This window comes from Oenanthe melanoleuca, chromosome 2 (assembly GCF_029582105.1).
Source record: "Oenanthe melanoleuca isolate GR-GAL-2019-014 chromosome 2, OMel1.0, whole genome shotgun sequence".
Classification (NCBI taxonomy): Eukaryota; Metazoa; Chordata; class Aves; order Passeriformes; family Muscicapidae; genus Oenanthe; species Oenanthe melanoleuca.
In genome coordinates this window covers 22,038,027-22,326,384 of record NC_079335.1, presented here as the reverse complement: position 1 = coordinate 22,326,384, position 288,358 = coordinate 22,038,027, and the positions used below count along the sequence as shown (strand labels likewise).

At 39.9% G+C, this 288,358-nt stretch overlaps 7 protein-coding genes and 1 non-coding gene across 12 annotated transcripts; 5 read left to right on the top strand and 3 right to left on the bottom strand.

Annotated features, from left to right (window-relative positions):
- Positions 1-31,484: 31,484 nt before the first annotated feature.
- Positions 31,485-63,481, top strand: MTDH (metadherin). 2 transcript variants are annotated; one of them, XM_056484099.1, is made up of 13 exons: positions 31,486-32,086; positions 37,891-37,995; positions 42,180-42,261; positions 42,676-42,855; positions 44,232-44,300; positions 46,740-46,991; positions 49,543-49,629; positions 51,396-51,494; positions 53,559-53,683; positions 54,237-54,356; positions 56,135-56,254; positions 60,002-60,158; positions 61,768-63,481. In XM_056484099.1, exons 1-13 carry the CDS (start codon positions 31,682-31,684, stop codon positions 61,836-61,838), a joined length of 1,872 nt encoding a protein of 623 aa, XP_056340074.1. In that variant the 5' UTR covers positions 31,486-31,681; the 3' UTR covers positions 61,839-63,481. The 2 variants fall into 2 exon arrangements, with proteins under 2 accessions (XP_056340075.1, XP_056340074.1); XM_056484100.1 differs by lacking the exon at positions 56,135-56,254 and having other exon boundaries at positions 31,485-32,086.
- Positions 63,482-79,549: 16,068 nt separating this feature from the next.
- On the top strand, positions 79,550-137,275 carry LAPTM4B (lysosomal protein transmembrane 4 beta). The gene is made up of 7 exons (XM_056484104.1): positions 79,550-79,851; positions 97,284-97,395; positions 103,590-103,663; positions 104,243-104,365; positions 112,132-112,230; positions 117,360-117,455; positions 135,318-137,275. Exons 1-7 carry the CDS (start codon positions 79,756-79,758, stop codon positions 135,390-135,392), a joined length of 675 nt encoding a protein of 224 aa, XP_056340079.1. The 5' UTR covers positions 79,550-79,755; the 3' UTR covers positions 135,393-137,275.
- A 13,672-nt stretch (positions 137,276-150,947) lies between these two features.
- On the top strand, positions 150,948-215,068 carry MATN2 (matrilin 2). Of its 3 annotated transcripts, XM_056484096.1 has the most exons (28): positions 150,948-151,051; positions 160,088-160,249; positions 173,900-174,469; positions 178,038-178,160; positions 181,421-181,543; positions 184,208-184,330; positions 188,955-189,077; positions 192,974-193,096; positions 195,303-195,425; positions 196,309-196,431; positions 196,598-196,720; positions 197,083-197,205; positions 197,293-197,415; positions 197,504-197,626; positions 197,839-197,961; positions 200,438-200,560; positions 200,655-200,777; positions 200,871-200,993; positions 201,160-201,282; positions 201,486-201,608; positions 201,749-201,871; positions 202,037-202,159; positions 204,126-204,539; positions 207,031-207,183; positions 211,151-211,222; positions 211,738-211,842; positions 212,072-212,167; positions 214,733-215,068. In XM_056484096.1, exons 2-28 carry the CDS (start codon positions 160,123-160,125, stop codon positions 214,783-214,785), a joined length of 3,927 nt encoding a protein of 1,308 aa, XP_056340071.1. In that variant the 5' UTR covers positions 150,948-151,051; positions 160,088-160,122; the 3' UTR covers positions 214,786-215,068. The 3 variants fall into 3 exon arrangements, with proteins under 3 accessions (XP_056340071.1, XP_056340070.1, XP_056340069.1); XM_056484095.1 differs by lacking the exon at positions 197,504-197,626 and having other exon boundaries at positions 150,972-151,051; XM_056484094.1 differs by lacking the exon at positions 201,486-201,608 and having other exon boundaries at positions 150,972-151,051.
- Positions 215,069-216,463: 1,395 nt separating this feature from the next.
- On the bottom strand, positions 216,464-220,307 carry RPL30 (ribosomal protein L30). Its single transcript, XM_056484105.1, has 5 exons — positions 220,222-220,307; positions 220,083-220,133; positions 219,026-219,171; positions 217,871-218,001; positions 216,464-216,631 (listed from the first exon to the last, which is right to left on the bottom strand). Exons 2-5 carry the CDS (start codon positions 220,101-220,103, stop codon positions 216,582-216,584), a joined length of 348 nt encoding a protein of 115 aa, XP_056340080.1. The 5' UTR covers positions 220,104-220,133; positions 220,222-220,307; the 3' UTR covers positions 216,464-216,581.
- On the bottom strand, positions 216,871-217,005 carry LOC130250451 (small nucleolar RNA SNORA72). The gene has a single exon (XR_008839978.1). It is a non-coding gene; the product is annotated as a small nucleolar RNA SNORA72 (small nucleolar RNA).
- Positions 220,308-220,793: 486 nt separating the features above from the next.
- Positions 220,794-233,345, top strand: ERICH5 (glutamate rich 5). The gene is made up of 5 exons (XM_056485898.1): positions 220,794-220,917; positions 226,277-226,561; positions 226,698-226,958; positions 230,546-230,965; positions 232,925-233,345. Exons 1-5 carry the CDS (start codon positions 220,794-220,796, stop codon positions 233,071-233,073), a joined length of 1,239 nt encoding a protein of 412 aa, XP_056341873.1. The 3' UTR covers positions 233,074-233,345.
- A 9,004-nt stretch (positions 233,346-242,349) lies between these two features.
- RIDA (reactive intermediate imine deaminase A homolog) lies at positions 242,350-246,000 on the bottom strand. Its single transcript, XM_056485897.1, has 5 exons — positions 245,920-246,000; positions 245,319-245,373; positions 244,421-244,489; positions 242,832-242,887; positions 242,350-242,412 (listed from the first exon to the last, which is right to left on the bottom strand). Exons 1-5 carry the CDS (start codon positions 245,998-246,000, stop codon positions 242,350-242,352), a joined length of 324 nt encoding a protein of 107 aa, XP_056341872.1.
- Positions 246,001-249,947: 3,947 nt separating this feature from the next.
- POP1 (POP1 homolog, ribonuclease P/MRP subunit) lies at positions 249,948-271,387 on the top strand. Of its 2 annotated transcripts, none has more exons than XM_056484097.1 (15): positions 249,948-250,215; positions 252,779-252,967; positions 253,786-253,961; positions 255,812-256,060; positions 256,603-256,690; positions 256,991-257,166; positions 257,777-258,027; positions 258,159-258,252; positions 259,041-259,152; positions 260,115-260,234; positions 265,230-265,345; positions 266,616-266,807; positions 267,693-267,847; positions 268,597-268,938; positions 269,710-271,387. In XM_056484097.1, the coding sequence occupies exons 1-15, from the start codon at positions 250,095-250,097 to the stop codon at positions 270,362-270,364; spliced, it is 3,036 nt and encodes a 1,011-aa protein (XP_056340072.1). In that variant the 5' UTR covers positions 249,948-250,094; the 3' UTR covers positions 270,365-271,387. The 2 variants fall into 2 exon arrangements, with proteins under 2 accessions (XP_056340072.1, XP_056340073.1); XM_056484098.1 differs by having other exon boundaries at positions 250,007-250,215; positions 252,794-252,967.
- Positions 271,388-288,358: the final 16,971 nt, after the last annotated feature.

Below are 288,358 nucleotides of genomic sequence, written 5' to 3'. Positions count from 1 at the left end.
ACACTTGAATCGGAGAAAGCAAATATGTGGGAAGGGAAGGGAAGTTTCAGGGAAGGGAAGTTTCAGAGAAGGGAAGGGAAGTTTCAGGGAAGTTTCAGGGAAGGGAAGGGAAGGGAAGTTTCAGGGAAGGGAAGTTTCAGGGAAGTTTCAGGGAAGGGAAGTTTCAGGGAAGGGAAGGGAAGGGAAGGGAAGTTTCAGGGAAGGGAAGTTTCAGGGAAGTTTCAGGGAAGTTTCAGGGAAGTTTCAGGGAAGGGAAGTTTCAGGGAAGTTTCAGGGAAGTTTCAGGGAAGTTTCAGGGAAGTTTCAGGGAAGGGAAGTTTCAGGGAAGGGAAGTTTCAGGGAAGGGAAGGGAAGTTTCAGGGAAGTTTCAGGGAAGTTTCAGGGAAGGGAAGTTTCAGGGAAGGGAAGTTTCAGGGAAGTTTCAGGGAAGTTTCAGGGAAGGGAAGTTTCAGGGAAGGGAAGGGAAGTTTCAGGGAAGTTTCAGGGAAGGGAAGTTTCAGGGAAGGGAAGTTTCAGGGAAGGGAAGGGAAGGGAAGTTTCAGGGAAGGGAAGGGAAGGGAAGTTTCAGGGAAGGGAAGGGAAGGGAAGTTTCAGGGAAGGGAAGTTTCAGGGAAGTTTCAGGGAAGTTTCAGGGAAGTTTCAGGGAAGGGAAGTTTCAGGGAAGTTTCAGGGAAGTTTCAGGGAAGGGAAGTTTCAGGGAAGTTTCAGGGAAGTTTCAGGGAAGGGAAGTTTCAGGGAAGGGAAGTTTCAGGGAAGGGAAGTTTCAGGGAAGTTTCAGGGAAGTTTCAGGGAAGTTTCAGGGAAGTTTCAGGGAAGGGAAGGGAAGGGAAGGGAAGGGAAGTTTCAGGGAAGGGAAGGGAAGTTTCAGGGAAGGGAAGGGAAGTTTCAGGGAAGGGAAGGGAAGGGAAGGGAAGTTTCAGGGAAGGGAAGGGAAGTTTCAGGGAAGGGAAGGGAAGGGAAGTTTCAGGGAAGGGAAGTTTCAGGGAAGGGAAGGGAAGGGAAGTTTCAGGGAAGGGAAGGGAAGGGAAGTTTCAGGGAAGGGAAGGGAAGTTTCAGGGAAGGGAAGTTTCAGGGAAGGGAAGTTTCAGGGAAGGGAAGTTTCAGGGAAGGGAAGTTTCAGGGAAGGGAAGGGAAGGGAAGGGAAGGGAAGGGAAGGGAAGGGAAGGGAAGGGAAGGGAAGGGAAGGGAAGGGAAGGGAAGGGAAGGGAAGGGAAGGGAAGGGAAGGGAAGGGAAGGGAAGGGAAGGGAAGGGAAGGGAAGGGAAGGGAAGGGAAGGGAAGGGAAGGGAAGGGAAGGGAAGGGAAGGGAAGGGAAGGGAAGGGAAGGGAAGGGAAGGGAAGGGAAGGGAAGGGAAGGGAAGGGAAGGGAAGGGAAGGGAAGGGCCCTAAAAAACTTGTTCTTTATGAGTACATGAATTTCCTAGCTGGAGACATGACAAATCAGACCATAGACCATCAAGTAGCTGGCCCACAGCATCATAAGGAGGAAATGAAGGCAGACAAAGATGGGTAACACATCTCTTGAAGTAAAAGAGCATGGCAGCAGCTCAGTCAAGACTAAGAACTGGGCCTGGAAGACATTAACAAATGTCTTCTTTAGGAAATTATTTTCCAGAGTATTGCACATTAAGCAGAATCTTATGTCTGTATTAAAAAGTGCGAAAAGGGCTGTCATTTTGCACAGATGACAACCTGAGGAAAAAAGGCCAAGACAGTCAGGTCTTTCATCTCAATAGTCACAGGCAGGAACAGAAGAGATCTAGTGATCTTCTACTAATGTCATGATACATGTTTTTTCTTCCACAGAAGAGGATTGAGTACATTCTGACAACTAACTTCTATCCTTCCCATAACAAGCGATGAAAGACTATTTTAGCTAAGCCCAGTAAATCAAGGATGTGTGTATATAGAGTAAAATTGCTTCTTTCCTTTTTTACAGTTACAAAAAGACCATCTGATTCCAATGATAATCAGCCACTCCACATGATTCCCATTAGCTCTGTCCATGGAACACCTGAACAAAAGCCAAAGGAACTTGGACATACTCCTCATTCTGCCTTTTCATTATTTTTTTCATCTAAACATCTGTTTTCCCATGCTGACATATGAGCTCATAACTTGCAGAACAAAGACAAGCCATGCCTTCATGCAGCAGCATGTTTATGTAGGTAGCACTGGGTTTTTCTGACAATTTCTCCGTATCAATTCCATCTTTTAGTCTGTTGTCCAAATTCACTGCCACATTGCAAGGAATGACTAAGAATTACTGAATGCTTATTTAGTGGGGAAAGTTTTTAAAAAAATTACCAGAAACTAAGGCATAATTTAATGAGGGATATTGGTTAAATATAACTTTATAAGGAAAACATGATGGTGATTACTTCATGAATAGCAATGCTATGACCACTATCACAGATCATGTCTATTTAGCTGCACAAAACCATAGCATTTTCAAAACAAATGTAGTAGTTGTGCTGTATTTTGAAGCTTTTACATTTTAGGGCCATGATCCTGTAAAAGCATTCACTTTTCACCGATCACGGGATCTCTTGCAATACCCCATGCTAAGTATGTGTGTGTAACAGCTCAAAAGGACCAGGGCCTCTTAAACACACTGCATTTAAGATCATTGGATCCTGTGGAATGTCTCACATATGGAAAACTGAAAAGTTCAAGTGCTTGCAGATCAAATAAGTGAATTCAGAAAAAAAAAAAAAAAAAAAAAAAAAAAAGATGAAAGATAAAAAAGTTAGAGATTACGAAATAGAGTACAAAGTAGAGTTGCTTTGGACTGTAATGCAATTTGTGCTAGTCCTGTTGGTGTTGGCTTTCCTTTGCTTACAGTGTGAATGTTTTAAGCCCCAACAGCACACCTACAATCCAAAGTTGAAATAAAGTTAGATTCAATGTTAAGCATTTAAATATTTTAATTTTTTTAACAATTTACGGTGTTGAAGTTTTTTTTGCAATAATGCAGTTATTATTATTTTGAGTTTAGAGTGTACATAAAAACAAATACCTTAATTTTTTTCTTCCATCCTTCTCAATTACATAAGCAGACACTGGAGTATTGAGATTAAGAAAGTGGAAGGCAGAGAGGTAGAGCAAGATGATAAACAACACAGGAATTGTAGCAGAAGGAGCTTGGCAACAAATGAGAGAATGAGTATTGTTAGGTTAAGGTTAGGACAGTGAGGCAATAAGAGTATGGATGTACAGATTTGTAGCCATTATTAGAGAAGTACCAAATGTAGCTCGATGTAATATAAACAGAGTGTCAAACACTCTGTCAAATAATGTCAGGAGGGTGGCACCTGGCTCCAAAGAGAGGAGACAGGCTGCTGACCATGGAAGGACACCAGATCCAGCACTGGCTTCAGACAGCTGGGACTTAACAAAGTTCTTGCAGACTCTAGTGGCACAGAAGTGGATTGAGTAGCAGCAAATGGGATTTCAGCAGATTTGTGATTATTCATGCAGAAACTGTTTTCTCACCTCAGCTCATTTTAGGGAACCTGTATTTTCCATCAGGGATTTTTGTAGATGCCCATTTCCATAAAGTTTACTGTTGGAAGGCTGAAAATTGAACCATAATTACTAGCACTTCAGCCAAGAAAGACAGTCATAATTTCAAGTATTAGCTGCCATGTCCCCATCAGCTACAGCTACTCATATATCTTTCCCACCCAGGAGGAGAGTTCAAATGCCAGTTTTGACTCTTGTCCCATGGCAAAGACAGACATTAAGAGCAAGGGATTCTGATATCATGTTTGCATACAGCAGATGCAAAGAAATGCAGTTTCTAAGTTTTTTTGCCAAGCCTTGTTTCATCTGAGATGGTATGCACGGAGAGGAAGAATTCATAGTGTGCAGCTTTATGGGAAGGCTGGAGAGTTGGAATCCCTGTTTGCTGGACAGATGGACTTGCCTGGAGGGGCCATCCTGTCACTTCTTCTCTGATTCAGCACATGTGGCCAGCTGATGCCAAACTAAATAGGAAAAGCCTTCTCAAATACCTCACAAATACCTTAAGCTGTGTTTTTATGCCTTCTCTTAGGCCTGCACTGACACTCTCTGCAATGCCATAACAAACCAGGTTGGGGAGCTAAAATAACACCTAGCTATTCGAATTCTCCTCTGCTGGCTTCTGATAAATTGGCATCTGGGCCCATTCCCTCCGAAAGGACACGGGCTATCCCATTGCAGTGGTGCTGAGTCTCTGCCAGGTCACCAGGCTACACAGAAACCTGCAGCATGATTCACCAGGTGTAAATGTTTTGGGTCTAGACACTTAAGAAGGCTTGAGTCACATGTATATATAGCTGTAGAAACCTATGAATCTGATTGTAGCAAGCCCTGCAGAAACACAGTTAAATGCTCCCCCTGCCCAAAGAGATGTAAAACACAATCTGAGAGAAGACCAAATGATAAGTGGAAGAGGAAAACCATTAAATAATAAGAGCAAATATTTATGTAATAACTATAAGCAGCTAAAGTCTAAAAGATTCAAACAAGATTAAACATTAAGAAAAAACACTTTGTAAAGGTATGGATAATTTGGGAAAGATTGCTTGCTTAGTGTTTCATGCAGTTCCATGTTTCCACAGATTTGTATCATTCCCAGATGTTCCAGAGGTTTCACATCTGAGATCCTCCTCAAAAAAGAGTGTAAAAGAGAAGCGTAGTTCCTTGCAAATAATTCAGAAAAGATAAAGGGTGCCCTTAGGGGGCACACAGCAAAAAGGCAGCCACAGCAGAGCAGATAGCTGAAGGATGAGTAGTGTTACAAGAAACTTAGCTATGAAATGCTTTCACAAAAAATGTACATGCAGTGAAATTCAACAATTTTTACAAATCTGCTTTCATGCTTTCCATTTATATTTAGGGCTGATTTAAGCTTTCAGTTCAATTATAGAAGTTGTAGTACAAATTCATTCTTATAGTTTGATTCCAACTGCTCAATTCTGATTTATAAAAAAAAACCACCATAGACAATTAAAAGTATCCCTCTCTGTTCTTTAAATAGCCTTCTGTTCTGTTCACTCTGAGTGCTGCACAGTTATAGTCACAGCTCAATTAATTAAGAACATGCTGTTATCCTCAGCACTGAGAGAAATGAAGTTACTGATAAATAAAGTTTTGAGGTACATATCTCCCATAAGTGCTTCCAGCAAAAGGAAATGTGGGTGAGTGATGTAATTTCTTTGCAGCACAGCTGAGAAAATTGACCCTATCTCTTTGCACCCTTGGGTATTCTAACAAGAGTGGTGTTCTTTCTGCAAACACTCATCTCGTTTCAAATTGGATTGTTCTTAATATGGGTTGAGTTGTGAGAAGTTCCACAACTATCCTTCTCTTCTCCTTTCTCTATCCTTCCTTGTTTCTGAGCAATATTGTACATGAAGTTCCAGCAATGTGGGGATATAGGAGCTTCATGCTTTGGAGATCTCACGCCCAAAAAAAAAGTCTAGGACATGATTAAGTTCCAGCTAATTTTATATACCAGATAATATAAATAACTTTATGTAAAGTTATGTGGATTATGATCCCACAGTGAAACTGCCAGCAGGACTAAATCACACTTAAACCTCAATAGTTCCTCTTACTGTTATTTTCCTATTTTCCTTGATGGTTTGGTCTGTACAGATGCTTAGATGTGAAATTATAAATGTGACAGATATACCAATATTTATATCACATAAGGTTTTATGTTTTGATTTAAGAAGAAAGAAAAGCTAGTCCTCATAAAGTCAAGATTCTCAGGAGAGGACTGTTGTTGCACTTGTTGCATACAAACATTTATGTGTCAGCCTTGCAGCAGCCACTGCAATGAACAGGGCAGGAGGAAAGATAAGCAGAAGTTTCTAGTCAATCAGCCTTTATCTTTTTCTCTTTTTTGTCTTTATCTCCTTCCAGAATGCATGAAAGGGAGAGCTCACAATGGTTAGTTCCTAACAAACCAAAATAAAACCCAAGCTTAATCTCCTGATCCTTATCAGGACAATGACACAACAGCAGAGTATGGTTAGAAGAATAAAGGGTAATATTTTATAAATATATGTACATGCTCCTGGGATAATTATGATCAAGAGATACTTGCTTCCTATATGTGATAGAAATTTTATCATGCAAAAAATTATACTAGGCAAGACCTAAAGCACATTTACTGACACTTAGGTTCCCCATCTGACTGCACAGATAATTTAAAATTATTACATTTCTGAATTCCAAATACTAAATTCTTCTTATTCATGTTTGAAGTCTAACAGTCCCATGTTACATACTGATATAGGTGCTACTAAACACTTCATGTTGTATTTCACACTGGCATGAAAGCTTGACTTTTCAAAAAGTAGTATATTTTCTCTTGGACATAGCTATCCCTGTTAGTTACGAAGCAGGAGGCTAGACTTCCTAGTGGATACTTTCAATAGCTGACCTTTGGCATACACTTCATAGGAAATTCCCTTAATTCACAAACAAATTTTGAAACTCTTACTCATTTTAAACAGACTTCAGCATAAATAAGTGTCATGTCACTCAAGCTTACACTAGATAATCAATGGAGGAATGGTCTTATAATCTCTTTTTGATCCTTCTGATCTATGGAATGTCTTCAAAATTAGATGTGGTTAAAATTCCTACCAACATATAAATACTATCAGTAGTAGTAACATCAACAAAGCATGAGCTGGCATTATCTGTTTTTTGCCAAGAGTCTTATTCTCATAATAAAGAAATTGAAGACCTGTTTACTTCAAGATGTTCATGAAGCATTTAAATTTATATTCACAGAACCATATCAAGCTGACGCTGTTACACTGTGTCTATTTCCTAATTACTTAATATCAGACACAGTATCGCATCATGGATGGAGAAGGATACAAAAAGAGGCTCTTTCAGTCTTAGTTTATTCCTGGGCGATGGTATGGCCGGAAAGAGGCCGAGTTTCTCTGGGGAACAGGTAATCAGGAGAGGGGAATGGGAGTGGCCTTGGCTAGCTGCCAATGGGATGAAGACACAGACGGGACAGGGGCCGGAATACCCGACCCCGGTGGGTACAAGGACACAGGGGAAGGTCACAGGACCGGAAAGGAAGACAGGAACTGGGGTTTGCAGGAAGGGGGTCACAGGATACCTTGATATAATTTCTTATACCTCAAATACTGAATTACAACATCTCACCGTTTTTTTGTTTTTTAAGTAGGGGGATGATATTAAACTAATTTTAGTCCGAATTTATGATTTTGCTTACCATTTGTGATAAGCAGGAGAATTAGATTGTTTTATATTTGCTATCTCTATATGATTGTCTGCTGAGGTAGAAGAAATTATACCATTAATGGCTTTTATATTAAATGACATAGGATACTAAATGCTATTGCTACAAAGGAAAGAAATAACAACAAATAACATAATGGTTTTGACTGTGGAAGTCCACCAACCAGAAAACCCCCAGCCCTTGAACAGTTTATTAAGCCAGTCCTTTGTTTCTTGCAGAGCAGCGTGGACATTTAGGAGCTCTTGCAGTCAGGTTCAGGCAGCAAAGTCCGTCAAATCCCTGGCATTCCAGGCAGGTGGACACAGGGTCTGTTGCTGCTTCAGAGGACAGGCATATGTTTTCTGAGGGATGATCTACGCAGCTGCCAAACTGTTCAAAGCTAACAGGACACAGGGTTAACTGGAGGGTAGCTTTCTTCTAAAAGGAAAAACAAACAGTTTAAAACATGTTATAAGTCTTTTTCTGCCAGAGGGTATTCCTTTATGAGGTTTTTGTTTCCTTTCCCTCTGCGGCGTCTTCTTTTCGAAGCAGTGGTTACTTGCTTTTTATTTTCTTCTGCTGTGGCTGGAGTTTTGGGAACAAAAGGTTTAACCCACTTTTGGGGAATCCATCGAGGACCTGAGGGGGTTGATACACATGCATAGCCCCTTCCCCAGGTTACTAGCTCATAGGGACCCCTGGTTTCCCATGTTTCTGGATCCCTAATCAAAACAGGTGGATTCTGAGACAATTTAAACTGTTTACTGCTGTTAAAATGACGGACCACCGGAGGTGTCATGGTTTCAAACGAACAATTCAAGAAATTGATTGTGAACAGAGCTTTACAGAGCTTTTGCTGGGGAGACATCCACACAGTTGAACTGTTTTGCCTAGCTAGAACTTGTTTGAGTGTCTGGTGTGTGCGTTCAACCACTGCTTGGCCTGTAGGGGAGTGGGGGATGCCTGTTTTATGTCCCAGTCCCCACTGCTGGACAAATTCCAGGAACTCCTTGGATGTGTACGCTGGTCCATTATCTGTTTTTATTTCCTTAGGGATCCCCAACACTGAGAAGGCTTGCACTAGGTGTTGTTTTACATGTACAGCCTTTTCCCCTGCATGTGCGGATGCATAAACTGCACCTGAATATGTGTCTATACTCACATGAACATATTTGAGGCGTCCAAAACTAGGAATGTGTGTGATGTCTGTCTGCCACACCTCACAGCTGCCTAGGCCCCGGGGGTTAACCCCTACACCCAGCGATGGCATGGCCTGGAGCTGGCAGCTGGGACAGGTGGCTACAATAGCCTTGGCCTGACTCCGTGTTAGCTGGAACTGACGGACCAAACCTGCTGCATTCTGGTGGTACTGCTGGTGGCTCAGCTTTGCCTGTTGGAAAATGTCAGGTAGGCGTGCTTTTTCAGCTGGAGCTGCAAGGGTGTCTGCCATTCGGTTCCCTTCTGTGATTTCACCTGGTAGTTCCGTGTGTGACCTCACATGCATCACATAGAAAGGATGTTCTCTGTGTGAAATCAAATAGATTAGTTTTGACAGCAGCCTAAAGAGCTGCTCATTATTGATGTCTTTGAGCACTGCCTGCTCCGCCCTGGACACTACCCCAGCAACATAAGCTGAATCTGTTACCAGGTTGAAAGGCTCTGAAAACTGCTCAAAGGCTCTCACAGCTGCAGCCAGTTCTGCAATCTGGGGTGACCCCTCCACAAACTTAACATCAGCTTCCCAATGCTGAGTCTGAGGATTTCTCCAAGTCATCACCGACTTATGGGAGGCCCCCGATGCATCTGTGAACACTGTGAGTGCCTGAAGCGGTCTCCTGCTTCTCTTTTCACGAGGGATGAGGTGGAATTCCTCATTAAACAACTTATGAGCTGGGCTGTGAACAGATATCTGTCCAGTGTAGCTATCCAGAGATATCTGGAGGCTGGCATTGCTCTGTAACAAATGCTCAAACATTTCCTTTGTTAGCCTTTCAGGAGAGTTTTTTCCCTCCCCAGAAAGTTTAATTGGCAGGTGAATACATGTGAAGTCAGACCCAGACAGTTCACGCAGCCTCATTCTTGCTTTTTGAATCAACTGAGCCATAAGCTCCTGTGGTTGTGTGATAGTTTTGGATCTTTGGTGGGAGAGGAAGACCCACTCTATGATTAAGAGTGAGTCCTTCTGCCCCTCAATCCACTGAAATATTAACCCATGTAAATGTGGTAGTTTTCCCAAAACAATGAATTTGAAAGGTAGTTCAGGCTGGTAGCGGTGAGCCTGCCTTTCAGACAGGGCTTGCTGTACCTTTTCAATTGCAGCTTTTGCCTCAGGTGTCAGCTCTCTGGGAGACAGTAGCTCCCTCTCCCCTTTCAATAAATTAAAAAGGGGTTGTAAGTCCTCATTAGTGAGGCCTAACCAAGGTCTTACCCAGTTCAATGACCCACACAGAGAGTGAAGATCTGCAAGAGTTTTAGGGTTACAATTAATTTCTAATTTCTGTGGAACAATGGTCCTGGCTGTAATCTGTAGGCCCAAATATCTCCAAGGTGGCATCCTTTGAACTTTGTTTTCCTGTAATTGAAATCCAGCAGAGGTTAAAACTTTAACTACTAGGTCAAGCGTGTGTTGGAGTATGGAATTGTCAGGAGCACACACCAGCACATCATCCATGTAGTGTAGGATTATAGCTTCCCTGCTTTGTGCACGCACAGGAGACAACAATGAAGCTACATACCACTGACAGATAGCAGGACTACACTTCATGCCCTGTGGAAGCACTTTCCAGTGGTATCTCTTCATTGGAGCCTCTCTGTTCAATGATGGTACTGAGAATGCAAACCTGGGAGCATCTTCAGGGTGTAATGGGATTTGGAAAAAACAATCTTTGATGTCTAAAACTGCCAATTGCCAATCTCTAGGTAACATGCTGGGACTAGGCATCCCAAGTTGAGGAGACCCCATGTCCTGAATTACTTTATTTATTTCCCTAAGGTCATGCAACAATCTCCATTTGTCTTTCCCTGGTTTTTTCACTACAAAGATTGGAGAATTCCAGGGACTAAGTGTTTCTTCTATATGATTTTTTGCCAATTGTTCCTCTACAAGTTTTTCAAGTGCCAGTAATTTTTCCTTTTTGAGCGGCCACTGTGTTGTCCAAATAGGTGTGTCACTTAGCCATGTTAGTTTCTGGACCTGGCAGTTTACAGTGGCCGCTTCCAAAAATCCTGAGGGGTTTTTGGAATTATCATTTTAACTCCCCACTGTGACATGGAGTCCCTCCCCCACAAGGGACATTTGTAATCAATTACAAATGGACGAACACTAGCTAATTTGCCGTCCGGTCCTTCAATTTGTACCATGCGTTTTGATATTTTTGCCAATTTAACTCCTCCTATACCCTGGAGCTGCCCAGCCACAGGTTGCAATTCCCAATGTGAAGGCCATAGTTTTTCAGGAATAATGGTCACGTCTGATCCCGTGTCCAGAACACCCTGCACGTGTAGGTGATCTGTTCCATGTGTCATGTTGCATGCTAGAGAAGGTTTTTCCTCCTTTACCGTCTCTGCCCAGTAAACCTCTGGTGACTTATCATCTGCTGTGATGTCTGCTGGAATAGGAAAGGCTTGGGCCAGTACTTGCCCCTCACACAAATAGAAAGGTGCTTGAGAGCAACGGGCTAATATTATAACACTGGATATTTTCCCCTTCATGATCATAGGAGCTATTTCAATTTCTAAAGGTGTGTGTGCAGTGTCTCCCACAACAAAATACTCACTCTCCATGTGGCAAACCGTCATGTCAATTAAGGGGCTTGAGATGTCCACTGTAATGATGGTCCACTCAGCAGACCTGAAATGAAAACCTTTGGTAGTCTGGAGCCTAACACGGCCACAGGACTGCCTGACCTGGCTAAGAGAACATTTAACATTTATATCATCTGTTATCCCCACATTATCCCTTCCACCCTCCCCCTTTGTTTTTAAGAGAGAGGCTTTTGCTACTGTATGGCCTGCAGAATTTATATCCTGGCGCTCTATGGTGTTTATGGCAGGCCAGCGCCTCAGTTCTAGTTTTTTGGTCCACTGATTTTCTTCTGTTTCCTGTTCTGAGGACAGTCCCTAGCAAAATGTCCTTCCTGCTGACACTGGAAACAGGTGATCTTCTTTAGCTGCTGTGATGGCCTGTGCTGCTTCTTCATTTGTGGTGGTTGAGGTGCTGGAGGCTTAGGAGGTGCTGGACTTGGGTTCCTCTCAGGATCACTGAACAGTTCTGCTCTCCGTGTGCATGCTTCGATCATCTGAGCTAGGCTGGGCTCCGGGTAGAGTGGTAAGCTTGAGATGACTCTGCGACATGCTTGATTGGCGTTCTTCTCTGCTAATTCCTTAATCAGTTCTGCATGCATGGCTGGATTTTGCACCTGGCGTTCCACCTGTGTCTTTAATCGATCTATAAAACTTAAAAAACTCTCAGAAGAATGCTGTTTAATATGAACATAACTAGTAGTTACTTCAGGTGTTGGCAAACTGATAAAGGCCTTTTCAGCTGCATCACTAACCTTATTCAAAATAAATTTAGATAATAACCGTACTTGCTTTTCAGGGCAGTGAATATCACCCTCCCCACATAAATGATCCAATGTAATTTCATTATCATCCGAATCTTTAGAATGCTCAGGGTTTTTGTGAAGCTCTGTTAAAAGACTGCTTAAAGAACGTTTCCAAATATTAAGCCATAATTCATATTCAGCTGGAGTTAGCAAACACATAAAAAGGTCCTTTATATCCTGGGGAACTAATTCATTAGACAAAAGAGTTGTTCTTAGCATCCCTTTAAATATTTCACTTTGCCTCCCAAATTCCCTTTGCACCTTACAAATTTCCTTTTTATCTTGGTATGAGAATGGCTCGTAGCTTCTCCTACCATTCCTTCTACCCACATAACTAACCGGAGCTGCATCAAAGAGCTGAGGAGGGTTAGTCAGCAAGTTAGGGGTTAAGTGGTTCTGTGTCTCTGCCTGCGTTCCTGAAACACGTGCTGCCCCTCCCCCCGTCTCAGCCCTCCCGGAGTTCCTATTGTTTTCTGTCACCGTGTTAGAAAGATAGTTACAAGGCGATATAGGAACAGCAGCTTGGAAATATGGGTTTACATAGCTGGGAAGATATGGAGCAGAAATGGGAGTTGGATGCAGGAATGGGTTATTGGAAGAAAAAGGCATATGGTTTGAAGTTAGTACAGGTTTTCCCCCCTTGCACTGAAGAAAGGTGATTTTCTAAATTAGAATTTTCAGGCGGCAACATTGTATAACTGGGAGGGATTGTTAGAATTAGTAGTTTCTTGAGGTATTACTGATTTCTCTTTTAATTCAGGGACAGAAGATTCCGAATTAGGCAAAGAGGATTTTAATTCAGGGACAGAGGATTCCGAATCTAATTGCGTTAAGTGTTGGTGAATATTTAGAAATATAGGCAAAAATAAAGCAGCCGTGGTATCGCCTTTCTGTATTTTAGAAGTTAATAAATTTCCAACATTGTCCCAAAATAAAACTGAATGGATATCCTGCTTTTCAAATTCTATAACTTCTCGAGACAACAAACTAACAAATTTCTGAATCTGTTTTTTAGAAATTACAAAATCCTGCGCATCTAACATTTCTTTAAGCTGAGAAATAATACTCTTTTGTTGTGCAGAAAATTTCCCCCCCATTCCGATGTTATAAACACAAAATGCACGATTCCTATACTGATGCAGAAAGTTACAAATTAGCAGTCCGTTGCAAACCCAGGTGATTGGGGGTACTGGGCTTTGTTACTACACGCGGCTGTCGCTATGGCAGCACCAGGCGGTCCCGGGGAAATCGTCCTAAGGGAAATCCCCGCGCCCCTGCTCACGCCAATAGCCCAACCACGCCGGTGGAGCGGCCCGAACACGTAAATGCCGGCGGGGTTGCGCAACACCGCACACGTGTTCACCACTCCACGCGGGACTGCCGCCGCTGCCCCCGCGGGATACAAACCTCCCCCCGCGAATTTGGGGCTACTCCGTCTAAAACTCCCCCCTCCCCAGTACCTCGGGGCTAGATAGGGGTTCCCGCCTCCCCGAAGGGATCTTTTACCTTCCTCAGACGGAGTGCGGTCTCGCCGTAACTCTGCAAAAGCTCCAATCCAGAATCGGCTCCTCCGAGTTCGCGGAGAAGTTATCCGATTTCACCCTCTTATGTTCGGGGCTGTTAAAAACAGCTCCGACCCACAGAGGTAGTTGAACAGCTCAACGGGCCTTTCTTAGCCAAATGGGGTCTAAAACTGAGAGCCCCACGTTGGGCGCCAACTGACGCTGTTACACTGTGTCTATTTCCTAATTACTTAATATCAGACACAGTATCGCATCATGGATGGAGAAGGATACAAAAAGAGGCTCTTTCAGTCTTAGTTTATTCCTGGGCGATGGTATGGCCGGAAAGAGGCCGAGTTTCTCTGGGGAACAGGTAATCAGGAGAGGGGAATGGGAGTGGCCTTGGCTAGCTGCCAATGGGATGAAGACACAGACGGGACAGGGGCCGGAATACCCGACCCCGGTGGGTACAAGGACACAGGGGAAGGTCACAGGACCGGAAAGGAAGACAGGAACTGGGGTTTGCAGGAAGGGGGTCACAGGATACCTTGATATAATTTCTTATACCTCAAATACTGAATTACAACATCAAGCAACTAGGTAATATTTCACATTAAGAGTGAAGAGGATCCATGTCCTGACAGAAGCTGATCATTGCCTAGAGAGTGTTTTACAGACAAAATTATGGAAACAGGACAGAGGAAATTTTAAAATAAAATACTGGAATACAGCTTCCTAAAATACCATATAAATACAATAACCTAGCCAGCTAGGGAAAAAGCCTAAATCTCAAGCAATTAAAAAAAATATATTAAAAAAAAGGGAGTTACAAAACTCACTAGTTTCCTTTGCAGAACATTTTTAAGATACCAAGGAAGAACAGTTTTGATCTTCTCAGATGAACAGCTAATGAAAAAAATGCTAGATGTGTGGGAGTTTAAGAGCTTTGATTCAGAAAGTATCAAAGAAAAATAAGAACAGAAACCAAATTTCATATATTTTATATGCAAGATAGTCTTTCATACCACAGCTCAGATCCAGAAAATAACTCAGGCTGTGACTTCTTGCAATGATCAAGCTATTTCCTACTATTTCCTTTGTCCTGTCATTTCCTAGTTGGACCATTTTTCTTAAACAGTAGACAAATAATAACAAAATGGAGCACATTGTAGTGAAATTAGAGCTCTCCATCAGCTAGTCTATTTTATGCTTCTTACACCATGAGGTGAACTTTATTTTAACTTCTCTGGCTCTGTGAACTTATAGAAAGGATAGAGGGAAATAATAAGTACAGTAGGATGAATTGCAGGAAAAATAGAGCAGATGTCACAATTATTGTAAAGCATACCATGGCTTTAAATCTACTATGAATTGTCCAGACTTGTATGAGTTTCTCATGTTACAAAATGCCCAAATAATTTCAAGACTAAAAGGAGAATTCTGACTGATTAATTCACTATATCATGGCTATTCACGTGCCAGTAATAGGAAATATTAGTACTCAAACATCATAACACTTGCTCCACTAAGAACAGTTTCTCCTATTTTTAACAGATAGATCCCTAATCATTATTTCACTTAAATATTTTTTTTCCCCAAAAAATACTCCATAATGAAAGAGAAGCATACTTCAGGGATTCTGTACTAACTAATTGCATACAAAATAAGACAAACTTCAATAATGCTACCTAGGATTTTTTGAATCGTGTGTGTCTTGAGAATCAGTTATTCAGGTTTTAACTCCTGCTTTTCTTGATGTTCCAGGTCCCACAGCTGCAGTACTGATTAGGATGACACAATTACATTGGATAAGCAATATCTGCCATCTGCTGGAAGGATATTTTCTAGCACTGATGAGGCTGGCATTGTTTGGGTAGGTGGCCAAAAACAGAGAAATTGAATTAACAGCATTCTAGAAGTTGTTGAGAAATTGAAACTCAATCTGCAGTATAATAAAGACCTCCACATGCTGTTTACTGGTGGAGAAATGAGTCACTGAAGAAATTATTTCCAGAGCAAACTAATGGAACAGGACTAGAGACTTCATCAAAGTCCTAATTCTCTTTTCGATATGGTATCCCACAATGCTACCACTGCTACTGCAGAGAAAAAAAAAAGAAAAAAAAAAAACAAAGCGGGGAGAGTGTAGTAAATCCCACTAAAACCTATTTTCTATTCAAAGCATTTCAAAAATGCAATTTGCCTCTATCCACTCTGTAATTATTTGCCAGAAACACAGAATACAGCAATCATGCATATTTGAACAGCAAAGGGTCTTGGTGTTCTTATTTTACACAAGAAGTAAAGCATTTAAGTTAACCATGATGACGAAACATTTTAGAAAAGGAATCAAACCTAGTGTTCCTGTAATGGTGTTACAGACATAGATGGCTACTGTCACATACATATGTATTGCATACAGATAAACCATACATATCTTTGGGACTTTGACAAAACACTGCTATTTGTCTGTGCTTTTTAATGCCCTTGAAAGTATTCCATTAGGCTTCAAACTGACATTTCCATGATGTGAATGAATGGAATGAAATGCTATAATTACCTGAGCTAACAGAAATTGCACACTACCTTTGGTACTCTTTGGTAGCAGAAGTACACTACCTGGTTAATACATTAGTGTGCTGTATTAGGACTTGTAGTACTATTATGACAATTATCCATCACTTCTGAACCCACTTCCCTCTTATCAGCAGCATATAATTTTGCCATACATGAATAGCTCAGTCTGGAATTTTCCATGCTGCTGGATGTTTGCCTCCGGACAATTTTGCAGAAAACTTCAGTCAAAATATTTCAGCTGTTTTTGAAAACACAATTAAGGGGGAAAAAGAACAAACAAAAAAACCCAAACCAAACACAAAAAAATAAAAAACACCCCACATTGTTTTGACCATGTTAATATATTCTGGCAGCCTTTTCTTTTAATAACTACAGTACATTCATCCCTTGGTACAAGGACTTCCTGTTTGCAAGGTGGGTGGCCTGTTTAATCAAAGGTAAACTTATTGCTATCCTCACAAAATATTGTCAAAGTCTGTCCATGTTATAACCTTGAAGCCTTTGCATAACATGTTTCCAGTAGAGACTGCACTTCATCCTCCCAGTCCAGTCTTGGGCTGCACACTTCTTTCACAACCTTTCAGGCTCCATGCTGATATCATGGCTGGCTGGTCTGGACCTGGTCTGAGACCAAGAATATACTTTCAACAGTCCCAACCCTGAGTCCTGGGAGTATGGGACAGAAAAAAAAGGGGAGCTGGCTAGGACAGAAATGTTATGGTAAATGTAGGTGGTATGATTGGGGTGGCATGGCGTGGCGTGGTGTGCAGAAAGCGCAGCATGAGGTGAAAGCTGGGATGGGTTGCCACAGTGCTGAGAGCAGTGGGATGGGAATGATCAAGAGAAAGGAAAAGGTTGGTGTGGCTACCCTAGACCCAGCTCAAGGTGGGATTGAGATGAAGATCTAGAGGAGTGTTAAGTGAAAAAAATAGGTTGGCAGGAAGGAGATATGAAATGGAGATGGATTTGATTAGTGATCAGGTATGTTGGAAATAGTGGGAAATGTCTAGGAGAAGACACCAGAACAAGTAGCCAACAGCAGATGACAAATCTAAAGGAGAAGACTGGAAATCATTGTGAATGGGGAAGCTAAAGAAGAAAGACTAGATAAAGAATTAGGAGAGAAGAAAAAGTATGGGTAAGACAAGCATGAAAACAAGCTGAGGAATTAAAGGGAGTCAGTCAAGGAGATAGGGTGGGAGTAGAGGTGGGATTTAGTTGGAGCAGGGATTAGTACTGGCTTGAGAAATCTGTCAGACTCAGTATTCTCAGCCATCATTTATTTCAAGACTCCTTGGTCAATATGGGATATATTTCTCAGTGGACTTTCTAAGGCATGGACTGTAGGCTGGGTATCCCCAAGGGATGTCATTACATCATCTTTTGCTCCTGTTTCATTCACTCATCTGCTCTGATGATGCATTTACTACAAGTGTAGTAAAGAAAACTGATTCTTTGCTGGCCAAAATGTGCTTTAACAGAGGTGAATGAAGAATTTAATTCAGTAAACTTACCACCTATCAAAGACTGCTTTTACCTTGGCTATACCCAGATATATTCACAGGCCTTAGGAAGGCTGGGCACATGTGCATGCATTTCTCTTAGGTTACCTTTCTTTCACAGAGTGGGAGAGAGGTATGAAGGAGGATACCATCTCAAACTGTTGTAGAGGTGCCACCCTCATTCTTGCATGCTGCTTTAAAAATGAACCTCAAGTATTTTCATGTTTCTTCTCGTATGAAAAGAGCTGAAAAGTATAAACTCACATTTGGAGAGCCAGCACATTGAGAACCACAGGCTGGAGAGGACAAGATGTGTGGGCTGAGCTGTGGGGAGCTGGCAGAGAGCACAGGCTGACTGGAAGTTGCTGCATTTCCTGCACTGGGTAATATGAAAATCCCACTCAGTTCCCTGGCCATACACTTGCATTGTTGAGAAATCCAGTCTCAAGAGTTCCCCCACCGAAGTTTACTCATAATTTTTGAAGACCACATTGGTCTCAGGGACACTTTACTGATAGACCATTAGTAATTAATTATTTTTGGATTTTAATAACTGTGGTTAGAATATCAGTTATTTTGTGACTTCAGCAACAGAGAGATTACATTTTCTCATGCAACTGAGGAATGGGGAGAAAGTAATGCAGACATACTGCATAATGCCCCTCTCCACTGAAGACTCTGATGAAAATGCTCATCTCCATAAGAGTAAGAGGAAAAATGCACGAGATTAAAGGAAACTTAGTCACATGTATAACATTATGGATGAGTTGAGTGGATTTAGAATACATAGGTATCCATTGCTCCCTAAAAATATCTATATTTCTACATCTGCATATAAAATATCTAATGTCTTGTAAAATGTATGTTTTGCCAACTAAATAAAACAAAGAAACAAACAAACAATAAAGTTCTAATATTTAAAGTATTTCAAATACTTAAAATACTTATATTTAGAGTATAATTTGTATACTTTTAAGAGAGCCTTACTACCACAACTGATTTTTAGTGCCCTTACACTGGATTCAAAGCAAATATGAAAGAATAACCCATGCTATTCAGTGACAGACAAGGGAGTCTTTTAAACTGTGTGGGTGATGTGTGTACTTAAAGGCTTCCATTGCTCTTTGGTGGCAAAAGTTCCTGGGCATCAAACTTTCCCCAAGTGGTCAAAACCAGAGTTTTTAAAACCTCCTCTAAGTTCTAAGCTATTGTCTTTCTTCTTTCTCAGTCCACCCATGCCTGTTCCTGTCTTGGGTTTATGTGAGTGCAGAGTCCTGTGGTATTGCTGCCTAGTAAAGCTGGGCTGTGCAACAGCAGCTCTGTCTTATGTGCTGCAGCTAATTAGCATCAGGAGGAACAAAACCAAAAAGAAAAATAATGACATATTGAAAATATTCTTACTAATTTTTTTTTATTATTTTTTTTTTTTAATAAAGAAAAATTATTTCACTCTCCTGAACTGGTGTCAAGAAAACAGAATCCAAATCACACAAATACACTTCAAATATGGGATAGTGATGTATATTTATTCCCCATGCACAAAATTTCTCCACCCCCACCACCCCACAGCCCTCCCAGCCATCTCCTAGCTGGCACCATTGAGGCAGAGCTAAAAAAAAAACCTTTTTAGACTCACTTGGAACTTGCTGCTGCCTCTCTGTAACCCAGTTTCTGGATATTTGAGCTTAAATTCACAGACATATGCCAATACAAAAACCCATACTGAGTTCAGTGGGATCATTTGTGACATTTATCCTCTTGGTATGATTTCATGGTTTTGGCAAGTATTTATGCCTCTGTCTCCATTAAGAAGCATTTAAATTCCTTGGCCTCTGTGTAGTTTATCTTTGTTGTAAACTCCTCCCACTTTTTAAAATAAGGTCAAATTTTCAAAGCCACTGAAGTGTTCAAGTTAGGAGAGAGGCACAAAAGAGGAAAGGGCATGGCAAAAATATTTCTGGAAGAGGGCACCAAGTGCCCATGTAGATAATAGACTGCACGTGCACAGGATTCAAGATATCTGTATGTTGTGCCTAGGACCAAGGATAACATAATCAAGGATTATATGCTCAATAAATATTTCTGAACCATCTAGAGGTGATAGGAAATATCTACTAAGATTACTCTTAAATGAAGTATGGTCTCATGGACAGAAACTGTCTTTTTTTTTTTTTTTTCTGTTTGTACTCTACACATATTATTCTGTTTGTACACTACACATATTCTGCATGTACACTATACATATAATATTGGGAATTACACCCAATTCCCTTGGGTTTCTCAAGGGAACTCAATTAACAATACAAAAAATAAGCAGTTGAAAAACCCAGACGATCCAAAGTTCTTTTAAGTAGTTAAATTGTAGCCACTTTTTTGTTCCTTTTTAAATTCTGCACTTGCAAGGAATGTTCAGCAACACCTAATGTTCAAGATGTGCAAGTCTAACATGAATTTTATCTAAAGATAAGCTGAATGGAAAAGAAAGACTACATTTTCAACACTGTCAGATTGTTAAGTCCTGAGTAAAAATGCAAATGTGATCAGCACATTCCTTAGAAAACAAAAAGAAGTGTGAAGTGCTATTCTTTTAGGTGGCTTCTGACTGAGGGGATTAATGCAAGGAAGGGATAGTGAACTACACCAGTCCAACACTTGGTCTTTTTTCTCTGGGTGCTGCTCACCTGATTTTTCTACTTGACTCCCCAGTCAAGCAAAGCTTTCTAGGTGACCTATATCATTCTTCAATGGTGGATAAAGCTGCTGACAGTCTTACAGCAGACAAAATTCATTAAAAGGTTGCAAGTTTGGAAATCTTATTTTCTAAAGCTTTGCTGCAGCATCTTAATAAACACATTCAGTGTTCCTCATCAGTTATTTCTTGCTAAAATGTCACTTAATTGATTAGGGATCCTGATAATAAAAGGAAATAAGCCATTTTTCATGTCATTATTACTCTTACACCCTGGTATATTGCTATCATGGCAGGTGAAGTGTGGACAAGGGACCTGATCAAAGTTTTCTTTTTAAGCTGTCCCAGACAATTTTCCAACACTGCAAGTCTCTGATTGCTCTTCATTCTCCTGATCGGTGCTTCTGCAGTACCACAGCATCTTCTCCCCTCTCCTGATGATTAAATGACTCAAGTTCTCTGCTTCTTCAGAAGACAGTTCCAAAAGCTGCATTTCTGCTGTAATTTCATTGAGGCTTGGATAGTTATCAGTCTAGACAGACAATTTAATCAGGATGGAAATGTGCCAAGTACTCCCTAGCAGCCAAGACTGATATGAGATCTCTAAAGAAGAGCCAAAAATTGAGTACACCAAGTCAATTTTTTTTCCTTATTTCAGGATGTCATTTTTCTCTAAATCATATAGCAGATGGAGTCTTTCTTCCTTTTCTCAGCCAGTCTGATTCATTCAAGTATTTGTGTTCTTACAACCATAACAAAAAGCAATTTTGCAGACATGTCTCAAGGGATATAAAGGGGATGCCAGTGTACTTAATCCCACCAAAACAAAATTGAGATGATGCATAAAAAAAGGTATTTTCACACACTTTGCCCTGAACACTTTGTACATGTTCCATTACGAGTGTAGAAATTTGACAGAAAATTGTTCCAGCTGGTCCTCAGAGATCAGGGAGGATGGGTGTTGCTGGGTTTAACTTCTGATTATAACCAGTTCAGCACAATAAGTCTGGTCATGTTCAATAAGAACTTTGATGAGCACACGTTCATAAGTAGTGCAATTTAAACAGTATGAGTTGAGTGTAATCAATAAGAATGTGTGTGAGCACAGACTCAGGAATAGTGTGATTTACCACTCTGATACTAGAGCTCTGGCCAAGTTCAGTAAGAATTTACAGGATCCAGAGTCACAAACAGAATGGAAAACAGGTTCTGGATTGACAGTGGTAAATCACTAACTGCAGAGAGTTAATATGTGTAGTGGCTGAAGGTACTGTAACAGAGATCTATTATAAATGTGTGTGTGTGTGTGTGTGTGTGTGTGTGTGTGTGTGTGTGTGTGTGTGTGTGTGTGTATGTAAATAAATATTGCTGGAACTGCTCCAATAGAGATGCTCACCTAAATACTTCCCTTTGGGAAGGAGGAGAGACACAGTCCATTGACTGATCCCAAACAAGCAGAGGTGTTTTCCCCCCATCTCCTTTCCTTTTTTCTTTCTTTTTCTGCCTCAAACTCCTCTTCTTTTATACAGTAAATTTTAGCCCATCCCAAAAGGAGGGAAAAATTGCATGTTACAGGTGGGGATTGGTGACTGCAACAATACATGTAAGGCATGTTCTCTTTTCACTTGCATTCTTAGGGGGTGAAAGTTAGTAAGCAAACCGGGCTCCATGACAGTCTTGGCTACTTTCACTCAGAACTCATAGTTGATGCAAAGAGTAAAATAAACACTTTTGTCCTCCCCCACCTAGGAAAGAGGCAGTAAGGCTGTCTGACCTTCACCAGAGAGCTTTTTCATGCATACTTATCTCCTTAAAGGACCAGATCTGTAGCAAGTCTTGTTTGGCACAATGAAAGTGGGAGTGAAGCCAATGCTGGTCTAGAAGCACGAGTGCTCTTCTGTGCTTCACTGGAAAAACACTGGGCAGTTTGCTCACTTTGCTCTAAACATCATTCAGTTGTTAGGCCTTACTTGAGCCAGGTGCAAGATAAGAAAGAGGCTCAGCCTCTTGACAATTTATGATAACACAGATAGGATAAAAACTAGATGTAACATGCACATGGAGTAACTCTAGTTAAGGCTGGAAAATTTTAAACTATATCATATTGGGTTTTATTCAGTTATATTATATATTATAGCATTATATCTTTTATAACAAGAAGCAGCCAGGAATGAATTACAGGAACTATGGAATTAGAAAAAGGCAAGAGTGCAGGCATAACTCTGGAATGAAAAACAAAGCAGAGTCATAAGTAATTGAAAGGTCAAGGAGGAAGGTAAGTCAGAGGATAAAATATGAGGTTGCAGAAACGGCAGTAAAAGAAACAGGGCCAACAAGAAAGGAAAAACTCCTAACATCCACTCTGGAGCATGCCACATCTTATTTGTGCCCTGTAGAATAAACAAACTATTTATTGGCCTTTTAAAAAATCTCCTCTCTCCTTTATTGTTCAAATGACACTGCAAGAAATGCAGTATACAGGATTTATCAGATAAAACTTTGAGAAAAAAGGTCACCATAAGTAAAATTACTCTAAAAAATTAGGAATTGAATGTAACTGTTGGAGGCACTTTGGCACCTGCATAATTGTATCACCTTGGATTTTAACAGGAGTCCATTGTCTTGTAAAGGAATGTTATTTCTTCCCTAATGCACACAGACTGCTGATGTACTGAGAATATTTTCTTACTGTTTTTGAGTGGAATTCCCGAAAGAAAATCCTACACTTCATGAGAGGATTTGAGAGTATGATTTTAATACAGGAAACAGAATGACTATTTCAGACACAGTAAAAAAAGAGATGCAATAGTTGAATAGTCTGCACAAATGACACATAATAAATCTAATTATCATAAAAGTTATTCCTTAGGTTAGAGGACTGCTCTTTTCTTTTTTTTCTTTTTACTTCAAAGGGACTTTACAAATAGAATGGAAAAAAGAAGGAAAAGAACATGCAGAATTTTCTTAAAGGCCCTAGGCCAGTAAGATATTCTGATGGCACAGAGTCAGCACAGCTGCAGGCAGAAAGTTGGGATGCTGCTCAGAAATTCAGTGTGCAGTTGTCAGTGACTGCCAGTGATCCCACTGCTTCATGATCATGGAAACGCCTTGAAAAATATGTGGAATTCAACACCTGTGACTTTTCAGGTCTTCTTTTTTTTTTTAATGAAACATGCCTGTTCACATTTTGGAAGCTATAAAATGTTTCTTAAAACTCAATACACAGAAAAATCAATTAATAGTGAATGTGATAAAATGGAACTAAAGGCAAGCATTCATGTATTTGAGTCAAACTGATGACTAGAAGCTTTAGTTGGAAGACAGGGTGGAAAATCCATATAGATTGAAACACTTAAACTTCTTTACAATAAAATATTTCTGTTCAGACATGCCAAAAGCTTGAAAATAAAAATTTTTGTTTCAAAATAATATTCTCTCCTTTTAAAAATAGCTAAAACAAGAAAAAGACTAAGCAAAATACATAATTCTAAAAGAAATGGGGGAAAGCATGCTTCACATTTTCTTTGGCCAGAATTGGTTTTGCCTTTTCAGAAAGGAATTCTTGCTTTTGTCCAGGTTTAGTTTTCAGCCCCAAGTATCTGTTTAGTTCTGAGCTTTCTTTTTATTTACTTTTTTTTTTGTTTGTTTGTTTACGTACTGATTTCAGGCTCTAAAATATATTTTCTAAGTGTAAAAGTTACTGTTTTCTCAATATTTTTCCCTACTTACAGGGCTGGAGCATATGCTTTAGAAGAAGATTCCATTTTGGTTAGCCTGGAAAAGAGAAGGCTAAGAGGAAATTAATGACCATCTTCAGCTAAATGAAGAAGAGTTGTAGACAAAAAAGCTATAAGAGGCTGCAAGCCACACCACAGGACATTCCAGCTGGAGATAAAGATAATAATTTTCACAGGAGCAAGCCAAGTACTGGCACATGAAACTAGAGAACTTGAAGAATCTCCATTCTTGGAGACTTTCAAAACCTGATTGGGCAAGCCTGAGCGTCCTGATCAAACTTCGGAATTAGCCCTACTTCTTGTAGGAGATGGGAATACATGGGTCACTCCAATTTAATTTACTCTGTATTTCTAAATGTGAATGTTTTGCATAGTAGTGCTCTGGGTTAGATCAAAACAATACACAGAATGATTGAGTAACAACCACATGACTACCAAAAAGCACTTTTTGGTTTGGCAGCTAATGCATACTTCCATAGAAATCCACGTGATATTTCATGCTCTACTTTATACTTACAGGCTGAGCTTGGCCAATGTCAAGGAGGAAATTTGCATCCTGAGCTTGGTTTAGACCACACTAGCTAACTTTCAACCAAAACTCAGGCAGCATGCTCAGGATACTTTACATTAAGCACTGTTGATGTGGTTTGGCTTTCTCAGATCTACATAACCCTCATGTGTTGAAATATCTTCACAGATCCTTACAGCACACAGCAAACCATGTAACCCTCAATCTCATTCAGTAAAAACTCCTCTCTGGCAAGCTGCAATACAGCCTTCACATTGTGAAGACAGCTTGACCTAAGAAAAAACTACAGAAAAATAGCAGTTATCTCTCAGAGTCAAAGGAACATCACATGGTAGCCAAATGAAATCCAGAGACACAACCTATTCAGTATGGACACAGTTCAGTTAAAGCAATGCAGGTGTGAGCCAGAGTGTGCCACCCCACGGCCAGGAACTGAAACAATCCCTGGGATGAGCACATAGATACATATATTATAGTCACTTCAGTCTTTCAGAGAGTCAGGTTTCAGTTAGTTTTAAATGAGGCTGAAGTTTTTATTCTGCATGGGAATAATGTCTCTCTGAAGTAGATTTTAAAACCAGGAAAACTTTTTTTTCTATTTGATTTTCTAAAAAGTCTAATTTGTATGTAATTTTTTTTCAAATAAGAATAATTAAGAATGCCAAATCAAGTACCCAAAAATTAGGAAATACCATGTCTAGGATTGACGTTTCAGACTGAATTCACATATGTTCTATACATTATTCATAGTTCTATGATTGGCTGGTGGGTTTTTTCCTCCTTCCATGGAACTATACAGCTTTCTATTGAGTGAAAAAAGAGATGGAAAAATGAGATACTTTACCTCAGGCAAGGGGTCTGGTTTTCTGGGTTTCCAAGATTACAGCTGCCAAGAACAGGTCTTTTCTGTGGTAGACCACACAGCCAAGGGTGCCCAAGCTCCACAGCACCCTGCTACATGAGCCATCAGGGAGAACAGGATGAGATTAGGCTTCCTTTGGATGCCTAAGGTGTGCTGCACTGAAAGCTCACTGAAAGAGAAACATTTTCCTTTGTGACTGTCATTTCCCGGAGCTGATTTGGTATTTTGCAATATTTCTACCTACCTCTGGGACAGAATGAGAGAAAATAGTCCAAACCTGTAACAAAATCATTTAGAGTAGGATATACATGAACAAACAAAAGAACTCGAATATGCCTACACTGACATCCCTGCAGTTTTCTGACCCTTGTCAGCTCAGGTACTGACAGCACAGGACACTGAGCAGCACAGACTGCAGTGCTACAGGCTGAATGTGTAAATGAGCCTGCATGCCTGGATTCTGTAATTGTATTACTGATAAATGAACCACACAGTTTAAAGTTAACTTAGTACCACTTCTATGAGCAGCAACCACCTCTTGATTAAAATGCTGTATTAAGAAAACTGTCTTGCCTATGAAAAAAAAAAGCTGTGAAAACTCTCCAAACACACATATTACAGGAGACATTTAATGTACACTTAATACAATTTCACACAATCAATGATATGAGCTAACAGACCTACAATTTGGTGTTTGCTTTTCATTAATTCAAGGATTTTTTTCTCAGATGGGTAGCAAGTCTTTGCATATTTATTCTTCTCAGTGTTTAGGGCTGATAGAAAGTTGAATGTGAATAGTCTGCCAAAGTGTTCTTCTCCCAAGGCATTGAGCTCTATCATGTCATAACGACAACTTAGCTTTGATGACTAAACACTGCTTATGTCAAAGGTTTAATGAGAACAGACTTATCCATCGTAGAGGGAATTAAGTTTAGTATTTTAGTAGAATGTTTCTGTATTTGAATTACACGGTTATGCACAAGAATGTGAACTAAAATGAAAAATAATGTAAAATTGAGAAAGACTTTGAAGAACACATTACTCCTTAACAGTGAATTTTGATTTAGGATTCTGTCTCAGCTCAAAAAGCTCATCATGCCAACAGGAAGAAAAAATAAGATGAACTTTGAAGGTCAGAGAGGAACATGGGTTACTCATATAACTGAACTCTTCTCTTAGGAAAGAAATCCTTCCAGAAGCACTGCATCAGAAAAACTGTAACAATTCTAAATCGTGTTTGCCCAGTCTGAGAAGGCAATTGAGCACTAATCCAGGTCTACCAGCCACGTCCCAGGTAAACAAGCTCTCAGGGGACAACATTTTTTTGCAACATACACCTTGCTTTAGCAACCTCCTTCAAGCTTCTCTCCTAATTGAGCTCTGTGCTTTGTCTCTCTTGCAACCCCAAAATTAGGTGTTTATGGGGACTTAGCCCCAACTACCCCAGGTACTGTTAGAGGAGACCTTGAGCTGTGACTCAGATAAGCATGTCCTCACATAAATTTAAGCACAGTTGTCTTGGGGTAATTCTATGATGATTAGTCTATTACCTGATTGTCTGCTTCATGCCCAAAAATGGTTGCTGTAGCTTTAAAGTGGGTCTATGGGGAGAAGGGAGGCTTGAATGGGCTTTTCCAAAGCCTCACCCCCAGGCATTTGGCGTGCCATGTGATCTTGGTTTTTGCTTGGCTAGCATGGTTTTTTTTGTTAGCCCAGGCAGAAGGGGTTTTATTGACTTTCCCTGGCCTTGGAGAGGCTGCAGCAGCAATTCTTCAGTGGCTCTTTGAAGTGAACTGAGTGGTTTGGTTTTGGTCTGAGATCAGAGACCAGCAGGAAAGACAAGGGGCTTTCTGCTTTGGCCCATGTCTCAGAAAAAGCTAAGCCAGCAAGAGAAAGCTCACCTGCTTCATCTGCTGTGTAGAGGGGACCAACAGAGACTCACCAGGTTTCACATCTGTTTGCCCAAACTGCTGCTTGAAACTACTGGGGGTTTTTTTGTTTGTTTGTTTTCCATGAAAACCCATGCCATTTTGTCCCCACCAAGGGGCAAACTGCTGTTAGATTTTTTCTTTCCCTGGCATTTTGGGTTTCTGTTCCAGTGTGTGTGTGCATGGGGGTGGAGGAGGCTAAGTTCTGACAATTCAATGTCTAGCATTTATTTGCCTTTTACTGTGACATGTGGGCACTCTGTCAATAACAGGTTGGGGGTTTTTTTCACTTTCATCCACTGGTATTTGTTTCTTATTGACAGAAAGGGATTGTTGGAACCCTTTTCTTTTTTTAAAGGAAACACTCATTCCAGTGTTTTTCTCTTAAACTTGTCTCTATACCAAGACAACAGCACGAGACTTCAGAAGAGAATTTTTCTGATACTCTACTGTTTCCTTTAGCAGCCTCTTTCCAGTCTTAACTGGACTAAACTGGAATTTCTACTCTTTGTGTCTCTTCCAACTCTTATCCCAAACCTAGGTGTCAGGTGAGATCCAGCTCAACATTCTCAAGCCATAGCCCAGGTGAACATGTCCTCAGGGAACAATTATTTTTGTCCCCATCCCTTCCTTTGGCAATCCCTTTTCAATCCCTGACCAAATGAAGTGCTAGGCTTTCTCTCTTTTCCCAAAGCTGAACATAACCAGATCCCCAATCATAGGTTCAGGCTGAGACAGCCCAAAGCCCCTAACCATGAACCAGATGGAAACTTAGCTCTGAGAATAATTCTTCCCTGCCCCACTCCAAATGGGGATACAAATTTGGCCTGTCTCCTGACCCTAAGCCTAATTGTAGCCAAAACTCCAACACCTGGTATCTGCAGAGATCAGCCAAAGACCCCAAGCCATAGCCATGATGAACAAGTTACCCTAAGAGAATTCCTACAGCAAATATTTTTATCAAAATAGAGCTCTATGCTCTACCTTGTTGAAAGTCTAACTTAGTCTGAATGCAAAGGATGGGTTGAGCCTTAGTTCCAGATCCTGAACTAGCACCCAGATTAAAAAGATTTCAGGGAAGAGGTATTTTTGCAGCCTATCCCTTCCTTCAGCTGTTTTATCTCACTCCCAACCAGAGATGAGATGATGACAGATGATGATGTTGAGAGGAGAGAGATGTTAACATTAACCCTAATCCCAGGCATCAGTTGAGCCTTCCCCAACACCCCCAGCCATGGCCTGGATGAAAAATGTCTCCAGGAAGAATTCTATTCATGTACTACCCCTTTTTGTCAGCTCTTAGTAGCTCCACACCAAGTGCATCTCTAGGCATGATGACCTCATTCTCCAAAACTAACACTTAACTCCAAGCCCATTCTTCAAACTGTGCTGAGTCTCGGCTCAAGGCACACAGCCATGGCCTAGATGAGAAATTTATCAATGAAAATTCTGTCTGCAGATTACTCATCCCTTCTCCAGCTACTTGTTAACATTGGTGATGGTGATTCTTGGAACAGGGATGTTTTTGTTGTTGTTGCTCCCTCCTTTCAGCAAAATAATCAGTATATAATTTAATATTTTCAGTGAATTATGTCCTGAGTTCACTTTAAAGCAACTCAGAGCCACGATCCATATAAGACAGCAAAATTGCTTATTGGTCAAGATTTTTTCAATTTCCTGTCACAACACCCTTGAATGTATTTTACCGGGATTTTGCTTATTTAAGTGATCAGAGGCTTCATCTGCTTCTGCTATATCCATCTGACTTCTAGTCTAAAGAATGCCTACAGCTGCAAGACACATGGCTTCAATATTGTTCAAGATAATCATAAAAAACACTTGAAACAGGTATTTTCAGACTGCAAAGCAATAGTTAGGTTTTCTTCATGCTATGGCAACTGGCAGGTATGGAGTTTTAAATATGGTGGGAAAGTGTATCTAATAGCAAGTAATGCTTGCACGGTCAACAGAGCTGACATTTTAAAAAATAAGTTTAAGCTTTATTTCCATTCTTTTTTGTTTTGCCATTATTTTCTCCTTTTTAATGTGTCATGTGTAATGTGTCAATCTCATGCTGTGATCTTCATGAAAATGGCATGAGAAAGACAATGCCTTATATTAGCACTGCTGGAAGAGTCCTTAGGGTAACTTTGATCAGATCTACTAATACAATTGAAGATTAATACTAGACTAATATGTGTCTAGTAATTAAACTAAATTAACTAAATTCTAAGTAAATTACAGTCACAAAGTCACACAGTCTTTCTTCAAAATATTTCAATTTGCTACAACTTTATGTCTATTTATCGCTCTATCTCATTGGAAAAGAATAAAAATATATTTATTTTTTTCAGATTAACTTACTGTACCAGCCGAATCAAACCGAAACTGGCTATTTCCAGGTGCGGATCTGCTCCCTTTGTGCTTTTTGAAGACAGAAATGTTTTTCCGACAAGAGCTCGGCTCTTCACGATGCTGCCACTTGGTGGTGTCCCGGCGCTGCAGTGAAAACCATCGTGTCAACCGCTCGGATTGATGAATTCAGCCCCACCAGGTTCTTGCGGTGCTTTCTGTTCTGTGGCCCCATTTTAATATATATCTATATACCTATATATATCTATATCTATATCTATATATATATCTCACACAAAACATCCACTGTAGCTGAATTATGCTTTCAAATTTGTTAGGCATATTTTTCTGATTGATGTATTTAAAACTATAACTACATGATCACTATTCTGTCATCTCTATCTATATAGTGCAACATCTAAAACTTACAGAATACTTTATTTGGGATGTTAGGGTGGCTGAAATGTGCAACCAGTTGCAACAACAACAAAAGTTAATATTTTCTGAAAAATGAGAACAGTCTACACTAAAGCATCCTTGACTAACTGATGTCCTTCTATGACAAGGTGACCCACTCAGTGGATGAGGGAAAGAAAGGCTGTGGGTGCTGCCTGCCTGGACTCTAGTAAAGCCTTTGACACCATCTCCCACAGCATTCTCCTGGAGAAGCTGGCTGCTGAGGATTTGGGCCAGTGCACAGTTTGCTGGATGAAATACTGGCTCGATGTCAGGCCCAGAGAGTGGTGGTGAATGGAACTAATCCAGCTGGCAGCTGGTCACTTGTGGTGCTCCTCGGGGAGCAGTACTGGGTCCAGTTCTGTTCAACATCTTTATCAATGACCTCAACAAGGTGATCAAGTTGACCCTCAGGAAGTTTGCAGCTGACACCAAGTTGTGTGGGAGTGTTGATCTGCTGGAGGGTAAGAAGGCTCTACAGAGGGATCTGGACAGGCCAGATCGATGAGCCGAGGACACTTGTAAGAGGTTCAATGAGACTGAATGCTGGGTCCTGCACTTGGGTCACAGCAAACCCAAGCAATGCCACAGGCTTAGGGCGCAGTGCCTGGAAAGCTGCCCAGCAGAAAAGGAGCTGGGAGTGCTGGCTGACAGCTGAACATGAGCCAGTTGTGTGCCCAGCTGGCCAAGAAGGCCAATGGCACCCCGGCCTGTATTAGAAATAGCTTGGTCAGCAGGATCATGAAAGTGACTGTCACCCTGCACTCAGCACTGGTAAGGCTGCACCTCAAATCCTGTGTTCAGTTCTGGGCCACTCACTACAAGAAAGATACTGAGGTGCTGGAGCATGTCCAGAGAAAAGCAACAGATCTGATTAAGGGGCTGGAGCACAAGTCCTGTGGGGAGTGGCTGAGGGACGTTTAGCTTGGAAAAAAAAAAAAAAAAAAAAAAAAAAAAGAGGCTCAGGGGTGATTTTATCGCTCTCTCCAACTACCTGAAAAGAGGGTGTAGCCAGGTGGGGGGGGCGGCCTCTTCTAGGAAACCAGTGACATGGAGAGAGGACATCACCTCAAGCTGTGCCGGCGGAGGCTCGCTTTGGACATTAGGAGGAATTTCTTCACAGAAAGAGTGGTCAGACATGGGAATGGGCTGCCCAGCCTGGAGGTGCTTAAGGAAAGACTGGACGTGGCACTTAGTGCCAAGGTCTAGTCGACAGGGCGGTGTTCGGTCATAGGCTGGATTTGATGATCTCAGAGGTCGCTTCCAACGCCTCGGCCGCTCCCGGCGCTCCCGCTCCGTTCGCTGCCTGCCACGTCGAGACCGCTGCGGGCACCGCCCTTGGCTGGGCCGGGCCGGGCCGGGCGCGCCAGGGAGGAGGCGGAGGAGGAGGCGGGAGGTGCCGCCCCCGCCCCGCGCCGCTGATGGCGGTGGCGGCGGGGCCGTGACGTCGCGCCGGGCGGAGGGCGGGGAGGAGGAAGAGGAGGAGACCCGGGCGGCCCCGAGGCTGAGGCAGCCGCGTCCTGCAGAGGCTCCTCTCGCGTCCCGTCCCGTCCTACACCCACCCCCGGCGCCTCCGCTTGCGGCGGGCCGGCGCGGCTCTCCCGAGGCCGCGATGCGCTCGGCCTGAGCGCGCCCTCGCCGCCCCGCCCGCTTCGGGCCTCTACCAAGCCGGGGACCGCGATGGCTGCGGGAAGCTGGCAGGAGGCGGCGGCCCGGTGGGCTGAGGAGGCGGCCGCCCCGGTGCGGGACGCCTTGTCGGGCGGGCTGGGGCTGCTGCGTGCCGAACTGGGCCTCGAGCTGGGCCTCGACCCGCAGGCGCTGCCCGCCTGGCTCGCCCTGGCGGTCCCGGCCGCGCTGGGCTTCGCGCTGCTGGGGCTGCTGCTGGCCGCGGCCTGCGGGGGCGGCCTCCGCAAGAAGCCGGCGCGGAGCGCGGCCGTGAGGAAGGGTGACGAGGCGGTCGGCGCGGGCCTGACGGCCGGCGGGGGCCAGGGCAAGGCGGCGAGCCCGGGCCCCGGGCAGCTGAACCTCAAAGGGGATGAGCAGAAGAAGCGAAACAGGAAGAAGCTGCCGGAGAAAGCGGCGCGGGTGAGCGGGTTGTGCGGGCCGGGAGGGCGGCGGGGTGAAAGGCGCTCTGACGGTGGCACCGGCCGGGTCCCGGTGCGGAGGCGACGGGGTCGCGTCTGGCCAGCGGCCCCGGGCGCGGCTGCCGCTCCCCAGGGCCCGTCGCCGCTGGGAAGGATCTGGGTTCCATAGAGCTTCCCCCCGAGCTGCCGTTCGGTATTTGCCTGTGGAGGGAAGGGATGGGGGAGTCCTGACTGCTATGGGGCTGTCTCGTGTCGTCTGGGTTATTTGGTTGCTTTGAAAACCTGCAGGATCAGCGCTGGCACAAGTAAACTACATGTTAATAGTCCTGGGTGATGAGAACTAAAATGTTTACGTTTTATTGTAAACAAAAATTATATGAAAGCTAATACTACTAGTATTATTCACTGAATAATAGGGATAGCAACCAGAAGTGGAGACCATAGCATGGCCTAGAATTTCAAGCCCGGAGTTGTAGGTAGTCAAAGACTACTGGAAGCAGCATTCTAAGCCCTGTAAATGCTGTGATGATTCAAACTTGAGTAAGCTTTGGCATTGTATTTTCAACAAAACATGTTAGTGTTAATGTTGCTGTTAGCGTGCCTTAATAGGAATATGTCTGATTTAGTTGTTACAGTAAGGATCATCTCCTTTAATAAGGAAATCTGTGTCTTAGCAGCCCCTTAAAAAGAGATAATTCCTGTAATTTATATTTTTTTAAATCATCAGTATGTGGTGTGGGAACCTCCCATCTTTGACAGTATGTGTCCACTTAAGAGAAAATTAGTAGAATGCAGAAATTGTCAACTGTCCTTTTAAAGCTTACAGTTGTCACAGTTTTAGGGCTTGAAGGGATTGCTTCTGTAGCTTTTATATTGTTAGGATGTTTGTAATCCTATTTATGTCCAAATGGATTATAGGAATGAAAGTGTAACAGATGTCCCTTGCCTATTACAACTGTGTCATATAATTATATCTTGCTCTATAAAATCTGAATTGTTTCCCTGATGATGAAAGGAGAGACAATGGGTTTGTACCTTCATTTGAGTCTGCAGCAGCATTAAGATTTGAGAAGTTTGGGAAACTTTTTAATGAGAATGTAAAGCTAGAACATCTTAAACAGAAAAAAAAAAGTCTGCATATACCACCAATATGTCTTTGAGCACTGAAGTTCTGGAAGTTGCAAGAGACTGGATGCTGAGCACCAGAAGAGGAAACATGGTTCAGAATATTTCCAGTGTAGCTAGGTTCTCCATTTTGGCAAGGCATGCTAAAGATGTGATTTTTTTGCCATCTTGAGAAGCAGATACTTCAGTGTTAAATAAATATGTTATGCTTTCTTGACAACAAAGACTGATCCTAGAAATTAAATCGATTTTGCTTGGTTTACTTAGTTGAAACTCCAGTATGAAAACAAATCATAAAGTCTTGCAAGTCATTGCCTAAGACATTAAAAAATGCCTCCACAGAAGATAGAGTGATTAGGTAGATGTCACTGTTGACTTGAAAATGCTTTGTAGTATAGGGCTTCATAAAAGCAAAGTTCGGTAATTTTATATAAAAACTAACTGACATTTTTGGTTTATAAATAATTGGACTCTATTGAACTTGGTTTACATAGGCATAGAATAAAGTTAGAGCAATGTAAAGCAAATCTTTTTGTAATCGAAAGAGTAAAGTAGTTTTAAAGTTGTCATTCTGTATAGTTAAGGTTTTAAAGGTTATTTTTATAGTACTTTATATTCATTATTTCCATGGTGAAATGAATAAACATCTACCATCCTCCAAAAGGAAAAGCACAAACTGAATCATTAACTGTAGTGCAAATAAGTTTATACCAGTGACAAAGTTTAATAGGTCTGCCTTGTGCTTATTTTCCAAGATAAGTTTAGAGAGACCAATATTAGCATGTCCCAGTGTTTTCTGACTCTCATATGAAAAATTCTCAAAATAACTTCAAGACGCAACAAAAAATTTTACTGATTTCTGCCTGGTCATTTTCATTGTGTGTTTTGTGTGCTGTGATGCTATTACTGAGGGCTGGGAGGGGAAAAGAGTAAGCCTATTACCAGTAGATTTACTACAGGGCTTGCTATGCCAGGGTCTAGATTTCCATTGCGGGCGTTTCGGAAAGCTTAGAGCAACTGGTCTGTGGCCTTAAGAACACACTACAGATGTCTAATTAAGAGCTGTAGGGTTACTTTAATACAGAATTACTGAGCTGACTGTATGGCAGGTGATGTGTAACACTCATCAGTCAGGATCAGAAATGTCCTTCACTGTAGCTTTTCTGAGGAAGAGTAGTAATTGCTTTTTTCCTTTCATGTGGCTTTATTCAGCACCTGTATAAGTAGGGTACAACTTATCTCATGTTCTTAGTAAAATAGGTTTCTTTGAGTAGCACTGTATTGACTGAATACAGTAGTACCTATGAGATTCTGTTTATTTACTTGCTGTGACAGACTGAGAAAAAAATGGAGCTGAAACTGTTTAGCATGCATTAACATTAAGGTTACAGAGCCAGTCCTCGCTTTCTCAGGCTGCTTGGAGCAAGGTGTATCATGCTGTCCTTACATCAGATTCTGTGCTGTAAACCTGAAGCTGCTTTTTTTGTTATTATTTTAACTCCTGGAAGAGGCAGAGCTCTTTGGCCCGATTAAGATTTTTTTTTCTGTCCATAAAACTTAATATTTAATTTTGATTTCTTTCCCTTCTGAATAATTACCGTGCCTCTGTCTCCTACTTCAGCAGAAAAAGGTGAAGCTGTTTTTTAATGGTTTCTGTGCAATCTGCCAAACACCACAGAAACTTGAGAGTAGCCATCTTCTGTGCTTTGCTACCACTTTGGGAAGCCATTCACACCATCTATTTGTAGATGTGGAAAATACCACATTGACTATGTACTTCCTATTGTTTGTCATGCACCTGGAGACTAAATACTACACACTCTAGTAAAAATATTTGCATTCATGTGAAGAAGTTTCATATTTGGTCTGCTTGAAAGAACTTTCTGGGTTATGGCTGTTCAGTGCTAATTTGCACTTAGATTGTGTAAAGAGACTTTGCTTTCAGCTGATACTCATGTGTTGGTTTGTGTGTATATTAGTGGTCAAATGTCAGCAATAGGGCTGTAGGATTCTTCAGGCCTCAGAGAGAAAATTGCTCAATTTCTTTCTGAAGAGAAGCTTACTGAAAGCATTGGTAAACAAATTATTTAATTGGCCAAAGATATTCTGAGCAGTGGTATCTTTATAATGTGTAACTGAGGACTTTGGTTAATAGTGTTGTAAGATTGAAGTGATAGTAATTTCAATAATACTGTTTGAAGCATGAAACTGAGTTATCCTTTGCACTACCGTGTTTAATGGGCACTTTCATTTTGACAGTCTAGGCAAAATCTTTTCTACATTTGGTATATCTTAACATCCTCATATGAATGTATATGGAAAAAGGTTTGAGTATTGAAATTTTAAGGTCCTCAGGCAAGAAAAGCATTCAGTAATCAGTACTGTTACTGGCAGCATTGCTTCTGCCTTGTTGCATCATGCCTAGCAGCTTTAAGATGATGGCAAATAATATATTCCACCATTTTGAATTAATTAATTTTGTCAGTGGATGTTTAATATATTACCCATAAAGTTTTAAACTTTGGGCTGTGGTTGTCTTTTTTAAATGAAACATTTCTGAATACTGTAGAAAAACATTTTTCATTCCTGCTTCTGTCACTTTCTTTTGTATATCCAAAAATGGTCACATGTATTTTGGTTAAAATTCTGTGATTCATCTATGGGCAGAAAATAAATGTGGAAAACTCACTGAAAAGGAGAGTATTACAATTAAGGCATGTATTTCTCCCTGAATGTTTCAAAATGCAAGTCTTCAAACATATTTCTAAAGGTTGTTGTTGGCATGATCAGATGATCAAACAGCATTTTGAACAGTCATTTGGATGAATTTTTCCGGAGGGTTTTTAGTGGGTATGAATTAGTTTATTAGTTCAGAGAAACAGCTGAAGTTTTTTTAAATTAAAGATTAAAACTTGTATTTACTGAATAGTTGGGAGGGATTAAGAAAGTAGTTTTCTATTCAAGGTATATGTGTAATAGCTAAGAAACAAAGCAAGGAACAGAATTTTAAAAGTTAGTTGACTGTAAACTTTTTTGATACACATCCAATACTAGAGGCATCAAATATGTTTTCTAGCTTTACTGCTGAACATGCTCTGGAGAAAATAGAGAGGCACAAGAACTGAGTTTTGGCAATGAGTTATTTTCAAGATTAAATACCAGTTCTTTGGTATCCTTGTGGAATATACCATGCCAATAAGGTGGACTTTATTGAGAAGAACCTTTAGAGAGAGTTCCTAGACACAGACTTGTAAAATATATTTAATTTTCAGAATGCTGAAGGAAATGTACTGCGTATTAGATATGAGGAGTCTAGTTTGAAGCTGGTTGTTGCAGGAGAAGAGGGGTTAGGTGACCTGATCTTTCAATTTCTATTTATAGTTACTTTGAAGAAGTTGGCATGCTTGCTAACGACCGTAAGCAATACTATGTTATGCACTGGTGAAATCATGCCAGGGTGGTTTGAAAGCATAATACAATGTGGCAAGACTTAAATGCCTGTAACAGTTAAATTGATGATCAGATCTAATATTTGAAGGAATAGACCACAGTAAGTTGTGATATGGCTTGTGTTTTACTTGAAAGCAATTAGTTTTGTGTGGTGCAGGGTTAAAATAGCTTTTGGATTTTTAATAACAAAAAGCTAGCTAAAGGTAATAGAGCTTAAAATTTATTTTGAAAGAATTGCAGGAATTAAAGCAACTTTGAAGTAGCTATTTATGCTTATTAAGATTCCAGTCATTAATTTTTCCAAGTCATTCTGAACGTGAACCAGTGACATTTGTGGGGACTCTATCAATTACTGTTCTTAGCAGTTGTTTCTCATGAAGTGAAATTAATGGCTGACAGTAGTGTAATCTTTTCTGCAGTTAATCAAAGTAACTTCTGTCGTAGCTTTTTGTTAGAAAAAAATTACTTCTAAATTACTACATTTCTGTGTGGGGAATATGCTGGCTAAGGTGTATGCCTTTGTTGTCAAAGGTAATATAAAGACTCACTTTATGATTGTCCAGAGTTTTAATTTTAAATGTTGAATAATACATGCTAATTTTCCTTCTTTAATTGTGTGAGGGGAAATGGTAGACTAATGTAATGCCTGTAATCAAGTCTGTCTGAAAAGAACAATGGGGTGTCGTGCTTAGTCATGCTTCATGTTTGATTTCTAATTTCTGTTCTGCTATGAAGTATAACTTGTGAAGGAAGTGAGCTGGGAGGGATATGCATAGATAGAAATTGCAGATGTTAGGTAAATGTAGAAAACTAATTTTAAAAATTAGTCCTCGTGCTGAATTGGTACAAAGTGGTAATTGTGTTAATTTAATTAGATAATTTATGGCAGATTCAACTGTAGCTGTTCTGAATCAGTTTTCAGAACAGCTACAGGTAATTTTAAAAGCTGGTAGATTTCAGAAATTTATCTTTTGTTATGAAATTCCTGGATTGAATAGGAGTGAGATGGAATGAGAAGACCTGTTCTCTTTCCTTTTTCATTTCTGTGTTTGGTAAATACAGAATTGCAATAGACCCTTTGAGCACCAATCCACAATTTGGTCTGCTGTGTTCAATAACCTTACAAGCATTTTTCAATCAACAAGTACTAGCATTTCAGTAATAGTGTAATTTGAACTTTGCTTCATCTGCTTTGTCTAATTTTATTATTTACACTCATTGTTTACACAGCCTAATGGACGGTCTTTCCTTGATGTGTCTGAAGATGAAGTAATACAAACTGTCCGTAAAGACAATATAAAGCAGCCTGTGGATGTGGAAAAGAAGAATGAGAAGGTTAGTTATGGATACAAAGCCATGTTGAAGTGTGGTATATATTAGTTCAATATCTAATAACTCTGGTTTTGGTTTGAAATCCTGTCACTTATAGGAATGAAGAGACAGATATCTTACTGTGAAGAGTACTAATCTAATTTGGAGTTGGAAAGAGCTAAAGTAGTATTTCTTAACTTCTGAGACATGCCTTATCACAGAATGTTTGTCAAGGAAGCCCCACTCCCAGCCCCCCACTAAACACTGATATCTCTGTTCATCATATGACAGTGTTAAGCCTACAGAAATAAAGTTTGTTTCATCTTGATGGCTTCTATGTGGATGCAGCATAATGATAGTATTGTTAAGTGCCTTGTTAATGGTCTACCAGTTGGGGAACTACTATTCAAAGGATTAAAACCATGTGCCTGCTTATTTATTTTGCCAGATGTATCCATTAGTAATTAGAGTTCTTCATTTTTTATGATAGATGTGAGCTTTGAAGTCTAGTGTGAGCTTTGAAGTCTAGTGTGAGCTTTTTGTTATGCAAATTAAACATCTACATTAAAAATCTTTTTAAATATTGATCTGCAATGTATGATCTAAAAGGTAACCATACTACAGGAAGTGTTATTTTTTTGAACTGTGAGGCCTAATCTTGTTTTATCATATATGTTGTCATTTATGGGATGCTTGTGCCTTTGATAATTCTTTTGCTTGGTTCTTTTGCTAACATTGTGCATATTTTCCCACTGTCATTGTTTTCTGACTTATTTTCTTCAGTAAAATGCTTTTGTTGTGACTATACTGAGGAAAAATAAAAGATTATACATAGACAGTCAGAAACACTTTGCTGTGAGAGTGGTGAGGCACTGGAACGGGTTGCTCAGGGAAGTTGCAGATGCCCCATCCCTGGAAGTGTTCAAGGCCAGGCTGGATGGGGCTTTGAGCAGCCTGGTCTAGTGAAAGGTGTCCTTGCCAATGACTGGGGTTGGAACTAGATGATCTTTAAGGTCCCTTCCAACCCAAGCCATTCCATGATTGTTGTCATTTCTTTAGCTCATTCAAGCTTTAATAAATATAGTTGACTACCCTCTGATAACTTTTGTGGTTAGTAGTTTGGCTAAAAGGCTGGAGGCAGCAAACTACTTTTAGTTTGCTGTAGGGCTTTAAATGTTTCTGCCATTGGCAAATTGAGTGACTTTTCTGTGAAATAGGTTTGCCTTAAAGTTCTGTGCTGTGTGGCTCTTTCTCTTCCCCATGTTTTGCATATCAGATTGACTTTGCTTCATTTTTTCTCAAGAACATAACACAATTTAAACATTAATTAATAACTCTATTTGCAGATTTTCAAATAGATGAATTCAACTTCGTCTTAAAATTGCAAATGTAGTGATCTGAATTTTAAAATGTGAAACTGTAGCTCTAGGATCCCTAAATGGATGTGGGTGATGATTTAAATTGTGTTTTCATATCACTTTGGGGGACCCTGGTCAAAGAGTGCATGGGTCAGGAGGAAATTGTTACCCTTCAATTAAAAGCATACTTAAGAACTTCCTTTGAACTACAAGTAACTGTGCAGGCTTTCAATTATTTGGTAAGGCTTCTCAGGGCATCTGCAACATTCGTAACATAACCCTGCTGAGGTTTAAGGGGTCCTGTGCAAGTGTCTTTGTACCATCTTTGGAATGGGTGGTATAAGACAGTGGCTCTGATTGAAGGTGTATGTGCATGTGTGTACATATATAAATACATATAATCTGTGGCCTGAAGAGCATGCTTGGTTTTTTGTGCTTCAGTATATGCTTTCAGTGAAAATCACACATTCTTTGTGTTTCTGTATTTCTTGGCTGCTCCAGGGTTGTGAATTTCGTGCATGCTTTTCTGCTTTGTGGGCAGGAAAGCTTTAGATAATGTCTGGACTCTGGCTTTTCACAGGGTTTATGATTGTGCAGTTAGTGACTTGCCACAGTACAGGGATTTTTTTGCTGTTTAGTATAAGGGACTGTTACCTAAGAAGTGACTCTGTGGATGAGACTAGGAAGTTAAAATGTCATCATCCATTCAGTTCGCAAGCACGTAACTACTTTGTCTTGAATACTAGAAATAGTTACTCAGCTAGGGATCCAGAAGAAAGGTTTATTTCTCTATTGTTCTTGCATTGGCCACAATGCATCTTAAAGACTCAAACAATTTTGGCAGGCCTGCAGTATTCCTCATGTGCTCTTTGACTGTTGGCAGAGCCAACACTGGCGTCTTTGTGTGTTGCAGAAGGTGACACTTTGAATGCACAGACTTCTGCAAAATGACCGGCTGGCTTGCCCTGGCTTTAGCATCCCTTGCTGTTTCTGTCAGATTGGTACTAAGACAGCAACTGGTACAGTACCAAGTTTAGCAGGTGGTGGGTTAACTGGGTAAAAAATGATGGTTCTGGTTTTTCAAAACAGAGTAACACGGTTTAAGAAAGCAAATACATTTTCAAGATTTGCATTCTTGTTTTTTTTTAAAAATACTGTTTGTTAATCACAAACTTCTTTTTCAGCTGTTAAACTTTGATGTTTTCTGGAAAAGTGTAAAATTTGATGGCAATACTTCCATAGGAGCTAGTTATTTAAGGAAACTGAAGTTAGAGTTTGGAAGAGTAGTCATCTTGAACTTGTGGGAGACTTCTGATGTAACTTCAGATGTTGTCTTAGTGCCAGAGGAGAGTTGAGTAGTTATAGCTTTGTGGATGGAAACTTTAGGCTCTAAATTTCCAGTCTTAGTGTAGCTGCAAATGGGAGACAAAGCTACAAACTTACTAATCTTCCTCTGTTGGAGCTTGAAGAGGCAGTTTATAACTAATTTTAATGCTAATTTTCACTTCCTTTTTAATTCTTTCCTTAGAAGTTGCTCTAGCAAATAATTTGACTTGTTCGTATTTTTAGAACCAGCTCTTCTCAGGTTGCTTTTGAAACCAGCCCTTCTCTTTTGGGGGCTTTTCAGAAGTTAGAAGCTGTTGTTAAGGTTGTCTGCTGAGCAAATGAGAATTCTCTTTGGGTCCCTTAGTACATTAAACCAGGAGTTAACGTTCAAATCAGTTCCCTAAATGTTACAGCTGTGGTGATATTGCATTACATATAAGCAGCATATTTTTAATCATCTCTGCTGCACTAGCAAGCTATACTACTCTCAGTACCTGTACTGAAGCTACAGATTACTTTCAGGATGTGGTAACTCCAAGGCATATGAACTGCATGCCATTGTGGGGGCCCATAGAATGTCTGCAGCAGCTGTGGTAATAATTTAGGTGTTACTAATTCTGAATTCTAGAGAGATTGTTAGACACTTCTTGGACATTTAAGACTAGAAAACCAGATAGTGGGAACTCAGGTATACAGCTGGCAATGACTAGTCTGACTCTGGAAGATGTATTCCAGAAAGGCATCCAGCGTTCTTAGAATATTTCAGAGACAGTGAGTAAGTGATTAGTTCCCCTTCTAACATTTGAGTGGATAAGCACATTTCTTTTAAAAGTTTTTTTTTTTCATTCATGTTTAATTGCTAGTTCTTACATCTTTCTGCACTTGGTTGAAAAGCTTTTCAGTATTGTATTCTCTTTCTGAGAAGTTAGCCAAGTCAATTTGCTCCAAGCCTTTCAGCAGTATATTTTCTCCCAATGTCTTGGGTGTTTTTTTTCTCAATACTATCTTTTCAACACTCTGTATTGCTACCTATTGCATCAAAACTATTTGCAAACATAGTCATGTCTGTTCCTATTTGTTTAGCTTAGCTCTTATATCCAAGAAGCCATAACTGATGAAACTTTGTCGGGGGGGTTGAAATTTGTAATGTATGCTGTCTAATCACAGCTTTTGTTTTGAAGTAAATTCCAAGCTGGAATTTTTAAATTTTTTTTTAAGGAGTTACTGGCATTATTTATGTAACTTCATACTTCTGGACAAAACAAATTTTGAAAGAGCTCTTTACTCCCCCGTGACTGTGATGCTGCCAGCATAGCTTCTTCTACCTGGCTTTGTATTCTGCAGCATAAGTAATGTTCCCCCCACCTGCCATTTCTGTGCTGCATAAGTCTTTCACAGAGGGTTGTTCAGGAGAATCTGTTTTAAATTTATTTCTGTATTTTGGGTGGGGGCAGGGAATTTTGGTTCACTATGCCAAGTAATCAGTAAGTAAGTATTAAGATAATGTTTTCTTTTTTGTTCTAGACAAAGAAAAAAAAGAAATCAAAGGGAGATTCCAAAACGGTTCAGGATACATCTCGTCTAGATGGAAAGGAAGTTGATGAAGGTACTGGGCACAAACATACAAAATGCAAACATTATGGCTTAAATGCTGTGTAAGATTTACTTGTGTTTGGTTCTTAAAGAGACCTAAGAAACTCATAACTCCATAGATCACATTACATCTGGAAATCTGATCTTTAAAACAGCAGTATTTAGTAACTTCAACTGATTTTTTTAAAGTAATCTTATAAAAACTGAGAAGTTATGAATAGTAGGGTGCTCATGTTATTAATGTTTTGCTCTGTGAAGCCAGGCATTATCACAGAAAAATTTACCTTTGGCCATTTGTCTGTGTTTTCAAACTGAGGTTGAAGCTGACTGGTTTAACTGCCCTCAGACTTCTGTTTGATATGATACAAGCTAAAAATCTTTCCTTCCTCTCTGACTTAGTGATGTTTTCATTTGGGTGATGTTTTAGGAGCCTGGGAAACAAAAATCAGTAACAGAGAGAAGCGTCAGCAGCGTAAGCGAGACAAGGTGCTGAACGACGGTGGCTCAGGAGAATCAAATCTCCAGGGTATAGAAAACACAGTTACTGTATCTATTGAACAGCTGATGCCAACACCATCACTTCCAGTTGGTCTCAGAAAAAATAAAGGTATGGTGCTTGATAGGTCTGTGAATGTGTCCTAGAAAGATGTCTTTACTCAAATGCTCAACTAGTGACTCTGTTTTGGATATGTTAGGTGTATTTGGAGGTAAAACTCTTGAGGAAATTATTTCAAGCTGTGTGAAAGTACTTTCTTATTGTGTAAAACTTCCCCTTTTCTAGCCATATTTTTGGGGAAGCTCAAGAGAGTGTTTTGGAGCAAGTGGCTAAGACACTGGCTTCCATCCACACTGTGTGCTGTCGTTTGCATAGGCCTGTCCCTGTTCCTACACTCTGGCTTTGTGTCTCTGCCCTTTGTTTCCAGAAACTTCAGAGGCATCCTCAGAACTGCTGCAGGCAGCACCAACTCCTTAAGATTTTGGGTGCTTCCTTGTGGGAAGGTTATGCCCCTGAAATTCGTTTAAAATATCATTCATTGCTTAACATGTAGGCATTTTTTTCCAGTGTAGATTTAGTAGCATCCTGTACTAAAGCTGTTTGTAATGGTAAGGCACCTGTGGCTGAGACTTAGTGGTCAATTACTGTAGATGAGGATTCCATAGATATGGCTGCTGCTGTTATAGAAATGAGAGATTGCATGGACTGATTCAAAGTGTGTGTAGGCAGAGGAATTCATATTTGGGGAAAACTGAGAAATAGGTGCTTTAATTAAATGAAACTTGATGATGTTCTAGCAAAGTGACAGACTGAGCCTAACAACTCTCTGGTACTTTGAAACAATTTATTGAAGTTTGTATGCCTCACCCTTCTGTTTCATTGACGCTCATTTGCATCTTGACTGAGTGCATGCTTGTTGCCCTGAGGACTAGATCAGTTGTTTCCTGTTGCCTTTCTATTCCTATCCATTTATACTGAGCTTCAAGAAATGGTAGTTCCAACTGTCTCTATGCACTGTTGCTAATTATAACTACCGTAACCTCTCCAGTCAGAATCCTTTATGTATGATACAAAAAAGGTATCTTATTTATCACCAAAAATAATTCAGCTATATTTAGTGTTTTCATGGTAAGGTAGAACTTTAGAAGCAGTTACAGGGCTGAAATACTTAGAGCCACTCTTTGCAACCTGTGTTTTAGATTTATGCTCTTCTTTCATTGGGAAAGTAGCTAAAGTTCTTTGAAATGTGCAGTTACTTGGTATATGGGTCTTAAGTCACTTTGAGTCTGTTCTGTCTGCAACATAAATATGAATAATAAAAAACAGCATTTTAATTTTGTCATTAAGTGTTCTGGAATTGTCTTAATTTACTGTGAGGTAGTAATATATTCTTAAAATATTAGTATTGGTTTGTTAGAAGATTTTTACAGGTGTTGCTGTTTAAAAAAAGCTTCATCTATCTTTGTTTCCCCTTTCTTCTTAATCAGGTGATGCACTTTTGAATGCACAGATTAACAGTTCTAAACCTTCAAAGGGGGAGTCATCAATTCCACAAGGTAAAAAATTTTCATTATTGGGCATCCTAAGTAACTAGAGAAGTGAAAACAGCAACTTTTGGTGCAGAATTTTAAGTTAATGACACAGAACTTTATTGTACATCTGGCTCTTTTGGCTCTACAAATGTTATACTTCTAAGTTGCAGTTATTTCTTAAGAAGTTGAAAACAGTCTCTGTTACAAGTAGAAATACAATTCAATATTTTGAACTTCAGACAGATTACTTACTGTAGAAATTTTTATGTACAGAACAGTAACATCTATTTTTAAGCTCTGCTGAAAAATAATTTGCTAGCTTTTCACTTATTTGTGTTAATGAATTTCTTGCTCAAAGAAAACCCTTATAACTGCAAAGACCTCAGAAGCCCTGATTATTGTTTACACTTGTTTCAGGTTGCATATACATCTATGCATATACATATACTCAGTTCTTTACATTTTCCTTTGAGATACATAAGAACTTTCAAAATGAACGTATTTACATATAAATACATCTTTATGAAAAGAATATACTTGACACGTCATACACAACTTGAAATATTTGACTAGTGAATCTTAGCAGTTTTCTAGTAACATACTGCTGTAATAACACTTGAAGTGAATTAGTTTGACATAATAAATCAAGATGGTTATCTACCTATAGCAAACATTAGCTGTGTTGCTTTAATCAGAAGTAGCTAGTGTAAGTAAGCAAGCCAACAAATAAGTTATTAAAATACAGATCCAGAAAGTGAATCCCTTTCTGCTTGTTTTTGAGAGCTTTACTTCACATGCAAACTTCCTGTACCATGGCACAGAAGGAGGGAGCTGTATTCTTCAGAGATGCCTAATGGGAGGACAGGAGGCAGTAATCAAGTTTCACTAAGGGGAAATTCTGACAGGTCATGAGGAAAAAAGCTTTAATGAGAATGTCCAGAGATACTCTGAAATACCAGCCTTTATGGTTTCCAGAATTTCAATAATGTAGTATATTTTTGAAATTTTGAACAGAAGGTGAGACTAGGTGACTTTGAAGAGATCCTTTTCAGTCTTCAGTTTTCTGTGATTTAGTGAAAATTGGCGAAGAAGTTAGTTAGAAGTTAAAGTTTCTGACGAAAGTGTAGTATTATAAACAGAGAAGAATCAAGCTCCTGCTTCAGGGCCTCAGCTGTCTTTTTCAAAGTTACAAAAAGGTTTTTCTACCAACTGCAGTTTGGTTTCTGTCTCTTCAGTATTCTTTTGTTACCTTTTCCATATTATACTAGGCAGATGTTGACTGACAGGAGCAATGCTAGTGCTATAGAGAAAGGGCAGTGATTTTGTACAGTGGTGGTGATCTTACAGATGTCTGTGTTTGGAATTGATTTGTCTGAGAAAATCTAGGCATAACTCACCTAATTAATTCTATGTCAGTGAGGCCAGCTTGAATTGGGCATGTTCATGCTGCCTGAGTTACAAGTTCATTTGAAAAATAAAATGTTTGCTCTGTATTTTTTGTTGGCATATGATACTAACCAGACTTGATACAGAGATGAGGGTTTGGCTTACTGTTTAAGTGTTACATTTGTAATATGCAAATATTTCTTAATTGGTTGTAGGACAGCAGTTTTTGTTTTTTCCACTTCATATATAAAAAGAGAAAGATACACTTTTGATATGCAGAGCACTTTGAGAAAGGTTTGTGATATATAGGAAGTGAGGCTGGATGCACTAGTCCTTATATTTTATAGGGACATAAATTTTAAAAACTTCCGCCATGGTCTTTGTCTCAGTGTACTGTTGACTTCTCAAAGTATACCTTAAACTTGCAGTGGCTAGTAATTTCACATCAGGGTAACATGTAACAGAGACTCTTGCAGTGTTTGGTATTTTACCTTAGTGTTACGAAATATGTTAAATTGAATGTTACTGTGATTTTTCTCTTACTGTGAGGCACTCTAGGGTCAGTGTGATACCTGTGCGCTTTGTAAATACTGTGTAGTGTTTGGGAAGTATTTTCTAATACTTGATAATTTCATCTACATCCTGCGTGGAGAACTGCTGCATGCAGTTGTAAAACAGAAAATACTCTGTTTAGTGCATGGGCTTTTCCACAAGTTATCCCTGTACTCTCTAAGATAAATTAGCTGACAGTGTTAAAAGTACCCTCCTCACCTTTTTTTTCTGACCTAGAGGCACCAGTTCCCCAGTACATCAACCCTATGAAGAAAGGGATGAGGAAAGGGAGTGCAGTTGGTGCTGTTTTTTCCTCCCTCTTTAAGTTAGTAGGCAGATGGTGCATATCATCTGAACTGGAAAATCAGCTGAGACAGAGCAGCAGCCCTGTCTGTATCACAGTGGGATAGCAAAGCTGCTGTTCATTTGGGGGGATTTTATTAAGTGAATGTGCATTTAAGGGATATTTTAATTCTTCATCCAGTTCTTATTTTAAATAATCCTTTTGTTATTGTTGTATTTAAGTTTCTCCGGGATTGAGTGAAAGCCATACAGTAAATGGAGGAAGCTGGAATGAGAAGTCTGTAAAAATCACCTCACAGATTGGTGTAGGGGAGGAGAAATGGACATCTGTTCCTTCAACTGCAGCTGGGAAGAGGAAGACTGAAACATTGGCTTGGGGCCAAGACACTGGAGATGCTAATGGAAATGGGAAGGACTGGGGTGTAAGCCTGGTGGGCAGGCCATGGAAAGAGCGTTCTTTGTTCACTCCTATTGGTAAGCTATTTAAGCTATTTCCAAGAACTTGCTTCACATAAGCATTTTTACATAAATGTATTTTTTACATATCTGTAAAATTCTTAGAAATATTTTTGTGTTTCTATATTTTAAAAATCTTGGTGTGGTCTAATGAAATGTTAACTGAACAATTTCTGTTTCCTCCAAGTTCTGATGGCTTAGTATCTATGTCTCTGTGTACAGTTAAACTGGGTTGTTTGAGTTTGACAGAATTATTTCTGTGAAGGAAAGCAGTGTTGTATATCACTTTCATGAAGTTCTGAAGATGATTACCTAGTCATTTTGAAGTGTAATTGAAATAATGTCTTAAAGGCTAGTTTGTAAGTCTATTCTGTTGGTACAACATGATTAAACTAACTGTGTATTGGCAGGTATATTTTTAGGCCACAGGCATAAACATTGTTCTACTTTTGTGACACTTAGTGTTATGCTTTTTCTCATTAGAAATTGTTTTTTAGTACTCAGTACAATTTTCTGCCTATTTCCACTTGTGCTGGCCGTAGTAATAATGGAGATTTCTTGATTTCTCACTGCACAACAATCATCAGCTTATTAGTAAATGCTGTAACATGGCCCTTCCCATGGTTCACTCTAAGTAATCCTCATCTCTTCTGGAAAGCAGTGTTCCTTTTTAGTCAGCAGTATTACTTCAGTCTTGTCGAGCCTTAACCCCAGCCAAGCCCCATCCAGCCACTGACTCACTCTCCCACCAGCAGGATGGGGGAGACAATCAGAAGAAGAAAAGTTGGAAAACTCATGGGTTGACATAAGGTCAGTTTGATAGGGAAAGCAAAATCCGTGTGTGCAAGGAAATAATTCTCTGCTTCCTGTGGGCTGGTGGGTGTTGAGCCATCTCCAGAAGAGCAGGCCTCCATGACATGTAATGGTGACTTGTGAAGACAAGCACCATAACTCCAAATGTCTCTCTCCCTTCCTCCTCCTTCCCCCAACTTTATATACTGAGCATGATGCTGCATGGTAGGGAATATCCCTTTGGCCAGTTGGGGTCACCTGGCTGGGCTGTGTCTCTCCAGCTTCTTGTTGGGAAGACAAGCCTCAGCTGTCTCACTGCCAGCAATACAAGAAGTGGAAAAGGCCTTGACTCTGTGTGAGCACTGCTCAGCAACATCCCTGTATTACCAACCCTGTTTTCAACACAAATCCAAAACACAACCCTACCCCAGCCATAATCTGCAGAAGTCTAGACCTTCTTTTATTTCTCTGGTGTATTTTGAAATTGAGTTCCTAGGCTAGATCTGATATACCCTTGGAAGCTTTACCATTGCCAAGGAGAAGTAAAGGGCTTTTTTATGTTGTGCTCTGTATTCTAATATGGCAGTTCATAGTGACTGACCAGCTTTTTGTTGGTTTTGTTACTGAGGATACATCATGTCTACCAAGCTGATTTGCTTCTGGTAAAATGAGTAATTTTGTTGGTGAAGGAGAGCAGTGAAAGTCTTTCATGATGACTTGATTAATGATTTCAACACTGTCTCTCACAGTGTTGCTGTATCCAAACTAGAACAGGTAAAAATTTGGTCAGGCCCAAAGTAATGGTCAGTAAGGAGGCTGGTGGCTGGTGACAAGGGGGATGTCACAGGGCTGTACTTAGAACTGTCCTGTTTATCATCTTCATAAGGGACATGGAGGAGGCAACCATTCACATCCAGTTTCCAGATTACACCAAACTTAAATGTGGTGGCTGGAACAGTCCAGATCAGGGATCCCATCCAGAAGGGCCTAAACCTGATATGAATAATGGGCCAACAGGAACCTGAGGGAGTTCAGTGAGGATAAATGTCAAGTGCTGAATCTGGGTTGGAAGCAACCCTGGCTGGATATTGACTGACTGACTTCCAGCTTTGTGGATAAGGGGTCTTGGTGGGTACCAAGTTGGACATGAGTCAGCCATAGATCCTAGCAGCAAAGGACACCAGCAATATACTAGGATGCATTAACAGAGGAGTCTAAACTGGGGGGATGGTGATTGTCTACTTTTTGGACAACATCTGGAATACCTGTCTGGTTTTTAGCCCCTTCTCCCCCAATGAAGTAAGTGTAATTCTAAATAAAAGCCACTAGTAATTTTTACTGGCTATTTCTGCTTATTTTCTGCCTTACATATAACAGCAGTATCTCCTATTTGTGAAAAATTGTTCTGAATTTTATTCCATTCTTTAATATATAAATATATAGATATATAATGTACTCCAAGCTAGGTTCCATCTAGTTGTACTTTTCAAAACTTCATGATTGCTGTAATGGGAGGAATAATAGTATGGGGCTCAAAAAATAATGGACTTCTCCCTTGTGAAAGAAGTTTATATATAGAAAAGGCTGTAAAGGGAAGATGATCTTGGAAAGCTTGAAAATTGCTTCAAGCTGTGTGTTCATAAAGTAACATCTCTATCAGCACTCCTTAGTGCCCTCAGTTGTGTGAACTGTCATCATGGCTGGACTAGCCAATGTTTTTCTGATCTGATTCATAATTAAGCAGCTAAATTTTCAACATTCTCCCCTTCCCCCACAGCTGCTTGGAATGTGGATGCACGGATTAATACCTCTGAACAGAATTCTACTTCTTTCTCCTCATTTGGATTAACTCCTGGAGTTTCTGGTATGTGTGCCTTTCCAAAGATTTTTCCACTGTCTTCTATTCCACCAGTTGGAATAGTTTGCCAAGTGTTACTAATTTGCATTTTCTCATTTTTCTTTGAAAACAATACTGCAAAGAGGTGGAAGACACTTAAAAACCTATTTTATTATGCCAAAATTATGCAGTAAAGTAGCTATTTTAAGTTGATAATCAAAAGCTAGATCAATCACAGAATATTAGTAAGAAGGTTAAAACTAGAGGGGGTTAGGAATGAGGTGATCTTTTTAAGGTATGTTCTAACCCAAATCATTCTATGATTTTGTGATTTCTTATTTAGCTTTCTTGTTTGTGTGCTAAGCTTAAATAATGGACATTGCTCAGCGTCATGATGCATCAAGTTAGATATCTGAAGATTTCTTTCTAGGAAGGCCCATTTACCCCAGTCTTCTGGGAGGTTTGTTATTTGATGATTGAGTTTTTCCCCATCAAGGAACTGAATCACTACTTTGAAAATATGTTCCATAGGCAGAATTTAAAGTCTTAAGTCTTTTCTCTGTATGACAAATAGAAATGCTGAAGATCTGGGGTTTTCTTTTTTGGAGGCTTGTGTGCTATAGAGTACAAAACTGTCTTCATAACATAAGTCCTGCGATGATTTATTATACAATAAAGGGATCTTATGTGAGGTTTTCTGCTCTTGCTTGCTTACACCATGAGCCTGGCATGGCAGTTTTCTTTTTGGAAGTAGCTGGCCAAGTGCTTATGCACTTAGGCTATATTTGCTTGTATTGCATTTTACAGGCTTTTAACTGTTGAACTCAGGCTCAGTATCCAGTGTCTTAATTGTACAGAGAGTTATAATTAAAAAAAAAAAAAATCCCAAGCAGCACCCTGAATCCAAGCTCAGTCTCTAAGCTAAAACTTAGAGAACTTTATTAAGTAAAGTAGGATGGCACACTGTGCTAAGATTCAGCTGCAATATCACCATTTCATTGAGACAAATATGGAAAGGTGAAGTATATTAGTTTTCTTTGATGCACCTTAGCCAACAATGTTGTAATGCAAAGTGGCCACAAAAGAAATGAGAACATGTCTATCTTTCTGTCATCTGAGGTGTCTCTTGCAGAGGTATATGTAAAATAGAGACCTGGGTTCTATTCAAACTGAATTTCAGAAGTTTCATCATACAGTAAAATATTAATTTCTTTCATTCTTACAATTAGTTTTTGTTTTACTTTTTTATGAAATGATTTTGTTTTTTGCTTATTTTTCTGAAAACAGTTATGTTTGATGTGTAACACTTTCTGTTATCGTGACTGGTATTGGCCTTACTGTCCTGCTGCTTTTATGTTCTTGAAACCTTTGCTTTAAATGAGAATTGAATTCTTAGTAATGTATCATTTGTTTGATCTGCAGTGTGATTAATGAGGTTTTGTTCTAGTGATCTTTTAAGCTTCTCCCTGTATGAGATCTTATTGATACAGGGTAACAATTTCATTACCCATAAAATTTCGTGTTTTTCAGTTTGAGGAGACTGCTTTTACTCACCCTTATCTCTTTTCGTGTTCTTCTCATGACTTTCTCTTCCTTCTTCAGCTTCCTTGTTTTCTGAACATATATCATGCACAAGAGCCTACTAATTTTCCTATCTTCTGCAGTCCTTAAAAATCTGACATTTTTCTTTGAGCCTTTTGTTTTCCTTTCCTACTTCAGTTGGACTTCCTTCCCCAAGAAAACTTCAGGATGCTTGTTAACTCACAAGTACAATTTTATTGATTCCCTTTCAGGTTCCAACAGTGAATCGGTTTCTCAGGCTGGTACTTCGGATTTTCAGTGGGATTTAAGTCATGCTCAACCCCCTGTTGATGACGAATGGTCTGGGTTAAGTATGTTCCTCTAAAATGTTCATAAACAAAATTTTAATTACTGTTACAGTGTAGTTATTTATATTAATGGCTTGCATTAGACAGTGGTGGGTATCTGAGGAAAAACCTGGAATGCTTGACTTCTGTAAGCTAATGGATAGTTTGAAGGTATTAGAAGTATTTTGATAAATTCTGATAGAAAGTGGTTAATTTTTAGGAATAATACTTGGATATTCAAACTCAGAAGTGAGAGAGAGCTCATGCATTTTAAGGTAGAAAAATCTTTATAATAAAAGTCTTGCTGCAAGTGATGAGAAAAATCTACTACAATTCTCCAATATATGTATTTAGTAGTAGATAGAATTTGAGTCAGTTTGTTTCTACATGTTTGTACCTTATAGGAAAGTTAAGGTGACATCATGCTCTTGTTTTTAATCTAACTTGCTTTCTCATTTGGCAAACATCAGGAAGTTCTTATCTATATAGGAAGCATATATAGGATAGAAATAACTGAAATAACTTGGGAGTTGTAGTAAAGTTGGTGTTTACTCCTCACTTTCTCCTCCCTGTTTATGAAAAAGCATAGTGCATCTCATTAGGCATTGACCTGAAGAATTGTTCCAGAAGCTGACAAAAGCCTTGCATATTACCTTCTCTCTAAGAACAACTTATTGCAGTTAAATGACTGGAAAAGTGGAATAGATTGATGCAGTCCTTGACTCCACCACTGTTGGTATGATTGCTCTGTTACCAGATAATTTTGAAACTTACCTTTTGTGTTTTATCTAGTTTAAGGATAAGAAAAGCACATTTCAGTTAATCATTTGAAAGTCATCAGTTTTACATTCTATCAAAAGCATAATTGATTCACATATCTGAGCACAGAATGTTTATGGCTGAAGCTTCTGTTAATAGAATTGTCAAAGTTGTCAACTAAGAGTACACTAACAGAAGTGGGCAAATGCAAGCTTAGGCCAGAGTGATACACAGAGACACCCTACTGCTTTATTAGGATCAGGACAAAAAAATTAACTGTATGTACAAATACTACTAGTTTTTATTATTACTAAGAATGGATTTTTTCTTCTTAAGCAACTACTGAGAGGGCAGTAGATAAACTGAAAAATGTTATATTGAGTAATATATTTTTTTTTCAAATCAGCAAATTTTAGCATCTGAAGTAGGTGTCATTAAGATAATATTTTTATTAGGAAAGTTTCTAGCTATTCTAAATATTCTAACTAATCTTAAGATCTCTCATAATGTTTGCCAGTAAATTTAATTGGATTTATTACTGCTTTTTATTTTGACTTTATTTTCAGTTCTTTAAATTGAGTCCCACCATAGTTGGCAGATTAAATTTGCCTGTTCTTCAATTTGGTATGGAGTGGGGGGGAGAAATATTTATTATATTAATATAAATGTGAAATGAAAATGCAATCTTTTACAACGTGTTGTGTTTTAAAGTGAGCTTGCTGCAACTTTCTAGTAAGCAGACAGTCTAAGTCTTAGTTCTTCCCTTCCAATATTTTTAATTTTTTTGTTACTGACCTTTTAAATCTATCATTATATCATAAATTAATAATAACAAAATAGAGTATGGACTTAAGAGTCTTAGACAAGAAAGATTATTAAAAATATCAATGTTGTAAGTTATCAGTAGGATTTACAATTTCAGATACATAACTTTTAGAGGAATCTTACTAAGGTAAGATTGATCAGTGTTACAGTTCATCCTAATTTTTTTGCAAGATAAAAGGAAAATACAGAGAGCAGCGTAAGATAGGGAACAACTCTTAAATTTGTTCCTCTTCACGTAGTGTAGAAGAATACCTTGAAGCAACTGCATCTAGCTAGCTGCTGCTGTGATTAGGCTCTGTAAAATCACTGTAATACTCACTATTTTAAAAACTCCTCCACTTATTGATAAAGTCTTTACATTTTTTCAGAAATACAGGAAATTACTATTTATATCATGATATCAAGAAGTGGATATATGTGTAGGGGTTTTTTCATTTTTAAACTGAAAATGAGCACATGTAGAGTAAGGAAATATTCCTGAAAAAATCCTTTTAATCTTTGTAGATGGACTTTCTTCAACTGATCCAAGCTCTGATTGGAATGCACCAGCAGAAGAGTGGGGAAACTGGGTAGATGAAGAAAAAGTTGCTTCTGTTCCTCAGCGTGAAGTGAGATCTGATACTCAGAAGGTAAAAGGTGGTATTTTCTTCTTAGCTCCAAGATTTTGTACTTACCACTGCCATTTCTTAAAGTAGCTTGAAAGGTAACGATAGAGGTAATCTTTCATCAGGGTTATACTGGTAATAGTGTGACTCTGTTTGCTCTGTACACAGAGAAGGAAAACACTGAATGTTATTGAGAAGAGACAAATCACTTAGCCCCATGTTAAACCTTCCTATCTTGCCATAATTATAAGGACTGCATTATCAGTATAGACTGGGAGGGTTTAGATCTGTTTTTATAAATACTTCATGACAATATTTAGTTCTCAGTATGAAAAACAGCATTTCTATGCCACTAGTGCCTGGTGGTCTGTTGCCTTTTCTATTCCCAACTCTTCTACCTTTGTTACCAGAGAGCATGTAAAAGAATGTGGTTCTTTCCAGAATGAACTGAACAGATGACTGTGTTCATTTCCACTAGTATATGCAGTTCCTTATAGCTATTAATTTATGTTTAGTCTATAGAAGGTATGTTTCATTGTCATTTTAAGTGCTAAATACCTTCTGTTCACATATGAAGATTTCAGATAACGAAAGAGAAAAAGCAGAGCCAATTCTTCAGAGTTCTACAAGTGGCAAATCCAAGAAAAAGAAGAAGAAAAAGAAGAAGCAGGGTGAAGAAGCTAACTCTCCTGCACAGGTAAAATCTGGATGGTTTAAAAGGCAATTGCAAGGAATTCACAAAATTGCCTATCTTTGGATTAATATCCTAATGTATCTTGAACAAAAATTATTTTTGGGAAATTAATTTCTTCATGGAATTGGATGGCTTATAATTCTTTCTTAAGAGTTAAAGTAATTCTTATTTTACTATTATTTCTTTAATTTGTTGTATTCACTAGGTGAATGTGGGGTAATTTGTAGTTTTGCTGGATTTATGAAAAGCACAACACGGAAAGTATTTATCCTGAATTACTTATTTTCTATCAAGTCTGGATTCCGTACTATAGGGATACTTCCAGGTGGAATTGTCCTCTGCATAGGAAGCCTTTTCCATATGTCCTTTGAATGACAGTTGCTTTGGTGATTATAGCTAGTTAGGAGAATGAAGGATACCAAAGTTTTCTCTTAAGCTGTCTTCAAGTACAATTATGTGAGAATAATGAGATATTTTTGAAGTACTGTTTTAATTTGATTTATATGAAATAGTAAGTGCCAATGCTTCAAACTCTGTGAATCAGATTTCAATGAGGGAAATAGTATTTTAAAACTGAAGATGGTTGAAGTTTTTTGTGTTACTTAAATAGCTTTTGAAGACTTTCATTGAAGCAGATTTGTAAAAATAGCAAAAGCGGATTGCACTTCACACAGAAATTGCATCATGTTTGAATAGATGAAACAAGTACTTTATTAATGGGGGAAAGCTTTTATTAGCTCATGGTCAGAATGCATCCTACTTGTGTTTGTTGCAACTAGCCATTCATGGTTCATTGGGAATTTTGCTTGGTAGGAGCAGATTGAACTGCTAATATGTCACAGAAGCTACTGTTGTACCAGTTTAGTAACTTCATTTGCCAGTCCTACTTCAAACCCATTTAAAATTTGTCTGTCTATCCTCTGAAAACGGAATGCTTTCATTTAAACATCTTCATCTTTCTCATTGAGTTTCCACTCATTAAATGTTCACACTCACTTAATGTCTTCAGTGTCTTTCAAGGCAGTAGAAACTAACTGAAGAGCTTGGAGTGAGCCAGTATGTGTTCCTTCCTGTCAGGAATCAACATTAGGCTGTGACTGCATTTTCATTAGGAAATAAGTGAAGAAACAGTGTTTCCAGTTTAAACTCGCAGACCTCTTCACAACCGCAGGATTCTTCTTTTGCCACTAACAAGTGTAACCACTCTAATTCCACTTTTAAAATGAAAACTTTCTGCTTTAGATTGTCTAAGGAGTAAAGGTTTAGACTCTTGGATACTTAGGATATATTTTCAATTTCTTTACAGGCCTTATGGCAAACTAAACTGGGTTGCAAAAATATTAAAGTATAAGGATAGAAAACTATACAAGCTTGCATTTTAAAACTTGTAACAAAACATAGAACTGAGAGCAGTCAAGTGTCATTATGATACTTTTGCAAAGCATTTAGAGTAAATTCATTTTAATTTCACATTGTTATAGTTTAACAGGAGTGTGAAGTGCAGTTCCTTCTGAGATTGGGATTTTTGTTAGTAAATTGCATAAAGCATCTTGCTTTCTGGGCTTTATTGGATTCTGTGGGTATTTTTTTATTATGTTGTTCTATGTGTTTTGAGTGTTAGCATAGGCTAGTATGAGTCCACTATTTCAGTTATTCTTTTTGATAGATTTTTTGAGTTATAGAAGCTGATTATGGCAACAAAACTCATTCACAGGGAAGAAGAGTCAGAACTTGACTGCAAACACAGGCTCTTTTTTCCCCTCCCACTCCCCTTTTTGTAGGATGCTGAAGAATTGGATAGAGAAGCTGGAGAGCAATTTCAGGCGGATACCTCAAAAGTTCAAGCACAGCAGGAAAGAGCTTTTTCTTTGAAGACCATAAGTACTAGTGAACCAGCTAAGGTAGGGATGCAAAATCTGATTTATGTTACAATTTGATTTGGAAGTGCTCAAGTCATTTGACACGTTAATTTGTGTAGACAAGGTTACAGTAAGAATACTGTTTCAGGCTGTACATTTATGAATATAAAGGTAACTGAACAGTTGAATTTTAGGTAGAGGTCAGTTATGAGTTTTTAAAAGTATGTCTGCTCAGAAAAGCAGTATCTTCCAAATCAATAGTAACTTTCTTTACTGGCAAAGTACTTTCTTCTTTGAATATTCAAGCAATGGTTTAAAACTAAGAAAACCTAAGAACTAAAAGGTCTGAGCATGAGACTAATGGCATATTCTGCTGTTATATTGCAACAGAATGAAGTGTTACAAACTTAATATATTCTGGCTTAAATGCAGTCTAAAATTGATTTTTGATAGCTGTACTGAGCTTAATGCTGAATAAGAAAAGGTTTTATTTGAACCAATTCGCAAACTGTTAGCTTCAGCTCACAGTTGAAACTTACTCTAGAGAATACAAAATCTCTTTCAGTCTTTCTCCAAATAGCAGCTTAATACTGCTACCCTACAAAGCATCACATTCTAGGAAGGTGTAAAATATTTAATATTTTTAGTGCTTTGATTTTTGTTTTTTATTTCCATAAAGAGTGAACAACGCTAGTGACAGAGTCCGTGTCAGAATACGGAGTTTTACTACTGCTAAGCATAAAAATACTGAGGTTGTAAAAGTCAAATGAAAACATTAGAATGAAATCTTTTATAAGAGGCTGCAAGTCACCAAATAAAGTACAGAAGTCCTTTTTTGGTTGAAAATGTCTTGAAAAGCACATTCAGACATACTTAAGCCTTACTCTAAATACCCTACATCTAAGTAGAGCTTTACTAGAGTTATTTACTACAACTGATTTGATTAGATCAGTTCAATCTTAAATCAAGGTTGGCAACAGTTGCCTGTTGTATCTGACTAGTGTATTGTTGGGTTTTGTGGTGGTTTTTTTTGGAGCTATATTTGTGTATGCAAGTTGCCTGTGTATGCAAGTGGCTTTATTCGTGGAAGTGTGAGATTTTATTTTATTTTAGAAGCTCTAGTTGAAAATGTGTAGACAGAAGACTTGGATTGTGATGTCAAGGTAGCAGGTTTTTGACTTCTAGAAAAAGGCATAATAGTGCATCCTGGAAGATTGTAGCTTCTGCTGTTCAGAAATCTAAATTGATTTGAAAAATATCTGCAGTTAATTTTTTTTGCACAAGCTGTCGGCACTGCCAAAGTACAAGTACAGTTCCAGTAGATTTTGCTCAGTGCTTTACTGTTTATAATCACACCCAGCTGCTTAGAGGATTTGATGGCATCAGCATCTCATGTAGACCTACATTGTGCTGTTTTTTCAGGGGCTTGAGGGCTTCTGTTATTCTTGAAGCTTAAATTCAATCTTTTCATATATATGTCTATGTACAGCTGTGTAAGTGGTAACTGTGAAACAAGATATGTTCTGTATTAAACTTGGTGTGGGGGCAAAGGACAAACGAAATTATTACTAACATTCTCTGGAGCTGAAGTTGATAAAGGACAAGTTGTGAATTGTTGTATCTGACAGTGCAGATGGTCTGTCAGTCTTTATCAAGTCTCCTTGACATCAAACTTGGCTTCATTGTAATTTCACACATGCAAAGATGCCTTTAGATATTGTTTGACTTGGCTGTTGTAAAAAGTTTTATTCACAGTCTGTGACTGATGTGTGAAATGGATGACTTGAGTTTCCAAGGTAGGTAGTTTAATCTTGAGCAAATGCTCCAAAACATGAGAATGAAATATAGGGAAGAATAAACTGAGCACAAACAAGTTACTATTCAGTATTTCTTCAGAAACATCAGAAACAGCTGAAGGTTGAACCTTGTGTTTCACATCACAGTATCTGGTGATGGTATTTCCCCCACGCTGTACATTGGGCTGCATTTTATCTGCAGGCACAAGTTTTAAATAGCGATACTTGGAAAAAGAAGTAGCAGTTTGACAAGTCACTACTTCAGTATTGAAGTTATATCCATAGAATTATGCATATAACTATATTATCAAATAGGCTTTATTTGTTGTTTCAGGCCTCCTTTCTGAATTAGCAGAGAATATTCTATCAAAGAGTACCCATTTTTTAAAGTTTTCATCCCTACCCACTTTCCTGTATCCAAAATTCAGACAGAAGTATTTCCAGATAGTGCTGTTTATGTTTATATCATTACATTTGCAGTAACACTGGATGGTGTAACACTCAAGCTGTAACATGTTTCTCAGTCAACCCGAGACAGCGGCACTATTAAAATCATAATTGAGTTGCTTTACCTGCTGGTCAAGTGTGACTGCCCTAACAAAACTGTAATACTAATAGTTACCTGAATTGATTACCTCACACTAGAAGCTTTAGGTACTCCTTTTATTTTGGAAATCACAGTTTAAGTTGATTTATTTGTGTAGCTGATGATTGCTATCTGACAACATTAGAATTGGCTAAACTTGGAATTCCTGTAGGATAGGAATTCATTTTATCAGCATGGTTGATGTATAAAAAACACTTTAGATTACTAATTTTTCAGTGAATGGAGGAAAATACTGCAGTAATGGATATTAAAAAAACTTGTTTCAGTTCATGTGTAAGAGCACAGCAAACTATTCATGAAAGGTTAGAGAACTATATCTTTTAAATTAATGTGTTGGGTTTTTTCAATTAAAGCTGTTTAATTTCTTCCTTAGTATGATACGATTAAACAAGAAATTTATATTGTTTTGCTCTCTTGAATGTTCTGACTGAATTTTTGAAATGTTTACATTACAGTGATAGAAGCAGTACAAACTGGTGATATGATGTAGGATCTGTACATCTGCATCCAGGGATGTAGACTTCACTGTTTGGGTCTTCACAGGTCTTGGTTGTTGTGACACAACAGCAGCTATGATTGCTTAATAGCATCTTAAAGTGTGGGGTTTATTGCTTGTCTGTGTTCCAATACATTCTTTTTTGAAGCCTTTTGTCATTTGGTGACTTGCTGTGGGATCTTCTGGTTTTTTATATTCTGGCTTTCCTATTGGAATGTCGAAGTGTATTTTTCCTGTTTTGCTGTCATTTTAATTACAATAAGGGCTACACACTAGAGCACAGTTATATTTTGTCTCTGTAGTGGGAACCTTCAAAATCAAGTAGGTAATTGAAAAATACTACAACTACCTTTTACTTAGCAGTTATTTTTGCAGGAAGTTCCACTGAAATACTTGCTGACTGCGCTCGCCAATATTTGTTACTCTAGAAGCATACAGAGTGTTTAGAGTGGTTTAAAGGAATGACTGGAGATGTTTTTTGTTTGATTTGTTTGGGGTTTGAGTGATCTATTTAGTCCTGTTTAACTTGCCTGCTTACCTTGCAACCAAATGTGCATGTGTATCACTGTTTCACATCTCTGTTGAATATTCTAGAATCTCTTTAGGGTCTTGGAGATTTATAAATTGGTCTCTTTCTTTGCATATGCTGTATTTTAAGAATTAATGTTGCTTGTCTTTGTTTATATGCAATTAAGAATTTTGGCACTAGATGGCAGTCATAGTATTAGAGTCTCAATTTTAAATTTTTAAAGATTTTAATATTGGCTTAATTTTTCAATGCCATCTTCTCAGCAGCTGCTAGGTATACTGCTGAAATAACACCATATAAGAGTTTTTACTTTTGTATTGCTCAAAAAACTTTTGGAAATTCTTATTTTTTTCTCAAATAGTCTGAGGAGGCTCCTTCGCTTGCTGTTTCTACTGAGCCATCTGTAATTGTATCAGAGAGTAATTCTGACAAGATCGCTTCCCAAGTGCCACAGATGCTGCAAGAGACAGATGTTTCTAGTCCCAATATTAAGCAAAACAGTGTGCCTCCTCCACAGAGTAAGTATCTCTCAGTGCAGTTTATCTGAAGTTAGGATGTACCTTTTCCCCATAGAGTCTAGTGAAAATGCTTTGCCCTGGGGTTTGAGTTTAAAGTGCCATATCAGAGCATTGTGTGTCTTATTTATATACATCTTGCCATATTTTTTAGCTTCTTGAAGTTAAAAGCACCTTGATATATTTATTTTCATCGTGAGGAAAAATTGGCTTCAATGCGCTTGGATGACTGAAATGTCTGTTGGGTTTGTCCAGCCCTTAACAGACATTTGGATTTGCTCATCAGCACTGGGACTGGAGCTCCATGCTGTGACTAAGGGAGTTCTGTCAACACTGTTTCAGAGGGCTGTTTGCAGGTCTTCAGTGGAGAACAGATGGTTACTGGCATTACAGTTGACACAATATTTAGCTACCAGAAATTTGGGGAAAAATACAAATAAATTGAATTTTCAGCTTACTGAGGTCTTTCGATTTCTCAGTTTAGCTCATTAGCATCGTCTTCCATATGCTTCCATATGTTCCCCCAGAGGGAAATAGTTGCTTATTTGGGAGTAGAAAGGTATTAGGGGGTTTTTTGCAGTCTTAACAGCACACGGATCAGGCTTAATTGCTGAAGGTACATTGTTTTTTGAAAATACGCAGTGCCCAGGAATGTCAAATGAACCCTCTGTTGTACTTGACAAGGTGTTCGTATTCACAAGTATTTGAGTACTTGAGAAAAGTACTCACACAGTAAAACAGGAAATTTGAAAGGGAAGTGAGGATGTGAAAGGTACTGCCTGAAAAAAAGTTGTTTTGATTCAGATTCTTTAATAAAATTAATAAATACTGACAATCCATAATAAGTTACTGGCTAAGTGTTAAAGTGCTAAATAAGTTTTTAATGACTGCAGAAGAAACATGATTACTTAATAATTACAAAATCTCATTCAGCTGCATTAATTGGCTTCTTGGTTTTGAATGCATGAAACAATGGAATATTTCAAGTCAATGTATCAACTTAGAACTTTTTGTACTGGTTCTAAAATATTAAATCTTTTAGACATTGATTCATGCCTCAGCAATTGAAAGAACATCTCTTAGGTTCAGTATGTACAATACTTAAGATTATTTACCACTTCTGGCAGCCAACATGCTTTAAGGCAGTCTGTTTTATATAGTGCTTCTGTATTGGATTATGGATTCCATGTAACCACATGCATCTTTACATAGTTCAATACTTTAAAAAATATTCTTCTGACATGTCACATATCTAGTGGTTAAGAGCAGTGTAATCTGGTAAAAGTGAGCATTTAATGTCAGTTGTGTACATGTACATTTCTAGTAGGCCAGAAAATAACAATGACTCTACTGTAAATAATACATTTGCAAAATGAATGCCCTTTGTGTACAACTCTTAAATATTTCTGGGATAAAAAAGTAGGATGAAATTGGCAAACATTGTTTTAGATCCATTTCAAATGAAATTATTTTCAGTTGAAGCAGAAGAATAAAACTTCTAGTTGATTGATATGAATCACTGTAATAATACAGTGTGTATTATGGGATTTTAAAAGCCAGTTCTGTGTAAATGTTCTCAGTCCTAACACTGTAATTATGTTATGTTTTTTAGCAAAGTCTGAAGAAAGCTGGGAATCTCCCAAACAAGTTAAAAAGAAGAAAAAAGCAAGAAGGGAAACGTGAACTTCCTGAAATGGACATGTGTTGCTGAATATTGTCATGAAGATTATGCTGTTTATGCAATAATTTGTGAACATGTACAGAATTTTATATAAATTTCAAACAATTTTTAAAAACAGAACTGCTGTGAACACAAACATCTTTAAAAAGGAATCAAATGAAAGTAACTTTATGATATAGCAAACAGAACATGCTACATTTGAAAGACATTCTGAAGAGTCTGTTTTTCCAACTTTTGGAGAGAGATCTTAAGTTAAACTGGTTTTACAACACAGTGCCCTGTTTACAACAGATTATACTCTCATCTACAGCTGCGGATAAAAGATTAATTTCAAGAAAGGGTTTTCTGTAAAAATATCGTCTGTACAATAGTGGGTGTTTCTTGCCTCTCTTATGAGTGATGCATTAGAAGCACAGAATGTCAACCATTTGAATTTGTTTCATGCCTAAATCAAAGTGCTTTGATTAAATACATAATCTGCCATATCTTTACAGTAAGTTGGTTAGCAAGTCTGCTAGCTATTGCAGGAATCACAAGTGCAAATCATTAATCATTTGTACAGTCAAACCTTCATGGTTTATTATATGAAGTTAACACAATAAAACTGCTTTGGGTTAAAAGTTTGAGAATGTGATTTGAAACTTGAGTATGGTTCATGAAGTTATTTTTTATAATGTCTGTTACCTTACTTGAATTATTGAAGATAACAGTATATTTTTAAGAATGCAGTAATGTGCGTAAAATTGGTTATCTTTTTCATTCCCTACAGTTCTTGGTTGATTCAGAATCCCACCTAAATAATGTATTCTTTCAACTTCTAAATTCATGAAATTAACTGAAATCAAACTTTTCCTTCTCCTAACACTTGTTGACTTACCATACCCAATTCTGTTGTCTGTATTACTAAAACTCTGAACAAAGCCAAGTGAATTTTTCACTGACATATTATTTGGATTTCAAAGATCTGTTGGAGAACTGGAGTAGCTTCAGACAGCTTTAATTGTCATTGTCAAAAACAGTTATCAGGAACACATTTTTTTACTGCCTTAACCTGTAGTATGTAGAATGTGTCTAGACTTCTAGACAGGAGTTAGTGGTTTTTATATTAAAAAAATAATAAAAATTATGCAAGTAAAGCAGTTGTAAAATAAAGGCCATTTCCCGCTTGAAACTGTTAATTAAAATGGCATTGAAGATGTGTTGTCATTTTCAGGCACTGTAATGATGTGGTATGGACATGTTTGTGTCTGTAAGGTACATGCTCAGCCATGTACACTGTAAATAGCCTTTACAAAAATTGGTTTGCTAAGGATGGTATTTAACATCACCTGGTAAATTCAGTTAAAGAGTCAGGATTCTTTTCAAATTATTGACTTCTGGTTTTGTGGCACAAACAGAATTGTTAACAGCTGTAACATGGTACTGATCAACAATCTTGAGCTCTTACTGTACTCGACTGCAGTTTGACAGTAAAGCAAGGCAAGAGCAGAGAATGCAGCAAGCTGGATTTAATTGTACTGAAAATGCACCTGCTAAATGGAGAGCTTTCCTAATAAATGGATACTGACTTGCACAGGTATTAACTCCTGTATATCAGGAACATGACACTCTAAATTGATCTGTTAAAATAAATTGAGCATATTGATGGTATTGGTTTATTTACTGGGAGGGAGTAAAGTTTGAGTGATATTTGTCATGATTCATGTAAAATAAGTTTAGAACTGAAGTACAGCTTTTCAAGGAGTATCTTAAGGTGAACATGAAAAATAGGATATTACAAAATCATGCAGAGTCATTTGCACGTAAATAATAATATAATTTTACTTGTCTTCATAGTAAAGGTTAAAAAGACCCTTTGAAATCAGGTTTTTAAAGTATGTCTGAAATATGTTTTCAATCCGTGTTATGCTACGAGCCTCTTTCATGGAAAATACAAAGAGTTTATGTAATGAAAGACTGCCCCCAAGGACTTTGACTGCATAAATTCTTTTTTTTTCTCTTGAAAAGAAAATTGGTGATATTTCTGGGTTAGTCAAATAGCTTGTCATTCTGGGAAAAGAAACAAACTAGCTAAAAGATAGGAACCCTGCTAACTAACAGCTGCTGCTAAGCAGGGTCATATAAATACCTAGTCTTCTTTTCAAAATGTTACCTATTTAGCAGCACCTCTTACTGTTTTCTTAATGTGCAGTTTCAGTGTCTTAGAAAGCAAAACTTGCTTTATTTGACATTCATTGAAGAGGTAGTAACTATATCATATTGTCTGCAAATAGAAACTTGCTTATCTATGTACTGTCATGTTTCTATGATTCAAGCAGTGATTAGTCTTAATGATACACTGACTCCAGACTTTGGTACTTGGATAGAGCAAAAAACACCATTTTAAAGAAACTTAATATTTTTGTTTTCTTTTTTCTTTGGGTGGGGTTTTTTTTTTCTGTTGCTGAATGCATGGAATGGTTTCATAAATCCAATATGTTATTTTTTTCTAAATACTTTGAAATTATTTGTATGTGTAATTTAAACTTGTGATGATGTGTAATTGGATAGTCATGGCATATTTTTATTTCTTTTGTGGGGAGGTAAAGGTGTACAGAATTCATATGTGCTTGTTACAAAGGTAACTGCATTGGTTTGGAGGGGAGTGAAAACTGTATTTCTGATGCCCTTTTAGAAGTCTAAAGAAAAAGTGCAAGTGAAGAGCACTACTTTAATATTTACTAAGAAAGAATGTACATATTAAAAGCATTTCAAAATTTATAGAAATATTGCCAGTACTGTTGTGTTGTAACTGAATTGTATCTCATTTGAAACTGCCATATTAATAGTTCCTAGCCATGGAATTTTCCTGTGAATAAGGCTTTTGAAAAGTGCAGACATCAGAGTGCATAGTTTAAGCAGACTTTCATATATTAGTTGTTGTGCCTTTAACTCAACTAGGTTGCCAGTCAAGATTTCAGCTTGCAGGTCTCTCACAGATACTTGTACCTGCGAGTCTCCTCCTGGTGACCACTGAGTAAAAATGAGCAGTTCTGGTTTTTCAGGCCAGTACTAAAAGATTTCTTCATTTTTTTGCTGTAACTTCAAGGAAAAAAAAACTAAAAATTTTAATTGCTTCTTTAAGTACTCTGCTAAAAATATTTTGGTGTTAAAATTCAGAGTGAATTACTCCATTTAAGAACAAAGAGCATCAGCCAAATGAATTTAGGGGAGAAGGAGCAGGAAGGGCTGCGTGACTGAGTTCTTAACTTGAAAGTAGTGTGGCAACACAATGGATTTTGCTTGCTGCAGGACTAACAGAACTGCTGTTAGTTTGGGTAGATGTTGGGAGCAAGGTGAGATGATTTCTGTTTCTTCATGGGTGGGAGGGTGGGAATTATTGTTGCCTGTCTTCTGTGTCATGTAATCTGTTATTAATGATTCATGGGTTTTTTCTGTTGAAACTTGGTTGAATTACTAAAATTGTCTGTTTTCCATAGTGGGTCCCTTCAGTTGAGTTGGACTTCTGTTTTTTGACTTTCTGGCTGTTTGTACCAAGCTAAAGGTTTCTGGTCCACGGAATATTGTTTTTTTTTTTAACTGAAACTGTGATGTCTTGATGTATTTTGAAAAGTGTGTTTAAAACTCTTAACATGAAATTCATGTTAAATATTCTTTTAAAAATATGCTTAGGAACATCTGCAGCTATAAACAAAAATATTTTCTGTCTTATGTGTTGCATTAAGTGCTGTAGTTGGCCTAGTGCTAGCTAATGCCAGTGCACCCACTACAATTAATTACTCGTTTTCTGCTGTGAGATAAGGATTAGGAAGAGAGCAAAACAGGCTCAAGCTTCAAAAGGTATAAATATAAAAAAAAAACTTTAACACAATTACAAGAAAAATAGTAAGAAAATCAGAATAAACCTCAGAATGCTTCTCCTCCCCCCACCCCCTCTTTTCTATCCCACTGACAAAGAGATGAAACCTGGGATTTTCAGTCAGTGTACCACTTCTAGAATAGTTTTTTTCAGTTCTCTTAGGGAGAGGAGTCTCTCTTGCCATGCCGTGGAGGCTTCATAAGAAACAGTTCTCTTGTGGCTTTAATGTCACAGCAAATCAGCAGCCACATGGAAGTCTGCAATTGTGAAGTCCCTCCCAAATTTTGGTAGTTTTTTCTTATAACTACCTTCATGGGTCATTTCAGCTTATTGGGGTACAATTTTAAGGATGAGCTGTTCTAGTATAGAAACAAAAGTTCTCTTATCTCTGGGAACAGAGGTTTTCTTCTTCCATTCCTGGGGTGGTTTCTCATCTCTCTCTGTTCAAGCTTCTCATTGGATCACAGCTACTGCAACATCTGCTTATTTCAACACTGGTGCCTTTGCTCAAAGCTGTGGTTAGGGCACTGCATCTCCACAATGCATTCCATGAGTTACAGGGAAAGAGAAAAAACCAAGTCTGATACATCAATTATATCTTCACTGTAGCCACAGAAAGGAATTTCAGCCCTAAGGCTCCTCAATCTCCTCTTATCTAAAATTTGACTCCTTCACTCACCTCGCACTCTCCATGTTGTTTTCTCTATGTGTCTTCACCCTTTGCTTTTTCCTGATGCGGGAGAGAATTGATGTTTGTAGGTTCATTTGTTCTCAAGCTTTTTCAACTCAAACAGTTTCTATAGAGTTCTGCAGGCTGGAAGGTTGATCTCACCCCGGCTCTGCCTCGGGGAAATCACTTGCCATGCCTCTCTGTCAGTCGCATGGGCTCCACTGACACATGCAAGTTGTGCTGGCTGCCGGTGCCACCCTGTGCCTTCCCTTCACGTGGGATGCCAAAAGAAAATAAAAGCTGCAGCTTTTGTCCTTCTGTCCACAGCATGGCTGGCTAAAAATGGCTAAGCGAACTCAAAACTGTAGTATGAGGTGGTTCCTGTTTCCTCACACATAGCAAGTCCTATATTAACAGTATTTCTGCTTAGCTGTTCAACAGACTCTGACTTTAAGTGGTTCCTTATTTCAAATACTTCACCAAGTGAAGTATAAACCAAATATGTCATTACTGAGGTGGGTTTTTTCAGAGGTTATTCTGACAAAGGCTGCCACAGTTTGTTTTTCATGACTGCTATTTCCTTGGCCAGCCTTACCTATGTAGCTAACAAATAAAGTTATGCCTTGAGCTATGTCTGCAAACAAAGCTCTGGAAAGGAGAGAATTCCTCTCTGTTGTGAGTCTGTAACTTGGACTTGCTCTCAGCCAGGCTTTAATGTATCTTTTGAAGAAGCATGGGACCCAGGAGACCAGTGTCTTTCTGAGCTGTAGCCAGTTAGCCAAAAGAGGAAGAGCAGTATCACCTGCTGTCCCTCTGCTGCTGAGGGGCTGGGTGGATGGACCCAGATGTATCTTAGATGTATCTAAGGACAGTGCGCAAGCTTTGCTTCTGCTCTCTCAGAAGTCTTTAAAGGCAGTGTGAAAGATCAGTAACCTCATTTTCACCTGTTCACAGAGGCAGCTAGTGAATGTGGAAAACACCTGCAGCCATCTCTGAAATCACCGCAATATTATTTTTTTTCAAAAAGAGATTCCAGGAAAGCTTCTCTGGACTGTAATGAAGTTAATGAGTGCTGGGAATTTTTCAAGAATGCTCTTCTAAAAGCACAAAAGCAGTTCATCCCCTTTAAAGATAAGGGATGTAGGAGGAGCAAGAGCCCCCTTGGCTTAACTGCGAGGTTCTGAGTCTACTCAAAAGCAAAGCATGCCAGAGATGGAAATGTGGATAAATACCTACCTAGAACTATGTGGACATTGCCAGGGTGTGCAAAGATGCAGTTAGAAAAGAAAAAGCTCAACTCCAACTGAATTTGGCCAAGATGTCAAAAAAATACAAAAAAGGGTTCTTTGGGTACAGAAACAGGAAGCAGAAACAGAAGGCAAAAACTGTGCTGTTGAAAAACAGGACAGGAGAATTAGTCACTGGTAATGCTGGAAAGGCAGAGGCACTCAGCAGTTCCTTCACCTCTGTCTGTGTTAGAGCTGCTGGGCCCCTGGACTTGGGACCAAAAATCCAGGCTGCTGCAAACACAGATCCAGCAGTGTCAGGAAGGAAGAGTGGGAGGTGAGCTATTAGAGGAGCTGACATTGCAAGGCTGCTCTCCATAATCTTTGGGAAGTTGTTAACTTCAGGGAACACAGAAGACTGAAAAAGGCTAATGTACCCCCATCTACAGGAAAGGCTTAAAGGAGGATCTCAGGAATTTTAGGCCCATCAATCTTGCTTCAGTCCCTGGGAAAATTATGGAACAAATCCTTCTGGTAGCTATCACAATTCAGATATAGCACAGGACTGGGAAAAGCCAGCATAAATGGACTAAGGACAAATTGAGCTTGACAAGCCTGGTCACCCTCTGTGACAAAGTAAGCTGCTTGGTTGATGTGGGGTGGGTGGTAGACATTGCCTCCTGGATTTCTCCAAGACTTTCAGTATGGTTTCCCACAGCCTCCCTCTGGAGAAACAGATGGGCTGTGCTGTGGATTAGTGCTCCACATGGTGGTGGAACTGGCTGAGAGGCAGCATCCAGAGGATGCTGGTAAATGGCTCCTTTTCACATGGGTGGTGTGGCACGAGTGGGGTCCCCCAGGGATTGATGTTGGGCCCAGTGCTATTTAATATCCTCATAAAGTGATCAGGAAGATGGGATCAAGTGCACCACAATGAAGTTTCCCAATGATACCAAACTGAGTGGGAAAGTGGACACTTTGGAAGAGAGAACCACCCTGCAGGAAGATTTGGATAGGCTGGAGAGTGGCTAACAAGAATCTGATGAAGTCCAGCAAGAGCAACCCTAAGGTCTTGCACCTGGGAAAACATAACACAGGTGTGCAGCATGGGCTGGGATTGACCCAGCTGGGGAGCATCTCTGTGGAAAGGGATCTGGGGATCCAGGTGGACAATCAGGTCAATGTGAGCAAACTGTGCTGTGCTGGCAAAGAAAGGACACTGGGCTGCATCCACAAGGGCATCACCAGCAGAGATCCAGAAACCATTATCCCACTCTGCTCAGTGCCACACTGGAGTACTGTGCTCAGTTTGGTCCCTGCTGTGCAGAGAAGGGCTGGAGGAGGTCCAGAGAAGAGCCACACACTGGGAAGCCAGTGACAGGAAAATGCTGAGAGAACTGGGTTTGTTCAGCCTTGAGAAAAGAGGGCTTAGGGGAGACCTTATCACCATGTTCCACTATTTAAAGAGAAGATGGAGACTCCCTTTTTACATGAAGTATGTGAAAAAGAAAATGAATAATGGGTACAAGTTATTCCTGAGGAGGTTCCAATTGGACACATGGCAAATTTTTTTCACAAAGAGAGCAATCAGCCATTGGAATAATCTCCCTGGGGAAGTTGTGGATTTCCCCAGCATTGGAGACTTTTGAGATCCTGCTGAATATAGTTCTGGGCTATCTTGTCTCAACTGTGCTCTTGTCAAGACAGGTTGGATCAGATAATCCTTATACTATACTTTAGAAAAAAAAAAAAAAAAAAAGGCACTACCAAATGCCATAAAGCTGGCCAGATACATTGTTGTTTGAGTGCAGTAAAACTATAAACAGAAAACAATAAATAAATACAATAAAATTCTACATGATTGCTTGCTACCTCTCTTTCCACAAGGGATTTGGTTTTTTCCTGTGGTATACATAAAATGCATCTCAAGAATTGTATTTCTATCAATCACATTCTGAAGTTATCAAGGTGATTTTCTTCAGAAGCTTGAGACTTTGACAAGTCCATGTGCTCTTCAAAGACTCTACTGCTTTAGATTACTGCAGTGTTAAACAATATCCTTTTCATAACCACCACTATGTGGTTTCTGAATTACGGAAGAATGTAATCCACTAGTGATAGTGTGAGGGGGAATAAAACCTATAAATTCAGTAATAAAAAAGTCTGTAGTCTTGGCCCAACTTGTCAGGGGCAGTTTAGGACAGGGCAGTGGCCTCAGGTGCCTGTTTCAAGTCATCTGTTACAAGTAACCCCGCTGTGCCAGCATCATTTTCATTTGACTTTTGAAGTATGTTGTTCCAGTTTTGTGCCTTAGTTTCACTGCCCTTTAGCTCAGCTGCAAAGTTAGAGTCTTCCAATTGCATTGAAACTTTTTCAGGTTAAACTCTTTCTCCATGAACTGTTGCATGCATGATCTGAGTAGCCAGTCCAAGACAAAACAAATCTGGGACTTCATGGTGACCCTTGCAGAGCAGTGCCAACACCCAGCAGCAGCAGCAACCCCAGCTCACCCTGACCCCTGCCTGCCCTGCTCCTCCCCCTCACCTCCAGCAGCGGCAAAGGAAGCTGTCAAATCAGCTCTGGTGATACTTGAGGCTTATTCTTACCCCAGCTGGCTCTCTGCTATTCCTGCTGGAAGTCAAGTCTGTGGCTTGCGTAGAGTAGGGTTAATATTGGTGTTGCATTAAATAGGAGACTCACACAATTCAGAGTCCACCTTCATAGATACCATGTCACCATCATGCCTGGCTGCTTATATTTAAAACATTTAAAGATCTTAATCAGTGGGTATCTTCAATATTTTCTCCATTTTTGTTGAGATTCTTTTCTGCATTTTCCAAGGATGGAGGTTCAAACAGCAGTCTGCTCTGAACAAATGTGTTTATTTAATTAAAATTAAAAAAAAAAAAAAAAGGAAAACCTGTCTTTTTAATAAACAAAAATAATGTTACTTGAACTTGACCTGCATATTAAACACTTTTGAACAGCAGTATTAGTAGTAAAAAGTATTTAAGTGCTTTTCTGGAGTGGGCTCAGCACTTGATAGAATTGAACTGGCAAATCAATACTGTGCTGTTTTATATTCATACACTACAGACATGCAGTTCAAAGTCATCCAGTTCATACAGCCTGCTGTTTACTGTGGAACTTCTTCATGATGTTTTAGGAGCATGTCTTTTTTTGTGAGCCCTTAGCAGGCATACAGAACAGAAAATTTAGTGACTGTTTTTGTCATGATTAAAACACTAACTTGTACTGCCTTGAATATAAAAAATATTTTATAGAGATGCATAATTGAAGGGTTCCAAAGCCTGACACAGGTGACTGAGAGAGGCAGGTTTTACATACCCAAAGATTGCCATGTGTTTTGGATTTCTGCAATCACAGCAGAATGCTAGGCTATGGTTAGACTTAGTCAGAAGTCGTATGTATCACATTAGAAAATAACTTTTTTTCTGTTTCACTTTGATGCAGATGATCAGTTGTGCAGCACAAGATCATTATGGGAAAGCAGGATTGCAGGTGTTTCACTTTACATTAAGAATTCCATCTCTAAAATCTTGAATTCCACTAATATGCCACTGGAATATTTACTGCCAGACAGCATTGTGCTGAAACACATTTTCTTATGTGAACACTTAATGTAATGTTAACAACTTCTGAGAGCACCACAAATTATCTTTCACACAGTGTTTCACTTCTGCTTTGTGTTGCTGCTCTATGGAGGACCTACCTCCATACAGCCTGAGTTTTAAACTCTTTAGACTTAATAATTCCAAATATTTCTTGAGCCCACTCACCTCGAAGAAGGTATTTTTAATGAAGTTTAACTGAAGAAAGAATTCCTAATTGCAATTTTTTAAATTTTTTTTCTTATGGCAAATCAGCAGCTGAACCCTGCTATAAATGAAGTAATCTATCAGCAGTTCTGTTAGGGTTTTAAGGATGTCTCCATTATCATCAGTGTGGTAAAACTCACAGTGAGGGGTGCTGTCTTCAAATACTGTCCTATGTGGCAGTTAAGTGGTTTAAAGGCTCATGTACATTAAACATCAAGAGGGAAGGGGGAAAATGTGCAGATTTGCATTTTCAAACTGTGTTTGGGTTTGGAGAACGTCATGTTGGTGATCAGTGATTTTCACATTAAATGAAAAGAAAGTTCTCTCCAAAGTGGCAAATGTGTGTCATTCCGGCCTGCAGAGATGGGGTTTCTGAATGCTAAGACTTAATCTCTGGCATTCCAAAAGTTTGTGCATATATGTTTGACACTAAAGGAGTTGCAGTGGAGATAATGAGTTACAATTTTTTCTTACAACAATTACACTTTATCTGTGCCTTTACTACTCCATTACTGAATACCACTGTGTGTTGGGACAGCTCTGCCATGTTGGTTCAAATTTCCTGTTGGCTCAGGATTTCCCAAAGTTGCCTTAGGCAATAATCAAACATGCTCAGATGTGCATGCCTATAAAATGCTTTACACTCACAGTATAGTAATGTACATTGATAACCTATATTGGGACACAGCAAAAAACTGTGTGATTGTGAGACATGCTTTTGAAACAATGTTTGGAGGTCAGCTGGTAAATAATGCTATTTCAGTAGGATTATATTGGCATTTATTATGTGATTTGTTATATAAAAGATGAGAAATTAGAGATATGGTTTAAACTATCACTGTTACTTTTGGCATTAGGTATCTTAGGAAGATGTTTTGGAGACTGTGATGAAGAGAAGCCAAGAGTATCTTTGATGCTTATAATGAGGAGAATATTAACAGCCTTCATCTTTTATTTCTTTAGAAGAAATAATATAAAATATACAGTATTAATTTCAGTCTCATTACCCACATACATACACATATATATACACACATACTTATAAGTATATATATATATTCTTATATATACTTATATCCATCTTATGTAGCTTTAAACCCAGACTTCCTGGCTGTATTTCCTAATACATACAGAAGATTTACAAATTGGAACAAACTTAATCCAATTAAACTTTTTGCACCATCAGCACTGTTCAGAAGTGTTTCTCTTGCTCTTGAAGTAGTAATATCATCAGTGCTGTATCTCTGCACTTCATGAAGGACACACCATGGATCTGTAATTACTTATAGTGTACATAGAAGGTTACATTGCATGTACAGAACTCACAGTTTGCCTCTGCAGAAAAAGGCACATATTGGCTAACTGGGTTTGAATTGCTGTTGTGTGCTCAGCAAATCAATCATCAAGGGGATTCAGGACAGACAGCTGAAGGGGACAAACCCAGCTGATATTTTTACCAATGCCTATGGCATGCTCTGCAGGCTTGGCTGGAAAGCAATTGATCTCCATTGGTGACTCCCTAATAAGCAGAGGATGTGACACTATGAGAAAGTTAAGTGCTTTTATTAGCATAGAAAACAATACATGTGAGACTGGAAGGTTTGGTAATGTTCTGTGGCAAACCTCTGCCTGCAGTGAACACTGCTGAGAAGAGCAGGATGACATTCCCTGGAGTTTGCTCAAGAGTCCAGCAGACTTGGAAGACAGCAGGAAAAGAGGGATAGCTCCAAAGATATTCAAAGTAATGATGTAGATACTTTTCAGTTGCTTTATAGTTGGTGGTAGCTCAAAGCTCAAGGTTTTGGCACAATATGCTTAATATGCTAAAGAATAAAGTGTACCTGGGGGAAAGTCTAAGCAGGTCCTCAGGTAACATGGTGAGTTACTGCTAGAAACCTGACAGGCATCTAAAAATCTGAAACTGGGAAGTGTTTCCTGTGTAAGTTACAGGCTGTAATAAATTATAGTTATGGAAGATCTGTTGTTTCAATTCTTCTTGACTGCACTTAAAATTAGTATTGGTTCTCAACACAATGGCAGGACATGATTTATCACTAGACTGAGACTCATGATAAAAGACAAAATGATCATGAGTTCTACTAGATGCAACAAAAAAAAATCCAAACAGGTGTGTAAACAAAACATGTTTGATGATCACATGGGGGAGAGGTGGCAGTGAATATCTACGTTCTTTTTTATTTAAAAAAAAGTTGTCTTTTAAAAGAAGGGCAAAACCCATAATTGCATAATGAAGAAGGGACTTAAATCTGGCAACATTCCCAGTGTTAAGCCATACTCAAATGAATCTATAAATTAAACACTAACTAATCTAACTAATGGAACTAAAAGGAAATAAATGCTATTTTATTTATATTAGCTTTTCTTAGAAGGTTTAGAAGGTTTGCCTCTCCTATCAATCAAAGACCTGCGACCTCTTTGACTGCAAACTCAACACAGTATTAAAAATCGTCACTGAGATTTCCTTTGCTCAAGTAATCTGGCAAGCAGTGAGACTGCTGGCAACACAACAACCAATTTATCCAACAGCCCTGTCTCATCCTTGTATGCTGTACTTTATGTTCTATAATTGGCTACAGATTATGGATAAAATGTCCCAGTCAGTTTAATACTGTGTCCAGCATAAGCATTCAGGCCAGAAGACCAAAAAGCTCCAAGCATGACTTTCCACTGGGTCGGTGTAGTAAAAGGTCAAATGTAAATTTGGGGATGTTTTAATCTGGGTAGTGAAGAGGAGAGAGGGTACAATCCCAATACTGTGTCCATTGATTAAATGAATACTGTTATGTCTGATGCCTGCAGTTTTAAAAGCTTGTACAAAACTGTCCAGATCCCCATATTAATGAAGGAAGCAATAAACATACTCAAAGGACTGAAAGCAGAGTCTGATGAGCAGAAAATTTATCAAAAAAACTTGGGGAAGAATTTGTGTAGAGTAGAAATTATTAGGATATGAGGTGGTAAAGAGCTCGTTAGGCTGGTGGAGGAAGAAGTGATGAGTTTTAGTTGGATACAGGACACCTGCACCTACCAATTCTGCTGATGACAGTTGAAATTACTGGTGATGTCTCCACTTCTCAGTATCTTCAGGCATGCTGAACCAGCAGGGGAAAAACCAGGAGAACTACAGCTATTACAGAAATGTACAGACTTCCCAAGGCAAAAGAAGAGAGCTCTTTATTGTTAAGATACTGGCAGAGCCAGGCTATAACTCCAATGTAAACATCTTCTGCACGGCAAAACATGAGCCTCTGGCAGCCCTGTACAAAAGTGATTAAGGAAGAACAGCATGGGCAAGGGAGAGAACAGGAAAGGAGACAAAAGAGCCACATACTTTCGGAATCAGGCACTCCATGTGGAGCAGATCTCCTCTGAGGAGACTGTGCCCCGTGGAAAGCTGTATCTGAGGAAAAGCTTCAAGAACATGCTACCAAATTGCAAAACTGCTGCCAAGAAAATAATTAGATAATTGCCCGGCTTATTTTTGAGGTTTCTTGCAAATGTAGCACAGATGATTTCATCTCACCCAAAATGTTAAAATTAATCTCTGAGGCTGGCATGAACAAGAAGGCCAGAAGAAAAAAGAGCTGAATCTCAGTGTACTCTAGAACTCACTGGCCTTCTTGTGAGTCCTATATCTTCAGAGCAAAGTTGAGAGGCTTTCAAGGAAGAAAAGGGGAATAAGAAGGATGCAGTAAAGCAAGCTTTTCCTTGGAGAACATTTGAGCTCTTGGCGGGGCAACATATCAAAATATTTTAATGACATGTTTCTTAAAACATGTCCAGGCCCAAGGAAGCTAGAGTTACAAATACACTTTCCCATCAGGAAGGAAAATGTGCAAGTATACAAATTTCCTAAAATATTAGAATCTATAATCTATCTTCTATAAGACAAATCATGACAAAATATCCCAGTAGTGAGCTAAAAATTTCCAGGCATTTCTCTCAACAAATTTTAAAGATTTAAAGATCTTCTTTTTGAAAGAAAGAAGAAATAAAAAACTGAACGCCAACCAACTAACCATTTGTTGTCCTTTTTTTGGTGCTTAAACACAAGAATTTAGCTCTGCAAGCAGTTGCATATCAAGCTGTGTCATTGCAATAGCTTTCTTACAGATTCCATGTTCTGAGTTGTAACACGCTGGAGAAAAATACCGTTCTCCCTCTGATCCATTTTATGCAAACCGGGAGAATGAATGACCTCTTGAACCCAATTTGAATCGTAGCAGCAGTCCTATTTGACTGCATGTTGGCCAGTCTTTGTGGCAGAGGGGTAGTGTCAGGCTTTTATTGGAGGCTTACTTCTTTTATAAAGTACAGATATTTTTTAAAACTTCACTGCATTAAATATTTCTACAGCTCTGAATACTTGAATCATTTGCAGCCATCCGGAAACACAGGTTCTAATGCAAGCTGAACAAAAGGACTCTTAAAATGGCTCTTTACTACAATAGGAGTCACTTTCCCAAAGTTGTCACCTCCCTGTGCCTGAGGACAATATGCAGACCTTGGTTTCTGGACAATGTTTAACCCTTTTCTTATCTTGTCTGAACCTGCCAAACGCAAAACAATTAGCGATGCCTTTGTTCACTCTGGAGCACATGGCTAATCCTGCAAGCAGAAGATGTGATTCTCTTAAGCTGTCCTTTTGTTTAGGTGCTGTGGGCAATGCTGGGCAACAGTGTAATTGAATTATTCAAAGCCAGTTGAACTATGCCGCACCACCTCAGTGGGCTTTGAGTACAGACAGAAGGTGGGAAACAAAGACAGTTTCTAAGCCAACTGTCCTCTTCCAGCAATCTTGTTGAGACCGGTATTAACATGGTTGGGAAATATCAGTAACCAATTTTACCGAGCACTAGAAAGTGCAAGAAAATGATAAATGAACCAGAGCATCCTCTGGCAGGAGGGAGAAGTTGTCCCTGCAGTGAGAAGATCACGGCGAAGATATGAGGAATACAGAGCAGAAGCAGGGCACAGAGTATACTGGGTTTTATTAAACAAAACAGCTTGCAGCACAGCTGGCAATGCAGCAAAGTCGGGCTGTGTCCCTTCCCAGCTGGCTAGCAGAGCTCTCGGCGTGCTGTAAAGAATGAGTGGCTCTATGAACGGAGTTGAGTGATCTACAGCTCTGCCGTGGTAAGGAGGGGCAGGTAGGAGCCATGAGCCTGAATTTCTTTTTTGCATACATCCCACAGCCTTCACACTGACCAGCAGTGTGTCAGGCTTTGACCCTGTGCAGTGTTTAGTTTCAGCATTGAACATTCCCTTCGAAAAATTTCTCACCATATGGATCCCACTGCAAAGATTATCTACTTTTCAGCACAGCTGAAACAAGTGCTTGTAAGTAAGTTCTCAATTCTCTTGAGTTTGTCTCACTTGCTGAGCAAGACATGATACTGGTCCTCTTCAAGTTTTAATGAATAAAGTTGACAATCTCGAGTATCTGTTGTACCTCTGGGGAACCTTGACAAAACTCAGGTGTCATCCAGTTCAGAAGTTGCCCCTGTTGCATCTCAGATGATCTTCCACCATCAGAGTGTAAGATCCGGTATTCTGGATTCACAGTCACCTCTGTAAAAAGTGCTTGTCATTTCTTGTTTTAAAAGGCAAAATGAGAGACATGGAAGTTTTACTTACAGAGGCTGTGTTGAGGAGGGTCTGTATCTGTGCCAATACTCAGGCTCTGAAGCCTCCCCACTACCAAAATCTTGCCAAGCAAACTACAGCTAGTTATAAATCAGGAGCATGGCATGAAGCCTGATGTTTCCTGCTCTTTCCCATCAGGCTTTTTGAACAGAAATTAATAATTATACAGGAAACTGCTCTGAAGTGATTAGTATCTGCTGCTTATTCTTTCTTCCTTTTTCTTCTGAGAATATGGGGGTTAAAGCCACTGATGGGAAACCATAAGTGAAAGCAGACATGCAGTAAATTTCTTAAAGAGATGAGGGCTGTGCTGGAGGATATTATACAGCCAGCGCCTGCCTTTCACAGTTCCAGGACCTGAATTTCTCCTGCTGCTAAAGCCCAGCTTGTTGTGCCCATCCCAGGCTGAGGGATGCAGCTGCTGCTCTCCCGTTTGCAGGCACAGGAGCCCAGCAAGGACAGCTGCAAGATGACCACAGACAAGGTGCTGCCTTCATCTGTACCTCCTACACGCAGGACTCACAGAAGACCCAAGTACAGACCAGCTGGCCCGGCTTGATGCTTGCAAGCAAATAACACCCACCCACCACTGATCCCTCACTGATCTCCTCAGCAGCTGGCACTTGCTCCTTGCAGCCCTCACACACAATGTGGAGAGTGGAAACTACATAGACAGACACTTAAGAAAGGTTTTATAAGAATTGAGGGTGTGCAGGTAATGTTCAGCTCTGTACACGATTGACCTCTTTTATACCCCTTTCTGTCTGATTCCCCCTTCTGCTCCTTCCTGATACCCCTCCGCTAATTATTCTCTCCCCTTTGCTCCTTCACAATCCCCTCCCTCTAATTATTCCTTCCAAAGTTTTGTAGAGTCCCCCTCAAATATCCCAAACCCTCCTGTTCTTCTTGTTTGCCCCTTCTTATCAGTTACAAACTCCAGGTGATCCTGTCCAAAGCTCTTCAATGGCCCATCACTCTGTAACCTGACACTCCTGGGTTTTGTCATTGTCTCTCTCCCTTTTCCACCAGGTTTGCATCTGTGTGTCCTTGTTTATCGAATCACCCTGAATTCATTGCCACCTCTGCTTTGAAAAGGTCAGGTCCCTGGTCAATAGCCTTAATGAAGCAGATGCTCTTACCTTCCACAAGGCATGCATGCAAGGGTTTATCTCAAACTTTCCTACTCTCTGATACTAAAGGACAAAGTCTCTCAAGGTTACTAGTAGGATAGTCCAGACCCCATAGTTTTGTGGTTTTCCTTTGGCCTCTTGAATATTCGTCAATATTGATGTTTCATTTTACAAGAATTTTACTTTCATTTTTGAATATGAATCTTGAAAATCTGTGACTTATGCATAGAACCTAGTCAAAATTAAAAATTCGGTGCTAAGTAGCTTTTTTTTTTTTATGCACAAAAATTCCTGTCAACTCCTTGCCAGTTTTAAAAGGACAAATTAAGAACAGAGGTTATGTAAAGTTCCTACTAAAAGTACTTTTAATTTAATTTACTATAGTGGCTTTAAAAGTAGGGAAAAATCATAGTTAGAAACATTCGCCTGTGCCAAGTTAGCTTTTATCTGGAAGTTCCTGTTCTGTGCAGATGTATGTATGTATGAAATAATGAAGAGCCCCAAAGCAACCATATAGGGGAGTACTTTTCAATGTTATATTTTGGTGATAAATTGTGGAATTTGGTAGCAAGCCAAAACGGATGGCTATAAATAAATTACGCTTAGGGTCAGGGTAGATACACAGACCTGATGGTATTTTCTTCATTATTTCATCTGGAGGTAAATGCAAGCCTCAGATAACAAAACATGAAGATCAGCTGCTTGGTAGGAAGTTCAGTTCAAATCTGCATCAGTGCTTGAATATGCAGGACTGGGACTCTCCTTCTAATGATGTGCGTCCTTCCACACCCCAACATCATCAACTACAGGTAGCGGCAATGAGCTTAGTGTTACCTTGTGTATCAGTTACACGAGGAAATTCCAGCCACCCCAATAGCAGCAGCTTTGGGAGTGGATTAGAAGGGCACTGTGAAAGAAAAGAAATGTTCATGGCTGTAGAATTAGGGGTAAATTCAAAACATTCCATGACCTCCTCCGACATTATCTTTCCTCATAGAGAAATGGAGTTTATTTCTGCTGCTTTGCCACTCAAGAATTGCGAGACGAGCTAGGAGCTTTGCCGAGGAAGGGCCGAGCCGGCTCGCCCTCAGCGGGCCCAGTGCGGGGGGAGCATCCCGCGGAGAGCAGCGCTGGGGCCCGGCTGCCGGCTCGCTGAACGCCCTGGGCTCCGCACCCCCGAACCTTCCCGGCCGTGGGCGCGGCTGCTCCGGGCTGCTGCTGTACAGGTGCCTGCAGGGGCCGCAGAGCTGCCTCCGCCCGTCTGGGCTGGGCCGGGCCGTGCTCTTGGTCCCGCCCGCCGTGAGGGTCGGCCCCGGCTCGGCCCCCGGCCCGGCTCGGCCCTCGGCTCGGCTCCCGCCCGGAACTGGCCCGGCTCCAGTCCGGCCCAGCCCAGCCCTGCCCCAGACCCCGGCCCCGCCTCAGCCCTGCCCCAGCCCAGCCCGGCCCCGCCTCAGCCCTGCCCCAGCCCCGCCCCGCGGAACGGCGCGGACAGAGGCGCGGAGCGGCCGAGCCCTGAGGAGCCGCCGAGATGCTGAGCTCGCCCTGGGCGCGCTTCTACTCCAACAGCTGCTGCCTCTGCTGCCATGTCCGCACCGGCACCATCATCCTCGGCGTCTGGTACCTGGTAAGCGCGTCCCTCGCCCCGGGCTGCAGGCGCGGTCTGAGGGGCTGCTCCGTGCATGGGGTGCCGCTGGCAGCGGCTCGGGCAGCCCGGGCGGTTCCGGAGGAGCCGCGTTGGTGGAGCAGCGCAGTGCGCAGGCATCCCCGCCGCTCATCCCGGCGGGCTCCGGCTCCGGCTCCGGCTCCGCTGAAACTGGGGCACGAAGCGTGTGCGTGTTCAGGGCTCAGGGCAGCAGCGCAGGACACACAGGGCACGGACAGGCTCCAAAGGGTCTCAGCCCAAAAGCTGCGGGGGGGCTGAAAATGTGATGAGTGAAGACCCCTGGAGTGAGGGTTTTCCCCCGAACTTCGGGGTGGTCTCAGGCCGGGGCTGGCTGCAGCACACGGTCCCTGCCGGTGCATCAGCTCCAGCGAGGCTGCCCCTGGACACACACAGATGATAGGGATGTTTTATCATCCCTGGGCGCTGCTCCATGAGGCAGTCGGGCGTTCTTGTTACTGCTGTCCCCTGTGTGGCAGGTAATCGTTTGGCAGCAGTGCTTTGCTCTGCCTCGTGGGCAGCTGAAACCTTCCAGGCAGCTTTTCGCAGGTACTAGAAAGGCATCTCTCCTCTACCCGGATTACGGGACATGAGAGAGGAACTTACCCTGGAGGCACCAGAGTAACCATCAGTAACCAAAGGCTGTTTGCCGCCCAGTTATTTGGCCCGGGGAAAGACTTGGTGAGGAGGAGCCACCTTAAGCTCTCCGCTCCTCTCTGACAATTGTTTCTCCATCCTTTGCAATGTGGAAAAAGCAGTTTTCCCAGAACTGGTCCAGCCAAAGTCGCAGGGTTTTCAGAATAAAAAGAACTGTTTGTTTGCTGTAGGTAACGTAGATGCACTTCTCAGCTTGCTCAGTCGCTTGGTGTGAGGAATCAGTCTCTGTCTGATGGCAAGGCTGTGCAGAGCTGTTTGCCAAGCATCATTTTTCAAATGATTGCAGACGGAAGCAGATTAGACCAGGGCTTATTTGCTAACTACTGAAATTCCCTGCAGAAGCAAGTGAAAAATGTAGGGCTGGCCTCCACTGTAGGACAGCTCATTAAATAAATCCAACCAGTGCAATAAAAAAGCAAGGTTGACATTTATGTTCTAGAAATCATATAAAATATTCTATGTCCTGTAAAATATATATTTCACCACTGAGAAAAATGTGCGATAGTTGAGGCATTTCTTGCTACTGGTTTAATAAAATACAGGAAATGGCAATATCCACAGCCTGTAGTATCTACAATACTGATGGTATTGTAAAAGATGCCTCTCTTTGCAATTCAGTTTTGCTAAGTTGTAATATGACCTGAAAGCTTTTGAACATTTTTTCTAGGATGCTTGTTATTTCTTTCTGCCTTCAGCTGAAAGAAGCCTTTTCACATTGGCTCCACAGAGACAGGGATACAGATATTTTAGCTGTTCAGTGGACCTAAAGTTATTTGAGGAAGAGGGAAGTGCATCACCTGGGTTTGGATACAAAGAAAAGCCTGCTAGCTTTTTAGACTGTTACCTAATCTGTTATAAACATTTAAATACCAATGGGCATGTAGTATTTTACTGCCAATTTGGGTTTTAAATTTCCATTCCTATGAGTAGGTATTTCCTGATGTACACCTCTTTCTTCTTTTGCTTTCATAACTTTTTCAGGGTGGATTTCTAAATTGCTTCAAACTGATAGGGTACACATTTTTTTTTCTGTGCTTTCTTTGCTATGGCAAGTATTTGAATTTTAAATTTAATCATTAAGAATAGATATTTAGATGCATGTAGCTAATAAATGCTAAACCTTTTTGATTGCTTATTATGTTAGGAAACAATAAGTAAGGAAGGAGTAGCTCCTTGAATGAATGGCCCTGGTTGAAAGATCTGGTCATATACAAATGGATTTCTTTGGCTCAGAAGAACAGTTATGGTTTGGTTACCATGTGCTGTTCAGGGTTAACATAAAAATAGATGTTGTCCTGGTGGCATTTTTTTTCTCTCTGCATGTGTTTTGAGTGATTGCATTACTCCAAACCACACATGACCTATGAACATTGCTTCAAGGTTTGAAAACCCTCTCTGATTTTTTGCAGCATTAACATGTATTTCATATAATTTTTGCCATTATTCTTTATAGGAAATTACTTGAGAAAAGAAAACAACCTATAGAATGAATAATTTTCTTGTTGCTTTTTCATTTCTCACTACCTGTAAAGTGTAAGTTTTATTAATTCTATGACCATGAATACAATGATTCAGTAGTAGAGGCACCTGAAGAATGAGGAGGAAAAAGCAGTGGCTTAAAAGTTTTGGCAGACTTTTAACACAACATTTTCACATGTTGAACCAGTTTTGAGTTAGCATAATTTCAGGAGGCAGAATTAAATGTCTGAATAAATGTGGAGAAAACAGTGGCTGAGATGGAATTCACCTTCCTATGGCAACCCTCCCATGCCATGCTGTGCCCTGGGAGTTGGGAAGGTGTTGATAACACACCAGTGTTTTGGCTGCTGCTGAGCAGTGCTGTGTCTCAACATTCCTCCCCCATCAATAAGCTGGGGGACTCTTTAATCTTTTGGAGTTGGGTGTTTGGAGTACTACAAGCAGTAGAGAGGGTGGGAAGCCGAGTGCATGTGGAGACATCAGTGCTGCTGTTGAGAGAGTTTTCCCACAAAAGTAAGGGGCAGGAACAGTGTGCATTTCCAACACAAGCACAGCAGCCACAGACACAATGGTCTCATAAGGTATCAATAGCTGGGAAATAAATATTTAACTTTACTCTATTTTAGAATATAATGGATCTCAGAATGCAAATGTTTCTATAGCTCTTGGGTTTCAGTAGTTTTTTCCTGGTAGAGCCATTGGTACTATATCTAGAGTAATATAACATACCAGTGCATGATAATATAATATAGCATAATAATGCAATATACATACTGTCACTGAGCACTGAGGTACTTCAGTGAAAAGCAACTTGTAAAAGTTGGAATAACCAGGGGCAATTTCCTGGAAAGAATGTCTAATGGGGTTGCAGAATAGCCCACACTTAAGGAATTAGTGTGCTGCTTTGGGGAGAAAAGCTTAACAGGGGGTGCTGCAATGTTAAATATGAACATTATGCTGAGGATTAAAATGTCAGTAATATAGCTGGCTGGAGGTTAATATTTATTTCAAACCTGAGGACCTGTTTGGTTTGGCTGGTTATTAATTTTTGGGGTTTTATCTGAGATGGACTGTACATCTCTTCTCTGTATTATAACATGAAATCAGAGGTCACAGTAGTAACGCAGAAATATTTGGGGCACAAAAGTCTTAGAAGTGTTGTATTTAAAAAGAAAAAACAAACAAACCAAGTGAAATTCGAAAGTCACTTCTAACAATTTTGTCACTGTGCTGTTCAGGGCAGTGACAATGCTGAAATGAGCCAACTTCAGTTCTGATCTCCAGCGGGTGCTGGAGTCCAGGGGAAAACTGGCATTTCTGTTTCCAAGTGACCCAGTCAGTGCTGGTGAGTCAGGATAACAACACCCCTGTCAGTGACAGCATTTATGTACACAGCATGTCTTCTTCCTGAGGAAATGGACTCCACTTTCCTTGTCTAAAACACAAAGAAGGAACAACATCAGATATGCTGTCAGTGTCATGGAAGGATTTTCCACTCTCCTGGCAGTGGCAGTGGGGTCAGTGCACACCCAGAGGATCCATTGATACCATCTGGGATAACAGGAATCCTGATTATTTCTGATTGACGTTGGTGGGGAGAAGATGAAATTGTAAGGTTCAAAAAAATAAACACTGAAAGAAGGAGCCTTCATTTTTGAGCTCTGTGTGCCCAGTGCCTCCTGCTGCCTGCCCAGTGCAGCAGTGCTCTGGCCACAGGCTGCTCCTCCCCATGGTCCCACAGTCCCCCCAGGAGCCATCGCCATGCCTGGGGAGCTGCTGCTCTCTCTCTGTACTCCCTGAGGTCCTGACAGTGAGGGGCTAAAAATAAAATCTAATGGAAGGCTGAGAACCTTTTATAACCACAAGTTATCGAGTTGTGTGGCTCTCACTGATGGATGTGTGCTAAGAACATAAATAGAGCAAGCTGAAGTTTTTAGCCAGGGTGGGTTAAATGTTTGAGCTGCTATTTGTGGAAAGCTCAGCATGAATTGCTAGTTGTGACATTTCAATCCCAGTCATTTTTTAATAAAAGGATTGAATCCTAGTGATGAAAAAATGTACTGGTAGTAGACTTACATTGTAAAGCAAAAGAAAAGCAGAACATTGCTAAGGTCTCACTGATTTAAGGTTGAACACCCTGACAGGATTGTTCACTTGATTGAGTGCACTTGATCTCAAAAGGAGAATGAAAATATATATTTTGTGACTAGGCCACATTTATGTCCTGGTATTTTTCAAGCTAATGAAAAACAGCATGTATGGCAATGTGCTTAAATACCAGTTAGAAGATTTCAGTAATCTTGGCTTACTTGGCAGGGGGTAGAGATCAGCAATGACTGTTCATGTAAACAAAATATCCCTGTACTGGATCCTTCCAAGCTGCTCCTTCTGCAATCTTTACACTGTCTGAGACTACTCACATCAGCAGAGGGTCTTTTGAACAGACTGTAAAGTCCCTTTTCGGGAAAATAAAGGAATTCTAAAAAGTTCTTGATTATTTTTAAACCTGTGAGAATGAGGAGATTTTGAAAACGGAAAAAAGAACTGAAGTTGTGAAAAGAGCAAAATTGCACAATTAAAAAGCCTGATGTGTTATCTCAGTGTCAGGCTGTGGGAATTTTTATGAATATAGGTATGAGGCCTTGTGTTTTACTTAGAAAATTAGCTTGCTTTATTTTTATATGGAACAAAGTGGGCTAAAAACAAAGATTTTCAACTTTATATTTGTATGAAGGATCACAGTAGCCAGCTCACTGATGGCTCAGTTCCTTCATATCATCCAGGGATGTCGCTTCCTGTGTTGTGCCAGTGGGATGTAGCTGGGGGTTGGGTCAGGTTATCCTGCAACCCCACATTTACCACCTGCAGTGACAGTCCAGTCCTGGTGGCCCTGGGGAAACAATTCTGGCAGAATGAGGCCTGCCCTGCTGTGGATTCACCAGGTGTTTGCCCCTCCATGGCCAAGACCTGGGCTGTATATTCAGGGGAAAGAGCTGGGTGGTGCCAATGACATTCCTAATTGCCATCCCTTAGTAGGAGATGTAGAATCAGCAGTATGCGAAATTTCTCTACTAGTAGGTGAAGGTGTCATAATGTGAAATTACTTGAGCTTCCCAGTTCTTCTAACAGAAATGGCTGAATTGATTAACTATGTCCCAAGTGTCATGTCTATAAAATGATCGTTAGTTTTTCTATCGTCTCTACTTCATAAGAAAAAAGACAAGATGATGTAAAAAAAGCAGTAACATTCCCAAGTAACTCATTAGACTCTTCCTATGCACGTGCTTGCTATTGAGGGGAGTGGAGAGAAAACTTGGAATTCATTATGAATAAAGGAGAATATGAATCTTACTTTTAAAGGCTTCCCTGATGATTGATGTACATGTTGAATATCCAATTGAGACTGGAGTCAGAGGAGGTTCAGGGTATATGCTCTTGGACTGGATCACATCCATTTCATTATATTCAAGAGGGGGGAAAAGATGACTGATTCTGCACACAGATACCTGCTTAGGCCCTCTATGGTATTTTCTTAATAGACTGAAAGCACATTATGCATTTTAGGTATGTCATAGCAAGGAATAAAGACCAATAATGATCATTAGCATGAACAAAATGGTCTTATTTGAAAGACCTTCTCATGAACCACATTCTGATGGTAACTTTTCTAGACACACATTGTTAAATAACATAACAGTTATTAGCTTCAAGAATGGCATCAGGAGAATTCCTTAAAGAGCTCTTCCCTGCTCTGCACAAGCCCAGGTTCATTTTTGCAGTGCTGGACCTTATCCCATCTTTTTTCTTCGATTCATGCTTCAGGCCCTCTATAGTTGAATTACAAAATAAAGGAATGTATGGGAGGAATTTAAATGGCACAATCAATAAGATAGCTTGCAAAGAGCCTAATCACTCACCTGTGTGTGACAGAATCCATTCCTGAACAGGCCAAAAAGGTTATCTGTACAAAGGATGGTTCATTGGTGCACCATATCCCAGATCCCCTGTGCTTTTCTGTTCTAGGTGAAAATAACTGGATTTGTGCATTTTCTGTGCTTCAGAGAGAAGTAGAAGCAGCATTTTATTAGTCTGTCCCAGATTCTGTCATGCATCAATATGACATTAAAACATTTATTAAAAATGTTTTTTCTTGCAAAACCTTTTAAGGCATTGGAGGGATAAAATTTCTTGACAATGTCTTTTGGGCAGCCCTTGCACTTACTGAACTGTTTATTAGTCTGTGACACAACACAAGGATTTATGAAAATATCTTTAAGCTCTAATCTCCTAACATAGGCAGTTTTTCTTATATCCCCAAGTACCACGGTAGGATATTTCAGAGAGTATGTAATCGTTGCAATGACAGCTGATAATCTGCATCAGTTGTCTTGAAAATGACACAGTTGTCTCGTGTAATCAATACAATTATCAGCTCAGAAACTGCAAACCTGTGTAAAATACCCTTTTTTTCTTCTTAAGGCCTTCAATTGTATGATAAATTCCCTCCAGTGAGAGAACAGATGGTTGGTTATAAGAGGAGCAAAGTTTACATAAATGCCTGTTGAAGGAAAGAATCCCATTAAGAGTTCAGTATGCTATAATTACATTTGGGTTTTTATACAAAAAATCATGAATATATTTATAGAAAGGAGAGAAGGTATTACATTAATCAAGTAAAATGTGTTTGGAAGTTCTGTTGAAGGTTAATATGTATCTCCTAGTGAGCCAGAGGAGAAGACATTAAGCTTCCTAAACTGATCGTTGATTAGACTGACGTCAGTGAAAATGCAATTAGTCTTATATATTCTTGGACATATGGAACGGATGTTGCAAAATAGCCAGGAATTAATTTCCTTGATTGCTTTCTTTTTCTCTTGTTTTATTGTGAGAGGCTTGTGCTTTGACTGTAAAACTCTGGAAGTTTAAAGTGACCGAGGCTTGAAAATGTGCAATTTCTGTGCTGTTCTCCAGCAGGGCTGGAGGTTTAAAGTCCCAAATCTCCAAACAGCAGAATAAGAAGCAAAAAGCCTTGCTTGTGTCTGAAGGCGTGAGAGCGTGCTCCTGGTCGATGGGGGAGGTGAATTGCCAGGGAGGCATCACTGAATAATATGGACTTGAGGCTGTTCCTGGACCTCCTGTGGGTCAGCTCTTTTTCAGATGTCTGCAGTCAGCTCTAACTATTGTCAGTCCTGGTACTCAGCCTTGAAAGGGGTTTTGAGAGTGCTGTGACTGTTTTTCATTTTGTTGCTGGCATGTGCTGAGCAAGGTCTTGTTCTATCCAGAGATATATTAAGCTGGTTAAAGCAGACAGGACAAATGGTTTTGGCAGAAACACAAGTTTGTGGGAGATTTTCACCTTGGAGAGATGCATTTCCCAAGAGCGAAACAGCTGTGGCCAGACAGGATACATGTGATCATGTTCTTTACTATTTTAGTAATTATCTGTACTGTACCCTCCTTCCACTTCTTCCTTGCATAACTAAACCCCTGCCTTGGGTTGCAGAGTGCTTCAAGGGTGTACTCACTGCTATGGCTTCTGTGGATATTGCCTGTGGTGGCTACATAAGAATAATAGATCAATTATTTGGTGTGTTTTGGTGTTGGTTTTGGTTAGTTTGGTTTTTTAATGAAGTGGTGGTGGGTGGCTTGCTCCAAATACCAGAGCACAGTCCTGTCAGCAGTGCAGTGGCACGTGTCCAAAGAGGCTGGAGGGGGCTCTGAGCACAGACAGTGCTGTGGGATGCTGTGGGGGTAGGACACACAATGTGCTGGCCAGGGCCAGTGGGTACCTGGACAGTCCAGCCCAGGTAAGCAGCTACAGTGATGTTGCCTGGACCATCCTCTGTCACAAGTCCACACAAAATTCTAGATCTGTGGAAGCTGCCACAACTCACATTGCAGTCAGAAGTCAAGCCCTCAAGCTTTCACAGTCACCTGCGAGGCTCAAACATGCATTTTTGGAAGTCAAGGATAAATGGAGAAACCAAACAAATCCCAGTTGAACAACTCTTTTTCTATTAAGGTTTTATTGCATACCAATTCTTTGCTAGTTCTCCACCATATCCTGAATCAAGATGACCTTCAGGAGTTGTGATCTGGCAATTGTATATGAGATTATATTTCCCCATAAATATTTCCGTAGAGGTCTTGCTGGGCAGAAGACCTCAGCAATCATTTTCAGGGCTTTCCTTAGATACAGGTTAAACTTTCTTTAAATACAAAGGAAAAGTAATGAAGACTCCATTGATAGATTTGTATACAAATAGCTTGTTTTCTTAAGCCAGGAAAGGAGTAAGATTAAATAATCTTATGATCCAGTTATTGCAGTTATGAAAGAGATGCCTCTGCCCAAATTAAGGTGCAAGCAAGACCATATGCCAAAGTCAGTAGTATGGATTTTATTTAACAGCAAATGGGAGGTAGGAAGAGATAGAAAGAAATAGAAAAAGGAGGGGGGAAAGGAAGAAAGTGACAAAGATCAAGTAGAAAATATCACCACTCCATGGATTCTGATGGTGTCCTATTGATCCTGTTCTTCTGATCTTTTTAGGGGTAAGGGTCCCACAAAACACAGAGTTCAGTGGGTTAATGTACACTCAGGCCAGTTGGGAATGCCCAGGGACCTCCCCTGCAGGGAACAAGTCTGACCCAGTCTCTTGCAACAGACTCCGGAGCAGTTGCATCACTTTGCATCATGTGCAGTGCTCTGGTGCAAAGCCTCAGGAATCAGTCTGGGGAGCACTCTGGGGGGGCTTTGATGGGTTATGACACCCCCTCAGCTGCTCCTCACATGTGAATGTCCCATGGATGTGGCCTGTGGGGTTGGGGTTTCACAGCTGAGCCTGTTTGTATAAGGGAGGATGGATGTTCGCTGTCTCTGAGCTGAGGTTATGCCACACACCCAGAACTCTCCTCCTCCCCCCTTAGTTGGGAGGGAGTCTGTGCAAACCTGGCCTCAGCAGATGAATCTGTGGGCTATGGCCTCCCCCACCTCAAACCCAGCCAGAGCTAATTTTCAGGACAGCTGCTGGATTTGGCTTACTGGGGGATACTTTATTCTCCCTCAGCCTTGTTTCCTTCTCCCCAGACCTGAGATGATTGAACAATAGTGTCACCCTTATCTTATCTCAAGTTCCCTTAGGCAGCTTAACTCACAGTCTCAAGTTCCCCTCAGGAGGCATCTTCAGGCAGGGGAGGGCTTTGGTGGCTGCAGCTTCCTTATACAGTTTTGCCATAATGGGCAAAACATCCTTCATAACAATACTTAAGCCACAAACCATAACATTTCAGTCTCTCACAAATATATAACAAATTAAACTCTGTCTCTAGGGAGGCAGAAACCTCTTGTGCATATTGCACAATCTCTCCATCTATTTTTTAAAAAATAAATTTCACCATTACCATATTTCAGTAATAACAGACCTCTTGTGGTTTGGGTTTTAAGCCTCTTAAAGGCTGACAGTAGGCAGTAGTTGAGTCATTTGTATAGAAGAGTGCTGGTAAATTATTCTGGACTTCCTATATCAATTTAATCAGCATAGTCTTTGAAGTTCAGTGTTTAGTGTCATAGCAATCAAAGCTGAAATTGTGTATAAAGTCTGATTGAAATATTTTATGCAGCTTTCTATTATATGCTTTCTATAATATGGACTTTGTAATATGCTAGTCTGAGCCTGCCTGGATGATTCTTTGCCTTCTCATAAGTAATATGGAAAAACAGTGACAAAAATTGCAGACTCTCCTATCTTCTCCAAATTAAATAATAATAAAAGCCTAGTTTCTGCTTCTGACCTGACTAATGCTCTCCCTATTCCAGTGCAGTATTTCAGATAGCAGCCAGAATCATGCTTTGAGAAACCACACAGGGAGAAAGAACAGCTTGTTCAGGGACAATATTTTATTTTATTCTCCTGTAATGGTAAGGTTGGGCAGTCACCTGAAGCTGGAAGGCTTGCATTTTGTTTTTAAGATCTTTTGTGATATGACTAAACACTTGCATTTGCTTAATAAATAGCTCATCCTTTTCTGAATTCCTTCAACCATTTGGCATCAGTAACAATCCCTGATAATGAGTTTCACTGGTCAAAGGAGTGAAGGATTCCCTTTTAACCAAAGTTCAAGTGTCCCTCTTTCTGTTTCCCTTCAGACTGTTTTGTTCCATTGGATGAAAAAATAAGAGTGTGTCTGGATTTCTGACTTGGACCACTCATTAAATTGTGTATCACTAAGTGATCTGCAGCTTGTCCCTGAGCACTGGAAAGTTGCAGAAGGCTTAGAAGGTAGAAAAGAGAGAGGTGTCTACTCTGACAGCCAGGGCTGCCCTGCTCCTCCATTCCTGGAGTTCAAGTCAGTGGCTGTGGTGGGCTCAGATGTAGCTCCTGTGTCCTGAGAGGGAAAGAGATTGAATCACTGCTGTGAGACTTGTCAAGGAACTTGGGTATACAGAAGGGACATCTTGTTTCTTGTTTCTTCATGCTTGCTCTTCACAGCACTTAGCTTAAAACCTTCATGGATAAAATTGCCTCCTTGTTTCTTCTTCAGTTAGAGTTCAGAAAAAGCCCCAGTGAACACTAACAGACACAAAACTGCCTTACAGGGGGAGACAGTGAACAGATAGAAAAATCTTCCTATATGAGGCAATAAACCTGAATTCATTATCTATGCTGAAGGAGAAGTTTGAGAAAGGCATCCCAGATAGTGCAAATCTACTCTGAGCTTGTTAAATCCTAAACACATTTTTTTTTCCTTTGTAGAATTCTTTTGTCCTTTTAATGAACAAAAGTCTTCTTACTTTTGTTAATATCTCCTATTCCTAAAGAAAAGAAGAAGAAAATATGCAAAGAACTTGCCTTGTGAGAAGGGAAAGGTAGATAGGGAGAGTTAGACATTGAGATACTTAGATATTTTCCATACATTCTTACTTTTTCTGATAGTGATACTGACTTCAAATATCTAAGTGCTTTAAAATACTCATCAGTTTAGTTCCAAGCAGCAAAGGCAATTTATGACTGATGTTTTGCTTCTATCATTTCTGTAGAGAACAGGTACCTAGACTCGTAAAATTGCCTTGCATTTTTTGGAGACAAACAGGAGAGGGTACATGGGCTCTGCTTGAGATTTTCTTAAGTTTTAGTAAAAATATTTAGGATTTCTTACTACTAAAATAATGTCCTTGCCAATTTGCTTCCTTAGTATCTCTTTAGAGGACAACAAACTAAACCATGCCAGTTTTGTGGGATATTAAAAATATGCTAGAACTCCATGTGCTAGTTCCTACATATACTGGGCTTCACAGTTTCATGAAACCAGCTCTGGAACTGTAAAAAGGGGCACAGGCAGGGAGTTAGTTCTCCATGCTGAGATTTAAGGAGGGTGCTTAAGCTCTCTTGAGCTCAGTGAGGCTGGAAACAGTCACAGAATTAAAAGTGTACAAACATCTTTCACCACCCATAACACTCAGACTGCTCCATGCATGGATTCTGTTATAAATTGAACCCTCCATAGAAATAAAGCTGGGGGGGGGGGGGGAGGAGGCTCTTTTTTGTCCCTGTAAATATAGGTATCTCTCTTCACCACATTAGAAAGCCTTGGGAGAACTGTAGTAGAATACTTGTAGAGGGGACCCTGTAGACTTCAATAGAAACATCACTATGTTTTTAATGCAGTCTATTGATTTAAAGTGAGCATGATATTTCCTCTTCTAAACTCCTTTATCAAAGCTATTTTATTTTGACTCTTGACTGAAAGCCATTGTAACTCCTGGCAGTTCTTTCAGTGTTTACAGACATTAATGTAAGCTGCTGGCAAAAGCATTTCTCTGTCTGCTTGAGTTAGGGATCATCAGTAGATCCGTGTTAATGGCATGTTCTTGGGAGCTACTGGAACTAATTTTATTTTAGGTGGGCTGGGATAGATACCATGCAGCTGTACTTCTACAAAAGGTCTGAAATTATAGTGATATTTGTTTTTTGCTGCTCTGATTTTTGACACTTCTCCCCTGCATTTTATTCCCATGAGTCACCACAGTTCACTGCTGACCTCTATAACACATGACATGGAAAAAAGGTGACTTATTGACAGTAGAAGTCTGAAATTTTAGTGCATTGTGGAGTTTCTAATTGCTGGGTGCTGCCTGTGGAAGACATTAGGTTGTGTCCTTGCATCCTAAGCACTGGACATTCTCTCCAGCACAACTGCCTCACAGTGTGCTTAAGCTGCTGGTTCTTTGTCACAGTGCAGGTGGCAGCAGCACCAGTGAGCCAGTCCCTGTCTCATCACCTGCTGCCTGTCTTGCTCATGTCTGCATGCACCTTCCTCACACAGCTGTTGCTGTTTAAAGTATCTTCTGATATCTGAAATTATGTTTTGTAAGCCCACAGCAGGGACTCCAGGTACTGCTCAAATTTCTGGATGTCTCTTCCATAATATTTCCTCTTGGCTTCATACATTCTGTGGTCTCTATAAAGCAGTTATTTTCCTCCCCTTCATTGATTAAAAAGTGGATGTAATTCCATCTGGCTGCCAAAGAAGTAAGTTTTTGGGTTTTTTAAAAAACTAATTATTTTATTTCCATATCAGAATAAGAGGACAGTTGGGCATTTTTTGGACTTTGTGTTGGATCTTTGTCCAGTGTGTTGTTAGGGCACTCTGAACACCATCCTGCAGGGAACTGAGCCCAGAAGCACAACTGGCACTGATCATGGGGTTCACCAGCAGCCCCAACAGGGCAGGTGATAAACCAGAGGGGGCAACCAAAAACAAAAAGGGCTGGGACCAGGGACACAACTGGAGACAAGCCTTTATAGGGTTCCACCCAGGAAGCATGGCTGGAGACTGGTGTTGTGTTGTACCACTGGGACAGAGACTGATGATCCCAGGCTAATCTGGGTGGGGTCCTGGGCCATGAGCAGGGGTGTGGAGAGGCCCAGATTGGGGCTGTGCAGGTCAAATAAAGCCTGTTAGTGTCCCTGGAGCTCCTCTGCTGAGCCTCTGGGATTGCTCTGGAGCTGCAATCAGCTGTAGAACCAGTGGTCACCATTCTGACTTGATAGTGCAAAGTCTTGTGTTTTATTCTTTTTGAACACCTGCCATGGGCAGAGTGGGAGCTTCAGATAAAGTTTATTAAAAAAGCCCTCCTGTTGAGTCAGAGGGTGTAGAAATGATCCCCTTGCTTTTTAAACTCCTCTTAGAGGAGTCTGGGTATGGCTGGATCCAGTCTTAACCCCAGACTTTGTCAACAGTTTATGTCTAAAGGATTATATAGGTATTATTGAACCTTCATACAACTTTGTCCCACAGGATAAAGGACTGCAAACCAGTTAGTTTTTTCTAATCATTCTAATAATAAAAGAATTATATATATTTCTTCAAATATATCTTAATCAGAATTATTTACTACACAGTACAGGAGCTATAATAACTATTATAGTACATCATGAAGCAATATTGAAGTAATTGTATTAAAGCTAAGAAAAATTATTTATTTATATTTAATTATTATTAACAGACCGATGTTACTCACCCATATAAATGACCATGGGTCAGTTTCTTTCACTCAGCCTTGAAAGGTAACCCTGAAGGGCATCCCCACTCAAGGGAGAAGTCTCCACACATGCACTCTGTGAAGGGGTATGGTAGAAGACCCTGCTGTTTGGGCCTGCGTGATTGACTGTCAGCCATTATGTCTCCAGGCCAGCTGTGTCAGCTCAGCAGCTTTAGATAAGCTATCTGCAGTGTCACTTGTTCCTTTCTCCATGTATTTTACCAGGTCTACCACATTTTCATCTCACTATCAGAATGTTTGACTATGGGATTGAGTCAGACTTGGTTTCAACATTGTTCAACACCAAAGGCAGCACGAAACCCCCTTCTTCATTTACCACTGAAAGCTTTGCAAGTAGGACACTTGTTCTAGTTATTTTACCCCATTCCAGGGAGAGCATCCTGCTACAACCCACCTCTGTATGGCCATGGACATGTTTCAGTTTCTCCATCCGTAAAAGGAGGACAGCGTGTCTCACTGGGAAGATACAGGGTTTGGCAGCTTCCTGAAATTTTGTATAATTAAAATGCTTTCTAAGCATTGGTAATTGGTTGTTACACTATTTGTTGCTGAAGAAATGCAGAACATCTTGAAGGAAATTTTGGCCCTATCAAAGGAGCACAGGAATCTCTTTTGCTTTTCCTAGAATGGAGACTTCAATTCTCATACCAATTGCATATACCAACAGGGAATATTTTTTTATGTTCTTGTCCTTGATTGTGTGTCCTTGCAAAACACTACATCAGTAAGTTTTTAGACACACTGAATTTATGCATTAAAGCATTTTTCAAAATTCAGCAGTCACATCACAAAACAAAAGGAAAACCCTAATGAGCACAATACACCCAACTGTGCACACATTTGTGGGAGAAAGAGGGAGCAAACAAACACATGGTGTATTTCACTTGCACTGCTGACAGCACAGCTGGAAAGTGCTCAGATGATCTCAAGAGAACAAACTGATAGAAGAGAAAAGTAATGCACTAAAGAGCATTAGAGAGTTTCCTACTGACTGCAGCAGACTTCAGCTCAGGCAAACACAATCTATGTCTTATACAGAATTTAAGGCAATGCTGACAATCATATAATCTGAATCATGACATATCCATAAGGAGAAAGTAGAGTGCCTAGGTCAGTATTTTATGAGTTTTTGTGGCTATATCTGTACCCAAAAAATACGTCTTTACAATAGCAACACTCTATACATTTATGGTTTCTGATTGCATGGCTTTTTTGAGTACTCTTCTTAGGTAACATATTTATTACTGGCTTACGTCTTCTAGCTTTCCACAAAGGAGTATAAAACAGAAACTAGGTTGCAATATGGAGTTATACATAATGTTCAAACCCAGTAAGATTTATGGAATGTAACTTTAAATTTTATTAGTCATCTGATCTCTTCAAAACCAAGAGAAAGCCAAGATCATGCTACAGCATTCCCAACACAAAGCTATTTAACTATTCTATGTAAAAATGCATGATGATCTCTAACCCCCTCTAGACAATCTCTGTCTGCTTCTTTTCTTATTGTTCACCACGCTGTCTAATTTTCTTTTGCTATAATTCAGATCTGTTTACCCAGTGGATCTGGAGGAAAGTCTGTTACCTTGTTCTTTTCACTCGCTTTTCTGCTCATAAAAGACTGACAGCACCTCCCCCTACCTTTTCCTTGTTAAGCAACCCCAGTTTTTTCCCTGTCCTACATTCCAGATGTCTGACTACCCTCTGTTCTGATGCAGGGTCCTTCCCCCCAGGGCTTTTCCTTGTACATTTTAGAAGGACTTTGAATCCCTTCTGCAGAGGGAAGGCAAGTTTGGGAGTATAGTTATGCATCTAATACCCAGGTTTCTACAGCACTGCCCACCATCATGTAGCCACAAAAATGAGCTTATGGGATTCCACTGAGTCGTGTTCAGTTAATTCAAGTGTCATACCCAGACTCCTTTCTGAGCAGTTGTCACTTGCTCAGTTTTTTGCCTCATGCTCTTCTGAAGTTCTTCACAAATGTGTTTCTCTAGGCTTTTTGGTGCTGAATTGTGCTCTGTTGTCTGAATTCTGCTCTAGTTAGTCAAAATAATTCTAATCTTATTTCCCAAAGTGCCCACAAACTTGGCATTGTCTGCAAATTAGAGAAAGGTAGGAGTTACAAGTGACCTGAAATAATACTGGAAATACAACAATACTCTCAACAATACTGGAAAACACTAATCATTATATCTTCTGTGCTGGCTGTGAATCCCTAAATCCATGACAGCTGTTCTTTCAGTACAGTTATCCAGCTGGCAGTGAATTCACCTTCCTGCACATTCAACCAAACCAGGTTTTCCTTGCTTATTTATGAGACTCTCATAATGTCCAAAGGTGTGCTAAGATGCAGAGATGTTTTCTACTGCTTCTGCCCTTTCCATAAGACCTCTTAGTCTGTCAGAGAAGGAAAATAAAATAAATTACTTACAGTTTGTCCTTGACAAGCCCATGGTGATTGTTATTTGTCACCATCAAATTTGAAGTGTTAATGGCGAGACTGCTTGATTATCTGTTCTTTTGTTCTTAAATCTTACAGTCTGTCTAGAAATTGACCTTCCTGCTTTGAAAATGCATGAACTGTGCTTGCTCTTTTCTCCTCTTGAACTCAATCTATTCTCAGCAGTTTTTGAAGATTGCCAACAGATCTGGTATCAGCTAGACTTGATGGAATTTACCTATCAAAAAGGATTTATCTTACCTGAGAAATTCTCTAGCCTGTTATGTCTTGAAATAACCTGTGTTTCTACACCTTCTTGTTGCTGTTGGTAACCTGTGATCAGATTAGGATGACTTTGAAGTGAGAACCAAAGCAATAAAATCCATCTTTCCAAGTGTACTGCTTTCAGCTTTCTTCTTTCCATTTTCTTCTTCACCAGTTATCTTCCTAGTTCTGTAGAATAAGCTTTAAGCCTGGCTGCATTATTTCATGCTAAGCAATCTTCTTTTCTGCAATTAGCTCTCTTCACTTCAATGCAATATGAGCATTTTGTTCAGATTTGTTTTAAAATACAGTGCTTTTGGCTACCTCTCCAATCCGTTCCTAGCTGATACTTGACAATCCGCTTCTACTGAATCGCTTGATGTTCTTGGCATTTAATTCACTTACTGCATTTCATAGCCAAGGCCTTGGTGGTTGTGAGTGTCCATCTGTGCCATAAGACACAGGAATGTGGGCTCACATTGCCACTCCCTCTCACCTCTCATTTAGGCGCTCACCTGATCCAGCACCTCCCTCACTCATGGACTCTAAAACACAGCCCTGTGCAGTAATTGAGCTCCTCTTTCATCATATAGCAATTTCACAGGGTGTGTCCCCAATTCTAGTTTTGCCATGCTGGTAGTCCTTGATTACAGTGCCCATTTGTAATAATCTCAAAATGACTGGTGGATATGCTAACATGTTTTATAGTCTAAAACAGCAATGGTAACTTTTCTGGTGTGGAATGGAGTCAGAATGAAAAGAGGTAATCTATATTTTGTTTCATTTTCATGCTGCCACTTAGGGAAGAAGCAAGTCCTGTTCACACCAACTTAGAGAAATTAATTGCAAAGTTAGTTAAATACTACAGTTGTTCAGTTGGAAAACAGTCTCTATCATAGCTGGTGTGGAGCATGGTGGGTATGTGCTGCCCAGAGGTTTTTCATGCATTACTTTCACAGACTGATCCTTTTCCCTTTTTCCTCTCTGTAGATTATAAATTCGGTGGTCTTGCTGATTCTGCTGAGTGCCCTGACTGATCCTGACCAGTACCACCTGACTAGTGCTGAGTTAGGGGGTGAATTTGAATTTATGGATGATGCCAGTAAGTACAAATTCCCTAATTACTAGCACTCATTGCTCCAGCATTTATGTAACTGTCCTGTCATTTCAGTAATTACTCTCCTTTCAATTATTGCTTCACCTTTGTATCTTGCAGATGCCTTTTTATTGTAAAAGATGTCATGGCACAATTCAAACTTGTTTCCTAGTAGTAGCCTTATCTGACACCTAACTATTAGTAATCAATCCATCTGCTCTGCTGTGTCCTGACTTGGCAGGGGCAGAGCCAGCCCTTGGCAGGGAGATTTATCCCTGAGCATGGTGCTGAAAGCCCCAGGGAGATTTTACAGGACTGAGGGAGATAGGGAGTCTCTGCATCTCCCAGCACCACATCCCGAGTGCCTGCACATGCACAGGAGCCCATGCTGCTGTTCAGACTGAGTGCCTTCATTCATGTTGGATGTATTTATGCACCCCCGTGTGCATGTGGCATGACTTGCACAAACCTGCTCAAATAGATGCAAATGCAAATGTCAACTGTATAGTCACAGGCATATTAGCAATAACACAGAGCAGTTCCTTCTCTTACTGAAAGGCATAATAGAAAATCTTCAATATTGTTTCAGAGAAGGGTGAGTTAGGCCATTTATGTCTCCTACAAAACCTTCTGTCCTTTGCAAATGTTTCCTTATTCCATAACTTTTTCAAATTATTTGGTGGTTTGTTGATTTAACTATATAATTCATATCTAGTAAAATTTTCTCTCAATGTGATTTTGATAAAAATGTCTGTTTATTTTCATTTCTGCTTACAAGATTGTTACATTCAGCATTTCCCACAGCAGTCTGAAGCAGTGTCTGTTGCTAATCACACTGGTGTCTTCCTGTTCAGAATCCCTCCATCCATAGCTAAAGGTTTTAATCCTTTCCTCATTCCTACTGAAGTCAATAAAAGTGTCAGTAGGAGAAGCAATAGCCCCACACATGAGAAATTGCCCATTGTTGTGTCAGAGATGCTGGGTATCATTTAAGAGATGCTTATTTCCACAAGGTCTTTAATGCAAATATGCCTTGAGGGTCTACATTGAATTAATGATAAGGGGTGATATTACTCCATTGTATCTCTATTGTGTCTTCATTGAAAAACCACCTGCAACTTCCAGCTAAAAATCTTTTTATATAACTGGATTTAAGAAAGTAAGGACCATAGGAGATACAGATGGGCTCCTAGCTGATTCTGACATATTAAAACTGACTGCCTTGTCCTAATTCTCAGAGATTAACCTTGGTAATGACTGTCTGTCACTGTGGTTTTATATAGCCGACATCAGAGGCCTGCCAGCACCCAAGGCTTTTAAATTGTAATTCTGTTTTGTAATGCAGTAGCTGTCAGATAAAGTACATTGGGGATTTCCATCTACACTTGAAAATTGTATTTTCTGTATATTTTTATCAAGGCTTCTGAAGTGAACTCTGCAAGACTGTGAAAGGATGGCTTGTGGGCCAAGCAACCTCATTTCCATTTGGTAAAGGGAACATTTCACAGGCAGTTAAATTACGAATGAACACTTGAATTGATGTCTCCTTTTATTCTTTGACTCCCTCTGGTTTGGTGCCTTACTGAGTAAAGGCAGTTGAATCAAGCTACTGATTTTTGTGGTTACTGGAAATAGCTGGCAGGAGATAATTTCTTGCTTCTTTTCTTTAAGCATGACTGTATTTGTTCAAATGCAATGAAATATTTTATTATTAGATAAATCATCAGAAAAACTTCCTCATACTCTTTTTTTTCCTACTTTTATTTCTCATTCTTGCAGAAATGTTTTTCAGGGTAGCTGCGTGCACTGAAACTGTGTATGAAATACAGGAAGATACATAATTTTTCTTGCTAAAGAAGGTTCTAAAGTTGTAGTCTATATGTACTTCTGTTGACAAATAATATTAATAACACAAACAGTAATAGCCATTATTCTCATTACTATTGATGCTCCTATCAACAACAAACAACAAAAAATGCGGACACAGAGTTGACGCCTAAAATTTGTCACTCCCTTTCTCTCTCTTCTATAAGAGGATCCCTCATAAAAGATCTGAAAACATCATCTGGAAAAAGAATTATCAGCTGTGTCACAGTAGTCGAAGTTAATGACAGGTTTCCCTTGACTTCCAAGAAACCAGGATTCCCCCAGTATTTGTATTCAGATTTATTTCTATCTGTGCCTGGTTTATGGAGACTTTTTCAATTTTCTGTTCCAGCAGTGGAAAAAATTCCTGCCATTTGCAGAGCCACAGCCAATCTAGTGCAAACTGCTTGAAAATACCAGTGCAACATCAGTTCTAATTCCAGGATTTCATGTGGTTCCAAGGGCATTGCCAGAGGCTCAAAAATACCTGTTTGATTAGTCAGAGAAAGGATTTACCTGAACACTTGGAAAAAAACTCTAGGCTATTTATTTTCCCTTCTATTCTGGAAAAGGAAGCAAGGGGGAAGAAAGTCTGCCAAGGCTTAGCCATGTGGCAGAGGGAGGTACTGGAAGACACCAGTGGGTGTGGTTTGTGTACATCTCAGAGCTGGGTAAAATGCTGGCTTTCCTCCTGTGCTGGGTATTCAGCTGAGCCCATTTAGTCCCATCTTTCTTTTTATTATTTCCTCAGGGAGTTTAGAACCTGGACTAGGGAAAATTAGAAATGTGTGAGCTGCTCAATGTAAAATGTTAAAAGACTAATAATCTCAGAGCAGGAGATGGAAAAGCCCTATAATTAATTTTGACTTCCCAGTGGGTTTTGCCTGAGCCTTCTGTTCAGCTTCTTCAGACACACAGACCATCATCCTGACACGTCAACAGCCCAAACAAGCAGTTGTTGCTTGGTTTTGTTTATCGCTGTCATAGTGGCAGAGATGTGTTTGATACTTCACAGGCCACATGACAACAAGGGTTGAAATCCTTGCATGCAAAAATGGAGGGGAACTTTGACACTGATGTCAGCAACTCTAGGTCAAAATCTGCCTGTGTCCCTGCCCTGCGATAGGCAGACAGGACAAGCAGACATCTCACAATGGGAGAATGGTGTGATGATCTCTCTGTTTAATATGATATGCACCCAGGACTTAAAAATATTAATTCAAATAGACAAAATTTATAAAGAAATCTACAGACAGCAGGCTTGGACTTCTGCTGGGGGATAAATGGAAATGGTGGAGTAGGTACATCCCGTCCCATCAACACCACCTACATAGTATGAGTCCCAGATGTGGGGAGGAAGAGAAAACTAGATGCCTTCCCAGCATAGGATATTCAGGGTGGCATATTCCCCTCTAATTTTATACTCTGGAGTAAATGTGCTGGGCTCAAAGGTGCAGAATACTCTTTCCTTCCCACTGCCTCCTCTCTTTGCCAGGGAGAAAATGCTGCTGCTGTGCAGGTTGTGACCCAGGAGGCTGCATGGTGGCTGGCAGCAGTGGCATCAAGCTTGCACAAGCAGCCTGGAGGAGAGAGCAAGGCAGTAATCCTTAGCTGGCAATCAGGAGGCTCTTGGATAAATAAGGCTGGGAGAGTAGAGGAAACTGCCTGAGGATTTCAAGCTGCTGATCAGCAGCTTTCTGGCCCCTGCTGTCAAAGCTGTGGGCCAGCAATTAACTCCAGGGCTGGGGCAGATGATGAGGATTTGAGGTCTTCATCACTCCGCATAAGTCCTGGCTCAGGGACTGGCCTTGCTGGCCCTGCTCCTCCCTGCAGGTGGTTCCTGCAGCACCCACCATCAGCCTCTTCTGTAAGAGGAGAGGGGAAAGCAAGGAAATACTTCTGAGGTGGATTCAAGGGAGCTCGAGCTGCAGTTTGCTGTGTACACAAGTACCCCATGACAAGAGCTCTGCCCAGCCCCAGCAGTATCTTCTCTGCAAAAAGGCAGCAAAGTGGAATGTCACTGCAAGGTACAAGAATTAAAAAACTCAATCAGTTTCTTTAAACCCAAGGAGAAAACTCAAAAAGCCATCTAGGACAATAGGCTGGATAACCCCTTCAGCAGTCCGAGTACAGCCCTTCTAGCCATGAATGTCATAGAAAGCACAGCATGGCTGCGAAAAAAATCACACACCCCTCTCAGTTTGTCACTTAATGTGCTGCATATCTAGTATCATTCTGATTAATTGAAGCTGACACAGCTCAAAAAACTCAATGAAGCCTTAAATGAGAAAGAACTAGCTTGAGCCAACTAGGACTTGGCATGGTGGAGCACAGTTAGGGAGACACTGGAGACAGGGAGCATGAGTGTGTCAGACCAGATCTTCAATGTCAAGTTCATCACAGTGTGCTGGGTTCTGGCTCTGAACCAGTACTGCCACAGTCACCAGCAAATTGGAACCAGCACCAGCAAATTGAGTCCTGCATCTGCTGCAAATGACAATGACAACAGCTTCCCTGTGGATGTAGGAAGTAAGTGTTGGGATCAAGAACAAATGCATAAGCAGTGACTCCAAACTGATGGTCAGAATCAAAATATTGATTCAAGAGGCCCTTTACAAGAGGTTCAGTTGAATTTAGTGGCTACAGCAGCCATTTTCACTTCTCTCCTTTTCTTTCATTACCTCAATTGTACCTGGGCTATTCAAAATAATTTTGATTTCACACGATGTATGTAGGCAGCCAGAGTAAATGGCCACACAACCAGAGGAGCCTTAAGAAGCTGCAGTACCTTTTATTAGTAGAGGTAGATTTTGTGGATACTTCTTCCTCTTGAGGGCAGAATTCAGATCACTTCTAAGGCACAGCACAGCCTTTGCAGCTCCCAAAAACCTGGAAACTGGTCAAGGTAATGCAGCTCAAGCATTGCACTGGTTGTCTGGATTCTCTACACATTCTAACAGGAGAAGGAGGTGCCTTTGAAGAGCAATTTGGGATGCACTGAGATCTCATTCCCTCCTGAATGATGAGCAGGGAGCCCAGCTGCCTCCCACTGGCATTGTGCAGCACCCATGAGCTGAGTTGCACGAAGCCAGTGTGAAAAAAATGGGGAATGCCAGGGTGAGCTAAACTCACTGCTGAGTGCAGGCCCCTCTCCTGGGTGAGATCTGCTTGTTTTGACAATAAGAGAAAGATTCAAGCATTTGTACTGTGAGAAAGGACATCTGTGCTCCAGGGCTTCATCCGACTACAGTGGTTTGAATGTGCTCCTCCAAGTGCCAGGAAAGGGCACTTTATCCTTCAAATTTAATCCATTATAGTAGGAAGTAGCCTACCATAGGACTTCTTCTGGACTTCTTTGTCTCCCTGCAATCCTAGGGCCAAACTTTAGGAGCAAGAGAGAGAGAACAAGAATGCTGAAACCTAGGGCACAGGCAGTGTTCTGGAAAAGGAGAGACCTGGGTTCTGAAGTCCTTAATCCTGCTGTTGGTAGGTACAGTGCCCAAGGAACCAGAGAATATAAGCAACTCTGGAGATGTCCTCACCTGCCAGCAGCAGTCTCCTCTTGCTCATTTTGCCTTCAACTTCTCAAGCCTCAGGTTCCTCTCTGCATCAAGGGCCAGCAGAAATCTGGATTAGTGCCACATAGAGCAAAGTTTGTGTTCCCTCAGGTGCAGGAGGATCAAGGAATTGGTCTATAGTTTTCTACATGGATGATCATTCTGGTAGGTTGGAAATAATGACAGACAAGGCTTAGTGCCTGTCCTTCCTCCTCAGCCATGACCTAGGTGAGCCTGCAGTGCTTCCTGGTGGTGACAAGTGAGACCTGTCCACAGCTGCCAGATCCTTTCAGAGACTTGAGTGAAGGTTCCAGGGCATAGACCCAGAACCTGATTTTGATGCATCCAGGGTCATCTTTACACTTTAAATGTTTCCAGAGTCAGGGTGATGAACATCCTGAACACTGTCATGTGTTTGTGCATCTCAGAGGTCCTCCACATGCCTTATCAAGGCAGGTAGTTCAAACACACCTGGTGAAAGCAATGTGAGCAGCAGGTGCCTCACAGATACCAACAGAGGTGGGAAGTCTAAAGTCATGTCCTGTACACCTCACATCCTCTATCCTCTTTGTGCACTGGCTTAACCTCAGAAAAATAGACACAATGTTCTATTGCACTCCCAAACTCACTGTAAGGTCAAGTTCAGAAATTCACTTCTGATCTCCTGACAGTGGTCTGCAAGGATATCTAGGGAGGTACATATGTAAAGATCAAACATGTAATTTTTTCCTTGAAGCTCTGAATTTGTCTGCAATCATTGATGTGTCTCTTTTCCAGATATGTGCATTGCCACCGCAATTTCTCTCCTTATGATTCTGATCTGTGCAATGGCTACATATGGTGCATATAAGGTAATTCATTATATTTGGTGAAGACATGAATGATCTACACAACTCCATAGAAACAAAATTAGGAAAACTGTTTCCTAACAGTTGCTTCTTTACTTGTTTAGCTGAAAATTGGGGGGAAGAGGTTGAAGAGGCAACAGAGCTGATTGCTTAGATCAGTGGTACCCCAGAGCCCCCTGCTGCAGGCAGCAGTTGTGTTGATTGTCTGCAGTTTTAAATATGAGTAACCTCTGGGCAAATGTGAATTCAGAGAACTGAATCTTGTACCTATCAAAATTAAGGGAATTTTTTCCCATTCACCTCCCAAGCCTGTGGTTTGTCCCAACATGAATCCTATTAATTAGAAAGGAAAAGTATAGTGTGGTTTCTAAATCTCCTAATGTAATGAGTTGTGGGAGTTGCACCGCACATATTACTGCAGTATAGTAGCCAAATTGCCTTGGCCAAACCTTTTGGCTGAATGTCATATTTCTTTCAGCTGATTTAATATTCCATAATGTCAAATGCTCCTTAGATTCCTGTAGAAAGACATATATTCCTCTATTTTAACTTATGGCTGATGAGTTTCTCTTTCCTTTTTAGCAACATGCGGCTTGGATCATCCCTTTCTTCTGTTACCAGATCTTTGACTTTGCTCTCAACACGTTGGTTGCCATCAGTGTACTTGTCTATCCCAGCACAATTCAGGACTACCTCCGTCAACTGGTAAATCACTTGATGTTCACAGGCCTTTGGGGCAAAAGAACTCTATAAGGTGCAGTTTTTGCCCTGTATTTCTAGCCAGTGGTATCTTTCTCATGCAGTCCTTGAGAAGTTCTTTCAGTCCTTGCCAGTCTGAATTCAACATCCTTGCAAGCCTACATTACTAAGTTACTACAATATTTGTAGAAAGCTTGGAAGTTTTGCAATGATGTGATCATGAGTGGTCTCAGCACTGCTGATTTAGAGTGAGACTCATATTGCAAGACATAGATTATAAATAATTGCTTTTGCATTCAGAGATATTGTGTTCATAACCAGTGGCTTATTTTTGGTACTATTTCAAGGGTATTTTGTTTCTCCTTTTAATTTATTTGGTAGCTATAACCCATTTAATTAGGCAGGAGTTTGTTTGAGTGTAGATTTGGTTTTGCTAGAAAATATTTTAGATTCTGTCATAAGGACATTTAGAGGCTCCCTTCTTATTCTGCTTTGGCCAAATATCTATGGCCAGTATTGCATAAGTGTACAAGATGGGATCACAACCCCCTAGAGCAAAGATAAGAGCCCACCAGCCTCTGTCTCATCACAGGACCATGTCCCATGTCCAGCAGGGTTCACGTGGAGTTGCAGAGCTCTGGAGAAGCCAGTGCTGCAAATGTCTCTGAAAATCTGCCTTGAGAACCTGAATACAGATTAGCTTGGCTGTGAACTTTGTTGTGTGGATGGAAAGCTGGCCAGTATAAATAACAGGTAATGAGAAACAGCAGGCAGATAAGTAGCCTCACAAATCTGCAGGGAGAGGCAATGTGTCATGCCAGTGAGAGCTGGGATACATCAGGAGCCTGTTATACTTCATCTTATTTAACACCTACCTGCATTCACAGCTGATGGTGCCCTAGAAGAGAAGCAGAGGAATAAATCTAAAGGTTCTCAGAGATAGGAGTGGAAAAGAGCAAATTACAGTCATGGTTTGGGAGTGCTAAAGCTGGCACTGCCGCAGCTGGAGCCCTCCTGCCTGTCCTTTGCCTCCAGACCCTTGCTGCTGTATCAGTGCCAGCCTTGCTCTTGTGGCAGCACAAGCATCTCTGTGGCTGCAGAACTCCCCCCACCTCCCAGAGCATGAGTTGTAACCAGATTTTACTCAGTCTTGGTCACTGTGCAAGAACATGATGGGGACAAAAAACAGGCTGGGAAATGTGCACTTAAAAGCCTCTGCTCTTCTGCTGAAAATCTGGCGCTACATATGGAGCTGACTCACTAGAAGGGCAAAGACCAGCTGTTCCTCTTGAAAGTGTGCTAAAACATCCCTTTATTTCCTTGCAGATGAAAAAATAACAGGTCCTTCTGTCGCAGAAATAGAAAGAGCAGGCCTTGGAAGGGATTTGGTATGGTGCAGCAGAGTACTGTGATCTATACTGCTGCTCTGGAGTGTTGAATCTTTGGTTGCACACATCTTTGTCTTGCTGTTGTAAATCATATTCTGGACTGGTAATGAAATGCCACAGGACCTCAGGAGTGCTAAACTGTCAGTGCTCAAAAGGGCAATGGGGATTTCCAGGATAATTATAGGCTGATTAGCCTGACATTGCTACCAAGCAGAATAATAAAAGAAGGGCTGGGGCTGAGAGGACAGTTCATTGATAATGGATTACACCAGAGAAAAATTATTAATCACTGCCAGCACAGTTTCATGAAAAAATCAGTCCTGCAGGCAAACTCATTTTCATTCTCTGACAGGATTACTGACTTCATCAATAAAGATGAGCAGGAGCATAATGGACTTTGATGAGATGTTTGACTTCACAGCATGATGCTCAGAGCAACAATAAAGCAGTAGATCATTACAGGATGTATCACATGGATTAGGAGAGGTTAGCTGGCAGACTGCTAAGGGTTGTGGTCAAGCTGACCATCTGCTAGTGAGTTTCTACTTTGAGTAGAGGAAGGTCTCCAGGAGTCAGCAGTAGATTTCATGCTCCTCCTGACTTCCATTAATAATGTTGAACCCCAAGAGGCACTTCACAAAAGCTGATGTCAGCTATGAGAGAGCTTCTGCAGGCTCTTTGTCTAGAGGGATTGAGTCCTTTGCTGGGAGGTTGTGAGCAGGAATATAATCTGGCTGTTCTGTGTCATCCTCTGGGAGACCCTACCCTGCATTGCCCAGAGTGAGCACATCTCTGCATTTCCCAGTGGCAGGACTTGTGACTCTTCCCAGCAAATTCAATTCTAATAAAACCCGTGGCTCACACTGAGCTAGACTGCCCGAGAACTTGAATTCAGCCACTGATGTGTGCTACAGAAATGTAAAAGCCTGAGCAGTACAGATGAGCATACGGTTTGACAGCTATGCCTGGGATGCAGTGACCCTGTAAGCAGCCTAGGGATTTAAGAGCTATAACTAAAGTCCCTAGGTTGTTCTGCTGTTCGCAAAAATTGCTCTTGGGATTTGTGGACAGAAAAAAGAGCAATTAATAGTAAGGGAGAGGAGACTTCCCATTTCTCTTGGTAGTGTGGGTTTTCTCCATCTATTTATGGGGTCTGGTTGTGAAAAAACAATGCTTAAAAGTCAGAGAACATGCAGGTAAGTTCCTAAAAATAATTATATAAAAGCTGGATATATTGTAGTATGATGAGAGACAATCAGCTTTTCCTGCTCATTTACTGAAAAAAAATACCCAGAGGTAGTGCCATTTGCCATTTCATATGCAAAATAATGATGTATTAAAAGGCTATTTAAATTAGATGTAAGGCATAATGCTAATGAGCAGCTGGAAGTTAGTCCAATTAAGTTCATTTAGAAACAAGGATTAGTTAATATTTTATCATTTGTGTTGGAGATTAGTGATGGGGGAAAACTACCAAGAGTTGTGATGATTTTGGAACAGTTAATGTCACCTGTTCAAAAAAGTTTTGAAACTGTTCTGCATCTGCTTCGAAGCTGATCATGCATCCTGTGTCTTAGCTGTGGTCCCAAGCACAAATGGCTCAACTGGAACTCCTGTCCCTTTACCTGCAAGGGCTACCTCTGTTGGCGTAAGATTGTTACATTTGGTTCAGAGTAAATACACTCTGAGTGAGAAGAAGCAAAGGGGACTGTGAAGGGCACATCCACCATTATCAGATACTCAGACATGGGACAAGTTGAAAATCAATGCAAGCAATTACACCATAAATGCAGTGCCATTCAGGTGTGATTCCCCCTGATGGTTTGCAAATAAGCCCTAGGACTGTCTTGCCCTCACTCCCTTTCCAGTGGTCTGCCAGGATAGGCAGGAAACAAGGATTGTGTTTCTTCCTGGCCTTCTTACAGTTTCTGTTCCTCTAAAACTGCTTTGCATTTGGGAAATTATATTTTAAGGGGCACAGCTCCATAAGGTAAATGAAAAATCCCAACTGTTGTTCAAATCTGTTATTGAATATCTGGAAGAAACTGCATTTTGGTAACAGAATACATTTAGCGGTCTCAGAACAACTTTTTGTTTGCTCTAAGGTGAGGAAAACCGTGTTTCTTTAACCATTTCTGCTTCTCTATTATCTGATATCGTTAAATAGTTACTTTGGTGTGCATCTGCCAGATTTTAGTCTGTCAGTGATGAGTTGCAGCTACTGTGAAACTCTCCATGTACTTTTAGCAAGATGATGAGTACAGATTAATAAACTGATCAAGGCCATAGCTGAAAATGTTGCAATTGTGTTCACAGGGTGTTTGGTAACATCAGTCTATACTGGCTTCTTTCCTAGGAACAGTGTCTTTGGGAACTTCTTGTTGCCTTTTGATAATACTCAGGTGTGCTTAATTGCCATGGGTTGCAAGAGCATCTTTGTGTGAAGGGTCATGTAAAACAAGTAAATGGTACAAGTTTTGCATTTAGTAAGTTTTGTGGTGGTCATGTGATCAAAGTTTCTAAGAGTTACACTGGATATCTTTGTCATCATCATTGTCATTTAAAAAGCAAAAACGTTTGCATACATCAAATCCAACATGTGTAAAATAAAAATCACTTTAGTTCTTGGTCTAAGTAGAGGTCTAAAGCAATTTGATCTGAAGCACACTTCTTTCATTTAACACCACTAAACCTTTGATATATGGGCATTTTAAAGCCTTCAAATTGAACACTTCATCTTCTGTCATCTGATAAGATCATATGAAATTGATTGAAGCACAGGTGCAAAACAGGCTGGTCTGCAACTGAGTTATGCAAACTTTTTTCTAATCAAGGACTATGACAGTTCATCTAAACAAAATTTCAAAGTATATTAAGTAGCTTTACTGTGGGACTGCCTGCAATTCTGCTGCCTAACAATTCAGGTGATATCAGCCATGCTTTTAAACCCATGGAGAAATACCTAGAGAACATAAAAGAGATTAACCTAAAGAAATTTTTCCTATAAACTAAAGCTTAAAACCAAAATATCCTTTCTGACATTTTTAACAGCATTTTATAATTTCAGAGAAGAACTACTAACTTCATAGCAGAGCTTTACAAATTCTACACACACATTGCTGTTTTCTTTCAGTTTTGTAGGATTTTGATACTTGGAGGATTGTAATTTGGAATTACAGTCCTCACTGTATTTTAAAGTGGATTTTTTGTGGTCCAAGGTGAAGGAAGACATGAAAGGTTATGCAAGCAGGCTCAGGGAATGAGAAATAGCTTTAACCTTTGTCATTTTATTCTTCTTGTGCATTTGTACAATACCAATGCAGTAGAAATGTACTTTCCATGCACGTTTCAGAGTCTTTTTAAGTGTCTGATAGGGCTTTGACATTAATAAGCAGTAATCTTTTTAAATTAGAAGTGTATCAGGTATATTATTATGCACTCAGCCCTCTCTGTATCCATGACAAGGTTATAAGTGACACTTTAATTATGACTTTTGCATGCCAGTGCAACATCATTACAACTACCTTTTGTTTGTATAGAAAATTTCATCATGTTCTGCTGCAAAATCATTCCTGTATCTCCAGTGATAGGCTTGATTTTTCCCACACAGATGTATTTCAGTCTCATCTTCATCAAACCTTGCACAACATTTAACACTGATCTTTTTCCAGAAGTTGCAGCACTGAGCCTGGTGCCTGGAACCTTCCCAGCAGTAGGGTTTCAGCTACTGGTCTTCCCACAGGAGAGCAAACTCTCAAGACAAGAGCAGAATTTCTTGTCCCACCTCCTGTGTCCAAATCAGTATTTAAGTTCATCATTGCAGTCAGTGAAGGCCAGTGGTTTGATTCATCTGAACCACTCTTGGTACCTGTTTCCTGTGGGAATTATTGAAATTCTGGAACAGTTGCAGCCATGGGATGAGACCCAAGGACTATCTAATGGCACCAGTTGCATGGTGGTCCCTGTACTGGGTGAAACTGGAGCCAGTTGAGATGCTTCCTACCATCTTTCCTGCTTCTTTGCCAAAGGTGCAGGTTTTATAAATTGGTTTTCCTACAGCACTGAAGGGGTTTGTAGTTGTGAGTTAAGATCAAACTGCTCATAGGCTGGCCCAGCCCAGTTAGCAAAAAGAGACAAAAGGGTTTCTTCCATGCTGACCCAATGCTCCTGGGCTGTCAGAGAACTGAGAGCTTTGTCTCCCACCCAGGAAGCCTGGAAGCTCCAGAAGGGACTGACTTCAGTTCTCACACCCTGCACCAAGATCTTCCAGGCGCCTGTGTGTGTGGGTGACCATGGCGTGGGTGCAGCAACCACTGCCTCACTGGGGCTGCTTACACCTCTCATCTCTTTAGGACAGAGACTCAGGAGGCTGAGCCTGAAGGGGACAAAGCACAGTATTTGTTCTTCGTGTGCTCTCCTGGCTTTACTGAAATATTTGCTGAAACACTAGTGCTGATACAAGGGAAGGCCAGGTACTGCTGAGCAGCACGTCCTGCACCAGACTTGACCAGAGTTCGTGGCTCCAGCACATTAACCTGCTTTTTAAGGAAGTGGGAACTTTCTTGATCATTTACCTGCCCTCCTCTTGCACCCATGCAAATCCCTTTTGAGCTGATGTCTAGAAACAGCCATTAGATTATGGCCAAAAACACAGCATGCAGTCATCCAGTCTTTGACCAGTGACTAGTTCCCAAAAACCAGGTTCTTCTTTGAAGAAGCAAAGTCTTAATAGGATTTTTTTATTACATTCAAGAACTATTTTGTCTATTTTTTAAATGGTAGATCAGTACTGAAAAAAATAATATGAGTATAGATTTACTGAAACTGTCCTTGACTGACTGGACTTTCTAACTTCCTAACTTATGGTGTCCCTCCTGCAAACAGAGGGTAGGGTGGGGCATTAAGACTTAAATTTTATGCATACAAAGTTTTTGTTTAACATTTCAGTGCATAGTTTCTTGGCATATACTCTTGCTTTCTTGGTCTCTGGGTGACTGCATCCACTATATTTTGAATAACCTTCAGTGGGACAAAAAAACCCCAGTAACTTATTGAATTATAGCAAGCTAGTTACCTACAAAAGCTGTACCTCAACAATGAAGATAACATGATAAAAACTTTAGCTATGGAATTCAGTACAGGAACAGAAACATTGCTGTCAAGAAGCGGAAAATGTGCTTATGTAACATTTAGCTGCAAATGGTTACAGCTGCTGTTGATGTTAACCACTCTGAACAGTTCATGGAAGCGCTAAATAAAGAGCTATTCTCAGTAGCAGCTGTCCAAAAAAAAAAAAAAAGACAATTTCCTGATGTACTGTGCTGAGTGCTGGAATAAGGGTTATTAAGGGGTTACTCTGGATTTACACCATCATTGCCAAGAATACAGTTATAGCTCGGTCTAGTTAATTGTCCTGACAAGGATGCAGAGCTGGCCTGGTTAAGTAATTAGACCTGTAAGGGAAAAGGGAGTTGTGTGGAAGGAGCTATTGCATTCAGATATAATGAGCTACTGTTGCAGTGGAGCTATCTTTTGTGGAGAACAGCTCTGTCTATGAATAATGGTTTATTCTGGCTGAAACAGGAACTTGTGTCTTGCAGAACTATTTGGAACATTCATTTTAAGGGGCGTGGAGTTTTGTAGCAATAAAAAGTACAGTGAAACATTTTTAGGGGCAGTTTTTCATCAGTGATCCTGAAGTGTTTTGCAGCTGTAAATCACTAGAGCCTGTGCTAAGCAGGAAGATTCATTTTATCACCTCTATTTCATGGATGTGGTAACAGAAGGGCCTGGGGTACATTTCAACTTGAAATCATGAGGTGGCTCCCCTGTAGGACCCATGACTCCATGGGACACAGACAATAGCACTAACAAGTGCTTCTAGAGGAATAATCCAAATTTAGCCAAAATAAGATGGAGTAAAATAGACTCAATGTATTTTGAAATGTCATAAAATATTAGGTGAAAGGATTATGCTGTCCAGTTTTTCCTACTTCGACTTTCTAGAAAGAGCTGCCACTGTCCTTTGGCAGCCAGTGCCAGTGTAAGGATTACTCAGAGATTTGCTTGCTATTTCCCATGGTGGAAGATTTCCTGCTGCTAGTTTGTGTCAGATACAAACCCAGTGTGCACTGAGGAAGAGAGCCCACACCACATCCAAAGCAAAAAGCAAATCCCTCAGCTCTCCAGGGAACCTTTGGCAGCTGAGTGTTCACAATACTTGTACCCACACTTACTGAAAGTAGTTATTGGTGGGGAGAGCTCCTGATTTAGTAGATCACAGAAAGCTTTATAAGCTGTTAATTACAGAATGCACTGGTTGAATGGCTCTTAAATGACTTGTGAGATTGACTCACTGTGTTTTGCTTATTTTTGCTTATGCAGCCCAACAATTTTCCCTACAAGGAAGAGATTATGTCTGTGAACCCTACGTGCCTGGTTGTGATTATCCTCCTTTTCATAAGTATTATTTTGGCTTTTAAGGTAAGTGCACTGTGGTGTATAAAGTCCACTTCTGGTCATGGGTGGAATGTCCCTTGTGGGAAGGTCTGTCTTTAGAAGAGTTCTGGGTAACTACACCCCCAGCAGCCTGAAACAGGGTTACAGACATAATGAAAAACTGTGAAAAATCTCACAGACAAACACAAGAACATATAGCCCACAATGGGGAAGTGTGATGCTTATAGGAGAAACTCATGACTTATGAATCCTTTGAAGCAGTGGATCATCTAGTGGACAAGGGAGAGCCTGTTCATACAGACTTACTGTTTTTTTCAGAACATGTTTGGCAATGTGTCTCATGAAAAACATTAAAAACCACCCTTAGATGTGTAGGGAAAAAAAGGTAATCTCTGATTGTAGCTAGGGAATAGGAAATAAGGATGAATTATCAGTCTTTCCAACACTGTGATCCATGCAGTTTGGTGTGTTGGTAAGAGATCTGGGAAGGGGAATCTAACAACATTTTTTTGCAATGTCATTCAAAGTAGGGAAAATAATTAGCCAAGAAATCTTTGCAGGAGAATCTCATGGGATGGACTGACTGAACAAGGAAATGTTAGAGAAACTCAGTGGTGAAAAAGTCTTAAGTAGTGGGCACTGAGGAAGCATGCTCTTGTTTCACAAACACTGCAGTGGACTCTGAAGTAAGCATAACCACCTATAAAAGGGGTCTTGTGCTCTTACAGATAGACCTGTGAAAATACTAGCTTAACTCAATTCTGGTCAAACAAGTAAATCAAATGCTCAGAATATTAAGAAAGGAATAGAAAAACCAAAATTATAAATTGTATCATTTCTTAGCCAGTTTTGGTGCCCACCACCTCTGGAAGCATGGCTTCCCTTCTGGTGCCCCGTCTCAGGAAGAATTTTGTAAAGCAGGCAAATAAATCCAAGCAATCTCTCCTGGAAGGAGCACCATGAAGACCTGTCAGACCAGGCAACAGAAGGACACAGGGAATGATAATTTATTTGCTGTTATGCAAACCTAGTGGGTGAGAGGGCTGGAGGAGGCAGGCAAAGGGGAGATGTAGCACTACCCAGAGCAGCCAGGAAGGGGTCATGTGAAACCACCACATCCAGGTTGACTGTCCTGTGCAGCAGCCCTCTCCTGCTGTGGGTCAGAAGTTCAAAAGGAGCTCAGAGTAAGATCAGGCAAATTAATGTAGGGAAAACAGCCACCTGTGGTTCCAACTAGTACCCTGAGCATTGGACCTCTTGCAAAATATGCTGGTATGTCTGCCCTTTTCTTGCACCCTTCTGTAAGTTTCTCACAGCACAGTGCTGCTGTTTTTGTATTTCTTGTGTGGGACTTTATTTCAGATTAGTCTTGCTCTCTTTGCAAAGCAATTTTGCATTAGATTAGAGAAGTCCTAAAGAGTCAGAGTGATACCAAAGATACTGCTTCCAGACAACACATTTGACAACATATACAGGGAATATTACTGTGGCAAAAGAGGTAGGTTAGGTTGTTGAAACTACTTCAAAACTGGGGAAAGAAACCCAACAGATAGGGTACATTAAAGTGTTGTTGGAAGCTGTGCTCACTTTTCTTCTGTGATTTAGCAATAGAGTTTAGCTTTCTGGTCTCACATGTTCACATCTTCACAACCATACAGATGATTTTATTTGCACTTCTAAGAAATATGTGTAAATTTAATAAATTCATAGATTTTTCAGGTTCCACCAGGAATGTGTTCTAAAAATTTTCTCCAATGCAACCAATAGCACGTTTTTATACCACATAGGTCTGGTGTTTCATTGACTAAGTATGTCAAGAAAGCTTCAAGCTTATTAAAAGAAAAAAGGCAGCTAAAACTGGAATGGCAAAAATGCTTACTACAGAGACAAGAAACCTAAGAAATTAATAGTGCCAAAGACTTATTTTATTTTTAAGTGGTAAAACACGTTTTTTCCTAGAGTATATGTGGCTTGTATATTGCTCATTCTAGCAACATATCATATAAAATTGTCACACAAAATGTGACTCACACAGAAACACATGCTAAATTTCAGTTAGCATTTTCATTTGAATATCTTATGTTTCCAGAAGAGCTGCTATGCAGATTTACAGAGTCTGCTCCATCCAATGAAAGCTGAACACACAGAGATGCATTACATTTTATCTCTGGTAGACTTAACAGATGCTGCCACATTTATATATTGAAACTAGAAAGGTACTATGTATAAAAAAATATGCCTCCTCTCCCTCTGGAGTTTAAGTAGAAACAGGAAGAGGAACCAAAACATTTTGACCTAGGAAAAACTACAGTAGGAAAAGCTGCATTCAATTGATGAGAAATACAAAACAGAATCACCTAATTCCTCAGAAATATTTGGTATTATGATACTTTTGTTTTGGATTAAGCTACATGAATAGGAGAGCACTACTGAGCAGAAAGCAAAATTGTGCAGTATTAGATTCTGGGTTTGTGTTCTGCAGTCATGGCTTTGTGAAAAAGGAAAGGAAACAAGAGGGTGGTAAGAAAGCAAGCCAGCTAACCACACACAAGCACTTGTCTTTTTAGTCCTTATCATTTACTTGCATCTGAAGCACCTAATGGGAATTTCAGGTGATTTCACACAGAACACTTTTCAGAATAGACCAAAATGCATTATTCCATTCACTGTCTTTGTGTAGAAACTGAACTGGAGTTAACTGTGAGCCACCATGAAACATAGATCTTTCCTGTCTGACTGAGGAAGGACATCCATCAGTACATATATACATGTATACAGAACTTCAAATTGCACATAGCCAACAGTGAATCATGTCCTCTGCAGCTGGTTTGGAGAAGAGGGCCTTGGCTTCCTCCAGCCAACGCCAGCTTCTGAGACAGAACCGTTGAGGCTTCAACCTCCCCATCATGGGCAAGTTCCTTAGGCCCAAATGAGCTCAGATGAGCACAGATACAAACAGGTTCAACCTTTTCCCCAGGCTGCCCAAGCACTCTGCAGCTTCAGAGTGTGGCCTCAACCTTGGCCTTTCTCTTTCTGAAAAGTAGGTAGGAAGAGGTCGCTGCCAGTGGGGGAGCCAGAAGGTGTTCCAGTTCAGTGAGACAGCAAAACTGAATTTTAGCACTCTTCTCCATAATGTGCCTATAAGCTGCATGTACAAGGTATTGAGCCTGGAGATGAGACCACTCTGTGTGTCCTGGTGTCCTCAGCAGGCGGGGAAGGATAAGAATGAAGTTCTGTGTTCACACTGAGAGATATGGTATCTTCAGTCCCAAGGGCATTCTTCCTGGCAGGGGGAGCTGCTCCACTCTCCACCTGTGTTGGTCAGTGTGTAAGGGCCAATTCCTTGGTGTGTGCTGGCTGATGACCTCCTGAATTCAAGGAACAGACCTCAGCCACTGAGAAACATCCCGTGCATGCAGGACCAGGGCTGATTAGAGCTAGGGTTCAGAGCTGGGAAAGCTGTAAAGGTTGATTGTGGGGTTAAGTGTGTTTTATTCACCACATGGAATGGGAGCACTAAAAAATAAATCACCCACTAGCTTCTCCCAGATAGATTTGTATTATCCAAAACAGGGCTTCACTCACTTTGGATTTTGACAGGAGTATAGAAATAGTTTTGCAAATAGTTAGGCTTAATGTAAAGGGTTTCTTATAAAGACAGGCTGTGTCCCCAAAGAAGTGTAATATATTCAGTCTCTGTTCTGCATTGGCTCCTATGCCTTTCTCAGGCTATAGAATCTGAGCACTGAAAGCTATTAAACTCCCAATTACCACTTAAAATTAACAATGGCATTTTACTTCTGGAAATTATGCACTTCTCCATGTATGTGCCTTTATTTGTTTCAGCAGCCTGGTGTAGGTTCACACAGCCCACAGCTTGGTCTGTAGAGCCTGTCTAATCTTCCCTTGGGACTCAGCTCAGTCCAGAAGACTTCTGCTCTCCCCATTTGATGGCCAAAAGTATTGTCAAAGTCTGCAACAGCTGCAAATCAATCCAGGGTCTGTAAGGTGCTGTGAAAAAAGAAGAAGCAAATTTACCAGATTTTAGCCATCTAAGCCATGGTGGAAAAAAACTTCCTGATGTGCAAGCAAGCCATCAGTGAGTCACATGCCACCCTGAAAAACACAGATCATGTGTATCCGCTCTGGAGACAGAGGAAGCACAGGGCAGTTCAGAGGGATAAGAGGCTTTTGGAAGGCCACCAGTGCAAATGAATCACTAAAGTATGACTCACTCAGTGAGACACACATGCAAATTCAGTGCTGGCAGTTTAATCTGCATGTGTTAGGTTTGTGGAAGAATTGCTGTGCAGACCTACTAAGTGAAAATATAAGTTGGGCACTATCAAAACCTAAAGTTCTCCTCATCACCATCATGCGTGATTACATGGGTGTCTTGGTTTGAAAGAAAACAAAAGGAAAAACCCTAACCTCCAACAATGGGAAGCAGAAAGCACCAGAGAGAAGTGCTTTAGTCCTACCAGCTGTGTTACTGACATACTGCAGATCTGACTCCAGCTCCTCCACATCTTTCTGCCTCTTATCTTCCAGTCACTTTGCTCATCTCTGCTGCCCAAACTGGAATCTCTCTTATTCATGAAAAACATGGTGGCTGTAAGCATTTTGGCCAACCAGTTAAAAAACTAGCTGTTTGACAGGAAGCAGCACTACCCAAGCTCCAAGAACAAAAGCAGTGAAGTGTTATTGCTGCTATTACAGGGTTTTTTTGTTTTACACTGGAAAAAAAAATCCAGTATTTTAGCAATGTTTAAAATGTCAGCAATAACTTCAGATGTCAATAAAAGCTTTTACTTTACTGGCAATTTTCTCAGGCAAGAAAACCAAGATCCCAGACCATTTCAGTCACATGGAATACATTGATTTAATAAGCCCCCTTTATATATTGAAAGCCACAATAAAGTCTCCCCAGAACCTTCTCAATTCTAAAGAATCCCAGTTCTATCAGTATGAGGAATGATGTTGGAATGCTCACAGAGCCCCCAGATATCCTCACACTCACTGCAACCAGGGAAATGACTGTCCCATGCTTCTATCATGCTGATGTTCATATTTATAAAGAATGGAAATGCTCTATCAGAAAAACATCCATGGTTTATTTTCTGCACAGAATAATAAATCCCTTTTCTTTGCAGGGTTACTTGATAAGCTGTGTGTGGAACTGTTACCGGTACATCAATGGCAGGAACAACTCGGATGTGTTGGTGTACATCACCACCAACGACACTGCGGTAAGCATGTCAGATGGCAAACACTTGTGTGATGTTATGCATTTAAAGGCTTTATTTTATATTTCTGACTCTGTAGTTAACCACCTTAATTCCTTTGACAGTCTTCATCTGTTGGTGGTGTTTGGACTTGAAACTCAAGGGACTGGCGTGCAATGGTTGCAAATCACATCTATTGCTGAAAGGCTGGTTTTATTTTGTGCATATTATCTGTTAAAGAATCTGTGTTAATCATAAACTACAGTTTATTTCGTGGCCCCAGGAATGACCCCCAGTTCTGAGCTCTCCAGCTGTGTGATGATCTGGACAGAAGAGGGGCTGATTAGACCTCAAGGATGCCATGGTCTACACCTGCTGTGAAATTTTTGTTTTATGGAAACTGTGATTTAGGACACTTAACATCTGGTGTAGTGCTTTGCAAACTCACAGAGAGGAGCTAAAAGGCAACAAAAGTTCAGTGATTTTTTTCCCAGTGCATGATGGGTTTGTACTGTAAGGAGACCAAATGAAACAAAGATTGACATGAAAGAAATTAATAAACAGATTTTAACCTCAAAGAATGAAAGGCATAGGTTCCCTTTATGGTGGTTTAGTGCTTACATGCACATGGGCAGGACATAATTGCTAAGCAGTGTCTTGCTTTTTGCAGAAAGCACTGAAGGAATACGGGAAGAAAGGGTTTCTAGAAAAGAGCCAGTTCTGTCTGCAGTGGTATTGCTGTGAAGCTGCTCAGTTCCACCCAAGCTACACTGAGGGCTCAGTGCCAGATCAGCCCCTGAGGTGACCCATGGGCTGATGTAACAAGGATCTTTACACTATTTACATAACAGAATGAGAGCAGCATGAGCTTGGGCCTTTGGATCATCTGGCTAAAATCCCAGGATTGCCTTCCTCAAGTTTTCCTAATTGTGGGTGGTCTCTATGCACTGAGGTATTAGACTGTGAGCTGTAATCCTTTGGAATGAGTGATTCCTGTGCAACCACAAGGGCTTAGAAAACCATCACTACTTTTACATGAAAGATGTAACTCTTTCCCTAGTTATTTGTCTTCTGTACCTGAAGCTTTAAGAAAAATGTAAGAAGTTTTACAGGCCATGATCACAGCTGGCAGCCAGGACATTTAAATATAAAAGCATGGATTTATTGAGAGCTAAGAAGTATTACTATTTTCTTTACTGGAATTTACTTTGAATAACAGGAATTTATGTGAAATAATTTTGATAATTCTTTTGTTCAGCTTATAGGTAGTTGTAACTCAGCTTCAAACATTGTTAACTCTACAACCCACAGGGCCAGCAGGCTCATCAGTGGGAGTGTGTCAGCTGGGATATCTGGGAAACTAAACTTACTTTTTTAAAAGCTAAGTTAAAACCACCTGCTTCATTGCTGCCTTCATAAAACAAATGAGTGTTTTTAGAGATGCCTTGTTACCAAAGCTCTTCTCTGTACTTTTGTAATTGATAATTACCAACTGTTTCTGTGAGAAAAGGAAGCCCTTTCATCCCATTCACAGATGACATTGTTGGACTGAGCCTTGAATTTAATTTTGCTTATCTTGCTCTTACAAGACATCTAAAGCAAAAGCAGGTTGTGAGAAAGGTTTTGCATTCCTAGCTAGGGCTCTGACCATAGGACTCTTCTTCCCCAGTATTTACACTTCTTTAATTTTAATAAGGTGAGAATCTGTTCCTGTCAGGTATGATGCATCTTTCTAAGGAAGTTCAATAAGATGACATTAAATGAGAAAAAGCTGTTTGGGATTTCATCAGCTAACAAAAAGAAAAAAATTCCTGTTTGTGGGTACAGAAAGGCTCGAGAGCAGTCCTGCCAGGGAAGATTCTCTCAGGCCCAGACAGAAAGGCAAGAGGAGAGTCACTGACAGCCTGGGGTTTGAATTATTTATTTGAGGGGGAGGCAAGCTTCATTCAAACCTATGTCTGATTGCTTCTTTCTAGTCAAAGTGAGTGCCTTCACCCTTAGGTGACACAGTCCATATCCGTCTCTTTCACCTCCTTCCCTGCTCCATGGGCACCCACCAGCACAGTGCACTCAGTGTTGTGATGGAGGAGCTGATGTGCTCCTGCGCAGCCTCTTTCTTTCTTCTGCTCTTTGCTGGGCTTCAGAAGGAATGACAGGATGTGGAGTTAAATCCCCATCATTCTCCACCGTGAGTCAGAAGATAGTTCTTCCCTCTCTTCACCCCCTGAAATCACAGACTTTAGAAGATTATCTTTTTTTGTATGTCTTCCTTGTGAAATATACACAAAACCACCTCTCCACATGACTCTAAAAAAACGTGGGCGCAACACTGTTGGTCTAAAATGGTTTCAAAATGAGGCATGGAAGAGTAGGGCTTTGAAAGTTAAATACTGAGGATCTCTGAGTTTAGAACTCTTGAGGAAACCTTACAAAATTTTGAAATGCTGTGATAGGTCACTACAGTCTGTTGAATAGTATCGTATTCTCCCAACATTCAAGTGTACTTTTGTATTAAAATGATGGTTTTTCTTTTTTTTGAGTGCTGGGAAACTTCTTTCAGCAGGGCTTCTTCAAACCAATATGCCTTTAAATCATGAGCTACAAGTTTCTTAAAAAATATGAGTCAATCTCTGCCCCCTTCTTTGAAATAAATGTGTCATTATTAGAATCAAACCTGCTACCTGAATTCCAACAGAGCTGCAACAACCCTGCAGGTGTTCTCATCTTCAGGGATGTTTTTTGATATGTACTTGTCATCAGCATAGCTAAACGAATCTGTACAAATAGAGGTAAAAATCTAAGTTTAAATAGGAGACTTCCTAAGTATTATGGAATCATAGAATCACAGAATGGTTTGGGTTGGAAGGGACCTTCAAGATAATTTAGTTTCAGTCCCCTGCCATGGGCATCTTCCAATAGACCAGGCTGCTCAAAGCATCATCCTGGCCTGGAACACTTCTGGGAATGGCCCATTCATAGCTTCTCTGGGCAAATTGTTCCAAGGTTTCACCACCCTCACAGTAAAGAATTTCTTCCTAATGTCTATTTTATGCCTACTCTCAATTTAAAGCCATTCCCTTTTGTCCTATCACTACATGCTCTTTTGAAAAGCTCCACTCCAGCTTTCTTGTAGACCCCTTTAGATACTGGAAGGTGCTATAAGGTTTCCCTGAGCCTCCTTTTCTCCAGTTTTGTGGCCCTCCTCTGGACTGGCTCCAACAGGTCCATGACAAGGCCTCCAGAGCTGGATGCTTTCTTGTTTATAGAAGGATTTAAAATCCATCCTGTAGTCTGAATTGCTTCATGCTTCCCATTTGCCCTGTTGTTCTCAGCACAGAAATTTCCATTTAGTTCCTCTGGTCAAACTGGTTCTTATAAATAATGCTCATAAATCTGATCTGTAACTAATCTTTTATCAGCTACCAGATAATCTGATTTTTGTCACTCAGTTTAAGTGGTTTAAGCCATCCTTTTTTGCCAGTGTGCCATCTGGAACAAACATGCCTCCTCCCACTGCAGGCTGTGAATGAGATATTCCTTCTGCCCATTAGGTGAGACATCCTCCTTCTGTTATCTTTGACACCACATGAATATGCCTGGTTTGGCTCCATCAAAAGACTGTGTTATGACATGGAGGACCAGCTAGTGGTGGGCAGGGGAGTGGCCTGGACCCCAGGTGGGGGGAAGGTGTGACACTCTTATGCTCCTGAGGACTTGAGAATTCAGCTGTGTACATTAGTCTCCCGCCTCTTAACTGTTTTTCCAATACTTCTCTCCCCTCAGTTTCTGCAGGTGACTGTAGGAGATTTTGACATAGCAGTAAGGTGGCTCCCCTGCAGTAACCTTAGATTTGCTTGTCCCAGGCCATAGTAACCTGAGGATTGTTTTTTCCATTTTCCCAATCTGGGATTGCTTTTTCCTGACAGCTTCTCAAACTCACCATGGATGAAGGTTAGTTTTCCACACAAATTTAAACTGTCACAGTAGTACCATGGAAATGTTCATCCAATTTGGAAAAATTGCCAGTGTACAGGTGCAAAAGATAACCCAAAGTTAGACATTTGTTCTCTGTAGCAGTAGCAGCTCTATTGTGCTCTTGGACAGCCAGGGGATTTCAGTCTGTGTATTTTTAACTCTCACTGAAGCCAATCAATGGAAGTTTCATCTCCGGTCATGCTGCCAGTGGGGATAAAATGTAAAGCTGTAAATCTCTCTTCAAAGTGGGATTTAGATCTTTATGTGCTTTATAAAATCACTTCAATAGATTTTATCTTACATACACTTATTCACAATGGTTAATAAGTTACTTTTTTTTTTTAATGTAGATGTATTCTCTCTGCAGACATGACCTCAGCTAAGTAATTAATTGGTCAATGCTTTTGTTTGCTTTCCTTTTCTCAAAGCAATAGGAGACCTTTTTGAGAAGTGCAGTTAGATCTTTCATTCCTGCTGGATGATTTCTCTGAGCAGAGGAAGAATATTCCTTGGTAAAGTTGGAAGAGCCATTCTTTGTATTATTAATTTGGTGATTGATTTGGCTATGGAGAGAGGGAAGGACCCTTGGACTCATGCCAGTTAAACAGACTGAAGCGTGAGATGGATCCCAGAGATCCATAGCAAGAGCTGTTATTTCTGATAGGTGCTTTGGAACCTGTGGTTTCCAGCTGTTGAGCCAGATTTGGGATGGTATGTGGCAGAGTAGAAGACAGCTCAGAGAAAAATTTGGCTTTAAAGATGTTTTCAATAAAAATCCTATAAACTTGTCAATGCTTACCAGGTATCTGGTCTTGTGTGGCAGTTTGTGTGCATGACTGTTACTGGACCACTAGGTCACAAACATCTCTTTGCAGTGAATAGTAACCAGGGAAATATTTTAAAATGAGCTGATACCACAAATCATCCCTGGCATGATTCACTCTCTGAGTCCTTTTAGTCCTTTTAGGGCCTCCACTGGGGTCCGGGCAGAGGACCCCTGACCTTCCTTATTGGAAACTGATAAAACCTGCAAGAGGAAAAGCAGGTAAAGCAGGACAAAGAGAAGAGGAAGAAGAGTCAGGGACAAGAAATAAAGGATACAAGTAGAACTACCCAGTGCAGTAAGGAAAGGGGGAGGTTCATTAGTAATCAAATGCAGTAGTCTACATGAGACCTAGAAATGTGGTTTAAATGCTGGAGCTGTTTTTCTTCAGAATTTCACTTTGTAAACATAATACCAGCAATTTCTTTAATGAGAGAATCTTCAGAGGGCTCAAGATCCACATGGATGCCATCATTCACATCTTGCATGTGCCACATGTGCAGTTCTTCCCCTTCTGTTTGGTTCTGAGTTGCAGAAAAGTATCATGACAGTCTGCATCTGCTAACAAACAGCTATTCAGCTGCTCCAGCATTCAATATTCTATTAGCAGTGAAGTCGTCCCATGCCTCATCAGCTGGCCTTTAATCTTAGTGAAGAGATTGTTCATTCTTATTTTTTTTTATGACTTTCCATCTTATCATCCATACTTAGCTCTTGCTTCCACTTTTTCCCTGTTTGTTGAATATTTTTAAAATTAAAATCCAGCATGCCCTATGGTTTGAATTACTTCATGCTGTCTGTTTGCTCTGCTGCTTAGTTCTATAGGCTAATTGCACTTCTTGTTATGGGTTAGGTAGCTGCTGTCAGAAGCCAGCTGTACTGTTTGGAATGGACTATTTACAGTGTCAATTTGGGGCAAAAAACCTCTCAAGTTTAAAAATGAGATTTCCAAAGCATTTTCATTTGTCACGACAGTCGTAAATTTATCTGTGAGCTAAATTACAAGGTCAAATATTCATTTTTGTCTATTTTCCTAAGTAGATTGTAAATCTGTATTTATTTGCAGTTGACATATTGGAATTTGGAACTAATACATGGTAATTTGTGAGAGATTTACAATAAAATAGACAAATCTCTTCTCAGTGTTCTTAATTAGATTAAAGAGAAGACATGAAATGGGGATATGTAATTTAAATCTTCCACATCTTTTTGGGTTCACTAATTTGGTATGGGAAAAAAACAGTGTTTATAAATTTGCAGTGTTTCTTTAGTGCTTTTTATCCTAATGAGATTGATTAACTACCATCTGACAGCTGCTGCTTTTTGGGCTTCAAAACACAAGTCGAAGTCTTCAGTATAATTCCAAGGATACATATCAGTGCAGCAAAAGTCAATGACAGCTTAAATCCCTGTTGCCAAGGATGTAGGGGTGTTAAGCTGAGCTGTGTGTGAATTTTCCAGGTCAGGCTCAAGTTATAGTTACACTGTGCAACAGCAGGCAGGCGAGATGAGAATTGGCTCAGGCAGGTGTTTCTCGAACAGAGAGGTGCAGCAGGGAGTGAGGCAGAGTCCCAGCAGTGATGAGCCATGCTGGGGCTTTATAGCCTCTGAGCTGGCCTGTGCAGGAGCCCTGCCCTGCTGCAGAGCTGCTCCCCAGGCGTGGTCCTGCTGCAGCTCCAGCACTACCTCATCTGGTGTCACCCCATCACATCCTCCTGCACAGCTCAGTACAGCCCTGGGCTTTGCCAAGCAGAGGAGGAACTCCTCACACATCCCAGTCCCTCCCTCCCCAAGCCTCTCTGACAAAGCTTTCCCAATGCCACAACCAGGCAGATGCTGCAGAGCCATCAGCTGGGTGGGGGAGCAGTGACAGCTGGTGGCTCAGCAGGTGGCTGTGTTCTCTCAGAGATGTCCTGGAGGCCACATTCAGCTCCTACCAGGAAGGAGCACCCAGCTGCCCATTTTTGGCAAGAGGCCTGGCTTTCTGTGGTTGTTAATGGTTTCAGTTAATTTATGGACCTCAAGTCTCATTTCATTTCACTTTAGTGGCTCCCTTAGAGCAATTGTGCTCTTCCCAAGCATCCCTTGGGACTCTTCGTGGACACGGACTGTCCACTGTGATTTGTTCCAAACTGCACAGCACTTGTGGGTTTGATCCTATGTCTTATGGGCAGTGAGGGAAGCAAAGTCTGCTTTCAGTTAACTCCAGGACAGACAGCTTCAGAAAGAGCTGATTCAGTGGGTACTCATCTACCAAATTTAGAAAATCTACTAAAGTTTGTGAGAGTTTCTGACAGGCTGACAGGTGCTTTATGGTTGTAGTTTACTAACAGTAGTAGATTTTTTTATACAGATAGAAGCCTTTCCAGCAGCATCTGTAATGTAAGCATGACTGTGATAACCACACTCTTGGGAGATAATCAGTCCTGTTAAAAAATTTGAATGTCCCATGTGAGCTATATGCAGCTTTCTGTCTTGTTAACACCTGAGTGGAATACACAATGTAAATGTAAAAGACAAGGTTAGAAAGAGATGTAGTTTAGTAATTAAAAAGTCCCCTGGAAGACTAGTGATCTCTCACAGTTTTCTGCACTCAAGACATCAAGCATTTGCTGCACAGATAAAAGTATGCCTCAGTGTCTTCAGTACTGATTTCTTGTAGATAAATATACCCTGAGAAAGCATGTGCTCATCCAGAAAATGCTTATTTTGAAAAAATACAAGGAAAAATTTAAAAATTAACACTGTTCCGCCTGTACAAAATTATGATGTACAGCTAGAAACACAGCAGTATGAGTCTGACCAAGATGTAGGAAAGACATCTGTGACCTGAAGAGGGCTGTTGCTCCACGCCTCTGAATGAACAGAGTAGTTATACCATTATTCTGGATGATTTTTATGAGGCTGCACATAATGAACAGCTCCCCCAATTCAATTTTCCTCCCACGCATAGATAATCATAATCTGTCCCTAAATATTGTTGTATCCTAGAAGTATATACATTTACTAATCTATCTGGAGTGCTGAAAACATTGTGCTGCTTCATTAAAGAATTTCATAAACTCATGTAAAGTTTCCTAAATAGTGTCCTGGAGAGCTGGTGTCTTGGAATAAATAAGCAGTTTTGCCAAAGAAAAAAAAACCATAGCAGCTCTAACTTTGGACAGATGATTTTGGAGAACTAAACCCGGCTTCTTTGCTGAATGGGGTTATAAATTATCTCTGGCCTGTTCTGCTTCCAGTTACTCCATCTGTAATCATTCTAGTGTGGTTTCTAAAGGAAATGAATACATATAAACATGAAAATACTTCCTGTCCATGTTGAGAGGAAGATTTCTTGGGATTTGTTTGAAAGACAACATATAATGAAATCCTTAAATAGTATTTAACTAGCACACAGATCTGTAGACAGATTTTTCAAGCAAAAGCATCCAAATGAAACCCTAACAACATCTGTGTGTAAAGCAAACACAAACATTTCTCATTTAATATTAAATAAGATTTGGCTCAGATACGAAGTTTTGGTTTTGGCCCTATACCCAGGATTCTTTTTATCCGGGGACAGGGGGAAAGAAAAAGATGGGAACTTTTTTTTTAGACATCGATCTATTACTTCCTCAGGAACATTTGCTTTGACTGGGCTCATTTGACCAAAACATCCATGTACATTGTAAACAAGCACCTTTGAAACAGATATTTATAAGCATTTACTTATAAGAACTGCTTCTAAAGCTGGTTGATCTCATCTGGAAGATCATCTGACCCAGGTCAGGTAGGTGAAAGTGCCTGCCACTCTCCTGAGCATGAATTTAGGTCAGCTACGTCCCAGCACCTTTCACATACATGGTCTTGGAGCTCTCTCTTCAGCCCAGACCCAAAAATGTCAGCTGGGTTTCTTAGTATGAAGAAAGCAAGTGGGGACTGCACTGCAGGGGAGTGAGGATTGTTTGTGAGAGGAAAGGGAGCTGAACAAGACAGAGGTCTTTAAAGTCATGAGTGGCAGAGGAGGTGCTCACTGACTTAGAAAAGAGCTAGGGGACTCTCTGGAATAGCTACTGGCAGGTTTCATAGCAAACCAAAGGTATCTCTTCATGGAACACCTAGATGAGCTGTGGGACTGCTTGCCAGAGGACATTGCATTGCTAGACATCAGCATGGATTGAAATGCAGGCTAGAAAAATCAATGAAAGAAAACTCTCTTAATGACCAGTAGCCCAGCAAGTCCTTGACAATCAAATTTCTGACATTTTAGAAGTATTCTGGGCTAGTTGTAATTATGTATGCTTGCACTGCTCCTTCTAAATTTCTTTCATTGTTCTGTCATGCACTTCTGTCTCCTTGTCATCTGCCACTTATTACTGTGATCTGGATGGACCTTTTAACTTATCCAGGAGAGCTGTTCCTATATGCAAGTGCTTAACTGCAGCATTATGAAAGCTAATCCCTACTTCTGTCTACAGCACTTGCCTTGTATGCAACATCTGACTGCATCTCTCCACAGAATTATTATTATTCCTCTTTCTTCACTACTGGATAAAGGCACCCTCTTCTCCTGAAGGCTGTCAGCCTTTTCATACAGTCAGTGTAAAATGTAAATTCATGTTAAGGGATTAAATAGAAAACTAAATTCTCAGTGGATTTAGTTTTAATGCTTCTTGTTTCTCCCACTGGTGAGTGCTGTGTGCAGTTTTGGGAACATGGTGAAGGGATTGGAGGGGAAGCCCTATGAGGGTGGCTGGGGGCACTTGGTCTGTTCAGCCTGGAGGAGAGAAGACTGAGGGGAGACCTCATAGTGGTTTTCAGCTTGCTCACAAGGGGAAGTGTAGTGGCAGACATTGATCTCTTCTCTCTGGTGACCAGTGGGAATGGCCTAAAGTTGTGTCAGGGGAAGTTTAGATTGGATATCAGGAAAAGGTTCTTCACCCAGAGGGTGGCTGGGCACTGGAACAGCTCCCCAGGGCAATGACCACAGCACCAGCCTGACAGAGCTCAAGAAGCATTTGGACAATGCTCTAAAGCACATGGTGTGACTCTTGCGGATGGTCCTGTGCAGGGCAAGGAGCTGTGCTTCAGTGATCCTTGGGGGTCCTTTCCAACTCAGGATATTCTATGATTCTGTGAACTCTTGGAGTTCATTATAGAAAAAACATATTTCTTCAGACACTCTTGATAAATGCTACTTCTTTTCTCCCTGCACAGAGAAATGTTAAAAACTTTTGAAGGTTGGCCTTCATAAAAACAGAATATTTAGTAGCTTCCAGTAAATTTTGTACAGGAAATAAAACAAGTGCTACATTAATAGGCTTATTTCCTTTCAAATAAAATACAAAATTTAATAAATAATCAGTGGTATTTACATATAGCCCAGAGCTCATTGTCACACGAAGTACTAAAGGAAATAGCTATCACTTTGTGGCTCAAGTCTCTGAAACAGTGTTTAAATTGAGGAGATCTGGATTTCAGAATTTTTTAAGAAAACAAAGATACCTTAATTTTATGTTTTTCTTTGTAATCTCAGACTGTTCAGAAGAAAACCACGTTGTCAAACTTGACAGGGAAACATTGCAAAGAGAGAATTATTCTAAGCCTTTCCTGCCCAGAGAGTGAAGCAATCAGCTGGCTGTGGCTGTGTATGCACACAGACATTTCTGTTTTCCCCAGGTCTTCATAACATCTGTGTAGTCAAGAACCCAACAGTACATTTGGGACTATCTTGAAGGGGACAGGTGGTCTGGATGGCAGCCTTCCCTCCAGAGCTGTTTGTAGGCTGGCTGCTGCTCCACTGCAGCTGAACATGCTTTAGGTTGCAGTTAATGGCTCCTCAAAGCACCACAGCTGTGGGAGGAAATTCCACTCCTTTTGGCTGGGTGAATGACAGGACAACAGGGAAGTAAACATGAAATTAGTAAATTTGATTGCATACCACTAAACCCTCTCCAAACCACACAATGGTGTCAGATTGGTGCAAGTCAGTTGTTGGTCATAGCTGGGATCACTGAGATGAAATGAACCCAGAGTAGAGGACTGGTGCAATTAGGCATGTGCTGCTTAAAACCTCTTCTTTCAGTTCAGTTGTCTCTGAAGCTGATGCATCAGCCTTGTGCATATTGAGAATGTGCCCTGCATTAGGAAAGGTGTGCAGTGACTGTGTTTCAGCACTGTATTCAACACTGGCTCTGGCATATTCTTCCCATATAATACTATTCATCTTGTATTTACTCTCCCTCCTCTTTTTAATAAACAGAGAATACAGCCTGAGCCCACTGTCACTTTGTATTGGACCTGTGTGGAGAAAAGGGCTCCTTTTGCCCTCCCTTTTTTCCTCCCCACATATTTGCATTGGCCTTCCCTAAGGATTTGCGTAGCTAAAATGTAAAGGTCATTTCTGCAGAAGAATTATGTGCAGTACATACAGAGCTATGGTGAAGAGCTTGGGATAAACATTTCCAGGCATAGACTGAGATTTCTCCAAATATATTTTTATTTTGTAAATATTTCCACAATTTAGCACCTGTCTCAACCAAGAAGAGTTTTTTGGCTCTGTCTTGATGTCTCCAACACATTTTAAGAAGTTTCAAATAATAGGCCTGTTTTACAAATGTGAGATCCTTCTAAGGCAAAGTTAAACAATTTGTTTGGGCTCCAAACAGTAGCAACAGGACCTGGATTAAGTTGCAGTAGTAATGACCTTAATTCTACACAATTATTTATTGTTACCTGTCCCTGTGTAATGTAACCTGAAGTCCTTCAGCATAAAGCAAAGGTGTTTTTACTGAAAAACTAAAGTTTGAGAAAACATCATGAATGCTCACTATAACCATCAGTAGTTATCATAGGCCTTTTTAATCTATAGCTTTTTTTGGCATTTAAGTTCTAGAAGGTGTTGGACAAAAGTATATTTGAGTTGTGTATGTTTCTAACAAGACATCAACAAGATTTTTCGTCATGGGAACTCTCAAATGTTTCACAGCAGCCAAACAGAATGCTATTCAAACTCAAAGCTGTTGTTGTGCAACTGTACCATTCTATCCAGTGGAGAATACAAATGGTTGTTGGAAAAAGCAATCCAAAGCTCTCTGGACTCACATAAGGATTTCTGTTGAGTTCAGTGAGGTTTGGGTGAGAATGCAGAAATAATCAATTGATAAAATATTTTATTTTACTCATAAGGAAGCAAGGACATTTTCTCCTTTTGAAGGAGGAGATCTGAGAGCTTGAGTTCAAACAGAAATCACTGTAGCAATATGAGAAAACTTGTACATGTGCTGAAGAAAGAAAATTTTCTCCTGGAAGTTCAAATAAATGTGGAATCTGCTGCAAAGATACAGAGTGATTATTGAAATAATGCAATATGCCCCCCAAGGCAGGCAAACAGAAACAAACCAAACCCTGTTGACACAAAATTAGCTACAAACTGTTTGAATTTACAACTATTTATCTGTGTTTCTTCTCAGATACATTTCTAAGCAATGTCTTAAAAAACTTATTCTCCAAAACCACATTAACCAGGATGTAAAAAATATGAAATGACAAATGCTTCTATTAACTGAATATGTTATAGCCATTGGCAAACCTGTTTGGTAATTATTTCTTTCAGAAAAGGTCATCCTGTATCATGTGTTTTATAATAAAGATGCTTATATAATACAATTAACCAAACCACTCAGATGACACCAGCTAAGTGAGGAACAGGATTTCTTATGGGTCAGTTATGGATTACTTCTGCATATTATACAAGACTGTTTATCACAAAATGCTTAAATGCTGTTGGGAACAAAGCCCAGCTCTCAGCACTCCCTGTCCCACTTGAGCATAGGGCTAAATAGCCATCCTTTCTCCTTTCCTTTCCTTTCCTTTCCTTTCCTTTCCTTTCCTTTCCTTTCCTTTCCTTTCCTTTCCTTTCCTTTCCTTTCCTTTCCTTTCCTTTCCTTTCCTTTCCTTTCCTTTCCTTTCCTTTCCTTTCCTTTCCTTTCCCTTTCCCTTTCCCTTTCCCTTTCCCTTTCCCTTTCCCTTTCCCTTTCCCTTTCCCTTTCCCTTTCCCTTTCCCTTTCCCTTTCCCTTTCCCTTTCCCTTTCCCTTTCCCTTTCCCTTTCCCTTTCCCTTTCCCTTTCCCTTTCCTCCTTTTTTCCACAAAAAATGGTCCTTCAAACCTAAATGAAAACCTTGTATCTGGAGCATTCATATGGCAGATTGAGACCCCTAGAGCTCTGATTTCAGAGTATCTGTGATCCTTTACACCAGACAAGATTGTACAAACAGTGAATAGTGTTACCTCTGGCTGCATCTTAAAGGATGGTGTTAAAATTGTGCTTGCTTCTTAAATACAATTAATATAGTTATAGGGCTTGTGAAAGAAGTTAGGAGCTTCTGTCCTTTAGATTTCAGACATCCTAAAGGACTGAACTCTGCAACTATCTAATCTAAACTTGCTTGCTTGTCTACTGAAAAAAGCCAGAATGTCTTCACATAGGGATTTGAGTGCCAAAAAATAGGTCTCCTTCATAATTTTTGTAGTAACTTGTGAGTGACAATCTCAAACATTCTGCAAACATTAATCCCACAGCATTCAGGCAACTAACATACATTTTTCTCAACTCACAACAAAGAAACAAAGAAATGCAGAAATGTAATGCCTGGAAAGCAAAATTCATCAGTTGTCTGAGTGGCATTCTGCCTTGGGGCACCATGTATCTAAAATATGCACATATTTTTTGTACTTTATCAATTAATTTAGACTGTATCCATTCTAATTAGATTCATAGATAAGACTGGATAGTGAGTTTCTAGTTTTCCACTTTCTGAATTTACCCTTTGGCTCAGTGACTGGCTTCCATTTTATGTCTCTGGAGAGTGTAATGCACTGCCTGAATATCTATGTTGGTTTATGTTCAAGGCACTTATCTGCTTCCATTAGCCATGCTGAAATTTAAAATTAACACAAGAAACTACTCCAGAAAAATACTCTGATCCAGATTTTTATCTCAGCTACATTGCTATAAATTCAGTGATTAAAATTCTAATGAAATTATCTTTTCTTATAAAATGTTGGCCATTTTAACAGCAGGCAGTAAAAAGCTGATATAGTTCAGGTTTTATCATAGTTCTCCCTTTTGCCAAAATAGATTTAATTGAGGAAAGATGGAAAAAATATTAAGGGAAAGTAAGGGCCTGAAACTCTGTTTTTGTAAGAAATAATCTTTTATAGAGGTAGAGTTGCAGGATTTGTAATTAGAATTGGCTGAAGAGTTATTCAAACTGTCATGGAAGCTGTAGGATGGTTATTTAGACTTAAAATTGACAGATGAATAAGTAAGAGTAACAAAACCACATTGACAGAAAGTAAATTAGTTTGAAGGGGCTTTTACTGTATGAATTATGTGAGACACTTGGTGTCCCAGCTGGTGCCATGTATTCAACAAACTGAGTGTTTTCTTCCATTTGTTGCCCATCACATTTATTCACCTTAACCTTTGTTTAACATTCTGTGCATATTTTGTTCATTTAACTCAAACATTGCTGGGCAAAGGTAGTAATTGTTGAATTCTGCTCCTTCTGCACTTATTTTTTATAACTGTTTTTGTTCATTTTAGGGAATGAAAGATCAGGATATTTAAATATTGAAACAAAGAAATGTGTGCCAAGTGAGCCTGTAAAGTCATCACTGATAGAAGTGTTCAAACAAAAAAGCATTGCCAGTAATAAGGTGACCCTAAACTTTAAAAACATTTAGCAAATGTGCTTTAGCCTTCTAGTGTAATATTTTCTTGTGAAATTCCTGAACCTTTTTAGCAGCCTCCCCAGTTCATACCCCACATACTTTGAATATTCCTATAGAAATCCATATGCCTTAGGATTTAGCCAGTGCCCTCTCCAAAATGGCTCCTGGAGGCTTTATTATGACCTGCCACGAGGCTCCTGTTAATAAATCCCTTGGGGTGAGTTAGAGTGAAATATTACTGAATGTTCAGTGTAAATAACACAGACTTATTTTAAAACAATTTAATTTCAGCAGAAAGGAAGCATATGGCTATTTTGGTTCTTTTCTATAAAAGTATACAAATGTCACAAAGAAAACATATAAGGAAAAGAGGGAAGGAAGGAAGGAAGGAAGGAAGGAAGGAAGGAAGGAAGGAAGGAAGGAAGGAAGGAAGGAAGGAAGGAAGGAAGGAAGGAAGGAAGGAAGGAAGGAAGGAAGGAAGGAAGGAAGGAAGGAAGGAAGGAAGGAAAAGAAAGAAAGAAAGAAAGAAAGAAAGAAAGAAAGAAAGAAAGAAAGAAAGAAAGAAAGAAAGAAAGAAAGAAAGAAAGAAAGAAAGAAAGAAAGAAAAAGAAAGAAGGTTGGTTTAGAATAGACAGTGGAGAGACATAACCACCTGTGGATCCAGTGACAAGGTTTGACTGTTGTAGTTTTGATGTCTATGGTCAAACTAATGTTTACAGTTTTGTTCCATTGAGGCTGGGGGCCCACAAAACAAAAAGTTCAACATGTTATGTACCTTCAGGTTAACAGAGGAGCACCCAGATCCCTTCCAGGGAGAGGATTCTTTGTGTCTGGTGCAACATTATGGAACACACAGTTTTCTGATGAAAAGTTCCCAAAAAGAGTCAGGGGGTGTCTGGAGTCCTTGGTAGTCCCCAGTCCTCTCTAGGAATATCACCACTGTTTGACCCAGCTTCTGCACTTGTGCTGTATGTGGTGTGGTCACCACAGAACAGGAAAATCAGCTCCAGAGAGGGACTGCCCTACCTTTGTATGGTCCCACATTTCCAGGAATGTTCTGTTCTGTCTGCAGAACGAAGGAGAGTGCTTACCTCCCAAGATGTAAAAGCCTCACCAGGAGGCTTTTCTCCTACCAGACAGATTTTGTTTCATACAAGAGTGAAGGGAATGGAGAAATTCACTCATACCATTAATTCTCCAGGCCAGGAGACCTACTGAAAATGACAGCAACCTCAATGCTGAAATAATAATATTGATGTAAACACAGTAGTCTTAGGACACATGGATTTAAAAGAGGATCAGAGCACAGGAAGAGGTATCGTCCATTATTTATCAGCATCTTCATCACTGGATGATGGACAGCTCTTTGGATTGTGTCTGCTGTTACTTCATGTCACACCTGATGAAACTGACTCTGAACCTGAAAGAAATGGATCACACTCTGGGGTTTAGCATTACAGAAGTGCAGTAAGACAGCTAAATCTTCACAAAGGGAACTTGATTCATTTTCAGAGTCATGTGTAGATCAGACTTAATTACTAATTATATTGTGTTATAATAAACCAATGATCATGTTTCAATATATTTGAAAAATTAGTGCTTTTTTTAGTAACATGAGGATTTTACTAGAAATCCTTTTATTAAACTAGTGATCAGTGCTAGGGAGGGGATTTTATCTGTAGTGCTTTTCATAGTTAACATGCTTTAGTACTGTGATTTACTGAGGTTATATTGCAAAATATATTTATGATTTTTATAATAATATTTATTTTAAATTCTAAATATTGTCCTAATTTCACTAGACAAGTAATCATAAGATGCAGCCTTTCAGAGTGACAAAATTAAATGCTTTTCATATACAAGGATTTTTAGATTGTGCCGTGCATAAAATACTGCATTTACAAGCTCAAACATATGGTTTTAATGAAGAGCAACGGCTCTGACAATTTCCTTTTCTAAGTAATAAAACTTTTCTGATTACAGGCTGAAGATGCCAAGGTAGACATTCTGTAATCTTAACAACGTGCACAGATGTACTTGAACACATGGTCATCAATGCATGTTTGTAAACTCACATGAGTATAATGTGAATCACACTTGAAACTATCCCACAGAATCTCTTCCAAAGTCTATTTAAATCTACAGAGTGATTCCTACTGATTTAGCATGTTGTGGTTGTGGTCCAACAGGGATGATTATGGATGTTTCCTTGCAGAAGGCAGGTTATCAACTTCTGTAAAAATTGGTGAAATCTTCTCATGGCAAAACTCCCAGTGGCTTTATTGAGATCAGGATATTCCCTATGTACATTTAGACAATCAGCTTTACATGCTTTTTAATGACCAAGAAGAGATTCTGATAAATCTGGAAATTCCATTATGAATAATTTATCATCAGCTGCATAAAGTATCTCAGACAGTGCACTTCAGTGATATTCTTACATGTTATTGAGATATTTTAGGAAATTTACACTCATTCTTCATTCATCTATTTTATCCTCAGTCCCTGCTGGGTTCACAGACCAACTCTTCCCTATGCCTTTGCACATACAGGCTAGCTAATGTCAGTGCAGGTGCCATTAAAAATTGCATGATGGCTGGCATGCTTGCCTAAACAAGTAGGAATGTTGGTTCAAATCTCTCCTCTGCCCTTTGTGGCCTGAACTTGCATCTCCTATGTCCTAGGAAGCTGCCTGGACTCCAGTGAATGGGATTCCTGTCCTAATTTCCTAATTGCTATCAGATGTTGAAGTATTCACTGAAATGCTTCTGGGACTATAGATCTTCCTTTTCATGGCTGAGTACTCTAGAAGTATAGAATTGGAGATTTTTTTAGGCATTGGGTTATTTGTTCTGCATTTACTTTCTTTTTCCCCACTCCAAAATAATTATTAGCTATTCCAGGGAGGGCTCAGAAGGAGAGGTTTTCAGGACTTTTCTCACTCTGGCAGTTTGAGCACTCCTCCAGGAGACAAGGTTTAGTGCTCCTGACAGAGGAGAGCTGCAGAAGAAGCAGCCATTATCACTGCCAGATTGAACAAATTCAGGTACTAGCAGTGAACGGATGAAATCAAGTTGTCACTGAGGTTACTAAGAAATGAGAAGAAATCATGTTTTCTTTCATAATGAAAACAGTATGCATATTGAAAAGGAGGAACTTCAAGCTAATATTATTTCTCTTCCTAACTATTCTGCTCCTGCTTAATAATTTACCCTTTTTTTGTTTGGGGGTTTGTTTTGGTTTTTTTAATTGGTTTTTGGTTGTTGTTTTGAGTTTTGTTTGGTTGAGGACAAGGCCTTAGGGGTTTTCTTTTCTGTAAATTTTATCATCTGACATATTTTTTAAACAGAAACTTTTTACTTTCCTGCAGGTCCTGTTACCACCATATGACGATCCTGCGAATGGAGCTGCTAAAGATCCACCACCACCTTATGTGTCAGCATAAGTGAGAGTGCTGTGTCCCTGGGGAGGATAGCTTTACTTTACAGACATTGAAGCAATAGTTTCATAATTTCACTTCCAGGATATAACCTCCATGGATTACACCTTGCTGTTTTGCTGACATATTGAAACCTAAATTGTATGACTCATATTCTGTAGAGAGTTTTAATAATTTGCTGCAACTACAGTAGTGTTTCAGAAACTAGTGAACTAGTTTCAAAATAATTCTGGGTAGCATTAGGGTTACAGTAGTCACTGAATAGCTTTTTCCACCATGTCTGACATACAGTGCTAGAGAACATAGAACTTTGCATTCTCAGTCAGGTTCAGTGTAACTTAATTTTTTTAATTTGTAAAATTTCCAAAGCATTATAAATATGTTTCTCAGATGCCTACATTCAACTTCAGAATACAGACCAAGTCAAAAAAAGTGACATTCCAAATCATTCCTCTTCTGCAAGTATTTTTGAAGTTACTGTGCTATAAATGTCGATAATGATTGCAGGAAGAAGAATTAGTCTTATGCACTGTTCACATCAACCTGGCTAATGGAAAACATATTTAATTGGGAAGGATAAGTATAGGAAATGAGAATAGACAAAGCACTCCGTGGAACAAGCCAGAACCTGTGGTCCACATGGACTCAACTTTGTCCCAGCCTGAAACCATTCTAATGCTCAAAAAAAAGTTACCAAATTCTGATAACTTTCTTTTCCTGCCTACACACCTTTCTCCTCCCCACTAACTTCACAAATAGTGTTTGACATCACAAGATCCCTGCTTTAAAGTCTCATGATTAGGTGACAAAGCTGTGTCTTTCGCTCTCAACATGCAAATGTTTTCCCATCAGAATGTGCCTGTAAATATTGCAGTGTTCTGCTGAGTGTAAACTAAATTATGCAGATTCTAAGATACATGTTCCCAACCTGTGGGGAACTTAAGCATGTGATTTCCTTGAGCATCAGCAGATATGTTCTGTCTGTTTCTCGTGGGTCTCATCCATCCATGAATGCTTGTGTGAGGTATTTATTTCTTCTCTAGAGAAGTGCCTCCTGCATGTGTAACTTTTTTTTTTTAATGAAATTTCTACTTTTAATTGAAAAGGAACATGAAAAGGGAATATAGTGTGTGTCTCTACCTCTCCTTGTTTCCCTCTGCATTTGGGGTGATTGAACAGGCTGAAGCTGATCTGGTGCCATTGCACAGCACCCCAGGTGAAGGGCAGTGCAGAGCTGAGTCACAGTTTGGAGAGGCACCAGAAGACACCAAGGTGCCATCTCTCCTGTGGCTGGGCTGGCATGTGAGTCCACACCCTTCCTGAGGAGGACACCTGTTCTCATCCTTAGTGCATTGACTCCACTCTGCCGACTGAAGAAATGTGGAACTTCTCCTGACTTTTTCTGGAAAAGAGCTTTCCAGGGGAACACAGGACCAACAAATTCTTTTCACAGAGATTACAACTTGAGCTGTTCTTGCAGAGGCCAGGGAAGGAAAGGACAGACTCTTTCTGCCTGTCTCTTCCATACCCCTGGTAAAAGGCAGGTCCCCATCTACTTGTTGGAATTTTAGTTCATGGTTTATTTACTCTGAGATCAAGCTAAGCAATGCATTTGAATGAACCAATCCTGAAATCCATCCACTGATCTTTGTCACAGTCCTATTTTTTCCTTATGAAGAATGCCATCTACTCTCATTACAGATATCTTTGGGAATTAATCTGAATTTTGGGGTTCTGCTGGCCGGCTGGGCTTCTGAGCTTCATTTTCTTTCATTCTGGACAGATTTGTGAAGGATGTTAAGAAGTCATCTGTTTGAGAAAAACTGGTTGTAAATATGTCACATCTGTGTATACAAACTTCTCTACAATAAAAGGGATTCTTTCCTCAAGACTATGGAAATAATTTTTTATGGTCTTCCAAGCACAAACATACACAAATTCCTATCCAGTCAGTCTGTCATAGTAGAATTTTCTCTGTAGAGACTAAAAGATAATTTTTTAGTCCACTTACCAGTCAGTTCATCAGCTTTCCCATCATACTGTACAAATGAAGGAAAGGACAGTAAATTCTATAATTTATTGCATAATAAGACCAAAAGATAATTCAAGATTTTTGTTCATTGTCCAAAACTTCAGGCTTTTTTTCAGGTCTGATGAAGTGTGTAATACAAAACAGAGCTAAACTGAGCTACACTGAAAGCTGGGGCTTCTTTTTCTCCACACCATAATAGGAATAATGTGCTAATTCACATGAAATTTCTTAAGGCTTTAGCTTGTCTCACTAAAGAATCAAGACTTCATACACCCCATGCGTGCATAAATGTGAGTACAGTGTGTTCTGCCAGAACTCTTGGATTTAGTCCAGTTTGAGTTAAAGAGGGCAGGAAGGTTATGGTATCAAAACCCTGACATTCTTGCTCACAGAATAAATAGCTGGTTAGGAGGTAACAGATAATGTAATATAAGTTTAGCTCTGGTGTCATGTCAGAGGATCCCTATGAGAGATGGGTTCCATTGCTCCCAAATAAAAATGAGAATCTGTGGGTTTAGTGAAGAGAAACGAACTCCAGCTGAAGGGTTTTTGTCCTCAGATGTTGAATTTGTTCTCCGTTTCCATGTATAATTCTGGGGAATTTACACCACAGCTTTTCTGTAATTCATTTTTTAATAGCCATCTGTGAACAGAAAGCCCATTAAAAACCTGGCTTCTTAAGTTTCTGTGTTTTGGGAACTGCTTACTCCTAACAGTTTTTTCCAATATTCCTTGCATTTTTTCCTTTCTCACAGATATTAGGAGCATCTGCTTACTTAAATGCTGTGCTGGTTTTGTAACTGAAACTCTAATATAGTGGCCTTTTATTAATTTTTTTTAACTTAGGAGTGGAAAGAAAATACTTTGAGGAAATGTTGACATGAAACATCATAAATATAAGGCAAAAACCAGAAAACAGGAATCTAAACTTTAATAGTACCAGAAATGTAAGTAGATCTTTTGCTGAAATCTCTTCCTGTTTTTTTTTTTTAATGTGTGTTAGAAGGCATTGCAGGCTTCACAAATCCTACACATGCTAGAGAACAAATCCAGCTTTTCTCATATGTGCCTGATGCTTTTATTCCTGATTGAACAATGCAGAAATGCAGCTTTCCTTCACTCTACACTCATCCATGCATCATATTGGAGAAAGAAACAAGGAATTTGTAGTGGTGAACCAACAGTGTGGCACTCGTGCTTGTAAGTACATGAAGTTTTCGAAAACAATCACTCATGACCATCATTTTAGGTGTTAGCCTGTCTGTACTTCTTTTGGAAAACCTCTGGTTGGTAAAAGAATCCAGTCTTGGTATGTTAGCAAAGGCCACGTCAAATCAATATACAGCCAGATAAAATCTTGGCAAGGAAGCAGAGCAAGTGATAACCAGTCAACAAGTTCCAAACAAATTCCAAATTCTTTCAAATTAGGGCATTCCTCACCACTACTCTGTTGGCTAGCGACACCATGGACAGTTTTAAAAACTGTTGTTAATAACAAGTGTGCACACTGATGCTTGGAATGTGAAAAATGGAAGATTTGGCTATTGCTAGGGGCAGAAAGGAAGGAGGAGCAGGAACAGAAACAACATGGGAGGGCAACATTCATGTACATCACAGAAACAAGGTTCACTGCTGTATTGGTTGATTTATGTGCCCTTTCTCCTCTGCTATGGTCAGGAAGAAATATAATTGCTCATGCAACCTCTTATGTGAGCTGTTGGACCAAGCTTTGTTCCAGAATTCTATCACTGAAATGGTGATACCTTTGTCTTAATTTTTTAATGCAAGGACATCTACAGATTAATATTTCTAAACCAAAAGGAGTATTGGTTAAATGTGTGCCAAACTGTCTAGTCAGACAGAGGACTCCAAGCTGCTCCTCTGGAGCTAAGTTTTATCCTTAGAGACTTCTTAGATGTTCTCTCTCTAGAGGCTGCTCTCCTTAGATGCTGCTTCTCTGGAGCCAGGTGGTATCTTTCCCATTTACCCATCTCTATTAGCTGTAGAAACTGCAGTCAAATACCACAAAATAGCATTTCTTGCAAATTCACTGTGGAGATATTTCAACACTATCTCAGTTCCCAGCTCTGAGAAATCCAAAACAGCAGCTACAGCTATCTAAAGGGAGGCTTGGCTCTGATAAATCAGGATTAGTGTTCTTTCAGAGAAAGACTCTGGTATTTGTAAATGATGTCTCCACACCCATGGGTTTGACCCGGAATCATTCTGCACTGTGGCCAGTTTTTCAGCTGAATAGCTCAGCAGGGTGTGGAATACAGATCTGTGACCTTCTGCCTGCAGCCTGTGTCTACCTCCAGCAGAAGAGGATACTTCAGCATTGGGAGTGAAAGCCCCATTGTCACCCAGCCAGCAGATACAAAGCTATTTCAAAGCAAAAAGGCAGTTCTACAGCTCTACCCTGGACAATGAGCTACAACACTGGTTTATTTTAGTGAAAAGAACCTTTGTGAAATTGAATGCCGTAAATAATTTTCTTCTGAGAAATTACCTCTGTTTTAGCTGAATCCAGGATGCAGACTATTCAAATGTTTCAGACAGGAGAGTTTTTGGGAAATAATGAAATGTTTTCATTTGTAACCAAAGCTGGACCTAACTAATTAGTCTTAGTGGAGGACACAGGGTCACTTGGAAAGCTGAATAAACAGCAAGGAGATGAATCAGGCCTGCAGCAGGGCTGGCTACTTGGCTTACATGAGGAGCTTTGCTAGCCAGCAGAGACAAGAGAGCTGTGAAGCTACTCTGAGGGAGGAATCTGCAGCACTTCAGAGTCTCTGCAGGCATTTCAGAAGGCTCCTGTTTGCTCTTTGAGGTCAACATGACCAGAAATAGCAGGGATGAGCTTTTTAGCCCAGAACCAGCTCCATCACAATACCTATGTGCATGCTGGTAATAACTCTAACAGGCTTCTGTTTCATATAAACTTTCCCTAAGTGTGCAAATACTTCTGGTTTTTGAAGGGGTTGGGTTTGTTGGTTTATTTTTTTTTAAATGTAATATTGAATCTGTTTCTTTCTCCGAAAGTCCCCATTTCAGGACCCTTCATGACAGTAGAGGCAAGCATGAAATTAGAGGTCCAACATGAATAAGCTTGTAGCATCAAATCTTCTGATCCCCTTCAATGCCAGGATGGGCAAGGTGTCCTTCAAAATTCAGATACTATCCTAATAAGATGAGATATGTTCTACTTTATGGATGGAAGATATTTCAGCCTTCATTCTGTGCCAGAGGCAAGCACAAAACAGGTGTCCTCTCTTTTATGGAGAAAAGGTGTCTGGATAGGCAAGTACTTTTATAGTTTTATTTTGTGTATCATCAGTACACCAGTTTAATATCAACAGATAAAAAATAAATCAATGGGACACTCCGGGAGATGTATACTATTTATATGAATGTGGTCATTCTTGGCAATATTAGATACACTCACCTGGGGCAGCAAGGACACTGAAAGTAAAACAACAAAGGCAAGAGCTGGAAATTAGTTAGAAATATTTATCTTATGGTAATTTATAGAGCGTTCTGCCCATTAAATCATTAGAAAAATGGGATGAAGTTTTTTTTTCTCCTTTCATTGCATTAGAGCAGAGGATGAAATTAGCTTTATCAGCTTTAATTTCCTGCAATTGTGTGATCCTGCTGCTTTGCTTCTCATTAAAAAAACAGCTAAAGAAGTTAAAAAGGCTCTTAAAAACAGACTATTTGATCCACTAGTTTGGAGGGGGGATCTTTAAAGAAAAATTATCTCAGCTTATTTTTAATGCAAATCCTTTCCTTTTAAATGCATAGATATTTAGTCATGTTCATCTAGAACTGACTGGTTTCTGTTTCAAATGTCTGTTTTATTTTTAATTTTTTATCTTGTGAATTGTCAGCAAAAAAAAGCCCAAAGCACAACATAATATATCATTACCTTTTGGTTATTTATTCCTCTCTGCAGTTCAATTTTTCAGCCTGGATAAAAAGTTCTGGCATAGTAATTTGGACAAATAAGGTTCAAATAAAGGTAATGTATCATAACACTCAACAAACACTGTAAGCACTCCAGAGGCCTCCAGAGCCCCCAGTGAAAAAGAAAAGCTCAGAAAAATTCCTCTCTCAACTGTTGACTTGTTCTACAACCAAGCAACAGGACATGCTTGGTTCCATATTTGCCACTGTGCAGGTGTAGAGCAGCAGCATTTAGATGTGAGCTGCCTCATCTGTGGCTCTTGTACAAGAGGCTGCACCAGCAGCACAGTCCCAGCTGAGCTCAGACCAGTTCATTTGACATGACCAGCCTGAGGATGAGCTACAAGAATGCATGTCTAAGAAAAGAGGGAGATGGATGTTTGAGGAAACAAACAAACATCTCTCAAACAGCTTTGTCTCAGGGGTTCTGAAACCAAATAGTATCACAAGCTGGGAAAGTTTTAAGATGTGATCTCTGATTGCATTTGTGATGTCTCCATCCACCCAATACATATGTCTTTCTTGGCCATGAGCTAGGTCCATACTTAGCTCACATTCCTTCTGTTGGTTCATTTTTCAGCTATAAACCACCTCTGTGGCAATTCTACTCTGAAATGCAGACAGATTAGATCTACTTATTAGATTTCCATTGCCTCAAAAAAAACCCAAAAAACAAACAAACCAAAAAAAGAACAGGTTGGATGAGCACAACCTGATGTTGAGAAACTAATTCTGTATTTATCATCTGTTCATGTTTTGAAACATCTGTAATTCTTTTTTTCTTCAAATTTTTTTCTGAAGTGTTTAGTATTATTTGGATCAGAATAGAAGCTGAGAAGGCATTTGTACAAAGGATGATGGTCTGAGGTATTTATTGCTTTTCATTTTGGTATACCTGTGCTGGGATGGAAATTGTATCTTCTCCTTGATGTGAATATGTTTTAAGGTTCATGTCTCCCTTGGTCGTAGTTTCTGCAGCTCTTGCTTATTATCCTGCCTTTGTCTGTGTTGACTGTACTAAAATATTTATAGATAGCAAAGTGTTTAGCATTGCACAGACAGACAGAAGCAAGACAGATTTCTCAAGGACCTAGATAAAATTTTTGTTAGTTTCTATTGCAAACAAGAAAAATTGAGATCTTAGTAAAAAGTAGTGTGAAATAAATAAATAAATCTAAATGATTGTTAGTGCAATAAAAAGTCTATGGCTTCTGCCAGTGGAGGAATTTAGCTTCTTATTTATTGACGTGCAGGGTTTGATATAAGTAAGGTCATAATGTTGTTGTACTACTGTCTTTATTAGTCTACAGAGAAATCAAACCATAGTTTTTAAATCACTTAGGATTGGAAATGTAGAATGTATCTGTAATACATAGGTCATAGGGTTTAGAAACCACACTGTATTGCAATTAATCAAGCAGAATTTGCAATGCAAATTTGAATCTATCAGTGGAAGCATCAGTCTTAATTGTATAATTACAAGAGACACCCTTTCCTGGGTCCATTGCTTACTGAAATCAAACTGTCTCAGTTGACTCCTGAAGTGCCAGATCAGCAAGTGTTTGGTCTCTTAAAAAAAAAAAGAACACAAGTTCCTGCTAGTTACAGTGAGTTTAATTCTTAAAAATTATTTGAAAGATAAGGATATATGGATTGAGGCTAAATCTAATCTGTTTTCCTGAAAAAGTATGTAGATAATTTGCTCTATCTCATCATTGCTCTGAAAACATCTTCCTTTTGCTTCATTCTCAAATTCTGCTTTGGATGTGCAGTTCACTTTTTTCTTTGCTGTTTTGGACCATCTCTTCTATAGCTGTAGACCTTCTTGACACTTGCATGATTCTAATTTGTACACAGTACATTGTATCACCTCTAAAAGGAAATGAAGACAGATATTTTGCAATATTTACCGTTTTCTTACTTGAATCCTTTGCATTCAGCTGACATTTTCTATAATTCCAGGAGCATGCTTATGGTTAAAAACAAATTCAGTAAAGATTCAAACACAGATATAATGAAAAGTGTTTATTTCTCACTGTGGTAAAAAGGACTTTCCTGAGTATTAGTGATAGATCAATGATACATGAATTGCACAGTTCTGTTCATGATTCACAGTTTGTAAACTTCATTATATACATTTAAAAACAGGGGAACCAAAACAGATCAAAGGGTTTGAAGGAGTATGAATATGTAAAAAGCTTGCACTTCTCTCCCACACTTCTGTGGTCATCTGGCTGTTTCGTTTCCAGATGTTTGAGGATTAGAATCTTGAGGGGCTTGAATCTAAGAATCATTTCACATTCTTAAAGTAAATTATAAAGGCAAGTAATTCCCTGGTGAGCATGTCTGGACACCCAGGCTCAGGCCCCTTTGCCTTGCTGTCTCTGTACCACTGCAGATTTCCATCTTTCTGGGTGCCATGGATAGCAGCTGAGGTCAGCCACAGGGGCTCAGAAAAATGGACAGAAGGCAAAATTTTGATTGTTGAGGCCCACATATTACAATTAACTAAGTTCTTCCAACTGAAATTCTCTTGGAAACTCCATTTGACTCTTCAAAATGTATTGGAACAAGAAAATCAGAACTCCTGTAGACATTAACTGAAAAGCAAGCATTTGCCTTATACATAGGTTACATCTTTTCTTCAGAACTATGTGGCAGCTTATGATTACCATCCAGACTGGATTATGTTTACTGTGAAAAAAATTTGATATACAATATCATCAGAGGCAGGACTCAATGAAGTTATATACTGTTGATAAAATACATATTGAGTTCATCCACAGACAGCACTCACCTATTTTAGCTAGCTGAAAAATTGTCCTGGGATTGCTACTCTGCCAAGTATATTCACAAGCTTTACTTCTGTTGTAACTTTGAAAATGTGATTAGGAAAACTGCATTTTCAGCATTTCCCCTGGTAATTTAAGCCATGCCATGCTTAAATTCAACTCTCCTTCAGAATCCAAGATACTTACTCAGTTCTGGGACAAAACTGACATCATACACACAAGAAGTTCAACTTAGATCTTACAACATGATCCAGAAAGCATGCAAATTGCTAGCTCTAAATCAGTCCTTGCACAATGAAGAATATTCTAAATGTAGTAATGTCTTTGAATTTTCACGTGTCTGGATCTTAAATGAAATAACAAGGTTGTTTATGAATCTTATATAATGTCACTGTTGTGCTCAAATAAGCACCCAAATATCATCCGAACTACAACTCTGGCAGAATTTTGGCAATATGACTCTTGACTTAATGGTGTTCATACAGAATTATATAGACCAAGGAATAAAAAAAGAAAACTATATCAACATTTAAAATGTCATGTTTCAGATGCACAGCAGCCAAAGGGTAGCCAGTCCAATCAGATCCCTAGGGGCTTTTGTGGCAACATTTGCAGCAGAAATACCTGCCTGATCTTTCATTGCTCTGGCTCCTGGCTTGAGATTTCCTCTGATTTCCTCTTTAGTGAAGGTATTACTACTTGAAAAATGAAAGAGACAGTCTTGTAGCACATATCAGCAGGACTGTGGTACTTAAACTCCTAAGTACATATTTAAATGAAAAAGTTAAAAAGTATGAGTGATGAATGCTGCCTGGCTCTGCATGTCTCAGATTAAGTATGTTCTGTTAAAAGGCAATTATGATAATTTATTAATATATATAATATATGTATTATATACATAATTATTAATATACAAAATATATGTGTACATATATATGCATATATACAAAAGCTTTGGTGTTGATTAAATTTTGTGTTCTGGAAGCACCTTTTCTTTTGGCTATGGTACAGCTGTGATGCTGAGCCACTGTTGAGTCTGACTCATAAACCATCTTGAGGAGGTAACAGGAGCCACCAAACCCTGCACTGAATTCAGATTTAAAAGAGATTACTCACGATCTTCAAATTAAGTATATGTTCAGAGTTTGAGGTGGTTTCTCAAAAAATATTATAACCTTAAAAAATACTTGACTATTGAAGGTTTGGTCCTGCAACACCTAGGTTTGTGGAAATTTCCCCAGTAACATGGTCCTTCATGAAGTTCATGATGAAATGTAAATGTTAATGCCTTTGTTGCCAATCCTGTTCTAACATTCAGAAGACAAGGAGTCTGGTTTTTGCTGCCAGGGCTGTGCAGAGGACCTTGAGAGCCAAAGAGGGTTGGCAGCCTGTCCAACTCTCTGTGAGACCTTGTGCTGGTCTCGCTGTGCTTGCTCTCAGGCACACCTCCAGGGCAGATCCTCCAAGCCTCTGTGCAAACAGCAGTCAGCAGCAGCCAAGCCTCACCTGCACCTCAGACTGTCCTGCAAAAGGCACTAGGAGCCACCCCTGTGTTTTGTGAGGAGTAGATTTCTGCCGGTTTATGCTGGTTGTGATGTAAGAGCACACAGGGGAGCTCAGGCGGCCAAACAGCTGCAGGGAGTTTGTGCGGGAGCTGGGCACCAGCCTGCTCAACCTTGTCCAAGCTGGTGTCTTTCTCCATACCAGAGCCCCCTGGGGCCAAGGCAGGAGCTGCATGCCGAGCTCCACAGGCTGGAGAAAACCTGGTCTGCAATGCAGAACTGCAGGCACCAGGGGAGCAGTGAAACTGAGCAAGCTGAAGGTTGGGCAGCCATCGAATATGCTGTCTAGGCATCCCTTTTGGAATTAAAATACAAGATCTTTTTTGAGTCTTCAATATACAAAAGGATAAAGAATTACCCCAAAATAGTTATTTTCTGTGTTAATTTATGGATTGCCTTACTACAGCAGTCCTTTATTAGTAAAAAAATTGCAAAGGAGAAAAAAAATCCTTACAAAATGTTATAAAATGTTATCAGGTATGAAGGATGGAGATGTAGATAAACCAGCCTGTTTCTAGTCTGATCTTTCTATCTGCAGATTTCTGTCATTAGGTGCTATTACATTCCTGTTGGCTGCATTGAAGACACCTTTTATTGAAGTTTTGTCCTTTATATACTTACTTACATGGTGTCCTTAAATCACCTCCTAAACCTGAGTTGTTAAAGATATTGCATTTCCTGAGTTTTTAACTGGATGGCATATTTTCCAGTTTTCTAATAGTTCTTTCAGTTCTTTGCTATCCCACTCCAAGGTTTTTTAAACATTCTGCTTGTATTATTCAGAGCTTTAAGGTGTAGCCAAAATAGAATATGTTTTCTTTAATGTTGTGGATAAAGCACTATGGAGTAAAAAATTTGTCCTTGCAGAGTTTCTCTTGAAACATACTCACTTAATAAGTATTCTTTGCTCACATACAGCTGAGATTTATCATCTGTTTTGCAATCTGTTTCATATGTGCAAAGCTGCTGCTGCAGCATTATTGCTCCCTAGTCAAAATACTGTGTTATGTGAGTGCCTAAGAAATGTCCAAGTGTATAATGTTTACACTTAACCCCATATTGATCCATTTCATAGCCTGTTAAAAAAAAAAGAAAAAAGGGATATTTTGACAAAATCTGTCTCCCTAACCTCCTGTGTTCTATTGCCAGTTTTGCTAGTAATGCACTGAATGACAGTATTATGGAAAAAGTTAGGTAGAAAGTGACAAAAAAAAATCCCCAAGGATAGTGTCCAGCATCTCTAAGTTATAGCCTCATATGATGAATCTTCTGTTTTACCTGAAGTCAAGAAATTTAACTTGTAAAACATGATTTTTTTAGTACAATCACTGGTGGGGGTGGTGGTGGTGGCATTTGCCAGTATTTTGGCTCTGCACCAATCACTGTTTTTTAAAAGACTGAAGAGAAAAAAAAACTTTGAAAAAGAAGTTGTAGTGAAAAGATGAAGGATGAAAAGCTTCTTGGAAGTATTACTAGATAGTAGTAGATATGATATTGTAGTCATGGAATAGCTTAATTTAATGTGTACCAGGTAATATTGGAAAAAAAAATCAGTTTTCCCTGCCCATAAATATCTGCAAAATTCATTCAAATGCAAGATGATATTTCAAAGAAAAATGCATAAAAGCAAAACTGCAATAAAAAAAGGTATGAGATGCTACAGAAGAGTAATCTTGACATGGTTTGTAACTAAATTAAATCTGGTGGGGTAGTGAAAGGATACTTCTAATACTGCCACTGCATCCAACTCAAAGGAAAAGTTTCACTCACAGTAAGATAAATAAACTCTTTTTGCTTCAAAAGATAAAAAAATCAATCATCTACTTTGTTATCTACAATAAGTACCATTAGGAATGCTAGTTACAAATTTAAAAAACAAACAAACAAACAAACAAACAAACAAAATATAAGAGAGATGAAATACCATAGTACAAAATCACAGAATTACTGAATCATCAAGGTTGGAAGAAACCCTCAAGATCATGTATTAGAGAGGATTAATCCACCGGCAAACTGGTGCAGCTGCATATATAAACTGAACACAAAGGTGACCATTAGCCGTCAGTGATGCTGTGGCCACTGAAAATGATAATGAAGTCCTTGACGACATCAGAAGTATTTTCAATAAACAAATCATGTGGAGAGGCTTGCATGGTGTATACCATGTTTAGTTTTGCCACTCACCCTCTCAGGAGCCACATACACAGCAAGAATTTGCTGAGTGAAACAAGAGTGAAAGCTAAAAAAGAAAATTATTGCTTCACTCAATGCCCTAGCTAGGCAAGCCTCGGAGAACAAAATTAATTATTTAGGTTAAAAGACAATGTTGATACAAAAGACAATTGTTGAAACAAATACAAAATGGCCATAAATACATTTAGTCTGGAAATTAGTTGGAAGTGTCCAACTGCCATGAAGGTCTGAAACAATCCTCTAACAGCAAGAGGAAAATCAATTCACTGCTGTTTTACTTAAAGCACCTGCTTATAATGTGAAACCTACTTTCTGAAATGTGATGTTTATATTAAGTGGTTGCCTGTGATAACTGAGAAGCAGCCTACGTTACTGGGAGCTTCTTCCAGACTGAGAGTAATACTTCCAGGCATTAAGAGAAGACAGGAATGGAAGGACTCAAAGCCTCAGGTATCTAGTTAGCAATCTTCAAGAAGCTTAATAATTGCTTGATTTTTTTTTTTTTTTTTGCTAGATTTTTGATTCTTTGCATATCAAAGCATGGCTTGATAGAAGCCTCCAGCTTTTCCTTAGTTTATATCTTCCAGTCTTCCTCTACCCATTGTCTCAAATGCTGACAGACTGAACAAAGGCTCTTGCAAATCAAAAAGTAGTCACGCGATGGGAGTGGTGCACAGAAGCTCATCATTTGAGAAAGGAAAAGCAGCAGAGAGACTGAGACTTTGAAAAGTGGGGATTACCCAGTACTTCTGGTGTGATATTAAATAATTAAATACATACCAAAGTCAAAGTCAAATGAAAGTCCCCCATCTTCGATACTGTCTCATACGAAACAAAGAGATGGTTTGTGCTGACTTCCCGCCATCATCCTTTCCTCCATCTTCTGCTGGGATACCTTCCATGTGTTCAACCAGCCAACAGCAGCAGGATGCACAGCCTCTGGGAAGAGCACTAGTGGTGGGTTCTCATGCATAAACTGGAGCTAAAGCCACCAGAGTTACTCTGGGCACTCACATGATCTTATCACTCCAACATTTTCTCCTCCTGACTTTTGTCTTCCCCTGGCAACTCAGCTGATGCCCAAGCCACAGCACAGTGAAATGGAAGTATGGTTTCTGTATTTTAAGACAGCAGAGCATTAACTAGGACTGTGACTTGGGCCTCATCCTATGCTACAGAACAAGGATGAAACAGAATGGATGAATTGTTCTGCACTTGGCTCTGCTGGGTTTGCAATACTGTCTATCAGTACTCAGTCGCATTTTTATTTTTTCGCTTTTCTCTGGCTACAGGAAGGGTTCAGGAGCCAGTGCTCAGAATTAAAGATAAGGTGAATCCAACTACTTTCAGTTTGAGATTTGCTTGTTATCTATATGCTTCCTTTTAGAGATTAGATTTCCTACACTCACATAACAGACAATTAATTGTGCCTTACAAAAGTTACACAAAGTAGCTCTGCTGATTGTCAGAGTTACTCGTTTTCCCAGCAACTCGGAGCGGTACAAGTCTCCTCTGTGGGATTCCTCAGGCACCTGGTGTACTACAATTGGCATGGCTTGGTGATTTATTTCTTTCCTCTTGGACAGTGACAGTGAGTCCGGCTCACCTCTGCCATTTAAATGGCTTTCACTGTTGTTGTTGGGGTTTGGGGAGTTTTTTTGGGGGGTTGTTTTGGTTTAGTTTGGTTGGTTTTTTTGTTTGGTTGGGGTTTTTTTGGTTTTTTTTTGGGGGTGGGGGGCGGGGGGGGTTGGAGGGAGATTTGCCAGGTAACAGACATTACAATTTCTTGGGAACAAAGCAGGAATTTTATTTTTCCTTCTTCATGCATAATACCGTAAGTGTTGATATAAACCCCACACTTAGTTTTTCCACCTGGACTACTGACCACGCCGCTGCTGTGTCAGCTAAGAAACGACGGTCCCCGCTACTTGGCCAACTTCTTTCGCGCTTCCCTCAGCGTTTTCCCCGACGGAGACTCCCATCGGTTCGCCGCGGTGGCAGACACTGCATGAATCACCAGGGACTGTTTGCCTTGGCCCGCGGCTCCTGCGCTCGGGGAATGGGATTTCCATTCCCAGACGCTTCCCTTGGTCGGCTTCCCTGGAAGGCTGCGGCCCGGGGAGAACGGCGCTGGCCGGGAAGGATGCGCTGAGCAGCCAGACAGAAACCACACCGCTTTTCTCTAGAGGGACCCACGGCCCCTGCGGGGAGCCCGCTCGGCCGGGGCAGGCGCTGCTCCCGGGGCTGCGGGAGCTCCCCTCGCCGCGCCCCACAGCGCAGGGACAGCTCTGGCAGGGAGGAACAGCAGCGGGGCCGAGGTGCGCGGGGCGGCGGGGCCGGGCCGGGGCCACCGCGGCCGGGAGCCCCTCTCCCTGGCGGGGCTGGGGGGAGGGAGCGGGTCCCGCGTCCCTCGGGACCAGATGGGAACGCCTGGGGCCGGCAGCCCGTGTCCCGAGAGAGCCGTCCATTCCCTCTCTTTCCTCCCGTCAGGCGGGAGGCGGCAGGAGAACAGCCCGGGTCCCTCACACGGGGCAGGCAGGAGAACGGCCCGGGTCCCTCACACGGGGCAGGCAGGAGAACAGCCCGGGTCCCTCACACGGGACGGGCGGGAGAACAGCCCGGGTCCCTCACACGGAGCAGGCGGGAGGGAGCGGGAGAACAGCCCGGGTCCCTCACAGGGGGCAGGCGGGAGGCGGTGGGAGAATAGCCAGCGGAGAACAGCGGGACCGCGTCCCTCACACGGGACGGGCGGGAATGAGCGGGACGGCAGGTCGTACTCCTTAGGGGGGCAGGAGTGAAGAGCCAGGACCGAGTCCCTGACGGCAGAGGCAGCTGAGGAGAGAGGAACGCTGTCGGCGGCTCCTCCCGCGGCACCGCGCCGACCCTGGAGGTCTGGGCTGGGCACCCGGTGTCTCCATAGCGGGACTACCCCGCTTCCCCTCCCCTCGGCAGGGCCGAACGGGCTCCTGCCGCCGGGGACGGGGCTGACGGGAGGCGGCTGCTCCCGGGGGGCGGGCGGGGAGCGCCGTCCGGGGCCGCGCCGAGGGGAGGAGGCTCCGCGCTCGCTCCCGGCCGCCGCCGCTGCCCGCGCCGAGCGGAGCTGCCCCGCCAGCCCCTCAGGTAAGCCCGGCTCTGCCGCCTGCCCTGCCCCGCCTCGTTTCGCCTCTCCCGCCCGCCAGGCGGGTCCGCGGCGCCCCGCCCGGGGACACCGCACCCCGCCGCGTCCCGCGCTGCCCGGCGGGGCTCGGCATCGCTGCCGCCGCGGGGCTCGGCACTGCCGGCGCCACCCCCGCCCCGGGGCCTCGGCTCGGCGGAGGGACGGGCCTGCCCCGGGGGCCCCTCCGGGTGGGGGGCGGCCGGGAGGGCCCCGCGGGCGGCGGGGGCCCCGCGGGGAGCGGGAGGCCGAGGCGAGGGGCCGCGGCGGCATCTGGGACTGGGCTGGATCTTCGCTTGCTGGGTCCCGCTGGGGCGGTTTGCTGCTCACGGTGCAGCTCGCAGGAGGGCTTCCCTGTCCTTCGGACTGCGTGGGTTTGAGCAAACTCTTCATTTATCCTCCTCCCCGTGCATGCCGCAATAACTCATTTAACAGTGTATCTGCTGTAAGGAAACCCCGCCACTGTATTGTAAGATCGGTGTAGCATCGGAACCAAAGTTTGCTTAGAAAGGTGTTGGAGAGTAGCCTGCAGGTGTCTTTACCAGGCTGCGGCTTCTCCCCGTGCCAGGGACCAGCCCACAGGCAGCTCTGCGCTGCAGGCGTCATCTGGGACCTGCAGGGCTGGCGCTGCCCGGGCTTCCTGCCTTGGCTGGAGGTGAAGGAGTGAGGGATGCTTTGCTGAATGTAATATACTTACCCTGGAAACCCTCCTGAGATGGTGCTCATTAATCTGGCAAAAATTACCATGGCATCTTTAATGACCACGTATTCCTGTTTCAGAAGACAGTTCTTTCTATGTCAAACTGGCCTCTATCACTGCTAAACTGTAGCATATTGACTGAGAGAAGAATGCAACCTGCTGATTTATGTAATATTTCCTAAATGCTTGGGTTGGCTTGTGGGACCATCATTCAAAGTATGAATGATCATGACTGAGGTGTGAAAAGGTGATATGTTACGTGTTACAGCTGTACTTCTGTCAGACAGTTGACTACTTCAGAAGAAATTACCAAACCGTATCCCATCAAAAATTCTTCTTAAATCAAGAGCTAAATAAAATGCACATATGGCTTTTGCATTAAATTCTACAAATTCTACAAAATTAGTTTTGAGTATTATGCTTTTCATGTAGATGTCTCAGCTTTAAGCACGAGATTTTCTAAACTTTTCCTCATATACTGTATAATCACTGTGATATTCATCAAATTAAATTTGATTTATTTTATATAAGTGCAGCACTCAGTTACACAAAGCTGTGATTAAGACCCTTAATCTTGCACTCAATATTCACACCTAATTACGTAAGTCTCCATTGACTTCACTGGGATTTCTCATGAGCAAGGGAATGCTCATTCTGCTGCTTATGAGCAGGGACCCAGCTGTGATAGTAAAAGATGTTTTAGTCCAGGCAAACTAGGGAAAGGCTAATCAGATCTAAATACTCTCTCATTACTTATAAACCATCTCCATAGGAGGGTAAAACAGTAAGCACTATTTAATTATATTGTGGGTATCATCAACAAGCTCTTTTTATGCAGTGTACTCATTGTTAACATTTTCATTATGAGCAAAGAGTATTTGGAATGGAGTGGTTTTAATCCTCAGTGGTGCTGGTACTGGGGTCAGTGTGACTTTGCAAATAAGTTTCAGAACTGTTTTATCCCTTTTTTCCCCAAATGTTTCTGTTTGCAGTTAAAAGTCTGTTATGGTTTGTGACTACTTTAGAGACAAAACTAAGCAGCCTACATGTGTATCATATGTCATATAATATATGCTTTCGTTTAAATACCTACCCTCCATGGAAAAAGTGCATTTTCTCAGTTTTACCATGCTACTCTTCTGGGCATGTTGTGGAAACTCTGATGTCTAGATGAGATTCAGTATCAAAAAGTGCAAACGAGTCTTTCTCAAAAGAACAAGATAATGAAAAGGTCCATTGTCCAAGTGGCAACTGAAGAAAATCATGGCATGGAGACTGATGTTGTCATAAAATAAGAATTCCCTCGCTAGAGCTTGCTGTCTGACCACTGGAAACTATGCAGAGTAAGCCATGGTATGGGTGTACTGTTCTGTAGCATCACCATTAACTTTTATGTGGTGAGTTTCTGAAGTTACTGAAATGCTCCTCAACTTCACCTTGGACCTGATGGCTTACAGAGGTCCTTTCTGACCTAAATCATTCTATTATTATATGATTTAGTAGTTATTAATTTTACAACAGTGTTATCAGGAAGTCTGTATGTCATTCAGATGAATGACTTTAAATTAAGCAACAGATCCCTTAGTTTTCTTCATTTCATTAGAGCTGTAGAAAATTAAATTATATATGTAGTACATATACTCTAAGCCCATTAAATAACAATCTGTTGTGTAGATAATATTTACACCTGACAATAAAATTGAATGCTGATCTCTGCTCTTTCTGTTATGCTGTATGTTTCGCTGTCTGAACTCATCAATTCATGTGTGTGCTTATCTGGCCTCTGTACTTGGATAGGCAAGTTGTCTTTTCCCCATGCCCAGCACTCTTTGGACAGCTTCCAGAATGTGGCTGCCCTCCTGTATCCTGTAGCACCTTCAGTTATGCTCTGCACATGGGTACCATGAACAGGGGGTTTGGATTTGTGGGTGTATTTGGCTGATGACCAAATGCCATTTACCTCCTCTTCTAGGAACTGCTCTGTAATGCATCTTGGGTCTTTCCTGCACTGTTTCAAAATCTGAGTTAATTTACTCCACTGTCACATTTAATTTTATTAGTCCAAGTTACAACTCCGCTGTGGGATTTTGCAGCAGCAGCTGGAATAAATAGGTACTGGTGGAGATTCAGCAGCAGCCCAATTCCTATGCAAGGCAGGGGCATCTCTCACTACAGAAAACACTGGAATATCCTTTTAGTTGCCAAGTAATTGTATGTGCTGGCTGAGGAGGACTGTATGGAAGCATAGGAGACAAAGGTGGAAGACTTTGCGAGTCTGTGGTTGTCACCCTGTCCCCACCACTATGCAGATGTGTCTGGAGCAGACACTGCTATCACGTGCTAGGACTGTGCCCTACTGCAGACACAAAACCAACTGTGGCCATGAAGCTTCATGGACCCATGCAAAGAATTGGTCCTAGTCTTCTCGAACTGGAGTACACAACTTGTGGTCCTAAATCCACTGCAGATTCAGGTTCATACTGTCTGAACACATTATTTAAGATTGATACTAGACTGATGTTGCCAAGTCAAAAGTTCTTTTGTTATTGTGGTGGTTTGCTGTGCTACTGTGAAAGCTGTTTGTAACTGAGTTGGCTGTCTCAGAATACACCAGAATTATTAATTAACTTTCAGATAATGAGTTTCCCAGATTTATCTCATTCTAGTGACAGCATGAATAGTCCAAGGTAGCCTCTTAAAAGAAGCTAAAAATGTTTTGACAAGTGAGTACTGCTCTGCTGCTTTGCAGTACATGGTACAGTTAAGGGTAAGTTCATGGGCACCTAGTGCTTGCCATCAGGGTTGAGCAGCATGAGAGGAATTTACAAACTTACAGCACCTGCAACCTTGTTTCTTCTTGGTGATTTAACTCTATTGGTGAAATACAGTTGATAGTCATGATCTGAATAAGTGTGTACTTTCTTGTGCTGCTAAGCCTAGTGAAACCTTCCTTGTGCAGCAAGGAGTTGCAGAAAATCCAGTCCATCACTTGGTGGAACAGGATAACAGTGTCCTTTGTAATGATGAAGGCAAGAGGGTGCTTCTTGCTGATGTGCTACATATCACCCTCCCAGTTGTGGCCACCGGCCCCCACACAACACCTGCATGGCTAGGGACAGATGTTTCGTTATGTTGGACTCTGTGGGCCTCTATAGCTCTTTTTTAGAATTGGAAAATGCCTGTGTCAGCAACTGGTCCAGAAAGATGGAGGAAATTACTAGTACTCTATGTCCTGATGCCTGTGCTACACAGCGATTTTAATGAATAGTGAACTAGTAGTGCATGTGCTGGCTTGTGGATAGTGAAGTACTTTGGAATATATTGTAACTGATAGTTAAAAGGGCTTTACAGTGCTTGAAGTCTTTTTTTTTTTTTTTTTTTTTTTAATTTCTGAGATGGTGGGATTGAGAAAGAGGTATTTTGTGGCTTTCGTGTAATAAGACCTCATTTCTTTTTCCAAGTAACTCACTGTGTTTGCTAAATTGGGGAAACAGACTCTGATGTTACTGACTCACATAGATTGCTTGCAATTCATTTACCTTTATTGAAAGTTTTTGATTTGATCAGTTTCCTGTTTTCTTAAAAATGCAGAGATAAAAAGGAATGCTGTAAGAACTCCAGAATGGTTGTCTTCTATGCACTTATGTTCTTTATAACTTAAAAACACTGAAGTTAGGTCGGAAGCTTGATGAGAGTAAATGGCTCTTTTAACTATGAAACAAGAAAACCCAAAGGCAACCTCTGTAGTGCTAAAATAACTGTTGCCTCTGGTGCTTTTTTGTCTTCTCTTTCCCTCCCATCTATGATGAGAAATGATATAGGGTTCAAGAGAGGGGATACTATTTGCAGGTGTTGATATTCCATGTAACTACTGAGAATTTCCCCTTCTATGCATTGTGCCAGTTTTGGTGGTAGCTGGAGAAGGTAGAGAGGTAGAGATTTCTGGAGTTTATGTTTCTGATTTAGCCTTGGAAGGAACCTTGGACTACAAGACAAGGAAAGAAGGGGACCATACAGAGGAGCAGAAGGTATGAGCTGAAACATATTACTACCCTTGTTTTCCAATTTGTTTTTCAGTATGATCTGCTCAGGAAAGACAGGTACATTTTAAGGTACTTGAGTGGAAAAAAGGTGATCTTTCAGGCCAGTGGAGAGGTTTTCTGTTTCTCTGTAAAATAAATTTTCCTGGTAAGAGATGGAAGGACACTGACTTTGGCATAAGCCACAGAGCATTTCTTGTCCTTTGATATTATTTAAGAGTTACCACGGTGAAGAGGACAAATATTAATAACCTGCATCAGGCAGTGGAGAAGGTCACTGATTTATCACCACTGACACTGGATATTCAATGGTATCTCTGCCCAAAACAGCCGTCAATCTCTTACAAGGAGACTTCCATGGAAATATATTTGAAAACATACAAACAGGCTTGTATTGTTTCAGTGCTGTCCAGTAAAGGAAATAGGTAGTTCTGATATATTTTAAAGATGAAATCTCAATTTTATTTTTTAGTATTCCTACACTATGGTTCATGACAGTCCGTAACAGTGTATCAGAAAAATTACTCTGATGCATGGGTATATGGCTAAGCTAGCACAGGTAAAACTGATGGGAACACACCATTGCAATATTCAGATCTTGACTAGCAGCCAGTTAGGGAAAGAGGGGAGCTTTAAAAGAACAGAGAACCTGTCTGTTTTCTTGACATCTTCTAGGAGAATCTCCTCTTTTTATACCAAACTTCTAGACAGCTGCAGATATTGCCAGCAGCCCTCACCAGATTGTACCTCTGTTGTCCAGCAGTTGTCTCTTCTCTGTTAGTTGCTTCTTTACATGTTCAGCACAGCACTCACTTTGCTCCAAGGCTGCTGTGAAAACCCTACTCTTCTTCCTCTCACTGTGGGTAGAGGAGTGGAGCAGTGGAAGCTGGTGAAATCTGGTGCTCAACCTGGTAGAGCCCCATGGACTGCCAAACCTCCTCTTGCTGTTTTGTTTGTTTGGTTTTGACTGTTTTTTGGGGGTTTTTTAGCTGTTCAGGATGTCTTGCAGTGACTTTGTCTTGTGTCAGCCTAGGGGAGTTGGTTCCCAATGGTATAGTGCTGACAGCTGGAATCAAAGTGCCTGAAATACACTCTTCAGGCAGCCACAAAAATATGACTTTGTAAGCTTGGTACTTTGGGAATGTGTTCTCAGCTGGTAGAGCAGGGGTTAATCAACAGTGGGAAGATACAGACGGCTGTGGCAGAAGGGCTTAGCCTGCCAGGAAAATGTTAAATACCCAATGTGCTACAGTAAACACCATCCAACTTTTAGAGTGTAGACAGGAGACCTTGCAAAAGATGCAGAAGATACACAGAGAACCATGGGAGGACTGTATGTGGAGCAGCCATACAACCACAGTACAGACTGGTCGAGTAAAAATGCAAGCAGCAGTGGACACAAATATGTACCTGGAACTAGAGCAAAGCACAGACACAAATATGTACCTGGAACTAGAGCAAAGCACGCAAGTCCAGGCTGGCATCACCTCAAGAAAGCAGCACAGAAGCTTTCAGTGTGAATGAAGGGGTGACAGCAGGCTCAGATCACTGTGTATTATCTCATATACAGTCTTTGGCTTTGGGAATTTGGATTTGGGTCTTTTTTTGGTTTTTTTCCTTCTCACTGAAAATGGACACAATTTTGCTTACACTTTTATTTTAGATTATATGGGTTCTTTGTTTTTATTATTGTTTTTAAGATGAGGCAACTAAAGCTGTTTGCTGTTAAGTATAGCTTTTGTTTGAAACTGTATTTTAAAATACTGTTCATGAGGGTAGGAGTGTGTTCATAGTAGATTTTATTTTAGCAAGAGTTGGATCCTTTTTGGTGGATCTCTAAGTAGATTTATTTTCTGATTATCAGACTAGTAGAGATACTGAGATCAGAGGATCTAGGGTTTATGAATCCAAAGTAAGTACTATTGAACAATATGTTATTCAGTGGCTCTGTTTCTTTAGTACCCCAACCTTACTTTTCAAAGGGATTGGTAAAAATTACACCAAATTGAAAATATACTGCTTTAAAATATTTCAGAATTCAATGAATGGTTATGGAGACAACTCAGTTTATATAGTCAACTAATCATATATTTGTATGCTACGTAAACATTTTCCTCACAGAATTCAAAGACTTCAAATCACAATGAGCACTTTTCTAGAGTTGCTTATGGACAGCTGTGAGCATAGTGAATTTGTAACTATGACCAAATATCAAAAATTGCTACAAAGGTATAAAATATGTTAAGTGTCAGAATGTAGGAGGGTTTATTTTGGGGTGGAACTGTCCTGAGACATTGCTTTATTGCCATTTCCTTTGGCATCATACTGTTACCGGGTCATTTAACAATGTGTTGTGAAGGCTCTGCCACATTGTCCTTGGTTCTTAAACATGCCATCAGGTACAGCTCAAATGGCTGAAAGAGCCAGAAAGCCCTCTTGAGCTTTCTGTTCATGCCTGGTTCCTGCAAAAGCCTTGCAAGGAGGGTGTTTCTCTATTCTCTTTAGTCCTGAGAGCACAGCTTCAGATTTTCTAAAACACCAGTGCTAGAACTGGCTTATATCTTTGAGGTCCATTTGCTTCATGTGCTGTATGGGCAGGCTTGAGCAAGAGGAAGCCCCTGGCACAGCCCTGTCTGTGTTGATGTTCTGAGGAATTAAGAGACCTGGGATTGGTGATCTGCAGATGTAACAACCGTTGCCTCCAGTGAAATGCAGTCCCATTTCTACTGGTGTGTGCTGTTTCCAGTGTGCATCTGTTTCTGAACACTGGAAAAACTCTAGCAATAATACCATCCAGATGCCCAGAAATTTAATTTTTTTTGTGGCCATTTTTATAAATACCAGCTATTTCCATCTCTTCCCCAATTTGAATGTCATTAAATCATGTATTGCCCATTACAGGATAGTACTGAACACTGAAGTAAGGCTGAGCATTTTGAGTGCAAAGACTCATTTTGGCATATGCACCAGAACACTGTGTCTGCATTTAGGGCTGCTGAGTACGATATACAAAAGGAAAAGTAAGTTGATAGTCAGAAAAATGCATTATGTATAATGTTGCATGGGAAAGACTGAAAAATAATGAACAAAATATCTTTATTAGAGGGAAAAATATTTATTCTGAATTTTCCTCTCTGCCAGTGAATAGCTCATGGTAGGAAAGAAAATTAATTATCTTTCAGACCTGAAGCATTTAGTTGCCTTCTGTTACATGTCTGCTTATCAGGTTTAGGGCCCTGTTAAAATTGTTTTCAAGTCTTAGTTACATCACCAAGAATTAACTGTTAAAATTTGCTTCAGAAGTTCCATTCAGATTCAGTTAAAACAGTTCTTTGTTATAAAAGTGGGTGGTTCTATCCATGTCTTGCACACCTAGGGGAGCTCTTTACTAAGTTTCATCATACCACCCACTTCCAAGACTGAGTCTAGCTCCTGTGGGATGCTCTCAACCACAATAAAGGTTTGGGGGAGGGCAGAAGGAGTCTCAGTCTGAGGAAGCCAACAATGGGGAAAACAGCCAGAAAATGAGTCTCTAGCATGTCAATCTTTGTTTTCTGTTTGTGGCAGAGTGAGCCATGGCTTTTCATGGTGCATTAACAAGTTCCTGGTCAGGAATCAACTCTTAACATAGGAATTTTGCCTGTCAATTTGTTCTTATGTATGATAAAATTTCTCCAGAACCTCTGGCAAGCTCCTTTCCAGTCCTCAGGAGTCTATTCCTGTAAACAAGATTAATCTTTCACTGTTACCTTCATGTTAGCAATCACGGACTGTCTTCTGTAAAGTAATCATATTCATGTTTATAGTTGCTGTTTCTGAAGTATATTTTCTTCTATTTTAATTCTCCAAGATTTTCTGAAGCAAGAGTCCCTCAGACTACAGGAACCATTAAACTTCTGAAAAAAATTGCAAAGATGCACTGAGTGGAATAACAAAAATATATTTGTCTTCCTCAAAGCTGTTTATGCTGACAGGCTGAGTGAAACAAACTTCCTTTTCTTGCTTTAAAAATACTTGATTATTATGAATTGTTGTCAATGTTAACTATGGACTTCAACTAACAATATTTAGAAATGCTATACAGAGACTGCCTACTGCTATGTTATTATGTAAACTGTATTTTTGAAGTTGTAGGTATTATTCAGTGCCAGTGTGTCTGTTTGTATGTGATAGATGGAAGCAATGCTGCTGGGTCACTGATGTGCTGGAATGCATTTTTTTATGTAATCAAAGAACTTACCTCCTTCTCTCCTCTCTTGCAGTTTTACATCCTTGTGTGTCCCTCTGTTTTGTGAAGATGAAGAAAATGATTGCGTGTTTCCTTCTGCTATTTGCACACACTCTGCTTTCCACTGTCACAGCAAAAGATCTCTCTGGAAGACATTTCACCCAAAGAAGAGATGTTAACACACAGTCTCTATTGGGTAAGTTACACACAAAATACCCCAAACACTATTACCAAAAGCTGTCTCAAACACAAATGATAAAAGTCATAAGCAGCTGGCCAAACCTTGGCCGAATTAGTTTATAATTAAAACGAGATTTTCATTTGTCAGCAAGTATGTGGTAAAGTTTGTTGACCAGGTAGCAGCTGTTGAAAGAAGGTATTTACTTTTGGGGTACCAGATTAAGTGATACAAAATAAATATTTGCTACTGAACTGTTGGCTTGAAAAAAAGAAGGAACAATTTTATTTTCAGCATTTAGAGAAAATACACGCTGGTCCATGGAGGTTCTGTCAAATGAGACTTTTAGCTGTCTATATGTGTGTAATGTGCATAAAGTTGATGGAATGGAAATCTGTGGATATTGAAATCTTTACTTGATGATAACCCCTTTATTTTGTCAGATTTATTTATAATGAGTATCTTATTTTATAATGAACAATTTTTTATAATGAGCTGATTTTTTCTTCTTTTGCCAAAAATCTTAAGACAGGATGTATCAGTGTCAGCTTGTGGGCTGTCACATTTTGAAACATAAGGTTCATCTCTCTGTTGTTAGTCATCACCTGTGCATCAAGCAGTCAACCTTTTCATTTCCTAACAGTTTGTTAGTTAACTTAGAATAACTGTCTTTTGCTAATTGTTTAAAGTAATTATCAGGTTAGGAAAACACAGCATGGATGGGGTTTGGACACAGCCTATCATTAGGGATTAATGATTCACATCAGTAGTAGATCTCATCAGATGCCTCTCTCCAGCCTCTGGGAGATGGTAAATGGACTCCATAAATGTTGCCTAACCCAAGTGAACATGAGAAATGTGAAAAGTCCTGCAGAAGATACATTGGGATGAAAGAAGAAGAAAGGAAGGATATGGGAGAATGGGTGACAGAGAGGAGAGCACCATTGCATCAGTGAAACTCTTGTCTAAATAAAATGTAATCCTTTAAATGATGTAAAACTCCATAAAGTACCATTGACAATCTGTTAACTTAAAAACATCGGTTTCAATTCCAATAGGACAAATTTGAAACAAAAACAACAGATTTCCATTTCTTATTCATCTTCCTCAAAACTAATAGATCCTGGAATACTTGGGGTTCTGTCACTGAAAGCTGAAAACCACAGCTCTGGAGACCTAACTTAAAAAAATAAATAAATAAATAAATAAAGATAACAACAAAGAGAAATACCCACATTCACACCCTACTTAACAAGAATCTCAAATTTTCTAAAGTTCTAAATTCTAAAATGTGGTTATATTTTAGGGTTCCTAGCAAATACCTTAAGTGAACTTACTATTTTAAGAAATAAACTGCCCATCTCTCTAGAAAATGACTCGAGAGGCAAGGTCTTATGTGGAAAAACTGAAAGTGTCACATTTCTCAGTTGCCATTTTCCCTGTGATTTTTTAAAATTCCTTTTATAGCCTGTCTTTCAAATTTCAATAGTGGAAAATATCAGAAAGACTTTAGCATTCAATAGAAATCAATATGTGTAGCTTTAATTATTTATTTATTCTTTCAAAAGCCAGGAGATTTTTGGTCCCTGCATTTGGAAACCACTGGTTCCCTTCTCAGTTTGTCATGTGCAGGATGCAAACAGCTGGCCAAAGGAGCCTTTTCAAGACATTAAATGATGCAAAAAACTTGGAACGTTCTCTGATCCAGCCCATGGAAGTACGTGGCAGTTTGGAGTCAGACTCTTGAGCCTTGCATTCTTTTTCAAGAAATTAGGTCACCTGCTTGTGTGCAGCAATGTATAGAAACATTGGCATGCTAAAAAAACATGCCTCTCTATAAAGAACAGAATGTGTAAAGTGCCACTGTGCTGGAAAGTTGAGTGTTCCTCAAGTGGCATGAGAAAGAACAGGGCCAAAACATGATCTCAGTGACACCAAATAACAGACTTAATAAAATCACTCCAGAATTCCAGCAACTTAACAGGGATTAGAAGTTGTCAAATTCTATATAGTATGCATATTATAAGGAGTGGTGGTGATGACAATTGCTGCTGTTGTGCAAAGACTAGCTTGGCAGGCAAAAAGGAGCAAAATAGCTACAAGGAACCAACAGGAACCTGGAAAAGTAATAAAAATTAAGGTTGGGGTTGGATTTTTTTTTTGATAGAAGGCTTTTTTTCAGGACTAAAATGAAAGTTTATGCTATGTAAGTACAGCAGTATTAAAATAATCTTATTCCTTTTTTCTTCTTTTCATAATTTTAAAAACAAAAGTGTACTGCTGTGATAACTATTTACTGGTAAAAATACCAGTAATGTCCAAGTACAGAAGTAAAAGTCATTGTTCTAGGAGACTGACAAGTTAAAAAAATAAAATGGAATGGATGAAAAAAATCTATGGGATTGTCTATATAGAGAGAAAAGCACTTTGAGATTCAAGTTTAGGAGGATTTAATTTTTCATCAGTCATGCACTAATACTTCATAGATTTCTTAATTTTGTCAAGTCTAATTGCCTGTACATTGTAGCAATCTTCTGAAGGACTGACCTGTGTCTGAAAGGATATGTTTTTCTTCCTCAATTTTTCAACTTAATCTCAGTGCATGTTGTTTTAATTTGGCAGGTCTTTGTATTGCTAATTGCTGTTTAAAATGGTTATTACTATAGTTAGTAATTTCTGTGAAAGAGCAAAAGTATTTTGTTCAAGGATCTATTGAAAATAGAGCTTTTGGAACTCTCACTATGTGGCCCTTCAAAGCCAAACTACTTTGCAGGTTTTCCTTTTAATAGACACAGAGTCAGACTTCCAAGTATTAAAAACTTGTCAATTGTTCCAAATTAATTAACATCTAACATTTTCTTAATCTTTCTTGCAGCATATTAGATATGCATGTATTTCAAGTAACAAAAGAGTTTGTATTATATTTCTGGAAATGTTGTTTTCATACAGACATATTTATGTTTTAAATAATTGTTTCCATAGTTGTGCAAGATCTTGGGAAGCAGAAAGATGTAGGACAGTCAGTTTCTCTTTTCTGTAGCAGGTAGCAGTCACCTTTCCCCTTGTCTGACATAGGAACTAAATTTTGCCTTCTTTGTCCCCACATCACTACTTTGCTCCAGAGTTTGGATCAGATTGGGCTTATCCTGATTTGCAGGAGGAAAATAATATTTTAGTTTTTTCTAAAGAAAAGCAGTGGTATACTTGCTACATAGCTATAAAGATAAAATATCTGTTAGACTAGCTGATTCCCTTCAGATATAATGAAATGGACTTCTGTGCCTAAACAGACTGATGAAGAGCAGGGTCAGTTGCCCAGAGTGGTGATTTCTACACTATGTTTGCAAGGCCAGTGAGAGGTCCACAGCACCCTTCAGCAGATTTCATGTCTAGAAGCAACATGTTTCCAGTCCTTGCAAGGTGTAGTGCATTTTTGGTGTTTGAAGTTGTGGGGGTTTTTGCTGAAGAAGATTCAGTAAAAGCTAGAATCTAGAATACTATTCTAAACAATAATATTCTTTCTGTTCCTTAGGTATATGAAACATGCAGCTACATGATTTTGAAATTAACTGTGTAAGGAGAAAAGCTAATTTAGGGGGCATTCCTTTAGATATTACATAATACCAGAAGAAACAAAAAAAAAATTAACTGATACTCTACAAAATTAAAACAGGGGAAAGGAGGCCAAGAAGGAAATGTACTTGGCTTCTGTTCAGTGGAAGCTGCTGCAAAACACAAATGCCCCATCAGCATTAAATTATATTTTGCAACAAAATATACAATGATTTTTCTCTTGCTTGTATATGTATGATTCCACTAATAATATAAAATAATAAGAACTACACAGAGCACTCGCTAAGGTTATGAATCACTTGCTACAGCCAGTTAAAATTAATCCAAAGACTTTTATATCCAGCCCAGTTCTTAAACTTGAATGTATGTAACTTTAGGGCTTAAAGCATTATCAGGTTAAACATTCCAAGTTATTTTAGCAGGAAATCAGAGGTGAAAGTATGTGACAAAAGTGAGCCCAGCCTATGATGCTTCTGTGGAGCGCAGATAAGATTCCTGTTTAGTTTTAGTTTAATTCATTGTATATTTATACAGTAAGAGCTGACCAGAGATCTCTAAATTCTACCTATGTGGCCTGTTGAGCCAATGTAGGATGCTTTCTGCTGTAAGAAATTAATTCACAGCCTCAAAGTACGTGTGTATGTGTTATTTCTTCACATAAATTCAACTCTACCAAGTTTTATGTCCTCAGACATAATCCTGTTAGGAAGAAGAATTGTTGTAATTGAAGTCTGTATTGCAATTAAAATGAGAATTATGTCACAGTAACTTCATCATGTATAAGACATATTGTACTGGTATAGTACTGGGGGAGATGAAAACTCTTCATTGCAGCAGATGAGGGGAGGAAGTGGTTGCAAATTACATCTTTTGAATTACCACAATTAGTTAAAATATAAGCACAATCCTAGCCAAGCTTTTGTAAGGATACAGAGAAATCAAATACCTATACATTTACCTATCAGCTTTCTATTCAAAACAAAGTTGCCATATGACTAGAAATATATTGTGTTTGGAAAGAGAGCAAGCAAAGCGTTTTACAGCCTGCAAAATCACCTGTTTCATCCTTCTGAGGTTTGCAGATACATACTGCAATCTTTGTGCCTCAAGGCAATATTAGCAATGGTGTGTTGCTTCCCAGTAATTCTTGTTTCAATAGCAGAGAGGTCACCCATGAACTTTATGCTGACTCTCAAAACTTCAACTTTCATCTTAATCTCTCAGCTGTTGGCCTCTCACCAACAGTAGCTGTTTTTTCTGATTCTGGGGTTTTTGCACAGTAGAGCACCCTTTCTCTGTGGCTTTGAGGCTTGGTAGCTCAGTTTGTGCTGAGGTTGTTACTCCCCAGCCCCAACAGAGGCCCTGTGGTCTGAGAAAGAGAGATCTGACCAGCAGCCATATTCCTGCCCAGCCAGTTGCTCCCTGCAGCAGCTGTTATCCCTTAAACAGCCCCTGATAATGAGCCATGAGGACTAGCTGGGACTGTGACAGACCTCAGGGATTTATGTCCTAATCTGAGTATGCTCATCTGCAGCCAATTATCATGGAGATCAGAAAGTTTGGATTCTGGTTTGTGCTAGCAGCTTTTGACCACAGAACAACATTCTGCTTGCCAACTCTTGTATTTAGTACTCATTATTAATTTTCATGTATCAAAATCACATTCACTTTTAAGCTACTTATGAGTATTTCTGTAATTTAAGTTATATGGAACATAATTCCATTTCCAGCATCAAAAGAAATTTTATTATATTTCTTTATATGCATTTCCTGTAACAAGGCTTTTTCCTTCCTTATTTTCATTTGCCCCCAGCATTTTTTTCTTATTTTCCCTCTTTTTAAGGTAATTTGTAATTTTTCCACAAGATACAAGAATATCTGCTGTTACAGAAAAACTGAGTCATGAACTAAATATCAAGGGATCTTTGTATTTCTGAATTTGTTTGCTACAACCCCCACAAATTACTGTGAAATACCATTTCTGTTTAAAAGAGTTTGCCTTGACAATAATTACTGTGAGTAAAAAAACCTGTTGTTTTGAGTATATTCTCAAGGAGTTCAAAGCCTCCTTTATGTATTATGTCTTGAAGAAAAATCAGGCCAAAAGAAAGAATTCAGAATATTCTGATATTCAGAAGTGTGCTGGTTTTGACTTCATTTTGAGCACTTTGCCTTCTTAATTAAAAAGGTACATCTGTGCAAATTTAACTTGAAAATAATGGAAACAGTATTTACATGACTTAAGGAGCATCTCATAGGCATGAGTGTGTAATCAGACAGTATTGTGGATGAAGAAAACATACCTTAAGTTACTTTGGAACCTCGAAGACACCATCTTATTTAAGTGCTGCTGAAGTGGAAGAACTGCTGTTTCACCAGTGGACATGATGTCCTGTTGCAGCAGACCTCTCGTTAGGTGTAGAAAAATGAGCCAAGACACAGGCTCTCATTCAACAGCATGGAAAGGGTCTCAGTTTATTCTTCTTTACAGATTAGCTATCCTGACTCTGACTACAGCAAGCTCCTGCTGTAGGGTCCAGCTGCAGACTGACTGCAGGCTCTGACTCCATCAGACTCAGACTCAGACTGCAGAGATCCCACAGCAGCAATACTCTTCTTTGTGTCTCTCTGGAGCATTCCTTTTTCCTCAGGGCTCCTCAAGGTCCTCTTTTTCCAGGCCCTCAGCCTCCAAGACACCCCTTTTGTCACACTTACCTTTATTAGTCACAGCTGCAACCCATTAAGGGCAAGGCAATTCCTCTTCTTTGGTAATTAGTACAACTGTGATTTATTGAGGGTGAGGTTACCTGTAATCTTTTCTTCTACACTTACAATGTCCCACATGTTTTGGGAGGCAGGAGGGAATGGTATACAGTGTTATTTCTTCATGCTATTTCTGAATTTGTTCTGGAAAAGAATCTATTACTTAGACTGTTACCAATAGATAGAAATATGTGGCTTCAGGTCAGCTGATCAATGAGTAATGTTGAGGTTGCTAACAGCTTTCCCCGTAAACAAAGGCATGGGCAACTTTAAAAAAAAGTATGGATAGGAGTTTTTAAAATGTTAAGCTAATGTCCTGAAAGCAGGACACCAAAAATTCAGTATGGTCAGATTTTTTTCCTATATTTTCTATGCTGCTTCTAACAGTTGTTTACTATCTGTTCCATTCTTTCTGTTCTCTCTCTAATAATTTCTGTGTCCTTCCAACAGCACCCTAAGTAGCTCAGGCAAGTTAGGAGTCTCAGATCTTCAAGGAGAAAGTACAAAGATCACCTTCTCCCATGCAGTCATCTTTTTCATATTGATTGTGATTTGGTGTTTTACAGGTGAGTGCAGGAAAAGATAGTCACAGCAGAGTAAATGCTTGTGGGAACAGGATGCAAAGTAACATTACTGTGTGTACCACGAGTTTCTCCGTCGTGGCTCAGAAAATGAATTCCTCATCTCTCATGGGTGTAAGCTATCCTTAGCTGAGAGCATGTAACATTTGTTTCTGTCGGGAAGTGGTGGGTAGATTTTCTTGTTGCCGTGTGTGAGGATATCGGGATACTTTATCCCTCTGTCCAGGTGTTCCACTGCCTGCAAGGAAAACAACCTGCTCCCTGGTCCTCCTGACTATGAAAGCAGGTTTGACTCCTGTCAGGAAACCCAACAGTTTCTGTCTTAGAACAGCTGAAATATGCAGAAAGAACTAAGAAAGTTGAGACTATCCCTATACCATACTTTGGCTTCATACCAGAGGAGCACCAGTATTGGTAAAGAAATGAAGAAATACAAGGAGTCAGTTCTGGCACTCTGGATTTGGAGAGACTTGTATTAATAATGACCTTGTTGTTTTGAAAAGCATGACAGGGAAGGAATAGAAATAGTGAGGTGAAATAAGAACAAAGTAATATACCCTCCTGCAGTGACCAATAATGAAGCATTTGCATGTAGAAGGAAAGGAAATCTCTGGACAAGAGCCTCCTGTTGTACAGTTCTCACAGAAATTTTGGAAGTTCAGAAAAGATTTTGTCAGAGGCAATAAAGAAATGTCTGGAGGCTGTGTTCCATTTAGAGATTGTTCCCAGATGAAGAAATTTGTAAGGAAAAATGGGTGAGCTGCCAAACTCATAATGAATGTTTGGGTTAGGGCCATAGGCCTGTGTGTTTGGGGAAAAGATTCAGAGCAAGGATGGAGCCAGAGACTACAGGAGCAGGTCTGGATCCACGACCTGTCCCAGAGCTAGGAAGAGGTGGCATCACCTGCAGAACCAAGTGCAGCATGTATGTGTTCTAGGAAAGGGGTATTGAGCAGTTTCTAATGTTTACTTCAGGCACTAGGTATGATTGTATCTGAAATGTACCACATCCATCTTTGAATTAAAATCAAAAACACTCAAAAGGAGTGGAAGCTAACTTGCTCAAAATGTTGCAAAGAATAAATGAAGAAGAGCAGTTATTCCAAGCACTTCTTGGTGCTTGGAATAAGTCTCTAGTGAGACAATCACAATCATGAAATGTGTTTCACAAAGCATTTTGCACTTGATATGTTTATGAATGAATTAGAAATTTGGCAGCTCTTTACTCGTATAATTTTATAGCAAGAATATTAAACCTTCTTGATAACTAGGAAATCTTTTGGAATTACCTGAGAACATGTCAAACACAATCTTTCTGGCTGGATCTTTAGCTAGGGAAAACCAGAATTCTGGACTTTAATAAAAAAAATGTTTTACACCAGCAACTTCATGTATCTTTTAACAAATTTTGTAGGAGTTATGCAAAATTTACAAGAAAAGAAATTATAAGAAGAAGATGGGCAAGTAATATTGAGGGCTTGAGGGAAAATGAAATAATAAAATGGTAAAGAAAGGAGACATTTAGGAAGAAGTTGTAAAGTATGCTAACAGGGAGAAAAAATTTCTCCCCTTTTTGTTTAATTTTGAGTGAAGACTTGTTCTGTTACTCAAAGATAAAATCTAAAAATAAACCTGGTGTTACTGCTGGCAGTGTCACAGGACATGTAATTTTTGTATATGCATTACTGTGAAGTGAGCTAAAAACCCCAAAATATTAAAATTACCATTAAAGCCTGCTGAGGCAATAATTATTCAATGATCTCAGTTTTTCTTAACTGATTTAATCCTTCCGTTTTGCTTGAACTGTCATACTCTATAACAACATCTTCATGGAGCTAATATTTACATGTTATAAATTACATTTTCAATGTCTAAACTTTGCTGTAGTGTTTACCAAATTGAGCTAACCTCCTTTTGCTTTGCATACAGCAATAGCCTTCTTTAACATTTATCCATTCTCCTCTATTAGGATAAAGACCTACATAACCAAAAAAGTAATATCTAGATTAAGAAAAAGAAAGAAGTCATTAAGGAGTCATAAAGGACCATCCACAAAGGATGGAGACCTGGCTCATGCTGCTTTCCTTATCATGCCTGAGGACTGCTTGAGAAAATGTGAACTGTCCTCAGGCAACAATATTAAGGGCTGTTCTAATGATTTAGCAGCCTAGAAGAGTCAATTTGAATGCCCAAGAAAGTTCCCTAGTGCTACTTTAGTTGTATTAAGGGAATGAAACATTAGTGAAATATGAGATGATAGAAACACAGTCTCAGACACAGACCCTGGGTGGGTGAGCAAAATCAAAGCACTGTGAGCTTTGTCAAAGCCAAAGCAGGCTGAGCATAATTTGCTTTGAGAAAGGAATAGAAGGAAACCTGCAGTCATCAGATAAAATGATTTAACTAAATTTTCAGCTCCAGAGGAAATTAAGATGCTCAATATTATTTTAAGCTTTGTTTTATGTATCTCTCAGTAATTGGATCCCAGCTGGGTTCTTCCCAGTAGAACTGAAATTTCCTTGCATTGTTGTTTTTCCAAAGGTGGCATCACTGTAACTGTCATTTACAATTTTTATCTGTAGAAGAGTTAAATTTTATTTTTCACTGAGCCCAAGTTAAATCAACGTTACAAAGTACAGAGTTTTTAAAAAATCCATTTAAATTTAAATTTTAAAAAATACCAAATCAGAAGACAAAGATTTTAAATACATCTTAATTTGGAAATGCTTGGTATTTCTATAGATTGAAGTTTGCTGGTCAAAGCAGTTTTGAAATATATTGTGTTTCATTCTACTTAATAGATTTTTCTAAAGTAATTCAGCACAATGTGATCTGGTTCTGGTAGTACTATCCACCAAGGCTCTCCAGGCTTTTTCCCACCAAGATTCATTCAAGACTTCAGAATAGAAAAATTAATCTCTTCAGACTGGGATCCAAATCTTTATATTCATATTAAAAAGATTCAACACCATGGCTGTAGTTTTGACTTGTTTTTGCAGAATCACAGAGCAAGTAAGGTTGGAAAGGAGCACAGTGGGCCATGTGGTCCAACCTCCCTGTTCAAGGAGGGCCATCCCAAAGCACATGGAAAGGATTGTGTCCAGATGGTTCTTGAGTATCTCCAGTGAGGGAGACACCACAGCATCTCTGGGCAGCCTGTTCAAGTGCACCCACACAAATAAAGAAGGTTTTCCTCATGTTCAGGTGGAACTTTCTGTGCATCAATTTCTGTTCATTGCCTCTTGTCCTATTGCCTGGCACCATGGACAAGAGCCTGGTTCATCCTCTTGGCTCCCTCCCTTCAGAGACTGATAGACACTGGTGAGGTCCCCTCTCAGTCCTCTCTGAACAGGCCCAGCTCCCTCAGCCTTTCCTCCTAAGAGATGCTCCAGTCCCCTCAGGATCTTTGTAGCCCAGAACTGGACACAGGTGTGGCCTCACTAGGGCTGAGTAGAGGGGCAAGATCACCTCCCTTAACCTGCTGCCAGTGATCTTCCTAATGCACCCCAGGATACCTTTGGCCTTATTGACCATAAGGACACAGTGCCAGCTTATGGACATTTCATTGTCCTCCAGGACTCCCAGATCCTTCTCTGCAGAGCTGCTTCCAGCAGGGCACCCCCAACCTGTACTGGTGCAGGTTGTTCCTCCCCAGGTTATTCCCCTGCATTCCCCTCTGTTGAATTTCAGATGGTTCTTCTCTGCCCATCTCTGTCGGGTCCCTCTGAAGGGCTGCACAGCACTCTGAGCTATCAGCCATTCCTCCCAGCTTTGTGCTGTCAGGGAAATTGCTGAGGAGGCTTCTGCACTTTCATCCAAGTTATTGGTGGAAAGTTAAACAAAATTTTTGTATTGGGACTGGTACTGAACCTTGGTAGTGATGGGCCACTAGTGATCCACTAGTCATGGGCCTCCAACCGTGCCACTAATTAGGACTCGGATCTGCTGTTCAGCCAGTTGTCAAACAACCTCTCTATCCACTCGCACACTCCACACTTCCTGAGTTTCCCTGTGAGGATGTTGTGAGAGACAGCATTGAAAGCCTTGCTGAAATTGAGATAGACGATATCCCTTGCTCTCCCCTTATCCACCTGGGCAGTCATTTCATCATAGAAGGCAATCAGAAACAAATTATTTACCTTTAGTGAATCAGTGCTGAAATGTTTTAAGGGGAATAAAATAGCAGCCATTTTACCCTTCTCTCATATTTGCCCATCCCCTCATATGCACACACATATTCTTAGCCTTTTTTTCTGTAATTATCCTTCTTTCCTCTTGATCTGCTCCCACAAATTATAACTTAGCATTATCTTTGTATTGCTGGAATCATTCATGCTATATTAGCAAAGACAGTTCGTGTTTTTTTTATGTATATAAGGATAATTATAATGAAGATAATAAGGTGGAAAATAGTTGTCAGGATAGCTGTATCCCATTAGAACTGGAATTTTGTTGCTGCTCAGCTTGGCTTATATTCAACCTGCTCTGGTTTTGAAAGAATAAGCAACTCGAGCATATTCCTACGCTTATGAATAAAGCCATACTCTAGACTGCACATGAATAAATCCAGGCAGTCATTTTTGTCATTAAAGAGCATTTTTATTCTATGCCAAAAAATGTTCCTGGTAATCTATGAAAGAGGCTTCTGAGCTAACGAGTGAAAACTGGCATCTTTCTCACCCCCTGCCTTGGCAGAAGTGCATGATGAGTTTCGTCAGCAGTCAAAAGCAAACTTGTTTAAAGGACAGTCTACAGTCAGACGTTTTTCCAGCTGAGCCCTTGGTCGGCCCACTTGTACTAGTGCAGTATGATTTGACCTTTGATTATACAGTCAAACACTACTTTTCCACCAAACATTTGCCTCATTCACTGCATAAGATGGATGACAGTGCACTGGGAATTGAATTGAGTTTGGCAGTAAGGGAAACTACTGATTAGGGGTGTCTCATCTTAGTAAAATGAGGATGCCACTGCAGTCGGATGAGCATTCTTGACATCTTCAATCTTTCAAGCCAGGCATACAGACACAACTAACAACCTCACAGGTTTATTCATAGCCAGAGGAATTTAAGAGGATGAGCAGACACAATGATTGAAACTATAGGTCTATCTAACCCTATGTTCTGTGTCTGACAGAGGTCAAAGGTAGATGCATGTGGAATAGTTTAAGAACAAGAAAATGCCACCTGCAGTTATTCCCTGAACTGCAATGCTTTTGTGACTCAGGGATTTGGAGGAGTCTTTAGTACATACATTAAATCTCTGTTGATTTATATTCATCAGCATCCCATCAAAGTCCTTTTAATCTTTTTCCATATGCTGTCTTCTGATAGTTCACCTCGCAGATTTGCCTCAAGCCTGCCATGTGCTGGCTTCCTGTGAGTGGTCAGTCCCTATCCATTCTCGTCATGCAACTCATGCATGTGTCTCGTATTTCTCATATTCTTTCAGGAAAGGATGCTGAGCAGAAGCCAGAGGACATACCCAGGGTCCCAGAAAGCTTGTAGGATGCCTTGAAGGCAGTCAGCCTTCACTTCTGCTGCTATCCCCCATAGCTTGGCCTGCCCATCTGTGCCATTGTCAGATGCAGACATACTCTGTCCGTAATATTTCTGCTTCTGTGACTCCTGGAAAATAAGACTTCTGATGGCTGGCATTGATTTCAGGGAGTGTTCAGTGTGAGTTTTTTATTGGCAAGTGGAATGCCACTGTAGACAACAGGATTTTCTCTCTGATGCAACCATAGGATTTCTCTGTGATGCTGAGCTAGTCCAATACATGAAATTTTCCCCAGATGGGTATTAATTACATGTTTGAAATCATTATATTTGATTTGTACAACTGCTGAGCACTCACAGCTGCAATTCACATCATTGAGAACAGTACTTTGTACATGCAAAGTGCTGTTTTACTGCCAACTTCCTTGAAAAGGAAATCAGTTCCTTCACATCTCTTAGCAGTCAGTGCAATTAACCGATTTCTTTGTGTTCTGTTTTCCCTGCTTCTAATGAAACAACCCCCTGTCTTGTGACAGTATTAGATTTCTAAATTCTTGGGCCCTGCCACACAAACCATCACAGTGCAGCGCGCTTAAATAATTGGTTAACTATTCATAGAGGATTTCCACCTTGCATGGGGAATCAGGTCAAAATCTCAACAATGACACAACAGGGAAACTGACAAGTACCTGAAAAGTGACATTTGACGAGGGCATGTAGTGGTCGGACAAGAAGTAATGAACTAATAATAAACTAAAAGAGGCCAGGTTTAGACTAGATAAAGGAAAGCAATCCTTAACTCGAACAGGTTGCCCGGAGAAGTTATGGATGTGCCAACCCTGGCAATATTTAAGGCCAGGTTGGATGGGGCTTTGAGAAACCTGGTCTAGTGGAAGGTGTTCTTGCTCATGGCAGAGGGGTTGAACTACATGATCTTTAATGTCCTTTCCAACCCAGGTTACTCTCTGATTGTGATTCTATCTCACAATTGCACTGCAATTAACCATTCTGGGCACTTACCTCACAGACATACACATACACACACACAACATTACATATAATGATCAAGAATTAGGCAGTTTTTGTTATTTTACTGGAGAACAAATTTATATTATCCAAATAGGATTCATTGTGGCATCTCCTATTTTTCCTGAATTTTCACAGCACTTGTCAGAGTGTTTGTTTAGACAGTAAAACCGAACCTATTTGCCTTTTGAACTTGTAAAGTATTTTTGTTTGCATTTTCATTTCAGAAAACACTTGCAACAACAAACAGCTGGACCTTGTTTTCATCATTGACAGCTCCCGCAGTGTGCGCCATTACGACTTTGAGAAAGTGAAGGAGTTCATTTTGGCCATCTTGCAGTTTCTGGACATCAGCCCTGATGCCACACGCGTGGGCCTGATCCAGTACGGCAGCACCGTCAAGCAGGAGTTCTCCCTGAAGACCTTCAGGCGGAAGCAGGACATCGAGAGGGCAGTGAGGAGGATGATGCACCTGGCCACCGGCACCATGACCGGGCTGGCTCTGCAGTACGCAGTGAACATCGCGTTTGCAGAGACAGAGGGGGCTCGGCCTCTGAGGCAGAATGTGCCGCGAATTATCATGATAGTGACAGATGGGAGACCTCAGGATCCTGTGGCAGAGATTGCTGCTAAAGCACGTAACTCAGGAATCCTAATTTTTGCTATTGGAGTGGGAAGAGTGGATATGAACACTCTGAAGTCCATTGGGAGTGAACCACATGAAGAGCATGTGTTTCTGGTTGCTAATTTCAGTCAGATTGAAACACTGACCTCTGCCTTCCAGACTAAACTTTGTGGTAAGATTTTCATCGATAGATTTTAATACATAGATGAAAGTGAATTATAAATTTTTACATGAAACCTTATTGGTTAGAACATATGTATTGAAGGGAGATTAGCCAAACAACATCCAGAGTCACACATGTGGGGAAAACTCATGCTACTCTTAAGTGCCATAAAATGTGATTTATTCACTCGTGGTCATAAGCAGGTAGGCAAACACACATATAATGATTTTCCTATTTATTGCATAATAGCAATAAATTTATGATCTTTGCTGTTTGAATATTAGATAAGTTTTTTTCATCTCTTAATTTTAAATGTGATCTCCCTTATTAGTGAAAATTTAAACTGCTCAACAGTCATTCAGTTATTTAAATAGTCTTGAGAGTCCAAGGATTTCTCTTCCAAAGCTTACATACTAATTCTATGCAAAGAATAATTTCTGTATATGCCTTGTGACTGGAAGATTTTATATTCCATCTATTTTAAATACAGAAAGTTAGAAAAAGCCATTACAGTGGTGCTATTAATTCATACAATAAAGTAAATATTTTAATAGTTATTAACTTACAACAGAGATATCACTTCCATCTGTAATTCCTTGATAAGGAATTATGTTTTGCAAATATCTTGGCATTTGTAATTAATTTTATTTTAATCTGTGTTCTTAGTGGGCTTTTCTTTTGTATTTCTTCCTGAGATAAACGTGAAAATATTTCATACAAATTTAAGCTGATGTATTTTCATTAGAATCCAGAAAAAGAATGCATGGTGAGATTAAAATGGTCACTCATGTCTAGGGATGCTTTTGCCAGAAAAGAACTGCAGATTATTGTAAGTACAGTCTGGAGAATTTTCCTTACTTGATCTTTTCCAAAATTATTTCAAAGAGCAGCTGAACTGCCTCAGCACAAAACATCAACACAGACATTCATCACATAATAGATTTTTTCCGATTTTTTCCTTGCTGTATTATTAGCTGGCGTAGTAGGATATATTTAAAAACCAAGAAAGAGTAAATTAGTCATGGATCCAGAATTTAAATTGAATGCACAGTAAGTGCTGATTTTTTAGACTGTGTTTTAGAAAAAAATCCAGTACAAATACCATGTACTTGGTTGGAGTTTTTTTCTGACTGGGCAGTGTTCAAGAAATTTATTAGTGTTTTTAGCTCACTTTTAATCAAGCACATGTGTTCCTCAGTAAAGCCACGCCCCCACTGCTGATGGAGGACTATGGGGGTAACAAGGATAGCAGTTGCCTCCTGCTGCCAGGGAATGCCTCCACAGGATTTGCTGTGCTGGGAATTCAAAGTGAGATTCTAAGACATGTTTAAAAACTTAGACCTAGATTCAACAGAGAGTTTAAGCTGTTAGATTGGTATGGATTTCAACAAAAGGGGTACTGAATTGTGGATAGGATCCATAACATTTTATTTTATGTCTATTGTGAGACAGCATTCAGCTTGCTTAATTTCAAGAGAGTTATCGTAGCCTCTGCTTCCCAGAGCACCTACTTTTCTCCAGGAAATGGGTTAGTTTAAGTCCTCCCAGGTGTAAACCCAAAGACAGTATCATTGTAGCTGGATGTTCCCTACAGTTGCTGCCCCTGACTGATAAATATTTGGGGATGTCAGAAACACCAGTTGAAGCCAGAACCCCTTTTTATTCCTAGTCAGCAAGGTAAAACAGAAGCAAAGAGTATCCTGAGGGATCAGAGGCATGAAGAATAAGACAAGAGTTGAAAACTGAGAAAAAAGTTGGTGGAAATGGGAACAGAATCCAGGAAAGGAGATGGAGATTAGATGAAGTTTGAGAAAGACAGAAGTTGGGATGGAGCAGTCAGGGCCAAGTGAAGTCTTTATTATATTCCTGTAAAGTAGATAATGGTGTCATTCCCATTTTACATTGGAGGAATGGAGGTACAGAAACAGGGTTAAGTTTGTCAAAACTACCCACTCACTCACTTTAAATATTTGACTCAGTGCAATCCCTGGTGTGGTTTTCAGGCATTTAACATTTTTGGACTTATGCAAGATGTTATTCACAGCTCTACAGCCATCACTTGCAAATCCAGATTCAGGTCTATCTATCTGAACAGTTACAGTGTGAAGGCTGATGTTTCCTTGAAGATACTGATGTTATTGTCTTGCCCAAAATCAAATAAGGACCCTGTGATATAGAGATAAAATCTGATTCACAACAAGGCTCATGTTCAGATTCCTTAATTATGAGCTCACCCTTTCTAATACTTCAGTCCCTTCCTTTGATCACCAAATACCTCCTGTAACAGATGAGGTTGCAGAAATCATTCAGAGAGCAGAATCCACCACAGAAATCGGACTAAAGGCCATTCTATCACTGCTTTGAAATGGGTGCAACAGAAACACTTCAGAATATGTACATTATACTTGTGTGGTAGATGGGAAGATAGGTATCAGTGTACTCTCAGAAGAAACTTGATTTATTTGGACTCCTGTCACTGAATGCTTTCATTTTCAGAATGATAGGAAGACGATAAGACAAGAAGTCAAAGTAGGTCTGTGTTCACATGAATAAAAGTACTTGAGAAGTTTGATTGTGGGAGAAATTTGTGAGATCCAAGAAGCTGATTAAAAGATTAGGGAATTGTGGTGGTTGTGTGTTAGCAATAAATACCTAACTCTTGTAACCATTCCAAAGAGCAGATACATACTATATATCTTAAAATCTCATGTGGGTTTTTTCCACAAGTACCACACCTACCACATTGAGTTACTTAGCAGGCTTCTGTTGTGGCTTCTAGAAGATTGCTGTTAATATCTATTCCACAAATTTTGAGCTTTGTCAACCTAGCACATTAAGGGACACATAAATCCCTAATTGCTGTCAAGCAAAATACTTAGTTTGCCACACAATGTTCTCTGAGAAGTAATTCACCTATATATTATAGAGAATACATACAAGCAAGGCTGCACTGGAAAGAAAACACCAAGGTATCGTAATGCTCTGGAGAAAAATACTTCACTGAATGAGTCTCCATTTTTTTTCTCTTTTATTTTCTGTCTGCTGTGTTTTAATACTTGCTATTAGAGACATAAAATACAAACAGAGCAAAAACAGAATCAGAAAGACAATCTGGAGGATAGCTCAACTCAGCTCCTGTTTAATGAATCTTGGAGGTACATATCCTCAGTGTCATCATGTATTATTTGCAGGATCTTCAACATTAATAACTAGACAAGCAGTCTCTTCACTAAGTTGGGTTTTTTTTGGTCATTCTTCTTTATTATTGGGTGTTGTGTGATTATTTTCTTCATGCAAGAGTGTCCTCTGAATCAGCTTACACTTAAATTTCACTTATTTTCTAAAGTTGATTATAATTGGTTTGTTTCACTGTCTTTGTAGAGCCACCAAATAATTAGTTTTTTCAGATATTCCTTTGTGTATTTTTATTTTCTTAAACTCTAATTTTTGTTACCAGCAACATTTAATTTGAAATTTCTCAGTTACTTCACTAAAATTTTCTACACCAGATTTTTTTCAGTTGTGACCACAAGTAATTAAGACCAGCAGCTAATAATGGTTTCCTTTTTTCTTTCAGTGCCTCATATGTGCAGTGTAGTTGAGCATCACTGTGATCACTATTGTATAAACACCCCTGGCTCCTACCTGTGCAGATGTAAACAAGGATATATTCTGAATGCTGACCAGAAGACTTGTAGCAGTATGTTATCTTTCTTTTCTCTTCCATACTCTCAAAATGTGGTTAATATCACTTACCCTTTCTGTTGGGCTCATAAAAAACTGAGGTTGGTGCATAATTAATGATAATCATTAGAATGTGTTGAGAAAGGTGAAGTTGTAATTCTTTTCCTTGTTTTGTGTAAGTGAAGTTCTTACAAATTTTTCTGAAATACATCAAGCTAAATTTTATACACATCTCTGCAGAGATTCACTATAACTATATGAAATAGAATGCTACTGGTATTTTAAGTTCAACAGTGAAACAACAACCAAATAAATAACTTTATCACCTCAAATGAAGTGAATTTAGAAACTTTACTAACTTGTCCAGCTAGCAACAGTATGGAATGGTAAAGAAAGGTGCAATAAACCCCATACTAGAAAACTGTGAAATAACCTGACATTTTGAAAAGCTCTTTCTCACTGCTGGTGGAAATATAAGGGTTTGCAACCTTTCAAAGAATGGTTTCAGAAGTCTTGCTCATGTTCTCATTCCTCTCTTTAAAACTGTTGACTTTTTTTGGTTTTGTATGATTGACTGTATAGTTTATGGTAGCCTACTTTATTTCACTTTATTTTTGATCCTTGTGATGAGTATTTCATTAGTCCATTTTAACTTGATTTCTAATAATTAACATCCATTTACATTACAAATTTATTTCTGTATCCACCTTATTTAAAAAAAATTCTGTAATGCCATCTTTAATTAATTGTGGAAAATATACTTGCTAAAAATTAAAGTTTTTATCACACAGCAGTGAATCAATCTAAATGAAAGTGCATGGATTCAAATTAAAGTTACTGAACTGATTTTAGCCAGAAAAAAATTTTGGAAAACATCTTTTCAAGAAACTGTGGGACAGTCATCATAAAAACATAGGATGTACCTCTTAAAATCAATTATTTAGAACTAAGGTGAAGACTGCAGACTCAAATCCTATTGTGTTTGATGCTCTGTATCTCAGGAGAGTGCCAAAAGACTACCAGGTATCTTGAGATTAATGGATTCTTAGTATCTCTTTCGTAGAGCTGTGTTTAATATCTAAGCACAAATGAAAAAAATGAAGGTATGTGAATCAGTAAAAAAAATTTAATTACAAGTATGAAAAATTCTTCTTTTTTTTACTCTTCCATACATTTCCATAGTTTTTCTCAGTTAGTAGTTCAGCATTTGGGTACTGCACTGCTTCAAAAAGAGGTTAATTTCCAAGAGTTTTGTAATTGTGTGTAATTTTCCTGCTGGTGACCCGTGCACAGTAGCCCTCAATATGCTCCTTCTCTTCCATTTTTCAAAGCCCTTTGCTGCCTTGCTTTACCTTCTTTTTTAGCTATGATTTCTATTGGTTTTCCCCACTTATCTCTCACATGATTTCTCTGATTATGTACCTGCTTTGATCATCAATCAGATGAAATCAGGGAAATTAGTCCTTCAATGTGTTTGTAGCTTTTGCTTATTTTACATCACCAAATTATAAACTTATTTTAGCAATTAACACTGGAAATCTGAGAGTCATCAAACTGGCCTTAAATGTGCTAGGATAGTGCAAATCTTTGATGAAGGAGAGAAATGATGCACTATCAGTCTAGAGAAGGTCAAACCATTGAGATATAACATTGAGAGATAACAGATTTCATGAGGATGGAGAGCCAAGCCTGGACAAAGGGGACGGCTTAGTTCTGGAGGTAGGGGAACCACAGTGAAAGAAAAATGCACAGTCTGTGGGTATTTTAGTTACCTTCACTAGCTGTTAGTTACCCACAAGTGCACAGAGACAATGGATTCCTCACTTGACATCTAAGTAAAATAAATCTTCATCATGTTTATGTTAAGCACAATACATGGTCAACATAAACCAGATGTATTTGTCTAAGGTTTGGATGTATTTGGCAGCTCTTCCATGAACAAATAATTTCCTTATATACATAATTTAACTTTCTCCATTAAACAATGCAGGAAAGATTAATGGTAAGTACCTAATGTTCTGCTCTCTTTTCATTTTTTGTACCTAAACTTAGACTCTGTTTTATTCTTCTTTTTTTCTTTTTTTTTTTATTCTTTTTTTTTCTGAGTGTATATGCTATCAGTACTCAGTTCTTTAAAGCCCTTTACCAAATGGCTTCAATCAGCAATGAGCTGACAACTTTGCTTCAGGCTGGGAAATACTTTGTTTGTTTTAATTTAAAACATTCTTACATTTGATTAGTTATGATGGTTTTGCATCTATGAAAGGATGCTTCTCTTGTATACTGTGGTCTAACTTCTAGAGAAGAATGTTTGTGTCAGATAATGGGTGTTCTTTACTTATTACACTCTATTTGTTTGTTTAACTAATCTCTCCCATTCTTCTCTAGAGATGCTCAAATCTTACATTAATAAACAAAATAACACAAAAGAGGAATGTAGCTGAAACAAGCTGGAAAATTATCTATTTGTGGGTGTTTACACTGGAACAAAAGAGTTAAGCGACTGTTTATGCTGTTCATCATGCAGCTTGATATGAAGCAGACAGCTATAAAAGAAAATTTGTTTTTGCTTGGCTGATTTCCTCAAGCATGTTCCAAAAGCCTATTTTGTATCTGTAAATGACCATTATGTGTTGAGCAGTCTTTGAGCAGCACAAAGTACTCTGCTTTCCAGAGCTTTTGCTGGGGAAAGTTGGGGTACTCATAAAGCTTTAGTCTGTTGAAAAGAAAGCCCAGTGTGCTGAACTGACCTCATTTGTCATGGTAATTTTTTTGAGATCTTTCACATGGGAGGGATATTTTGAATAAAACTGAAAAATTCTAAAACTCATAAATTAAATATAACCAAGATTTTTGCTGTTATGTTTTCCTTTCCTTTCCCTTTCAAACTTTATCATTTATCTGGTTATGCAAAATCCCAACAACAACAAAAAATAACCCAAAAATCCAAAAATAAATACAATTACTTTTCTTTTAAAAAAAAATCTCTGAAGAATGCCCTTTGAACTTTCTAGGGAAACATACATCAAACAACTCTGCTAGGCACTGTTGGTCCATTGATAGTCTTTGCCTTCAGCTGAAGGAATGAGTGCCTCAGCTTTGACGACTGATCCTAGTGGCTTTCACTGTTTGACAGAACATTGGCAAGATCTGTGCTAAAATGAGCTCATCTCTGAAGAGCTGTCCATAGCTTCCTGAAATTTATTTTGACCTATAGTCTACCTGTGCATTGTAGAAGGTCAAAGAATTTCATACTCATGAAATTATGTGTTGTAGCTCAGGACCTTTGTGCCGTGGAGAAACATGCCTGTGAGCAGATTTGTGTGAACACACTTGGGTCCTACGTCTGCCAGTGTTATGAAGGGTATAAGCTTGATGCAAATGGAAAGAGTTGTATTGGTGAGTATGAATTCAGCCATTCACATTTATATCTTGACAGAAACCAAAGCAAAATTCAATATAAATGAGTATCCATTTTAGCCATAGACAATTATGTTCTCCTGTATGAGTGGTAGATGAGAAGGAACACATAATTATCATGTTTGTATTCATTTACTGGTAATGATTGGTGTCTTTTTTCACAAGGACAAAGTCCTGTCAGCTGAAGTTTGGTGGTAATGAGGTACCCTTTCTCCATCATTCTGCTGGACACTCACTCTCTCCACTTTGGTGTTGCTGGACATGCTGTCCTCTCTTTCCTGGCACTAGTGCTAGACTGTCTCCATCTTTCTGCAGCTGCTGGGCTACAGTCCTCTTTTCCTGGCATTAGTTTGGCTGCTGGCACCTCTCTGCAGTCCTGGCACTCCTGGATTTTTCTGGCTGCTTCTTAGGTTCTTATGAGTCTTCCATGAGTCTGCTCTGTTCATCCTTCACATTCTTTATTATCCTACTTATGCCTCTACAGCTTTTTCTCCTGCCCTTCTCCTTAACTTCCTTCATCCTCCCAAGCCAGAATAACCTCTATTAAACATCATAGGGCTAAAACAACCCCTCAGGAGAAAGGTGACCCATGCAGTTCACAGTTCAGACAGGGCAATGTGAGCACCCGGAGTGCAGAGCTGGTAACTGGAATTAAAAGATGGTTCTCATCACTTACTAACTAATACCAGGTAAGAAAAACAAGGTGGAACAAATAGGCAGAGATGACAACTGAATTAATAGTTTGCTCCCTAAAAAGGCCACTAATAAATAATTTAGAAAAGTTCCTTATTGAAATAGACATGAGATAAAACTCAAAACAGTAAAATCTCAGGTTTTCACATTCTCATGTGTATCTCATGACTCAGCATAAAAATATGGACTTCTCCCAGGGACAGGACATGTGAGAATGGTTCAAAGCTGTGCCAGGGGAGGCTTTGGACTTTAGGAAGCATGTCTTTACCAAGAAGGCGATCAAACACTGGAACAAGCTTCCTACAGGAGGTGGATGCTCCAAGCCTGTCAGGGTGTGAGAGACATTCGGACAAAGCTCTTCCAAGTGAATATTCTATTATCACTGTTATAATCATTGGTTGGGCAGTTGGAGATATTGCAGTATAAGTTAATTCTGTTAAGGTTTAGATTCAGAGGAGGAGATGTCTTTACAGAGACATCCATATAGGCTATTTCTCAGGCACGATGTTTAATTGCACATGTTCTTTGGCCTACCTATTTCTTAATGTGTCTTTTAAACACAAATGTGTCTTTGAAAATGTGTAAGTGGTTAGAATTAATTGAAAAGGAAAGTTAATTCTATGACACATTGTATCCTTGAAATATGTATTCAGTAAATAGGTTTTGATATGAATCGATTCAGTCTGGAAATGGGAAGGTTCTTGCCAGGAAAATGGTATCACGTGGTAGCCAGTAAGTAGTTTAATTTAACTTGATTCAACAAAAATATTCTGAAGAGTTAAAAGAAACTCTTTCAAAGTAACTGAAATAGATTATCTGCTTTCCTGACTAGGTGATCTTGACTAAATATAGTAGCACACCTGAGTGTGCATGATTTATGTGGGGTAATTGCAGAAAGAATTGATTTAATTAAAACAAATTACTGCCTCTTAAAGAAATTGGTGAGGCTCAGCAGTATAAAGTAGTGAAAAAATTTACTCAGTTGACAAAGAGGAACCTGGCTTGGTATGAAGCTAAGCACATTACTGTTTTCTGCAGAAAGAATCAGGTATACTTTCCTGATGTAGGCCTGGCAGCTCTTTGCAGGCAGAGCACCAGCTTTGTGACTTACTTTTAATGTCTTCTAAGACTTTTGTTGTGGAGATGAAGCTTAACCTGCAAAGAAATTTTAAAAATCCTTTAATTTCTTAGCGACTTTGAATGGTCTTGACAGAGTAAACTCTGAATTAATACTTTATTACCCTTTCGCAATCTAACTTTTAAATGTGGATTTGTGTGATGACCAGACTTATGAAATAAATGACTGGACTGCCTGTGATATTTTTTTTTCCTTGCAAGAGGCATTATATAAGCAAAATATCCATGGTGAATATCAGCCTGAAGCTCTCAGACTTTGCAGTTGTAGCTGCCTTGTACAGAACAAATCTGGAGCACATTAGAGGGAATGAATGTTCTGTGACAGTCCTCAGTGTAGAAGATAATGCCAAGATTCTCCTATATACTTGGGCTACAGGAACAGCTCTTGAGAATTAATACAGCTGGGAGGGAACTAAGGAAAAGTAGAGCAATTCCAGGTCTGGGACTTGAGAGACAGAAGACAGAACTAAATCAAACAAACTTTGCTATGCCCTGGCCTACAGTGTGAACATCTGGACAGAGTTACTCACTGAGGCATGGTTTCCAGATCTGAGAAAAGATGTTGAGAAGGCTCCTGACAGTCTGAGAGCTGATAAATGTTCAAAGTTGAGAAATGATTCGGGACTCATTTAAAATCTGATTTACCAACTGGTGTTGTAAGTGCATTACTTTTTGCAGACAGGCTTTTCAGGACAGAAATTACATCAGCTTTTCCTTTTTTGATAACTATCATGTGTCACTAGAACCATAATATCGATGCATAATATTCTAATTTTTTTCCTAATTACACATGTTGGTCTTGTTCTTTTTCAGTTGTAGACTACTGTGCTTTGGATAACCATGGTTGTCAACATGACTGTGTTAACACTGAGGACTCCTATTACTGTAGATGCCACCCAGGGTTCATTTTAAATCCAGACAAAAGAACTTGTGGAAGTAAGTTGTGATAAGGTTTAATTATGAACAGTGTGTACTTCTTCTGTCTTCCAGCTGTCATTAGTAATCCTTCCACTGGTCCTGGGAATGCTGCCTAATGCATCAGGTATAGAAAATGTTGTAGTGCCCTGGAAGCCAAAGGTCTTGAAAGCAGAGCAAGTTGTTTTGAGGGGAGGGCCTAAGAGTAAAGGTCCCTCCTATGAACAGGAAGCTTTTAATGTGAAACCCAGCTTCTTTTCAAGAGCAAAAAGCTAAAGCTTTGGCTTGGATTTATCTTTGATCTTTTTTTTTTTTTTTTTTTTTTAAGTTAGAATATAATCTCCCTAGCTGGTAAACAAACAAGTCTGTGCAAGACAATTTATAATCAGCTTGCTTTGTAAGATGATCCAAAATAATGAGTAGTTTCCCAATCAGAATAAACACTGCAGTCAGTTTTGCTGTGGATTTTTCTCCAGAGTGAGCTCTCTGATAATGTGACAAAGCTCTGGCAGTATCAGTATCTTCTACCAGGCTTCTGTGTTTCCACCAGCTTGTAATAACTTCATGGCTTTGCTTGTTTGTTGTTTGTCAAATTTGTTACCAGGCTAAAAAAAAATCAAAAATTACTGGTTAGGAATGGACATGAAGTGGAGGGGATCTAACAGACCAGAAAATATTCATGCCAAGGCCTCCCATAATTGGAAAAACAAGCTAAAACCTCCACAGTGTTTAATGTCATAGCTCCATTTCAGGAAATGTCAAGGGAAAAACCTTAATGCACCTTCCTAGTTACCTTCCTTCATAAACGTGGGATTTGATAAAGATGTATTACTATTGTGCCTGTAAGCAGGCAAGCTCCATTAGTTTTAGATGATTGCTGCTGCCAGTGGTGAATTTAGCCCATATAATTGAATTATATGTTCAAACATTATTTCTGAAGAAATGCATCAATACAGCACTGCATTTCTGTATTTTCCCAGCCTGAGGGGCATTTCAGTCCTTCTGGTGAGAGGCTTGGTTAGCCTATGGACTGTATCTATTTTGTGTATTATGCTTGATATCTTTTCAACTTAAATTTAACATTTAGAAAACATGTAATCCAGGCTGTACGTGTGTTCTTACCATCAGGGGAAGGAGACATACATTTCTCGAAGGTGATTGCTCTCAGTTCTGGCATAAATTTATGGAATATATATTTATTTATGGAATATATGCCTGTATTTTCATTGAATATACAGGGGGTCTGGATGACTTGTCAGCCTGGACACATAATTTTTAGATGGTCAGAGTCAGGGGAAATGGAATTTCTGCTTCCCAAGGGCCAGAGTATTTGCAGTGATTAACATAATTTGTAGATTGTATTAACATTCCCATTTGTCAAGTATCTGTCAGCTAAGGTTTGGCTAATTACACTTCCACATATATTTCCACATCCATATATATTTGAAATCTTATTTTAGTGTGCTTTCCACTGCCCAAGCACATTTTTTTGTTAATTTCTTTGATGTAAGAATGTGGATTTTAAGCAGTGTTTTCTCCTCCAGTTTGAACCGAAGAAACTGCATAAACATATGCATTATTTTAACATGTTTAAAATGATGATTCACAGAATGCTGACATCTGAGGGAATATTCTGGGAAAATAGTATTTCTGACTTGACCTGCCTCTATCCTCTATCTGTTGCTTGAGACAGTATATTGGGCATAAATAAACACAAATAAGATTTACTAAGCCTCTATTCCTTACACTTGATATGCTCTGAGCCTTGCTGATAAATTAAAGCATTAATAAAAGAACTGTGTAGCTCTTAATGCTGCAAAAGTCAAGACAGCATGAGCACAAGTCTCCCCTAGTTCCCATATGTTATAAATCACTCTGTGTTTGAGTATGCATAAACAGTGCAAACAAACAAACTAGAAATCACTGGATTTAAAATGTTTGTGACTTTAAAACTTTTAACATAAATTTCTACATATTTGGCTTATATGCTGAGTCTCAGGGATGATGCCAGCTAGTTGAGACTCACACCCATGCCAGACCAGTTCTCTGCATCAGCAAGCAGGCCTGAGGCACCAACTCCTGAGATCTCATGATTGTCTCAGAATCCTGGCTTCCCTTGCAAAAATAGAAAGTAAGCCTTTGTGCTCATGGCTACAAAGAAATGCTTGGAAATAGAAGTGTTGTCAGTATGGTCATGCATATTAACAAATGTTTTCTCTGGGAACTATTCCAAAGTCCTTAGAATGAAACACAGGGAGCAGTGCTCGTGAAGGCAACTATCCGAGTGCTCTATGGCTGAAAGAGCACAGCAAATTTGGTTTATCAGTGAGGCAGGTGGAGGACATTCAAGCTACCATTAAGGAGATTCCTGCCACTCTTGCTGCCCCCCTCAAGAGGACAGATGGCAGCTTCTGCTTGTACTGGGCACTGCTGAGCCTCAACTGTTGCTCTTTATGAAAGACCTGTTTGAGTTCTGGGTTTGCATAATTTGTAGCTGGGCAAGGCTCTGTTAACATCCTTAATCTGAGCTGTGTTAATGAAGCCCTGTGAAGTGTTTTTTTCTCCCAAACAGAATAGCCTCAAGGTTTCAACAAAGATAATACACATCTTTGATGATCTTGTAATTATCTTCAGAATCAGTTATCCAGGAAAACTCTCTCCTGCACACTTGAATGAGCAAGGATTTGAGCAGGAAAATGCAGCACAGCACTGAGGAGGTCCAGAAGGTGTACAGCTGTGTTCCTCTGGTGCACACTCATGGCTTTATGGGTTCTGTCTCTTCAGCAACCTCTTGAGTAAAATATTTTCTAATTTTCATTTTTGTAAGCAGATAAGATATCTTCATGTTATGTATATATGTATGTGCATATGCTGTCAAAAAAAGGTGTGGTAAAGGAATTGTTAATTTATGTTATCAATGTTAATTAATTTACAGAGTAGTGTGCGGGGAGACTCCTGGATTCTTTGTATCAGGGTGGACGCGTGGAACAAGACTCAGACGCTCTGTAATTGCTAAAAGCTACAGTTGCAGTTTATTATAAGAGAGTCTGCAAGGAGCTGCCCAGCACAGCCACGTGCAGATTAAAGAGATAAAAGGAGGGAAAGACAGAGAGAAGGGGGAGGGTAGAGAGAGAGAGTAAAGAAGGTAAAGAGGGGAAGAGAAAGAGGAGAAGAGAAGAGAAAAGAGGGAGAGAGGCAGATGAGGAGAAGAGAAAGAGAGAGACTTCCCGTTTGTAACACAATAAATCCACTTTCATCATGAATATTCTTATCCCTAAGAACCAATCTAGTACAAAATACTAATTCTATAGCATTTACATGCAGCCTATAGGAATCCTTATATTAGCATAGTGTGTGACATTCTAAACTCTAAGATCTAATCTTTGGGTGTTGGCTAGTCTTTTGTGTCTTTTGGCCTTGCCCTCTGGCCAAAAGCATTGTTTAATTAAGAGTGAATTAGCTTCATCCAGCCGTCCTATTGTGTTTATGGTAATTCAGTAACTAGGGCTTTCCTGTTCTACCTTCCCCAACAATTGCCCCGAATCTGGGCATTCATATTTGCAAGATTCCTCAGTTTCATCTTCTCCAACAGTAGTGTTCATAAATTATAACATAGTCATTCTGAGTTTTCTTAGAAAGTCACATTCTACTTTGTTTATTCTGAAAATATAGGTGGTTTATTATCACAAAGGGCTTTCATCATATATAAGGCTCAATTCCATTAACCTGACACAAATCCAAAGAAAGAACTGTTCATGCCTCTGAAAGCAAATAACTTCTGGGAATAATAATTAATAAACTTCTGGGAATAATAAAACTCCCTAAGTTTTCAGGTTGTATAATGAGGTGTTCAAAAGTGCCTAGGTATTTTTTTCAAGTGTCATTTATGTAATTTGTGACTTGTCTATCTACTTTTAGCAGTGGTGAGGGGTTAGGAGCACTGTTCACCAATATAAATTAACTACACTGACACAAAACTAAGTGGTGGGCAGACACTCCATCTAAGTGAATGTCAAGATGTTGACTTTATCAATAATGATGAGCTCTACATAACTCAATGCTCAGTGCCCAGTTGCTTTCCTTTCTAAGGTACTTTATCTACCTTAGATAAGTGGTAGCTGTTTCTAGACTGCTCATCTTCTCTTCCATGGGCATTTCAAATGGAAGAATTGTGAAGCAAGCACTCAGAGCTGTTAAAAGCATCCACACTCCTGATGACCTGTTTGTCCTGCTGTGATCTAATGAGCAGCATTCAAAAGCATGTTTGTGTGTTTATTACACATCATGTCTAGCATGCTCTGAGTGAATAGAGGCAATTTTGATGGGGCCATGTATAAGGCTTAGCTGCAAAATGTTAAGAAATATTTAAGACTGTAACTTCTCTACTTTCTCTACTGCATGAACAATTTCTGTTCTCTAATAATTCTTTGTAGTATATGCCAGGTGTACATCAGTGTAGCACATATTTGAAAAAAAAAAAATAGAAACATTTTATTTTAATGGTTTGAAACAATATGGTAAAACACCAAAATGGTGCCTAAGGTAAAAAAAAAAAAAGGCAAAAAAACCCAAAATAACTCATTTTAACCTAGTTTATTTCTGAGAAATTACATTACTCACTGACACAAATGTTTTTGTTGTTTAGAACCAGATTACTGTTCTCTTCAGGACCGTGGTTGTGAACAGGAATGTGTTAATACAGATGATTCCTATTTTTGTCGATGCCAAGAAGGGTTTAGACTGAATCCAGATAAGAAAACATGCAAAAGTGAGTAATCCTTTGGACATAATAAAGTTCACCTGCTTTTTTTTCTTGAACCTGCAATGAATTGTTTCCCTTCTGAAAGAAGTTTTCTCTGTAATTAAGGTTGAAACAAATGTTTCTTTATAAACTTGAATTTTAAGTGAATGAATCATGCTGGGAGAATATACATTTCACTGTTTTTTAGGTTACTTTGTATATTAGACATTTTTGAAGACTTTTGTGAAAACCTGAGGATTAATGTAGGAACCAAAATTACTTAAAATAAGTTCATTACTTACTTGAAACTTTCTGGCCTCGGCTTGTAAAGACACAAGCAGCTTTGAAATAAAAAAAAAAAAAAAAAAAAAAATCACCTTGTTTTACCCTGTTGGTTTTGCCAAGGACAGATGCATTTCATCAGCTTGGAAATGTATTGAACAGACAACACAGCTATCAAAATCAACTTAGAGTTATACATGAAACTTCACAGTTTCCTAAAAAATTGTAAATACAGCATGAGCAATGTCAGTATTATAAACCAGTCACATATGCTATTTACTTCAGAAAGACTTAGTGTTACAACTCTTCTTGAGTGGAGGCCTAGAATCACAGCAGATTTTTACTGTAATATGTTAAAGTGCAGAGAGAATATATTCAGCTAAATGAAATAGCTGATCTCATAACTCAGTTGTTGGGTGGAAAAAATTGTACTACTGATATTTTATGAATGATAAACTTGTTTGGAGCAATCTAATTCTATTTCTAGACACTCACAAAATGTATCTGGTTTTGAAACTGTATTTTTGTTCTGTCTTAAATACATGTTCTCTCAAAGCATTTTTGTCTGCACAGTGCTGCTTTTGCAGTAATCCACACTATTCTGCTTTTTATTATCTATATGATATTTTAATGCATTCAGGTTTTTATAGATTCAATAGCCTTGGAAGAGCAAATAGAGCCAATAGAGAGAAAGAACTGCATTTTATAAATTATTTATTGCCAAGGATGTAATTGCAAGTTAAAGGCAAATTGCAAATCTCATTTGGGTATTTTTCCTTATGGGGCTTTGGATTTGGCAGCAGATCTGGTGATGTTTCCAGGATTAGGCTCCTGTTCCAAATCTTATTGTAACAAGGGTGATGTTAGCTAAGCTTGTAAAATACAGCAGAATGTTTGCATGTATGCCCTTTTCAGAAATCAGAGGCAGTAGGTGAGTGGTGACAAGCACCAGGCATTCCTCCTTCACCACCACGTGTGACTTCTGATGACTACAGGAGGAGGTGGTGTGGGGATCAAAGTGAAACTTTACATAGCTGAGTGTTTGCAGTCTGCTCTCAGATCCTCGTCTCCCTGTCAGCTTTAGTAGGTGTCCAAAGCACAGAATCCACTATTGTTTAAGAAAAGTGAGATTTTCTTAGCTGTTTACTTCAGTAATCCTTATGGCTGGCTTCAGTTTTTCTCTCCACAGAAGTAAATTTCTGTGCTTTAAGTCAGCATGACTGTGCACATGAATGTGTTAACATGAAGAGTCCTTTGTGTGCAAATGTCATCCCAGATACACCCAACAACACCATGGAGATACGTGCAGCAATGAGTGGGTCTCATGAACTGCTGTGACTAGTTTGCTGCAAGGGAGAGGTGTGAACCGAGTGAGAAAACACTCCTGGGTCTCTTTTGAGATATTTCTGAGTCATGCAAACCTATGTTACTGCAAAGTCCACCAGAAGCCAGACAGAGTGAAGTAATGCTTTAGTGAGATCCTTGATCCAATAGAGAACTAAAGCATCATTTTCTGCAATCCAAATAACTGGGGAAATGTGTTCAGCCATTTCACACAAAGGCACTGTCTAACTAAGGCAGTGCTTGCTGCTGGACATCTATATCATTGCTAGGGGCTGTGCACACCTCATACTGCTGCATGCTGATATGTGGGGATATGAAGAGACCCATCTCTTCTGTATGTTCACACTGTCGGTGATCCATTCAATGAAGTGTCCTTTTTCAGAAGAATGTTGCTAAATGAAGGATCAGTGCTGCCCCAGAGAAACCCAACAGCACTGCCCACTTGGCATCCCACAGTTTTAGAAGATAGTTTTTTTTTGCAGAGAACCATCTTGCATATGACCTAAAGTATTGGCAGCATTTTTCCCCAATGTATTTATAACATACTTTTCCAAAGGAATGCTCAGCCACTGAAATTTTTTAAAAACTTAGTAGGGAATAATAATTTTTAAATAAACTGTGATAAAGCTATATTTAAGGTAACGTGGATGAGTTGCAACTTTTTGACAATGATAGTTTTAGACTATGTCAAGTTGAATTTCTAAAAATTTATATATCCTAAGACATTCCTTGTCTGTAAAAAGAGCAAGCCTTCCCCAGTCCTTTCCCCTGCTTGCATTTTTTTTACATGTGTAATAAAGCACATATGATTACAAAATTTACAGTTATAATGATTTCCAAATCCTGATAATTAGCACCATTGTGATTACTGCACTCTTTGAAAGGTTGTGTTACAAAATTCTACATGTGAGCCCCAAATATTTAAATGTTAAAAATTCATGTTGGTGTGGGTGTTTGTATTGAAAAGATGGAGCCAAACAGATGTAATTTTTCACTGAGATTATGGGTATTTTCCTTTTTTTGTTTCCACATTTTTTTGTGTGCTCTGAGAAGTTACACAAGCCTCTTCATGATGATGTGAACTCTTGGAAAAAGGAGGAGGTTCCAGCTGGAACTTGCTTTAGCTAGTAAAAACTGACACCTCAGCTTCATTTGTTCAAGCCTACGTTGTCTCTGTGTATAATGGCAAATCTGGACCAATTGCTGTAAACTCATTGCTTAGTTAAAGAAACCAATAAACAGAAATATTTAGAATAAGTGATTATTTAACATTAAGTACAGATTTTTTTAATGTAAACCAATTGCTGTAGACATGCCTGTTCACATCTGTAAATGATTTGCAAAGGACACATGCGAGACTGTGTTTGTGTCTGAGGGAACTCCACTTTTGATCAAATTAAGCTAAAGTGATTTGGGCCTATATAACTAAAACAAGTCATTAACAAACCAGCAGTAAAACACTATGAGGAAGTTCAAAGCTTTTTTTCTTAAAATGTCCTTTTTCTATACTCACAGAGTCAGCAAATTGTGTAGTACATGTGCAAGTGCATGTATCTCATCCTTTAGGATACAGCTTTGCTATGCACTGTGAGGAAATGTATTTTTTAAACCCAGTTCACACCTCCTCTCCCTTCCCCCACCTTTTGTCTTTCACACAACTAGTTACATACAAGACAAAAAAGACATATTCCATTTTATCTTACTTGGAATAGAAATAGGAAAATCAAAGGAATGGAACATGTTAAGACATTCTCACACACATAATTTCTGTCTGTTCCTCATGAGGCTTTAACTACTTGAACCTGCTGGCAGGTTAATGTTCTAAACTGGTGATTTTTCTTCCTGTTGAAAAAAGAATTTAATATTTATGAAACAATCTGAAAGCCATAATTTCTATTTCAAAAATTACTAAGACTCATATTTGCTGTGAAAATTTAATGGTGAACAGAAGAGAGAGTCTTGCTTTTTAAAGAAGGAAAGTGTGATTCTGTGACTAGACTGGGCTTCAGGATTCTCCCTTCTCTCCACTTTGTGTAATTTCAGTTGTGATTGTTGGCAGAGGAAATCTGTACTTCAACAAGTTTGCTATGTGCCAAGCGGGCTTGTTGTATTAATTTCACTTGGGTATTGTTAATTAACTCAGGTTACTCAAGTAGGTGGGGATACTTGCATAAGTAAAAAGCTGTACTGATCTTTTTCCTTTGCTCTGCAAAGGCATCCTGTACTAACTACAGTGTCATAGTTTATGTATCTAAGACACCAATGTGATTTCTTCAATCATTAACACAAATTGATAGGAGTGGACCACTGTGTTGAAAGCAATCATGGCTGCGAGCAACTGTGCCTAAATACAGGTGATTCCTATGTCTGCCAGTGCTCTGAAGGATTTGTCATCAATGAGGACCTAAAAACCTGCACACGTGAGTCTTGTGAGAACATCTTTTGTTTCAGCTCCCTTGGGAAGGGTTTCTGTTTTCATGCAGGGAAAAGGATTCACCTTCAATTTGTTCTTACAGTCTGCATTTCAGTAATACTTTAATAATTATTTGAAACAGAAACAGAAAAAGTATTTAGGAAAGAATACTTGTCTAGATAGCTATTAGTCCTCACATATTCGGAAAAGTTTTGGGAGACGTATTTATCCCCAGGTGTTGAGGACAGGTTTTCAGTCATATGACAAATGTGTCTGATAGGTCATCTTGACAGCAGTCCCAAGCCCCAAGGCAAACTGTCCCACCTCACCTGGGGCAGGAGGAGAACTGAGAGCCCCACACTGAGTTTTACATTTAGCATGAGAACCCTTAATAAGTGAGCAGAAGTTGTCCTGGCAGCTTTCTGCTCTTTATAAATCTAATGATCATTGAGAATTAATACAATTTCACAAACAGTTGAACTGCCTCCTTCCCTGAAAAAAATAATGTGTAGAAAGGGCCAGAAAAAGAATATGAGTGCATTTTACCTCTTGACTTTTTATGGACCTCTTTGGTGAGAGTGTTCTGTTCAGTTTTTCCAAATTTTGGAGGTACATTATTTTTCAAGCTTGTGGAGTGTTGGAACAGCTCGAGAGTTCACCCTTTTTCTTGCTCTCAGGCACAAAGTTTTAAGAGAAGTCAAACTGCAAGTCCCCAGTCACAAAAATTATCTATAGAGAAGTGAGGGAAATCAGAGGCCATTTGCGTTTGTATTTATCCTTTTGTTTGCCTCCATACTAACCCTTTTAGCCCCATCCAGTACCTTCTGTCTGCCACTGCAGCTCTCTAGAAAGGGACAGACAGTAACACAAAAGTATTATTAGTGTACATATAAGAACAATAGGGTCTACTAAAAACAATTTTTTAGATATTTATCTATAGTACCACTGAAAATTTAGAAACAGCCAAATAATGGAGTTCTATCAACTTGCAAATGGAAAATCCCTTTTCCTTTGTAGTAACAAGAGATGATTTTTCATTCCTGAGTTATTTTCCTCCAGGCTGTACTTGGAAACCTATCAGCAGCAGAGTTCAAGAATAATTTGGACAACATTCTCAGGCAGATGGTGTGAATTTGGGGCTTGTCCTGTGCAAGGCCAGTAGTAGAACTTTGACTGGTCCTAGTGAGTCCCTTCCAAATCAGGATATTCTGTGATTCTATGAAAATGGTGCTGAGTGCCATGAAACTGAACGTTTTTGAATCACTCCTCTTCTCATAACCCTCTCCTCATATATATTTAGGAAAGATTTGTCCTATTCCTGAGCTCTAGATGGGATGTTGAAACCTCGTGAACATTTTTAGGCTGCCATGAAGAGAGTTTTGGCACTTTGCAATTTCCTGAATGATAGATTGAATGGAAGGGATTAGCATTTAACATATACCAGTCCTAGTGAGAAAACATTTGGGACGTTCTAGTATAGTTCTATATACACTGGCTCAAGGATCTTAACAAAACTATGGGAACATCTGAATGGTAACCAAATCTGTACTCTGAGAACTCATTACAAAAAAATAATGTGTGTAGCCAATAGACAGTAGCAAGTCCTGCTTGCAAAGTCTCAGGGGCCCTATGTCTTTATATGACAGAGAAGGAATTTGAGATGAAAAGTGGATCATATTTGACAGTACTTGTCATTTGCAATTCTTTGTTGAAGCTTGAATAGTCCAAGCCAAATTCCACTGACATCTTAGAGGCTTTATCTCGCTGATACAGGAACTGGGTCAGGTCCAGAAGTGAGTGCTGGGGACTGCCACCTTCACTTCAGGCCATTTAGAGACTATTTAAAGAATGTTCACAAGGTAGCTTTTATGTCTTTGCCAGTGTCTTATATAAAATCATTGCTAAAGTATTTTGTTTTGTTTTAATGCATTTTAATCCAGTCCAGACGTGGACTCCATTTAGCTTTGTTAAGCACAGAAAAGTATGATTTCTCAACTCTGCTTAAAGCAAAAAAAGAAAAGTAGGACCTATAGGACCTCACTAGGACCTCTTACATTTTATTGAAACTTTATAATCAGATGAGAAACTGAATTATTGTTTAAGCAGCTCAATGTATTTATATTTACTTGTTTATGTGGAATGCAAATACTAGAGATGAAAAATAATTGAGTCATTATTGGTTAACTTTTTAATAATTTTGATTGCTCCTACAGGAGTTGATTATTGTGCTCTGAGTGATCATGGCTGTGAACACTTGTGTGTAAATGGTGACAGATCTTATACTTGTCAGTGTTTTGAAGGATTCAGGCTTCGTAATGATGGGAAAACATGTAAACGTAAGTTATTATTCAGCAACTCGGAGTCTAATATTACACACAGAGAAGAAATCTGTAGGGTAGGATTGGATTGTCTAAATGTTGCAGTCCAATGCAATTTTAATTGTTCAAGGATTTCAAGAGGTCATATTTCCCCTTTGGTGTCATGTTTGACAGCAGTGTGCTGATATCTTGGATATGCTAAGGCATCTAAAATGGGATTGAATGCATACTTCTAGGCACCTGAAACACACCCTAAACATGTGTGCCATTGAAAAGTAGCCCTGATATTGGACAGTTGTGGATCCAAAACTATTCAGAGCTGGGACAACTGTGATTTTCTTCTAAAATTTTATGACAAAAATATGTAATGTTTATAAAGTCTTACCCAGAATGAAGCTTGCAACATTATTAATGGAAAGTTCATTTTGTCCAACATAGGATAAGGATGATTGCAACAGAAAGATCATAATTGCGTAACAAGTTAGACTACATTACACAGTTATGACGAGTGGCAGATATCAAGAAAAAAAAAAATAGCAAATTTTTCTCAACTTTTATAGCATAAGTCACCAAGTGATCAAAGAAGAATCATGGATAAATTTTGGAAAAACTCACAGGCATTCAGTATTTTGTTACTGTAATCCCCATAATATCTAATATCAACATCTGCTGTTAAAAAATGTTTACAGAAAAAAAAATTAAGGGCATCCAGATATTACCATGATGAATGAAAAGCTCCTTATTCTTAGCTGATGTTTCATAATAGCACCCTCTTTTATTATTCTGTGCAAACAGAGACAAATTCTGCCTGTCTCAAGAGTTCAGATAGACTAAAAGCAAGTTAACTTTGAACATACTGCCCTTAACAAACAGAATTTTTTATATATTAAATTATTCCCAGGTAAAAATGTCTGCAAATCAGTCAACCATGGCTGTGAGCATGTTTGTGTTAATGTTGACAATTCCTACATCTGCAAGTGTCGTGAGGGATTTGAACTGAGAGAAGATGGCAAGACCTGCAGAAGTGAGTGACTGGCATCTATTGAACACTTTTGCATGTACATCAGGCAAGGAAGGAAAGGGGTATTTTTTACTTCTTTCTGGAAAAGAAGCAACAATCTTCCTTTTGATAGCTACATTTCTCTAACATGTTTTCATTCAAAACCTACATTTATATCAATCATTCCTAGGACAGGACATCTGCAAATCAATCAGCCATGGCTGTGAGCATATTTGTGTTAATGAAGATGATTCCTATGTTTGCAAGTGTCATGAGGGTTTTCTGCTGAGAGAAGATGGGAAAACATGCAGAAGTAAGTACTCTGAGAATTACTCATAGAAATTTATTTTAAGTATGTAGATCTGAGAAGTATTCAAACACATACAACAGTTTACTGTCATAATAAAGGAGTAGTCTTCCTATGTATAATATAGGAGTAGTATTTATATATTTATACACTTAGACCTTCCAAACGCTTGTAAAAGACTCTGTAGACAAAAATAGGGTCTTTTAATAGATCAACTGACAGGTACCAAGAGTTAAAAGTGTTTGCTGCCTAAAATTTAACCTGTTTATTCCAGTGGTATAAGTAGACCTAATGAAAGCTGTTACTTCTCCTTGCATGATACATTTGCTGTAGATGTGCTTTAACCAAATATCATCAACTGTTCTCAGAAAAAGACATTTGCAGTTCTGTTGACCATGGCTGTGAGCATGTCTGTGTTAATGCTGATGAGTCCTACATCTGCCAGTGTTATGAGGGGTTTGCACTAAGGGAAGATGGAAAAACATGTAGAAGTAGGTATCCTTCTCTTTAGCAGATTTTCTTTATAATCTTCATATTTGTAGATATATTTTAAATATGGCACTCTTATTTTTTAACAGATAAAGATGTTTGCAATTCTGTTGACCATGGCTGTGAGCATGTCTGTGTTAATGCTGATGAGTCCTACATCTGCCAGTGTTATGAGGGGTTTGCACTAAGGGAAGATGGAAAAACATGTAGAAGTAAGTATCCTTCTCTTTAGCAGATGTTCTTTATAATCTTCATATTTGTAGATATATTTTAAATATGGCACTCTTATTTTTTTAACAGATAAAGATGTCTGCAATTCTGTTGACCATGGTTGTGAGCATATTTGTGTGAATACTGATAGTTCATATCTTTGCCAGTGCTACGAGGATTTTGTATTGAGGGATGATAAGAAAACATGTAAAAGTAAGTTATTTTAATGTTACTATATTTTTTATATTCAGACATCTACAGAAGGAACATATTATTTAGAGGCAGTTCTTCTTATAGGAGATTTTTCCTTGCAAAAATGAGAATAAATTCTTTATTTACTAGGAGATTACTACTGTCAGTCTTTAAAGTTTTGGATGTGTTCTTATTCATCAAACTGTAGTAAATAAAATCTAAATTATTCCTAGATAAAGACATCTGCAAATCAGTCAATCATGGCTGTGAACATCTTTGTGTTAATAATGATGATTCATACACTTGCCAATGCCATGATGGATTTGTACTAAGGCAAGATGGGAAAACATGCCGAAGTAAGTAGTTTATTAATAAGAGAAGAATTGTGATTTTTGTCTTGTTAGAATATTATTCACTGGTTCATACTAGCCAGAATGGAATATTTTTCTCTATAGATCATAAGACTTGCATGAATTAAGTATTGTTTGAGCTAAAGCTACATTTCAGAAAAATCAGCCAATTTGAAGGTTTGAGTATAGGTTTTAAAACGTGAACTTCATTTCCAAATTAAGTATATTGAGTTATAATCTTGAGTATAGGATGCTGCTTCATTTTGCTGTACTGAGTTGAAATTCTAGTTACTATTGTGTTCTTCTGTCTATATACATGCAGATCATGACTTAACTTGTTCTGTAACCTCTTTGCATGTTCTTTTGTAAATTATAAGCAAATGAAACTCCTACAGGCTTTTTATGTTTTCTAATCGTTTTATAACGCTCTTCTTGCTCCCCTAAAACCTCTTCTGTTTATCAGCATCCTTGTGGATGCACCACAGTGAAAGAAAGTCTTCTAATAGGAAATGCAGCCGGGTCCAGGGCAGGGGAACAATAACCCATGCAATTCTTATTTGAATCTAGCTATCATTTTGTTTATCATTTATCTTTTGATCTATTGTTTTTTGGGTTTTTTTTGACAGAAGATGTTAGTCTCTAACCAAAATATTCTGCTAGTACTCGTGTTCAATTAGTTATCTACCATGAACAAAAGTTTTAAGATTCTCAGTATTACAGGTGTTCTGTGTCCTGTTAAGTGCAGCTTTCATTCTTTGTTTTATAAACATATATCCTTAATTCTGGCTATTTAAAAACACATATGATTTGCTGTTATCCAAAAAGATTCAAGTTACCTTGTATCAGCAGCTGTTTTATATTTATTTGCTATTCTCTCAGAAGTGGAGTAATCTACAAACTTCATTAGTGATTATTTTGTGTTTTATTCTGGACTGTCCATAAAAATATTAAGTAGTAGAGAAGCAAAGCAAATTCTTAGAAAGAAAGCTACATGATAGTTGCTCATCTACAATTGGTTCTGAAGCCCTTTCTAGCCACTTTTATGCCTTATAATGTTGATTCTGCAGTCTCTTTCCTTAATCAAAATAATACCAAGACTACTGCCTTTTTGAAAGCTCATATGAACAGCATAAGCTTTAAGAATTGGCCTGAACATCAATTAAGAAAGACTTTTTTTTTTTTTTTTTTTTTTGGTTTTTCCAAGTTGATTGATATTAGTCCTCTTTCTTTGATTTTACTCTGATTCAAGTTCCACTGTCTGTTGCATTATTTTAATTCAGATCAATATCAAACTGACAGGTTTTTAAACACTGGAACCATAGTACTTTTTTCAGTGTGTATGCATACACTGGGAATGAAGACAACTCAGTGTCTAGTTAAATAACTTTAAATAGTGCAATTACTGATGGTTATTATTATTGTTATTATTAGTCTTTCCCCCCACATCCCAAAATAGTCTGTCTCATACTTGTTTTCAGCTATGTGAAATTCATCTTTCTGAATTAATAGCCATGTCTGCTGCTGGTTTGTATTTTATTCTGTTTTTTAAGCAAATGTTTCTGAGTTGTGCAGAGCTGGGTATAAGCAGATGTTAACTTTATTTACATTATAATTTCTCCCTTATCCACTATGATGGCATCTAGTTTAGATTGCCATGTCGTAAATATAATTATTTTTGAGTTAGAATATTGTCTCATGTAGTAGTTTTTGCAATTTTTGTTTTGGTATCAGGAGACCCCCATGAAATTTGGCTCAGGTTGAAATTATTCTAAAAATATAAACCTCAAGAGTCAAGTTGAACTTGACTGTCAGGAGGCCACTTTTTGTGTAAAGGTAGTTCTCCATTAGAAACTGATATTTTCTTTTGTGTTGCATGAAGAAGAAAAAGGGAATGCTGATAGATGGCTCCACTTTCTTCTGCACTTTCTCCCCATCTATCCCTTTAGAAGAGCTTTTAACCAGCTGGTTTAACACACAAGTCCTTGCATCAATTTTCAGCAATCCAGTTGGATTTTGTTTATCTTCTTAAATAAGTAGTTCCTATTCTTTCAGGTTTTGTTTATGCAGACTCTTGGCACTGATATAAGGATGTTAAGAATTATGGTTAAATCATGTCCCGTGGTGTTTTTCTTAGTTTTGTTTTTACCAGCATGAATTTGTGCTAAATGACTGTACTAAATTATTCCCTCCTTTCACTCTTAGTGCTCTTAATGTAAAATCTTCCTCCTCCTCATCCTAGTCAGATTAATCCTAAAATGGTTTGTTTTCAGTTGGAGGTCATCCAAACCATGAAGTTCTGCTCAGATGATAAAGAATATATACTCAATGTAAACTAAGATGTCCACCATTTAGCTAGCCAGAGATTTGCTATCAGTTTGCAAGCTTCCATCTTTTTTTGCTTATGGGATTAACCCCCCAGTCTTTGTATTTATAAAATAAGTTTAACTAACAAGCCACATAAATATCATCTAACTATTCCCAGGCAAGGATATTTGCAAATCAGTCAACCATGGCTGTGAACATGTGTGTGCTAGTGCTGGTGATTCATTTGTTTGTAAGTGCCAGGAGGGATTCCTGCTAAGAGAAGATGGAAAAACTTGCAGAAGTAAGTAGTGTGATATTTATCAACATACTTTTTATCTGCAGCTCATGCTTGTGTAGAAATATGCTAACTAGCAAAAGTTGTCATCTGTTTTCAGATAAGGATCTTTGCAAATCAGTCAACCATGGCTGTGAACATGTTTGTGTTAATTCTGGTGATTCATATACCTGCAAATGCCATGATGGGTTCCTACTGAGAGAAGATGGGAAAACCTGCAGAAGTAAGCAGCACAAGAACTTAATTGGATGAATTACAGATACAATAATGGAGGCCTCTGCTGATGTGTGCTGACTACCAACTCTCCTGTTTGCAGACAAGGACATTTGTAACTCAGTTGACCATGGCTGTGAACAAGTTTGTGTGAATACTGAAGATTCCTACATCTGCCAGTGTCATGAAAAATTCATACTGAAGGAGGATGGAAAGACATGTAGATGTGAGTAGCCTGAGCTATAAAAGTATGTTTTTATTTGAGGCTTTCAAGTGTTGTGGGTGTGAGTGCACATGTGTTTGGGATTTACAACTATTTGGGCTGGTTAAAAAAAAAGATACCACCTTTCCCTAACAAGCCTCACTTCACAAACCTCCTCCACTTTTCTCAGATAAAGATGTCTGCAACTCAGTTGACCATGGCTGTGAACATATTTGTGTTAATACTGATGATTCCTATGTCTGCAAGTGTCATGAAGACTTCATACTGAGGGAAGATGGAAAAACTTGCAGGAGTAAGTTATTTAATCTTTGTTTTGTACTTCCTAATCTGTTAATGAACACACTATGCAACAGTAGTGTGTTATTTGTGTCTTTATTGTAGAATCAGCTTCATGTAAGTGAGCTCCTTCGTGGAAAATTATAGCCAAATTTTCTATCTTTTGTGAAATTGATTTACTTAGCTAACTGTGCTAAACACAATTTTCGTTATTCCAAGGTAAAAATGTCTGCAAAACAGTCACCCATGGTTGTGAACATGTCTTTGTTCCAACTGGAGATTCTTACATGTGTCAGTGTCACAAGGGATTTATATTGAGGCGAGACAGGAAAACATGCAGGAGTGAGTAGCTGAAACTTTTATGGGGAATATGTTTTTCAGTGTTAAAGGAAATAACAGACTTAATTTCACTCAAAGCTTGTTCATGACAGTTTTGTATTTGAAAAATGGTCTAATAAGGGAATTCTCTTAACAATTCTCAGATAAAGACCTGTGTAAATCCATTGACCATGGCTGTGAACATGTGTGCATTAATAATAACACCTCATACAGCTGTCAGTGCCATGAGGGCTTTGTCCTGCAACAAGATGGGAAAACATGTCGAAGTAAGTAACTCATTATGTCAGTCAGCCCCTCTTCTCTGTCATTGCTACATAAATGACCAAAGATGTTGTACTCCTTTGTCATATATTCTTCAGATATCATGTTTGGAGTCTTTGGATTTATAAAATATTAAATAGAGTACAGACAAATACTTCAATTTTTCCTAGGTAAAGATGTCTGTAAATCAGTTGACCATGGTTGTGAATATGCTTGTGTCAATAACGGTGATTCCTATATCTGCAAATGCCAGGAGGGATATGTACTAAAAGAGGATCAGAAAACATGCAGAAGTAAGTATATTTTATTTAGAAAGCATTAGTTTATTTTATTTGTAAAATTAGCTGACCTCACTTCAAAAAAATTATAGAGTCATAGAATGGTCTGGGTAGGAAGGAACCATATTAAAGATCTCTTAGCTCCATCTCCTTGCTGATGGCGATGACACCTTCTACTAGACCTGATCTTCTACTAGACTAGGTGTCTCCAAGCCCAATCCAGCTTGGCTTTGAACTCTGCCACAACCTCTCATTTCAAATATGACATAATGTTTGAAATCCCAGGGCATATGTGTATGGCAGAAAATGTCTCAAACAATTAACTTGATGCTCTCCTAAGTAAAAAAATCTATCAGATTGGAAGAGTTGTTTTAGCATACGTTGAGTACAATAATAATGATTTTGAAAGACCAGGGAAAAGCCAAAGAGGAATCTTATTATCAAGGAATGTGCATTTTAATCAGGTTCATAGACTATGGGTCTTTTATCTTTATATAATACATTTTAAAATACCATTAATTCTATTTGTTTATCTTCCAACATGACATGCATTTATCTCATCATCTCTTAATACTTGGAGGAGAAATTCTACTGGAACTCAGTAAAAACATTTATTCTACCAATAAATAGTTGATGAGACTGTGATTACCAAAAGAATGGTAACAAGTTCTGGCTGTTCTTAATCCTAACTGACCATGCACCTTGAACTGCTGCCCTTTCTTGACTTGTGCAGTATTATTGAGGTAGTTCTGATATGTATATTCATTGCATTTTCATCACTTTAACTACATGTGAGGTGGTTTTTTTTTTTCTCAGATGACTGTAGAAAGGAATTCTTGAACAGTTTTAAAATATATATTTTCAAAGAAGAAAAGTCCAGGCTTTAAAGCTGAAAATCCCTTATTTGTACATTGACTCAGTAACAAATATCTCCAGTAATTTCTGCAGAGTAATTTCTTTTGTGTAGTGCTTACAGCATTCTCCCTGTACAAAGATTAGAGATGAGTGGAGGTCAAAGTTGATTTGGTCCAGCCTATGAAGCAAATCTTACATTTCTTAGTATGGCAATTTTCCCTGGAAGCTAGATTGATCCAATAGGAGCTGAGCATTTCTGCATCTAGCCTTTTGCACAAAGCACACTAATCTCTGCCTGCTGAAGGCAATTCCTTTCCAGAATAAAAAAAAAAAAAAATACCAAAACAGCCCCTCTGGCAGAAGCAGTCTGCAGCTTGGAAGGCATTCTCCAGTCTCTAATTTCCTTAACCTCATTATCGATGACCAGTGCCTACGAACTACTTTGATTTTTGCATGTGCATTTACCAAAACATATGGAAAATACAAATCTTACAAATGCGCCTGTCTTCTGACAAACTCCTAGCTCTAATGGGTTAACCAGAAAAGATTAATTGCAGCAAGACATAGTCTTCTAATTACAAAATTGGTAGACAGCTACAAGCAAAAGAAACCTTATCTAACCTATTCTGATTCTATCAATAATTAAATAGTTTAAAACTATTTTATAACTCCTGCAACACAAATGCAGCTTCAATGATTCTCTTCCGTGTCTCTCAGTGCTGACAAATTTGACAAAGGCAAAGTTAGCGTCAGGCTTATCTCCGGAAGAAAATGATGGTAACTCTGTCTTTGTGCTAGCTATGTTCTTCAGTTCTCTCCACTTAAGAGTAATTCTTTGCATTTGCTGATTGTTTTTGCATTTTTAAGAGTTGTAGTATTCTGCAAAGCAGAATATGTCTCAGTAAATATTCACTGTGGTTATAATTCTGTTAAATTTTCAGTCATAGGCCCACTCTTAGCTTTTAAGACAGTCTGCACAGCATGTGTACACGCATTGGCAGGGTAGGATGAGCCAGGAACAGGATATTTTAGATGATCCCTGAGTTTTTGCCAGGGTATCTGGATCCCTTTCCCAGCCTCATGGAGTTTTTTCCTTGATCTATATGCTCTGCTGCTCATTTCACAGGATGCACTGAAGGCCCAATTGACCTGGTGTTTGTGATTGATGGATCAAAAAGTCTTGGCGAGGATAATTTTGAAATTGTAAAACAATTTGTCTCAGGAATCTTGGATACACTTGAGATTTCACCCAAAGCTGCTAGAGTTGGTTTGCTTCAGTATTCCACTGAGGTTCGTACAGAGTTTACATTAAGGCAGTTCAGCTCAGCCAAAGACATGAAGAAAGCTGTGTCACAAATGAAATACATGGGCCGAGGTTCCATGACAGGACTGGCGCTGAGGCAAATGTCTGAGAGAAGCTTCACAGAGACAGAAGGAGCAAGACCTTTTTCAGCAAATGTCCCTCGAATCTCCATTGTGTTTACGGATGGACGAGCCCAGGATGAAGTCTCTGAGTGGGCCACCAGGGCAAAGCAACGTGGTAAGTGGAGATGTTTTCAGTGTCTCATTCTAAAAGGCAAATATTGTTAGAAATAAGATGCAGTTAACAGTTTGAATGTGCTAAGTGAGAGAGTGTTTGCCAAAGCAGTCTGGCCAATACAGTAACCACTGTCCTGCACATCAGATCTTTGTACTCACAGGGGCCTTTGCTGTCAGGCATGTGCATCATTTCCAGAGCAGGACCCATGGGAAGTGTCTCATCATAGGAAGTGGTGCCCTGGCATGCCCTGAGTGCCCTCAATGTATCCACTAAGGGTAGACTTTTGATACAGAGATCTGTACAGAGATTTTGATCTTCATCAAAAATTCTAGCACAACCATAAAAGAAACCCTAAGCTGTCTCTTTAAAATACAGCAATCTATTCTTGTGAGAAATACTGTGGTAATAATTGGCTATATTTTTGTTTACAGGGTATATTCTTTATTTTTAACTAGTTTTTATAGTGCTAATAGCATTTTGGAAAGAAGATGGTTCTTTTTGAAAGAATATAGCTGGAGTGCTATCTGTTTTACTGTTTCTACATGCCTATATGCTGAAATGTGACTGAAAACTGGTGATTTTTAATTTCTAATATGTTTGGGCAACACTCCATCCTTTAGGACACCTGTACCACAAATCAAAAGCTTTTCATCTGTTTAGCAGAGTCAATTGAAAATTTTCAAAACTTGTCAAGAAGGTGAACACTCCCCTTTTTTCTTGGCAAAACTTTTTTAATTTTACAAGAAACTTCTTTAAAAACCATGGCTGATGGGCCACAACACAGAAAAAATAGTCAGACTTTAAAAGATTTTGCACATCTTCTTTCTGTGCTTGTTTTATTGATTTGACATATTAATCAGCATTTGATACATGATTAATCAGGATCAATACCTCTGTTTAAGGAAAAAAGGGAAAAACATCCAGGGATATGAGAAGGGAACATGCTAACAAGAATGCCATTACAATAAAGGATAAAATAGTTTTAAAATAATTTTTAAAACCCCAAACCTTTACAGGCTTACTAGTGAGATGAAACTACATGGAGAATTTACAGAAGAAGGAAAGAAGTACAAACCAACTTACTAGCTGAATGAAACCTCAACTTACACTGACTCTGCAATGCTACAGGACAAACCCACCCCCTGTAATTACAGCACAACCAATAGAGTAATGCTCAGTATGGGCATTCAATTCAATATGAACATATTCAACATGAAATGGACCTTGAATACTTTATCACTGATATTCCCAAGTCTTTAAATAGCACTCACTTCAGCATGACTGGTGCATTCATTAAATCGAATCAGCTTCTGGTGAACAATTTTCTTTCCTGGCTGAAGTGCAATGATAGGCAGATTCATGAAGAAAAGTACGGAGATACTTCTGTTAAAAGTTAAAAACTTGGAAAATGCATATTTTGTGGTATTATAAGGCCCATGATTCTTCAGCAAAAATATTAAATGCTGCAATTCAGTGAGTGTGCAGCAATTATTACCTCATGTTAAATAAAAGTATCAAACCTCCTCATCCCAAGTTTATCTGAAACCAGCCAGAGAAGGTAGCTTCTTCTCTTGACTCATAGAAGAGCTGTGAAGCTCAGAGCTGTTCTATGAATCACAAAATCAGTGCTCATTGTGGACACTTTCTAAGCCAGAGCTGATATAAAGAGAAGTGTTGTATCAGATCATTTGCTCATGAACATAAAAACATAACTGCTGAAAAAGGTATTATTGAAGATCTCTACCTTTTGTAGTTACTACTTGTTTAAAATCTATCTGGTGGGAGGGCTCTGAACCACTTCCTCCTTCCCTGCTTCCAGAGTTAAGAAAACTACACATCCTCACTCACCTTCTACCTAGCACCTCTCCAGTGGAAATACTTGTCCTGAGCATCCCTCTTGTAAGGTTTTTCTTTCCTAGCCTCATAAATTTCTTGTTTTCCCATTCTTACCCTCCTTAAGTGGGCCTTTCAGCCTGTTAGTGCCCCTTACAGAGCAAGAATTAAGTCTCATTGTGCTCTGAGGATTTCAGTGAAGCACTTAAGTATTTTTCTGAAAAATTACTCCCAACTTTCAGGATTCTGCCCCATTTGATAATATGTAAGAGGTTTTCCCAACAACCCAGTAATCAGCTGCATTGTTGTACCCTACAGACACACACAAATCAGGGACTTGCAGTGCAATTGTGAGGCTGAGCTGTGCAATTCTCTTGGATTGTTTGTAATACTCTTTTTGTGACCATTTACTATCAGTAGTGGCCAGGCAAGTGTCATCTCTTTAACACAAAAACTGTATGTCACATTACAGCAAACAAGAGAGTTTCTGCAAACCTCCCAGTAATTAAAGCATATTAAGGCTCTTCACTGATTTTGAAGTTACATAGAATATACATTGGGCTCTCCCTTTCTCTCATATTTTTTTTTCATGGATGAACAAGTGCTTAGAATTAGAACTGCTGAAATAATAAGTATGTGCAATTTCTTTTGAATCCAGGTATAATTATCTATGCCATTGGAATAGGAAAAGCAATTGAGGAAGAACTGCTGGAAATTGCTTCTGAGCCATCATATAAACATCTCTTCTATGCTGAGGATTTCACAGCTCTGGAGGACATAAGTGAAGAGCTAAGAGCCCAAATTTGTGAAGGTAACAAAATTCAATTTTCCTTGAGATAGAAGAGGAGTGAATATTTACAGGTGTTTTGCTTTTTAGATTTTTCTGTCCTTTAATATGTGAAGAGTATATACTGTTAATCCAACACTGGGTAAATATATTAGTAATTATCTTCCCTTTATTTTCCTGAATGTTTCACAAGATGTACAATTCTATGCCTAGAAGAACCAATTTCTTCTTCTCTTTTCTATTTCTACAGTTAAGTCAGCCATGCAATGAACCCCACTCCACCAAATAAACATGATCTATTTCATTAGGAATGTGGGCAAATAATCAGGGATTTGTAATATCTTAATGAGAATTTAAAAAAAAATCCTAAGCAGCAAAAACCTAAACCACAGCAAAATAAATTGTCAAAAGCTGTTGTGTGTATTTATATATGAGTAAAAATAGTTCATTGAATATACATTCACAGCTACAAAGAGTGGATTTCAGTTATGCATAAGCCCTGAGTTTTACTACACAAATGTGGAAGGTTTGTTTCAGAAAGCACCCTTCTTCACTCTGGAACAAACAGCTTGTACATAAGCATTCCCAGATGAAGATTTGCAGGGGAAGGCAGAATCTGAAATGAGATGAAAGCTATGGAGCCAGAGAGAGGACAGCATGTCTCTCCCACTCACACATTCCCAAGACTCAGTAGTTTTTTGTACGTTCAAACTGGTACCTGAAGCAAAATTCAGAAACAACACACAGAATTATGTTAGCCATATTAGAACTGTGCAAGACTATTTAATTTTCACTAGCTTTTATCTGGTTGCTTTTCTTGGAATTAAAAACAGGTTTTGGCCTTTTTTTTTTTTTCTTTAACATTATTGTATAAAATTAGCTGCAGGAGATTTCTTTATACAGATCTCAAGGAAGAACCTGTAAAAAAGACTTGGAGGATGTTTCTTAGCTTGCATAGTCTTTGTCCTTCAGTTCTAAAAAGTCCTAATTTAATTTTTCTGAAATACTAAATACTATAAATACTATAATATAAAACAAAGTCCATTCAATTAACCTTATTAGGCAGATAGTCTTCCAATGACAGCATGTAATCTTAAAAGCTTCTGGAGATGCCAAAGCCAGAACTATCTGGCAGCAGAACAATAATTTCAGTCATTAGCAAACCCCAGAATAATAATTCCCACTGATCAGCAAACCCCAGAGCTCAGGGATGGAAATGCATCCTTCAGGTACCCACAACAGTGATTAGCAACCACCATTTTTTTTCCTTTTAACTGCATTATTTACAATATTAAAAAATAAGTAAATCCTGCCCCTTTGTGGCAGTTTCTTGTCTACACCTCTGGTAACCAGGCAGCACTGGTGCTTCAGCTTCTGTCCTCCCCCTCTCTCAACAATAGGCAATGAATGCCTCACACCTGTGAACTGAGGACTGACCCACTTTTGTTTTTCTGGACACTCCAGTACTACTATTATTCATCAACTCACTCCACCAGAAATTCTGCCTCCAAACCTGTTACACAAGCTGAAAGGTCTTTTTGAAATTCCTTCTGTTGTATACAGCACAAATTTTTCTCCTCCTTTGCAATAGCAATGACTTTTATCTTTACTCCAGTTTTGGTCCTTAGCTGAGGTCTTCTGTGGCTTCAGCTTGTGAGGATGGTGGGAGGTCCTGTCCTCATGGATTCCACTGACAGAGCTTCTCGTCCCTTTTTCCAGCTGTGGATGCACTGCATGTTTCCAACTAAAGTAGAAGCTCTCCAAATGTTTTTTGGGGGGTTAGGCTTTTTTCTTTTATTCTGCAAGAAAGCATCTGCCTTGTAAAATAGCTGCTGATTACTATTAATTATTCTTGACTAGTAGTAAAGGCAAAAAAAAGGAGGGTGTTTTTTCTCTTGCCTCTTATTAAGAGGAATTCAGTTGGAAGGTTCCCATTCATTGCCTTGGTTAATGTTAATTTCTCATCTGACTGGAAGCACTAACGAGGCAATATCATACATAATACACACTGAATGTGATTGCAGCTTCAGCCCTGTTCTGAGCATGTGCCTTATAGGAGCTTTTAATTATATGGTCATATACTATTTTTGTTACAAGACCCCAGCCCTGATCAGATGACAGTACTCAGCAGCAGCTGGTTAACATTCTGTTCTCCTTCCAAACTGTGTATCATTATCAGTTCAGCAAATATTCAGACACTGCTTTTGATGACACTTTCTCACAGGCTCCTCCTAACAAATTACTTGTGTTTTGTTACAAAACAGAACACTAAAAATGAAACATCCAACTTCAGCATTGTTTCCCAACAAATTTATTCATTGCACTGACTTCACCAAGGGATTCAGGGTGATCAGCCTCTATCACTACTTGTGTGTTTATTCACCTTCTCAGAGGCAATGAGATCAGAAATCTTAGCGCCCCAACAAGTTTCTGAAGCCTGAAGAGGAGTTTCTGAAATGCTCAGTTCCTATTCCAAACTGGAGACCTCCTGCCACACCTCTACCAGTGCATATCTTTTTTCTGTCCCCAATTACGTGTCTATACTAGCCCTGTGTCCAAAGCTCAAACCTTTCAGGTCATTTCCACTGCCCTTCCTAAACAACCCCCTTATTAGCTTGCAGCTCCTAAACATCCTGTAGGGCAAGTCACTACCCAGGGTCAAACATTCAAGATTCATCTTACCTGCTCCATCTCTCCTACAACCAATCTTCACCATCCTTGTTCCCACTTGATCATTCTTCAGCTAGACTGTGCTTCTCATTCATTTCATTCCCTTGTGATCTCATCCCACACTTCTCTGCCCTCAACTCTTCTCCAAAACCTGACTTCTTTCCAGCAGTTTGTTCCCATGCAGACTGAGATATCTATATCATCTATATCTCTCTATATAAACATTTTAGTTCTGCTGCCAGATCTCTGATCTTCTTATTCAACCACTCATCTGTTCTTCCGATATTCATGCTCAGTAATTCCAACCTCCACTCAAGAGGGCCTCATCCCCTTCCCAGTGCAACTTAGCACAGCTGTGTATTATTGTGCATCCGTCAAACTGACTAAACCAGCAGGGACCCCAATAGTTATAGCAAACCTGGATGTCATAGAAGCATCTTCCACCTCCCTACTGCATCCTCATGGCACATCAGGCAAGTTTGCACTGTCACCTTTTACCCCCATGCATTCTCTTTCAGGGAAGGAGCTCTGGGTTCCAGAGGAGGGAGCGTGTCCCAGATGCTCCATGCACCCTGGCATCATCGGTCACCTTGTGCAGTTGTTAAATTCCTGCTCTTTAGCTCATCTGGGCCCTTTCCTAGTGAAGGACCCATTCCTAAGGAACCTCAGCTGCCTCCACACTGCCCTCTGGCGGCAAGAAAGGGGCAGGGCACACAATGGCTGAGGCCACATCTCATAACAGGTTTCTGTTTCCTCAATCTCTTGACTAAAAATATCGGGGTGTGGACTCTGAAATAAATCCTTACCTTTTAAAGGCTGTGCTTCATGAATTAGAAACGTGTATTTTGGCTTATAACAGTAGTGTATCAAACAGACTGCTGCACTCTTCTCACCCAAAAACTCCCAAATCCCTGATCAATGTTTCCCATTATAAAGACTGAAGGACAGGAAGAAACCTTTTCTTTCTCCAAGCAATATTCTTATTCAGTTCACCTCAAAGGATGATGGATGATAACGAAACACGAAAGAATTTTCACTGTAGGACACAAAGTAGATTGCTGTCATTTCAGATTGCTTCACTATTATTAAATAATCACTTCTGGTTTTGGAGTTCCTCCAATAATCGGAGTTGAAGGGCAAGTCCTAGAGTTTCCATCAACACTGGACCTCTTCTAAATTGCACAGGTATGAGGCATTCTCCACGTGTTATGAGAGATAAACACCAAGTTACTGGCAAGAAACATTTACAGTTCTAGGGAATGTGAACATTTTTATTGCTCTTTTTGTGATATCATTTCCTTTGGCAATTTCTATCTACCAGCCTTGAAAGAGTCACCTCACCAGCAGGATGCATCATCTGGGAGGCTTCATAAGACTGGTCCACAGCCTTCAGGTTGGCTGTTTTAACTCAAATGTCCTCTCCTGCTGCCTTTTCATGCTGCCTTCTGTAGAGAACTCTCACAATTCAGCTAAAAGGGTTCATCCCACGTCCTTGCCTCCTTGCCGCTCCAAGTCACCTCTCCTTTTGGAACGCAAAAAATGGAGATTCACTGTAACAAAAGCATGGCTGCATGCTTCTTACATCATTTGAATTAAATACTTCATGGGGAAACTTGTATTTCCACACTGTGCTTGATACTTTAAGCATGTTCAGCTTTCAATCACTTCTGTTTCTCACAGGAACCTTCACAATTCTGCAACCCACAACTTAAATCATGTATACAGTAAATACAGCCTAACAGCTTAGTTCCTTCACATCTTTGTATCCCTAGTCCTTTCTTTGAATGATCCTCACTGCAATTAGTGAGATTACTTACTAATTAAGAAGAACTCAGTGCATGTGATTAGAAAAAAAGTAATTATAATTTAGTGGGTCTGATTTTTAGACTTTTGGGGGGTTTCCTGCAGGACCTGAATCAACCACAATAGCCATCACAGATGTCATTGACTGTCCACATCTTGCAGTACACCACAAGTATCTTTTTGAAGACAGTCACATTCACTCAACAACAGGTAATCAAGTTACCTTTGTTTAGAATAACCCAGACTGCTCTTTGAACACAGAGGACTGTTTCCCAGCACTGACAGAATCTGCCTCAGGGCATTCCTTTGGATGTTGACCTGTTTTGAGAACAGGAAGCTATATTAAACCTGCTCTGCATTTATAATTCCTTGTAATTTTCTCCCCATCCTATTCCATTTATTCCACGTTTAGCCTATGCTTAAGTGTTTTGTTTTTCAGCAAAAGCCTCAAAAGACAATGACCAGTGCAAATGTGAAAACCTTGTGACATTCCAGAACTATGCAACCAGTGAAGTGAGAAAACTCACCCAGCGATATATCCTTTCTGAGTAACTGCTTCTTACAGGTAAAATAAGAAAGGCAGGTTAAAACAAACTACATGTTTGGGCATCAAGTCTAAACTGCCTCCATAGCTAAAATCAGTTTATTGTAATGAAAATCTAAACTACATGGTAGTCAGTTTCCAAGAAGCAAAGCCTTTTAATCTGCTTCTCCATCAAAGAAGGGACCAAAACATTAATAAGGATCTTGAAATTTAATAAATAAATAAAAATAAGCCCTTACGGTAAACATCTTCAGGAACAGCAAAGAAACAACTGGTCAAATTCAGGGCTAACATGCATTGCTTTGGGTTACTTCTTCAGATGCTACTGAATTAGCATTTACTGGCTATAGGTGTCAAAGTAAAGGAAATGTTTCCCTGCTTAACTGCTTGGTGAGGCACCATATGCAGTGAGTCATTTAAAACCATACCCTAGATGAAGAGAAAATCAGAGGACTCAGGTTTGGCTAATGTTGCATTAGAAGAAATGCAGATAAAACTTAGCAAAGTGCAGATCTGTAGCTTATGCCACCCAGTTAGTCTGTTTATTTCAAGGCAGCTGCTTGTGCAGCAGCCTTTATGCTGCCTGCAACATCCACACCTCAGGAAACAGCAGCAAACTGGCAATACAACTCATCATACACTATTTATACAGCAAATTCCTGATAATCAAATAAACACTAAGAAGACATCACATCTTCTTGAGTTGTGTAGCTGTGTGTAAGAGCAATAAGCACTTACTCTCACTGCACAGAAGAGTGCAGTGATACCAACAGCTCATCACTGCATGCTTCCTAGACAGGAATAGGTTCAGACTGAACAGTCTGTCCAGGGGGAGGCAAGCAGAGCCCTCAGTGGCTGGTAACCTGATGCAGAACATTGCCTACCAGCTCAGACCTTCCCTGCAGCAGCCAGCCTCTCTCTCACCTTCCCAAGTGATTCCTTTGGCAGACACTTTAAGCAATTATGTTCTAATCACTTGATTAAATTACTCCAGGCAAAGCAGATTTCATAAAGGAGAAAGCCATTGTGTAAGGTTATTGCTAGGTGTTTCAAATGCTCATCAACATACATACTGCTCTGACAAGACTTCTCCAAACAACTTTGGAGAAAAAATTTTTAGGTCATTTCCCACGTCCTTAAGCATTATATGACATGCAGCATTCCAACCTGCATGCTGACAAAAAAGGAGACCAATTCTTGCCTCTTCAGAAGCTCTTTACTACAATCTCCTGTAGCTGGGCTATGAGGAGCTCTGATCTTACTCAGAATCAAATAATTTAATTGCTAAGCTTACAAGCTTAGAAACGTGCTTTTTTGCTTTACCATTTGAGCAGGCAACCCTGCTGTGATTTTTACTCCAATGGCTCAAGGTGATGGAGAATCTGTCAACACTGAGCCAGAGACTAGGAATTTTGATAGGAACAGTGCTAAGCATTTCCTCAGAGCACTGTGCAGCCACTGCTTTGAAGAATACAAACCATCCAGTTTCCTCTTTATTAGAAACCTCACTTCTCTGCCTTATCTCAAGAGCAGCTGAGTTTTGAAGTGATACACTAGTTCTTGGTAACTGCAGACTGCTGCCACAGAAGCAGAAGCACTCTTGCTCCTTACTAGCAAGAGGAGATTCTCCTGCTGTCAACGGGGGGACACAGTAGTCATGGCTGTTCTGGCCAAACTCAAGAAGCCAAATTCAATTTGCCTGTCTGCCCTAAAAAATTCCTAAAAGCAACATGTCAAAGATGCCAATTAATATACCCAGTTCTCTATCTTCCCTTGTGTAAGACCTTAAAAGGTTGAAATTAAGACCCTAGTCAAACAAGTAAGGAGTGGGGTGCAGCAAATTCATCCGAGGTAGATCTCAGTGCCTTCAGATCTCACTTGATGCTAGGCCTCCTCTTCCTCTCAGCTTCCCCTGGCTACAGCCTTTCCATGGCACTTGGAGAGAGGTGCTGAAGTGAACAGTACTGGTCCAACCTCTTCCTGCAGGAGACAGCATTCCTGCCAACTGTAAGTGCATATCAGGAAAGGGATGCTGTACACTACTTTGCATTGCCACAGCTTCTTACTGTAAATGCAACCAGCCCTAGATCCCATGGAGCTTGTTGTGCTCTATTCCACATTTGTCTGGAAACCACTGTCATAACTGTGGACAGGAACAGATCATGAGGACCAGACATTCCTACTGGGGTCTCAGAGCCCCAGTTTATTATCTACTGTTACGTGCAGTTAAGTAAAACATTTTTTAAACAGCATTAACTAGATAAATATTTACCCTTCCTTTAAAATAGAGAAAAGCAATCCATTTGTAGAACCAACCTTTTTAGTAACCTGCAGTCTGAACTTCATGTCAAGGTATGCCTGTTAAGGAATGGGGCTTCACACAACTTTCTCAACTCAGCTGATCAAATCAGAACACGAAAATAAAGGGGCATACTGTTTGAGAAACTACTGAGTCAAAGAGGAGAAATGAGAATGTTTATGGACCATAGCAATCAGGTAGCTGACTTTCTATTAATGCATCCTATTAGTACCTCTCTTTCCTTAACTTTTATCTACTGGAAGAAATGACAAAGAGAATGGAAGACTTGGAAAACAGGCTAAAATACTGATTGGAATTTTAAGTGTATGCTACACTGTATATTTATACATACAAACTTGTCAGAGCTATTTTCTTAAACTGGTTCAAAGTAAAATAACATCTTTGTGTCTGAAGTTGAAGAGTATTTTGGATCCCTGCATTTATATGCCATGTGTTGGCTTGCATTGATTGCAGAAAAAATGTTAATTTTTATAAAAACAATTTAGTAACTAGCAAAAGTTCTAATTAAGCAGAACAACTGAAATAAGCTATGCAAAATAATAAAATGCTGTTATTTTTTGAAATGAAACCTCCATGTTTTGAAGTATTTTTAGGGTATGAATTTATTTGGCTTGATTTTCTGTATTTCCCTCCTCCACTCTTAGTATTTTTAAGCACACAGTCTGTGTATATGTATAGTTCTATGTATAGACATGCACAGAACAAGGGGACAGCATTCATAGCCATTAGGCTTGACTTGAATTCTTCAAACAAGAGTAACTACTGGATCAGTAGGAAGTAAAAACAAATTCATACATTTGTATTCAAACTGTGATGGGATTAAATGCTTGAAGTGGGAAGTCTGCTTTATCAGGGCATCACAACCTGAAGTGTCAAGAACTTTTTATTTTGTCCAGACTATCCAACTTCACTCTGCTGTCCTTTGGTCAGTATTCACTGATCCTCTACCCTTCCTGAATGCAAGCAGTATATTAATTCTGAAAATATTACTGTCAATTCAGCTAGCTGCACACTCGGTAAACACTAAAACACAGCAAATTGCTTCTATTCTGTCCACCTAGAAGTGTCTTTAAGTCTCACTCCCTTCCCTTGATTGAAACTCATGCAGAATTGTGGTTTTATAGGTAAATATATCAGCACTTCCTCCTCAGCTCTGACACATCTCAGAGTCTGCCTCTTTACTAATCTCCAAATGGAAACAACACTTCATCCATTTTGTAACAGAAGTAGTTGCAGCAGAACTCAAGTGATCTCAGACAAGCTGAGAGTGAGCGTGGATACACAACAGCAGGCTCTGAAAGGTACCTTGTGCTTTGGCATACTTTTCAATTCTGCAAGGTTACAGATATACTCTGATCTTCATTACGTCTGCTTTTACCATGTGAGAAAATCACTGGCAATGCAACTAACAATCCCCAGTAATAAGGAACATCCTGCAGCCATGGTCTCACACAGAACAGGCACAAATCTCTAAGACATTGACATTCTCAGCAACTGTGACTTGAGAACAGCAGCTCATCTTCAGAAAACTTAAAAAAAGGCTACTGATTCAAAAACAGCTTTCTGAATTTAACTGGTATCTTACTGAAAGTGTATACTACACATCCAGAAGCTACAACCTGTTTGCTCTTTTACAGATACGTACTCTTGGAAGGAAAAGACAAAGGGGATAATGGACATTAGTACTTGATTCACGTGGTAAAAACAGTGTGAATTATTTTAATCTAAGTAAACCTTTACAGTTCCCCACCAACATCCCAAATTGGTTACTGTCCCTCACATTATGCCTTGAGTTTGCATAAGCACTCCAAAAGCAAACACTAAGGAAGCCCTAGCCCATTGGGATTTGACACCATACTTGCCATGATCAAGCCTTCCTTCACTTACCTCTCAAGATCCACAATGCCTACAGAAAGGCAAATTTTGCCATGTGAAGGTGATTTCTAACAGAACAGGAAGCACAGCAGTGGTAATGAATCGTCATTTATATAGTTTGTTCCCTAAAACCAACAAAGGTATAATACAAATTTTTCTTTAAAGAGATCTGTAACCAGTTTTATTGTAGAAAAAACACCTTTACAGCATTTACTTCTCACTGGTTTGTTCTGGCATGCTTCTAATGATGTCAGAGTCACCTGTAAAAGAAAAATGTATTATTACAAGAAGACTCACAGAAATATATTTTTAGGAACAAAAATATGAAAAAACAACTTCACCCATAAAATCACCACAGTGATTCTAGAGAAAGAAAACAACCTAAAAGCAACAGATAGTCTGCTTAGGAAAAAAAGCAAATAATTTTGATAAAATTGATAAAAAATACTTGTAACTGTGTTTTTTCTAATCCAAATACAGTATTTTCCTGTAATTATGTACCTGTCACCAGCATTTACAAAGCCAGGACTAGAACAACAACCTAGTCCTGGAGGACACAATGCATAGTTTTACTATAGCGAATGTCTAGCCTCCCCTGATCACAGAAATATCAGGACAGCGAGAATATTCGCATTGTCAGCTACACAGCATTAGGATTTACTTGCAGCTCCCACCCCACCCAAAACCAAACCTGAAAGTGACATTTTGAAAATTAAGTTTACAGCTACTATTTGAATACTAGCAAGCTAAATAAAGTTTTCTGAAGTAGGAAATTCAAATCATTGTGACTTGAGGAACAGTCAGTTAATGTTATTACAGAAACCATTAAACCTATGTGTATGCATTCTGGTCAACAAACAGAACAAGGGATTGATTCTTCTCTCATAACATTCTGGAAAGAGGATAGGAAGTCACCTACTTAGCATTCTCTATATAAAGAATTTGAGCAACTCTCTGGAACAAAGACTGTTACCAAACCATAGTAATTACATACAAACTTATAGTTTTAAAATAAAGTGTTGAACATAATTTTCATTCCCTTGAATATCCACGTGCCTATTGGTTATTTTTGTATGTATTATTCTGGGAAGCAGGACAAGTCACAGTTCTTTATCTCAAGACTAAGAACAGTCAAACAGGGCTGTTGTATAACAGTATGTTGTGCAAGCTCATGTCCTGGGTAATGGCTTCAGAAACAGTTGCTTCCCAGACACTGAAACCTCCCTACAGACTGACAAGTACCCAAAATGCTCACAGGGCTCAGCAGTAAGAGCTATGTGCATGAGAAGCAGTAGTCCTTCCAGGTTCTAATAACCTAAGACTCACAGAAGAACAGGACCTTGGTCAGAGGAAATTGTTAAGTGTTAAACCTGATGAAAAAAGGTAGTGAAGTGTGTCATCACTCCTGCTCATTCCTTGCTCAGTGCTGCTACTCACAGGAGAAGGGAGGATCCACAGACTCCTCCTCATCTGGTCCCTACACTGCAGGAGGCAATTACCTGGGTCAATGATGGCCAGTGTGCACACTCTGTAGTATTTTCCACATGCTGTGCCCAACTCAATGTTGTTCCCACTATAATGATGGACACCGGTCTTGGCAAGCATAGCGTAGTACTCAATCTCTGATTTTCTGAAATCAAAAAACTGGGTGTTAACAGGACCCACAAACAATTCTGACCAACTGCAGTACAGAGAGGAGCTTTAACCTCTACCACACCCAAACCTAGAGATACTTTTTCTTCCCACCCTGAGAAACACAGCTGTTTCCTGCAAGGCAAAAATCACTTCAGGGCTGTGGCTCAGAAACCTTTACTTAGATGTCTGCTGAAGGTTTGTAACAACAAACCCTTCAAACTGCTCTTAGACAGGCTTATTTCTACATGGTAGAAGGATTCAGCACTTGCAGACCTCTGAAAGGCCACTGGAGCTATGCCAAAGTGCATAAACTAGGGGAGTTAATGTTAATGTGGCCAGATGCTGAACAGAGAGAGAGTTATTGCAGCTGAGAAAGGAACGATGTATTTTAATTTAAAACAAAAAGTCCATCTATACTGCCCTCTTTTCTGACTTCCACCAGGAGAGTCTGGCAGTCAATACTGTTTTGCAATTATTTTGGGATTCCCACTAATATTAGGGATTGCTGCCCGCTGCAGCAGTCCTACTTTTTTTCATGTATCCAATTTCTGGGTTTTGCATTTATGTTTTCTTGAGCCTGACAATATCCCTCAACAACAAAAAGGGCCCAGATATTCAATGATGAAAATGTCATATTAGTAAAGATTACATTCTCAAAAAAGCAGCTCCACAGGCCAGGACCCCAAATTTACAACTGATTTTGACAAATTTTGTGTGCTTTAAATATTTTAAATCAGTTATCAGTTTTCCTAGCTGTAAAATTATTTCCCAATACGCTACTTTGGAAAAATACGGAAATTCAGCCCAGTACTTTCTCTAGTGCAAACTCCTGGAATGAGAAAGCTAGAAAAACACAAGGAAGCATTTTAACACTTCAAGACTTGAAATCATTATAGAACAAACTACCTGTTGCTTTTGTTTCAGAGCCCTCTGTATTAAGTCTCTGAAGAAATTAGCACACACTGCATTTGTGTGCAAAGAAGAACCCATCTCAGAATTGTTTTCTCACATCTGCTTACCTCAAAGCAGGACAGTTGTTGGCGAGGATGACCAACTTGGCTTTGCCCTGACGAATCATTTTCAGGGTCTGTTTGTACCCAAGCACATATTTGCCACTTTTCATAACCAGCTGAAGCCTGGAGTTGATGGACTCCAGGGACTTTTTCTGAAGAAGATGTAGAAAAACATTATTGTGTTACTTCACACTTTTCAGAACAATAGAGAACATAATAGAGAAATTTCAAATATATACATTTTTCATAATCTCCCTATAATCTGAAACACAGAATAAGAAAGGCCAGTCAGTTACTTGAGTATAAGGAAGCTTATGGATGGGGTGTTACTGATACTGTGTTTTCACAAGTTCAGAAAGTTCTTTCTTCCCCCCATGTCTATCAACATGAAAATATATCTCAAAGCACTGTTGCTGCTATCTACATAAATCAGTGACATCTGCGGGTATCTGACAAGCTCCTGTCAAACTCAGCTAGTCAAGGCCAAGTAAGTACCACTTCTGCCTTGCAAATCTAAGCCAGCTTTAGAGTCCGTCTCTCCCCAGGGCGCACTCTGACAACGTTGCACAGGACAGCAGAAAAAAAGTAATTTTGTGCAATATCGAACTGATATTACAACAGGGGAGCGTGATGCTCATGACAACAGCTTAGGCTCATTTGACGCACGAAATCACCGCCTTTGATCAAGAAAACCAGATCTGTCAGAGCCAGTCTAAGAGAAAGGCCAGAACATGGCAGGAAAAGCAAAACCTGAACTCCACCCTCACTAGGAGCTCGGCACCACCTCTCCCTCCCTGCAGCCACCTCAGGAGCTCTGCAAGCACCGCGGGACACGGCACGGGAGGGACCCGCGGACACCGAGCCCAGCGGGAGAAGGCCGAGGGGCGCGGCCAGTGTCAGGAAGGCGCGGTCCGAGCTCTGAGGGCCGCGGCGGGCTGTGCCCAGGGGCCCCCAGCACCCGCGGCCGCCAAGCCAGGCCATGCCGGGGTCCCCCCGCCGCAGCACGGCGCTGCCCGGACGCCCCGCCACCACGTGCGCCCGGCGCGGCCCCGCTCTTACTCACCGTCTTCTTCGCGGCCACCATGTTGCTGCCTCGCGCGGGGTCGGGCGGTACCTGGAACACAGGGGGACGGAGGGGAGCGGTCAGAACCCGGCAGCAGCGCCCGCAGCGGTCCCCGCACCCCCGGCCCGGCCCCGCTCACCGCAGCCGCGCCGCCAAGATGGCCGGAAAAGGAACGAGCACCCAGCGAGCACCGCGCGAAGCCCGCGCCAGCTCTCGCGAGAGCCGCGCGCACATCCCGCCCCGCCCCGCGGCTGCCACTGCGCCGAACCGCAGCCCCGGGAGGGGCGGGGCCTGCCGGGGAGGGGCGGGGCCTGACTGAATGGAGATGGGACGTGAGTTTATGTGGGCGGGGCTCGGCTGAGGGGCGGGCGGGGGTCTATCCATTTACAGAGTATGATTAATCCAATTTTGAAGTATACTTCGTACTTTCCTTTGGCAACTGAAAAGTAAACTCCATTCTACGTCTCCTTCTTTTTTTGTTCCTCTTATTCCCCTCATCCCAGCCCTCGGGTGCATTGCTGTTATTCTCCATCAAACTGTGACTTTGCTTATAACTCCTCATACTTTTACTCGGTTGGTTGTGGTCCGGTGAAACATTTATTTTTCGTTCTTGTTGAAATTGCTAGCAGGGGAGTATAAAGCTCAGCGGGCCTCGTGAAGTCCTCTATTCCATTCCTCTTGACTGTCGCAGGTTTTATGTCAGCTTGAAAGATGCGGGAGCCGTGCACGGCTCCAGGAGAGGGAGCTGTATCCACGGGTACCCCTGCAGCCTCCACTCACGTTAGGAGAAAGCAACTTTCCTTAGCCGTTTATAAAACTAGTTCTTTCCAGAAATGTACTGTAAAAAAATCACTGCGTTTCCAAAAGAACTTTCTGACAGCCATTTTTGGTACTGGACCCCAAATTCTGTCCCTAAATCCAGGTAGAATAAGGATTGGGTTGGGCGTGCTGGGAATACATGCAGAAGGGGGCACTGTCTCTCACCCCCCAAATTTCCCTTCTTTGAAGGCCTCTCCTGGGGGTCCATAAAATGTCCTTTAAAAAGATAAAGGGCCAGTCTAAATCAGATGAAGATTACACTAGAAGAAAGAAAAGGTTTTGGCCCCAGTAAAATTCCTTAAACAATATCATACTGCTACTGTTTTGTTAAAACAGCAGCTGGGAGTGGATGGGCCTTGCCAGCAGCTGTTAAGAGAATTAAGGAATGAGGGAAGGCACATCAGGGAGAGTTCAGCATCCTCAGCACCCTCAGGGATCTTGAGCTCCCCTCCACAAAAAAGCTGTGATACAGCAGAAATAGAAGAAAGGCAGGGAAGCAGAAGACAATGTCTCTATCTCCACCAAACAAGTCTCAAGATGGAACAACCCTGGGAGCAGCTGGCAACCTGAGGAAAAGCACAACAGCAGGCACTATGGTCTCCTCCAGCCCCCCTGCCTGCCCCACCATGCTCAGCCAGCGAGGTCAACTCCTTCTGGGCTGAGCCAGGTGTTACTCTGGCTCTGGGGCTCTGCAGGCTGGTGCTCAGTTTGGCAGTGAAGATGAGCACACAGGAAATGCAGAGTACTTGGGGAAAGCAGGACCACTCCTCACCCCTGCCTAACTCTTGCTTGCCTGATGAGAGGGCAGGAGCATGGTTTCCAACAGAGAGCGAGAACTTAATCCAGAGAGCAGGTTCTTTCATCACTTTTCCCCACTAAAATGCTGACAAGATTGTGTAAGAAAGCACCAGTAAGAGGTATGAAGAGGTAGGAGAGTGAGAGCACTGCGAGAAACATCACTGACCTATCCCAAAAATTAGAAAGCAACTTCATCATTTTGGGTGAATGAAACCAACTCAGTGAATCTAAAAAAGCTGTCAGAGTGATGCCTTGTTAAGATTAATGAAAAACAGAGGCCAGACAGAATGAAGGGAATAAAAAGCAGTTATATTTATTGAAGGGTCTTCAGGTACACTTTGGGCAGATGAAGCTCCTCCACGGGCTGCATGCAAAATGGACCAGGGGTCATGGGTTTTCACACTTGTATAAATTTGGTCCATTTGCATATTGGGGATTAATCTTCCAATTACAGCTTCAGGTAATGAAGTAATTTACCCCAGGTTTGTTCCCCCCCAAACTCACTTTTGTTTTACATTTCTCAGGACCTGAGAGAAAAAGGTGTCCTTGATTCCCAGGCCTAGAGTGGGATTGTTTTCTCCAACAAAAATGGGAAGACAGGAGCTAACACTCCATATGGAGTTGAGAGTTACACACTAAAGAACTGCAGGATTACAAATATATAAAAACATAAAAGCTAAAATCCTGAAGCATCAAGGGAATCTCCTGCAGCAGCACTGACACCAATGCCAGTGTAACAGCCAACAAGGCGTGGTGGCAGGGTTACACATACCTGAGGACAGACAAGCAAATTCATGGAGCTGGCCAGGATCACCTGTGGGGTCTCTTGCAGCAATTTGGCTGCAAGGAATCAGCAGTGGACACAGTGCAGATGTGGGCTCATCCAAGCAACATGCCTTTCTGCAGAGAAATCCCAAAGCATCTTCTACTCTGTGTTATAGAACCACAATCACGGCCCCCACAATTATTATTACAGTGGTAATAATATAATCAGCTTTTCTCACTGCTCATCCAATGAACAGTAAAATGAGGTACTAAGAAAACAGGTATGTGTGCTGTTGTAGACAGTGTATAGTTAACTGAGAGAAGAGGTTGGAAACAACAGAAAAAATGAGAAAAAAATCATTCTGAAGTCTGAAAAATGAGCAGTACGTGAGCACCCTATGTACAGTCTGGGATGGATCGTTCTGTTAAGTTCTCTGAACTTCTGAGGTCTTTATAAAGCTGAAGTGGCAGTGCTGCTGATCCTGAGAGAAAGTGGGTATCACTCTGGCAGCCAGGGGTGCAGAGGAACATCTGAAGCTGTAGCCCTGCTCAGCCCCTTCCCCTGAGTGTCAGTAGGCAATGTGCAGAACTCAGGACTTGCTCCTTGTCAGAGCTGCCAGTGCCTGAGATGGTAACAGGTACTGTTACCAGGAAAGCTCCAGTAAATGTGTGGTGTGACTGGGGGGGATTTCCAATTGTTACCTCTGCTTAAGCCACTGCAAGAGGGACAGCATGTCTGTAGCCATCCTTCAGGAGCCACAGCTCACATGCCAACCCTTCTGGAAAGCTAGGCCTATATCTTTATTTTACTAAAATGAACAGAACATATTTTTTTAATAGGATGAAAATATGCAAAAATACAGTCCTGGTTTGATTTATAGTCTGGTCAAGTCTCTGCACAATTACACAACAATGTTGTGTGAACACCTGCAGCCGTAATTCCCTAGTTTTACACATCAGGGCTATTAAAAGTGACAGATTTTGTTCCCTGATAATCATTGCATTTACAGCAAATGCAAACATGTTCATCTGATTTTTCACAGGGTTGTGCACTGAACTATCCCCTGCATTGTCAAGCAGACGAATGCAGCTCTTTGTTTCAGATCACTGGGAATTTAAAATCCCAGTAAGGCACAGGTCCACTAGATCTGAATCAAAACCTTTCCTTAGCCACCCTTGAAGCAGCTTTACTGTGAGAAAGGAAGGAAAGAAAGAAAGTTGTGGAGGAAAATGGGTCAAGTGCAGAAAGGTTATCTCACTAGGAAACAGGGAAAACCTAGTGGTTAAATACCATCTATTGTGAATATCTGGATATCTGCAGACCTGGATGGATTTTCAGCCAATAAAAGCATGCTAAGAAATATGTGTGAATGCACATTCATAAATATATATACATGTATAAGTACATACATTTGTATACCTATATGTGTAACCAGCTTAAATCCAGTGCCAGAACAGAAACTGCATTTTCTAAAGGCCAAATTGTGCAGAAATCCACAGGTGCAGACTTCTAAACATAGTAATTAGTTTGACAAGAAAATCCTCAGATTGCCTCCTTTCCAGGAAATTACAAGGCATGTACTAGGAGATAAGTTTCAAGGTCATTGCTATCCCAGGCTAAACAAAAAGAACTGTTTCAGAAGGCAGCTCTCTGTGGTTCATAAATCAGCGTCACAGAACAGCCTTCAATGGACCTACAAATATTTGGATCAGTGGAAAATTTGGCCTGAATTACTTGACACAGTAAACAATCTAGAACATTTTATTACTTGTTTAGGTACTGGTCATTCTATAGAGAATAGCCAAAAAGCTGAATAAAGAAGTCACAAAAAACTCTTGATTAACATAATGTTTTTAAAAGTCACTGTGATTTGGAAAGTCCCAGGATTCAGGATTATCAGAAAATAGATATAAATTTAATAGCTGCAATAGGAATAATATCTAAAATACTCAAAAATCTTAACAGCTAGTGAGCTCTGGAATGAGTGCAACAAGTTCGGTCATATAGTACTGGTCTGGAAAACTTAAAAATTATCAGAGAAAAACTTAGAGAAAACTTTGTGAAGTTTGCTTTTGGAAGTGTATTGCTGATTGTGTAAAAGAGGTTCTAGGTATTTGTTGCTTTACCTCTGGATATACAGCTATCCCTGAATACTCATAGTTTACATTTAATTTTAATTTCCCAATTTGTATTCCTGAATAAAATAACTAGTTCAATATAATTGTTTAGTTTATTTGGGGTTTGGGGTTTTTTTTTAGCTACTTTGGTACTGCCTTCATTTGGTTCAGTACCAGGGTGGTTTGGATTAGAGAAGGCAGAGAGTTTGTACAGAGGTGCCCTGCCAAGGGGAAGGGATGGGATAGAAAACCTGCCAAGGATTTTCATGCTGCAGCTACTGTATCACTTGCATGAGTTTCTTTGGGACTCTGTAAAAACTCCGTACAATCCTGTGCTCTCAGAAGGTAGAACAGTGGCAGAGGCAGCTTGTAGTTGTCCTGGGGAAATGTGTTAGTGCTGAATGCTCTGCAGAGGGCACACGTTGCCCAAGCCTGGCCTGGTTCCTGGCAATCCAGCTGAAACACTGAGGTGCAGCCCTGTCCCAGTGTGGCCCTGCCCATGTCCAGCTCCAGCACTGGCTCTGCTGTGTCCAGTCTTCCTGCTGAAAAGATGCAACCTCTCCTTCATGCAGGAGGAGGGAAGACCATGACATTGTTAATTAGTGTTTGTGAGAGTCACCTGCCAAATGGCCCTTGGGCTCTCATTTCTATTTCTGTATCCTATCCAAGGCTGTTTAAAGAACATGAAGTACAGAGCACCTCTGATGAGCCTTGCTGCCAGTACATGCTGACTCGTAGTCCCCCTCTCTGGCCTTGTAAACTTTCATTCCTTTCTCTGCTATTTAAATAAGCTGGATGGTAGGTGCACTGCAGAACTCACCCTTTGGTTAGGACAGGGAGGGGAGCAGGTACAAAGCTCTGCAGCCAAGAGAATGTACTGAATGTAGCCTTCCCTTTTTTTATTTTCCTCAGGGCCCAGTGTTTGATGAGTCTGGCCTGGTGCCTCATCCTCCTTACTTTGTTCTCTGAAAGACCACAGAAGAAAGGTGGGATATCAGGTGTGTTTCCTGGCATGTCAGGCTTCCTCAGCTGTCAGTACTCCTTCACAGTCACTTCTATTTCCTACCTGTGGCAGCAGAGCAGTGGGATGCCTGAGTGTCTTCATCTGTGTTGTGTAGGGAACTGACCTCACTCCCACCACAGCAGTCAGCATTTCACACCAGCAGCATGAATGTTAAATATTTCTGAAATTAATTTTTAAGTTGCTAAGCCCTTTGTTGCACTTATACTTTTGCTGTCACACAGCAACATGTTTTGGTAATCCTAAACTTACCAGTATTTCAGTGTCTGGTGTCTCATAGAAATCTTATATACAGCCACAGAGAAATCTGTAGAGCCTACAGTGGATTTTTTTCTGTTATTTTTTAAAAGCATCATGAAAATTAAATCTAACTGAGGAAGGAGAAACTATTGCAGGAATTATTTGAGTTATTGCTACTGCTCTACCTTCGCTGTGGAACATCACAAACCCTGGACAAATGTCCAAATACAATAGGATTTGTGTGACTAAATTTCTGGGTGGATAAAAAAATGTTCATTAAGAGGAACACGTGATTAATGTAAATTGACATAATCAAATGTCTTGGGTGCAATAAATTCATTACCTGCTCACGCAAGCAAATATGTGGCAAAGACCCAGAGGACTCTGCAAACCAGGGATTCCTTTTTGCCTCCGAGTTGTGTTTGCCCCCCAGTCCCCCGGACGCATCCTGCAGCTGCTCCTGTGCAGGGAGGGCTGGCAGCGAGGCTGCGTGCTGTGTGTGTACGAGCACAGCCCCGGGATGGCCACACCACATCCAGTCAGTATAACCCAGATAACCCAGCCCTGCTGCTCCTCTCCCGGCTGCGGTCTGGGGCTCCCTACAGAAACCCCACAGCCTCAGGGTCACAGGCTCAGCCGCATTCACGGACCGCCAAACATCGGCGTGGTGCCAAGTCCTCTGATTCCCCTGCCCAGACCTGGACCCCTTGCCCGAGCTGTGGGTCAACTCTACTCGTGGCTCAAAGCTCGCTAGCGAGGTTTACGTGCACAGCCCCAGGGTTAAACTCTGGGGCACACCGACCTGCAGTCCCCTCCCGCCTGCTGCCACTCACGCTTGTGGCACCCTGACACAGCGCAGAAATCCGCCCCGGGGCAGGGCAGGGCAGGGACGGCCGCGGCGGTGGCGGGGCTGAGCGGCGGGGGGGATTTAAGGCTCCATCGCCGGGCCCCAACCCGGCTCCGGAGCTCGGTGCTGCCCGGCGGCCGCGCCAGCCGCGCTCCGACCCGACCCGACCCGACCCGGCCGTCGGGAGCGGCTGCAGAGCCCGCCCGCCCCGCCATGGGCTGCTCCAGCAGCGCCCGCAGCCGCCCCCAGGAGCCGCCGCCGCTGCCGGGTGAGCGGGGCCGGGGGAGCGGGGCGGGGGCTGCCGCAGAGCGGTTTGGGGATGCGGGACCGCGCTGCTCCCAGGGCTGGCCCGGCCCGGCCCGTCCCGTCCCGGGGAAGGCGCTGCAGGTGCGCGTCCTGCTGAAATCCCGCAGGGACAGAAGCCCATCGGGTTTTAATTCTGCCCGCGCAAAGGGAACTGCATCCCGTGAGTGATGGCTTCGAAACTGGCGTTCATTGTGACTGAATGCCTAAGTCCCTTCCGCTCCATTCCGCTGCGCAGGCTTTTTTGGTTTGCTTAATTTCCAGACAGGTCCTGCTGTTGGTCCTTTTGTGTAGTACCTTGCCAGTCTAGTGCCCTTTCTTTCCTCTTTAGAAGAATAGTGAATATTTGACCCCACTATCCTTCCTTTTTCTTACAAAATCCACCTCGACATAGTGTGCAGCATCGGCAGTGTTCCTGTGGCTTTAATTGGCTCGAGTCACAGCAGACTAATTTTATGAGCAAGGTTAATTTGTAGGATGTTCCATAAGAATATCCTTGCTATTCAGTAGAAGTAAAACAAAACTCTGTTTCCATATTCATCATATTTAGCTCTTTGCTCCAGGGAAGGTTTGGAAACACTTCTGTAGGAGCCTAAATGCTGCACTTACAGGAATTGTCCTCTCAGAAAAATATATCTTGAAGGCAGATACAAAAAAGTTGTTTGCATTTCATTTTACTGCATTTCTTTCCTATATTCTTGAGTTATGATCTGTTGTTGTTACTCTGCCTGCAGCATCCATGGCTTTTGTATGTTGTAAGTTTATATTCTGTGTGTTGTCTCGTGGTGCTGTGGCTTGTGACTGCAGAGAGGAGAGCAGGTGGTGTGGGTGAGCATTGCCTGTGCCACTACAGAGCCAACACACACCTGCAAACCGAGGAGCCCTGCTGGAAGTACCAGGAGAAATCTCTTTATGCTGTACCTGCTGTCTTGTTCACCTGGTCAACATACCAATTCCTCTGCTTTCCACCCTCCACTAAAAGATACCTGCACAGGAACACTGAAGGGCTCAAGGAAATAGCAGAAGTAATTTATTCTGAGTATTTTAATTATCTGTATAAAAGCATGTTCTGGCAGGATAGGTCATGAAATGTACTAAATACATACACTAATGTCATGGTAAGGATGAAGTGCAGTTTATAATTAAGCTGAAAAATCTGCATTAATTTGGCAATTACTAACCAGATATGCTTACAATTTTTAAATTTACTTTAATAAGAAAAGATAATTTGAAAAAAAAATTCTCTAAATAAGTTAGTAGAGAAATATGTATTTTATTTTCTTCCGTTGATGTGTAACTCACAAAACTTCGAGGCCTTTCCAAAAGGAAAGAAGGCAAAGAGAAATTATTGTAGCCATGGCCCACTTACATGCTCTGCATTTTTCTCTGTTTCTCCAGCTAAAATAGTCTACAGCAGGGAAAATAAAAATTTTAAATTTAAAAATAAAATAAAACTAGAAGAATCCTAGGAATGCTGACTGCCACATGATGTTAATTTTTCTTGGGATAAAGGTATTGAACAGATTACTGAGAGGATTTATTTTTTCCATATTAGGAAATTCTTTGCATTTCAGATGAGAACAGAGGAATGCTTCCAGGGTTTCCAGCAGTGCAGATCTTGTGTTCCCTGGCAGTATTTTATAATCCAATTTATATAAAACATTTTGATGTAGAGAGGGCTAGCTGGAAATTAGATGGCTGATGATTATAGAAGCTGCAGGAGATTCTTACTAATAATACATTTGAATTGTTTCTTTTACGTCTAACATGAATTATAAGTTTATATAACATGCTAATTTTCATGGCTCATTTGTTTCTGTCTGTAGGTTTTAAATGCTCTCTGTCTATCTGGCACTGAGCAAGGCCAGTGAAAGTGAAAGGCATGAAAGTGTCTAAAGGGATGGAAAATAAAAATGTGAAACAATCAAATGTCTGGTCTCTGAGCATACATTGCTTTTTAAATAGTTTCTTAGAATAGCTTAAGTCTAAGATTTACTCACTATTTTTCTGATTGGGTATCTGTTTCACCTTGAGCTTCATTTTAGGAAAAGAAGTGCTTGGAAGACAAGGTGTGATAGAGATCTAGAGAAAGTAATAAGGGAAATATATTTGCTGTTTCTCATAATGGAAGAACTGCCACTTGATGAAATGACCAGCAGCAAGCTTAAAACCAGCCAGGATGTGTTTTACAGGGGATGTAAGTGGGCTGCAGTCCCCATTACTGTTGGATATGGTGGGGATTGGGTGTAAAAAGGATTGAAAAGGGTTGACAGAGGATTTGGAAGGGTTAGTTGGAACTTGGGTGGTTTGACAGTTCCTGGGACAAATGAGATTTTATTTGTCTCGTAGTCAAAATTGCCTTCTGTCTGTCTCAACAGTCCAGATTCTCAGTTCTTGCTCTTCTTCTGGCTTAGCCATCCTTCCCTTAGTCTGTAGGCACATGCTGACCAGGTGACACTGGCTGGGGAGGTGTTTTGTTTGAATGTCTCAAAAGAACTGTAAACTTACTTTAAGGGCAGCAGTATTCAAGCAGATGTTTTAAGAGCAGGGTGTACTACTTCTTTTTCCAGTTCATCTATGTCTGTATGAACATATAAAGATGTGTTTATCTGTGAACAGTATCATATGGTTCTGCTTACTGGCTTTGACACTGCAATCATAATTTTCTCAGAAAATACAGTTTTTCCAGTTTTATAATTATTGTATAAACAGATTTAATGCTTGAATTACCAGGGGTTTCATCCTGACATTTTTCAGGAAAAGGTTAAGTACAAGATCCTGTCAGACTGAATTTCGTTAGAATGTTAGTAAGTCAGTCTGATAGGTAGATATAGCTCATTTTGAGTCTTCAGCTTTTATCTTTAAATACCTGTCAAAGCAATTTTGTCAGTTCTTTATTCATATTTTTTTTTCTGCCAAAGCCCATTGCTTTACTAGCCAATAAGAGATGAAAGAAGTGGAAGTTCTAATTTGTTTAGGCTTCCTGTTGTTGAATTTTTTATTAGAGAAATCATAATATGAATGGTAGTTTATTACTGAAAAAGACAGACAAAGTGGATTTTGTGCCCGAAGTCGGCACTGCTCATCCTCTGGGTTCTCAGGGCTTATATTCAGTCCATCTGAAGGTACCACCAGAACTTCTCACATGCAGCCCAGGACAGCAGCTCCCCCACACTCCCCACATTGATCCTGTGCTTGCTTTGGGGTGGGAAAAGGTGCTTCTTTGCAGTGTCCCATCACCAGCAAACCACCTGCATACTGAGATTCATAAGGGAAAATGTAATGGAACATTGACTTGTTCTCTTCATATACAATTGCATGCACCAAATGAAAACTTATTTTTAATGTAAGAGCAGCATCATCCTGTACTGGATATGTGTGGATATGTGCAGCAGACCTGTGAGGGAGTGTTATCTGTAGCCAGGAGGGAGCTTTTTGACAGGCAGTGCTTGTGTGGTTCACTGTGGGTTTATTTGTCCTCCAATTTATGTGCCCATTTACCAATTATCTGTAATTCTCTTTTTCCTTTCCTTGCCTTCCTGTAACTAAAAGCATCCTCATGTGCAAACACCCTGACTGCAGATGACCATGTAACTGCAGCTGACCAGACACAGTCGGACCCAGCAGAGCATGTGAGCCTTGCCTCTGAAGAGACCAGCCCAGACGAGCAGCTGCCGGGAGAGGAGGCTCCAGCCACCATCCTGGACGTGGAGGGGAACACAGAGTCTGTCAGTAAAAGGGAGGAGCCAGAGGGCACCGAGCCCCTGCCTGCAGGAGAGGAGGACAGCTCTGAGCTGCCCTCTGTGTGGAGAGAGGAGAGCAGGGGGCCTTCACCGCCAGCACCAGGAGAAGATGCTGGGGCACCATCTCCAGGAGCAGCAGAGGACAGTGGGCTGGCAGAGGGCAGTGACAGCTCTGTAGTGGAAGTCATCGAGAAAGTACATATTACTGAAGAGGAGCACCTCACTGAGGGTAATGTTTGTGCTTTCATAAATTCAGGAGACCAAAATTTGCCTCCAGGGACTTCTGTGTGGGTCTTTTTTGCTTTACTAAGAAGCTCAAATGAGCTTCTGGAGTCAGAATTTGGTCCAGGGAGTCTGTATAATGTGAGGCATAGAAGAATGTGGCCGGGGAAGCCTCAGATTTACAAGTCCAAGCTGTAATAAATTTAATCAGCATTTTCACCTCTGCTACTTCATTTCATGTCCTTTTTGTTCTCAGCAGGTAAAATGTCCCACCATACCCCTCATTTAAAACATTGTGTCTCTGGGTAGCTCAGAAACATTCCTTAGTATTTGCACAGCCCAAAGGCTCAATACTTAGTACTTATGTACATGTACTTATTATAAACCAACTGTCCTTGCAGACATAAAGCTGGAGGATGCATGCTTGGATGTAGAAGAAAAAGCATTTCTATGATGCAAACTTGGCATGTCCAGTCTGTCCTGGAAGCTTGGCTACAAGACAGGCAGAATAGAAGTAGTAGTGCAGACACATAGGGCTGTCTTTGCAGAACTGCTTGGAGATGACTGGCTGGGGAGAGGGCTGTGTGAAGAAGCAGTGGTGCCTGGGGTGATGGGTATTTCCCTGTGCTCTGGAGGGATCTTTAGTGGAAGGTGTGCTCCTTCCTGGAAATTGCAGGCTATGCTTGTTCCTTGGGTTAGTGCCCAGAGGACATGGACTGCGCAGCCAGAAGATGAACACACTTCAGAGGAGGAATTAAATTTCTCCTAAATGGTACAAAATAGCTTGGTGAGGAATCAGATACATTCCTGGGATTGCTCTTCTTCAGGGAAATAGCAGGTGAAGCACATGAGGAGTGTTTCTCTGCAGGGAGACATCCTCACCCCACTTTTGCCTTGAAGAAGTGTGAGGTGCAGGAGGACTGATCTGTGTGAAGTCCAGAGCCAATTACACACACTGCCACTAATCCTGTGGCCTTGTGCTGACTGTCTCTGAACTGGCTACCTGAATCTCAGTCTTTGCATCTCAGTAGCTGAGCAGATTGTCAGATTGCTTTGTCCTCTCTTGTGTCTCTTCACGAAAGAATTTGGTTCTCTACATAAAATGGGCATCTGTCCTTTGGAATAAAGCCTTGTTTTATGTAAGCAGCAAATGATGAGTTGCTCACCTGTTAAACACACATCCTGCCCATCTGCAAACTCCAATGCCATTATTCACCATTTCTAAGCCTCAGGGCAGTGCTGGAGGCAGAGCAGCACACCCTGGACCTTGTGCTGTCACCTCTCATCAGTGGAAACATGTTTACAGTTGTCTGGCTGGTTGGAGATGAGTTGTGGGGCTTTTAGCACCAAGTGATGTGTGCAGGGCGAGTGAATGAAGCTTTTGGGGAAAAGTGTTTTGCTCCTATTACTTCCAAGGTAGAATTAATAACCTGTGTGCATTCTCTTTCCAGAGTATCTGATGAAGAAGGGATTTTCTATTTTTTTGCTATGGTACATAAGATACTTAGCATTTGTTTTGCTTTCCCTTTATGCTTCCATAGCTATGGGAAGAAATGAGTTAGGCAGCACCTTGCCTGGGAAAGCAGGGTTTCAGTTGGACTTAAATGTTACCATGTTTTCCATTTCTGTTTTGTCCCAATTGCAAATAAAACTGCACATCTACGAAATAAAATCCAGGACAAATAATTTGAACAGAAATACTACTCATGATGTCCTTTGGATACAGCATCAAGGGGATTTTGTGAAAGCATTAGGAGAACTTCATGGGCATGAGACAACCATACAGCTGGATGATGAAAAGTGTTTGGGATCATCCTGTTTGTTCTCTATGGGTTCATTCAGGGGCTACCTTGGTAAGGGGCATTGGAGAGCTGACAAAGCAAAATCAGGTTTACAGAAAGGAGCTGTGGCACTTGGTGCTTTTTTTAGTGAATCCTAACTTGATCTCCATGGTTACCATTCCCAGGTGAGACGGGAGAACAGGTGGAAACTGAGCTGCTCAGTGAGACAGTAAGTGAAGGGCCTGAAACAAAAGAAGAAGAAACAGGAGAAGCTGTGGATAGTGCAGCAGCGACAGAGATAGGTATGTTGACAGAGGAGGGAAGGACCACATGAGTTATTGTTTAAGAGACAGCAAAGACTGTGCTGTCTTAATGAGGATATCTTGTTATGCCCCTGTTGGCATACAGCTGCTTTCTGCATTTTTACACAAGAGAGTCAAAAATACTCTACATTAAAAGACATTTTTGGAAGCAATCAATTGGAAGTCATGCTTTTTACATGGGTCACCTTTATATAATACATGAGCCTTATCAGTGATAACTTTTCCCTCTTTGGGAAGAATGATAGACTGTAACAGACAGTCTCAGAAAATAAAAACCTTTGTTAAAATCATGACTCTGCTCATTATTATTTGCAGGCTTGCTTTTGTAAGCTAAGCCTTAATGCTGCTTTGTGATTTCCATTCTATGCCAGTCATTTCAGATCCCTGTGTTCTCATCAGCTGGAATCAGCAGTGTGGTGCTGTGGTGAAAGCACATTACACAGCATATTCAATAACATGGTGGGAAGGAAAAGTCACAGGCCAAATGAAGTTCCTCTGGAAAACTGTCACATCAGTGAAGGGAAAAATTCAAGGGGATAAGATTATCCCTCTGGCAGATTTTGAGATTATGGTCAAAATTCTGTCACTACAGTCTTGCTACAAAAGTTGTTTCTTCTTCTTCCTCCACATTCACTAAGAACCTGACACCTGAGTCTATCATGTAAGGTTCACATGCCCCAGGAGGCAGAATTAGAATCACATAGGTTGGAAAAGATCTCTAAGATCATCGAGTCCAACTGTTAACTCAGTGCTGCCATCACTAAATCCTGTCCCTAAGTGCTGTATCCACACGTTTTTTGAATGACTTCAGGGATGGTGATCTCACCACCACAGGTTACCCTATGGTATTGATGGAATGTGGAAAAGGATGAGCAGGCAATGCAGACAACTCCTCCTTTCCCCTAGCAAATGTTATTGCAATAGCTGGAATCACCTTCTCCCTCTCCCCTCCTTCCTAACCACTGGCACACTCAGTCATGCTCAGAATCTCTCCGGGCTAGCAAGTACTTCTGTAATTCAGAAGAGAACAGCTGCAGCAGAAGGGGTGGTAGATACCTTACAGTGTCTTTCATGACTTCCAAAGGAACCTCTTGTACTGGGCTGAGCAGTCTTTGGTCCTTTCCCAACACTAGTATGTGTCACAGCCTTAGGGCAAGCCAGTGTGTTGCACTGCTGTTTATGCTTCTGCTAGAGGGCTAAGGGAAATGGTTTTCAGCATAAGCACTGCAGTCTATAAGACAAGGAGGGTGGTGGTCAGGCAGTTATGTGCCTTTATCACCTTGTGATTACCCAAGTAAAATTAGATCAGCAGTGATTAAAAAAAAGCTCCCTTTAATTTTCATGTTTGACAGTTGCTCATCTTTACAGATTGCTACTTTTTAATCTAGCCTATGAAGACAAGTAGTTGTCGGCCATTGACAACTGTTCTTTTGTAAGATCTTTAGATTTATGCCAGATGGCTTTGCCTATGAAGTCAAAACAAGTTTAATGAACCAATTTGTTTTTAATGTCTTAAAATGATGTATTTTTTAAAATTTCCTATGCTTTTAAAAGCTCCTTTGCAAAGAATCATCTCTCTGTGCTTGAATTTAGCAAAGCACTTAACTTGATTCTAGGAAACCTCAAAGAACATCTTCCTGCTCCTGAAGAGTAAGAGAACCATAGAAAGGCTTGGGTTGGAATGGACCTTAAAGATCACCCAGTTTCAACCCTTCTCCCATGGGCAGGGTTGCCACCCATTGGATAAGATTGGTCAGGGCTCCATCCAGCTTGGCCTTGAACATTTCCAGAAATTTCACCTAGTGATGATTACAGCTTTATTGAACTTCTTCCTGCATTTGCCTGCTTTGACAGTATTTTCCCCAACAGTTTTGTAAGGCAGCAGAAAGAGCAGCCCTGCTTCTATGTCTGTAATGCATTTCAGATGATGAGACTGCACTGACACAGCTCAGAGAACAGCTGCAGGCAAGAGGAGCAAACAATGTTGAGAATGGAATAGTGACCATTTAAACCTGTGATTCTGTTGTGTAAGGGAGCAATTCTTCCATCTTGAAAGGATATTGAAGAAATAAAGCAAGATTCTGGGCAGGAAAGCAAGACTGCTTAAGGGAATGGAAAAATTCTTACTTTGAGAGACATCAAAAACATCCACAGCTTTGTCTCTAGGAAGGTATGACTAAGAAGATACAAGCTGATCTTTGTTCAAAAAAAATATAGGTCTCTAAAGGTAGCTGATGTCCACCCAAGGGAATGCTCAGTGACATGTTAAGTGTGTTGAATTTGAAACTATTGAAGGGAGTTGGCTTTTTTTCACGTTACATTAACAATCCTCTTAGTCACAGAGAATCTCTGCAGCTGGATGTCTTTCATTGGTCACCTTCATTCCCATGTAAATTTCCCACCTTTACTGTGTTCCCTACCCACCCTCACAAAACACCACAATTCAGTGTGAGGAAGTCCCATATTCTCATGTTCCCTACCCTTGAAGAGTCTTCTAGCTGGGGAAGAAGTACTTTGAGTTGGCATGGCCAGACACTGTGATTTCAGCCAGTCACCCTTTGGACACTGTACTTTAGCTATCAAGTGAGCCCCAGAGCTGCTCAGCTGCTGATGGCCAACAGTAGCTTCAGGAGCTGGACACAGTCCCCAGCCATACTTTGTATTGGAATAGCTGAGGTAGGAAATACCTCTGGAACTTGTCTAGGCCTGCTCAAAGCAGGAACAGGTTGTCCTTTTGGATTTTGAATCCCCAGGGGTGGAGACTCCATCAACTGTGGGCAGTCTATTCGCATAATTTTAACTATCCTTACAGAAAAAATAAAGCTTGTTTTTAAAGGTAATATCTTGTTCCTCAATTTATGTCCTTTGTCTCTTGTCCTTATTTAGGATTTACTGTCCATGAAATGCCTGTCCCTATGTCAAATCTGACTGGAATGTTGTAGTGATTTCAAAAGTTGTTAAGAAGAAAGGCAGCAGGGTAAGGAGGAGCTCGAGACTGTAGCAGTGACACACAGAGGTGATGTTATGACTGTGGAAGCAGAACTAGTGGTTGCCTTTAGGTCCACACAGAACATTCTTACAGATGTGGGAGAAGAGCAGATATCCCCTTCATCCTGTTATACTTCTAGGAAACTTCCACTTTGAGTTCCCATCAGATTTAGTGAATACCAAGTTATACCTTCAATTAATTACTCCATCAATTTTTTTCCATGTGTTTCAGAGACAGCTAATAACAAGGAATAGAAGTTATGTCTTAATGAACATCCTCTTCTTGCACCTGCTCTTCTGTTCACATGAATTTTTAAAAATTTTATTGGGCTGGGAAAAGAGAAAGGCTTTTATGGACTGTCTCACAAGCTGCAGACGCATGAACAGGAGGCATCAGAAAAAGTTTTATATAATACAGATTTTTTGAAGTCAAGCTGCCAAGAATTCAAGTGTTTGAAATACCCAAACTTTTGTCTCCCTGCCAGAGTGCCTTCTATACACACCAGGATAATTTTTCAACAGCAGTATGATCATTCCTTTTTCAATTAGGAGTTTTTCCCAGGTTCTGATAACTGACTTCAAATCGTTGAAACCTTCAACCAACATTACATAGGATAAAGAATAGAGTGTAGCTTTTCTGTCTTTAAATGATTGTATGTAGGCAGTTCCTCTGAGTGCCTGGATTACCAATGTAGGCAGCTGCTGAAGTTTACAGCATGTAGAGGACTGGCAGAGGAAAGTGCTCATTTACCAAGCTCTAACTCAAGGCCGAGGTGAATCTTCCAGAAATCAGAAGATAACAGAGTGCAGTGTCCAAGACCCAGCTGTGGGGGTCCCCATTTTTAAATTCAAATTTATTGAAGGGATTGTAGTACAATATATGTGATGACTTCTGCAGGAGCAGGGAGAAGATGGCATTTTTAACTGAGGAGGATGTTTTAGTTGTATAAATCCTGGAAGATAACTTCACAGCTGTTAACATTCATGGGCAATAATAACCTGTCTTTAGCTGGCAGCTCTCCTCATATCCATTTGTGGCTTCTAAAATGGATTTCTAAGAGAGAAAATACAAACCTGTCTAAGAGACAAATATAAGCCTGTTCCCAAAGAAAAGGTTACCTATTACATATTCAACTGTAGTGCTGTCCTCCTGGAAAAATATGCTGGGTTATTTTCCAAAATGCTAAATAATAATTTTGGAGATGAAGCTGAATGGCAATATTTTCAAACAAATTTCCTGTGAAAACAGGCCCTGGATATGATTTGTGCTTTGGGTCAAATAAAGAGCAGAAATTTATTCTGATGGTGAATGCTGCAGGATCACAGAATCAATTAGGTTGGAAAACACCTCTAAGTTACTTGAGTCCAAATGTTGACTGAAGACCACCTTGCCAACTAGACCATGGCAGTAAGTGCCACTGCCAAGTCATTTCTCATCCAGGGATGGTCACTCCACCACCTCCCTGGGCAGTCCGTTCCAATGTTTAACAACCCTTCCTGTGCAGAAATTCCTCCAGTTCAACCTGAACCTCCACTGGCACAGCCTGAGGCTTTGCCCTGTGCAAAGGGACTCTATGTAATACACTTCTGGGGACTATGTTTACAAGATTGTCTGGCATAAGGATGTGGGACATGGAGAAAAGGTCAGCTACCTAAAAATGGCAAAAACAATACTGCTTTTTTATTAGCTTTATTATACTAAAGGACTTAACAAAAATCCTATCACCAGCAAATTATACAAATCCCCTCTAAGAGATAATTTCATACTGCACGTACATGACTGACTCCAGCCGACTGTGGTTTGTATTAAATAATCTAATTGATATCCTTGGCCTATTAACCTTTTGTGTAAGCTGATAGTTCTTAGCTGTATCACTAAGTTCTTCTGCTTAGCAGCATTCTTATGAACTTGTCAGCTTCATTTAATGTCAGCTTCCTGTAGGCAACACCAGAAACTTTTAGAACTTTTTTTTTTTTAAATTTTTGCTAGGTGGATATCACTTTTATCTTTTAGTTTTTCTAGCCTTCTGTAACAGAGAAGCTAAAATAAGCTGCTAGTTCAATTAAAAAAATATATTGACGTTAAAGTGAGCATCAAAAATTCAAACAGAAGTAGTCAAAGTTTTTATCCACATACTTACACCATTCCATGAAAAGAAGCCTTAAAAAACCACACCATGAACTTCTGAGAGCTGAGGAGTGGGGGAACAGGTATTGAGCAGAATGAGAAGACCCCAGAGTGACATAGGACTGGGCTGGGTGTCCAGCCATGTCCCAGGATGCCCCAAGCATTTCCATCTTCAGCTGCATCTCATGGCTGATTTCCTCCTGTGACCTGGGAATTCAGTTCAGCCACCAGCACATGTGCCAGCACAGCCCCGCTCCAAAACACAGGAGATTAAATTGGCAGAGACAGGCTGACTACAAGATCATGAATTGCAGCCTGGCAAGCATTAAACTATTTTTAAGTGACAGAGATCAGCAGTATTCACAGCAACAGAGGAGACTGCACTTGGAAATAAAATGTTAAGAAACAAGGGAGTCAAAATAATCTGCTCACCTCAGAGTCACTCTACCACTGTTACAACAAGGAAGACAGGTGACTATGTATGTTCTTCCTCACTGTTCAGCTTCTTCAGCTTCTTCACTAAGCAATGCAGATGAAAAGAAGAGGAATATAAACCAGTCAGTGACCCAACAGTAGCAGTCTTTCTCAGTCATCTTCCTCCTTATTCACAATCACAACAGGCGAATTCTCCTTTTCCTTTCCTAAAGAGGAAATATGCTTGATACTGTGTTAAACATTAAGTTAAATCATCTACATTATCAAAATGTGCCTGCAAGAAATATGCTGAATACTCCTGCTCTGAGAAATTAGATGTCCCTATGATGCAAATTTAATTGAGATCTAGTGTTCATGATCTGAGAGCTACCAAAGCAAGTACTATGGAGAAAGGGCCAGTGCCTGCACTTGTTTGCCTCTGCAAACCTGGGACTACACAGAGGTTGCTAGGGGCAGAAATTGGTCTGTCAAAGAGATTTCTCACATTAAAGGTTGGGAAAAAGATATGCTCCAATATTTGTGTTTACAGGATACACCTCCAGATCTTAAGCAACATAATACTTTTTTTTTTAATACAGCCAAGCATTTTTGATGATTGTTTTGTATTTTATCAAAAGTTAACGATCTTCAGCTCTCAACTTCATCCAAGGTAGAAGTAACCAATCCTCACTGCAGGGAGTGCTGGGCAGTACACTTGAAAGAACAAACTTAATTTCCAAGCTAACAAGAAAGTTCTGGTAGATTTTTTTTTCCTAATTACCAATAAACACAGCCCTAGAAGAGGTTAAATTTGCACCCTGTCAGCTCTGTACAGACACATTAGCACACTGTAGGATCTCAGAAGATCCCTGCCCATCTGGCTGGGGTTGGCTCTTTTACTCAATGAGGAACTGTTTTTAGGTAAACACTGCAGCAAGAGCAAGTGCTGTTTGGAGAAGATTGGGGCAGTTTATGTGGTTCAGTTTTATTAAAACTAGGTATTGAAATTTATTTTTTGCATTGTTTAATCTGTAAAGAATATAAGCATTTAAAGAAGAGTCTTACTAAAAGAAACACCTGGTAGAACATACATTTCAGTACTTTATACATTGCTTTATGACAGAAAGAAAAGACCTGTTCTGCTGTGGATTTTTAGTTACATGTGATATAAGCAAATTTTAAATGCCGAGATCAGAATGCCACAAGCTGAATTGCAACTTTGTATTTTGTATACAACTTAGTCTAGCAAAGGGGAGAAAAAAGCATTTTTTAACATACCTCTGTTTAAAACTGGATTTATTAAATGTCTATGTACTAAGTAGTTTGCAAATTAGGACCTAAGAGATTGGCTTTTCATATTGGAGAATTATGAGTGTTGGCCTTTTTGTTATAAATAATAAAATCAAATAATATAACTCTGCTTAAATAAAATCAATGTTTTACGCTTCTCTGTGGAAGGCTGATTTTTTTAATGTTGATAACTATGTTAGAGCCATAAATAAGAGAGTTTCAGTTATTCTAGACTTCCTGTACTAGAAGAATACGTATCAAGAAAATGTCTTGAATGGTTTTGATTTAAATATATAGTCTAAAAACTACAAATGCCTTCACCTGAAGAATCATAAAGCTAAAAGGGAATTTCAGTTCCTGAGTTTTTGTAGAATGGCACTTACTGATAAAAGCATTTAATGGAAGCAGTGTGTTCTGCCCTGTGCACTGCATCCAGCATGGAACTTTTTCCAGGTGTTTCATTTACATTTCGGTCTCAGACTGACTGTTTCTGTGGAAAGCAATGGTGCATTATTCACTCTCCTACCACTGAGCGCTATAATGGACTCAGATGCCAAAACAATATCGCAACTGCCACCTAGTGTTGGGCTGGAGGTGGGCACAAAGGCTGCGGGACACAGGGTAGGAAGGCAGTGGGGAAGAATGGGAGCAGTAAAAAGGGATAAACCATTGTGGTTATAAAAGGCTGAACTTAGCCCGTGTTCCACACTCTTGAAGCCAGCTGATTTACAGTGAACTAAAAATTAACTTCAACTAAATCTCCTACAAATCAGTGAAATAAATCCCAACCAAGTAATTACATCTAAACATAGCTGTAACAGAGAAACCTAAATATAAATTAGGACTTAAACTCCATTTAAAAATTTAAGTGTAACTCCATTCAATTGCATTTTAATTATTAATAATTGACAGAATAAAGGAAATCTTTTTTGTGTTTCCTAGAAAGTCACTGCCATATTAGTTAGTACTCTTTCCTAACAAGTCTGACCATGTGTTTTTCTTAGGTGGGATTGCTTATGGAGTCAGACCTATAGAGCATAAGATGCATTATTAGTACAGCCAAGAAGACAGAACAAGAACAGAAGCCAAAACTAGTCAAAGTTTATGTATAGGAAGTTTATTTAGAAAAAAGTCAGGCATTTTTCAAAGGCTGTTTGGAGCTTTGCTGTTTGAAATAACAAAGGCATTATCTTGCTTTTAATAAAAATAATTATCTCCCAATGAAAGCAAGATAATATTACAAAAAATCCTTATATCTGCACATATTGTCTGTGATAACTTCTTTATGAATCTTTTTTTAATAGTGTTACAATTTATAAGCTCAGTGAAAAGAAGGAATGACTGTTTCCCATCATATCTAGGACTGGTGAATAGGGCTGAGTGTTCTCACAGTATCCATTTCTACTTGACAGAAGATCAATACAGAAGGATGGGATAAGTTACCAGCATCACCAGTTGGACTTCTCAATATTGCTTAATCACTCCATCAAACCAATGCTTCTGACCTTAATGGCACAGGAAAAAATTACAAGAACTGTAATGACATGGTAGCTGAAAAAGCTTCCTGTCCTGGAGAATTTAATCCTTAGCTATTAGGGTGTAGATAATAAGCTTATTCTTTTGGTACAAATTATTTATTATTGAATAAGCAAGCTGGAACATTTTTGTAATGGAGTATCAAACCACAAGCAGGAAAAGAAAAAATTGTTCCCATAATAGACAAGCACATTTTTGCAGTTGCAATTATATTTTATTTTCATAAAACATTTTTAAAATTTTGTTGCTTTTTTTTTTAAAAATCAAAACATACTCAAAGTTGAATTGCTATGAAGAAAAATTATGAAAAAGGTTACAGGTAGATATTAATTTTAATCTAATTTATAAAGGTACCTCTTCAGAAAAATCATAATTTTCTTCCTTCTGAAATTAATATTAACTTTCTCAATCAATTGATTACATATGAAAACATCTGAGTCCCAACAGTAATCTATTATGTAAAGAAGAGGTTAAGAAAATTCAGAAGCAAATACAGTAAAATTCCTCAGAAGTGAAGATGTATGCTAAGCAATTCAAGTGTTCTGTTTTCTCATTTTTTCTGATTTGAAATTGTTACTAAAATCCCACTATTATAAATCAGTATAGTTTTCCATGTCCAGATCACCCATAGTATAACTCTAATACATTCACCCAGGCATGTACCTTAATACCTGAATATCCAGTCACCTCCACAAAGGGCAGGTCCTGTCCTGCAATCTGGCTCAGCTGATTTTAGCAGGACTCAGGCACTTTTCAGCATTTGCCAGCAGAGAACTCATTTTAAGTCCTGCAGAAAGCACCTTTCCTCAGTAAATTTACTGATTTCAACTGTGTGTAACTGCTGTTAGTCTGCTGTAGGAATCAGATATAAGGGAGAACTATGAACTAAATAGAAAACTGTCATTGTAAGATATCCAGTCTCTACTTATAGTCATGCTGAAGCATCTTGGAGAGGTCCCTTAATGGCAATAGCTTCAATCTCAACTCTGGCCCCCTGGAACAAAACAATAAAGAAACATTATTAGGAGTTTAATCTATTTTACGAAGCAATTGGATGAACTTTGTAAGAACAGAATGACATTTGAGAGAGATTATATTTCTGACAGTTGTATTACTGATTTAGCAATGTTAGTAGTATTGTAAATTCAATTTATACTCACTCAAGTATCACAACCCTTTATTTCTAATGTTTTATCTATCTTCTACCATAAATAAATGTGTATTGCCTATTCAGATCTCTGATAATGTGTGAGAATAACAATAGCATACTTAGAATACAAACCAATTAAGAGTCTTCATTAAAATAAATGCAATCAAAGCTATTTCAGAATAAGAAAAGCTGTCAGAATGCTTCAGTAGTAAGGTATTCCAGAAAATTTTTGGGTCTTTTGTAGATAGAAAAGTGACACTTACTCTGGGCAAGGCAGCAACTTGATAGGCTGCTCTGGCTGGGAAGTTTGCCTTGAAAACTGCAATTTAAACAGAAACATCCAGTAATCACTAAACTTGACTTGATAAAACAGAGTTCAAAGTAATCTGTATAAAATTAAATCATTGGAACAGTTTCAGTTTCAAGGCTACAAGACTTCTATGTCAGCTATCATTTCCCCCTTGTTTTGTTTTGTTGAGTGACTGCTCCCAATCTCAGCAAGCCACCACTCATCCCCAGCTGCAGTTGTGACTGATAACTTGCATTCTGCTGACACTGCAGGGCCTTAACACCAACTTGGCTGAAAAAGGAAGATTAAATCAGAATGGTGATCATCCAATTTCAAACACCAGAGAGTGGGAGATGGCCCTTTCACAAAAAGAGCAGGAGAGAGAAAACAGGTCCCTGCCAAAAGAGTAATCAACAAAGATCCCAGATTCACATAAAGTCACCAGGAGTCCAACTTTACTCATATCAAAGGAAAAGAAAGGAAAAATAGGCCCTTGATTTATTCCTCAGTGCCCATTTAGATATGACAATCACAGATATTACGACAGGGGTAAGGCATGGGGAAGGGTACTAGTAAAGATGTAAGAGCTGAATTTATAGAATATTAGAATAGTTCAGGTTGAAAGGCACATTTGAAGATCATATAGTCCAATTTACCACCATACCACAGCCAAGAACATCTTTCTCTATATCGGGTTGCTCAAAGTCCTGTCCAACCTAACTGAACATTTCCAAGAAATTTGCATAATGAAGTGAAAGTTTTACTAGTGACAGTTATCACAAAACTGTTAATAATGGCAATTTCGGGGTCCTGCATTGAGATAATAACTCACAATCAAAGAACAGCAGCAACTGTTTTCTCAAACTCCAGGCTGGAGGCAACAAATAAGGAAGCAGGCAGCTGGTCTGGTTTTACCCTGCTTAAGCACACACACCCCCCAAGTATATTTTGACAAGTAGGAGACTGCTGCTTGCTCATCAATGAGACTTCATTCAAGACCAGATGTTGCTATCTAATTAAAAGCCAAAGCTATATAAATAAGAAGCTCATGCAAATTGTCCCAAATTACACAACACAGCTCATTGGAATCACCCATTTCAGTCTACATTCAGTTTTGTTGACCAAGCATTGTTCTCTTTTTTCTTCAAGGGGAGGAGCATGGCTCATACTTCTATAAAGAATGAGCCCCATCCCATAACAACAACCCTCAAGTTGTTCAAAGATACATACTTTAAAGTAATGGAGATGCAAAATCTGAAATTCAGCATTTGAAGGCTGCCTACAGTGGAATTATAGCCAAGACAGCAGAGAATCAAGCAAGATAAAGAGACAAAGAACATCAACCTGTAGGGATAGCAGGAGCTGATCTTCACTGGACAGTGAGTTAGTTAGTGGTAAGGTAGAACACAAATCCACAGGAAATAAGCCTCTGCTTAATCTGATACTTGAAAATGAACATTTTTTTAAATTTCGACATCTGAGTCATTAAAACACTTTGACTATCACAAACATAATTTGTTCCACATGCCATAACAGTAAAACACAAGCAAAGTATCTACTTACATTGTTTGTAAACATCATTAATATCATTGTAGTCCTTCATGTCTGCCATCAAAACTGTAGTCTTCACAACTAGAAATCACATAAGTGCAGTTATTTTACACCTCTGACTTGCATGCAAAAATTGAAAAACTTTAGTGCATTTCTTGCTTTTATTTCATACATTTCTCTCAAATATTCTAAACACTCTGAAAAGTTTTGCAGATAATGATGATTAGAGCTACTACCTAGGGAACCACCTAAAAAATCTGAGCACCTAGTATGTAATAAAACTTTAAGGAATTAAGCCATTCCTGACTAGCTCTGAAAAAGCCAAATTCTTCCAAGAGGCACTGAATTGATAAGCAGATCTATTAAAATAGCTGTTGTAAGCCAGCTGCTGGCAATAACTTAGATATAATATCTGCTGCTAGAAAAAAAAGTTCATAGAAGGTCTGAAAATATAGTCTATGCTAGAATTTTTTCCCAGGACTGCCTAACTCAGCATTAATCCTGGTGTGGCTCCACCACTAGAGTCCTCCACCCAAGAAGTATTGCCTAGAATATGAACACTACAGATACAAACTTGCTTTCCCCTGGAGTAAAGCCTGAGATGCTTAAAATGTCTGTAGTCACTGCAACATTGTCTGTACCTGAGCTTCCCCAGTTGGAATTAAAATATTAGTACATTTGCCAGGAATTTTTGATGAAAGGCAGCGTTCCATTGATACCCATTGCAAATATTTATTTTTTTTTTACCCTAAATTCACAATTTCTTTTGTTTCTTCCATCTATTGGTAACAACTGAATGTTCAGAAGATAGCTTTTTTTTCTTAAAAAAAAAAAAAAATCACTTGATTTTTTTATATATTAATTCAGGTAAAACAAACCACCTGTTTGCCACAGTCACAGCAGCACTTACCATTGCCATAGTCACAGCCTGCAGCTTTCAGGATTTCTCCCATGTTTTTTAGAGCCTTAAAAAAAATGAAAAAAAAATATTTTCACTATCAGCTGGGTTATATTTACCTAACTATGTAAATACGACTTGTGACTTGGCTGAATCTATGTTTTTCTGTAAGTCAAACCAGCAAAACCTCAACTGTCAAAAAAAGACTGACCTGAATAAAAATTAATGAAAGGGAGCATCTAATAAATATTAAACCATACATTTGTTAGATGTAAATACACGATGCAGCTCCATCTCATCCTATTACCTCACTCCACCTCTTTGCTGTTGGGAGAGTAAAACTTTCCCTGACTCAAGCCAGAGGTTTTATTGCTTTGCTTCAAACATTGATTTTTTTCTTACCTTCCTACATGAAACAGATTTCTACCTGACCTCCAAGTTTTCCAAGTTATTGGAAAAATGACAGCTTTAGTTAAAGATGGAATGACTTCCTCCTGTTTTCCCTCATCTGGAAGATGTGACATGCTTCCTAGTCTCCTCAATTTCTCACAATTCCAGTTTAATTGGACACTTGTCAACTCCATTACAAGTTAATTGCTGCATGATTTCTTACCTGCTTGGCTTCCTCCTTTGCCCCTCCAGAGACAAGCTGCCCAGTGGAAGGTTCCAGCCCTATCTGCCCTGCAATGTACATTGTCCGGTCCACCAGCACAGCTTGGCTGAAAACACAGGTGACATTTTAGATCTAACATTTCCCCACGAAAACATTTCAAATTTCAAATCTGAAAGCACATTTCAAATTTTCTACAGTACTTTATAATGTATCAGAAAGAAGACTGAGGTTGTGCACATGCAAGCCTGTACATGCAGTCATACATCAATCTGCTTATGCTTTTGAAGAGCTTAGATTATACCATCTGCCCTAAAGGAGATAAACCCTGCTTCTTGCACAAGTATGGATGCAGCTAACAAGACTAAACTGAGCTACAGGTTCCACACAGCCAATAGCACAGAAGGAAAGCAGAGTAAATAAAAACATTTTTTTGCACCTGCCCAGATAAATATTCCATCCCAGCTTGAGAAGCAGACAATACCTTTCAACTACATTTTAGCTGCACAGCACTGAAGTGAAAAAAAAAAAGTAAAAAGAGATTTAACATTTTTTTTCTTAAACAGGCACTATGAAAATGAGTTGCACCTGTGAAGTGACACCATGCATCCTGGTTGTCTGGCAGTATTCCTCCAGAGTAATGAATTTGGCCAGTCAACAGAACACCTTGGTCACTCTATCCCCAGAAAAATCACTATCCTCTCACCAAGTAACCTGAGTGACTTCTTGGCAGGGTTTATTCAGAAGAATGCAAAATTCAAGCTATTCAAAAAACATTTATATAAAAATGTAAAGTGTGCTTTTGTTGGAGTTGAGTTGGCAATTATTAATGTCTCTACTACAAAGGGGTTAAAAGTTGAAACCAAAGATTTAAACTTCCTAGCAAACATTATGCAAGAGACAACTTAATTCTCTTCAACCAATAGTTAAAAATATTTTGCAAATAAGTTATAGAAAGATTCTTTTGGAAGTGTTTATGGCATGTCAACACCATTTTTCATCTCTCTTCTCATTCCACAAGAAAATGCATTGTTTTGACCATTCAGCAACTCTCTCAAGCTACACAAACTTGAGTTAGGCACCTCCCTGAAGTATCTGAAATAGGAGGTTTGCTTCCTTTTAATGTTGATGGAAAAAGAGGGACCCATTCAGAGAATATTTTTACTGCATGTCTCAACTGAGATTCACTCAGTTGGATTGTCTTCATCCATCCACAGGGGACCAATCTAATCTAGGGACTCAGTCAAATGATCAGGGTCAGGCAGTTTGAACACTGCCATCATTCCCATCTGCACCAGCCTTTATTGGGACCCCTTCTCTGCTCCCTCTTCTTGGTGTGCTCACCAGTGGAATCCTGTATCAATGGAAGCAGGAACAATTTACCAGCCAAGGAGTGCACTTCTACTGCACTCAAATGCATGAATGAAGCTAAAGGGAAGCTTCAACTCCACAAACCCAAATCATTCTGTAACTGCAGATGAACCTCATAACTAGGGCCAATCGTAGCTACTCATTAATCAGCAGGGATGTGAATGTGTGTCTAAAGTCATTCAGGTTACAGTGTACCTAAATGCATAACTGGGCAGACACTGTGACCTTAGAACAACATTGTCTGTCAGAGAGATAGTGTTAGGAATTATGCTCTTCGTTAATAAGATCATCTTTACTCAAATGATTGTGGATTAATACAAAACCAGTATCCTTTAAAAGATCAATAACATTAATGAGACATAGAGACACATACACAGATATGTGTCTTTTATATATTTATCTACCTACCTATCTCAAAGTACTGGCAAATGGATGCAGCTAAGGAAATAGAAAAACACAGTAAAAACAGGTCACCAAAAAGCATACTGAAGGGCTGTAGGAGAACCAGGAATGAAGCCCATACTTCCCAATTCTTCATTCCACATCAAGCCCTCATTCCTGTGTAACCAAGCTCAGATTTCACAGCAGAGATGTGGCAGTTATTTCTTGTGCAACTTCTGCTCTTTGGACTTTGACAAATTTACTAAAATCTGATAAACTAAGTTAGGGATAAACTTTATGACGTTAGACCCGTCATACATTTAACAGGCTGCTTAATAAGCAGTATTTAATCAAAAACTATCAATAAGCACAACATTTTGGAGTGGAAACCTATGTTGAAGGCTGGGACAGTGGTGTGTGGTGCAGAAAAAGAATTGTTGCCTTCCCATGTCTTAGATGTTCTCCTGATGTCAAGCAATGCCAGGCCTCTGGCTGCAATCCACCAACAGTTTATTGTTTACAGAAGTTAACCTTCACGTCATGTCTCTCTGCTTCTACACTTTGTATTTTTCCATCTTTATAGTATCTGTAAGAAACTCACAGTTTGAAGCTTAGAAAGCTCAAGACACAAAGTAATGGAGAGATAAAAATGCACCTGGAAGGCACGAAGATGCTATTGTGAACACAAAGCCTGATTACAGAATTAAAAATTCTTAGAAAATGTCCTGGTAAAAACCCTTCAGTACTTTAGCTATAAGAATCTACTATACTGAGTCCACATTTTATCCAAATTGCAAAGAGAAGCCTTTCTGCAGTTAAAATTGGGAGTTTTCTTTATTTTAGTTATATGCAGAACTGCTACAACGACATAATTATGAAAGTGTCAAACATCTTACATATTTTAGAGCAATTAAGTTTTTAGACTGAAAAACTTTAGAACTATTCAAAATAAGAAAGACTTTTCAATTCCCAGGCATTGAATTCTCCATCTAACCAAGCTCACCCTGGACTGGGCTCAGCCTTCACTCTCCATAACCTGCACAGTCAGCATCTCTAGCTTCCCTACATAACATGCTTGTCTTTAGATAAGCACCTTTTCCTAGAGAACAATCATTCTTCTTCCTTTTTTTTTTTTTTTTTTTTTTTCATTCACTGCTTACCACTAATTCCAGAATTATTTTCCCAAACTAACTTTTTGAGGTATACCCCCTCCCTTATTGGGCTATGGCACCACAGCCCCACTCGTGCTTTGGGACTCCAGGTGTCCCTGGGGCTTACTGGGGGACTGGCCAGGACTGGCCCCTGCTCAGGGGTCCTGCTCTCACCTCAGCCCCAGCCTGCCTGACAGACCTCCAGGGACCTGCCACAGCCCCAGCAAAACCTGCTCCTGCATCTCCCGAGAGACCTCCTGCTTCCAAAATCACACTTGTTAGTGTTGGAAGGGTCCTCTGGAGATCATTCAGTCCAACCCCCTGCCAAGGCAGGGGCACCTGGAGCAGGTTTCACAGGAAAGCATCCAGCTGGGTTTAGAATGTCTCCAGAGAGGGAAACTATAACCTCCCTGGCAGCCTGTTCCAGTGCTCTGCCACTCTCAATGCAAAGAAGTTCTTCCTCACGTTGAGCTGAAATTTCTTGTGTTCTAGTTTATGGCCACTGCTTGTCCTGTCACTAGGGACCACTGAAGAGAGTCTGGCACCATCCTCTTGGCACCTGCCTTTGAGGTATTTGTAGGTGTTGAGTTCCCCTCTCAGTGTTCTCTAAACAGCTTCCCCAGTCCCTCCTCATAACAGATGCTCCAGACCCCTCACAATGTTTGTGCCCCTCTGCTGACCCTCTCCAGTAGCTCCTTGTCTCTCCTGTACTGAGGAGCCCAGAACTGGACACAGCTCTCCAGACATGGCCTCACTAGGGCTGAGCAGAGGGACAGGATCACATCCCTCGACCTCCTGGCCACTCTTCCCGATGCAGGAAAGCATTGACGGCAAGGGTGCTCCCGGCTTATGGTCCACTTATTACCCACCAAGACTCTCAGATCTTTCCTAGCTAAGGTGTTACCTGTAAGGACCCAGTGCAGGGGCCTTAGTAGTGCTGATTATCTTCTTCACGAGCGAAGCCATGGCTGGAGCCGGTGCTGAAGCTGCAGCAAGTGCTGGGGCCTCCCCTCCTGCACTCCCTCCCCGCAGCGTCCGCTCAGCGCCCCCCCCCCCCCGCGAGGGCTCCTGGGAAATGTAGTCCTTCAGGGCTGTGCCGGAGCGGTGCGCATGCGCCGTGCCGGGGCGTGGGTGTGCACGTGTGCTGGTGGAGGCCGCGCCGCGAGTGAGCGCCGGGCTGGGGCTGGTGCCGGGGGCTGCGGCTGTACCTGCACCGCCACCGCCTGCCGACCTCTCTCCACCTCGCTGCGGAGAGACTGTGCAACCCCGCCGGAGATGTCTGGGGCGCGGGAGAAGAAGCGAGCCAAGAAGATGAGGAACCAGCCGGCCAGCGTCACGCTGCCCGCAGAGCCGGGGCCCTTCGCCGGCGGCGGGAGCAGAGCCTGCCCTTCCCCAGGTACGGCTGTGGGACCCCCTCAGGGCCCGCTGTCCCCTCTCCCAGCCCGCCGCTGCTCGCCGTGGGCTTCCTGCCCTGCCGTAGACTCCTGGTGTTGCCGTAAATCCCGTTAACGTGGGATTCTCTTTAACATGAGGGGCTTGTGCTGTCTCCCTGCCTGTAGTCATTCCAAAGCCACCCGGACGCGTTCCTGTGTAACCTGTTCTGTGTGACCCTGCCTTGGCGGGGGGGTTGGGCTGGATGGTCTCCAGAGGCCCTTTCCAGCCCCAGCTATTCTGTACCCTGTGTATATGCACTTCTCTCTGTCATCCCTTCTATTACATAACGAATCCCTACGGTTCCTAGTATAGGTTCCTGGGTTCCATTTTCTCCCTTGCTAAACTTAGGAGCTGCAGGAGGGGCTGCTTTAGCCTCCTGGTACTATGGTAAATACCCTGGTTTTCCTTCAGACCTGCATGCCCACCCAGTTTGCTTCCTGTGTCTGTGAAGGGTATTGGCAGGAGGCAGCAGGGCATGTCCCTAAAATGGCACTGTCCTGGGTCATTCCTGGAGCATTTTGTACACAGGTAGCCTTTGCAGCTGAAGGATTCTGTCAGCTTGTATGCTAAATGCTTTTTTCGTCTTTGTGGTTTGACCTGCATCCTCTGTGCCCTAATCGGACCTCAATTTCCACCACCACCTTCCCACTGAGATATTTTGTTACCTACATTATTTCTGGGAAAAGCCCTACACATAAAAGGACTTGTTACTGTGAGGCCTTTGGAAGTTGATAAATTGCATCTTTGTGATTGAATGAAAAAACCATTAAGTGTCACTGTGTATTTAGGTGACTGAAGAGTTCCTAAGCAGACAGAATGACATAGCAAATTATCCTCAGCCATGTCTGAAGATTTTTGAAATGTCATTACAGGAGTACTGCCAGATTAAACACATTTTTCTAAGTTAGTTTGTAGCAGGGACCTTCTAAGATTATGTGGTTATGTTTTTCCATTCTGTTAAAAGGAGTGGATTTCCATCCATGTAACATTCCTCTGTAGTGGCAGTATCAAGTTTTACAGAGCTGCTTTGTAGAAACAGAAAAATTTTAAATAGGAGTTTAAAAACTGTGGACCTATGTAAAAGCTAAAATAGTTTAAGGGTTTTTTAGTTATTAAGTCAGTGATTGTTTTGCCAAACAGTCTTCTGTCTTCTGATTACAGTTTTTACTTCCTTCATTAAGAGGGTGTGTTTGTGATATGAGTTAATTTTGGGCTGCAGGCCTACACAGATTTGCTGACTGAGACAGCTTCCATCCCTCTCCCACCCATTTCCTTCTCACCTTCATCTTAGTGTCTGGACAATGCTGCTCTCAGGCATGTGGAAACTCAGATCAGGGAATTGTTCCACATAGAAGCTAATTTCTGTTTCTACACCAAATTATTTTTTCTGCAGTATTACTGCAGTTCTGCATGATGTGTGGTTGCAGCAGGCTGCAACAATACTGCATAAAACTAACATAAAACTTCAGTTTCTTGCTTATTTGAAATGGAAAAAGGAGGTTCTTTGCCTTTTTAAGTTCTCATAAATTGAGGTGCTGCTGAATCTGCTCCTGGTTGGTCTTCATGCCAATGGTAGCATTTTTGGGACGAAGGGACAGGCTTGTTTAAGAAGCTGATCAACCTGAAAGCTGTTTTTTTTTTTTTTTTTTTTTTAAATCTCTCACTCCATTTCTGTGGACACACAGGTTGATTTTCACTAGAGAAGCTCCCTGAAGCTATGGTCCCTTGTTCTCCCAAGCACTTGTCTTGCTGTAGTGGATGGGGTGATAGGAATGGCTGTCTGGACCTTTTTTATTTGGACTGTCTGGCATGAACTGCCTGAGAACCATATCTCAAGTTGTGGTAGAAATCCTAACTAAGGCTTAACTGAACATAAAGTGATCTAAACTAATATATAATATTAGTTAGGCTGATTATACCCTGGCCTTTCAATAAGGACTTCAAGGCCCTCTGAAAGTTTAGGTACTTGTTAGGTGCTTAGCACTCCTGAAAGGTATGTGTGTACCTTAGGAAGCTTTACTGTAGGCTTTAGTTATTTAATTTCATTATTGAATTAAGTGCTTGTACCAGACAAGTAACTTACTGCACCAACATAAATATATCTTGATTACCTTAAATATTGCTGTAAAAGAAGTATATGTGAAGTATATGTCAGGCAAGAATGCATTTATAGAAAAAAACCAAGGGGCAAACAGAAAAAATAACTTTGCTGTTTTGTTACTAGCACTCTGACAAGACAGTAATAAAAATCACTACAATGTTGCATGGACTGATTTTTCTCTGGCTCTTGGAGGCAAAGTCTGGATTGCATACCATTTTCAGAGCATGCAAAAGTTACTTAATCTACCAAAAGTTTGCTGCAGGGCAGTGTAAAATTCTTATTTATTCCTGTAGGAAAGAACTTAATTCTTCCGATTTCTAGTATTAAATGTAATTGGAGGAGTCTGCAATGCAGTTTTATGAGGAAAGATTAATAGAGTTATCAGTTACTCAGACTATTTTGTGTTTCTCTAACCTCTTTTCAGCTCTAAACCTTCCAGGAGATGCTCATTCTGAGCAGAAGCAGAAATTTTCAAATCAGTCATCTGGGCCTTCTTACAGGAAAGACCAATATTTTTCAAAGGGGCAAAGTAGAGGAGAGAGAGGCAGAGGAAGAGGAGGGTGGCAAGGAGGACACCAGAGTATATCTGAGGAAATGCCAAAATACATAACAGGTTTGTATATGTGAAAAGGTAATAATTTATCTGTCCAGGGCAATTTGCTGGTGATTAAATTTGCTGTCTTTGTTTTTGTGCAAGAGCAAGAATTAGAATTGATGCTATGTTCTTCTGTTTTTCCTGATTTTCTCCAAAACACAGAAGTAGTTGTGAATTGGAATGAATGACTACCTGTTGTTCAATGGGTCTCTTCAGACTTCTGAGTGGAAAAGTTGCACCTGCTTGTAGTGAGGGATATGCATTTTGGTTTCTGTTTGCCAGCAAAATGAGTACTGACAGACAGGCATTTAGTGTTGCCAGTGAAACTGATCTTACTCTTCTGTAAAGTAATGTAAGTTAAAGACAGCTTTTTGTCTATCAGAATGTTTATTTAGAAGAGTAAATCAGCTTTGCAAAATGTAGCAGTGCTCTAATAGTAGATACATCTGCATAAACATGAAATGAGACCAAGCTCTGGATTTTTATTTGGTTGTTTCAAAACTGTCTGTAATATGTTACTGCTACTGTTTTTCCTTTCCCTGAATACCACTAGAAAAGATTGCTATTCTAACAAAGAAATATTTAATGCAAATAGAAATTGTTGGTTAAACAGCTTTCAGATTCATTCATGTATAAATATTTGCTTGACCATATCTGTAAACTTCAGGCTATGTAAAGAACTGAAATTTCTTCAGTGACAGTGTACAGTACTTACTTTTATGTCAAGAAGATATCGGACTGCTGTACGAGGAGCAATTCCATAATTTACAGACAGTATCCTCCTATGGTTTTTTTTTGCTATTTGTCATGCCCTGATGCAGTTCTTTTCTTTCCAGTGTCTACCTTTGCTCAAGCTCGTGCTGCTGAGATCAAGGCCATGCTGAAAGCAGTTTCACAGAAGTCTTCCAACTCCCTGGTGTTCCAGACCCTTCCTAGGCACATGCGAAGGCGAGCCATGAGTCACAATATTAAACGCCTGCCCAGGCGGCTCCAGGAGATGGCCAGGAAAGAGGTATGAGTGTGTTTTACAGCATTTCATGTAGTGGGCACAGCCAAAGCACAGTGTTCAGCTCTATAGTTATTTAATATTCAGACCTGAACTTCTGCCAGACTTCCTTGAGTACCCTAAACTTTGACATTTAGATTCAAAATGTTTCTACCTCAGTTTCAGGTGGTAGCTCAAGCAGGTCTCACTAACCACTTGGCTTTATTAGAGTAGTGATTAAAAGAGTTCACTAGGTTGTTCAGGTGGTGCATTGGTCCCAGGTGGTCCAGGAGTCTTCAGTAAGACCTGGCTGTCTTGCACCCCACCCCAGCTTGAGGATGTGACCATGCCAGCCTCAGGCCAGCACAGCTGATGCAATGGTTCAAGTGTTAAGCTCAAATATGGGAGATACAATAACCCCAAGTGTATCTCATTTTACTGTTTTAGTTCACGTTCTTTTTGCTTTGTCAGACATGACAAGAGATGCAGGTTGGGCCTGTTTTCTGGGAACTGAAGGAAGAAGGCATGGGCTGTTTTGCATAGTTAGTTGTTATCCTTGTTAAATCTAGATTTTTCTAATGTTTGTTTGATTGTGTCCTGCTTTTTTAACTCCTTTCATATGACAACCTTTCTAACTTCTGCATACATGCACACACATCCCTTTTTCCACTCCACATACAAGTGTTGGATTTTTTGAGACTATTTAATTGGCCCTGGTGCAGCTGTATTTCTTCTGCTGCATTTTCTGTCCTTAGGTCTTTTCATGTGGCTTATGTGTTTGCACGGACTCACATTTTCTTGCACCTTGTCATATCTCTGGTACTTGTTTTTATAAAGGTACTGCCTGTTACTTTTTGATGTTTGATCTACATCTTCAAAGTTATCTGTTTCAATTCTGCTGCATTTTCTTCATTTGTCTTAGATCCTTTATCATGACCATATTCGTTGAAGCATTTACCTGGGCCATTTCTTATCTGTCCAATAAGCTTAAAGATGTATTTTTCACATACAATGCCACATCCCTTTTTCTCTAATTGCCTTTCTGAACCAGTCACCTACCATTGATCCAGTGGCTTGTATTTCCTTCTCTGTGATGAATGATGGGTCTGATGGAAAGATAGTTCCATTTTTTTCGGTTCTATTTTGATTTCATGGCTCGCTTCAGTGTTTTTAGTGTTCTTGGCACTGATCTTCTGTCTTTCTTTCCTTTGCTATTCTTATAACCAGTGGTCTGTTATCAAGTGTTTCTTGGTGAGCTTACAAAGAATATTCTAAGAATCTTTTTATATGTCTTACAGTCCTATTTCTTTGTACCCCTTTTCTTCACAAAAAGAAAAATCAAACATTGATTGAATCACACCTTCCTCTCTAGTAATTCATCTACATCTAATAGTTCAGACCTTGAACTATTCAGTTCAGACTAGGTTATCAAGAATTTGGTCAAGATATTACCACAGTCCTCTCTCATCCACCTCTACATGTTGTAGAACTATTACGGTCCTTTCTGTCAGTCTGAGTCTGTACTGCTCCTCTATGAGCCCAAATCTCCAGGCATTTTCTATGTCACATTGATTTGTTTACATGAATGTATTGATATGTGGCAAAAACTTCACACAGGAGGTAGAAGCACTTACTATTTACTGTTAAGTTTCTGAATGCGGGGAGATTTTTTTTTATATATGGGTTTCAGTCAAACCTTGCTGCACTTCTGTGGATGTGATTCGCTTAGAAAATTTCAAAGTTAGTTACCCTCAAGAATGATCCAACATGGTATAGCTTAATGTTAGTACTTCCTGTATTATTCTATTTCAGCCTTTTTCTTTTCAGATTCTTTTTCTCTTGAGATTTACTTCAATATCCTGTCTTCTAAAAAACAGGCAGAAAAAGCTGTACATCAGAAGAAAGAACAATCAAAGACTAAATGCCGCAAAGCTAGAAGACGCCACATAAATTTGGTAGCAGAGTTTAATCACAGGCAAAGAAAGAATATTTGGCTGGAAACCCATATTTGGCATGCAAAGAGATTTCATATGATAAAGAAATGGGGATACTGTTTAGGAAACAGCCCTACAGAGAAGAGCTACAGGGCTTGTTACCGAGCCATGACAAAGCACTGCCTTCTTCAGGTACCACATCTACATGTTTTGTTTGATGTTTTGCCAAGGTGATGAACTGCTTAGTTATAATGAATATTTCTGTCTCTGTGAAGTACTGTAGTGTCAGCTTTTAATAAGACTGGTAAGTAGGAAATGAATAATTTTACATATGTAATTTTGGGTGGCAAATTTCAGAGAGAGTGAGATGAACCTTTAAAGGATTCTTATGGTAGCTGTGACTGAAATATTGCATTTTCAGTTTTCTTGCAAGCTAAGAGATTAACCAAATCCTTATGTCATCCACCTAAACAGCTATTGAGGGGAGATAATTTATTCTATGTCCTTTTTGATCTGTTGGTTTGAGAGGCAGGTTGACCCTCAAATGAGAAATGCCTCACCATTCTCTTACAGCCATTAATTTTAAGTTAAAAAGGAAACTCATTTCAATTTGGTAAATTTTGGAGAATGAAAAGTTTCTACTGAAGTGTAAATTGTAAAGCCCTGTCTGGTGCTTTCTTAACAGGCTTACTTTAAATAGTTATCCTCACTTTGACACTATCATATTGTTTCAGGACTTATCATATTATTGTTGCCTGGAGTTGAAGGGTAAAGAGAATGAGCTTCTGAAGCAACTTGCTCGAATATGTAGCATTGACACAGGTAAAATTTCCATAGTTCAAAATAAAGATTCTGAATAGATTGAAGGATGACCCATCCTTTTCCTTTTTTAGTAATGTGACAGTCTCAGTAGTAGTAACAGAGTTGATACTGAGTTGTGATTTTGAGTTAAAAACATAATTAAGATGTCATAGTCGGACTAGACATTTCTATTGCAGTGGCTTATTAATAAGCTAATTATGGCACAATATTAGCCACTCAGCAGCCAGACTGAATTTCAGTATTATTTTGTTTATTAAACAACATATTATTTTGTTCTTCAATAAGCGTCTTCTCTTTTAGGATTGACATTTCAGGAGGCTTCTTGTCTGTCTGGAAGATTTGAGGGTTGCCTGAATCTTTACCGAGCAGATCGCTATCCTGAGGATATGCTTGGTCCTGTTACATTTATTTGGAAACCCAGGGATGGGTCTGAAAACAGACAGTTGTGGATCTGGGTGCATCCATCTCTCAAGCAGGTGTTTTTTCCTACATAGTTGAACTCTTATTTATTTATGTATTGTGCGTTACTAATACTGAAGAGGTCATCTGAAAATTATGGAAGAACTGGGTATAATACATGGCTTCAGGAACTAAAAGTGGGAAGACTATTTCCACTCTTAACAATATTCATGTTCTGCAACTTTTTATAAAGTTTGTACAGAAGGTGCTTGTTGCTGAGGTGTTCTGAAAAGTTTTGTGGTGTTGCTTGCTTCAGGATTTATGTGCAATATAATGTTGCTTGATTCACATCCTTTCCACTGGCACCCCCAGCAGGCTAAGTTCAGTATCATCATGGATAATTATAATATGATACTTAGCTATCAGCTTTAAAAAAATGAAAATGAAAAAAGTAAGATATTGTGCACAGGCAATTTTTCTTATGTTAATTTTCAAGAGAACAAATTCTTAGCAATTTTCTATATTACTTTCAGCTGTTCTCAGCAAACCTTTCACTTCAGCAGAATTAAATTTTATTCCTTGAAATCCATATAGGAAAATTAAATAATGGAGTATAATTTTTAAAAGTATATGTAAGATTTGCAGTGCACTGCTTATCATCCTAATCCAAAGCTCATTTTTCTTAAGGACATACTGAGGGAGTTAAAAGCAATTTTTCAGTGTTCAGAGCCTGAAGAAGTCTGTATTACTGAGGCTGTTACAACATCAATTCAAGAGGAAAAACAAGTGGAAGTTGTTATGAGGCTTGGCAATAAAAGAAAGAAGGAGGATAAAGAAGGAGAAAAAGCTGTGCCCGTGAAAAAAATAATTGGCGATGGCACTAGAGATCCATTCCAGTCCTACTCTTGGATCGCACGGACTACTGGCATTGCAATCAGGTTTGTTCACAGTAGGGTCAGAAACTGTGGCCCATAACAACACAGCATAGCAGCATTTCTGGCTTAACAGTACTGGGGAAAATAATGCATATTGTACAATAGTGCATTCACCTGAAACTTTCCTGTTTCAGTGACAGAAGCATGGAGATTCTCAGATACCGGCTGATTGGCCCGTTATCAAACTCCGTCCTTACAGAGACACTGAAAGCAGCTTCTGTCCAAACAGTAAGGAAATTGACTTTGAATGACTTTGGATGTTGCTGTGATTTTGGTAATGTTCTTAGAATGTGCAAGTGTGGTGGTTTGTATTAATTTCCTTGGTTTTTTGCTAGAAAGACCCATAAATTATCTAGCCTTACTGTTCAAAAGGCTAACCTGTCTATTACTCTGGTGGCTTCTCTGTATTGAGCCTCTTAACTAATGCTGATCTCAGGAAGAACTCCACCTGGATTTTAACTGGGAGTAGGAAGAAAATAAAAACAGTGGTGTTGTTGAGTAGGCTGTGTAGTTTCTGCTGAGAGGTCCAGGATAATTAGTATTCTCTTTGACAAACCATGCATTCTGTTTCTCAAGCAATGAGCTAGAGCACCTGGAACTAGGGGACAAGATATGTAAGGTACAGAAGATTTACATGTTTGTAATCAAATACAGAGTTTCTCCAGGATTTAGGGTTTTCATCCACTTCTTGGCATCACTGTGGTTTTAATGGGGTTGTTTCTTGAAGCAAACATGATGAGGCCATGAAATCTCTGGCTTTTGGTAAAAAATAATTAATGACAGAATTAGGAAGTATTGGGGATTGCTTTATTTTTGGAACACAGGTTTAAATTGTATAGTTTATTAGAGATTATTGTAAAGTACAAGACTACACTTCATCAGGAAAAAATTGCTTTGGTTTAAAACTTGAAGAGGAAGAAAGTGACTATAGTGGTTAAGGCAAACTGAGAGTGAATTCATACTGATGGAAAATAATGAATAACCATTTGAGTTTAATTAGATATGTTGTTTTCCAGGAGATGGCAGATTCAGAGACAGAACTGAATAACTGGTGGGTAGAAAACTGCAAGGACTCTGAAAAAGTATCTCTTCATCAGTGTCAAAGTGCTATCTTTGAGCTATTGGAAGGTATTTAGCACATGGGTACTATGGGTGGAAGGGGGGGAAACTTAAAAGTGGTCAAAATTGGCATGCTATTTAAGTTGACATCAGTTTGGACATGCTTACCTTTTCATGATCAAGAGAGTCATGCCTTTGAGAATGTGCTTAGGTACTTTCCAGGGCATGGCAAAGAATTTAAAAATGTTACATTGAGGGTATTTAAGGGAATTTGAATCCTCTGCGTAGTTCAAACTCTTAATAGAGAAACTGAATCCTGTTTGATATCTTTGTGAACTTAGATTTGGGATTGCTGATGGGATATACAGTTGATTATACTCTCACTCTCACCAAACTCTTCAAATTAAGACATTAAGCTGTACAATACATCCACAGATAAAATGGTAGCCTCTAATCCAAAGTAAAAGTATTATACTTTGTTTATATATGTTAATTTCTAAATTAACAGTTGTGTATTTGGCTGAATTGTAAACTGTCATAAAGTTAACAATATCTCCTCAATTTCTAGCACTGAAGCAGGTAAGGAACTGGTTTTGGTAGATCTCACTCTACTGCACTCAAGCTGTCTATCCAATGTGAGGCAGTTAAGCAGAGATGAGGTAAAACTTTTACAAAACATTTCTGAATTTCCTTTGTCTCTCTACACATTCAAAACAAAGGTTGGTTCTTCTTTGAAATTTGTCAAATACAAAGGATGAATCAATTTTGTGACAGTGACCTCACTTTTATGCTAAATGTAAATAAAATTGCAAACCAAGTCTTGCACTGCTCTTGTTGACTTTTTTTGTTATTGGACATTTAACAAGAATTGTCAGGTTTTCAAAACATGTTAAATAGAGTATTCTGGGTTGCTTCACTGGCTTTCAGTGGTGTCACATCCCTGCAGGCAAAAATGCACAAAATACTAGTACAGAAAAGATCACAGCTTAATTGGTGGTTTCATGGCAATGTTCATCTGTGTGTTTTTAAAGGAATGAGCTCACCATCAGATATGCCACCAGGTACAATACTTGGCCTCACTGTTGGAGATCCTCGAGTTAATTTGCCAAAAAAGAAGACAAAAGCCATGCCAGATTTTCAAAAATACCAAGGTAAAATCCCTTGTCTATATTATATGAAGAGATTTAGTTTCTCTCTCTGCTTTTGTTTTCATTTCCTGTCATCTTCTATTGATTGTCTCTTACTGTTTTCCTCTGAATTTTGGTTCAAGATATTTCCCATTTTCAGAGCCCCTGACAGAACAGAAGCAGCTTGAAAGTTGCATAGGTTTTAGAACAGCAGTTGTGAGGGAGGGACATGCACCAAAGCTGGTCTTGTGCTCAGTGGAAGCCTCTGTCTGACCATACAGATGATCCAGGTTCGAATCCTGGCAAGGCCAACCAGGTGCTAAAAACTCCATAGTAAGTTTCTGTTTGGTGTTTAGTCTTCCTGATACTGTTTCTCTCTCCAAGAAGATATCTGTTATTTTTTGTTTATAGGCCTATGAGGTTGAAAGTTGCAATTCCACTGTGAAAAAATTACTACTTTTGCAGGATTAATATTTTAGATGGCCAAGATGCTAGTTATGATAGAAAATGAAAGGTGTAAGTGTAACTTCTGAAATTTTCATATCAGTGTTCATGACATTTCAGTGCAAAATTCAAATTCAAATGGATGTGAATGTCCTCTAAAAGTGTGCAAAAGTATGTGCAGCATACAGTGGGGTTTGTGTACAGTGTTGGCATTCCCAGTTAGGCTGACTGGACACAGGCTGCCTCACCTTACAGGAGAAACGTGTTAGCCAGCTAGCAAAGCAGTAACAAATAGGACAAGTTGAAAGTTCCAGAGACTTCAAAATATTGAATTTCCTTGGTGGTCTATTTGCAAGACACTAGAATAATCTAGTCTTATGTATCACTTAGGTCAGGTTGAGCACCTACTTCAGTTACTGTCTTTGTTCTTTGCACAATTCTGCTATTTTCATTTTCTTACGTCTTCCTATCCTATTCTCTGTACCCAGAACAGCCTTTCTGTTAATTAGCTCTGCTCAGCTAACTTTCTCATCATTAGTGTTGCTGTTGGAAATGCTGCAGCATACATGACCTCTAGTTTGGTTCCTTCCTGCTGAGAAGTAAGGTGAGATATGTAGCACTTGTTTACAGATACTGGTTTGAGCTGCTAGAAGAGTTAGCAACTACAGAAAGTAATTTGGTGTCTTTCATTCTGCTTGTCATGTCTGTGAGGATGTGTTCAAGAAGGCAAGATCAACAGAAGGCATTTAGGGATTTTAAATGTCTCATAGTGGTTTATCACCTGCTGCCAGAGCTGATTTTCCCTCAGGAAGGATGACTGTGGTAAGGAGGTAATGGTGTAAGACAGGGAGTCAAGAGCACCTCTGTGTTTTTTTCCTTTGGCTGGGTAGAAATGTCCATCTTCAACATCTTTCTACCTTGGGTTATTGTTCACTTGAAAAATATCTTCCATCCCAAAAATACTAACAAAAGCTGATGTTGCTTTTTTGTTTCTTTCTGAGTACGTTTTTTTTTCATCATGAACTTAAAACTGCTTCTGTCCTCTGACTTTTATTTAGGAGAAGGAGGAGGTCCTTGTTCAGCTAGCAAGGAAAGGTAAATGGAGAAATATCTTCTAATTTAGGTTCTGCTAAATAAGTTAATGTTACACAGAACTGAAAAAGTTGAGTAGGCAGCAGGATGAAAGAAGACAAGACAATACCACTGTCTTTCAGTAGAACTTGCCCGAAAAAAAAGACTTCTCTAAGATCTGTAATTCCATTTCATTTCTATTAATTTCCCCCTTCTGAAAAAAAAAATCTTTTTATGAGCCTTCGAATTGCATAAAATTTCTGAGCCTTGATTGTGTTGTGACCTTACTCAGATATAGTAATACTGTGAGCTGACCTCTATTAAAAGTGTTAATAGTAATTTGTCTTAATCACATCCTGTTCATTGAGCAATAAAAGGGGAACCATTGGTGTATTCCACACTTTTTCCCTGTTTTTCTGCTTCTTGGACATTCAAGTACTATTAGGATTAATATTAGTAAGGTTGAAATAGCACTGTATGCTATTGGATTCTGGATGTGTTTTAGCCTCTCTTGTTCTTCAGTATTGTATAAAAGCCAACTGATTTTCTTAGATAAACTTTACTAATTTAAAGATGCATTGTTTGTCAAATGAGTGAATAGTTTAGGTAAGTTATGGCCATCACCTTTGCTTGGGATTGTCATACATGTAGTCTGTGGAATAATACGTTTCTGTTCACATTGCTTTTTTTTCCAAAATGCTGTTCTGAGATAAGCCTGTGTACTTCTTCCCTGTAACACACTAACAAATCAAATGTAGTTTCAGTCTTTCCCAGTTACTTTATCTCTTCAATGCATATGCATATGGGCAAACTGTGTGTTATGAACACAGGGTGATCAGATTTAGTCAAAACAACTGTCATTTCTTCAGGCTGGAGTCAAGACTCCCAGTAAGCAGTCAGTTTTCACATGACTGCACATTAGTACTGTTCTTTTCTCCAGTTTAAAGTACACTTCTGACATTTTGATATGTTGTTGTTATCTTGTCTGGAGAAAACAAATTCCACTGCCTTAAAAAACAGTGAACATGGAGTATGGTGAAACTTCTACATAATCAGTGAATGAGATGCATGGAAGGAGAATACTCCATGAAAGATATGTGAACTAAAGTTTCTTCTGCGGACACAGAGCTGGGTCCATGCTTGTACATGCACTTCTTGCAGAGGTGCTGGTATCTGTCCCCAGCTGTCCTGCACCCACCCTGCCTGCATAAACAGGGCTCTCAGACTGCTCCTGGGCAGTGTTTCTGTTTTTTGCTTTTTTTTTGTGAAAGAGAGGAAGGAAAATTTTCAGCTAAACTCTTAGGCCTGTGTTCTAAGACAGATAATCAGCTATGCAAATCAGATCAATAGCTTGAAATGGAACAGAGCCTTCTATCTGCCTGTATTGTCTAAGTACCAACCATTGACAGCAGAAGTAGCTTGTTGATGAGCTTCGTGTGCTTAGTAGTGCAGCTTCCTATTTCCTATACTAGCCCTAATATCTTACTTTCACTATTACCAGAAACTTATTTATCAGTAAGGTTATTTCCCCAGAAATCCTAAAATATGGACTGAAGAAAATGGGAGAGAGGTAAGAAGAGCTGGTGTGAGGATTTGGGCTTATGATTTGAGTTATAGTATGCTTAGTAGAAAGAATAAATTCTCCATGTTCAGTGAGGATCAAAGAGAAGGAATGTACCAAGTTAGAGAAGAATATTTTTGGCTAATAAGAGGGATATAGGATGAGTGGTAGGGATGAAAAGAGGCTGACTTAAAAGGTCTTTCTGTAGTGGGGAAAAACTATTTATACCATTATAGAATATAAGAATTGCAAAGGACTCTGAGAATATGACAAGGATAGGCTGCCTGAACTGTAGTAATAAAAAGAAATGTTTAAAAAAGCAGAGAAATTTGCAGTGAATAATTTGCAGTTGAAGGAACTAGAACACATTTAAATAATTTAATATAAAGAAATTCTGGTGTTCACAAATGCTTTCTGTACAAAAGATGGAAAAGGTACTTTCCTTACCTTATGAATGTAATTATTTGCCCTTCCCCTTGGTTATCTGAAGGCATTCCCTACCACTACCATGCACAGTTTTGTTCCTCTTTTTCTCCTTCTTTTGAGGCATTAATACTTGCTTTATCTCCAGACAGAATGTGCTCTGCCTGTAGGAGTGTTGAGCTCTATTAGGTTCCTGCTCAGTTTCCTGTTCTTAATTTTTTGTAAGGGAAGGAATAATTGGCAAGGATTCCCTTTTTGGTTTTATTGTTCTTAATTTGAAGGAATGCTGCTGTAATCTGATAAATTCTTTTGCATTTCTTCTCTTCACATAAATCTAATTCATTAGCAAGAATGCATGGCAGTATCAGTAACATCCTCAGCTGTCACAAGTGCTGCAGTAGTTAATATTTCTTGCAAAGGATTTTGCAACTTTTAGTAGTGGGTGCATCCTAAAGACTATGGATTTTAAAGAAATAATTATGGCAGTTATGTTTGACAGTACCTATTGCTAGGTACTGTTAGTACCACTGAGTAATCCAGATCTTCTCTCTTTGAGTCTTTGTCTACATTACCTGGAAAAATTAGCAGAACAATTTTTAAAAAGACTTAAATATTTTTAAAAAATGTAACAAACCCTGACATGTTATGTTGCTTTAGTATGTAAGACCTTGTGGATGATGAAATAAGGAGCAATCCCTCAAAGTTTTTAATCACAGAATTATTAATAGGTTCATTATATTGTTTCTTGATAAGAATTACTTTACTTAAATGGATCAGCATTCACTACACACTGTACTGTACACTGAAGGCTGTTAATCCTTAAATCACTAAAGGTAGGTACACATCTTCTTTGCTTTCTTTAGATTGTAAAACTGAAGAACATAGGTTATTTAATACTTCAGCATTCCATTTTAAAGCTACAACTGTTGTTTTTCTTCAGTAATGCACACAACTGTGGATTTGTGCAGACATAAGCAAGAGCAGTCCCTTCCTTCAAGCACACAGCCTGGAAAGATCCAGAGCAGGAAACTAGTACTAAATAAGTGTTGCATGCTAGTCATACAAATGTTTCCTGTATGTGCATTTCTTAAAGGTAACTGTTGTTTTTCTTACAAGTTTACTTAGGCAGACTTATTTCAGGCTTTGCAATGTTGCTCTTTCTGATTTTCATCAAATCTGTTGAGCCTCACACTCTGCTAGAAAGGCCAGATTCCCGAATATTAAAGGTGGTATGTAAAGATCTAATTTACATTGCCAACAGTCGTGTCTTTTGTTAAGAAGAAATGCTGGTGAGAAAATACCAGGTTAGTCTTTCTAACATTAGCAGTTGATTTTATATTTGGTATTTGGAAAAACGTGATAGTAAAATATGGCAGAAGCAGTGATGCTTGTCAAGCTTTTAATTAAGCTTTTCTTGGTTGTCTGCTCATTATACTTATGATATGGAAGTGGCTTTGGTAATTTGGTGCTTAAACCACACAAATTGTTTGAATTTTTTTAAAGGCTCTTTTCTTTTGTAGATAATGATAAAGTTAGGCAGCTGTACCTGAAGGGTGTACCTGCAGACTGTGCTCACAGCTTTATCTGGGACCATGACATCTGTAAGAACGTCACTGAAAATAAAATCTCAGAGCAGGTAACTAAGCAGGTGGATTGCCATGGAAGAAATGGCTAATGGTTCATAGAGTCCATAGAAAGAGTCTCTTGAAATTTGTATAAATCTAATGTTAATCTATAGCTTCCTTAATGTCAGCAGTATCCAGCTGCTGACATGAAGTGGTTTTTTGTAGCCTTTGCATAATGTTCTTGCACAGCCATTGACCATGGATTCAATTAAAAGAAAGCTTTATTGGATTGCCTACAGGACTATAGTTGTAGGTTTATATAACAGAAAGGTTTGGAGTTGGATTTTCATACATCACCTTGACTCGTGCAGCAGAAAAGAATGACACAGGAAGGCTCTGGCCTTTAGCTGTAGTCAGGATGATTCTCCTGATGAGAGCTGTGGAAGTTGAAAGGAAAGAAATCCTGTGTTTCTGAACTGTGGGTTCTGCTGTGGGTGTTCTGGGCAATAACTTGTGGTTTGTAGAGAACTTCAAGTTTGTTGTTACGGGTTTGAAATCTCCTCTCTTGACATTTTCATTGACAATGGAGGGCAGCCCAAAAAGTCCATGGATAAAAAGGTGATTTAGTCCCAGGAGGTGATGAACTCTCGGCATCATTGTAATCAGAAAGAGAAAACATTTGTATGGCAAAAACATACTTCTAAGTATTCTTTTTGAAAATTAATTTTGTGCTCTTTCAAATTGTCTGACAGTGTAAAAAAGCAGAGTACTTAGAAAATATTACTCTAGCACGTGACAGTTATCAGCACAGTCTTTTTATATATGACAGTATTTTTTATGTTGTCATGAAATTTAGTGTTTACATGATAAAATACAGGGAGTCTGATGGTCTTTCTACGTTTTTTCATAAATGTATTCTTAATGTGGTACAATGGAATGTAACAACTGGTGGTTGATAAAACCTCGGTGCCAGCATGCTTTATGTGAAACTGATGACCAAATCTTCTTCCAATCTCTTTGCATATAGTTCAGTTTGCTCCTTGTATATTGACATACTGAAACCACCTGTTCAATCTAGTCTTGTGCACATGTCTATAAATACAAAGTTGCAAAACTTGTTTTTCTTCTTCTATGTTGTAACTGCTACCTCCTCTTTATCAAGGACTATGGAAGTAAGAAGGGGAGAAAAAGGATGCTTAATGCTGTTTTCATGCCTTGATGAAATTCTGTTCAAAATTTTCCCTAGCTGTAAACTCACCTTTTCTCTGTATCTTGGAAGGGTATCTGGAAGAGGGAAGAAGAATGGTTATTAACTTACGGGAAATGTCTCCTCCTTCTCAGGATTTAAACCATATGAGAGCTCAGTTACTGGTACCTGGATCACACCTTGATTTGGGTCCTTGTGAATCTAAGATTCCCATACTGTTGGTGCAGCAGCCAGGGAAAATGGCTGGAGAAGATCGACCAGGATGGGGGAGTGGCTGGGATATCTATCTCCCAAAGGGCTGGGGCATGGCTTTCTGGATCCCTTTTGTAAGTGACTTTGATAGCAAATTGCGAGTAAATTTGATAATTTATGTTATAAATTATAATATATTCGATTTTAGACCGTGTACTTCACATTGTATAACTAATTCCCAGTGACAGGATCAAAATCTCACTTTAAAAAATGGCGTATGAGTTGGTTCATGACAGAAGCTTGGTCTTGAAACTTAAACAATAGCTTTTCATATCTTCTATGGGGTACAACTACGCCCACATGGCAGTCTAGAAGCAGCAAATCAGTGGGGAGTCAGGAGAGAAAGCTGAAGCTATGCCTCTCTGTGTTTCTACATGCATATGCCTCTAAAGAGAAATAATTTGGTGCTGCTGCTAATCAGTTTCCTGCTTGGCTATCTACACCTCTATCACCAAGGTATCTCTGATTTGCGAGAGAGCTTAAAACCAAGTTTGAGTTAAGCTTGAATACTCCTTTAGTGCTGTTTGAAGCATCCTGCTTTGAGTGTTTAGGTGGCAGTTTTAATGCTTTAATACAGTTTTAATTCTGCAGTGAAAATTATGCTTTTGAATGTGCAGGGGATTTAGTGCAGTGATACCTGTTGTATGGTTAAAACACATCAGGCAGTGGATGCCAAAGTAATATGACATTCCTGGTGATGTACAAGATCAGAACCTGTGAAATTCTCTTTGGTTTTGTTGATAGTTTGTCAGAATTAAATTTAAAGAGCATGACTAACTTTTTTTGTTGAAATTAGCATGTATAACTGTAAAAACCATGCTTAAGTTTATTTTTTAAAGCTTAAGTGTTAGACTTGCAGTTTTCTAAGGAAGTACCCTCTGGGCATTAATGTTTTGTTTCAGCTAGCAGCCTGGAATTGGTTCAAGTATTGCTTTTTGGGCATTTGGTTTTTATAACAGATATATCGAGGTGTACGAGTCGGTGGCTTGCAAGAGGCATTAAAGCATTCTGAATACCAAAGAATACCTCACACTCCAAATGATTTCCCAGACTGCCAGGCAGGAATGCAGTTTGCCAAAGAACTGGAAACCAGTCTTCTTGAAAAATTCAAACGGTAACATTAATTTAAAAATTGATGGTAAGAATGACAAAAATGAATACTGCTTAAAATATTCCCTTAATTATCTTTTGTTGTGTTCATTTAGACTTGGGCTTTGTTAAGATCTTTCACTAATGTTTTAAATCTCAGTATTATAAAACAGAAAGGACTCCTAGATATATTTAACTCTGCTAAACAGGGCATATAAATTAAACTCTTCTATTCCCAGAGACATGTTCAATTATAGAGCTGTAACAAGGCTGCATACCAATAAAATAAACAAAACTATTTTGAGATTCCTACGCAGCAAATGGGGGAGGAGGTAAGAGAATGCAAAGGACTGTGTCAAAGTATGTACCAAGTGTTAACGACTAAAGTAAATTAAGAGGTAAATGTTGGTATCTAATTTTAAATATCAGGTATTCTGAAGTTTGCCTTAATTTTTATTGCAAGAAAGAGAATGCTTAACCATGAGTTTGGAGTAGCTGGAGGTGTCCTCTGCACCAACTGGTGTTGGTTCCCCTTTCAGATAGGAGAGGAAGGTAGAAGTTTAGAAGAAAATGTGGTTTGGAGGAAAAGTCACAGAAGGTAGATGTTTCCAGCGTGGCTGAAAAGATATCATTGACAGACACAGCAGCATTTTCTAGATTGTAATTTTTAATTTCTTGTTTAACAAGGATAGAAGGTTAATTGTGCATTCCCTTTCTGTTTTAAATACTTAATTTTGAAAATATTCTTACCTACTTACTTGATTTATCATGTAGACGTCCACCTGCAAAAAGGGCAAATTATGTCAAGCTGGGCACTCTGTCTCCTTTCATCTGTCCTTGGGGGCAGCTGACCAAGAACTGGGAAGGAAGAATGAAAGCTTCAGGAGGATTTTTATGTCCTTCTTCCCCACACCCTGACTGCTGCACAACTGAAGGGCAGACCCTTTGTGACCCCAAAGCAGAAGTGGTCAGAGAAGCTTCCCCTGAGATTAGTGAGGCAGAGGAGACCATGGAAATAACAAGTTCTGAAGGTGCCCTAAAGACAGAGGATGTTACAAGCACCCAAGATTCTGGTGAGAGAGATGAAATGAAGACAAGTGACTTTATTGTTCTCAGGTATGTCAAAAGTGATACAAGTTTTATTTCTTTTTGGTATCTATTCAGTTGGGGAAAGGGAGAGCTCAGCCTTGATTATTAAGATGAGAGAATTATTTCATCCAAATACAGTGAGATTAAATAGTTTTGTCACAAATCAGAACCTGCTGTTGAGTGGAAATCCTGCTCTTCTCCAGCAAAATTGATGATTACATACAGAAAACTCCTTAAATTATCTTAAATTTAACACACTAGAGTTTACTGTGCTCTAGGTCAATGGAGCTTTTAGAGGCTCATATTTGTGAATTTAGGGCTATTGCTGTGAAAATCATCTTGCATTCTCTTCCCTAATACATCACCACAGGTGGTTCTTGCACTCCTTAACAAGGTCTCTATAAAATAGAGAAACCAGTGCATTCCAGTGCAACACATGAGGGCAGCAACAGTATTGGAAAGTGCCAGAACACAGGTCTTTCATTTTTGTGTGGTTACCAGGGGAAGAAAACATTGAAAGTTCTGGACTGCATTAGTGTTCACTGGAGATTTTTAGAGTGTTTGTGGTTTTAACAACCTTTAGGGGTTTTAACAAGTAATGTCTCCTTCCTTCTGAAGAAGGTCCACTCACCAGTGTTCTTTTTAGGTGAAGAGTGATTCAAGTAGCAGCTCGGAAGGTTACAGAAAGCCCCACACTTTTTTTAAAGTGTGCTTTTGCAAATATGTGGGGTGCTGGATTTCTCTTGATCTGCTTGTTAATAACTATCTGTGATGTTTATTTTTGAAAATTTTTAATAGGAGTGAGAAACTACTAATGCAGTTATCAGCCTGGTGTTATCCCACTGCTGGGAAAGATCGGCGAATCCGCCTTATTTCTCGACTGGGACAGAAGGAAATGACTGAAGATGCTTTTTTGCCAATCTTGACAAGATACCCGAGGGCTCTCATCTGGGTCAACTTGTCACTCTTGAGAAAGGGGAACCCTGAATTACATGCCATGATTTGCATCCCAACAGAAGATGACTTGCTGCATCTAAGCAAAGACAAACTCTTCTGTGGTCCACAAGAACCCAAACATCGTGACATATTCAAGGACAAGGTACAGAAGCAAAAAGAGAAGAAGAAGAAAAAGGATAATGTGAAGTCTCTAGAGAGTGACCTTGCAGGCATTGTGGATGAAGAAGCAACTGAGGACCATGAAGACCTCATTCTTGGTCTTTGGTCAGATGCTCTCCCAGATGTTACTTCCCACTGCTCCAGGACTGTCTTGGGGTATGTCACTCGAGGGGATTTTTCGTTGGCTGCAGGCTGTGGAGAAGCACTGGGTTTTGTTAGCTTGACTGGGTTAATTTATATGTTACACAACCAGCCAGCAGATAAAAAAGGGCTTGTTTTGTTAAGGACTCCAGCATCTTTACAGTACAGATTTGCAAGACTTACTATTGAGGTTTAAGCATCATTGCAATGCAGTAGAATGCCAAAAATACCAAAGAATTCTGTTTTGTATTCTGTGGCCTTTCAGATTTGTCTCAAATTTGAGGTTATTCTGAACCCAAACAGCTCTAAGATTATGAAATAATTAAAAGGCTTTTTAGCATTCTTCAAGAAAACTAATGTATAAAGAGACTAGAATTACTTTTGATGTCTGCATTGCTGAGGATTTCTAACAGATCATTGTCATGATCTTCTTTATCTCTAAAGAAGCATGTTCTTCATTTTTTCTCCTCAAAGCAGTGGATGCTGTAACAATGTACAGGAAATAATTGTCTTAATTTTAGAAGTCTTTGCTCAGATGGACTGTAAATTGACAGTGCACTTTCACATGTAACTGCATGCAGTCTGATCCAGTGTATATAGCAAGTGGCTTTTCTGATTCCTCATATTTGAATACACGTGGCTGCACTGCAACAGAGCTGTGTAGAGGAAGCTGAATGCTTAAATGAATGCAAATAAAATATAGACCAGCTATGTCATTTTGAATTACAGCAACTGGAGCTCTTAAACTGGAAAGCATATCAGTTTGTCTCTCTAGTCTGAAAGGAAATAAGCCTTTCACAGGCAAATTGCTAGTGGTCGGTCAGTGCACATTTTCTGTTAATAACAGGGGATATTTTTGCTCCTCAAAACATGAATTTAGTTTTGTATGGAATATGCTGAAATTGAAGGTCTCTTCATGTTACAGTACGGTTCATGATATTGTTCAAGCAATCATAAAACTTGTAAAATATGCTGGGGGGTACAGGGAGAAAGGTGTTTGATTTGCCTGGGGCAGTGTGGGTAGGTTGTTTGTGTTTGGTGTTTTGTTGGGATTTTTTTTTTTAATGATAGCCTTAAGCATCTAGCCATTCTGAGTTAAGGAACTTGAAAAGGAATTTAAATACGCTGTAGTTTAGTAGCAGCATGATACAAATATATGCTAGTTGGTAAAATTATCCTGAAATGATCATGTACAAATAAAAATGTAATGTATTCTTGAGTTGGTAGTCTATTGACTAAGTTTGTTTCTTAGAAAAATTAAACAAGGATCAGTTAATGACTTTTTCTTTCTAAATGTCAAATGTTTAACTTAATTTCCTCTTTCACAGTTTTGTTTGAAAGTCTTAAGCAAATTTATTAATGTTGTCTGGAATTGTTGGAAGAAAGATTTAGTGTTCCTTACCCCCAAAATTATTAAAATATAGGACCATTTAAATATGGCACACACATGGAAAAGGAGAAAGAAAGAACATCTGATTGCAAGGGAAGTATTGGAAGTGGGGCTGGATTGTTTTTTTTTTAGTCTTCAGAAGATGGATTGTAGAATGTGCACCAGCAATGGGAGTTGTGGTGGCATGTGGGAAAGAAAAATGCAGTTTCCAGCACAGCTTGGATTGCAGCTCCCTGAGAAATCATGCTGAATGGCTCCTTACTGCTCACCTTTGATGCACCTGATAAAGCAATCATGGTCCCAGAAAGGTCCTGGGAAGATCTGCAGGGAAGCCAGCAGATGGCCCCAGAGGAAAGAGCTTGGTGCTGGCAGGGCTGGGTTCACACGCTGCTGGCGTGTGACTGTGAGTGCTGCAGCCTGTAGGTATGTGTGAGTAAGGAGCCCCTTAAACTTTACAGCCTGGCTGCTCTGATCAAGTTCTCTCATGGTAATAATCCTGGATTTAATGAACCTTTTGAATTGTAAGCCCGATTGAAATATTTTTAGGATCACAGTTTCCAGAGCTGTGCTTCATGGGAAGAAAGGAGGGGAGGTGATGTTTATATGGTTTTTTTCCCTCGTCACCTCCCTCATCTTCTTAATAGATACATATTTTCTTGCCTCAACAGACCTGGCTTGTATGTGAGAAAGAAAGAGGAGCCCCCACCCAATACATAATTTTTTTTTCTTTTCTTCTTGTAGATCTTTTGTTCACTGAGTCTTTCCCAGGTTTTTATTTTTTAAAAAAACATCTGGAGTATTTCTTTTTTTTTTCCTTCCTATTGGTAATTTCTGCCAGGTTTTCATTTTGACACTTCCTGTTACTTTTCTTTGATTTCCATTCTCTATTTTTGATTTATGGTCCTTGTCTCTGGTGAGCCAGTGAACAGAAACTGGAACCCAAGTGCATCCCGTTCTGTATATCTTGTAATATTGTTACACAGTTGTTTTCCTGTAAGTCAGTGATTTATGCCTTAAGACTTCACTCCTTGTAAAATACACTGCAAACCAGATAAGTTAAAAATGCTCAAAACTCTCAGCCAAAATTTGTCAGAGAAGTACTGTGACTTTATATAGCTGCAAGGAAATTTTTATCTGTGGTTGTGATTTCCAGATTCTGAGTGTCTCAAGGGTGATTTAGTCATAAAAACCATGTCAACACCGGATAATCAAACTTTGGGTAATTAAATCTGTGTTATCTGTGCATCAGCTGTACAGTGTGTCTGTGCTCATCATGTTGAATCAGGTGTAGTTTACAGCACACATCTGCTCTTACTGCAGTTCCTACACGTTGGGTAACTACCCCATCTGGATCAGCTCCTGTGGGCTGTAATACATGAGCATTTTTGGGAGCCTAGGAAGCTCTGCTCTACTGAGAGCAGCTCTCACAAGCTCTCCAGCTCCCATTCTGTCCTCCAGATAACTTTCTCAAAATGGATGCCAGCACAAACCCTTAGCTCTTGTTCTGTGCTTGGCAAGAGCTTTTGGAAGCTCAAATGAAGCACAGAAGGCAATTTTGGCATTGTCTGTAGCACAGTGAGGAGGTTGAATGGTAACACTCTGCTCCTGTAGCTTTCTGTGGCTCCCTCAGAGCAGCTGTGTAAATGCTGTCTTTGACTCACCTGGAGAAGGGTCTTTTCCCAGGCTGAGCCATGACTTCTATAGCAGTTGCCTGCTCTGCTGACAGGAGCACTGACTAATGGACCTACCAAACTGAGGGGCTCCAAGGTACACATTCTTTACCATTGCAAGTCCAGAAAACGAGGTTGCAGAGGAAGGTGGTGATTACTCTGTGGGATGAAGTGAGGTGGGACTGGGGCCAGATTGTTGTGTGTTTGTTAAAGATGTTCAGGGCAATCCATTTAGCAGCCTGTAGGTAATGGAAGAAGTTACCTGGCAGAAAGGCAGCTGGGGTTGTTGAAACAAATCTGGGAAAATAATTGACAGGGTGTCAGACTGCTCGATGGAGATAGAAGCCTCAGGAGACCATGGCATATGCAAAGAGTTGTCAAATTCAGCATGACAGTTTTCTTTCAGTGCTCTAAATCTGGAAGAGCCAGATATGTCAAACCTGATCCATTCTCATGTCCATATGAGGTAGGTAGTAGGAACAGAGCTCAGGGGAATAAACCACCAAAGACATATTTCTGAAGCACTAAGACTGAGAAAAGCAGAAAAGCAATAGCATTGTTCTGTTTTCCAAGAATACAACATACAGAAAACCCCAACCCAAAATCCCTTCTAAATGATATTCACAGAGGTTAGTAATGTAAACAGCACCCACAATTTACCTCTTGCAAATTCAACTCAGCTGTACTGCAGTTCTTTGCAAACACTGGTCTCCTCAAATCCCTGCAAGAGCCAGTAAAATTGTATGGAATAATGAGAACTCAGAAAGGCATGGGGATATGGGCTGAAACCATTTTGTGGCATCTTTGAAAGTCAGAGCCAGCTTGACAACGGTCAAAATAACGAGTTCAAGTTTTGCAAAGTAGGTGAAGTGACAAAAGACAGCTTTTATTTATTGCATTGGGTCCCTTAAAGAAATTCAGTTTATTCTACAGTAGCAATATGTCTGCACAGAATTATTTTTTAAACATTTTTTTAGAGACTCCAAGATGTGTGTAACATCTACCAGCATCAGTTTGCTTGGTTCGTTCTAGTTGTGTTTTCATCATGGGCTTACAGCAGTGCTGCTATTGTGACAGCTAAGTCAAATTCATAAGAAATAAAATCAAAAATACATTCAGGACACAGCAAGAGTAAAGCAGAGAATGAAAAAGCAGTCTGAAGGAAGAGAGTGACTCAAATTTCATCATCCAAATATATGAGGATTTTCTGCAACTTTCCAGAAAGGATGGTGCAATTCAGTATTTAATTTCATCTCAAGATCAAATAAATAGCCAGGATGAGAAAGCTGTTTCAGCTCAGTCCTTCTCTCAGTATCCTGTTCTTAACTCAGAAACTGTTTTTTTTTTTTAAAAAAAACCAAAAATTATTGTGATGGATGGGAGAGCACAAGCACCTGCAAACCCACGTGTCCATCAAAGCTCTCACACATCTCTTCTGGGTTTGCTCTCTTTTTTCATATTAGGTAGTATTAAAGGCTTTTTTTTTTTTTTTTTTTTTTTTTTTTTTTGTCTTTAACAACAGGATGAAATAAAACCAAACTTGGACAGGCAAAACCTGAGTTTCTCTAGAGCTTTATTACTCAGAAATTACTCTACCTCAGGAGTAAGCTCCCTCCTTCTCCCCACTAGACACCCCAGTTGTTTTAACTGTGGCTCTGGTGATGAATGCTGTGTGTCTACAGTTGTAATTATAAATAAAATACCATACAAATACTTCTAAAAATCTTGCCTAGGTGTCATCCAAGAAAGCTTCAACCCAGAGGCAAAGCCAATTGCTCAAAATGAGTTGAGTTGGGTGGGAACTGTTCCTCAGCACTGAAAAAAATCCAGAGTGCGTGCACAGAAAAACAAACTGTAAATCTGCAATTAAAAATACACTTTTCAGATGGGCAGCTGCTTAATGCAGTCATTTTTCATTTTTTTAAATATACATGTGGATATAATTTTGGTACCAACCAGCAGAGATTAAAGGGTTAAAAATAGATAATTTATTTTCCTGTAGAACACTGTCTTACAGGAATCGATTGTATCCAGGTTTTCTGAATATTTTTGCAATGCAATAATTCTTTTAAATTAGTTGGCAAATACATGAAGGGAGTTCCAAATGACGGCACAAAAATTTATGAAATTGGTTGAGAACTGTAACCAGTTGCTTTTGTTTTTTCAAAGAGAAGCAGATGAAAATGAGCATTAGTTCATAGTAGGCTGAGGAATGTCTTTAAAAAGGATTAATTATAGTTTCCCCTACTCTTTTTAGGACTTTCACTGTATTTTGAGGTATTAATTATTTGTTTTTGTTAGAGTTAATTATTAAAAAAATAAATGTAGATTCTATTGGTGTCTTGAAGAACTTACTTTTATGCCAATAGGCAGCAAACAATGGTCCAGCTTGTAAAATGGTAACCCCAAAACTACAGATTTCTGTGTCCCCTGAAGTCTCCCCAGACCTGATGCTGGGACAGAGGAGGTTTGTGGGGTATTGCAGGTGTCCAGCAGCAGCCAGTGGAGCCTGAGAAACAACCTCAGTAGCAGCTGCTTTTGGAGCAGTGTGACAGCACCCTCTCTCAACAGCTGTGGAAGCCAGTCCCTCCCATAGAAAGCTGTTGGATGTTGGAGAAGGAAGGGTAAGTCTAATAAATAGCTCAGAGATCCTGATCCTGCCATTTTGTGTTAATATGGGGAGGAAAAAAACCTCTATAGCAGCTTTCCTTTTTTAGATTAGTAGACATGTAGAAGATTAGTTTTACTCATTTTTGGATTATCCAACAAAAGCAGAAATATCCAGAAAACAGTAATTCCTTCTTTGCCTGAAGTCCTGTTTGTGGCATCACAGGCAACCCACCCCTTTTTGTGGCACAACATGCTGGTGTGGAGCCAGAGCTCACTGATGTCACAAGATGTTGTAGTGTTAAGTGTTTGCACATGGGCAAATACACAACACACAAGGTGAGAGGCTTCCCAATGGACAGAATTATATCTCTGCTTCCCTGGGAGCAAATAGTTTCTTTGATTGCCTGAGGAGCAGAAGAGGCTTCACACATCTTTCAAATAATAGAAACAAAGAGTGGTTTGGGTTGGAAGGGACTTTAAAGATTGCCTAGTTGGGACCCCCTGCTATGGGCAAGGGCACCTCCCACTAGACCAGGTTGCTCAGAGCCTCATCCAGCCTGGCTCCCCCATGAGTTTGTATTCTGTCCTCACCATTTGGTGTGGAATGGTTCATTGTTTGACAACTGTCCTGTAGAATGTAAAGACCACAGAGGCAAGACCAAGAGGGAATGGCTATGTCTATGCTATATATGTTTTTTAAATTCTGCTTTTATCCTGTTCTGCATAAATCATGGCCTTTATTTTGAAGCACTTACTTTTTGTTCAGATTTCCTTCTGTAAAAGACCATCAAAAGCTGAAAGATTACTGTCCCACAGTACAAGAGGGGGGATGCTGTTAGTTTGGCCAAACAGCTATCAAAAATATGCAGGAAATACAATGTAAATTCATTTTTCTTCAAATGTTTTCTGCAGTCAAGATCCCAGGCTATTAGATTAACTCCAGGGACTATAAAGACAATAACTTGAACTACAAGTCCCAGGACAGTAGCCAGGTTTCATGTGGTCTTCAGGGATGGGAACAAAAAACTCCACCAAAAATAATGACTTCCTTTCGCCATTGAAAACAGTGAGCTCCACATGTCAGCTGGATTTCAGAGCCTATTAAGCAGTAAGAGAGGTCACCTCTTCTATCTGCAAGGTCATGAAATTGATGACCATTAAAACTTGATTCTTATCCAAATCCATTTGTAAAATTAATTTGCATATTTTTAGCACATAAATTACTCTACAGGGACCTAGACTTGGAGAAAAATGTACGTTTCCTCCTTTTCAGTCCTCAAAATGCTAAGACCACTGAGTATTGAAAAATATGAAAATCTTCAGCCAATCTCCTGACTGAAGCTTGAGACTCCTCAAACAGGAGCTGAACAGGGTTTCTGACCTCATAGACAGGATATACCTTTATTCCATAACATCAAATTGTAAAAAACCCTGAAAAGATTGTCCTTTGATTTCTGACATTAAAATTTTCTTTGATGTAACACTTGTCTTCTTTCACAGACTGCTGTAGGCATCCTTCTATTAACTGAGCCTTCTGCTGTATGTACCTTCATTTTCTGTCATGATAAACATTTTTAAAGTGGAAAATAATATGGAAAAGAATGAAAAGCAGATACTTTTTCTATTTTTCCCAATATGAAGCAATATATCTTACAGGAGACTCTATAGAGTATGGGCTTTCCAATAAATTAAAATATTTATTAAAAGAAAAAATACAAATATTTTAATAGTTTTCTGTTTCCACTTTCAATCCCTGAAAAACACTTGGATAAAATGGCAGAGCATTTCTCTTCCCCAAGTCTCTTTTGTGCTCCAGCATGCACTCAGAATTGGTTCCTTTCCTCTAAAGAATAAAACCATCAATCTCTATATCCTGCCACTTCAAATTCAAGCTGAATGCTGAAGAGAAAAAAAATAATGATTGGCAGAGCTTGGAGACAGAGCCAGGAATGCCAGCTCATCCAGCAGAAAATTTCATGTGAAACAATTCCTAGTCCAAGGAAACCAGACCAAAACTCTCACTTTAACATCCATCAGTGATGGAAACAAAAGCTGTCGTCTTTCTGAGTATGTTCCAACTTAATGAAGGGACAAGAAAAAAAGAGGAACCCCCAGCTGTGACAGCACATATGAACAACATCCCTTCACGAGGGAAATAAAGCACCAAATTAAAATTTATGGCTTCCCAGTAGCATTACATACCCTGGGAACAGTGAATGTTTTGTTCCTTCCCAAAATGACAAGTGTTAAGATCATAAAATCAAACTCAACTGGAGTAGCAAATTGATTCTAGACTATCTAGTTCTTGCAGGCTATGTCATGCCGAGTGGAGCTGATGGTTGGTTGCCTAGGGCAGCAAAATATTGGGAATAACAGTATTTAGTGGCTGTTCTTCTGAGCGTGCCTCCAAGAGGGGAGGAGGTGTGTTCATGTGTTACTGTGCTTAGCACAGCAGAAACCCTAGAACTGAGTCAGTCCTCAATGTTGCCTTTCTGGCCAACTTTCCAACAGCAATGAACTAATAGCATTTCCAAAGGTTAACATTTCTGTAACTTTGCCAAATGGTAGGGTCATGCCCTGTTTTTCTGCTTAATACAACTTACTTCCCTCATTTTTTTTCTCATGACCTTTTCCCCACTATTTGCCACCATCCATTTTGGCCCTTTCCCATATTGCTACAGACCTCTAACATACTTTAATATTTGTGTTTTGCTCTGTCTGCAAGGAAGGGCTGCAGAGCTGCTGTACCAGTAACAACTCTGCCTAAGCTGCAGCTTAGCAGCAACAAACCATGCAACAAACAAGGCAGGTCTGACACTTCTTCTTAGCAATATTTTTCACTAGTATGGTGTTTTAATATTTTCCCCTTGGATGTTGTGTGCTATTCCTGATACAACTGATGTAATATTTCAGAGGCCCTAAAGAGATTCTGGCTTCTGTGCCTCTGTGCCATCTCCTGTCACAATAACACTGTTCAGTAGCACAAAATGCACTAAGGACAGACAAAAAGTAAGAGATGATCCCTGTGCAAGATGTCACTCTTCTGTGAAGGACTCTGAAGATACAGCCAATATTTACTGTACTCTGTGTGGTTTATTGGGCTCTATTATTCCCTAGTTCTCAAAGAATTAGAACTTCAGAAGTAAATCCACTGTGACCATGTTCTCTGGTGAGATGTCCAACTTGTTTGTATTTTTGGAGCAAGGTGCATTTTTTGTAGCTCCACTTCTTGCTCATACTTCTTGCTTCCTTTCTTCTTGTGAATGAAATGTTTCAAAATACACAAAGCCACCGAGTTGCAGGCAACTGAGATGCTTTGAAATGTGTAATCAAGTGTTGCTACAGGGCTAGGAGAGCGGCGAAAACTTTTTTCATGCAGAAGAGGAGCAAAAAGCCCATTTATTAAAGAAACAAATCACATATATATAGAGTAGATCGTGGAACTAAGAAGTGATTTCATTGGTGCAAGGAAGGTGAGACCCCTGGTAAATGTGCTTTCACAAAAACATCATGTCTCTTATGCATCCAGTAGGTGCTTGATCATTGTTATAATTCTTTCTCTCATGTTTTCCTTGAGCAGCTTGAGAAAATCCAAGCCTACTTTTTCCCTGGCTTTCACCACTATCCCACAATTAGGAAGCAGCAGTTTCTTCAGGTTAGGGACAAAGTGAGGTTTCAACCAAAGCCTTTTCACCATGTCAGCCTCTGTTCTCACCCTAGGTTTTAATGTAAATTATTGCCTAAGTAAGTCGCATGAAGCCAACATGAAGTGAAGCAACAGAAGAAGGATATGTTGGCAAGGAAAAGGGTATTTTGGATATCCCACAGTAGGGTGGTCCACAGAAAATGCAGGAGAGGCAAAGGAGTTGTACAGCATGATCATCCCTAGGTGCTAATGGATGGAGGGATCAAAAGGGAGAAACAAACTGCAGGCTAAGGGTGCTGGGTGCAGGCATGGGGAGGGCCTGTGACACAGCTGGCACAGGATGTGCCTCTGAGCCCAGGGGGATGTGTCAGAGGGAGGAGGGCCCTGCCCAGCTCCTCCCAGGGCCATCCCAGCTGACCTGCTGGCCCCAGTCCCACCTGGGGATGCTCGCAGTCTGGCCCTCACTGCACACCAGCTCCTCACCAAAGACAACAATTTTTCAGCTGCTTTTCAAACTCTGACTTGGGACTTGTATTTCAGCTTGGAGATAAACATTTTGAAAGCTGTCTTCTTTCTCACAGCACCAGCACAAGTTGTTTTTAATTATCCTAGGAAAGCTTTCCTTGCCCAGGCCAATTTGTTCACTGTTTGTCTTGTGGAGCTGGCCTATAAACCAGCTTTTAGGGATTTATTGTATAACATTATCAAGATAGCAATCTTTGAAAAAAAAAACCAAACTGAAATCACTTACACCACCACTTTTTTCTTCTTTGCTAATGGCTTCACAGAAGCCAAATTATCAAAGCTGACCACCCAAACCTGCTGGACAAACCTTACTCCAGATGAAAATGTTTGAGTTTAGTCATGTTTTAATCCTAAAATGTTTTAAGTGATGATTTAGGCAAGAAAAATAAAGTTCTTCCTGTAGGGGAGAAACAAGGCTTTGTTTTTCAGAATTACATATTTTGGAGTCAGAAAAGCATGGTAAATGCAGAGACATACAAGTCCTTCTGTGGGATAGATTTGTGTTGTTTTACACACACACACAAAGACACACACACATACTCTTATTTAAAGAAAGAAAGCAAGTGACAGAGAGAAGAGCAGTGATTATTCAACCTCCAAGTTTCATTACTGTTTTTCTGTACAGACTCTGAACCATGTGAGTTTTGATTGTTGACTTTTTAAGAGATTACCTTTGAAAATTTTGACATTCACAATAAATGTGCTACTCATTTAGAGGAATTCGGTTATCTTAAACTGTAACAAATATTTAATTTTCTTTTTTTTCTCTGATATAGTTCTGTGTAATTATTTTTTGACTTAATGCCAGTATTTTTCAGATGACTGTAATTTCATTGCTTTCCTACAGACGAAGGAAAAAGACATGTCTTTCTTAAGTGCTCCTCAAAAAGAACAGAAAAGCAGGACTGTTGTAAGTAGAGGAGGCTTCCATATTTACATTTTATTGCTATTTGAAAGGAAATTAGATGGAGGAGGGAGTTCTGCTTTTACTCAGAACATCCTTATATGTCTCATTTCTGAAGCACCTCTTCTGCACTAAGAAAATGTTTCCAGACTCTTAAAAGACTACTCCTCAATCCAGAAAATTAAAGGAACCCATCAGAAATCTGGCTCTTTTCAGGAATCCATGCATTTACTGTCCTTACCATCTAGAGTTCCCCCACCTTTTTCCTTGGAATGGTCTTACATTTGTGCCTGCTGATGCAACTGCCCTTAAAATCTACACTCCCTCTCAGTTCCTGAGTGTTTTGATCATCACTGACATCACCCAGAAAGTATAAGGAATTGACTGTATCAGCTCAGATTTTATACTCTACTCCATGGGAATACCCAGGAGATCCTTGACCTTTGACTTTCCAGGAATGCTTACAGCAGACCAGCATGGGTTGTATTTGCACTGAGTTCAAACATTTCCTTCCCTATGACAACAATCAGAGTGCTATTTTCTGTTCTGCTGTAAGTTAAAGCTGTGAATAGCAATGGTGAGGTCTAACTACCCCCTGCTGTCCAACCCAGCAGCTTCAGGGAACAATGCAGTTCTGCTCTCAGATGTTATTGTGCCCCTGCCCTGGGAGAGCATTTCTCCACCTGTGCTCTGGGGACCACTCCTTTCTGCAAGACTTCAGAGAATGGTTTCTGAGATAACTCTAAGACAAAGCAACTCTCCCCACTATCTCCCCCATTCAAAACTGCCCAAACTCTCACACACATTCTGTCACATCTTTCAAAGGGCAGGCTAATCTTCAGTTGGTTATTCATGAAAACTGCTGCATTAAGACTGCTCAAGCAGTCTGCAGCCTAATCCTCAAAAAAGGTAGTGGAACTTTGGATTAAGGAACATGGAGAAATACTGCTTTGGAGAAGTCTGTCCCCTTTTTCATGTTTTTGTGAAGACACAAAATACCTGCCTGATATGTTGTAGGTACTCTTTGGAGTCAATGACAGGTTGTTGTACCAGGCTTCCATCTTCTACCAGGTGCTTAATACTCATGAATAAGGGATACCAGATGCAGCAGTACTCCTAATAAAACCAGCAGGTTAATATTAATTTCTTTTTGTCTTTTTTTGGACACCATCTCAGATGTTGCTGAAGCCCTTAGTAGCACTGTTCCATGAGGCCAGGCTGGCCTTTCCAATATAAATATCACTGGAATATCTCAGCTACTGAGCAGTCTCTGGTGAAATGCATTTCCTCACAGCTCCACTATAATGAGAAGAGGTGGTTGTTGCTATGGACAGAAATTCACATCACAGCCAGCAGAAAGCCAAGACTGAATCTAACAGCTCCATCAGCCTGCAGAGCACAGGGCAGGGAGTGACCTCCTCATCAGGGGCTCCTGTGCTCTTGCATATAAACACATCATCCATTTTGAAGGCTCCATCCTAAGAACTTAGTGTCTTGCTCCTGGTGTTTCTACTATAAAGCTCGTTGGATTTTGTTCCATTGCTTCCTTCTGCCAGAACTTGCTAGAAACTTTGTAATTGCAGACACATTTTTATGGCACATGTAGGCTGATTTACTCTTCTGTTCATGCTGCTGTGGCATCCCACTTTAAGGGAAAGGCAGCACTCAAGATTCCCAGGTGCCTAAGTTTAAAAAGGAACAACAAAGGTCAAAGGGTCCACAAAGACTTACAAAGTTTTATTAGTAAATGATACACCTGGCATGGAAATTAGTCCAGTATGAACACACTGTGGTGAATTTTGAATAAGGGAAAGGGTGAAAGAGAAGAGGGAGAGAAAGAGATTAAAGTGAGGAGGGAGGGAGGGAGGGAGGGAGGGAAGGAAGGAAGGAAGGAAGGAAGGAAGGAAGGAAGGAAGGAAGGAAGGAAGGAAGGAAGGAAGGAAGGAAGGAAGGAAGGAAGGAAGGAAGGAAGGAAGGAAGGAAGGAAGGAAGGAAATCACCAGTCCTTGGTCCAGCTGATGGGTTGTCCTGGAGGTGCCTCTTCATAGACATTTTTTTCCTGCTCTGAACCTAAATTCATTGCATTTTATGCAAATTAGTTATTGTGAGCAGTCTGTTTTTCCTGACCTTTCTGGAAATAAGCCAGAGTGCTTTGGGGGGCTTACAGGGTGTTGATCCACTTCTACTGGATGGATCTCTGCTTGAGAGTCTATGCCCACTTCTCAACCTCATTCACCTGTTTGCACTCAACTGTGCTGTGCTTATTTCCAAGAGCCAGAACAAGAACATTTGTCCCAGAAGAGTGTTGCTCTTCCTCTGTATGCCACCCTTGTCCAGACACATCCTGCTCTTTCTCACAGGCATGGTTATTTCCAGCAATCCTTGGCTGGCTCCATAACTATCTGGCTATCAGTGTTTGAGACATACAGATTAGCCCCTTATCTTCTGGCTTCTACAGCTGCCTTTTATCTAAGTGAATTATTTGTACTGCAGCCAAACCCATGGGCCCTACCCAGATGCCTCTGAGCACTCACAAACACTGCCTCTGAGGCTGACCCAGCAGGATTCAGGACAATGCTGTAAGCAGAAGATGTCAAACACAAACGTGTGCAGAGGACTCAAACTGGTGCCCTGACTGCTGGCAGTTCTGGTGCCTCTTTCATCACCAGGGACACAGCAATACCCCAAAGTCCTGCTGGGAAAGGCAAATGGGGAAGAGTCAACAGGAGTAGCTGCTCCAGAAAAGAGGAGGCCAGGTTTTAGAGCTATACTTAACCTGATTTCAGTATGCTGGAGGGCACCCTCCCCACGTAGCTGGTGGGGGGGTGATGCATCCCTCATCTGCTCTGAGCAGTGGCTGAGATGAGCAGAGGTTTCCCTTCATGGACATGATGGCCATGAGAGGATGCTCAGCATGTGCAGTCTGATGGGGCTGGCAGAGCTCTGCAGCATGATGGCAAGCAGCTTGGGGGAAATGCCATTTTTTACTCAGCACATTCTTTGCAAAATTACAGTTTGTCTGTGCTATAAGTGTTTAGGAAATGTGTCTGGGAAGTACATGTCAGGGATGCTTCTGGAATTAAAGTGAGTACTTGTTTGACCTAAGTGGGAAACATAAAAGGCTCAGCTCAGTTAAACATGTGCAGCATCAGACCCTGAATCAGGGAGGAAGGGCTGATGTTCAGATTGCTCCTTGGCAAAATTACCCCAAGACTTCTCTCCTTTCCCTGCCCTTTCATGGATGCCCTTTTGGGTTCCCAACTGAAGGCTTTGCTGACTGCAGCTGGAGATGAAGGGAGCACAACAGACAGGAAAGTAAGAGTCTGTTTATCCCTGGCAAAGCCTGCCTTTTTCTCGTTCGGATGGAAAAGAAGACGAAAGTCCACGGAGCACTTGAGTGAACAACAAATGGCATAAGAACAAATGCAGAGAAAGGGAATGCCAAGGCTGTCATCCCCCATCAGCATTTGGATGGGTTTGCTGCTCGGAGCAGCACGGGGGAGGCTGTGGGACCTGGTGCAGGAAGCAGGTGGTTTGCTTTAGCCAGAGCCGTGCGTAATGGCCAGGGAGCCGCGCCGCGCCCGCCAAGCGACAGCAGATGGGCTGCACTTCGCTCTGCTCAGGGATATTTTTCATGTTATGTGTGGAAAAGAGCAGTAACCCTTGTTTGTTATATGAGGCCTTGTAGGATTTTATTTGGAAAAAAGCCATTTTTGAGATTTAAAAAAAAAAAAAAAAAAGCCATTAAAAATGTGAGTCACTGTAATCACTTTTAAAGTGCTCTGACAGGGCCTTTTGCTTCCAAAGACTTCACTATTAAAAGAAACTTTTTTTTTAAATTAAAAACTCTACCACAAATTATCTCAGGCTAATTGAGGTGACATTAGGGATCTGTTCATTTGAAATTACCAAGAAAAAACACCCCAAACACCTCAGAGCATTGGATCCAAACTATTCACTGTGTAAAGCTGCCAGCAAAATAGCTGTGTCTGTTCTGTGGCTTAACATACCACCTTGGGCTGTAAAAGCACTACAATATTCCTTCCACTGCAAGTGTATTTCAACTCCTATATCCCCAGAAGGGCTGGGGGACACTCCTTCCTTCAGAGAGAGCAGGACCAGGAGCTGGACCCTGTGGGGTGCCCTGGGAACCCCAGGGTGGGGAGATCCACAGCCTGAGTAAATAAATGCTGATCACCTGAATGATGATCCAGAGATGCCAGGGCTGCTATGTACATCCTGCTACTCTTTGGGGTTTGGATGTCCCAGTCAGCATTGCCAGATGCTTGTCTCCCCTTGGAGGGAAGATGCCCAAAGTGCTGCTTTGAGAAGACAGGCTCACTGTGAGGCTGTGAGCAGTGAGGGACAGAGAGCTGAAACCTTTCTGTCATATATTAGTATCTGTCAAATTAGCATCTTTTCTCGCTGGTGCACCATCACCATCCTTGAGGAAAGATCAGCTGACCTGGGCAGGGTCTCCCCACACCCAGGCACTCCTCCCAGAGCCTCTTTACTTACCACACCTCAAACAGTCACTGAATTAGTCACCCTCCTCCCAAATCAGGGCTGAGCTCTCAAATCTCTCAGGTGCTGAGGAAAGGGCAGCTCTGTGATGTTGCTTGTTGCCACTGCCAGGTACCACCATGCCTGGGTCAGACCTGGACTAGAGGATTTCAAAGTCTCCTGCTGTGCTGGACTTCCTGGAGACCTCTGGCCAGGGGCACCGACTCTTTGGACCACCACCAAACTCAGCAATGAGTCAGAAATCAAATCCCTGAAAATAACTGAGGCTGCTGCATCTCTGGGCGTGCAAAACAGCTGACAATAAATTACAGAGTCAAAACAAAGCATAGGCACCTCCCTGGAGAGGTGGCAGGGCTGCAGCTGTGGGAAGTGGGGAAGCCAGGCATCCAACCACAGCATGCTGGGCCTCGTCCTGCTCTCTGCTGCTTCTTCAGTGCTGCTACAATCTGACTTCTACTTTGTGTTTGGCCAAATGCAGACACTGGAAAAATGGAGAGAAAGCAGGAAACAACCACAGAAAACAATCTGAGGGCTGACAGAAATATCTGATGATGAATTAGAAGGTTTACCTTAGAAGGTAAGCTCTAGCTTGGTGAAAAATCCATCATACCGTGTTTTGCTACAGGGACTTAGCAAGTGCTTTAAACCACTGGCAAAAGGCAAATAGCTGCAAGCTAAACAAGTTAAAATAGACATAAGGCAGAGTTTAAAAGCAAACAATGACTCATTGCTAGTAAAAGTTACTAATGGCATTGGTGGTTCCTCCACTTTGACTGCTAGGAGAGGATGGGCTGTCTTCTTCTGTGGATGGGTCAAAGGGTTCACACGAGTGCTTGGAGGAGGTTGCCTGACTTGAACTGTGAGGGAGGCCAGGCCAGATGACATAAAGCTGCCTTCTTATATCAACAACCTTCGTTATTCACAGTGCTGAATCAAGTCCTGCAACACATCCACGCACCCAGAATCCAGAATCCAGTCAGTATTGTCGGGACATGTTGTTAGTTAAATGTTAAATATTGTCAGGGAAAAATAAACACATGGGTAACTGCAATGCTTAGTCATAGTAAATTATATTCCTCAGCTCTTTTGCATTGTAAAGCACAGACAGGAGTTCTTAAAAAATCAATAGAAGGTCCAGTAGTTTGTTGTTGTATTCTGTTGCTGTACAATGTGTTACCAGCCATGACCTTCAGTGACAGGTAAGAGCTGCTTAACTAGCAGCCTCTGTGCCATGCAAGTATTCTCTTTAACTCTTGGCTGAGGGCATTGGAGAGCATTAGACAGCATAAAGCTTTGCACCTGGTACACATGCTATTGAAACTCGAGAAAAACTTTAATTTTTTTTTCTCAAATGGAGAGCAAACTTCTGATCTTGTGCTCATGCTGCTCTGGATTTATGCCCACAAGCTATCAAATGGAAGACAAATGACAGTGCTGTTATTTCAAGCAGTTTAATGATTCTGGCAAAAGACCTGGCAGCAGACTCCAAAGATTTCATCTAGGCAAGGCAATGCCTATTCCAAGAGTGGAAATCTTCAACTGGAGAGCTGGCAAGTGCATGTTTGTGCTGGAGGCTTAAATCAATCATTTCTATTTTTCCCAAAGTGATTTAGCAAAGTACAGAAACTGGCTCCTTCATCAATGGCCACAGGCCACTTTTCATGTTTAAGGTATTAGTGCCATGGACCAGAGTGATATATTGCCTTCATGTAAAGCAGTCAGTGTTAGCACCACCTGTTTAATCATTCCTTTACAGTAGCTGTAGTTTGAAAACTGTCAACAAGTGCCTTGTTGACACTGTCAAAAAGGAGCCCAGGAGACCACTGTGCATTACTGGGCCCCTGGAGTCCTTTCTCTGTGCTCATGCAAAACTTTCCTGCCACCACGATACATTTCTGAGTCTGCTGCCCAACACTGTCCCTCTCATTGCTACCTTGTGAGCTGACACAGAGTCCCCTGGGACTGATGCCTGAGTCCATTAGCAACCAAAATACTGATGGAGGTTTGTAATATGCAGTGCTCTTTTACAGCCTTGGACAAGCTTTAGGGGCCTAAATTGGGATTTAGATTAAATAAAAATCCTACTCAGCAGCCACCTAATCCTTTACTTAGGCCTGGAGATTCTTGAGGTGTTAATAATTCTGCTTCTGTGGATACCAAAACTGTCTATGCTTACTCTAGTGGTAATCAGAAAGTAAAGAGAATGTAACCCAAGGCTGCAGGTTTACACCATTTCCTTGTTGGACATTCTCTATAAACACTTCTCAGGTTATGGGAATATTCTGGCAGTACTGCACCTTCTTATCAGAGCAATCCTGTGTTGTATAGATGTCACACAGTCTAGTTTCCCTATTGGGAAGACACAGCAAGAGCTCTGCATGAAAGACAGTGCATGCACAAAGGGCATTGGTATGATGCTCAAGGCATCCCATTTAGCATGTCTAAAATATATGTTTATGTGCAGCCTCAGGGGTCAGATTGGCTAAGTGTGCTCTGAGCAGATTTAACACATGGCAAGAGGACAAGGATCCCTCCTACATGGTCAGGAGTTCTTAATATGTAGTGATGTATTTGCCAGTGCTGCCTCCTTTTATGTTATGACTGAAGGGTTACATCAGCCAGGTGCTTGGGAGGTGCCTCTACAAATTTCCCAGCTTCAAAAGCTTGAAACATCTCCCATCTGCCAAGGGAATGTTGTATTTCCTCTCTAGGCAGAGAATAGTCATCCTAAACTCCCAAATTGGTGGGAAATAAATAAAAAACAAAACCCAAACTAAAACCACAACAAAATTATATGAAATCACTATTTATTCACTGATGTCCCTGACTCTAAACCAGAACTAAAACCATTGCAAACTCAGGGTTTCTCAGACTCCTGAGAATCGAGAGCACTAAACATTTCTCTATCTTTTCCTGCTGAA

Excerpts from the sequence above, each read along its gene's own strand:
- MTDH (XM_056484099.1), top strand. The coding sequence starts at position 31,682 with ATGGCTGCGGGAAGCTGGCAGGAGGCGGCGGCCCGGTGGGCTGAGGAG. Across the intron at positions 53,684-54,236 it reads TGAGATCTGATACTCAGAAG|ATTTCAGATAACGAAAGAGA; the intron begins GTAAAAGGTGGT and ends TCACATATGAAG. Across the intron at positions 54,357-56,134 it reads AAGCTAACTCTCCTGCACAG|GATGCTGAAGAATTGGATAG; the intron begins GTAAAATCTGGA and ends CCCTTTTTGTAG.
- LAPTM4B (XM_056484104.1), top strand. The coding sequence starts at position 79,756 with ATGCTGAGCTCGCCCTGGGCGCGCTTCTACTCCAACAGCTGCTGCCTC. Across the intron at positions 79,852-97,283 it reads TCCTCGGCGTCTGGTACCTG|ATTATAAATTCGGTGGTCTT; the intron begins GTAAGCGCGTCC and ends TCCTCTCTGTAG. Across the intron at positions 112,231-117,359 it reads GTATTATTTTGGCTTTTAAG|GGTTACTTGATAAGCTGTGT; the intron begins GTAAGTGCACTG and ends TTTTCTTTGCAG.
- MATN2 (XM_056484096.1), top strand. The coding sequence starts at position 160,123 with ATGAAGAAAATGATTGCGTGTTTCCTTCTGCTATTTGCACACACTCTG. Across the intron at positions 178,161-181,420 it reads TGACCAGAAGACTTGTAGCA|CTCAGGACCTTTGTGCCGTG; the intron begins GTATGTTATCTT and ends TATGTGTTGTAG. Across the intron at positions 201,872-202,036 it reads AGATGGGAAAACATGTCGAA|GTAAAGATGTCTGTAAATCA; the intron begins GTAAGTAACTCA and ends AATTTTTCCTAG.
- RPL30 (XM_056484105.1), bottom strand. The coding sequence starts at position 220,103 with ATGGTGGCCGCGAAGAAGACG. Across the intron at positions 219,172-220,082 it reads TGGTGGCCGCGAAGAAGACG|AAAAAGTCCCTGGAGTCCAT; the intron begins GTGAGTAAGAGC and ends CATCTTCTTCAG. Across the intron at positions 218,002-219,025 it reads AACAACTGTCCTGCTTTGAG|AAAATCAGAGATTGAGTACT; the intron begins GTAAGCAGATGT and ends TTTTGATTTCAG.
- ERICH5 (XM_056485898.1), top strand. The coding sequence starts at position 220,794 with ATGCGGGAGCCGTGCACGGCTCCAGGAGAGGGAGCTGTATCCACGGGT. Across the intron at positions 220,918-226,276 it reads AACTAGTTCTTTCCAGAAAT|TCCCCCGGACGCATCCTGCA; the intron begins GTACTGTAAAAA and ends TTTGCCCCCCAG. Across the intron at positions 226,562-226,697 it reads CTGGACCCCTTGCCCGAGCT|CGCAGAAATCCGCCCCGGGG; the intron begins GTGGGTCAACTC and ends ACCCTGACACAG.
- RIDA (XM_056485897.1), bottom strand. The coding sequence starts at position 246,000 with ATGTACATTGCAGGGCAGATAGGGCTGGAACCTTCCACTGGGCAGCTT. Across the intron at positions 244,490-245,318 it reads AGGCTGTGACTATGGCAATG|TTGTGAAGACTACAGTTTTG; the intron begins GTAAGTGCTGCT and ends TGTGATTTCTAG. Across the intron at positions 242,413-242,831 it reads AAGTTGCTGCCTTGCCCAGA|GGGGCCAGAGTTGAGATTGA; the intron begins GTAAGTGTCACT and ends GTTTTGTTCCAG.
- POP1 (XM_056484097.1), top strand. The coding sequence starts at position 250,095 with ATGTCTGGGGCGCGGGAGAAGAAGCGAGCCAAGAAGATGAGGAACCAG. Across the intron at positions 256,061-256,602 it reads CAAAGCACTGCCTTCTTCAG|GACTTATCATATTATTGTTG; the intron begins GTACCACATCTA and ends ATATTGTTTCAG. Across the intron at positions 258,028-258,158 it reads ACTACTGGCATTGCAATCAG|TGACAGAAGCATGGAGATTC; the intron begins GTTTGTTCACAG and ends TTCCTGTTTCAG.